The sequence below is a fragment of the Petromyzon marinus genome, chromosome 27 (assembly GCF_048934315.1).
Source record: "Petromyzon marinus isolate PM22_M1 ecotype Great Lakes invasive population chromosome 27, UKy_Petmar_22M1.pri1.0, whole genome shotgun sequence".
In the NCBI taxonomy this organism is placed as follows: Eukaryota; Metazoa; Chordata; class Hyperoartia; order Petromyzontiformes; family Petromyzontidae; genus Petromyzon; species Petromyzon marinus.
The window spans coordinates 2,017,449-2,305,806 of NC_133693.1; the positions used below are offsets into that span (position 1 = coordinate 2,017,449).

Here is a 288,358-nt window from a genome sequence, read left to right on the forward strand (position 1 = left end):
CCATTGCCAAGCAGCTTGCTGAGAAGGTGACAACAGTTGGTGCGATTATTCGCAAATGGAAGAAACACAAAAGAACTGTCAATCTCCCTCGGCCTGGAGCTCCATGCAAGATCTCACCTCGTGGAGTCCCAGCTGCCTTGATCTCAAGGCAGCTGGGACCATAGTCACCAAGAAAACAATTGGTAACACACGACGCCGTAAAGGACTGAAATCCTGCAGCGCCTGCAAAGTCCCCCTGCTCAAGAAAGCACATATACATGCCCGTCTGAAGTTTGCCAATGAACATCTGAATGATTCAGAGGACAACTGGGTGAAAGTGTTGTGGTCAGATGAGACCAAAATGGAGCTCTTTGGCATCAACTCAACTCGCCGTGTTTGGAGGAGGAGGAATGCTGCCTATGACCCCAAGAACACCATCCCCACCGTCAAACATGGAGGTGGAAACATTATGCTTTGTGGCTGTTTTTCTGCTAAGGGGACAGGACAACTTCACCGCATCAAAGGGACGATGAACGGGGCCATGTACCGTCAAATCTTAGGTGAGAACCTCCTTCCCTCAGCCAGGGCATTGAAAATGGGTCGTGGATGGGTATTCCAGCATGACAATGAGCCAAAACACACGGCCAAGGCAACAAAGGAGTGGCTCAAGAAGAAGCACATTAAGGTCCTGGAGTGGCCTAGCAAGTCTCCAAACCTTAATCCCATAGAAAATCTGTGGAGGGAGCTGAAGGTTTGCGTTGCCAAGCGTCAGCCTCGAAATCTTAATGACTTGGAGAAGATCTGCAAAGAGGAGTGGGACAAAATCCCTCCTGAGATGTGTGCAAACCTGGTGGCCAACTACAAGAAATGTCTGACCTCTGTCATTGCCAACAAGGGTTTTGCCACCAAGTACTGAGTCATGTTTTGCAGAGGGGTCAAATACTTATTTTCTTCATTAAAATGCAAATCAATTTATAACATTTTTGACATGCATCTTTCTGGATTTTGTTGTTATTCTGTCTCTGTTCAAATAAACCTACCATTAAAATTATAGACTGATCATTTCTTTGTCAGTGGGCAAATGTACAAAATCATCAGGGGATCAAATACTTTTTTCCCTCACTGTACACCACCCTTGGTGAACACTGCTCATGGTGAACACCGCCCATGGTGAACACCGCCCATGGTGAACACCGCCCATGGTGAACACCACCCATGGTGAACACCACCCATGGTGAACACTGCTGATGGTGAACACTGCTCATGGTGGACACGGCCCGTGGTAGACACTGCCCGTGGTGGACACTGCCAGTGGTGAACACCCCCATGGTGAACACAACCCATGGTGGACACAACCCATGGTGGACACAACCCATGGTGGACACAACCCATGGTGGACACTGCCCGTGGTGGACACTTGAAATGGCGGATATTGGTAGCATTCGCCACCCCAGGTGCAAAGGACAATCCCCCTCATCATGCGCTATGTCTGATGCGTGGTGCTCTCCACTCTGCAGATCCAGCTGCAGTCCCCAGGCACGGTAGAGATAACGTAGCTAAACCATCGCCCCCACCGATACCACCGAGTCCCCAGCAGCTCCGGTTCCACCAGCCACTTGGGATGGAGCGAGGGAGCAGGGCGAATTTCCAGGTGCGAACCATATCTGGATTTGATCATCGCTACGCATGCGACATTCAACACCGACTCTGTTGGGTGAATACAACATTGTTGAAATGGAATTGATCGATCCACTGGCGGATGAAGGCCTCAATGCTGTGGTGCAACAACAAACCACACCGAGCACTTTCACGCCAACTCATTTCATTGGTCCATCTCCTCGGTTGCTTGATGTGCTCTCAGATGCCTTCCATTCCCCTTGGCTGCCGTTCCATCGCTACCCACTCTGTTCTTAACCAAAAGTCATCCCTTACAGCCACGACGTGTCCTGCCCAAAGTACATCAACGTTGCTAATTATGTCTTTTATCTAAATATGTCTTTAACTAATTACGTATTTAACTAGTTATGTCTTGAACTATGTCTTTAACGAATTTTGTCTTTCTTTAACCCGCGTATGTTCACGCGGCCACGTATTCCTCATCCTGTCTCTCAACGTAATTCCAAGCATGCAAATCTCTCCAAGCGTCTTTGCGCATGTTTCTTCTTTTTGTTCCATTCGTCGTCGTTGTTGTTGTTTGGTAAACGGCCGTGTTTTCTGAGCCTTATAACGACGGCAAAAAAACGAGCATTGAAAATTAAGCTGCCAGTCGGGGGAACACAGCCAACACAGGAAATGATGCTTTTCATGGTGTGGGAATTATGCCGCTTATTTATGGCCCAATTGTGATAATTAGCGGACTGTGCAGCATAGTAATTTCATAATTTAATAGATGCCGTCCACAGTGGCTTAATGCCAACACTCATTAATGTTGCGATGACTTGGCCGTCATGTACGCACGAGCGTTGTGTGGCGATGATGCCTGGGTTGGCAATGCAATGCCACCTTTGGCAGAGATGGAAGCGAAAGACGCACTATGTACTGCTCGACATGCAATATCGCTAAAGAACGATGATCAATCCTATATATGTATACGGTAAAGCCGCACCGCCATCAGAATGTGTATTCCTACAATCATAGTGAACAGAAGCATGACAACGTGCCTCGAGAAGAACAATTCAATCAGTCAACTTTACCTGCTCCGATACGTGGATTGGAGTCATGGACAAATTGAGAAGACGCTGAAAAGTGAGCGAATAATCGTGGAGATGTTTGGAATTACACCGAGTGGGAAAAACAAAACATGCAGCGACAGGTCAGAGGGCAACTGCGAAGTAGGGTCGGACATGTTCATTGTTTTCCTAAGTGGGCTTGAGCAGGGCATCGCTTTAATCGTAGCCGATGGATGAGGCTGATGATTGAATAGCAGCCAAAGGAGGCAACACACGCAAGGGGATGAGAATCACCGTTGAGATGGAGTGATGAGATGGAGTGATGAGATGAGATGGAGTGATGAGATGAGATGGAGTGATGAGATGAGATGGAGTGATGAGATGAGATGGAGTGATGAGATGAGATGGGGTGATGAGATGGATTGATGAGATGGAGTGATGAGATGGAGTGATGAGAAGAGATGGAGTGATGAGATGCGATGGTGATGAGATGCGATGGAGTGATGAGATGAGATGGAGTGATGAGATGAGATGGAGTGATGAGATGAGATGGGGTGATGAGATGGAGTGATGAGATGAGATGGAGTGATGAGATGAGATGGAGTGATGAGATGAGATGGGGTGATGAGATGGAGTGATGAGATGCGATGGTGATGAGATGCGATGGAGTGATGAGATGAGCTCATGGGCAGGAGACGGATCGCTGGGCCACGAGGGATCGGAAAACAGCGTGGGGGCAGCCTTCATACAGCAGTGGATAGAAAATAGCCGACGATGAATATATTGCTAATTTCAGTGTGGCTGTATTTGGCATGCTCAATAGACCCGCAAAAGTGAGGTTTTCTATTCCTAACCTAACCTTAGTAGCTCCGATTATATTATTTTCAGGGCCTCCCTTGTTCGCTGCCTGCTCTTTGTAAGAACATAAAAAAAAATTCAAAGGCAGAGATACTTTCTCCTACAGAAACTTAAAGGCTGCAGTGGAATTATTGCCCGCCACTAAAAATGTTGTTTATTTCGTGTTGATGAGCACAGGCCCAAATGTCCAGCTCCCCCCCCCCTCTTATTTATATAGCGTCTTGTTTAACTGCAGCCCTCTTGTCCGTTCCAGCAGTTGTTTCTGGCTGTGGTGGTCCCACCTGATGGGGGGCGCTTGTGTTGCGCCCGAAACGTCGAGATTTATTTTTTATTTTATTTATTTTTCACCTAAGTGACTTTACCGAAAGAACCAAAGAGTATGGATCCTTGCAGTCACGAAAACTTCAAATCTAGAATATAATAGGTAAGTTAATGTGCTTTTATGAGCAAATTTGTAAGAATTTGAAGTGTGTAAATTCCGAAATAAAGCGGTGCTCAAGAGTAGCGAGAAGTGTTCCTGTAGTAGTTGAACACTCGAGCAGGCAAAGGTCTCCACGTGAGCCGAGGAATCAAAGGTGGGGACGGGTTTTGACCCCCACTTGCACGGTGGCTGAATGTGGATCCACCTGTTAAGAGTCCTGAACGTGGGCGGACTATGGACGCGTAGCATCGCCCAGATGCTGGGACAGCACTGGTCTACGATTCACACGAGCTGGTCTCAACCTGTGGGTCTCCCCCCCCTCCCCCTCCCACGACAGATCAGTGATGGGTGGGGGGTGTCGCAAGCCACGGCATGGATGCTGTGCAGGAGTCATTTCTGAACGTGAAACATCAGCGCCACCTGCAGCCACACAACACGCTCATACACAACACGCTCATACACAACATGAGAGGATTGTGTTTCCATACCTGTCAACTCATACGGTTTGCCCGTATTCTTGTACAGGGAAATTGAGCAAAGTTTGTTTGTCTCTATTTGTTTGTATTTCTCCCTTGTGATGGGACTTTGTAGGATGAACGTTCATATTTATAAGGGCACCACGGGGTGACCAATAAGGTCTGAATTGTTCCGTCATAAGGTCGGCAACTGAGCAGGGCTCGACAGGTTTGTGTTTCTAACACTGCATTGACTAGAGGTGTGGACACATGCTCTCTCTATATTGTGACCTTAGTAGAGCTTGGTTGTTGTTTTTTCGCTGGTGGGGTGTAGGCATGGGCACCAGTAGTCTTGATTGGGGGGCCACCATACCCAGGGCCACCTCCAGAGGGAGTGGGGGTGGAGGGTAAGAGAGGCATTTTATTCAAGGCCTCGCTACAACAAAAAGAGTCCCACGTGACATTCTCCCTTTGGACCTCCAACCCTTGGGCCTCGGTGAATCTTTGTGCGATCCTGGCCATCCCAAAACAGGTCCGGAGGACCTCCTCCCTCTGCTTTCCACAGAGGCTGCACACGGACGCGCAGTTGGCGTAGCATTGCACTGCCCCCTTGTGTAAACGCACACGCAGTGCACCTTTCAGAAGCAACTTTATTCATGGTTATACTTTGTATCCGTATGAAACATGCATGGATTGCAAAGCTGTAAGCACACAAGGCTTGGGCTCCAAAGGTGGCCACTTCACTTGACACACACGCACGCGCGCGCCCTCTCAGGCGCGCTCAACACCGACAGCCTCCTGTATTGCAACGTTCGCCTGCTGCATTTCGAAAATTTTAAAGAAAACGATCGGCGGTCGCCAACAAAAAAAAATTAAAGAAAAATAATTATATTTGTACAGACTTTTGTTTATATTAAAAAAAATCTTTTTTTTCTTAAAAGAGCACTGAAAAAAACTATAAATAGTAACGACGAACATTTACTCTCCGTTTTCTTTAAGTTATTCAATAATATTAGCAATAAATAGTAATAAATATATATTTTTAAAACACTGCATTGTAAAACAAATCAACGACAACAATAACAATTATAAATGCTTTTGAAGGCTCAGTGTTCTGAGTGGCTAATCGCGGGGGGGGGGGGTGGGGGGGGAGGAGGCATGGGGAGCTTGTCGGGCTTTTTGAGGGGGGCCGTGGGTTCAGCCACAAGCAATGTGACTTCAGGAGGCGGGCGGGGGGGGGGCAGCTAAAATAAAAAGCCAAGCGCCGCGCTCTCTCCGCCGTGCTTTCTTCGGGGGGGTCGCGGCCCCCTCTTGCTGCCGCCGCCCCCCCCCCCCCCCACCCAGAGATAAAAAAAAAATCCCTGGAGAGAGCGGCGACAACGGCAGAGCCCGCGACGAACAAAACCAAACAAACACTCTGCGACTTTTGCGTGCGCGAGCGGCTCCCTAAGCGATGACCACGAGTGCCGCACGTTCAAATTGACCTCCTCCTCCTCCTCCTCCCCTCCCTCTACGCTTCTTACCTAGCTCGTTCGATTTTTTAAAGTTTTTTTTCACTTTTTTTTGTCACAACGGTTTTGCGAGAAGATACGATTACTAGTACAGTATACTCCAGTGTAAAAAAAATAATAATGGCGTAACAAGGCTTATCATGCATTGGTGAAATGTAAAAGTTGATTTGCAAAGTGTTCATTATGACGTCTCTTCTTCTTATTCAAGAACCCACCCCGAGCCCAAACACAAATCCCGTGTCACAACAAACCCGCGGTGTTTTCTTCAAATGTTGATACTAAGACAAAAGTTTTGGTTTTTGGGATCAAGCTAAAACCCATTATTCTTTTTGTAACATCACATTACTGTTAATACTTATAAATGGTAGCAAAACTCAAAATGGAAGCTACCAGCACTTCATACCATAAAAATAATTTAAAAATAATTTCAATACGGCAAAAAGATGCAACCATGTAATTTTTTTCTCCTACTCTCTGCGTCCTTTTGAATTTTTTAAGTTTTGTCATTCCTTATATATACTATGTTTTATATATATTAAGTTGCATGATAAAATTACAGTACTGAAAAGTTTCACAAGGCCTTCCTCCTTGCTGTGCATTTTCCTCTCTCTCTCTCTTCTCTCTTTTTGCTCACAGCTGCTTCACCTGATTGCGACATGAAAACCCTTGGGTGGGGTCCGCTGGCAGATTGTACATAAACTACACACGCACAACGCACACGTGCGCGCACGCACACACACACACACCTGTAAATAAACGCGTGGATTTAGTGCCAGACATTTCGACGTGCATAGACGCAATCTGCATTCCCGCCTAAACTGTGTGTTCTTTGCGGCCACGTACAAAAGGTTCTACTTTGTGTAAATATGCGTTGCTAGCTACCGTATGCCCCGTGTTCGTCGTCAGGGTTAAATGTGAATTGAGAAGAGTGGCAGGGGTGGAGGTACTGACGCGTGTTTCTCCGTACCGATCCGCGCTATTTCGACGCGCTAGAAACGCCCGGCTGAAATCATCCTGAGCTCAAGCCTGCAACGATAGATAAATAAATAAATACTCACGAAAACGATCCGCAACTAGAATAAATTATTATCCAAATATGTTCGTGTAAAAGCCACAATTTCCAGTTTGATTGTATCATTTTTTTCCATTTTGCTACTATCGGAATGGTTATATTAACGTTTGCATTGATTATAGCGCTTGTTCCACTTTTCCATAATGGAATATACTCAGCCCACAGGCTCGGTCAAACAGCAATTGTCTTTGTCTGCAATGGATTGTCAAAATGCTGCTCATGGTCAAGTGTATTATGGGAGATAATAGAATTGTGTATTATTTTATGAAATCTATGTCTAAAACTTCTACATTTTTTCACTTTCTTAAGACACCAACACTTACTGAAAAGTCTTAAATACCTACGACAATGTTAAGTTGGTAAAACATTTTTGTTTGTTTAAAACAGAACATGATTCTTTGAGCGAATTTTTTTTTCTCTCGAACACTACGACAGGACCCCTTCCCAAAAAGGTTTCCTCTCCGACAAGCGACGCCACCACCGACGCCGCCGCCGGCGACGCCGCTGCTGCCGCCAGCCAAGTGGCCGGAGCCGATCCTCCGCCGCGTCACCGCACGGCACTCAACAAAGTGATTCGTCCAACGCCTAACACACCGGCAAACACAGCCGAATATTTCGCAAACCAAAAACCACCCCTTTGCGCCGTTCTCTCCGCAGACGTTAAACCGAGATCCGTCCGTTCCGTTAACTCGTCTACCTTGCTTCGTCGCGAAAATATTTGACATTTTTAACTCTTTTAGTTTTTTTGTTCTGGCGGTGGACTAGAATCTTTGCGAGAGGTGGTTGAGAAACCTTGGCTGCTGCTGCAGGAGGAGGTGGAAATGAAACCTCATCGTCGGAACAAGTGGGGGGTGGGGGGAGGCGGGAGGGAGTTGGTCCAAGGTCCCTTCCCTCGGCCGGTCGGTCGAGACTTCAATCCACCCTCGGCGCTGCCACGGTGGCGACGGAGAGCAGCTCCGGCAACCCCGGCAAGCCAGCGTGGACGGCGCTGCGGCTGCCACGGCAGAGGGGCGGCCGTGAGAGGCGCCCCGCCCCTCACACCTGGATGCCCTTGACAGCCTGGCGGATGGTGTCCAGCAGGGCCTTCTGCTCGGGACTCTGGTAGTGATCCTGGTTGCTGTACATGTCCGTCAGCTTGGTGACGTACGCGTCAAAGTTCTGCTCGTTGATCGGACCCTGAAGGGAAAAGGCAAAAACGCACGTGCGCTCACTCGCTCGGTTCGTTCCTTGTGGGGAAAGGTAGACAAAAGTAAAAGTAAAGTATACAGGTACAGACGTGCAATTGTTGACTCATTAAGTGGAGAACTGAATTTAACATTACGGGGGATTTTTTGTTGTTGCATGCATTCAACTGGAGACCAGGCTGAGACCACCGAATTCAGCAGCAAATTTACACAAGCGGTGGGTACTCCTTTTCAAATCCATTTGTTCAACGCAGCAGAAAGGGTCACACGCCGCCCTTTTAAGGCAGGGGTCTCGGCTTCCTCTGCGTCGGCTTGGTCGTTGCGCGAACGTCGCGTAATGTTGACGACGCTGGATACAACTCGAGCGGTATAAAGGTGATGGAGCAGGCCTGCGAGATTACTCACGCATTCCACTCGTGGCAGAGGGGCCTCCGCTAGATGAGCACCGTTGGCTACGTAGTACGGTGCGAAAGAAGTTCAACGTGCGTGCGTATACGTAGAGGGAGCAAGAGAGAACTCCTCTCTATAGGGTACGTGGTCTACTCTTCCACGACGGCCAGACGCCTTAAAAGAGGCGGAAGTCCCCACACTTTAGCCCGCCACACGCGACTTGCCGATCGACCGACTCTGCTTTATACTGCGGGGTGCACAGAGGTGGAGGGGTGGGATTAAAGAATCTGGCATCATTGTTTCAACTACCGTGCCGGGAGATCGAACCGGCGATGTCTGGATTGCAAGTGCTGTGTCCTAACCATTACTCCGCGGTGTGGCAGGATCGCTTCGTCCTCTGTAGACGTTCATAAAAACAAAACTCGACGCGAATTTGCGAGGTGGACTAAGAGATTCCTAGGGGACAGTAGAATGGAATTTTTGGAATCCAACTGCGCAGAGTTTCGAGTTTCCGCTTCCTCCAGATATGTGGATTAATATTAATTTGAATAAACGTTCATTTGACTACGTTCTCTAATCCACGTGTTCCTCTTTGAGTCATTCAATGCAATTCTGAGCATGCATCGCGCAAAGAAGCATGGTGACAACTAACACAGGTTAATTACATCATCCAAACTGTAAAAAATTGTGAGCTTGGAGCAGGACGCTTCGCTAGAAGGTTAGATGGTCGACGGTCAAACTGGGTGGGAGCCAAAGAAGGAATCACATCCACTGAGGCGATGGCTTTGGGAGTTATCCATCCAGCAGTGGATTGATCATGCCTGATGGTGATCATGATAATAAGCAAAATGCGTATATCTCATCTCTCTCAACGTTTCTGGAAATATGCTCATTGCCCTCGCGCCTGAGCGGGTACCATGTGGGGCAGCTGCACGTTGGAGAGGCTGCAGATGAGGGCCTGGCTCAGGCTGCTCAGCTCCTGGAGGAGAGCCTCGTTCTGCTGCTCGATAACGCGGTTCTCCTGCTCCATCGTCTGTAGGCTGTTCTCCATGCTCGTGATCTGCAGGGAGGTTTCCACGCAAAGCCGTAAGCGGGGAAACACCAATCCGGCGCCTCCCAAAGTAGCGTTCTTCAACGACAAACCAGACACCATTATCATCATCGATTACCGGTTCCATGCTGACCAGACTCAATGGAATAGAACCGGTGACCAGTGTGGTAACCATGACACCGCGGCGACGCCCGGCGTTTCTTAGTTATCGAGTTAAAGATGTGTTTATCGCGAGACATTTATAAATGTGCGGAAACCTGGTATTAACCGCCTTTAATCGTTTTTTTTCTCCTCAATGTGGTTACCAGTCATCAAACAAACCCTGCTCCTGGCTTGACGAGTGGAAAGAAGATGTGGGTGCCACGTTGGCCAGATATTAACTCCCTCTCCTGGGTTCGATCCCGACCCTGACGCCTGTATATATAGATTATGGGACCTTCTTTGCCAGTACCAAAATATTAGAATAGGGTTTTTTCCCTTTTATCTGGCAACAAAACAGGTTGTTAAAACACCAACCTGAAACCATTTACGAGGAATCATGTCTGCATTAACCACAATACTTGTGGTCAAAATGCAAACAAAAAACATACTCTGATAATATATGCATTGTCCGTGAAACTGATTGGTCCATGCCAGAGACAGCTTTCTTTTGAGCCTCGTCTCAAACGGTGTTAGACCAGAGGACGCCAAAAGGCGTACACAGCTCAACTACAATGCCACTATAAGAGTAATGAGGGCTCAGGGTGAGCATCTACATCATGGGACCTCCTTTGCCAGTACCAAAATATGAGAATGGGGTTTTCCCCTTTTATCAGAGTTTGCATGTTCTTCCTGTGGTCGTGTAAATTTTTATCCGGGTCCTCCGGTTGTTCCCCTCCACATTTTGAATCGACATCATGCGTTTAGAGTACTTGGCTGCCATAAATTTCAACGCGATGATAAGTCCCTTCTTTGAGCTATAATTTGCGATGGCCAGGTCGCGTCTAAAAAAAAAAACCTACGGAGCACAGGTGGGCCATGACTGGGAAGATAGAAAATAGTTTGATGTGGTTTTAATTTTGAGCATAACGACAACAATAACAAGCCAAGCACGCTGCACCAACGGTGGAGTGACGACCCCCCCCGAGTCAGTGAATTAATTGCCTGAGAGTGATCGTCTCCTCCTGAGCTCGGGTCCGCGTTCCCCACCTGTGTCTTGAGTCGAATCATGTCGGCCTCCATCTGCGAGTTGGACTCGTTGAGCTCCTTGATCTCCTCGTCCAGTTGCCGGATCTCCTCGTCATTCTCCACGCCTGCTGATCGGCACGGCAACGCGACGCCGGCGAACGTCCCGGAGAGTGTCGGGGGGGAAAGAATGAAACACGGTGGCGAGATGTTAACTACCTCGCCTGGTGTACAGGAGGTCGTGGGTTCGATCCCGTCCCTGACGCCTGCTGTATGTTTGAGGTTGCGGTCTCTCTCATCATCTTCACGGTGGCTAGGAAATGTCAACTACCTCGCCTGGTATACAGGAGGGCATGGGTTCGATCCCGTCCCTGACACCTGCTGTACATTTGGAGTTGGTGGTCTCTCTCTCCGTGCTCGTGTGGATTTTTGTCCGGGTCCTCCGGTTTTTCCCTCCACATTTAGAAACATGCTTTTAGAGTATTTGGCTGCTCTAGATGTCCACGTGATGATAAGCCACTTCGTTGAGCTATCATTTGTGATAGCCAGGTCGCTTCTGAAATAGAGCTATATAGCTCAGTGGGCATTAGCTGGTAAAATAAAAATGGTTTTTAAGTTTTTATTATTTTGAATAAAACAGGTCCCTGCAGGGTGGGCTGGTAGGAACATTGGAATTTTGGCCAATTTTATTTTTATCACCCCAACAGCACGAGATTTCACTTCGTTAAAGTATTGAAAGGGGACGGACGGACGGACACATTAATCTATTGCAGGCTGGTACACTCAGTTTACAACTTCGTTCCTACCAGTATTATCCAAATATAATCCTCCGCAGAGAGGTCTACTCCAATAACATCACCTATTTAATATTTTTACTTTTAATGCCACGGCGTTTTGCATTGATGAATTTGTTGAGTTTTTCAAGCGCAAAATCGGCGGCGAGGTTGTTTAAAAAAAAAAGCAACGCGCTCCAGGGTTGTGAATCTGCGATAGAAAGTGCATGGGTCGATGAAGAACGCACAGGGAGTGTGAGCGCGCACCCTCACCGTTGCTTGCCCGCAGCTTGATGGTCATCATCTCCTCCCCGGACAGCTTCGCTCGCTTCATGGCCGAGGTGGCCCTGGGGCACCCTGAGAGGCTGCAAGCGGCAACGGCACAGAGCGGAGTTTCAGCACCAAGGTCCACGCCAGGCATGCCATCGTGGCCATAAAGCTTTCGACGCCGCCACACCACGCCTCTCGCTATCCGGTGCGCAAAGCTGCCAGCGAACAAACTGTCAAACGTCGTGGGTTTTTCCTCAGAAAAGCCTCGAGAGTCTCAGGAAGGTAACGTTTACTGCATGTGACCAATTCACCCAAGATGCAGGCCTCGCAAGGTAGAAAGCCAACGCGCACATCTCACAGCCGCTGCACGGCAGGGATGTGGCCTCGAAGGCCTTCAAGGTCTGCCTGAAGAGTGTCCCACCACATAGTCTGATTTCATATATTTAATCATTGTTTAACTTCATTCGTACCGTACGTAGCCAACCCTGATAATCGGAGGTGTGGGGGGAAGGAGAACTAAACACAAAAATCAGTATAGTGTGTCTACCCCGGTGTCGATATATCAGGATAAGGATTTGTTTACGTGACCAACCTTACTAATTGGCTCTGTCGGGTGGTGGCGGGTTGAACGACACATTTATATTTACGCGATCTAACCCAAAGAAACCTCTATTGTGGATAACGCTGGTCGCGAAAGCCCGCGTGCTAAAACAACGATTTGCACTATTGGGTGTCGCTTTAATGGCCCAGCATCTCAAAGTGAACGTGCATCACCACATCTCCCCTCGACCATCCCGTTGCCTCGGACGTCCCTCGTAAACTAGCCGGGGGCAACCGACGGAACAGGCGGGTAACGGTCCGCGCAGCAAATCGAGCGAACCCGACGCCGTCTCGCCGCCGGCGGGAGGACGGGCGGGCGGCGACCGTCGCTACCTGCGGTGCGAGAGGAAGGTTCCGCTGGCGTGGCCCGAGCCGTCACAGCCCGGCGTGGGGCACTGCGCCCCCTCCACCTTGCTGCCCTTCCAGGAGAAGGGCAGGCTGGGCAGCGAGCCCTCGCGCTGGCGCCGCGCCGCCAGCGGGCAGCCCGACGCGCTGCGGTGCGACGTGTACTTCCCCGTCACGTGGCCCTGGCCCGCGCAGCCCGGCACGGGACACCTGGGCGGCACGGTGGGCGGGGCCCCGTGACGTTACAATTCCGCGCAGGTGTAAAGGTTTAACAATAACGGCGGTGGCGATAATGTAACGAGCAAAGTGGTTCAGTGCTAATGATTGCCAATTGATTTTGTTGGGGCTAGGAGACGTAGCGATCATTCTGACTGTTGGGTTGCACGACACGAGGATGAAGTTTCAGGTGAAACGTTGCGTGTCTAACTGCTCAGTCTGTTGATGAGGATTTTGTTCTTCAACTCACCGGTGAACTGAACCGATGACAACTGACGCTTTAAACGCTCGCTGGGCGGTGGTGGCTACGCATGTGGCCTGTAATCCAGCAATGCGGAGGCAGCAAGGGTTGGTGGATCACTGCACGTGCGTTGTGCAACTCCCTTCCTGTGGGCGTCGAGTTTGCCATACCCTGGCTCGCCAGCAGAAGGCAGTACAGCAAAAATGTGGACTAAACCTGTTCCGGCTGTATGGGATAGAGCGTTTCCTCCTCACACGTGAACACTCATTAATTTGCCTGCCATACCACTACGTATGTAGCGGACCGCAGAGCTTGGGAAATTGTTGGCGCCGGCTCCCCGCGTGGCTGGCTTACCAGCCGGTCCGAGGTTACTGATCACGTCTCGAGGGTTATTCTCACTCCACTCGCGTGAGCGAATACCGTTCGAATTACAAGTGATAATTGAATATTGTGTTAAATTTTGATTTAAAGCTTTCGTGACTGCAGTAATTCATATTCTTAGCTCTTTCGGCAAAGTCACGTTGAAGGGAAACAATAAAACAATAAAATATATATAAAACAATAAAAATTTCCACGACGTTTCGACCATAACGCAAACGGGCATCATCAGGTGCCGTTGGTTTTTCACACCTGATGACGACCGTTTGCGTTATGGTCGAAACGTCGTGGGAATTTTTATTGTTTTACATATATTTTATTGTTTTATTGTTTCCCTTCAACGTGACTTTGCCGAAAGAGCTAAGAATATGAGCGAATACCGTTCGAATTACAAGTCATAATTGAATATTGTGTTAAATTTTGATTTAAAACTTTCGTGACTGCAGGAATTCATGTTCTTTGGTTCTTTCGGTAAAGTCACGTAGATAGAAAATAATATAATAAGAAATAAATTTGCAACAATTTATAAAAAGCCAAAAACTCACGACGTTTTTCGATCGCAACACTGCTTGTGTTGCGATCGTAACGTCTTGAGTTTTTGGTTTTTACATGACTTTACCAATAGAACCAAAGATTAAGTATAATGTGTCGCCATTGTTGTTGAGCGACGAACATGTGGCCAGGTCACTTTGTGATTTCACACAAAATTAATTATGTTATCAATAATCGCAGTGTTCTATTGTTGTTTACCCTCTGGAAGGCCTCTGTAGAGCTCCTTCTAAGCGTGAGCTAGCAATTGCAGGGCTGCACCTTTACGATTTCACCTTCAATATAAACAAAAATCCAATGCTCACCACCACGACTGTCACGATTCAGTGCACAAAACTAAACACAAACTGCTGCTGCCTGGAGCATTTTTAAAGTAATAAACTTTCTTCAGAATAACCTCGTTGAGTCGGACGGCGTCTTTTTTCATGAAGTAAATGTTGATTGCACGTGACCAAACATTAACACGGAACGCACGCCAAAGAAAGCTAATGAGGGATGAGCCCGGATAATTCTCAGATGGGTGAGCACCACAAACCGTACATAAAAGGTTGTCTGAGATGCTGTGCGCAGCAAAGAGCTGTACAGCAAAATAACTTCTCTCTGGTACTCCTTCCACCTTCACTAACCCCCCCACTGACCGGCGTGGTGAAGTATGGTCAAATAACCCTCATGGCTGAGACGGCGCAGGGAGGCCCTGACTGATGCAAGAAACAACCCACGCACTCCACACAGATGGGTAAGTAGCCTACTTGCTGTACTGTGGCCTACAGGGACCCCAATGGCCCTTTGTGTGGGCATCTCACATAACGGGGTCTTCGAGTGATCCGTCAACTCTATATTTCATGGAAACTTTCAGCCCTTTTTCAATCCATCGCTCGACGAAGTCCTCGCCACGCCATGGCAGTCATGGGGGTCATTTTACCACACCTCACCACGCTGGTCAGTGAAGACAAGGAGCATAGATGCGGGAGCACAGTACAGGACGATAATGCTGCGCCGCTCTCGGCTTCCCACAAGGTAGCCCCGTTTATCGCCAATAACGAAGGCCTCCCCACAACGCATCGGCGGTGGTAGTTGCTCTGCCATACTTCACCACACTGGTCACCATGGATTGGTGAAGGGGGGAGGCGGTGGAAACCAGGACGGTTCAAGCATCACTCCCCCAATGGGTATCAGCCGCGACGAAAAAGCAGAGCACTGATCTGTCGGCCACTGAGCGTGGCGCGCTAACCACTATGCCACCCCCCCTCCCACTCCTCCCGCCTTACACTAATCACGCCGTGGGTCACAATCCGAGCGGCCGTTTCGCCTCCCAACCCTAACGAGCGAGACTCCTCCCCCGCTCCCTCGTCCTCCGCTCATCGTTAACGGCGAGAACGCCGGCGCCCGCGCCCGGGTCTCAGCGGGCGCCTCGGCGGTGTCCCCCGTGGGAATCTTAACGAGACACCTAATTGACGGCTCGGCAGCCGAGGAAGGTGATGTGTCCTGCGCACTCGAGCAACTAAATTAAACAGACGTGAAACGGGGGGCGGCGGGGATGGCAATGGGACTGGCCCAAGGGGTAAACGTTGCTTGCTCTGTGCAGTAAATTATTTTAACAAAGGGAAACTCTTAACCCGGCTCTCCTGTGATGTTGTAGTGTGCAGGACAACCTGAGGGGTTGCGTTTTTGCGACCTATGTAAATATATATCTATGGTTTGAGCTGTGTTAACCTTGCCACCTTCTCAGTATTGAACACTGATGCTTGTTTAAATAACATGGAAAGCCAGTTCTTTATGCTTTGGAGGCTCTAGGCCCAGACGTGTCAAAATACAGTGCAAAACCAAAGACACATTTGAGTGCACAGACGTAAATTACAAGAAGAGGAGTTTCCTTCAGGAATGTCTTCACTGTGTGCCCCGAGGGCGCCATGGTGGCGAGATGTTAACTACCTCGCCCGGTATACAGGAGGTCATGGATTCGATCCCGGCCCTGATGCCTACTGTATATTTGGAGTTTGCATGTCTCTCTTCCCGTGGTCACGTGGACTTTCCTCAGATTTTTTCCCTCCACATTCACAAACGTGTGTTTTAGAGTCTTTCCCTGCTATACATTTCCACGTGGCAAGCCACTTCTTTGAAGTATAATTTGCGGCCAGGTCGCTTCTAAAAAATAGCTATATAGCTCAGCGGGCCTCACCTGGTAAAATTATAATAGATAAAATTAAATAAAATTTGTCGTCGAGCGATTGGGCATCGGTCTGCCCAGTAACCAGCGACGTTGTTTTGTGGCTTCTCAATTAAAAGTTAAAAATTTACAACGGTGTTAAAATTTGTAGCGTGCACCCACGACGCCACCCTGACTCTCCAGGTGAGTGCGCTGGACCACATGTGTGGGTCACCTGAAGTCCGGACGACCGATCACTTCAGGTACTGAGAAGAGAAGGCTCTTGCTTCTGTACCTGATGCTCTCCTGGTCCTCCTTGTCTTCCTTGATTGGCACCACCTTGATGCCACTTTTCTTGGCACGTGGACAACCCGACAGGCTGATTGGAGAAATGATACATTTTAACGTTAGCTGAGAAACATTATGTACTCTAACCAGCAATAAACACATAAATTGCCACACTATCTTTATAAAACTACTTCTATTTATAGCTACAGTGAGGGAAAAAAAGTATTTGATCCCCTGCTGATTTTGGACGTTTGCCCACTGACAAAGAAATGATAAGTCTATAATCTTAATGGTAGGTTTATTTGAACAGTGAGAGACAGAATAACAACAACAAAAATCCAGAAAAACGCATGTAAATAATGTTATAAATTGATTTGCATTTTAATGAGGGAAATAAGAATTTGACTCCTCTGCAAAACATGATTTAGTACTTGGTGGCAAACCCCTTGTTGGCAATCACAGAGGTCAGACGTTTCTTGTAGTTGGCCACCAGGTTTGCACACATCTCAGGAGGGATTTTGTCCCACTCTTCTTTGCAGATCTTCTCCAAGTCATTAAGATTTCGAGGCTGACGTTTGGCAACTCGAACCTTCAGCTCCCTCCACAGATTTTCCATGGGATTAAGGTCTGGAGACTGGCTAGGCCACTCCAGGACCTTAATGTGCTTCTTCTTGAGCCACTCCTTTGTTGCCTTGGCCGTGTGTTTTGGGTCATTGTCATGCTGGAATACCCATCCACGACCCATTTTCAATGCCCTGGCTGAGCAAAGGAGATTCTCACCCAAGATTTGACGGTATATGGCCCCGTCCATCGTCCCTTTGATGCGGTGAAGTTGTCCTGTCCCCTTAGCAGAAAAACACCCGCAAAGCATAATGTTTCCACCTCCATGTTTGACGGTGGAGATGGTGTTCTCAGGGTCATAGGCAGCATTCCTCCTCCTCCAAACACGGCGAGTTGAGCTGATGCCAAAGAGCTCCATTTTGGTCTCATCTGACGACAACACTTTCACCCAGTTGTCCTCTGAATTATTCAGATGTTCATTGGCAAACTTCAGACAGGCATGTATATGTGCTTTCTTGAGCAGGGGGACCTTGCGGGCGCTGCAAGATTTCAGTCCTTCACGGCGTAGTGTGTTACCAATTGTTTTCTTGGTGACTATGGTCCCAGCTGCCTTGAAATCAAGGCAGCTGGGACTCTACGAGGTGAGATCTTGCATGGAGCCCCAGGCCGAGGGAGATTGACAATTATTTTGTGTTTCTTCCATTTGCGAATAATCGCACCAACTGTTGTAACCTTCTCACCAAGCTGCTTGGCAATGGTCTTGTAGCCCATTCCAGCCTTGTGTAGGTCTACAATCTTGTCCCTGACATCCTTGGAGAGCTCTTTGGTCTTGGCCATGGTGGAGAGTTTGGAATCTGATTGATTGCTTCTGTGGACAGGTGCCTTTTATACAGGTAACAAGTTGAGATTAGGAGCACTCCCTTTAAGAGTGTGCTCCTAATCTCAGCTCGTCACCTGTATAAAAGACACCTGGGAGCCAAGAATCTTTCTGATTGAGAGGGGGTCAAATACTTATTTCCCTCATTAAAATGCAAATCAATTTATAACATTTTTGACATGCGTTTTTCTGGATTTTTTTGTTGTCATTCTGTCTCTCACTGTTCAAATAAACCTACCATTAAAATTATACACTGATCATTTCTTTGTCAGTGGGCAAACGTACAAAATCAGCTGGGGATCAAATACTTTTTTCCCTCACTGTACGCCTGGCGGTATTTTATCTGCTATTAAAAGCGACGGCACAGAAGGTTTTACCAATCGTGCTGCATTGCTCGCCAATGTTTTCCGCGTTTCGTGCTGCGTTTTGCTCGGCACGATGTCTGATGTTTCGCTGCCACGTGCTTGGGAGTTGAAAAAAAAATCTAATCTCCCGGCACGTGGAGCAAAACGTCGGACATCGTGCCAAACACCACGCGGCCACCAACACTGAGCAGACGCGGTAACGGAGCTACTTTAAATGACGGTTACTCGTGTCACTGACGGTGCTTTACTAGGCGACGATCGATTCAAGCGAACTTTCCCAACCTTCTGTGCGAAGTGTAGTTGCCCGTGATGTGCCCCGAGCCATCGCAGCCCGGCGTGGGACACCTGGAGGAGGAGGGAGCGGACGAAACAACGAATCCAATGAGGCTCAAGTATGATCAGCTTCCTGCCAGCAAGCACCACGCGCACGGGTTCGACTCATGCGCTCGCACGTCCGCTTACAGCGGGACTTTCCACAGGCTACCCACATGTGCATGTGCAGCCCGGTTTGTCAATCCACTGCTGGATGGGGGGGGGGGGGGCTCCCCACACCTTGCGGGCAATGAGGGATATTTGACGATACTTCACCACGCCGGTCAGCGTGGGTTGGTAAATGTCTGGGCGGGGGGAGGGGTGCAGAACGAGAGCTGAATTTGCTGCTGCACTGCCCTCTACTTGCCCATGCACGCCGACTAAACCCGTGTTGCACGCACGGTGGTCACCCATCCGAGCGCTATCCAGGCTCTGACCTGCTTAGCCTCCACGATCTGCGGGGATTCGGTGCACTCGAGGCAATTTGGTCACGAGCTTCCGGCCAGAGTCCGGCAGAGCGCACGTCCCACTGCCTATTTATATAATTGTTCACAAACTCTCAACGCCGAAAGCCACGTTTAATGCGCAGCGTCTTGGCACGGGTTTGGCGAGCGGCGTGACGTGACGTGTCCAACGGAGTCACGCCGGCGTCTCCACGTACCTGGGCACAAGTGCCGTGGTGGTCTTTGGTGACCTTCGCCACGCCACTCGGCATTGAGCGTCGACACCCAGGCATGGCGTGTGCCAGGGTGATCGCGACATCAGTTTACCAAGAAGTGTTTGATTTGTTTTCTCCAACGATTAGAAAATCATTGTCATCGAGAACACTTCATAACGAGCACACTGTCAGTCACCCTGAACATAATAAAAACAATTTGACAAAAGCGCAAAAACGATGGCGTTGTCATAATTGCCTTGGCTGGAAAATTTTCAACGCGCTAATCTTAATGGACAATACCCATTCAGTTACAACTTTGATTCCTGAGTTTGTTATCTCGTTTCTATTTGGTCAGGGGATAAAAAATACGAACTGCAACAAATAAAATTACGAAAATCTCAGCGACATTTCGCTCAAAGCATAATAGGATTATCGTGGATGGTACACGGCATGAGATGTACCGTGGTATCACCGTATTGTGGCAACCCCGAGTGTGGCTGATATCGCTGCGGTTAAAACGACAGTGCCACCGTGTGCGTGACGATGGCTGCCAACTATTAGAAGCCGGACAGCGGTGGTGGTGCTACTGTTCAGGCTGCGTGGCCAAGTGTACACCGCTTCAACAGAGTTATTTTTTTTTAACTCGTGGCAATCGATAAATCCGTGGTTTTCATGTCTTTACAACACCAGACTATGTAGCACGGTGCTCGAATATTCACCGTGCCGTGAATTCCGTACCGAGTAGGTTAAATGTACAAATCGTTAGCTTAGGTAAAAATGACCGGTACGTTACGCACACGTAAAGCCCCGCTTGTGTCAATCGACTACTGGATGAGGGTTTCCCCACCGCCTTGCGGGGTGTAACGGATATTCGACCATACTTCACCACGCTGGTCAGCGCGGGAAGGTAGTGTGGGGGGAGCGGGGCAACTGCAGAACAGCAATGGGTTTTGCTGCGATGCCCACACCGCCAATTACGAAGGTCTCTTGCGCGGAGTGGCCAACCCACCCAAGCACCGTCCAGGCTCAAAATCCTGCTTAGCTCCCGACGTCTGGTGAGACCGGGCACGTCATCACGGGCAGCTGTAGCGCTTTAGCGACTTGCTTTTGTTCGCTTTGTTATTGTTATTTTAATGCAAGGGCTTCTCTCATGGGATGATGTTGTTGTTGTTGTTGACTCACAGCATGTCGTATTTTGGGTCACAGTCTGTAACGCTCCTGTTTTGGTGATAGAGACAAGGTGGTGATTAACCGGCGGCCCGCTGGACACAGTCAAAAGCTCAGCACACTTACTTGAGCTCCTGCGTGCTGGAGGCCATCATATTTCTAATGCTCTTGTCCGCCAGAGGGCAGCCCGACAGACTGTAACATGGCAGGCATGCAATCGTTGGTTAAGGTTGGGTTCCAAGGAAAGCATATATATAAACCCACTGCGCTGTAGGAACCAGGGTATTTCCTCTTGTGGTAGAACCTCGCATACGACCGCAGACGAGGATGCGCGGTCACGTGATCGCGCACGCACACAACGACACGTCCAGAGTTTAATTTCAGCCGGGTCCGTCCATTCGGGTCGGCGACCTCACAACAACCACGACCGTGTCCCGCACACCGCATCCCGTTGTACACCTCCCGATACGGCTGCAGCTACTGGTCACATAACCCCTACTCCGGTCCACTAGCCAACCGGAAATTATTTCGAAGCCCCCGCGCCCCATACCCAGGATAACTTTCGCGATCGGCTGTGGCCACTAGCTACATGCCACCTATTCCAGTTCAAGACAAGCCACAGTAGCGGCGAGTGCGTCCACGCAGTCGCCACTCTGTACGGTCCACACTATGGACCGTACAGAGGAGGAGGAGGAACAGCACAGAACTCCGCGAGAGCTCTCTCCTGAAGCTTTCACTGCAGCCAGCAGGCCTCCTACATAGCGCGCTTAGCTGCGGAACACGTCGCTGATGCCGACACCACGGCCGGGAGAAGAATAGAACCTGCTGCGGTCTAACCGTGAGCTGTAAATATACATTCGGCGAGAAGTTAAGCTCTGGACACGTCCAACGGCTGCTGCAGGAGAGGGAAGAAAATACAAAAAAAACGCGGCGTGCGTCGCGAGTCGGCTGAGCGGTCAGCGCTTCTGAGCGTCGAAGTCGATTCCAATTTTTTTGGCATCGGCCGTTCTCGTACGCCACGCCGTCGTTTTTAGTTTCCCCCCCCCCCCCCCCTCTGGAGCGATGACAACGCGCACATCAACCTGAGGGGGGCGGGGGCAGGGCAGGGGGGGCGACCGAATCAAGGAAAATGCCGTCATGAAATGGAATGGAATGACACATCCACTTAAGCTGCGATCGCATTCGCCGGCAATGTAAGAACATCAGCACTGAAGGAACGCGGCCCGGGGTACAGCCTCGCGACCCTCCACTCGACCCTGCGCGTCCCTCCCACCCCCCCCCCCCTTCTCCGGCGAGATTCGCTGCTGGATTGGGGAGGGGGGCAGTAGTCGCGGGCGATCGCGAGCATGTACCTTTGGAAGCCCAAGCATATCCGCCGGGACATTTCTATAGGGCGTAGCACATTCACGGGTCGCTGTCTATCGTGTACAGGAACTGTGGATGATGGAGTTGATGATGATGGCGGAGGTGCTCACAGAACAAACGTTAACTCACCTCCGATGTGAGGCATAGTTGCCGGTCACATGACCACTGCCATCACAGCCGGGAGTTGGGCAGCTACTGGAAACAAAATATATTATCTTTTAAGTAAAAATAAAATTCGGCTTTTTTTGCGCTTTTTCGCGTTAAATTTTTCACTGTTAAGCACGAAGAGTTAACGAAGGACACGTGTGGCTTGTCACATGACCCGACGATTCACACCGTAACGGCATGCGTAAGTCTCCCCTCATGAGCTCCAAGAACGATGGATCAAACACACCATCTCCACTTCTCGATTAAATTTCACTTTAATGTTTTTTAACGCGGTTCTTTTCCGTGGGGGGGGGATGGGAATCAATAAAAAAAACGAATGTGCACGACACGCATAAAAAATTTAAGGACAAAATGTTTAAAAATAATTACAAATGACAACGTTAAATAAATGGGCTGTACGGACATGGAAGTGTTGACGTAAGTAGGTAGGGTAGCAACCCGCTAGCGCATGTACATCCGTGGGTTTTGAATTGTGCTTCTGTTTGTAATCCATTTACGAACGTGATTTTGGACAATGTTGCATCCCTTCTTTCGCTGCACATTGCAGGCGCCCTGACCATCGTGGCAACATTAAGAGGGCCAAGTCACTCGGTGGAGAGAGGGCGGCTCGTTCTCGGAAAGGTCCGGCATGTTGCGAGTTTATATCCTGGTTGGGGGTTGACTCAGCCCATCATCTCTATGGGATCAATAAAATGAGTACCACTTTGTGGGGAAGTCAACAGTGGTTTGTCCTTTGCGTAGACTCGCCCCCCACACCCTGCCATAGGAATGTGGAATTTACATGGCTGGCTCAGGGCTGTAAACGAGAGATGAGCACCGCCTCAATGCTCAGCTGAGCAGGACATCGCTTTGATAATTGTTCAAACATGGCAATGTATACATCTAGCAGTATCACCACATCTATGGCTTGTCGAATTCAATAGAAGTTAGAATAGGTCAGTGCCCATCAGCTGGCCTTCAGGATGCTGTTTGTTCCTCCACGGTAACGTTGCGGTCAATACGGAGTACACGCAGTACCGGCCGCTGATCTCAGCCCCCGACAGGGGGACACAGAGGCACGTGCATACCAGACCGGTAGGGTTGCCACCTCACAATTCCCAGAGGAGAGGAGAACCACACGTAAACGCGCCATCTTTACTGTGGCAATGTTACACAACTGACAAAAAAACTGGAACTTTTAGCGTTCCAGAAGACTTAAACAGATTTCCCTGGGCAGCGGCTACCTGAACAAAAATAATGTTCCTGGGAAAACCAAGGCAGGTGGCAACCCTTGTGACCGACTAGACTCCTTGACTTCACTCTCAAATTATGTCTGGGACCCCCGTCAGAAAGGGCTCCTCTCGTCCAAGGAGGCGGCAACTGACCGTGAGTGATAATAACAATGACAATAAACGCATCAATTCAAAACCCGGCGTGGATCTGCTTGGGCTGTCCCGTGAATTTCTGCGCCTGACCATCTCCAGGGACGGTCGGGGAAGTCTGGGAGAGCCCAGGGCCACGTGGCCCCGGTGATGGCCTGGAGACGGCATGAGTCCTCGATAGGTCCATGCAGCTCGGGGAAGACGGTGATGACAATGATGGGGGAGCAGCGGGGTGGGGGGCGGGGGGGGGGGCGACCACATCCCTCCCAGGCAAGAAACAAAGATACGCCGCGCGCTAGCCAGCTCCGTTTTGTTTCGAACAACAAAATATCCGAGCTACGTGGATGCAATTGCGCTCTGACGGGGGGGATTTCGTTTACCGAGTTTTGCCTGAAGTTTCGTCGCCGCAGCACGGACAGTTGGGTTTACGACGAAAGTCGTGCACGCTATTTGTGCGGCACCAGCACGGCCAATCTCCCACACACAAGTTCCGTTTTCGTTTATTCCGTAAATATAGATTTGACCAGGGAGTCTTTTTAAAGAGTACGTGAGAGGAAATAACAAATCAATGCAAATCGATCATTTGGAGTGCCGGTATTTTAGTGGGACTCTTCTTGCACGTACAGAGTTTCGTGTCTGTTCCCGCAGGGGAGAGATTTATGCGGCTAGTCGTGGGGAGTTGGGGAGGGGCAGGGGGAGTTCGATCGATCGATCGAGTCTGGGAGGGACTGCGGCCACAAGCATGGAGACGATGAGTACGTGTGGTGGTGGTGGCAACAGAGAGGACACAGAGATGCTAGGCTGGCTCCCCCCTCCCCCACCCCGGGGCCACTCACGCCAGTAGCTCCTTGCGCGCCTCCTTGGCTAGGCCGCACTTGGCCTTGGGGCTGGGCGTGGTGACGTCGCCGGGGTAACGCCGCTCCTCCACCAGCTCCTCGGCGACCGCCACTGGCTCCTCCTCCTCCTGAACGCGGCACAAACGCACCACACCCTCAGCCATTTGTTCAGTGCCGCGACGGTAAATATCTGTCAACTCAATTGTATTTTCGTTACTCCGGTCAACGATGACTGCGAGTGAACGACGGCAGAACGGTTTGATTGCAGGGCGGTCGGACGGTTATGATGTTATAATGGCGTGATGGCAGGATGGTTTAAGGCCAGGGTGGTTCGTTTAACGGGTTCCTCGTCTCAGAGCGGGTCCGTTTGCCAGTGCGGCGTTCATCCTGCGGGCCCGCCGTCGGCGCGGCTCACCTCGGCGGGCGCGGCGTCGTCCCGCTCGTGGTCCCCGCCGCCCCGGCACTTGGTGTAGTCGAGCGGAGAGTCCCACGGGGGCTGGGCTTCGGCCGGTGTGGTGGGGGGGCGGGGGGACAGGTCGGGGGCGGCCTCCCCCCGGGCGCCGTACCCCTGCTGCTGGGGGTCTCCGGGCGGCGCCGGACTGCTCGTGCCGCTCGACGTCTCGGCGCCGACGCGCTTCTTCATGCTCAGGTCCAGCGTGCCGTTCTCGTCCACCTCCACCGCCGCGCCGCTCTGCGTCGCCACGGAGGAAAGGGGCGGACGGGGCAGGAGCGCGCATCTCTCACCGACGATCGGCAAAGGGGAGCAAAGCCGAAGGCGGCGACAATCCTCGTGGAGCCAGCCTAACGTCCGGGATCCACGTAGCCGGAGGCGCGTTTCTCACGACTCTTTCCCGTCGCAGCAGCCTCCGCTGAGATTCTCCGCGCAGCTTGCAGAGTTCAGAGGTGGCAAGCTAACACCACGTTCTAAGCACTTTCCCACTATGCCATGAATAATTCTACATGTAGATTTGTTTTATATCTTACAGCCCTTGCCATTTCACCACTGCACGAAGGCCTCCCCATGCCGTGTCGGTCGCGGGGGGCGAGAGGGGGCGACGGGTTTAACCGCGCTTCGCCACTCTTTATCGTCATAAGTTGAAGACGTTGGCGACAGCTTAGCGATAATCAATTTTCAACGACGCGGCCCGACCCACAAAATCCCACTTGGGATACGGATCTCCGTCTCCGCGCGTGGGCACGTCGGGTGGGGGTTGGTGTGGGTGCGGGGTGGGGGGTCCGTGCCGTGCGTGCACACCGTGAGAGCGCCGCGCTGCAGCGCCAGGCTCTGCGTGGCTTCCCGGCACCGCGTCGACAGGTTGAGGATGGCGGTGGCGGCGATGTGAGCCGCCTCGGCGTCCTGCGTCAGGTCGTAGGAGCTCTGGCGGCTCGGGCTGCTCGGGTAGCTCCCCATGGGGCTGCCGCTCTTGCGGAAGCTCTTCCCTGCGGCGCGGGAGAGGGGAACGTCGTCGTCGCGAGCCCAACGGCGGTCCTCCAGGCCCGCCCAGAGTAGGAGGGGTGGGGGGTGGCAACGTCCCCCAGGCCTCACGCAAAGGAGGGCCCCTCCGTGCGGGGCCTGCCCCAGGCCTCCAGGGTGGCCCTGGTTGGTCCGCCCATCATGCCTCAGAGATATCTCATGAGGTAGTCTTTACTAACTTAGTCTGACGGGTGCATGTCTAAAATAAAACGGGCCACAGTTGTCTCTTTTGAAAGGTACATGGGGACACGTGCACACATAATAATACTAATAAATAGCGTATTGTTAGGGCCATGTAATAGTCTGCCCAAATTTGTAATCGCAAGAACCGAAAAATCCAGCAGAAGATAAGTCATCACGTGAACCAGCTGAATCACACCCACATTCTCACTGCACCCACGGCAAGGGCAGCAGCCTCCTTCGCGCTGTCGCTTCTTTAGTCCGCCACTACCGTGTGGCCCTTACAGAGGGGAGTGGGGAGGGGTGGACGTGGGGGGGTGGGGGCCCCTCTCACCGGGTGCCTTGGGGTCCCCCTTGTGCACCGAGGAGGCGGCGGCGACGACGACGCTGCCGTCCGCGTGCTTGAAGGCGGCGGCGGCGTGCTTGTAGGCGTCGCAGCCCGACGGGGAGTCGTAGCCGGGCCGCGAGTACTTCTCGAGCTCGCGCGCCAGGTTGGAGCGCGGCGTCGTGGGCGACACGTTGGGCTTCTGGCCGTACTCGGGGATCTCCAGCTGCTTCACGAAGCACATGGGCCTGCACGCACGCCGCCGGGAACACACCGCGGCATCGTGATTATCGTCGTCGTCGTCGTCGGCAACATCACGATTGTCGTCGTCGTCATCATCACTTGTTATGTGTAATCAGTTTCTTTTGGGTTAGATCACTGTGTAGGTATGGTTAACATTGACATTACACCTACAAGATCTAAGCCAAGAGAAAATGTGATTATGCATCAAATCGCAATGATGCCAGCCCAGATGGCCTAACATCGCAGGATCTTACAGCAGGGCACTGACACGCGTGCGCACGCACTCACACACGCACTCACACACGTGCACACACACGCACTCACACACGCACGCACTCACATACGCACTCACACATGCACTCACACACGTACTCACACACGCACTCACACACGTGCACACACACGCACTCACGCACGCACTCACACACGTGCACACACACGCACTCACACACGCACGCACTCACATACGCACTCACACATGCACTCACACACGTACTCACACACGCACTCACACACGTGCACACACACGCACTCACGCACGCACTCACGCACTCACACACGTGCACACACACGCGCTCACACACGCACTCACACACGTGCACACACACGCACTCACACACGCGCTCACACACGCACTCACATACGCACTCACGCACGCACTCACACATGCACTCACACACGTACTCACACACGCACTCACACACGCACTCACACACGTGCACACACACGCACTCACGCACGCACTCACGCACTCACACACGTGCACACACACGTGCACACACACGTGCACACACACGCGCTCACGCACGCACTCACACACGCGCGGCACGTAGACACACACATGCATGGCACGTGCACACACACGCAACATGCACGGCACTCAACATGGATACGAAGCACACACAGCAATGCAACGCATTCAGTACGTTCACATAGGCAGCGTACGAACGCTGTAACGAGCCATCAACACCTTTATCTCTATATGTACCGTTAAAAAAATTACTACAAAAAGCCTAAGCTGCCATTTCAGTTTTAAATAATGAACACATACAAAAGTGTACGCTGAAAAACATCACTTAGAGAACATCCGTTCTAAAAGTCCAAAAGCTCACAATGGCAGCAATTTTGACCGAGTGAAACAATTCTGAATCTCTGTGTTGGGAACCAGGACCTGGCGGCTCATTATCACCTACATTGCTCTCCGATGTGTTTTCGGCTCGTACCGCGTGTTGTTCGGCGCGATGTCCAACGTTTCGCTCCACGTGCTGGGACACATGCATAATAATACACAAGGATGTGACGTTGACGGTGACAATGATCGAACACGTTTGGCACGACGTCACGGCGCGCGACGCCGCGACGGTCCAACGTTTCGGTTCACGCGCCGCGAGCGAAACGTCGGGCATCGTGCCGGTCGACACGCGGCGCAACCGGCGAGCGCACCGGAGAGAGCTGACACGTGCAGCACAAGAGTGCAAACCTACGCAGCGGTACAGCCAACTACACTCATGGTCAACTCTCAATCCACTCGCCTCGCTCTGCGTGCTGTAGCTTTTGCGTTGAGCATTTCCCCGTTGTTTAGACGGGAGTGCTCTCGCCAATAACATCGAGCAGCCTCAGTCAGCATTTGTTTCTACAAACCTTGCTCTGCTGATGAGACCCGGAAGGTCCAAACGTTTGCAGAGTTTGCTTGGTTAAACAAATGCTGCTGCTGAATAATATTGGTCTGGAAAGCCAATAATAGACCAATGGGCTAAACCGTATGAGATGTATATGTGGAAATACGCAACTTTATTTCTGCTTGCCTATACTATTACCCATAATAACAAGATAATTGAAAAGCCAGAACAGTAAAAATCATTATTATTATTATTAGTTTTATATAGTGGCAATCATGCAAAATGCATCTCAAAAGACTCAACATTTGAACCCACCATGCAAACCACTTAAAATCCCCCCAAAAAATACATCACGAAAGAGGAACGGGAGCACCACGGATAAACAAAAACAAAACACGACCAAGAGCACGGAGGTGGAGGGAGCACGGACCACGTGGGGTAATAACGACACGAGCACTCAAACTGACAAGAGCCGAGACATTCCAGAGGACAATGAAAGCGAAAATGGATTTCATAGAGCGTTAGGCATGCAAATAGTAACTGCAACAACTGAACATCACGATGATGTCTCAGCTGCAGTGGTGCAGTGGTGCACTGGCACAGCCCATGCCGGCATACTGCCAGCTTTGCGACAAACATTTGCTGCCCACCCAGGCCGCCAAAACTTAATAATGCTACCGACACGTCTGCTTGAGTAAAACAAAAGCGTGCGGTCGATGAATTATTGATACGCCCGGGAGTACGTTTAAAAACCAAAGGATGGATTTCTCAGCTCTTGTCGGAACATTCATGCCATGCACAGTGCACGCTTCCACTCGAAATGTAAACATAAATTATGCGCCGTTTGCTCCACGGTGGATGTTAAAGATACCGTGTAGGTTACGTGTTGCTTGCACTGAACAGCAGTCTACAAATTAAGACAACCTCATAGTGAAAAATCTCGAAAATAATTTCAATTATCTTCACGAAGTGCTATTTTGAAGTTAAGTATCTATAGTTTTATATAATGTGGTTTATTTATGGAATAACTCAAGGGAATGAGTCATCATCTCCATCCCAGGGTGGATGAAAAATTCAGTCCGTCCAAGTACGCCCGATACCACGGCGGTATGTTATGAGCATTACTCCCGTATCAAGAAAGGTGGACAAATTATTTATATTTGAATTCGAGAATTCCTAATTGGTTGACATGTTACACCCAAATTTAGTTGTTTTCATTTATTTTATTTTACCTACGTGACTTCACCGAAAAAAAACAAAGAGTAGTCAATTGATGGTTATATTAATGATCACCCACATCTTTAAAGTATATCTGATATAAATCTTGCTTTCGTGACTGCAGGAATTCATATTCTTTGGGTCTTTCGGTAAAGCGTTTGTGTTGTGATCGAAACGTCGTGGTTTTTTGTTATTTTCTTTGAACCTATCTAAGTGACTTTACCGAAAGACCCAAAAAATAGTATCTGATATTGACATCTACAATCAAGGAACATCTTACATTAAAGCAACCCAAAAAAAGCGCCTGAACTGCATAATAGGTGATCAATATTCATTCAAGATATTAAACATTTAATGAACATAGTTTTCATCTTCTTTGGTTCTTTCGGTAAAGTCACGTAGAATGAGAATAAAATAATAAATTGTGTTGTGGCCGAAACGTCGTGAGAATATTATTGTGTTATTTTATTTTATCAATTTATTATTTTATTCTCATTCTACGTGACTTTACCGAAAGAACCAAAGAAGATGAATCATTGCAGTCACGAAAGCTTTAAATCGGAACATAGTTTTCTCATTTAGGGACAGTAATTACTTTCTTCTTTTTTGTTCACAGCGAGGAATGGTGGATCTTAAAGATCAATTAATAAAAACTGTTAACTTCTATGGAAGATATCCCAATTGCACCCTCACAGCCACGTCCTGAGGTGAAGTAACCACTGGCGACTCCCGCAGCGCGGTGCGACCCTTCGTGTGAGAGAGCGGCCCACGGAAGCGGAGATCACAGAGCTGCCTCCGAGATCCCTACTTCAAGTGACCTCTGATCGACAGAGCAGGGGGAGGAGGGGGGGGGGGGCGAGATGGTTGTGGGGGGGGCATGAGAGCCTACCGGAGCACGCGGTCCGAGGCCGTGGGGCTGAGGCTCTTTGGGGGGTCCCCGTTGGAATGCCTCTCCTGGGTCTTGTTCAACTTCCTCGCTGCCGCGATGGGGCACCCGGACAGGCTGTGGGCGGCACACACGAAGGCACACGCACACACGGAGGCGAACACTGACATGTCACCACAGTGCTTCGTGCCAGGCTAGGTGCACTTTAAGGCCATGTGAAGTGCTGAAAGCTCACTGCCAGGTTGACCGGCTGGCACGGCTGGAAAATGCAGCACCCGTGCTCCCCCGCTGTGCCAGCTTTGTACGTTTTAACAAAAACGTATGAATATAGAAAACACATCTGTGAGCTGCTGAAAAATACACGCAGTGCTGCACTTTCTCCACTACACGGTATTCATCAAAATTTGAACTTCTATTTTGTTTATCTGTCATCAGAAGACCAAAAACACGGTACTAATAAACCGTAAACTACTGCAATGTGAACGGTTTCTCGGTGACAGCGATGAATTGTAATAACTCATCATAATTACTATCTTTTTTTTTAAACCTGTAACTTTGTCGCTTAGATATGATACATTACTATGACTGCCTTTACGTGCATTCATAATTTCTTATAAAAGAGTTTTAAAAGAAGCACAAACATATAAGAACTGTGAACAGCTACAGCCGTTGGTAATTATGTAAAAGCCAAACAGTTTTTCGTTATAATTTTTGTCATTCATCTCCCAAACTGATCCCGATCATGCGATTGATATGTATGTTGAACTTCTTTTGCACCGTACGTAGCCAACCGTGCTAATCACAGGTGCTATCGGTGTCATGGCTTAGACAAAGAATCCACTCGCATTTCGTGCGGGGCAGTGCAACTCTTAGGTTAACACACTGTAGAGGGCAGCTCTTCCCCCACACAAGAGGCATTTCCATCATACGACAGAGAAACCCATCACCATCCATTCTCAAAGCAAATCATTTAGCCAAATTAAGTGTGGGACCAAATTTTACACGACGAGTTTTTTTCCGTCCAATGATTGATGACCGGGCTGACACAACAACACTCGAGATCTCGGTTTGTACCACGCGCCTGGCTTGAACCCAGGATTCAGAAGGTTCCGGCTCAACGCTCTGACCTCTGAGCCACTCTGCCGCCCCTTTATGCTGCCATGTAAATGAGGCACGGCTATGTCAGCGGCATTATCCCGCTCAATAGGCGTGTGAATGAGAGGCTATTCAGGCACTTGAAGTGAAGCTGACCTCAGAGCCGCGTGGTGGTGGTGGTGGTGGTGGTGGCAGTGTGGTAGCGGTGATGTGGCCGTGGTGTGGAGGCGTGGTGGCGTGGCGGCAGCGGCGATGGTGTGGTGGCGGTGGTGTGGCGGGGACGGTGGTGTGGTGGCGGTGGTGTGGTGGCGGTGTTATGGCAGTTGTATGGCAGTGGCGATGGCAACGGCGGTGTGGTGGCGGTGTTGTGACGATATTGGTGGTGGTGGTGGTGGGGTGGCGGTGGTGTTGTGACGGCGGCGGCGGTGAAGGCGACGCACCTGCGGTGTGAGTTCCGGTTGCTGTTGACGTGGCCCTTGCCGGTGCACCCCGGCGTGGGGCACTTGAGGGTGCTCTCGTGCATGGCCAGGACTGCGGTGCACGGCGACGCACACACAGACACGCGATCCATCTTACCGAGGGGCCTGGTCGCAGCGGCAGCCCAACTGACCGACCGACAGTCGAGTCGGTGTGACGCGACTACTGTGGTGGTGGTGGTGGTGCCAGCCCGCTGGCGGTACGGGCAAGAAGCTACAGCTGGGTGTGTCACACAGTGGCAGCCGGCTGTTAGGGCCCTGTAGGGTCGGGCCCCACGATTTAAAAAATAAAAAGTAAAAAAAAACATTCACTATTATTACCCCCCTTACCCTTTCCCTCCGCCCCTCCCCACCATCCCTCCACGTCTTGCCAATAAAGAGCAATAAGTTTACCAACCGACCGCCACGAGCTTCACATGACTACAAACATATGCTGAACAAGCGGCATTACTTGCTAATATCACAGTCACGTAAAATTCTGAATATCTAAGAGACTAATTGCAATTTACATGCATTGTAATTGTGTTAAAATAATGAGATCCAAGTTGATATTTGGTGCACACCCGTTTTCTCCGTGAATCCGTAACACCTTGAGCTACTTGGAAGGGCGGCCCCTGCGCTTTCGCTTGGCTTCGTTTTACCCGCAGAGTAACTCCGCCACCCTTACATCCGTACGGCGGAGGCTTGCCTCTCCACGGGACAACGGCTCGTGCAATTTCCCCAACGGCGAGGTGAATAACGGATCACGGGGACAGCGCTCGTAGCTTGGAGCGCGCCCCGTCGCCCCGCCGACGCGTGCGCGGTGCCGCGGGCGCGTCGCTCACTCTCGGGGGGCACGCGGTCCTTGCGGGGGCAGCCCGACAGGCTGCGGTGGTGCGGGTACAGCCCGGTCACGTGACCCGTGCCGTCACAACCAGGGGTCGGGCACTTGCTCTCCTTCTTCTCCACCCGCGGTTCTGTAATGGTCGGTGGGGGGGAGCGAGGGGGGGTGGGTGCGGGGGGGGGGGACAAGGGGTGGAAGGGTTAGAGGGGGGGGGGGCGGCACGTGCGAGTAGAGCTGCCGAGATGTAATTCTTCGACGATGCGATGTGAATTTCAGATAACGCGTCGGAGAGTTCAAGAAGCAGGTGGTCTCAAACACAGGCGAGCTGTCCAACTCTGTGTCAGCACTTTTGTTGTGAACATTGTCGACACCGGCGGTGCGTAATCTGTGGTGCACTGGGCACCACAGATTACGTAAAACGGGGGAAGAAACATACAAACTTCACACTGAAAAGGTGTGCCCAGGTCAGGAATCGAATCCAGGTTTTACTGCGTCAGCCTGCCGCACAAGTATGAGTTCACGTACAGGAGCGAGATGGATGGGAGCAGCACTGGACTTTGGAAGTCGGTGATGGCGTGGGGCTGTGGAGAGGCAATGTATGATGATGATGGCGATGATGATGACGATATTGACCCACGCACAACAATCTCAAATGGTCCTGGATGCAATGCACTGAGACCAGCGTGGTTTTATTCCCAACGTCAGTGCTCGTCAAGACGGAAATAACCACGTGCACGCACGTCGTCGGAACGGAATCGGGAGAAAAAAGGTGATTGGCGTACACGTTCGTTATTGGAATGGGAAAGGGTTCATTGATCTTGGGTGGATAATGGGCTGGAACAATACGGGAATCCAGAAACCAGAATACGCCGTGTCCTGTGGTATAAGCACGTTACCGTGCTCCGCTTGAAATTCAACAGAAGGGAAACTTCTGCTTGAAGGCTTCCAAAGCAATCAGCTGCTGGTCCTTCTCATAATTACAGAGACACAACCCCACAGTCCCCCCTTAAAGAACGTTAACCGGCTGAGTTACCCCTCGTACATTCGGGAATGAGGTCAAAACGTGTTGGTTTTTTTAATACACAGCAGCTTCAAGCGGTGACATTCGCAGCACGGGCAGCTGCTACGCAATCACTGGGGGGGGGGGGGAGGAAAGGGGGGAGGGAAGGGGGGCCCTTCGTGGCTCACAGCAAGAAGGACCTGGGTTTGATTCCCGACTCGGGTGCCTTTCTATGAGAATATTGTGTGTTTTCTCTCCCCCTGTTTTCCATGGGTTTCTCCGATTTCCTCCCATAGCTGAAAAACAGCGATACAATGTAACCGGTATTGCCTCAAAGCATCTCAATACCCAGGAAAATCACCTGCAAATTACTCAAATGGGATCACACACACACACAGCAGCGACAAACTGGACAGGACTCTCCTGAAAGACAGCCTGGAGACTCTTTGGAGGCTTTTCTGAGTAAATAAGATGAATAATAATAACACTTTTAAAGATAACACCAAACATATCATGGCAAGACCATCTCCCAATGCCGCTACAGCGGAGAACTACATGTAAACGCATCGTCTCGAGCGCCGTGTTCGTATTATTACTACGCGGCTGACTAATATTGGGAATTCATCGTCGCGGGAAGACTTACGGATTTCTCAGGATGGCTAACAAAACAGGTGCAAACCCCAAATACGGACGGCGAGACAAATAACAGAGCAGAAACGTTGCTCTGATTGCGTGTGCGGTGGGGAGCGGTAGTGTAGCGGTTAGCGCGCTGCGCTACAAACCCGAGGACCCAAGTTCGATTCCCGCTCATTAGTTGCCACCCGCCCTCCCGCGGTCCGTCCACAAGGCGTGCGGCGACGGGCCGCCAGCCTCAAGGACAGCCGCTCAGCGAGAGCAGGCCGAGGCGCACGGCCGCCGCCCGGCAAGGATTGGTGGAGCTCCGTCGCCGTGGGAGTCGCGAGGATATGATGGCAGTGTAGCAAAGCAAGTGGGTTAATGTCCACGTGTTCTCTCTGAACGGGGTTTCGAGGGTTATCCCCCATCGCGCGTATGTTTTTTTTTCCCACAGGTTTCCTTCCACACGTATAAAAAAAAAAAACCTTCAAGAAAAAACGTTGGTCAAACATCCCAGTATATATATAGTATGCTAGAGCTTGGTCATGCATTGTGTCAAGTTCCGTGCGGCAGAGATCGAATCGGACCGGATGACCTCGGGATCGCAAGCCCCGAGTCTCAAGGATCTTTTTCAGGAGGCTTCTGCCAGGCTATTGCAGTAAGTGGCAATGACACATTTGCGAGTCATTCTTCTAATTTGACTCTGACCGAAGAAGTCAAAACTAGGGGACAATTTGTGAATCAATTAAGCTAGCCGTGGTCACCTCTCTTCACAGCGGTAACCTCTCTTCACCGCCACGTTCCTCCCCAGCCACGGCCAAGCACCGTGATATTCTCAACAACGACAATAAACGTGCGGGCCCAGGGTTTCATATCGCCGGCGCGAGGGATTCGCCACGGGGCCGAATCCATCACGGCGAGACGTGTGTTAACGCCGCGCCGAGCGTCATTCGTCACGGTGGCCACATGCCGCTCTGTCGTCAGCGGAGGGCGTCTCCGGGAGGGATTAAACGGGCGGGTTCACGCGGGGGCGGCCAAACGGTGCCCGCGCGTCACTGCTGCCCGGGGTTGCCCCCTGTCTTGGTTTTCCCCAGGGATGGTTCTCTCTCGCACGAAGTACACATGCTCTCCCGGGAAAATCTTCCCGGGATGTTAAAAGTTACGTTTTTTTTTTACACGTATCGGCGGCGTAACAGTAGTAGCGGTAATAATAATACACCGCTCAAGACGATGCATTTGCACGGGGTTCTCCCCGCTTTCCTCTACTGTAAGATACTCATCCTCCCCTGGTTGCAGCACGGAGGTGGCGACCCTGGCGTCGATCCCATTGCACGGCGCGTGCTCCGGTGACGTTGCGGCGCGCACTCGTCGGCGGCTCACAGCCGCAGACGATGTATCAGCCTCCCTCCCTGCCCCCCCCCGCTCCCTGCCCCCCCAACCCGGCTCGTTATTAATGAGCGCATCGCTGCGGCGTGGGCATCGCCGCTATCTGGGGAACCTCGTGCTCGGTGAGACGGTGATTTACGGCCACAATTCGGAAACACCGCAGATTTCAGTTGTCGCGTGCGAATGACGAACTACGAGGATTAATACGCATGAATATATATGCGGTTGTATTTTATGTTACCTTATTTAACCAGGAGAGCCACGCTGAGTGGGAAGACTCTTTTTAAAGCGACTCCTGAATTCGGATGCTTGGCTAACACCAATTACACCGAATTTTTTGGACCGCTGGCAGGAATCTGGAGAGCCCGGAGGAAACCCGCGTAAAACAGGGGAAGGGGCTGGGGGATCACACAAACTCCACGCAGAAAGATGTGCCCAGGTCGGGAGTCGAACCCAGGTTCACTGCGTCAGCCTGCCGCCCAAGGATCAGGATGAGTGCACGTACAGGAGTGAGATGGATGGGAGCAGGACTGGACTTTAAAAGTTGGTGACAGCGTGGGGAGGTGGATAGTCGATGGCGATGATGATGATGGCGATGATGTTGATATAGACCCATGCACAACAATTCAAAATGCCCCCGGATGCACTGCACCGAGACCAGCGTGGTTTTGTATTTCTGCGATCGTCAAGACGGATCGTCGTGCAGCTCGCTCGTCACTGAGTGGATGGCCGAGGGATTCACTCACATACACTCTCACACAAAGCGACTCACACACACAAAGCGACTCACACAAAGCGACTCACTCACACAAAGCGACTCACACAAAGCGACTCACTCACACAAAGCGACTCACGCACAAAAAGCAACTCACACAAAGCGACTCACACACACAAAGCGACTCACTCACACAAAGCGACTCACTCACACAGCGACTCACACAAAGCGACTCACACACACAAAAAGCGACTCACTCACACAAAGCGACTCACTCACAAAAAGCAACTCACACAAAGCGACTCACACACAAGCGACTCACTCACACAAAGCGACTCACTCACACAAAGCGACTCACTCACACAAAGCGACTCACTCACACAAAGCGACTCACTCACACAAAGCGACTCACACACACAAGCGACTTACTCACACAAAGCAACTCACACACACAAGCGACTCACTCACTCACACAAAGCGACTCACACAAAGCGACTCACTCACTCACAGAAAGCGACTCACACAAAGCGACTCACTCACACAAAGCGACTCACACACACAAAGCGACTCACACAAAGCGACTCACTCACACAAAGCGACTCACTCACAAAAAGCAACTCACACAAAGCGACTCACTCACACAAAGCAACTCACTCACAAAAAGCAACTTACACAAAGCGACTCACACACACAAAGCGACTCACTCACACAAAGCGACTCACTCACACAAAGCGACTCACACAAAGCGACTCACACACACAAAGCGACTCACACACACACACAAAGCGACTCACTCACACAAAGCGACTCACACAAAGCGACTCACTCACACAAAGCGACTCACTCACAAAAAGCAACTTACACAAAGCGACTCACTCACACAAAGCAACTCACTCACAAAAAGCAACTTACACAAAGCGACTCACACACACAAAGCGACTCACTCACACAAAGCGACTCACACAAAGCGACTCACACACACACAAAGCGACTCACTCACACAAAGCGACTCACACACACACACAAAGCGACTCACACACACAAAGCGACTCACACAAAGCGACTCACACACAAGCGACTCACTCACACAAAGCGACTCACTCACACAAAGCGACTCACTCACACAAAGCGACTCACACACACAAGCGACTTACTCACACAAAGCAACTCACACACACAAGCGACTCACTCACACAAAGCGACTCACACACACACAAAGCGACTCACACAAAGGGACTCGCACACACAAGCGACTCACTCACACAAAGCGACTCACACAAAGGGACTCACACACACACAAGCGACTCACTCACACAAAGCGACTCACACAAAGCGACTCACACACACACACACAAGCGACTCACACAAAGCGACTCACTCACACACACAAAGCGACTCACACACACACTCACACACACAAAGCGACTCACTCACACACACAAGCGACTCACTCACGCAAAGCGACTCACTCACACACACACAAGCGACTCACACAAAGCGACTCACACACACACAAAGCGACTCACACAAAACGACTCACACACACACACAAGCGACTCACACAAAGCGACTCACTCACACACACAAAGCGACTCACACACACACTCACACACACACAAAGCGACTCACTCACACACTCACACACACAAAGCAACTCACTCACACACACACAAGCAACTCACACAAAGCGACTCACACACACAAGAGACTCACTCACACAAAGCGACTCACGCAAAGCGACTCACTCACACAAAGCGACTCACACACACACAAGCGACTCACACAAAGCAACTCACACACACACAAAGCGACTCACCCCAAAGAAAACAAATTTGGGACCCCCCCCTTCCCCCACTCTCTTTCAATGCATTCAATCCATCCTACTGAAGATGAAAGAAGAGATATGTGGACAAAAGATACAGATGTAGTGAGGTGGGAGAGGAGAGCGGCAGTCGTGACTTTTATGTTAATTGGGCTCGACAAAGTGATGAATCCACTACCCCTTGAAGCTGCCCGAAGCCCTAAGCGTGACGGTCAGTCGCCTTACAACCAGCGGCCACCCCTGGCTGAACGTGTCTCCATAGAAATGGGGATAGCCTTCAAGATCCAGCATGGCCTCGTGTAGGCTGCCACGGTGGCGAAATGTTAACTACCTCGCCCGGTATACAAGCGGTCGTGGGTTCGATCCCGACGCCTTTAGTCGCGTGAAATTTTCTCCGTGTCCTCCGGTTTTTCCCCTCCACATTTAGAATCAACATCACCACGCGTTTCAGAGTGCTTGGCTGCTATAAATATTTCCACGTCATAAGCCACTTAATTTGTCGCCATATCGCTTCTGAACAAAAGTTTAGACCTGGGAAAGAGTGACGGGCCACGTGAAGCCGGACCGGTGAGTCTCCACCGGCTGGGTCCGCCGTACCTTTACCTTTGGGGCACGAATGCTTCTTGCCGTCGACCTCGGGGCCCTTGCCTCCCCGGTCGGCGACGACGGCGGCCGCGGCCGCGGCGGCCGCGGCGGCACGAGCAGCCTCCTTGGCCTGCTTCTCCTCGAGCACGCGCGCCCGCTCCGCGTCCAACGCGATGGCCTTCTCCAGGAGGCTCAGGTTGCCCCTCACCATGTCGAAGGCCTCCGAGCGGTCCGAGCCGTCCGACTTGACCGACGCGCCGTCCTCGTAGTCCTCGTGGCCCGGGCCGGCGGGCTCCGCGCAGCGGCGTGCGTACGCGGCCCTCGCCTCCTCCTCCTCCTCCTCTTCCTCCTCCTCCTCTTCCTCCTCCTCCTCCTCCTCTTCCTCCTCCTCTTCCTCGTCGTCGTCGTCTTCGTCGTCGTCATCCTCGTCGCCGTGCCCGCGTCCCGTCAGGTGCTGCCCGGGCTTCACCTCGCACACGAGGCCGCCCTCGGGCTTCGGCGCCGCCGGCGCCCCGGCGTGCCGGCGGGGCGCCGGGGCGCCCCCTCCGGCCGGCGTCAGCGGCGAGCGGCGGGGGCCCCGGCCGTCCAGGAGGTCGCTCGGTGGCTGCGCGACGCCGAAACGCGCCGCCGCTCCGGCCGCCGCCGCCGCCGCCGCGGCGCCGCCGCCGCCGCCGCCGCCGCCGCGGCGCTCGAAGCGGCCGCCGCGGTTCTTGAGCGGGTCGGCGAACGCGGGAGCGCTTTTGCCGTCGCCGTCCAACGAGCGGCCGGGACGCTGCAGCGCGGCGGCCGGGGCGGCGGCCGGAGCGGCGGCGGCGGCGGCGGCGGCGGAGTCCGGACAGCAGAGGGCCGGGCGATCGTCGGCGGCGGCGGCGGCGGCGCCGGCGCAGTCCGGCGCGGCGATGGCGCCGTTGGGGCCGAAGGCGGCCCGGTCCGCGCCGCCCTCGCGCGCCGCGAGCCGCGAGCTCCCGTCGCGCGGCGCCGTCCCGCCGGGCGGGGGAGGGGCGCACGCCATGCTCCCCACCGCGATGTTGCCCAGGTTGAGGAGGGAGTTGGCCACGATCTCGTCGTAGTCCTCCACGGCCTTGCCCTCCGAGTCGGTCCACGCGCCGCCGCCGCCGCCGCCGCCGCCGCCGGCGTTCGCCTCGCCCACTGCCAAAAACGCAAGCGAGGAGCGCGGCCGTTGGCGCGGGCGACTCGGTACCGCGCGCTCGAAAAACGCCCGAAGCCGCGGAGCAACGCCCGACGCTGCCCTCGCATTCGTGAAGTTTGCAGTTCGTCGTAACAGAGCACGGATCAGAATGAAGGTGAAGTTCACATCCGAGTTCGGGGTCAATTCAGCTCACCCTCCCTTGAGGGTTACTAAATGCAAAAGCACCAATTGTGCTCGAAAACCAGCAACACCAGCAGCAGCAGCAGCAGCAGCTTCCAGTGCTGCTTTATCATCGAGCGCAGAAGTCAACTGCTCATTACAGTTCCTAAAGCTCTTAGAACGAGGAGCAAAACGTCGGACATCACACGGTAGGACCCGAAATCACATCAGAGCACCGTACAGCCACCGCGGAAACCGACGCAGTGAAACTGGAACCGTTCTACAGGAAGTCGACGCGTCAAGGCGCCGGCCACGGCGGTGCCGTGCGTCGCGAGCAAAGGGTACCTGGAGCGTCGCGGGCGACGGCGGCGGTGGCGGCAGTCGAGGACGAGGAGGAGGCGGAGCAGCAGGAGGAGGAGGAGGAGGAGCGCAGGTCGTCCCGTAAGCACCCCCTCTCGGGCAGCAGCGCCGCGTGCCCCGACTCCGCGGGGTCCCTTCTCGCCCACGAGTCCACCCGGTGCGGTCGTCCTCCCTCTTTGACCTGGGCCGTCGTTTCGCCCACCTCGTTGGCATTGCCCTCTTGATGCTGCTGTTGCGACACGGGTCTCGTGTCACCCTGGGGTGAGCCCTCCGAGGACAACCTCTTCACGGGCGGCTCGTCCTCGTCCGTCTCTTCCCCCTTCCTCCGCTTGGCCAAGGGGCAGCCATACGCACTGCGGGCAGGAAGCGCGTGGGGTTAATAGCATCGGTTAAAACGCAAGTCTTCTTAGATACATGCCTAGGTTTTCACAGACTATCTTATGATTCACCATTGATTTTTTTTTTATCAGGCCACATAAGATCTGCCACCGCCCAAGATTCAGGAACTCAAAATCTGAATTCATTGATCTTATTCTGACTTCCTGAATCTTGTCCTCAATGTGCTTGGTGTAGTTTCAAGCAAAACTTCGCTCATCTTAACGCTATATTTGGCTGTGAAAATTGTCGTTTGCCTTACCGTTAAAATGAGCCGTGACAATAATTGGTATGTTAAAACGCGTGCACGTTACACGTGGCTGTTTTATCAGTGTGGCTATGTCAGACGGTGCAGGGTCTTGCGAGACACATATTTGGCCAGATCATTGTGGCTGAACTCAAAAAACAATTGTGAATCACGAATCTATTTATTATTATTCTTGCAACTACAACGGCAGCAAAAAAAAATCGAAGTTGAGAAGCACAGAGCAATACCACAGTGGCCCGAAGGCACTGCGCTGCAAAATCGCCGTTCCCAACTACAACGTCAAAATATTCTCCACCGCTGTTTCACTCTTATCTGTTTTTCATGGTCAGTGTACATCGTCATCATCATCAGCAGCAGCAGCAGCCGCCATGGTCAATCCACTGCCAGATGAAGGCCTGTCCAAAGCCGCCACCACCTCTCACGATCCTGCGATGTAAACACCAATAGGCGCCCGAACTGATTTCATCGTTCCATCTCCTTCGGCGGAGGTCCAGTTTAGGACACGTTCCGTTCCTTGCCTGCAACTCCCGTATTGGTCTCGACCATTCCATCGCTTTGTTTTCGTTGTCATTTCGTGTTGGGAGAAATAAAATAAAAATACAAACGTTTGGCTGCGCAGGGCTTCCTTGAACCGACAAAGATGTTGGCGAGACAACATGAAATTGTGTTCGTTGGATAAAGCAAAGATCGTATCTCACGCACTTGCAGTGTGTATTGTATACGCCTCGAGATAATACAAAAAAGTAGTAAAACGCTGCCGTTTGAAATGCGGCAGTGCCAAGAGAAAGAAAGAGCTCAATTGAACAGATAAAATAAAGTTTGCACATTCATTTTCTGCTTGGAAGGAAAAAAGGCTCTCATTCTCATAATACCTGAACATTATCCCCAAATGAGAACTGCATTGCCCTAGGATCCTATTAGCTTGAAACAAATTCTGCGAAATAATCTGCGAGCCCCTGCTGTTTTGATGTTCCACTGTAATTTTATTTTTTAGTGTTATGAACAGACACCCTCTCCAGCGTCGTTAGTGGCCGCTGCTGCTGCTGCTGCCGCGTGATGCTGCCATCATCTTGAGAAACAGTTCGCAACAAGGGAATAACGCGTAGCGCCACCACCGCCACCAACACACGTACAGCTGTGCCGACAGGAAACGCAATCTTTCTTATTATGATGACTATGATGTGGGATTTGTTAACCGCTAAGGCTGATTATCGCTCTCACCGCCCTCTTTCTCCTGCTCCTTCCTCATAAAAATGCAATCTATCTCACATGCATTATTTCTCGTGGCGGAGACAAAACATTTTTTTATTTAGAGTTGCACAATGTGGTTTAAATGTCAACCACTAAATCCCAGAGGATGTGAACTTCTATTATTCGACGATAAAGGGCTTTTTCCGCGATATGCCAACATTCGTGCCAAAGCGTCAGGAACACTTTTTTTTTACTTCTGCCCAATAATGTACTTTTTTTGCGTGGTATCTCTGGGTGTTCCGCACAGCAATTGACATTTACGCCAGAGTCCTAGGGACACCGTGTTCAAATGTCAATTTTGATGCAGGTTCTTGCCGCGTTCTTTTTTTCCTCTCCAGGTCAAGGACAACAACGCGCTCACGACCCACGTGACGTGATGCGCCACGTCCATTCTCTTTGATATGAGCACTTGATCCATCCGACGCGAGCCATCGCTTACGATTTACATTTCGTCTCGTCGACGTCCCTCCGACGCACGGCACCCTTCCGACAATTAAACAGCGCCCGACACGTCGCAGGTCGTCCGGCGTGCTCGGTCACAGAGCCCATCGTTAAAAACATCGCCCGGTTGGACGTTCTTTTCCCTCGGCAAACTCAAGACGGGCGGGGAAGAAGGTGGGTTGGTGGGGGCGGAGTGGCTGACATGTGGGGCGGGCTGGGAGGCCCCTCAAATTAGCCGAGGGGTGGAGGTCTCACGCGGGCCACAAGCAGCACGTCCTGTTGGCACCGGGCCCGTGGCTCCCAGACGTGAGGGCGGTGTAAATGGGGCTGGGAAGAAATGGGTTCCACATTCTTTTGAAGTCTGCCTCCCTTCTATTGAGGGAGGCTGTAGCTGATATGCACCTCCGATTTCCCGCGCCTCCGATTAGCACGGTTGGTGCAAAAGAAGTTCAACATACGTACATGCATGCATGCATACGTTACAGGGCCGTTGTTCCGTGGCACTAAGAATGAGGGTTCGTGTGATTTCCACGTGCTCAGCATAATAAGGATTTCCATGTTATGTTTCTGTTGTCTCTTTAAGCACCGTGGAACGGTTTCCGCTGCTTGCCGGCTGCATCACCGAAGGGGTTTCCAAGTGGGGGTGGTGCAGGGGGCATTCACCTCCCCCCACTTTGTCGCGGGGGAGAGAAGTTCTGCTGTGACTATCGCCGACGCAAGTGGTGATTTGCAGCACCGTAGTGTGCGCCCACTCTTACCTGGTGTGCACACCAGGTAAGAGTACCGTCGTTAGCATGATCGGCATTTACATCGCCCGGTTGAAGGGAGGACTCAAAAAGGGCACGATATGCTGTGGGTGTCTCTTAGCCACGTCCAAACATGTTGGGCGCTACCTCTAAGCCACGTCTCAGTTTGTTGAGCGGTCGGTTTGACTCCACCTCAACTCCGAGCCACAGCTTTGCAAGCAACGCGCTGCCATTCCCAGCGCAGCAGGTGGTGGAGGAGGCGGTGTTGTTATTGGGTCGACGTTCGCGCCACGACTTCGTGACCATGGCGGCCCCTTGCAGCCGAGCCGGGTCCGGGTGTCGGGAGTTCCGCGGGGAACGGGCGTCAGCGGCGTGCGCGTCTTTAGAAAGAGCAAACAACGCGGTCGACCTTCGTAGAATATAAATCCAAATTAAATGTCACACGCCGCTCGGCCAAAATCCGCAAAATATTGTTTCCCGCCTAATCAAATAAAAAAAGGTCCAGCCCTTTGTCAATCCACCGCTGAGCGGACGACTCTCTGCAGACGGCATCTGTCATGGCGGTGGTTTGTCATACTTCACCCTGCTCGTGAATGGAGCGGCTGGCGGGTACCAGGATGGCTTCAGATATCCCTCGCCACTCATGTCAGCCGTGGTCGGTGGGCTCACAACACAGCGTGTTATCCAATGTACCAAGTCACCACGTCCACAACACGCGTATTTTCGCGGCCATTCAAAATGCCAGGATGATCTCATTCGCACTAGTGCGCCTCTGCGACCATCTGGAACGCTCTTCCCTCCGATGTTAGGAAGCCACTGGAGCTATGCACTTTGAAATCTAGATTTAAAACTCTCTTTAGAACTTCTTTTTGTGTTTGGTTTGTTGTCCTTCCCCCGCACCTCAGATCAGCACGGTTGGCTATATACGGCTTTAGAGAAGTTCAACATGCACATAACCGTCTCTGTTCTCTCCTCCTCCACGAGCACAGAAGTTCATTCCCTGAGCACCATCACCGGAAGGCGTGCTCGGCTCACTCAGGCCACGCTCGTACTGGCCTCCAGGTAACTTAGTCCCGCTTCATCATCATCACCACTACGATCATGATGATGATCACCGTGGTGGTGGTGGTGATGATGATGATGATGGTCATCATCATCATCAGCAAGGCAACTCATGTGGGAACATGCGATAGGTCCAAATCAGCAATGACGACCGCCCACGGACGATCAATCGGCAAACACCTCCGCCTGCAGGGTTAACTCGAGGTCTGTGCTGCCCCTTTTCTGCCGAACGGCACGACGGACTGTTCTGAAAAGGGCCCCACTCACAAAATTTCGAGCGGCCGAGCACGTGAGCTGCCGGGGCAGGGAAGCCGCGAGCAGAGATCGCACAAAGGGAGGCATTTAGCATCATAAATTAAAGATCTCAGAAGAGGATAAGCATTACTTATTTAACACAGGTTGTGCCACGTAAGCTTTTAGATTTGACAAACGGGAAATGTTAGGGTCCATTTGCTGCTGCGCCACTTAGCGGAGATAATCAACTACAGGGATTAGGGCCAGGTGCGCCCGGTCACGGTGGCCTTATCCAGGTCACACGTAGTCAATGCCAGGACCATTTTGAAATTATTCCGGGCAACCATTTTATTTTCATGCAGACACATCACCAACGACTTAACATTTCTAAAATGTAACGGTGCTGCCCTGGAATTGCGAGCTCACTTCACTGCGTGCAGAAGGGCCTTCCACACCTGGGGGGCTCCAGAGTAGCCCTTCTCGAGAGCGTTTCGGCCGACTCTTTCTCACTCGCCAGACGTCTCAGAAGAACCATTTTTTTGGTTTGTAGCTCAGAGGTGGCAACCCTACTGATGCCCCTTCTGCCCCGTGCCTCTCACCCACCTCGCCCACGAGCCAAGCCCACGAACGCAAAGAGCCCTCCCCTACCCAACCCGTCCCCCCCGCCCATCCACCCCGGAAAATAACGACCACCGCAAAAGCACCGCCTTGCCGTGACCCCTTGGCAAACGAGCCGAGCCAGAGGGGAGAAATGTTCCCTCTGTGGCTCGTCTCGCCGTGCCGAACGCGTGTCTTGGAGGCATCGTTAGAGAACTGTATTTCTGTCTTATGTGTACGTTGTATAATTTTAATCGTTAAAGGTTTGTGCTCCGTTGACAGCCTTTGAATTACGATAGCCAGGCAAGCCGGGCAAAGGATCCATAAAATAAATATATACGTGTGTTAAAAGTTGCACTGAAAATGCGCTTTTGTGCACAAATGCTCAATTATCTCCAACTGTGAGTGAAGTCCTTTGAAAGGGGAAGTTGGGAGCATGCTCACCTGAATACATCTTGAACCATGGAATCCACTACGGAATGGGAGGGATCGAAGAAATGAGACGAATTAGCCAAGCGACACAGGAGGATTAAGCAGAACCCAACATCACGCAAACAGCAATCAGAGCTTGCGAGGCCGTACGAACGCCACGCAGCCGCTCGCTTCAACGATTTAAACGCGTTTGGAAAAGACGAGTGTCATCAATGGCATTTACATTTTAACAAAGTGAAAAATAAAACATGCCGACCGCACGCCCCCCCCCCCTGCCCCCCCCCTGCCACGCCCCCCCCCCGCCCCGCCGCCTCCGTAATTTATAACGGGCGCCAGCGCACAGCGGGCGCCACGGACTCACTCACGTTTCATCCCTTTCGAGCAAGTGTGCAGCCTGTTCTCGTCCCCTTCCAAATCCATCTGCATGCGCGCCAAACACGAGAGAGCACAAGAACAGCGGCGGCGCCGCCGCCCTTTCAAACAAAACCATAACCGGCGCTCGCCCTGGACTTCCGTTGCATTCGCGTGCTTACGTTGGGACTCCTTTCGCGTCGCGCGTAGCCAACCGCGATTAATCGGAGGCGCGGGGGAAGGACGGCGACAAACTAAACGCAAAGAGCGGTTTTCAAAAAAAACGCTCTCACGTCACTGCTGGTGGGAGGGCCCTGACTAGAGGGAGCTTTTTAGGTGGTGGAGAGGGCATTTGGCCGACTCTTCCACGCTTGTCTTGGAAGAGGTGAGAGTTCCCAGCCCAGGTGAACGTGCCAATCGAGGTGCGTGCATTTTCCCCGCTTGGTCGGACAGAGGAGGGGATTTAATAAATGTAAATTTCGTTGTTTCAAGTGTGCCGCACCAGGAGATCAAGCTGCTATATCTGTATTGCAAGTCCAGTGAATACCACCCATCACATCATGACGATATCGCTCTCAATGGGATATGAGGTTTATCTATATACTGCCTTTTGTCAGTCGACTGCAGGATGCGTCACGTGGGTCGTGGGCGTTATTTGGCTATACTTCACCACTCTGGTCAGTGCGGGTTGATGAAGGTGGGAAGCATGAATGCCATATAAATGAACCCTCTCATCATCATGCTCATTCTCATCCTCATCACTGCATTGTTGTTCAAGAGCTTTGCCACTACAGCAAGGCTCCGCTAAAGTAGTTCTCAACTTTTTCCTGTACGGTGGGCCCCCTCCAATCAAGACCATTGCCCTCCATACCCCCCACAGCCCAAGGGGACTAACGCCACAATACAGAGACAGAGAGAAAAAGACCACGTGCCCATACCTTGATTGAACATGATGTTAGTAAGCCGTGTGTTTACAAAGCATTTGTTTCATGTCACGCATTCGTGTGTGGTTTTTTTTTGCCGTTAGCGCGGTGCCGACTTCATCCGTGGACATTTATCCTGCACGGTATCCATGCCGCAGCCCGTGCCCACCCCTCAAGGTCTTAGGCACTCCGCCCAGCCCCACCCACCCAATGGGCTGAGAACCCCGGCTCCGCCGTTCGATGGCACCAGAGAGAAACACCGTCGTGACAAAAAATAACTCTATGGCCAATCAGTTAGCAACTCTAACTGTACTCCTAGTCCAACACCAATATTCCACATATCAATACCAGGTCACCCCATCAACACACCTACTGCCGCATCCAATCGTCATCATCATTAGGGTCGCCACATTTGAATGTAACAAAATACGGAAACAAACGACATGCGCAATAAATGTGTTATGCTTCACGTATCGTGACAAGTTGGTGTTTGGGGCAAATATGTTAATTCACGCAAAGCTATTTAAAGACTTCAAATAAATAAAAGTAGCGCCGAAAAGACCAATCGAAACTGTGTACTGTGCGCATGACAATCTGGGTGGGAACGTGGTTGATAATGGGAGTGAGCGTTTGCCGCTTGTCGCAGAGGCTCGCGGTTCAGGCCAAGGGAGGGGTGCCAGCAAGCGACCGAGCGAGCGAGCGAGCGATGGTGGCGGCACCACGCACCCTGTGCTGGGCAGGGAGTGGAGGCCGAGCGGCGGGGGATGGGCCGGCGCTGGCCTCCAGGCGGCAGGCGGCAGGGACTCTCTCCCGGCAGCTGCGCGCCCAGTGGCCCGGCCTCAGCAGCTCGCCGGCAAAGGCATTCTCTGCACCGCGGCAAACACAACGCGCGCGTGCACACACAGGCACACACACGGGCACACAAGCAGACAAATAAACACACCGCTCCATATGGAGCAGTCGACTGTAGAGGTGGTATTTATCTCCTCCGGCCGGGGTGTAACGGTCAGCACACTGGAACCATTAAAGTAAACCATTTTTTATTTTACCAGGCAAGGCCCACTTAAGCTACGTAGCTCTTTTTTTCAGAAGCGACCTGGCCACAAATGATTGCTCAACGAAGTGGCTTACCGCGTGGAAATTTATAGTAGCCAAATACTCTAAACGCAACTTTGATTCTAAATGTGGAGGAAAAAACCGGAGGACCTGGAGAAAAATCCACGCGACCACGGGTAGAGAGAGAGAACACGCAAACTCTAAATATACAGCAGGCGTCAGGGTCTGGATCGAGCCCATGACCTCCTGTATACCAGGCGAGGGAGTTAACATTTCGCCGCCGCGTCAACACCCGGAATGTTGCCCCGTGTCGGTCAGATGGTGGAAGCTATGCGAAGGTGAGACGCGCAGGTACGGGCTGCTGCGTGGCACCCCTGGTTCGGCTTGATCAATCCACCGCGGGATGAAGGCCTGCCTCTATCCACATAACAGCTGCTCTACACAGAACATGCATACAAGTGACTCGATAGACTGTGAGGGATGATGACGATGATGATGCCACTGTGGCGGTATCATGGTTGTCACATCAGAACCTGCATCCAGGAGGTCGTCTGTTCGGTTCAATCTCCCACACCATCACACCATGGCAGTTGAAACAATGGGGGGCAAGTTTCTTAAATCCGCCTAACTCCCTCGTCAAGCCCCCACTTTTGTCCACCCAAAAATATAAATCGGCGCACCGCAGATTGACGGTGCCCGTGCAGTGGGCTTAAGTGTGGATACTCCCACCTATTTCAAGACGTTTTTTGTTTTGTTCCTGTCGAGGTTGCTGAGCACGGGCCCAAAACCGCAAGTGGCCAGCAACAATCATGGCTCTTGAAGTTGTAAAGGATAATCCTTCATATGCCTTTTGATCTCAGAAAGGTAATCAGAACATGACCAGCATGGAATAGTAGGCCATATACCCTCTACAGGGGATCTACAGAGCTCCATCTATGGGAAACCCTTCCGTCAGCATTGACACTTACAGGGCTGCACCTTTAACTATTAACTTTCACTGCACCAGGCTCAGACTAATCATCGAGTAAGCAAATGCCAGAGTTTGAATGTCATATCGTCGGCCAAACTTACATCTCAACATCAATCAGTCGGCAATTGATTAAAGTGCAGGGTGGTACATTCCGGTCTCCCGGACTGGAATGTACCCAGCCTCCCAGTCCAAACTTGGCCAGCAGCACGTGGAGCCAACTTTGTCTTTTTATTGTCACAATTCACGAGGCATTCATTTGAGGTTGAGTCAACCTTGGGGAAAACAAAGCGAGGCTACATTCAGATACCACTTGCCAATGATATTGTACTCTTTGTTTATTTTTCGGTAAAGTCACGTAGGTAAAAAATAAAATAAAAATAAATGAAAACAACTAAATTTATTTTTATTTTATTTTTTACCTACGTGACTTTACCGAAAAAACCAAAGAGTATGAATCCTTGCAGTCTCGAAAGCTTAAAATCTAGAATTAAATGATATTGTACTTGGCCAAGATTGAAACTTGAGTCCATTTGGATCGTAAGATATCTAGGCAGTGTGGAAGAGTAGGCCAAATACTCCAAATACCCCTCTAGCGGAGACCATTCCACCAACAGCGGCATAAGCCACCAATTGCAGGGCTGCGCCTTCGTCTTCAACTGACTTGGATTGTATATCCTCGACTATCCGTCAGCTGACTAACCAACTCTTGGGTGCGTTGTTCATTACTCCGCCACGAAGCGCCGAATCAGAACTGGCGCTCGAGCACGCGCGGCAAACGTGTCCCCGTGTCCCAGTCCTCGAATCGGGCGAGCAGTGGTCAAAACCAAAACGGCAAAATCACCCAGCGTGGCCACGAGCACGGGCCCCCGCGTCTGCCCGCACGCTGCACTTACAGTCACTCGCACGCGTGCCGGAACCCTTGGATAGAGATGTGCCGCACACCTCCTTAATTACATCCTCGCAGGTACCTCGGTGCTCAAGCCAAACAGAGCAAGCGTTATATAGTTGTACTTTAGAAGTACACACGTACACACTCTCTCGCATTAGCCACATAAACGGGGCAAGTGCTGTTAGCGAGCCCCTATTAAGGTTGGAATGGACAGGTGAGGGGTGGTAAAGCTAGCACCGTGTTGATGTTTACACAGTACAGCAGGCACTCATTAATTTAAGGATGAGTTTGGATACTAAACTAAAACTGAACTCTTTTCTTTTTACCAGGTAAGGCCCACTGAGCTATGTAGCTATTTTTCAGACGTGACCTGGCCACAAATGAAAGCTCAACGCAGTGACTTATCATCATGTGACAATTTATAGCAGCCAAATACTTTGAAGGCACGTTTCTAAAATGTGGAGGGAAAAACGAGGACCCGGATTAAAATCCACGCGACCACGGGGAGAACATGGAAACTCCAGATATACAGGCATCAGAGTTGGTATCAATCCCACAACCTCCTGCATACCAGGCAAGGTAGTTAAAATCTCGCCACCGGGACACCACTGATGATTTCCCATGGCTGGGAATCAAACCGAGGTCACCGGGTTATTTGTGTTGTGTGCTAACCACTGTACTGCCACTGCTCCCCCACATCAGAGAGAGATACAAAACTCCCCCGTGTAGCCTTAACAGACTATTGAGGCAAGTGCTGTTATCGAGCACCTATGAAAGCCGGCATGGCACACAAAGGGGTGGGTGGCCAGCACCACACCCGACCGCCTTCGTCTCCCCAGTGCTGATGTTCACACCCTTCACCGGGTACTTTTAAGGCTCAACTAACCTAGGGGAGGCCCAGTTCAAATATTCGCCACTGCTTTTGGTTGTGAGCGGGAATAGAACTCAGGTCGCTGGGTTTGTAGTCCACTGCATTCACCACGACACGACATCTGCCACTCCCCACCCCACACACAGCAACACCAACAAAGTACATACAGAAATTTTGTTTTATCCTAATTAAAACCTTCAACTTAAAAGAACATTTATTTTAAACGTGTGTTTCAGATGTTTATTTTCACATTCACTAACACTGGCCCCTGTGCGTCGATGGAAAATGTGAATTTATATTATTTTAATCTACGTTGCTGAGCAGATAATGTGGTTATCTTGACCTAGTAACTCAATTACGTGGCGTTATGAAGTCGAAATGGAGTGTTCTTTCAAATAATCCACGTTATTATGAAAGAAAAAATTAAATTAACCATTTTTTTGTTCAGCGTTAAAACTGTCAAAACTGCCTGGGAACAGAGGTGCTATGTATTATTACACCACGGCCCTGCGAAGGCTGTTCCCAAATGCCGTCGTATCGTTCTTAACACCGCTACCGTGTTCAGCTAAAATTACAAAAGTGACACGTTGACTCTGAAACGGACAAGTGAACAACGGCATAATAAACAACGGACGTCAATTAAAAAAAATGTTAACTATATGCGCCACACACACATTCGTTACATAATTAATGAAACTATAACACTGCAGATAGTGCACTTCAAATATCTACCGACCAGTTTCTCTCTTTCAGTTAACGTGTAAGGTAATGTACCGGCAATGTTTCACGCCGGGCTTGTAAGCCCAGTCTATAGGCGTGAGCGGCGTATGAAGTGCGAGTGCATTAGTTCTTTGTTTAACTCTATGCCCGCAGCCACCCCAACACCCGAACAAAGAGACCGTGACACTTTACATTCTCGCAGCAAAGAGGAGCAAGGGAGGTCAAAATTAAAGCGATGGAGGCTCGAGCAGATGTAGACACAGGACCTTAAACCAAATTACTCAGACTATTGAGGCTATGTAGATGTGCCATCTGCCAAATGTTTAGCTGACTTCGGCTTTCTGGCAAAAAAAAAATCGACGTTTAAATCTCAAGCAGATATGAGAAGATGAACCATAGACGTGAATGGGATGGAATGGGAACCGTTGCCACAAGGGCTTGCCCAGTCGGCTGAGTGCGGGGAGCTGTCCTTGGTACTGAATGTGCCCGAACGAAACTGGATGTGTTTAGGGATTAGACACTTGATACGCGTTAAGTATTGCAGCGTCACTGCCTATTCTTGATGAAAAATAATCGAGCAAAATGTAGCGACGAAAAATCCAACGAGGCATCTTAATTTCTGCCGCTAAAGAATTAATCTAAACAATCGCCGATTAAACCGCACAAAAGCGCGGGTGGCAAACATCTTTTGTTAAGATAGATTTTCACTTCTGTTTTTTCTTAGCTACTCTGAAAGTTGTGTAACACATCGAATTTAACAGGTAGGAGGATAAACACACATTCGCAAACTCACAATTTTACAGACCACTCGCAAAAGGCTCACAAAAACAGGAAAATTAGCACAAAAAATCACCTTCCAAAATAGCAAAGCCCAATAATTCATAATAAAGCACAAGCAGAGAATAGGCCCAAAGCCAGCATGAGTGTCCACGCCACGGCGGTGGAAACTGCGCAACTTGGCTTTGTTGGGTACGGAGGCCACGGCGCCGATGCTACTCCTCGGCCCAGAGTTACGAGCTCGGCAAAATCATGCAGGAAAAACAAGCGATGGAGGATAGCCCCCCAGCAGCCCCGGCTACTCTGGCCGGTTCCGTTATGGTCCCCACAAAACGAACACCGCTTGGTGAATTATGAATCTCCGGCAGATGGGTGCGTGGAGTTTAGAGGCGGTGGAGTGGCGCTGTCATTAATAATTAATGTCGTAAATGGTGCTCACTCCCCACCTCCCCCCCCCCCCCTCTTGTAGGCCTGGCTACTACCAGCGTACAACATGGACGACGCAGCTATTACTGCACTCGAGTGGCAGTCCACAAACATGGGGCTCCATTCCAATGACAATATGGCTGCGCGCAACGCTCAACTTCAACAGAGCCAAAAGATCCGCGCGCCTCCCGCGCCGGCGAGCGCACAACGGGGACGAATCCCACGGAGATTTCACAAAACACACGACGTCCCCAAACAAGATGTTCCTCCCAAATCTTTGTTCCAGGACAGGCACGTAGGCTCTGGCAGCCGATTCCACCCCGCGTAATTAAAACATAGCACAGGCATATGGGGCTTCTCTGCCAGCTGAGAGAGAGAAGAAAAGGAGCGAGATAGCGGCAGCAGCAGCAGGGCTGCCCCTACCTTGTGCAAGCCTCCAGGCTCAGCTCCGCTGATCTCGTTCACTGTTAAAACAATACAAGAGCCCGGGTGTCTGCAGGAGGCTCCCGGCAGCCACCGTATCGCCGTCACGTACGCCCCGAAAGATAATAGCACGTACGGCTAACGCTCCGAGCGCAGCCCGTCATGCGGCTCGTGGCCAATCAGGGGCGGTTGGCCTTCCCCTCCGCCAGCTGATGCCTCTCCCTCATGCACTGAAATTACCCATGGGCCCCTGCGCCGTGACGCCAGACGTCAGCCCACCCCTTCCCCGTGTACTCGGCACCCCCCCCCCCCCACAACCTCCCTGCATGCCTGGCCCAAGGCTCAGGTGCTGAATTAGCATTTACGAGGAGGGTTCACGTTGTGCTTCTTTCTGACGGCCGTAATTGTGACCTATCGCCCGTCTCGTCGTCCAGGACAGGGCATGCACGCGCGAGAGTTCCGGGGGACGCGCGTTGCGCATCGCGTCGTGCCGCCGAGACCACTCTGTGCCTCTTTTGTTGTGAAATTTTATTTTATTTTGCATAAAAACAACGGTCGATTCGGCGTCTTTTTTTGTGTGTTCAGGTTTGAGCGCAGCAATGCACGTGGTTCGTGATTACAAACAGATAAAACGATGCACACATACCGTTTTCGGGTTTTTTTTTGTTATGTGTCAACGCTAAAAAAAAAAAACGGTACGCACCAAACCGATAGTGTGCAGTGAAATTCAAAAGAGATGAAGCAAGCAAACAATATTCTGTAGAGCAATCACCATTATATAAACGCCTAAATATATTTGATATCAAATAACTCAATATAATGTGTCCATCTAATTATTACCCAGCTTAGTTTTTACCATCCTATGTTATTTTTCCAAAAGCGAGCTCCATCAAGATTGCAACAATAAAGGGGCAACACAAACATTGGAAACCGACCGTTTTTGTTTCCTCCGAAACGATTTGTAACCGCGATTCGTTTCGCCGTTCACGCGGCAAACACCGATCCAGCTTCCAATACCACGGCATCGGTGGGTAGCACGTGGGGCAACCTCTCACCACTTGCATTCAGAAACCCTCGCCGATTTTATCGCCATTAGCCAGACCGCACAAGCTATTTCGATGACGGTCAAAGCGTAACGTGATCAACTGCAACAGCCAAAATTGCCCAGGCCCGTATCTACCTGCTCCATTGACAACTCGCGTAATCTGGAAGAAGAAGAACTAAGTAAAGCTCTGAGTCCTAAAAAAAAAGTAAAAGCCCTTTCGTTTTTCGTGTTGTTTACGAGATCTCCAAAATATCCCATCTAGTACAGGGGGAAATTTAAAATATATAAACTCGTTCAAATTTCGCATTAAAGCCGTGAATTTATCCGCCTGCCCAAAATGTTTCAACAACATCAACAACGACGGTGACCACCGGGCAGGAGGGCGCACGACGCCGCGACACACAACATCCGAGCGGCCGGCGCAAACACGCGCAAGCCGCAGCAGTGCCCAGCGGTGTCGTAGGTGGCGACAGAGAAGCAAGGAGAAGGAGCAGGGAGAGAAGGATAGAACGAAGAAGGAAAAGGAGCGGGGGGGGGGGAGCGGCAGGCAAAGAAAAACGACACGAAGTGCGGGGAAAGTGAGATCAGAAACGCTTCAACGCAAGGGGAGCACATCTTGCTACAACCATGTGCGATCCCTGCAAAGGAGAGAAACCCCCCCTTCCCATCGCCAACCCCCCCCCCCCCGCCCCCACCATCCTCTATGTCCTTTTATTACAAATGAAAGCACGCGCCAGGTTCGATGTGGGTCTGCCGTCCGCCCCGCGCCATGAATTGATTGCAGGGGGTGTTCAACCTCATCTCGTGCGCATTCGTCACGTTCCGCTGAGTATTTACGGTCCCATTGTTGTGATGGGGGAACGGAGTGTCCTGGCAGCGTGGTGGAGAGACCCAGTGCCTTGACCCATCCGCGTCTCCGATTGTTGCGCAATTGCCATTTTATCTTTCCAAATAAACCTTTCACGCAACACGAAGCAACGGCACACTCCGGAACGAATACAAAAAAACTTACAATGATTATCCACCCATCGCCCACTGTCGTTCCACAGCAAGAAAAAAAAATCGTTAAATACATTCCGCAGAGACAAAGCCTCTTCCACACACACACATTTATATAGGCACGCAGGCGCGCACACGCAACAATATGGATGGATTTTAGCGCAACCCTGCCCATTCGTTTTGCGGCACAACACAATGCGTGGGTTTACGAACAAAACCGCGCGTTCCTCAGTGGCAAAGCGAGTACCAAGGACAGCTCCAACGGCAGGAACCGCCGGAAGACGCGGAGCGAGCCGACTCTACCTCACTCCTTCCCCCACTGGGCGCCGTGCAGTGGCTTCGGCTGCCACCCGAATGCCGTTTGGAAACGCTTTTAGCAAGCATCATTTTTATATATATACTTTGACTAGACTCTGGTACAAGGCACAAACCGTAACAAATAGGGGAGGGAGGGGGAGGGTACAGAAATGTTGTGGACCAAAGCCCGGGGGCGAGGGGGGGGGAGATCAGGCTCTGTGCTCCGCTCACGCAGGACCTGCAAAAGCAGGATCGTAGTTTTTGTTTACGTGGGGAAGGGAAGGCAAAAAAAAAACGGGAGTAAGGGGAATCGTTTAAATGTAATAATTAACTTTCTTAAGAACAGGAACGGAACTACTTATTGTTGTTGTTGTTTTAGAAAATCTGTAAAATCGCATGAACGGGCGCTGTCGTGTGCGTCCCCCGTTCGGTCGGCCATTGTCCTGCGTGAGCGATGAGCGCGGGCATTCGGAGTCAGCGGACGGGGGCACGACATCAAACGCCGCCGCTGGACGGGTCAACCGCAAAGCTCCGGTAGCGGCGGATGAACTTGGGGGTCGTAAATTGTGGTCGTATGTATGTTGAACTTCTTTCGCGCCGTACGTAGCCGATCGCGCTGGCCGACATCAACGTCGCCAGTGGATGCACGTGTCCTTCGTATAATTTTCTAAAACAAAACTTAAAGTAAAACCTTTAATGACCATCGTGACTGTTATTATTAATAATTGCATCAATTGCAGTCAGCATGAAACTAAACTTTTTTGTTGCAAAGTGCATATTTTTTGGTGCGTTATTAATTTGCCCACAAAAGTCTCAGGATGGTTGTAATGGAAACCTTCCGGTATTTGTGCAATTATGCTCAAGGAAGAAAAAAAGTTTAATGTACTTTTTTAAAACACCAACAAAAGCACGCAAGGAGATAACGCCCTAACCTCATGCTGGGAGGTTATAAACCTACTAAAAACACTGTGCTACCACATTTAAAAGAATGACCCTAAGTTACACAGAAACCATGGCTGACTAATTCTACATGATATAAAAGCTTGCACACCACCACGTATGCATACATACTTACAAGCGACCCATGGCTAAACAAATATTATTTACACACAAAGGCATTTATGACAATAACGGTGGATTGGTGGCGCAGTGGTTAGCACCCTGCGCTACGAACCTGGTGACATTAGCTACGGCAGGCCATGGCTAACGTCGGTGGCAAGCGATATCGGTCTCCCCCTCCGCCCCCCCCCCTCACCGCTTTCACCAACAGGTAAAGTATGGTCAAACGAACCCCATGGCTGACAAGGCATGGGGGAGGGAGGCCCTCATCCAGCAGTAGAGTGACAAAGGGCTACAAATTATAAATGACTAATGACGACAGCCCGCTTCACATACGTAAACTTGAATCGATCTTTAGTCTAATTCCATGTAAAAATGTGTTGTTTTTTTCTTCAACCATTTAAACCGACGAAACCTCTCTGCGCCACGAAGCTATCGCAGAAAGCACGCCTCGCAGAGCAGCACAGAGTGGCACGCTGTGGTCTCGAACACCTCACGTGCGACGTGTCGCATCCCCCGTGTAGGAGGAAGCAGAGACTGAGCCCTTGACGCTATCGCTACGACTGTGGTCACAAGCTGTCGTGCCAATGAGGACTTTGCCTCCACAGATGAAGACACCAAACACGGAATGAGTGCAGCACAAGTACTGCCGCATATCCCTGTCCTGAGCCGATTTTTGTCATGATTTTCACAAACGCCACTGTGTGGAGAGCGGTGGTGGCGCGGTCGGAATTGCTTCATGCTACGAGGCCGGCAACACGAGTTCGACTCCCGGCCACTGGTCCTGCCACTCCGCCCCCCACCCCACCATCAGCTCCTCCCACGTCAGCACCCGGCGCTGACCAGCGTGGTGAAGTACCGGTCAAATCAAATGCACGGGGAGACTTTCAACCAGCGATGGATTGATAATGGACTTGTATGTGTTGTTGTTATTATCAACTACAATCGACGTGTTGGAGTCTTTTCCAGCAATAAGCAAATTAAACATGACGTCTCTTTTTTGAAAGCATGACGACACAATGGTGACCACGTCTTCTGCAAGAATAACGAAACTCAACCGGGGCTGCCGCTTCTGTAAAGAAGTTGAACGAGAGGAGCGCGCCACGTGGCCGGGCTTGCCGTGACACGGCGGTGCTTGAACAGCACGTCGCACGATGTAGACTCGACCATAGTGATATTGTCCCTTCAGCAAATTATCATCGCGTCGTAATCGTCGCTGCTGATTTTATTTCAATATTTAAACATGTTATTTCCGGACAAAATATTGATGAAATAACAAGTGCAATAATTAAAGTTGTAACTAAATAGGTGGTAGCCATCAAATCTATGCTGTGCTAAAGCATATCTGGAGTGCTTGATGGCAAGGCCATTTTTTGACGTAATTATATTCGTAGTTCATTTAACAATTTATTTCTTGTGTAACTGACCGCGCGTGCGTTACAAGCAAATTAGGTTGTAAAGTTGCCAGAGTTATAAGACTCGTGCCAGGGTTATGTTGAAGAAACTGCACATGATACACAATCTCTGTCATGCATACTGAAAACATAAAACGTAAACAAACAATGCAACAACGCAGGTAGAAGAAACTTGCATCGCAACAATTGTCCCCTCGAGAAACTCTACCACGCATCGTAATCATTAGCGGACCAAATATGTCACCAGATTGACGATCGCTGTCATTAAAAATTCTAAGATAAAATTCGGGCAATCACACCGAGCGCTCGCTCCGCGCGATCACAAACTTACGGGAAACCAAAGATCGCGACGAATCGTGACAACGTCGGTCGGTCGGTCCGTTTCGTGAAAGAAAGAAATAAAAAGTCCGCCGCTTGACTATCCCGCGGACACAAAACCAACTCACCAAGCAGGCTGGGTCCCAGCCTCATCCTCTGCAGCTCCACGCACGACATGGCTCACGGCAAGCGAGCGGACACGGCCACTCGGCACGACGCGCACACAAAACTTTTGCCTCCCTCGCTTCTTGTGACTAAAGTCTGCAGCAAACTTCTCCTCTAGGCTTTTTCAAGGAGCTTCGGCACCAATCACGGCCCCCAGACCGCACCCCCCCTCCTCCTCCTCCTCCACGTCCTCCTCCCCCCCCCACCCCTCCCGCGTTGCGCGCTCGCCGCAGCAAATCGCGGGTCCAAAACTCGCGAAGCCGCCGCCGCCGCCGCCGCTCCTCTGCAGCGCGACGCGGAGTAGGAAGAGGAGGAGGAGGTCGCCTCCCCCACCACACACACCACCCCCCCCATCCTTGTCCTCCTGCCCCCCGGCTCCCCCTGCCCCTTCCACCGCCGCGCCGCCCACCCCCGAGTCGTTGTTCCCGCGCCCCGGCGCGACGAGGACGAACAAAAGGGGGCGCCGCTCGCGCCCTGCCCAGCTGATGTCGCGCGCGCGCGCGCGCGTGCCCGCGAGCGGCGAGGTGGGGGACGACTTTACACGGAGCGTTTCTTTATCATCGCGAAAAAAAAGCACGCGCATTATGCCACGCGCGCGCACAACATCAACAACAACGGCGGCGGCGGCTGGGGCCAATGTTCAACACGAAGTGTCGGCGACGTCACAGACGGCGCTTGCGGTGCCAGGCTAGGTGCGCCGCTTCGAGGCGTGCGGGCACGCGCGCGCGCGCACGATGACGTTCGGGTTGACACCAATAAAGGAAACGGAGCGCTGAACCTTGCTGCAAATGTTTCTAATCGCTCGAAGGGCACCGACCCAGTCCGACTCTGCCCGACTCACATTCTCATCGAACTCTGCCGGTGGCGCTTTGAATCGCCGTGCATGGAACAGATACGGAGATGGGGTGCACCGAACTTAGTTTTCACTCACGTAACACATTTCTTAATAAGCAGACGTGCGCTGGCTGCGTATAATGCATTCTAATACGCGGCTTTAATTTGCTGGGGGGGGGAGGGGATTTCCATAAAGACCCCGCACGCGTTGCCCTTTGAACCCTGCCATACATCCATGGCAGCTGTCTTTCTCTCCCTCTCATTCTGAGGTCCCTCCGCTCCCCCAGCCCCTCACCCCCAATGCCCCCCTCCCCAACTCTAACCCTGCTTTTGCTCAATTTACCTTTTGTTTATGCAAATGTAGGCCGCGTTTGTCGCCCGCGACAGATGGTGAGGTGGGCCTCAATGGCAGAGAGGGCGGCTGGCAGGGCCCTGACCCTGTCGCCATGGTGACGGGGGCCACCTAAATGGCACGCAGCGCTAGCGGGGCCAGCGCTCTCACCCCCCTTCTGTCTCGGGGGGTGGACGGGGGGGGACTCAGAGGGGGTGGGATGTGGGGACCCAACCCTCGACCGACTGTCCGCCACTCTCAACATCATTGGGATCGGCACTTGCGGGTTTTGGTTGGAGGGCTGCGCTGGGCTGGGAGGGACTGAGAAGATGCTTGGCTGTGGCTGTGGTGGTGGTGGTGGTGGAGGGAGTCACACTTTTTGTTTTGATTTTTTTGTCTCTCTCCCCTCGAAGTTTACAACGGGACAGAACGGAGAGTTTATACAACTTTTTTTTGTACGTTCTAACCGTGCTTATACAAAAAATCGTGGCCATCGTTGGACCGTCATGGCCGGCGGAGATTTGGCTTCTCCTTTTGAATTTGTCCCTTGCTCACGTCTGGCCGCACGCGTTATTGAGTTAGCAGAGCCTCGGAAAAAGTGATTATGCTCTCTGCAAGCTCAGCTATCGTATTCTTAATCAATTCCATCCACGAGTGCTCATTTACAGCGACACAAAGTGCCCCGTTGTTTGGTTGGAGGCACACTCGCCACTGCCCCCCCCCCCCACCCAAGTCTTCTGTGAGAATCCAGACACTTTGGGCAGCTTGTGAAAGCTGATCTGGCCTTTGCGAGATACAAAAGTTCGGATTAAATAACAACAATAATAACATATTTTATTGATCCATAAAGGTCTCAGTGAGTTACGAGCCTCTGTCTTGCCAACGCAGATCCCGCATTGAGATTCGTGGGCAATCCCTTTGTGAAGAGCTGTGTGCATGCGCGCCGTGAACTCCACATATATACACCAACAAGGGACAATGGCTGGACTGAACAGATAGGTTCACAACCCGCTCTCTCTACAGCCCATCTTATTCCTGCCTCAGCTCAATAGGTTCTGAAGTTTGACATGCGTGATCCACCAACCCTACCTCGAAAAACTGCGTTCCGTTCCACACATTTCTTCCACACATTTCAATCAATTACCATAACACTACTATTTATAATAATAAAAATACTGTCACTTTTTGACCATACTTCACCGTGGTGGATAGTGCAGGTTGGTGAATGCTGTGGAGAGGGAAGGACCGGTTCTGGTATCACTCCATTTTCTAGTTGTGCAACATCCCGTAAGGATCCTGTACTCGATCTCTGTGACACTGATGATGTTTTTTTTTGTCTTTAGTTTGTGTTGTTGCTGTGCTCACGCGCCACGGATCTACCTTGTGAAATAGCCGGGCGACTGCCTAAACGGGATCATCATCCGTGCAACAAATCGAATCAACTCTAACTCGCCACTGATGTAAGCCGTGGCCGGGAGTGGAACTTGGGTTGCCATGTTGACAGCGCAGTGCGCTAACCAGCCATGCCTCAGCCGCACTGCAATTCGGATCTATATGACCGGTGTATGAATGTCGAAATGCTGGGAGTTTCTTTTTGTTTTTCCAGTTCCTGACAAAGCTCCAAACACACGGATCGAAACGTCAGACACATCGTGCCGGAAAACACGCAGTTCAACCCGAGCACGCACGCGAGATCATAATCAGAATATTTCTTTATACCAGGGAAATCCGATAAGCCATGAAACTCTTTTTTCACTGACATCCAGTCGGGGTAGCCCAGAACATTGCAAAAACCAACAATACAAAAACACGATAGGAGGGTAAAGTATAGGAAAGGTAAACCAATCACTTTAAAAAAATATATAGAGACATGAAAGTAAACAATTTTCATCTTAACAAACTAAAACTAAACGACCATTATGTTATCAGTTACGGCCCACTGAGCTATATAGATCTTTGTTCGAATGTATGCATGTACGTTAAACTTCTACACAGACACTCAGCTCGAGTAAACAATGCTTCGTGTCAAAACCCTCATTCAATTGTACAGCACATCTACGCTGCCTTGTGCATGTTCCACTCCTCCGGCAAAACTCGTAAGTGACCGGGGTGAAGTGTGGTCACATCACCTTGTGTGACCCACGTGGCGTCGATCTGCACAGCGCGAGCGCGACAGCGTGCGCGGGAGGGACAGAATTGGCTAAACGTTTCAAGCAGGATCCTAAGTCGGTCGAGCCTTCGTCTCGGTAACGGAGCAGTCTGCATGAATAAATAACTAATATTTGCACTCATGTCAATTCCGCAGGCTCCGCCGATGGGACGCTTGGCCAATTCCAATTCTTTAAACCGCCGGGACTGACGGTCTCTCGGCGGGCACTCAGCCGTCGGTAAATAACGTTTTAAGGGCTCTCAAATGAATACAATGACCATAAAACCTACCACGCGCGCGCGAACACCTGCAGTCACAATAAACGAAGAGAGATTGCGGGCGAGCACGAGGCGCGGAGCGGGGAGGAAGCGCCGTGGGCGGACGCGAGGAGGCGGTGCCAGCGTCTCCGGCGGTACGCGGCACGCGCATCACTGCGTCGGCGTCAATTCTGGCAGCACGGTGCGCAAAGCGGGGCCTCGCAGAGAGAAGCGGCCGCGTTCGATTCCCGTTTGCATGTGGCTTTGGTATGTTCTCCTCCCCCCTGTTCTGCAGAGTGTGAATGAGTGAGTCGGTGAGTGTGTGAGTGAGTGAGCAAGGGTCAAGCAGTGAGAGTGTGTAGAGTTGGGGGGGGGGGGCGGTAGTGTAGCGGTTAGCGCACTGCGCTACGAACCCAAGTTCGATTCCCGCTCATGTCCAACACCAGTGACGATTAGGGACGGGAAGGAGCGGAGGGGCGAGGGGAGGGAAGAGGAAGGGAATGGATGTTGGGGAAGAGGTGAGGCTTTGAAAGAGGGACGGAGGGGGGATTAAGGAAGGGGACTGGCTGCTCAATGTACAGAGGAAGCCACTGCTTCTGCTCGACTCAGTGAGGCTTTCCTGGGTAGATTCGCAAATAAATAATTACACTCGATTTGAAAATTGTAATTCTTTATCGTAAACCTCACACACGTGAGCACAGACGCACGCTGTCCTCTCGCTCACAAGGCCTCCGATTAGCATGGCCGGCTACGTGAGGCGCGAAAGAAGTTCAACATACAAACACGACCTCTCTCCCCTTGGACCGTGATCACGACTACGCACACACACACACGCGCTGCTGGAGACCACAGAAAGCTCTCGCACGCTCACCGCCTGAAGCCCTCCTCAGCACAAAGCTCCACGGCTCTCGTCGTGTTCTGTATGAATTGCACACCATAAAAACTAAAAACTATTATTTTACCAGGTAAGGCCCACTGAGCTATATAGTTACTTGTCAGAAGCGACCTGACCATAAATTAGAGCTCGACGAAGTGGCCCATCACGTGGACATTTATCGCAGCTAAATACTCTAAACGCGTGGCGATGTTGATTCTAAATGTGGAGGGGAACACTGGAGGAGCTAGTGAAAAATCCACGCGACAAAGGAGAGAACACGCAAACTCCAAATATACAGCAGCAGGCGTCAGGGTCGGGATCGAACCCACGATTCCTGTATACCAGTTGCGGTAATTAACATCCTGCCACCATATACAGTAAATATATAACCACACTGAGCAACAGATGAGGACCTCAAGCAGTGCAAGGCCCCCCCAGAGTAATGAACAATTGAGAAAGCGCCAAATATGAAATGGAATTGATATCCTATGAACATAAAAAGCCAATGATCATAAGCAGTTAATTAATCTATTTTATCACTATCTTGTCTGTAGCTATCTTCTCTCATCTTATTAAATCTCTGTTACTCGTGTGTCAACATCTCTTCTCATATCACTCCATCTCTGTCTCATCTGTAATCTCTCTTCTCACCGCATCTCTCTCTCTCTCTCTCTGTTGCCGATATCCCTTCTGCCACCTCGCCCGGAGTTTAAGAATGGAATTAAGGGCCGCCAGTGGGCCAGCATCGCCACTGCGGTGTTCTAAGTGGTACGCGCGAGCTGCCCACACCGGCAAATGTACAGAATCTATCATCCCCATGCCGGGCATCACAGTGTCTACCTTGTAGGTTTCCACCGCAGTGCTGTACGGCTCTCCCGAGTGTTCTCGGGTTTGTAGCGCGAGCTGATTGGCGCAATCCCCGACGTTTACGCTCCACGTGCTGGGAGCGTCTTCAGGAACTGCTGGCCACGTGGAGGGGAACCAATGGGCAGTTCGGTTATCACTCACCACTGATCGTAGCCGTGGCCAGGAATCGACACGGTGCGTATTACTGTGCGACCACTCAGTAATAAGGGTCATCAGCCGCCGGATGAAGTCCTCTCTATCCATATCGCAGCCACTATACACAGAACATAGATGTGCAGCTAGTGCACATACGAGTGACTATGGAGGCACTCGGGAATGCTGCCGTAGCGTAACGGTGAGCCCACTGGACTTGCAATGCAGAGGTCGCCCAGCGGCAGGTGAAACAGCGGTGCGCCCGCCCAGCAGTAGTACACGTGGATGCCCCGCTGTTGGTCAATCGGCAGGTCGCGCGCGTCGGGGCAAAGTGTGGGTATGCCCACCTTTCCCAAGACATTCGGCCGGCATGGAGGAGTAGGCCGGCAACACACCCTCGACAGAGAGGGGGGGGGAGAGCCCTCGTGGAGGCCCTGCCCAACCTCAGTGGCACGAGCAATCGCAGCCACTTACGCCTCCATCGCTATCACATGCACGCAGCCACCTGTGCCGTCGTCGGCGCGCGCCACGCAACCAACGGACGCGTTGGTATCCGTGTCCTGCCGTGGGCGGCGCGGGGGTTACGGGGCAGACGCTGCCCGCCCTCCCCCTCCCCCCGCTATCGGCGTCGCCAGCGGCGCGGATCGCGCACACCGCGTCGCACCGGATCGCCAGCGCTGGGTCACGCGTGGAAACGGAGTTGGGGTTTGGGGGGGGGGGGGGGGTGATGGTGGTGGGGGCAGGGGGCGGCGGCGGGGGGGGGGGCGGCCTTCCCCCCGGAGATGGAGCCTGTCGAGTGCTGCCCAGCCACCCCAGCTGGGCCTGGGGGATGCACAAAAGGGCAGCGCCGGGTCCCCGTGGTGTGTAATTTGTCTTTTTTAATCTGCTTTTGTGCGCCGTGTAGAAATGGCGTAATCTGTGGGCGCAGCCTTCACCTGCTGGCGAGGGTGGGGGGGGGCTCCTGATTGATGGCAGGACAATGCCGCTCGACTCGGGGAATAAGCTCCCGCCCGTGCAAGAAGACATTAGTGGCAGCTCAATGAACGGTGATTGCGGAGGGGCGAGGGGCTGGCCCCGCCGGACCAGAGAGAGGGAGGAGAGGCGGCGGAGAGTGGCGAGGAGGCAGCCAGCAGCAGCAGCGGCAGCGTCCGCCGCCACGACAAGGAGAGAAGAATTCCAACTCGTGCCGCCATCGCGTTTCCAAAACACCTCGCGGCCCCCCCCCCAACCACCGCCTCCTCCGCCCCTCCCCCTCGCCACCCCCCCCCCCGCCCCCCGCAGACCCCCTCCCTCCCCAGGAAGAAATAAACGTCGCGAAGGGCTCTCCGATGCGGTCTTTGCGTCGTGCCGCGCGTTGTCCGACGTTTCGCGCCACGTCCCCGGAGCTTCTCCGGCTCCCGAAAACAAACAGCTGTCCGCTGCGTTTGCAGGCTGTGCCGCGCGTCGCTCTTGCGGTAAAGTTCCGTGCAGCGCGAACCGCGAGAGACACAGTCGTGGGAGAAGAGAAAATACACTTCGTCATTAAAACGCAGAGGATATTTTTTTTTGCATTTGCTGCATTTCGTCGATGCGTTTCATCTCGTCCGGATTAAAATGCTGGTTCTGTGCCCTAGCGAGCAGCAGCAGCGGCGGCATCGTATCGCGTCGCCGTATTCGGCGAGATTTGTTTTTAAATAAAAGACGTCGCTCCGCGTTCCGCGGACCTTCACTGCCTCGTTGAATCACGCGAAGACCGAAAGTGAAATCGACGCGAGCGCCCCTTCAACTCGCTGCACGGCGCTTCCCCTCCCCTCGGCGCCAGCGACGAACGGCGGTGGCCGTGAGCCAGGACATAATTGTGAAAATGAAGCATTCAACATCGGACAAAAAAGGGACTCGCGACGCTGAACGTTGTGTGTAGGGGTTTCTTTCTTTCTTCTCGCCTCCTAATTGTCCACTTGCGGAGATAATGATCCCTCTCACGGGCGGTAATCAGCCAGGCAGATGTCAGCCAGCGCAAGTGCACACAGATGCACGCACGCAAACACGTACACACACGGAAAACTTGGGCGCTCACAAAGGATCCCTCCCGGAAGGGCGCGTGGAGATTTGTGGAGGAGAGACCGCTCACTGGCCTGCGCTAGTCTCTCTCTCTCTCCCTCTCGCATCTCTCTCTCTCGCATCTCTCTCTTTCCTGCTTTCCCGAGGCCACGCCGGCCTGATCCATCACCCTCGCGGTCACCCACGCGCTACACAGCCCCTCAGGGGCCAGGCATATGTCTGGGTGAAAGCCGAGAGTGGGATTATCATGTATTAAACAGCAGCCGGCTGTGTCCAGATAAGCTCCAACATTTTCTAATTGTAACTCCAGTTTTTTTGGCCATTTGGGCCCCAAACAAAGAGATCCCTTGTCGCTGATTTCGAATCGGGCTCTTATCTAGATCAAAAAAACTCTCTGCAGACCGCTGACAACACAGGACACCGTTCTGTAAAACAAGATTTGTTTTTAAGGGCCCCAACTGGAATATTAGAAGCTAATAGGGGCGATCAGCTGTTGTCTGAAACTTAGGACGAGTTTATGAACTTAAACACTGCGGTCTGTTTTGTTCACCGACTGTGGCGCAAAATTGAGATGTCGGGGGCACAGAGAAATCCCGGCTCAGCTGCAAGAATCACTGACATCTGAGGCTCCTCCATCGCGAGTTTTAAGGGTTTATTTATTTTGTCACTTTCCCGTTAAGTTTATCCCGATAGCGCTCTCGGGGTTGTGCCGTGAAACGAACGACACAATCGCATCCCTCGCAGAAAACAGCCGACGGAAGTGGCTATCACAGGGCTACCTCTGAGATCCCTTCAAGTAACCACTGATTTAGGCATTAAGGGGACAGCACATTCCAGTTCAAGGTCAAACTTTAACATTATTTTTTTTAATGAATTGAGAAATAAATCAGAGCACTTGCTTTGTTCTCCTAAACAAGAGCAAACTGACGGTTCCGTTGTTGTTGAAAATATATGATTTAGAACAAATCAACGCCAACCCAAAGGATTGACGCAATTAATCTGAGAGAGACGGCGCTCCGCGTACGTTCAACGGCCAGCAGCACGAACCACCGCTCGCCGCTGAACAACGCTCGTTTACAAACAGCGCCGCGTTGCACCGATGTGGCGTCTGCGGGCGCACGGTAATCCACGGCAATGCTGATCACGTTGGACACAACTCCGATACGGTAACGACACGCGGCGGCGGTGGGAACAAAGGGGGTGACGCGGCCGGTCAGACGACGCGGCACCATCTCCACGGCATCCGCTCGGTCCACGACACCGCGAGGCGTGCACGTGAGCGTGTGTGTATGCGTGCATGTTGAAGCTCTTCCAGACCATATGCGGCCAACCGTGCTAATCGGGAGGTTTTGCTACACATGGGGGAAGAACGAACTTAACACAAAAAGCAATTCCAAAGAAATGAGTTTGGCAATCTAGATCATGATTTAAAAGTGGTTAGCGCCAGTGGCTTCCTAATATCGGAAGGAAGAGCGTTCCAGACGGCTGCAGGAGCTCATCTGCAAGTGCGCAATGCGGCGACCACCGTCTTTGTTTAATGGTTCGTCAAAAGCCGCTGCGAGGATGACCGGAGTTCGCGAGATGATGGTTTATGCTCTTAGACGAGATCAGTATTGTGGTTCATTTGTGACAAGCACTTTGTGTGCAATGAGTGCGACCCTATAATGTATTTGTTTGGCAACCGTAAGCCAATGCTGCTCATCTAGCACTCGGCGGACACGGTCGGATCTTGCAGTACCCGTTACCGCACACACGCCAACCGCAAACACGCATACCCGGCAACTTCACGTGCGGCTCTGCGCCACGCATCACTCCGAGACTGAACGCATCGAATGAGGACCCCGCAACGGCGGCGTAACGATGAGCGCGCCGGAATGGCAATCGGGCAAGGGGTCTTCATCCCTTTCAGGGCCGTGCAATTGACGAAGGCGTTTGAGCCGTGGCTACGGGGAATTCGCCCAACCAGACGCAGTCCTCAGGGTGGCTTCTGTTAAGCAGCCTTCGACATTTGTCCAAAAATAATTTCCCCGACGACTCTGCTCATCTCCCGCAGGCAACCCCCTCCCTTCTGTCTGCCCACATGTCCGCTGGGGGAGGGGGGTAAAGGGTGAAAGCCTTTGTCACCCAAACTTTAGTTTTGTCCCACAGGGAGATACCTTATACTCTCGCTCACACGTCTATAAGAGATCATTTCTGATTACGTCCCCAAAAAAATCTGGAAGTCAAGCCGAGATACAACTTTTTTGCACAATAATATATGTACAGGCGGTCTCCAGTTTACGACAGTCCGACTGATAAGGATCCACATTTACGACGTTTATATACCGCCACCATGGACCGATTTACAACTCAGAAATTTGATTTACGACGCGTCGGTCTGCTTTCCGATGTGAAATGGCATGGAGCTTTTGTTATTTTCAAGTGTTTTTCTTGTAAGAAAATTTTACCAATTAAACCCCGTTCAATCTGGCTGGTAAATGGAACAGCACATCGGCAAGTGACGTTTCTACTGTCTCTACTGCCTGTGGGAAAACAGGGGTCTGATTTCCGACGGTCCTATTTCCGACAACGGGGTTTCAAGGAACGCACTATAACGTCGTATAAGCGGGGAGCGCCTGCACTTCGCTTGAAGTGTCACTGGAGCGATGAAACCAGCCCGTGTCAACGACACGGGTGGGTTGCTCTATCGCGAGACGCGTGAGAGATGGCGACAGCTTTGGAAGGCGCTCAATAGATCGTGGTTGTTGATGACGGTGAGATATAGAATAAGAATAATTATCAGTCCTTTGTAAATCCACTTCTTAATGAAGGCCTCTTTATTTCTTCACCACCGACTGGTCAGTACGGGTTTGCGAAGGGGGGAGCCCTGGGCCAGGTTCCGGTACATATCGCTCGCCACATACGTCAGCCAACGGCCAGGCATTTAATTCGCTTTGCTGTAGATACAGAGCACTGATGTCGCTCCTTCGCACATTGCAGCCGCAGCTCGGTCGCATTTTGATGTTCGCGATGCAAAGTTTCCGCGAAGCATTCAAAGTTCACCGTCTGGCTCGCGACGGGTTTCGCGTTTTCCTTTTAAGCAGGTGGCAAGATTAAGTGTTTTTTGGTTGCTTAAATAATCAAATAAATTTTGCCTTGCGTTAAAATAAATGAATATAAACAGGGAGGGGGGAAAACTACACGTGACGAACTCTGGTGGGGTTCCCCCCGCATTCAGTGTGGTATTCACTACGTACCATTCACTACACACCATTCACTACGCACCATTCACTACACACCATTCACTACACACCATTCACTACACACCATTCACTACGTACCATTCACTACGTACCATTCACTACACACCATTCACTACACACCATTCACTACACACCATTCACTACGTACCATTCACTACGTACCATTCACTACACACCATTCACTACACACCATTCACTACACACCATTCACTACATACCATTCACTACACACCATTCACTACACACCATTCACTACTTAAAATTCACTACGCACCATTCACTACGCACCATTCACTACGCACCATTCACTACACACCATTCACTACACACCATTCACTACACACCATTCACTACGTACCATTTACTACGTACCATTCACTACACACCATTCACTACACACCATTCACTACGTACCATTCACTACACACCATTCACTACACACCATTCACTACACACCATTCACTACACACCATTAACTACGCACCATTCACTACGCACCATTCACTACGCACCATTCACTACACACCATTCACTACACACCATTCACTACGTACCATTCACTACACACCATTCACTACACACCATTCAGTACCCACCATTCACTACGCACCATTCACTACGCACCATTCACCACGCACCATTCACCACACACCATTCACCACACACCATTCACTACGTACCATTCACTACGTACCATTCACTACACACCATTCACCACACACCATTCACCACACACCATTCACCACACACCATCCACTACAAACCATTCACTACACACCATTCACTACACACCAGTCACTACACACCAGTCACTACACACCATTCACTACACACCATTCACTACACACCATTCACTACGTACCATTAACTACGCACCATTCACTACACACCATTCACTACACACCATTCACCACACACTATTCACCACACACCATTCACCAGCACCCTGGCCTCCTACAGCGCTCCCAAAAAAAGTCCGTCAATTGTATAAAACACGAACACACACACACACCGTAGGCGCACGGCGCCGATGCCATTCCTCATTTCTTTGTTTTCACTCCGTATTTCTTTATTATCTACCACAAAGATAAGGGACACCTGTCGGCGTGTTTTAAAGCAGGTGCACAAGTTAAACAGTTGCTAATCATATCGGCCACACCACCCCCCAGCCCCGATCGGTGCTTTGTGCGCGAAATGTAATTGTGCCGTGTCGGCTGGGTCGGCTGGCTGACCGGGCTGTCCGATGGCCGAGAGGGGCGAGCGAGGGGGCGAGCGAGGGGGGCGAGCGAGAGGGGCGAGTGAGGGGGGCGAGCGAGGGGGGCGAGCGAGAGGGGCGAGCGAGGGGGGCGAACGAGGGGGGTGAGCGAGGGGGGTGAGCGAGAGGGGCGAGCGAGGGGGGCGAGCGAGAGGGGCGAGCGAGAGGGGCGAGCGAGGGGGCGAGCGAGGGGGCGAGCGAGGGGGGCGAACGAGGGGGGCGAGCGAGGGGGGTGAGCGAGGGGGGCGAGCGAGAGGGGCGAGCGAGGGGGCGAGCGAGGGGGGCGAGCGAGAGGGGCGAGCGAGGGGGGCGAGCGAGGGGGGCGAGCGAGGGGGCGAGCGAGGGGGGCGAACGAGGGGGGCGAGCGAGGGGGGTGAGCGAGGGGGGTGAGCGAGGGGGGTGAGCGAGGGGGGCGAGCGAGAGGGGCGAGCGAGGGGGGGTGGGGCGAACGAGCGCCCAGCGCCTGCCCAGGATTCACCTGCTCATTGTTTGTCTCGCGCCCCATTCACGGCCCCGGCCTGCGACGACGGCGCTGCCCTGACAGATCAGGTGACTCTGCCATCTGCCGCCCGAACCACAACAACAACAAAGGAATCTGGCGCTGCCCCCCAGACCCCCGCCAGCACCTGGCGTGCGTCGGCGCACCGCGGTGTGACGCCCCCGGTTCCTCGCTTACCAACTAAAAACTACAAACTATTTTTTTTTATTTTACCAGGTGCTGCCCACCGAGCTACATCGCTCTTTTTCAGACGTGGCTCATCATCGCGTGGAAATGTACGACGGCCAAACGCTCGAAACGCGTGACGTTGAGTCTAAATGTGGAGGGAAAAACCAGAGGACCTGGAGAAAAATCCACGCGACCACGGGGATTGAGACACGCAAACTCCAAATATACAGCAGCAGCAGCGGCGGCAGGGGTCAGGGTGGAGATCGAACCCACGACCTCCTGCCTGGTACCAGGCAGGAGGTTCCTAGCCACTGTGGTACACCTCGCTCGCTCGCACATCACAACTCAAAGTGATTTCCTACTCACATGAGCGTTGAGGCGCTGCTCGTCACATCCTTTCGGCCCCGAGCCAGTGACAGAATTCCACGTTCCTATGGCGAGGGAGATTCTACCAACAGGACAACAAATAGTCCATGCACCAGGGTAGAAGTTGCCAACGCTAGACGTGGCAACCGTCACCAATTTCTGTATATGGTTAATACAAGTCAGCGGATGACGTGATCACGTGCTTATCAAACACGGTTAATGCAAACTTGAACCTAAATGTCGTGGGTACCAACTCAACTGTTGCCATCCCGGTATTTGGTCTGGGCCAATGGACCACAAGTGGTACTCAGTTTATAAACCGCGGAGAGATGATGGAACCGAGCCAACCCCCCTTTCAGGATCTGAACTCGCAACCTTCTGCCGCTCGGCCACCTGTGACCCCGCCTCCGCGTGGTGGAGAACCGTCAACAAACACGGGGCCAGCAGCGACGACGGCGACATCGCGGGCATTCGGAGGGAGCGTGCCAAGACGAGGCTCGGCACGCCAAGGTGGAACAACAACAGCCCAGAGCAGGTGGCCGCCTGGGCCGCCTCGCACCTCACTCGCCTCGCCCTTCGCTTCACTCACCCTCACTCTGCCCCCACTTTGCCCTCCACCACCCTCGCTCTCCTCGCCCTCATTCACATTTTTTGTTCTCCTCGCGCTCCTCGCCCTCCCCATGCGTCACTCTCCTCACCCTTGCCTTCTTCGCCTTTCCTCGCCACTCTCTACAAAGACAAAGATCCCCCATGAAGCCTTAACAGACTGTAGGGGCAAGTGCTGTTAGCGAGCACCTATGAAGGTCGGAACGGTACACGAGGGGATGGGCGGCCAGCACCACGCCCGACCGCCTTTGTCTCCCCAGTGGCGATGTTTACACACCGCACCAGGTACTCATTTGAGGCTGATTCGACCTAGGGGAGGCCCGGGACCGGTTCAAATAATCGTCGCCGGTGTTGATCGTGAGCGGGAATCGAACCCGGGTGGTCGGGTTCGTAGCGCAGCGTGCAAACCGCTCCCACTACCGCTCTCTCCACCACCACCACCACCGCTCTCTCCACCACCACCACCACCACCCTCTCTCTTCCTGCACCCCTCCCTCGCCGCACACTCAGCGTTGACTCCATATGTCACTGTGTGGAAGAGCAGGTTACACAAGAACAGATAAGCCAAGGTTTCCAAAGGAAAGCTAAACTTATCAGATTAACGCATTGTATAGCCAAAGCGTTAGTGTCCATCCGTGAAGGGTATTTTACCAATATTTTGCTTTGCTCTCTGCAGGATGAGACTGCACACAGCTTTGAGAAGGATTTAACGACAATAGTGAAGAGCGTACAACCTCTTCACTATTTGTCTTTCCAACACAAAAGGCCGCGGCAAACCGTTCACTTTACAACACACACACACGCACACACAAATGTAACATTTTTCAGCTTGTTCCAAGGTCCAATAAAACTTGTCAAGTAAACTTTACAAGTATCAAGGTGACTCGTGTTTCAGCAATTTTTACGAATACGTTTTTGTAAAAATTCTGTTCGACTTTGAATGCTCAAAACAACTTCTGACTTACACTTTTACAAACTCTGAGCAGAAACAAAAATATACGTTTTACACTCTCAGCATAAAAAAAATAACAAAACACAATCACAGATCGGTGAGGCGTGGTGAGAAGCCGGAACTATGTTCTCATTGTAGGAATTGTTCCATTTTCTTTCTCTTCTTGTCCAATGTTTGTGGCTTCGGTGACCAGGTGGCAGCGCGCCTGAAACTTTGCTCTGGTAAATATTTAATTAGCTTTCGAAAGGCAGAGGGTGCTCTGTAAAGAGCAGGCTTGGCTTGGCTTTGGGATTTGGGGAACGGATGGAGGGGTGGTGGTGGTGGTGGTGGGAGGGTTCGGTGGTTGTCTTTGTCCCAAGAGGCCCCTTTTTTATTTTATCGCCGGGAGCCAGGCTTGTTCCAATCTGGCCCCCTCCCCGCCCCCCCCCCCCCCCCGCGCTGCGACAAAACGAGCGGAGCTCGCGTTACAGGCCACACCTCCCCGCGAGATCCTCCTAATGACTTTATTCACTGACAAAAAAAAATGTTCGAGCGTTGGATCTTAATTGCCGGCGAGACGCGCATCTGCCAGAGTTCCAGACGGACGCCGCCTCGCGACAACGACGCCGCCGCCGCCGCCGCCGCTGCTGCTTCCGCTGCTTCTGCTGATGCTTCATCTCCAGCGCCGGGGGCCGTGTGAAACCGAACACGGCGAAACTCTCAGCCTCCGGGCGGACACGAGCTGCCGCCGGGGGACCGTCGACGGTTCAGAAGGCGAGCTCGCCGCCCGCCGTTACGGGAGCCGACCCGCGAGCTTCCCGCACGGACGTACCTCGCGTCCGACGTTTCGCTCCGCGTGCCCGGGAGCTTCTTCGCAACTCAACGCGTTCACTCGCGACGCGGTTACCGACTTCATTGTGCAATGTGGCAATCACCATCACATCGTTGCTTCCTTTACGCACGTATACGTCGCATATACCAGGACAAAGATCCCCCGTGTAGCCTCTACAGACTGTTGGGGCAAGTGCTGTTAGCGAGCACCTATGAAGGCCGGCACGGCACACGAGGGGGTGGGTGCCCAGCATCATGGCCGGCCGCCTTTTTCTCCCAAATGCTTATGTTACACACTACACCGGGTACGCATTTAAGGCCGAGTTGACCTAGGGGAGGCCCTGGACAGATTCAGATATTCGTCACTGATGTTGGCCGTGAGTGGGAATCAAACTCGGGTGGCCCGGTTCGTAGCGTAGTTGGCTAACCACTACACTACCGCTACCTCACACAACACGTACACACATCTCACACACACACATCTCACACACACACAGACACACATCTCACACACACAGAGACACATCTCACACAGACACATCTCACACACACACACATCTCACACACAGACACACATCTCACACACACACAGACACATCTCACACACACACAGACACATCTCACACACACACACATCACACACACACACAGACACATCACACACACACAGAGACACATCTCACACACACACATCACACACACACAGACACATCTCACACACACACAGACACATACACATCACACACACACATCTCACACACACACAGACACATCTCACACACACACATCTCACACACACACAGACACATCACACACACACACACACAGACACATCTCACACACACACACATCACACACACACAGACACATCTCACCCACACACAGACACATCTCACACACACAGACACATCTCACACACACACAGACACATCTCACACACACACAGACACATCTCACACACACACACATCAACAACAACCGCCATTCGCCACTAAGTGGCGGTGACGTCACCACGACGCTTGTGCCAGGCTATGTGCACCCTGAGGCCACGTGAAGTGTCGAACGCCCGCTGGCAGGAGGTCACGGGGCAGACCCAGGTGCCACGGGTCGACTGACTGAGATGACTGGCTGATGCACCACCTGTGCCCCCTACTGTGCCAACCTGCTGTGCTTTAGCCACCCGGCGCTCCGCTCGCTGTTGTGAGCGTCGCTCCTCCGCCCTCCGTTGTTGTTGGAGGGCGACTGCCTCCAACTGCCCAGTAGCATCCTTCACGAGCCTCCTCCACAGAGGCCGATCTTGACACCGCTGGTACCAGTCATCGGCAAGTCCACTCAGCTCCACGTCCTCCTGTACCACATCACTCCATCTCTTCTCTAGCCCGTGCCGCGCCCGCTTAGCCCCCTCAATCCGGCCAAACAAAAGCTGTTTCGGCATGCGGTGGCTGGGCATGCGGGCTACATGACCCAGCCATCGCAGCCTTGCCTGCCGGAGGAGCTCACCGATGGGACCCTGCCCAGATCTTTCAAGGATTTGTGAGCTCCTCACACAATCCAGTCTGGTTAAACCCAGGATGGATCGTAGGCAGGCCAGCCTAAATGTTTCTAACCGGCGAAGATGTTCCATTAGGGGGGTCCACGTTTCGCAAGCGTAGAGAAGGGAGGGAATGACCGTGGCCGAGAAGACCTGAAGCTTAGTGCGGAGCGACAGACCAGGTAGCTTCCACACAGCGTTACGCAACCGATGAAAAGATATTGCCGCTCGACTGATTCGGAGTGAGACCTCTGCTGTTAAACTGGAGCCAGTCATAAGCACACTGCCCAGGTATGGGAAACTCTCCACTCTCTCCACAACTGCCCCATCACCGATTGGGAGTTGTGGGGGTGGAGTGTCCGATGGTACAAAATACCCAGGCAGGTGCTTAGTTTTGGTGGGGCTGATGGTAAGGCCCCACCTCTTAGTGGCACGCTCCAGTCTCAGCAGCAGCGTCTCCAACTCCTCCTCTGACTGAGCAGCTATTACCAAGTCATCAGCATACATAACGTGGTTGAGCAATAGGGAGCCATCCCTTGACCGCACCCACACACATCTCACACACACAGACACACATCTCACACACACAGACACATCTCACACACACACAGACACATCTCATACACACACATACACATCTCACACACACACAGACATCTCTCACACACACAGACATATCTCTCACACACACAGACACATCTCACACACACAGACACATCTCACACACACACAGACACATCACACACACAGACACATCTCACACACACACAGACACATCTCACACACACACACATCACACACACACACAGACACACATCACACACACAGACACACCTCACACACACACACACACAGACACACTTCTCACACACACAGACACATCACACACACACACATCTCACACACACACAGACACATCTCACACACACACAGACACATCCCACACATACACATCACACACACACATCTCACACACACACAGACACATCTCACACACACACACATCTCACACACACACAGACACATCACACACACACACACAGACACATCTCACACACACACACATCACACACACACACAGACACATCTCACACACACACAGACACATCTCACACACACACAGACACATCTCACACACACACAGACACATCTCACACACACAGACACATCTCACACACACAGACACATCTCACACACACACAGACACATCTCACACACACACAGACACATCTCACACACACAGACACATCTCACACACACATAGACACATCTCACACACACACAGACACACATCTCACACACAGACATCTCACACACACACACACAGACACACATCTCACACACACAGACACATCTCACACACACACACATCTCACACACACACAGCCACATCTCACACACACACATCTCACACACACAGACACATCTCACACACACACAGACACATCTCACACACACACAGACACACATCACACACACACAGACACATCACACACACACAGACACACATCTCACACACACAGACACACACCTCACACACACACAGACACATCCCATACACACACAGACACATCTCACACACACACAGACACATCTCACACACACAGACACATCTCACACACACACAGACACATCTCACACACACAGACACATCTCACACACACAGACACATCTCACACACAGACACATCTCACACACACACAGACACATCTCACACACACACATCTCACACACACAGACACACATCTCACACACACAGACACATCTCACACACACACAGACACATCTCACACACACAGACACATCTCACACACACACAGACACATCACACACACACAGACACATCTCACACACACACAGACACATCTCACACACACACACATCACACACACACACAGACACACATCACACACACAGACACACCTCACACACACACACAGACACACATCTCACACACACAGACACATCTCACACACACACAGACACATCTCACACACACACAGACACATCTCACACACACACAGACACATCTCACACATACACATCACACACACACAGACACATCTCACACACACACAGACACATCTCACACACACAGACACATCTCACACACACAGACACATCTCACACACACACAGACACATCTCACACACACACAGACACATCTCACACACACACACATCTCACACACACAGACACACATCTCACACACACAGACACATCTCACACACACACAGACACATCTCATACACACACATACACATCTCACACACACACAGACATCTCTCACACACACAGACATATCTCTCACACACACAGACACATCTCACACACACAGACACATCTCACACACACACAGACACATCACACACACACAGACACATCTCACACACACACAGACACATCTCACACACACACATCACACACACACACAGACACACATCACACACACAGACACACCTCACACACACACACACAGACACACTTCTCACACACACAGACACATCTCACACACACACATCTCACACACACACACAGACACATCTCACACACACACAGACACATCCCACACATACACATCACACACACACATCTCACACACACACAGACACATCTCACACACACACAACAACAACAACAACAACCGCCATTCGCCACTAAGTGGCGGTGACGTCACCACGACGCTTGTGCCAGGCTATGTGCACCCTGAGGCCACGTGAAGTGTCGAACGCCCGCTGGCAGGAGGTCACGGGGCAGACCCAGGTGCCACGGGTCGACTGACTGAGATGACTGGCTGATGCACCACCTGTGCCCCCTACTGTGCCAACCTGCTGTGCTTTAGCCACCCGGCGCTCCGCTCGCTGTTGTGAGCGTCGCTCCTCCGCCCTCCGTTGTTGTTGGAGGGCGACTGCCTCCAACTGCCCAGTAGCATCCTTCACGAGCCTCCTCCACAGAGGCCGATCTTGACACCGCTGGTACCAGTCATCGGCAAGTCCACTCAGCTCCACGTCCTCCTGTACCACATCACTCCATCTCTTCTCTAGCCCGTGCCGCGCCCGCTTAGCCCCCTCAATCCGGCCAAACAAAAGCTGTTTCGGCATGCGGTGGCTGGGCATGCGGGCTACATGACCCAGCCATCGCAGCCTTGCCTGCCGGAGGAGCTCACCGATGGGACCCTGCCCAGATCTTTCAAGGATTTGTGAGCTCCTCACACAATCCAGTCTGGTTAAACCCAGGATGGATCGTAGGCAGGCCAGCCTAAATGTTTCTAACCGGCGAAGATGTTCCATTAGGGGGGTCCACGTTTCGCAAGCATAGAGAAGGGAGGGAATGACCGTGGCCGAGAAGACCTGAAGCTTAGTGCGGAGCGACAGACCAGGTAGCTTCCACACAGCGTTACGCAACCGATGAAAAGATATTGCCGCTCGACTGATTCGGAGTGAGACCTCTGCTGTTAAACTGGAGCCAGTCATAAGCACACTGCCCAGGTATGGGAAACTCTCCACTCTCTCCACAACTGCCCCATCACCGATTGGGAGTTGTGGGGGTGGAGTGTCCGATGGTACAAAATACCCAGGCAGGTGCTTAGTTTTGGTGGGGCTGATGGTAAGGCCCCACCTCTTAGTGGCATGCTCCAGTCTCAGCAGCAGCGTCTCCAACTCCTACTCTGACTGAGCAGCTATTACCAAGTCATCAGCATACATAACGTGGTTGAGCAATAGGGAGCCATCCCTTGACCGCACCCGGGCATCGATTAGCCTCCCATTATATCTGTACCATATGGAGATTCCCCCGGTACAGCTATTGAAGGCTTCACGAACTACGTGGTCAAAATAGATGTTAAATAATGTGGGAGCCAAAGGACATCCCTGTCGCACCCCAAGGTGTACAGGGAATGGCTCTGACTCCCGGCCACGTAGTTTTACCCGGGCCCGCTCACCATCATGAAGGTCCTTAATGATCGTGAGCAGAGGGTCAGGTACTCCAAAAGCACGAAGAACGACCCAGAGCCCAGGCCTACTGATGGTATCATAGGCCTTGACCAGGTCAATAAAGCAGAGATGTAGGTCTTGTTGGAATTCCCTACACCTCTGCTGTAGCAGACGGACAGAAAATATGGCATCTGTGCAGGACCGCCCTTTCCTGAAACCGCATTGGGGCTCCGCAAGCCTCTCCTCAGCGTGCCTGGCAAGGCGATGCTGAATAATCCTTGCCAGGACCTTTCCCGGCACACTGAGGAGTGAGATGCCCCTGTAGTTGTTACAGTCTGTGCGGTCCCCCTTCTTAAAAAGGGGGACCACCAGGGCATCCTTCCAATCCTGCGGAACCCGTCCAGTGGTCCAGACTGTTGTTATGATGTCATATAGGGCAGTCTGTGCACAAACGCCACCCTCCCTCAGCATTTCGCTTGGGAGATCATCTCTGCCCGCTGCCTTTCCTGGTCTCAGACTCCGGATCGCCTTCAATACTTCCTCAGCAGATGGCACCTCAGCCAGCCACTCACAGGGGGTGACTTCATCCAATATTTGAGGCACCGCAGCCTCAGCAGGGTCATCCTCACTTTGTGCCACGATGTTTTCCTGGCTGAGGGATTTTCCCTCCCCCAGGACCTCACAGAAATGCTCAGCAAATCTGCGAACCTGTTCCTGGGGGTCGGAAATTGGATCACCGTTTTTTCCCCTAATGATGGTAATAGGTGTGGCGCTGCAGGTTACTTTTTTGATGGAGTTAAATAGAGATTTGTGATCACGGGCCACTGAGGCAGACTCCATCTCCTCAGCAACCCGCGACCACCACCCATCCTTGCAGCGCCTCACGGCTCTCCGAACCTCCGAGCGAAGGCTGCGGTAAGCCTCCTCATTCTCTGACGTGGGATTCTGTAGCCGATGACAGTGGGCCTGTCGCTTTTTCTCAACCATCCTGAACAACTCCTCTGTCATCCAGGGTGTCTGGGGAGGTCTGGACCGTGTACCCAAAGCAGCCATTGCAGCTGCATGAGTCACAGTCCTAAACCTCGCCCATTTACCCTCGACATCAGGAGGAGTCGGGGACGATGCCAATCCCAGCCGCAAGCGATGATGAAATTCTCGCTTGCAACTTTCATCAGATAACTGAGACCAGGCCACTTTAGGTTGGAATGGGGTCCTGGGTGTACACCCACCACCGGAGTGGAAGAATGGCAGGCGCATCTTACAGATGACTAGTCGATGGTCAGAGGGCAGATCAGCTCCACGGTAGGTCCTGGTGTCAAGGACATGGGCTCGCATTCGCTGGTCCGTCACTATGTAGTCCAGCAGATGTTCTTGCTTGGACCCGGCATGCATCCATGATGTTGTGTGGATGCGCCGATGCCGGAACAGCGTGTTGGTAATTACAAGCCCATGGGCTGCACAAAAATCTAGCAGCCTCCTACCGTTGTTATTGAGCTGATCTGGCCCATGCCCTCCAATCACTCCAGACCAGGTGCCAGTATCATGACCAACTCGGGCATTGAAGTCACCCAACATGATGACTCTATCCCGAGGGGCCACTTTAGCCAGCACCTGTGACAGGAGGTCATAGAAGGCATCTGACTCATCGGCTTTGCCTGCATCCCTCCACGGATGTTCATCTTCGGTGGGGGCATAAGTAACCACGACCACCATTCCTCGCCTCCGGTTGATGGGAAGGCGAGCCCAAAGTAGCCTGGGGCTTACAGCTTCCCACACCTCACCGCCACGCTCCCACGCCCCCTTCATTCTTTTGTTCAAAAGAAGACCCACACCCTGTTGTTTGGCAGTCTGCTGCCCCGAGTAGAGGACTGTCCACCCCTCATGGTGGCAGGAGCCAGAGCCGGTCCACCGGACCTCCTGAATGCCGCATAGATCCAGGCGGTACCGGTCCAGCTCCCGACAGAGGAGTGGCAGCCTCTCCTCTGCAGTGAGCGTTCGAACATTCCACGTGGCCAACCGTAGTGGCTTTTCGTTGTTTCTGGAGTAGCCCCGAGGGTAGGTATTCAATCTCCTGGCTCCGCCAATTGGGGTTTGGCCAGGAGACGTCATAGACGCCTGGCCCCCCGGGGCCTCCGGCACAAGCTTAGTTGTTACATATTTCAGTTTAATTCGTAGTTTCGTGGTAATTAATTGAAGGTGGAGGGGTTACCAGCCCCTCGCACCCGTCCAGAGCCCCCGTTTAGCCCCTGTGGTGGACACATATGCCATGAGGGGAGGAGCCAATCAAAATTGGATCTCCCCCCACATCGCTGTCCACGACAGAGTTGCCCGTCCGGCACCGCGAGGAGGTAGGGGGTTGTTTTGACACATCTCACACACACAGACTCATCTCACACACACACAGACACATCTCACACACACAGACACATCTCACACACACAGACACATCTCACACACACACAGACACATCTCACACACACACACAGACACATCTCACACACACACATCTCACACACACAGACACATCTCACACACACACATCTCACACACACACAGACACATCTCACACACACACAGACACATCCCACACATACACATCACACACACACACATCTCACACACACAGACACATCTCACACACACACAGACACATCTCACACACACAGACTCATCTCACACACACAGACACATCTCACACACACAGACACATCTCACACACAGACACATCTCACACACACAGACACATCTCACACACACACAGACACATCTCACACACACACACATCTCACACACACAGACACACATCTCACACACACAGACACATCTCACACACACACAGACACATCTCATACACACACATACACATCTCACAGACACACAGACATCTCTCACACACACAGACATATCTCTCACACACACAGACACATCTCACACACACAGACACATCTCACACCCACACAGACACATCACACACACACAGACACATCTCACACACACACAGACACATCTCACACACACACACATCACACACACACACAGACACACATCACACACACAGACACACCTCACACACACACACAGACACACATCTTACATACACAGACAGATCTCACACACACACAGACACATCTCACACACACACAGACACATCTCACACACACACAGACACATCTCACACATACACATCACACACACACAGACACATCTCACACACACACAGACACATCTCACACACACAGACACATCTCACACACACAGACACATCTCACACACACACAGACACATCTCACACACACACAGACACATCTCACACACACACATCTCACACACACAGACACACATCTCACACACACAGACACATCTCACACACACACAGACACATCTCATACACACACATACACATCTCACACACACACAGACATCTCTCACACACACAGACATATCTCTCACACACACAGACACATCTCACACACACAGACACATCTCACACACACACAGACACATCACACACACACAGACACATCTCACACACACACAGACACATCTCACACACACACACATCACACACACACACACAGACACACATCACACACACAGACACACCTCACACACACACACAGACACACATTTCACACACACAGACACATCTCACACACACACAGACACATCTCACACACACACAGACACATCTCACACACACACAGACACATCTCACACATACACATCACACACACAGACACATCTCACACACACACAGACACATCTCACACACACAGACACATTTCACACACAGACACATCTCACACACACACAGACACATCTCACACACACAGACACACATCACACACACACAGACACATCTCACACACACACAGACACATCTCACACACACACAGACACATCTCACACATACACAACAACAACAACAACCGCCATTCGCCACTAAGTGGCGGTGACGTCACCACGACGCTTATGCCAGGCTATGTGCACCCTGAGGCCACGTGAAGTGTCGAACGCCCGCTGGCAGGAGGTCACGGGGCAGACCCAGGTGCCACGGGTCGACTGACTGAGATGACTGGCTGATGCACCACCTGTGCCCCCTACTGTGCCAACCTGCTGTGCTTTAGCCACCCGGCGCTCCGCTCGCTGTTGTGAGCGTCGCTCCTCCGCCCTCCGTTGTTGTTGGAGGGCGACTGCCTCCAACTGCCCAGTAGCATCCTTCACGAGCCTCCTCCACAGAGGCCGATCTTGACACCGCTGGTACCAGTCATCGGCAAGTCCACTCAGCTCCACGTCCTCCTGTACCACATCACTCCATCTCTTCTCTAGCCCGTGCCGCGCCCGCTTAGCCCCCTCAATCCGGCCAAACAAAAGCTGTTTCGGCATGCGGTGGCTGGGCATGCGGGCTACATGACCCAGCCATCGCAGCCTTGCCTGCCGGAGGAGCTCACCGATGGGACCCTGCCCAGATCTTTCAAGGATTTGTGAGCTCCTCACACAATCCAGTCTGGTTAAACCCAGGATGGATCGTAGGCAGGTCAGCCTAAATGTTTCTAACCGGCGAAGATGTTCCATTAGGGGGGTCCACGTTTCGCAAGCGTAGAGAAGGGAGGGAATGACCGTGGCCGAGAAGACCTGAAGCTTAGTGCGGAGCGACAGACCAGGTAGCTTCCACACAGCGTTACGCAACCGATGAAAAGATATTGCCGCTCGACTGATTCGGAGTGAGACCTCTGCTGTTAAACTGGAGCCAGTCATAAGCACACTGCCCAGGTATGGGAAACTCTCCACTCTCTCCACAACTGCCCCATCACCGATTGGGAGTTGTGGGGGTGGAGTGTCCGATGGTACAAAATACCCAGGCAGGTGCTTAGTTTTGGTGGGGCTGATGGTAAGGCCCCACCTCTTAGTGGCACGCTCCAGTCTCAGCAGCAGCGTCTCCAACTCCTCCTCTGACTGAGCAGCTATTACCAAGTCATCAGCATACATAACGTGGTTGAGCAATAGGGAGCCATCCCTTGACCGCACCCGGGCATCGATTAGCCTCCCATTATATCTGTACCATATGGAGATTCCCCCGGTACAGCTATTGAAGGCTTCACGAACTACGTGGTCAAAATAGATGTTAAATAATGTGGGAGCCAGAGGACATCCCTGTCGCACCCCAAGGTGTACAGGGAATGGCTCTGACTCCCGGCCACGTAGTTTTACCCGGGCCCGCTCACCATCATGAAGGTCCTTAATGATCGTGAGCAGAGGGTCAGGTACTCCAAAAGCACGAAGAACAACCCAGAGCCCAGGCCTACTGATGGTATCATAGGCCTTGACCAGGTCAATAAAGCAGAGATGTAGGTCTTGTTGGAATTCCCTACACCTCTGCTGTAGCAGACGGACAGAAAATATGGCATCTGTGCAGGACCGCCCTTTCCTGAAACCGCATTGGGGCTCCGCAAGCCTCTCCTCAGCGTGCCTGGCAAGGCGATGCTGAATAATCCTTGCCAGGACCTTTCCCGGCACACTGAGGAGTGAGATGCCCCTGTAGTTGTTACAGTCTGTGCGGTCCCCCTTCTTAAAAAGGGGGACCACCAGGGCATCCTTCCAATCCTGCGGAACCCGTCCAGTGGTCCAGACTGTTGTTATGATGTCATATAGGGCAGTCTGTGCACAAACGCCACCCTCCCTCAGCATTTCGCTTGGGAGATCATCTCTGCCCGCTGCCTTTCCTGGTCTCAGACTCCGGATCGCCTTCAATACTTCCTCAGCAGATGGCACCTCAGCCAGCCACTCACAGGGGGTGACTTCATCCAATATTTGAGGCACCGCAGCCTCAGCAGGGTCATCCTCACTTTGTGCCACGATGTTTTCCTGGCTGTGGGATTTTCCCTCCCCCAGGACCTCACAGAAATGCTCAGCAAATCTGCGAACCTGTTCCTGGGGGTCGGAAATTGGATCACCGTTTTTTCCCCTAATGATGGTAATAGGTGTGGCGCTGCAGGTTACTTTTTTGATGGAGTTAAATAGCGATTTGTGATCACGGGCCACTGAGGCAGACTCCATCTCCTCAGCAACCCGCGACCACCACCCATCCTTGCAGCGCCTCACGGCTCTCCGAACCTCCGAGCGAAGTCTGCGGTAAGCCTCCTCATTCTCTGACGTGGGATTCTGTAGCCGATGACAGTGGGCCTGTCGCTTTTTCTCAACCATCCTGAACAACTCCTCTGTCATCCAGGGTGTCTGGGGAGGTCTGGACCGCGTACCCAAAGCAGCCATTGCAGCTGCATGAGTCACAGTCCTAAACCTCGCCCATTTACCCTCGACATCAGGAGGAGTCGGGGACGATGCCAATCCCAGCCGCAAGCGATGATGAAATTCTCGCTTGCAACTTTCATCAGATAACTGAGACCAGGCCACTTTAGGTTGGAATGGGGTCCTGGGTGTACACCCACCACCGGAGTGGAAGAATGGCAGGCGCATCTTACAGATGACTAGTCGATGGTCAGAGGGCAGATCAGCTCCACGGTAGGTCCTGGTGTCAAGGACATGGGCTCGCATTCGCTGGTCCGTCACTATGTAGTCCAGCAGATGTTCTTGCTTGGACCCGGCATGCATCCATGATGTTGTGTGGATGCGCCGATGCCGGAACAGCGTGTTGGTAATTACAAGCCCATGGGCTGCACAAAAATCTAGCAGCCTCCTACCGTTGTTATTGAGCTGATCTGGCCCATGCCCTCCAATCACTCCAGACCAGGTGCCAGTATCATGACCAACTCGGGCATTGAAGTCACCCAACATGATGACTCTATCCCGAGGGGCCACTTTAGCCAGCACCTGTGACAGGAGGTCATAGAAGGCATCTGACTCATCGGCTTTGCCTGCATCCCTCCACGGATGTTCATCTTCGGTGGGGGCATAAGTAACCACGACCACCATTCCTCGCCTCCGGTTGATGGGAAGGCGAGCCCAAAGTAGCCTGGGGCTTACAGCTTCCCACACCTCACCGCCACGCTCCCACGCCCCCTTCATTCTTTTGTTCAAAAGAAGACCCACACCCTGTTGTTTGGCAGTCTGCTGCCCCGAGTAGAGGACTGTCCACCCCTCATGGTGGCAGGAGCCAGAGCCGGTCCACCGGACCTCCTGAATGCCGCATAGATCCAGGCGGTACCGGTCCAGCTCCCGACAGAGGAGTGGCAGCCTCTCCTCTGCAGTGAGCGTTCGAACATTCCACGTGGCCACCCGTAGTGGCTTTTCGTTGTTTCTGGAGTAGCCCCGAGGGTAGGTATTCAATCTCCTGGCTCCGCCAATTGGGGTTTGGCCAGGAGACGTCATAGACGCCTGGCCCCCCGGGGCCTCCGGCACAAGCTTAGTTGTTACATATTTCACTTTAATTCGTGGTTTTGTGGTAATTAATTGAAGGTGGAGGGGTTACCAGCCCCTCGCACCCGTCCAGAGCCCCCGTTTAGCCCCTGTGGTGGACACATATGCCATGAGGGGAGGAGCCAATCAAAATTGGAACTCCCCCCACAGCACTGTCCACGACAGAGTTGCCCGTCCGGCACCGCGAGGAGGTAGGGGGTTGTTTTGCCGGACTATGCAAACGCATATCACACACACCATATACACACCCACAGGAGAAGGAGGGTTCAACAGAAGCAGGGACACGTCCGTCAGCAGCGTGGGGGGGGGGGGTGGGAGATCGGCCAGCGTCGTACAAACGGCGACATCGCGACGGCACAGACACCGCACAGAGACCCATAGACTCACACAGAGACCCATAGACTCACACAGAGACCCATAGACTCACACAGAGACCCATAGACTCACACAGAGACCCATAGACTCACACAGAGACCCATAGACTCACACAGAGACCCATAGACTCACACAGAGACCCATAGACTCACACAGAGACCCATAGACTCACACAGAGACCCATCCACACTCACACAGAGACCAACAGACTCACACAGAGACCCATAGACTCACACAGAGACCCATAGACTCACACAGAGACCCACAGACTCACGCAGAGACCCATAGACTCACACAGAGACCCATAGACTCACACAGAGACCCATAGACTCACACAGAGACCCATAGACTCACACAGAGACCCATAGACTCACACAGAGACCCATAGACTCACACAGAGACCCATAGACTCACACAGAGACCCATAGACTCGCACAGAGACCCATAGACTCACACAGAGACCCACAGACTCACACAGAGACCCATAGACTCACACAGAGACCCATAGACTCACACAGAGACCCATAGACTCACACAAAACCCCATAGACTCGCAACGAGACCCATAGACTCACACAGAGACCCAGATACTCCAACAAAGACCGAGACTCTCACTAAGACCCAGACTCACACAGATACCCACGGATACCAACATACTCATATAGGTGGATTGTACAGTACTTCGCAATTCACTTGCAAATGACTCATCCTGGTGTCTCAAATTATCGCCTGGTTAAACAACTTGAATGAACTAAGGTGACTCGATAATTCTCCACTCATTGAGGTGTAACGAGACTAAGAGCTGCCCGCCGTCTCTACACAAAGCAGCAGCCAGGAAGTGATTAGCAACTAAAGGGTAAACAACAACAACGACAACAACGACAACAACAACGACAACAAGTGTGCGGCGGGTACAAACAAGGCGCCGTCTGGCACAACTGTGACCGCCCACTCGACCGTATCAAATAAATGCACCCGAAGTTTGGATTTGAGCGACCGGCCCGGGTAGCTGAGCGCTAGAGCGAGCGGCTCGCAATCGGACGGTCGCGAGTTCGCGATCGGTTACCCTGGACGGCGGAGCCACCAACTCCAGCGCCGCTGTCCTCGCCGTCGGCGTCGAGACTCCGGGGGGGTCCCTGGGCCGCGGGCCGTGACCGGCGGAGCTCACGGGGGGCACGGAGCCCCCCACCGGCTCCCCGCTCCATGAGCGCACAGCGCACGCCGCACGCCACCATCTGCACCGCGTCACGCGCGGGACACACGGGACAGGGCACGCGGTCAGTCAGCTACGGGTTGTGCCACGTGTTGTTTGGCAAAGTAGGCGTCCGACGTTTCACTTCACGTGCTGGAAGCTTCTTCACGACATTCATTACTGACAGGAATTCCTAATGGATAATTGTTTCCATCTATACCTTTAGATTGTACGTAGAGTTCAGGAACATACGGCATGGCCAAACAGAAATGGGGAGGAAAAAACTGAAAAGTGCGCAAAGAATCGTCGAGGGGTGTACGCCCGCAATTAAACTGAGTCAGGAAAGGAAACCCGTAGCTTGGAGAACACACGCAAGTCAGAGACATAACAGTGACAGTTTATAAAAGTAAGTGGGCTTGGTCAGGACACGTCGCGGCTAGAGGGGACGATCACCGGCGGTCGAGACTAACGTTGGAGCGGCAGCCAAAGGAGCGATCGCGCCCAAGAAGACGCCCACACACGGAGGTGGAGCGACGACATCGGCTCGTGTGCAGGTGCTCGGTGGATTATCGCATCACCGGACTATGCAAGATTGCGATGGCTTGGGGGAGAGGCGGCGCAGCGGTTAGCATAATGCAATATGAACCTTGTGATCTCAAGGCGATTCCGGGCCACAGCTGACATAAATCAGCGGTGGGCTCTATCTGATCCGTTCCAGGGCACCCCCCCCCACTCCTTCGCCAGGGTCCCCCCACACTGACCAGCGCGAAAAAAATATCAGCCAATCAACAACCCCCGTCACTGACGTGGCATATAGAGGCCTTCATCGTCCAGGAGTGGACAGATCATAGCCGATGTTGATGATGATGGACGCTGATGATTTACTAGATTTATTTTCCCACTTGAAATTCCATAATAAAAGCCCGGCTCAAACCGCCCATGCCAGCAGGGCGTAGATTACAGCCCGCGCAAAAGCTGCTTGCCACGGTAGGAATTTTAAAAAAAGATGGCATTCTTGGCCCGTGAGGGCGTCCACCGCGGAGATGGAGTGACGAAGTCAGCTCGCGTTCCAAGAGCAAGGACGGATTAGTGCGTCACAAGATTCCGTGAGGTTATTGGGACGTCCTCGGGGAGGCCTTCATCCAGCGGTGGATAAATCACGGCCGACGACAATAACGAACGATAACAAAGCGTGAGGTTGTTGGGTTTTTGTGTCGCCTCCGCTTCCAAAATGAAACCAGCTCAAATCGCGAACGGCATCTTGGGGTGGGTTACACCGGCACAGACGAAGCAGCAGTGGCGGTAATTAAAGCGATGGGCGTTTGGCTCTTATCTCTGTGCCACCACACACGCGAAACAAAGACAATTGGAATGTTCCTTGAGTGACAAAAACAAAGTCACGTTTCATTAAATGATTGCAGTTGAATGGAGCTCCGTCTCCTTGGGACGTCACCCTGAAACGGGGTATTTTATATCTAAAAAGCAATATTTTTGGTTAATTATAATTTTAAATACAATTTTAGGGTAAACACAACGTTCTCTCTACAGTGCAGAGCATGCCAACTACACGTTCGAAGCGGTCGAGGGATTGAAACATGAAGGGGGCATATAATTAGCAAAATAAATAAACAGACAACAACGCTTTCTTTCGCATTATCTGTCCCTCCACATACAAAATACAAAAACAAATTTACACCACATCAGCCACACGGCTATCCGTGGGAGTGCATTATTTTTGAGAAGCACCGGCTCAGTACAAGAGAACTTCGTGGACAGGCTTCGACATTCAGTGTCTCATCAGCAGTCACGCTTGCTTGCTTGCTTGAGCCATGCCGGTGAACTGGCAAGGATTCTCCTCTCTGCTAGATATGCGACCGAGTTCAATTATGCACTCCCAGAATGCCGTGTGGCCGATTATATTTGTTTTAAGTGGAGGGACAAATATGTGAAGGTGAATTAATATGTCGTGTTATATTTCGTGTTATGAATATTTCGCGTTATGAATATTTGGTGTTATGAATATTTCGTGTTTTTTACATGCATGTTGTGCTATTAGTATGTTGTGTTATCAAAGTGACATTTTGCGAACACCTAATGTCGGCAACTATTCATAGCGCTGGTCATGGGATATGAATAAACTGTGCATAATAAAGGGCAATGTGGCACAAGATTTGAAATAATTTGCTCAACAATCTGACTTTTTTGCATAAACTAAACAAAAATATATAAGTCTGTATTCAGGGTGAAACAAGGAATTAATTAACAATTACTGTAATTAAAAGCTAAAGGTGCAGCCCTGCAATTTGGAGCTCCCTCTAGGGTCTCCGGAGATATTTAAATTATAAATTTTTGCATAAACATCATCATCATCAGTAATCCGCATCTGCGGCTGCAGTGGATTGTGGTCCAGGAGCTTCACGAAGGATCGAAGCCAGGGATCTTCAGCGTCGTCCGGTCTTTCACGAGGTGTTTTTGTGACTTCTCGTGAACTCTATTCGGCTTTCCAAGGATTATCAGCGTCGGAGTTGCATTGTTGGCACGTTGTTCACTTTCAGCGGCACACGGAACACGACGAGAACCAAATGTTTCGGGTACTTCTACAAATAAGGCGACCCTGCAGCCAACTTTTCAATATCAACATCTATTGTATGAGATAATAGGGATTATTTTTGGAATAAATCGGTGGTTTTTGACAAACAATAAAATGTGTGTGCGCCATCTCCATCCCAGGGTGGATAAAAAATATATACGTTTTTAATGAGTACGTCCGACACTGCGGTATTTTTCAGAGTTGTTTGCCCGTATCAAGAGAGGTGGACAAATTAATTACGTCATTCCTAACTGGTTGGCATACTATACCCAAGTAAAAAAGCCACTTTGTGATGATACCAAGAATCACCGACGTCTCTGACGCATGTGCGAAATGCGTGCGTCTGAAATCGTAAATCTCTCTCCATCGATGCGTTTTATAATCACGTCAACTTTGACCACTCCGCACCGTACTTGTACCGTGTTCTCATACCCTACTTGCAACGCATACTCGTACTGCGTACCGTGTACGCGTACTGTACTTGTACCGTGTACTCATACCGTACTTGCAACGCATACTCATACCGCGTACCGTGTACTCGTACCGCGTACTCGTACCGTGTACGATGTCATCAGCCAAAATGTTGTGTTGACATACAGGAGGGAACCGGAACACCCAGAGAAAAACCACTCGTGTGGCACTCTATCTCATACAGATGGGACCGATGGGACAGATGAAAGATGATACCAGCCCGCAATTTTGCTGCACCTCCTTCTCCTGACCGAGCCAGGTTCACGGCTCCTCCTCGACACCTACGGGAAGGGATTTAGGCAACATTTGTGCGGCGATCCACCAACCCTCTCTCGCTGCCTCCACGGGGCCGGATTTCTGGCGGCAGCCATGCGCAGCGATGACCCCAATTGCAGCAACGACCTCAGGAACAGAAGCGGAGGCGAGCGATGCAAACAACGTCGCCGATTGCAAGCTTCCTTTCGCTGTGACGATGGCAACGGCGATCGCACAACAAGGGCCCATTTTAGCTGCCCTCCTCACGAACATTTAGATTTTTGTCCTCGGTACGCACACGCACGCACGCAGCCGACACCGGCCCATCAACCGGGTGGATAATCGCGAGCAGCACAGCTCGCAGCTCGCTCGATAACGCCAAGTAGAAGCGCAACAGTTCGGGCGGTGCCTTTCGGCCCCCCGTTCTTTGGTTTGTTCACACCGCCGCACGGCTTTATGACACGAGAGCCTGCAACAATAAGATAAGGCAGCCATGGCAAGCAGGCGAGGGCCGCCAGGGGTGTGGGGGTGTCTGTGGGGGGGGGGGAGATCACTCCCAGAAGAAGTGAGTTTTGCCTTTGTTCGTCTGCAGCGTTCTAACCCCGCAGCCGCCCCCCCCACGACTCGCCCCAAACGCTCCGATAAACAATGCACGGCTTGGGAGCGAGAGGCGGGCGGGGGGAGCTGGCGGGGGGGGGGGTGGGGGGGGGGCACGCAGCCTTTGACGAAGCAGAGCAGGGGAGCGTTCTCACGTCGTTACCATCTGCGGGACGAGAGCGCCCGCAAACTCCGACACGCGCTCGACCCCTCTCGACGCCGCCGCAGCCGCGGCCAACCGGTGGATTCGCCTCCCGATTCGCTGGGGGGAGGGGAGGGGAGCGGCGGATGACAACGGTGGTGCCAGCGGGCGCGGGACAAGCGGGTGAGGGCGCCATCGACTAGTGAAACCGAGCAGAGTTCGTCAACGTCTTTCTCGAATTTGAGCGAGGACACAAACGAGTGCTGGGGGGGGAGGGGGGGGGAAGAGACGACGGGGAGGGAATGGAACACGGGTCGCAGGAGAGGAGCGCATGACGGTGGCTGGGTTAGCTAGTAGGTCGTAGAGTGGTGGGGTAAAGCGTGGGTACCCCCACCTCTTTCAAGACGTCTGGCCAGTGAGGAGGAGTAAGCCAAAACACCTTCTGTAGGGGCACTCTAGAGAGGGCATCTTTAGAACGCCCTCTAGTGGAGGCCCCTTCCGCCAGTCGCGGTGTCAGCAAGCAATTGCAGGGCTGCACCTTTACCTATAGTGGTTGAACACTGGGCCAAGGAAATTCCTCGTATGCACAGCGCAGCCACAGCAAATTGCATTCCGTTCATACAGCACCACGCCGTCACGTCCCAGCTAAAGGGATTTTATTTAATCAAGGATCAAATGTTGGAGAGATGCAAATTGAGACCTCAAACTGACGGCGACATTTCACCTAACCGTGTAAGAATGATCACATATGGGTTAGAAACATGGTCATTCACACATTCAATGAAAGCGAATGGGCTTGCGCCAGGAAACGTCATCAGAAGGGATGACGTCCGATGGTCAACAACAGTGGCAGCCGAAGAGACGGAGCGGTGAAATCGCATCATGTGAGGGCGCAAGATAGATTGCCGGTGGCTTGGGGAGGCCTTCATCCAGCATGTTTTTTTCAAATGCTATGTTTTTTTCCCCTGTTTAATTAATGTCAGTAGTTACTTGAGAGAGTGGGGAGAGACAGCAATAATAATAATAGCGACTTTTCATTGAATGGGGTTCATCAAAAAAGCAGCCGGGGCACAGCTAATTCAGGCGGATTTAATTTGGTAATGCAAATAAATATAGCTTTTGTTCTCGGGGCAAACAAACTGAAATCGCTATTTTTTTTTTGTTAGAACCTAATCACTCACCACTTTGTCAGGACACCGGCGACGCATTATTTGCGGCAAAGGCGGAAATTGGAAAGGCGTAACTGAAATGTGTACAAATAAGCCATGGGACATTAATCAAGTCAGAATTGACTTGCGGTAAATTACAGTAATTTACATGATTGAGCATCTCTAGGCCTCACTTGTAGCAGAGTGCGGCCTCACATCGGGCCCACACAAGGGAGGTGGCGGGTGGTGGGGGGGTAGGGGTTGTTGGGGCGGGGGGGGGGGGCGCCGGCGCCCGTTGAAAGCGACGGCACCACCACCGGGCCGGCCGAGGTGGCCGGGGCCCCGGTGAATGAGACGGGCCAATAAAGGGCCCGCGTTGACCCCGGCTTTTCTGTCGCTCTGCCAACGCTTTTTCACAGCTCGACAAAGACGGAAGGTGCCCATTCACTGGGACCCCTTTTCAGCGAAGGAAGCAGTCCCATTCGTGCCAGCCCCGCCGCTCCCAACATGACATCATTCCGGTCCCGTGGCCCTCGTCGCTTCGCGGCCAAATCTGGCAGCTGAGGCCCAAATTTTTCACGCCGTAAACGCGCAGCTCCCCGACGCCAATTATCCGCTTTCTAGGAAACCGTTTTATATTCGAGGCGGCCGCGTTATTTTTTTTTTCGGAGCCGTAAATTATTCCGGCCTCAAAATTGTTGCCTTGTCACGCGCGTTTGAGGTGCAACTCCAAAGGGAGTTGGGTTTTTTTATTTTTTTCTGCTCTGCTTAAATGGCAAATGATGAACGCGACATTTTTTGACGGATATTGTTTCGCGAAAAAGCCAAAGCCATCCGTGTCAGCGGCAGATGTAAGCCTCCCGCGAATGCGAGGGGGGAGCGGGAGACATAGAGACGCAGAGCGAGAAAAAGAAGCTAGCAAGCAAAGCAGCCGCTGTAAATGTTATCAGCGACGCTACAGACAACACGAGTCGCTCATTTAAATGCTGGATGGGGGCCCGCACCGAGACTTTGATTGATGCACTCACACAAATGTGGCTCTTTAGAAAAGCAGTGCATTATCCCGCAGGTCGCAATGGTTGATGGCGCCCTCGGCCAGTAACGCTGACATTTATAAGCAGGGGGGAGTGCGAGGGAGGTAGGCAGGCAGAGAGAGGGAGAAAATTAACCTGTGTCAGACAACAATAACGTTTGAATATAGACTGCGGGATTATTCGAACTCGATTCAGCAGGGCAAAGTTAACGTTTTGTATCTTCAGGATTACCGTCCCTTATGTTGCACGTCTCGGGTTACGGTGCGTAGCCGGTAAACCGTAACGCGCCCGGTAATTTCTCGCGAGCTCTTATCTGCAGGACGAGGCTTTCGCCGCGGGAAGGGGGGTGCTAAAGCAAACTATTTTTTTTTTATTGTGCGCGCCGATCTCCGTGTCGCGGCTCAAAATGTAAAACCCGCAGCCGCCCCCCACCCCCCCCCCCCCCGGCGACCCGTCCACCGTTGCGCTGTGCGCTCTTCGGCTACGCGAGCATTCCGCACGAGGCGCGGCGGACGTGGCGCATTTGTTTTGCTTCCGAAATGAATCGCTCCGTGGACTCGTTCTCCGGGACGCCGTGCTCGCGACGATTACTTGTTGATCCCCCGGAAAGCCTCGATGTGTCTCGAGCCTCTTTGCTTTCGTCTCGGGAGGGTCCCGCTGCACAGGGGCACGTTGCTCGGCGCCCTCGTGAATGCCGAGAGCTCGGCTTCTTGTGGGAGCAAACTGGAGAACCCGGGGAAGAAGAGCCACGGCGACTGGGCATCAGCGGGGGCGGCGCTCTCAGCACCGCCACCACCTTGGCCATGCCCCGGCAGACCCTCGCCCACGATGCCTGGCAAGCCTTCGTGGCGGTCACCAATCCAAACACTCAGCAATGCTCACCAGCGCTCGGATGAACGGGTGCGTTTAGGGAGATTTGGAGCGTACGCATTTATGAAAATCTGGGTTTAATGTCAGCACCTCTCCCCAGGAGTTCCTTCCCCCGCACCTCCGATCGGCATGCTCGGCTACGTACGGTGCAAATGAAGTTCAACGCACACACGTGCGGTATTGCTGTCGCTCAGGTGCGACCGATTCTGCCGATACATCCGTTCACCACGACCGGCCGTGGTGTGAATGTTTTTATTTTATTCAAAATGCGCTGAACCCCTCAAGCCACAATGTGGACCCCTTTCGTGAATTAAAAATACAGTAAAACCTTGGATTGCGAGCATAATTCGTTCCGGAAACGTGTTTGTAATCCAAAGCACTCGTATATCAAAGCACTCGTACATCAGTTGTGATAACGTGACGCTCGGCAGACAAAGCGTATACGTACTACTCGTATTGCAAGACCTCGCTCGTTTATCAAATTAATATTTATTTAAAAAAAATTGCTCGTCTTGCAAAACACTCGCCGACCAAGTTACTCGCAATCCAAGGTTTTACTCTGGATGTATTTTTGGTATGATTCAAGCAGTGGTGAACAAGCGCAAAAAAAACAAAACCTCAACGTATCTGTGAAAAACACACACTATTCGAAACAGGGGGAAAAAATATATATAAGAGGCTACGTTTTAGGCAAGGGATCTTCTCCATAGCAGAGAGATGATGAAGGGAACCTGCCCAAAACTACGCCAAATATACATCGTCCCCTCTTTAACATATTGACGAACGTGCTGAGTTTTCGTAATTTCATCTAAATATAGGGACAATTACAAGACTGCTCTCATACGAAATACATATACACTCCGTGTGTCCGTGCGTGTATATGTGTATGAGGATACATTTCGGGGCGATGGTCCTTCGTGGTGCCTACGTACTTTGCACAATCGCTGACGCTGCTCCGCGTGAAGACGCCGCCAGTTTCTCCCGGCACGTCCCTCCCTCACTGTTGTCTTGGTTCCTCGTCCCGCTGCAGGATCGCGCTGGCAGAGGGCGCTCCATCTCCCGCGCTAACGCCACTCTCACTCGCCCCCAACAGCCAAGCTCACTGCTGCCGCCGCCATAGGCCGACCGCTAACGAAGCAGAACGAGCTTTAGAAACTTTGGCAAAAACGTTGCCGTTACTGCGCCGCGCGCTGCGAATTGGGCAAAACCCGGCGACTTGAGATTCCCGGCCACGTAAAACGACAACCTCGTGCTGACCAGCGCGGTGAAGTATGGTCAAACAGCCCCCCGATGACGGACGCGGCGTCGGGAGGCTTTCGTGCCAGCAGCCGGTTGTTGTTGTTATGAAGGACTCAGTTACTGAAGGAGCTCTCGGTGTGTGGGGCGAAACGTCGGACAACGATGGCAAACGATGCGAGATACAGTTCAACACGTAGGCTTTCGCGGCCAATATCATCCATATTAGAGGGTTTTTTTGGGTGAGATCGCGTAAATATATAAATGTGTCGTTAAACCCGCCACCACCCGACACAGCCAATTAGTAGTAAGGTTTGTCACGTAAACAGAACGTGCCAATTCGTTACTAGTACAGCACACCGGTGTGTTGGAGAGGAAATCCACAACATTTACAATTTCGCCACTAATTACAACTGGCATCATCGGGTGGTGGCGGTTTTAACGACACATTTATATTAACGCGATCTAACCCAAAAGAAAACCTCTATTATGGATGCCAGCTACGACGGGAAAACGCGGCGTGAAGCTACACAGCAGCAGGGCGACCACGGAAACCTACATGGGGGTTTCGTTTTATATCATATGTATAAAATCTGCTCACTTTCAGAAGTCGTAGCAACAACAGCGATCCGAATTATTCATCGGTGAGCTCTCAGCTCCCTTTGTTGTGAGAAGGAGCAGAGGCGAGGGGGTTTGCAAGTTCAAAAGGACATTTGTAAAAGGGGAACTCCTCTCCTCGCTATGCGGGGCCGTCAGGGGGGCCAGATGGCAGGCCGACAGAACGTGGCTGTGTCCTCGCAGCCCCCATCATAATGCCGGCCGCCGCGCCTTTTATTCTAAAGCCAGACTCTTGTCTGCAGGCTCGCACTCTCCCTAATGAACTCCCCATCTGGCACAGACTAACTTGCTTTGGCTTTGCCGGTGTACGTATGCATGTGCGCGTGCATGCCTGAGTGTGTGTGTGTGTGTGTGTGCGCGTGGTTTTTTTTTATCCCTTTGGAAACTTCGAACTTTGCAATGACATCGTTTGGGTCGTTTCAGATCGTCTTTGGTTGTATAACGCGCGCGCGTGCGCGCGTGCGTAGCAGGGGAGCGGTGGCGTTGAGCACACTGCGCTACGGACCCGGCGGCCCATGTTCGATTTCCCGCTCACGATCAATAACAGTGGTTGAATATATTTGAACGATTCCCGGGCCTTGCCTAAGTCGACTCAGCCCCAAATGAGTACCTGGTACAGTGTGTAAACATCAGCACTGGGGATACAAAGGCGGCCGGGCATGGCGCTGACCACCCCACCCCCTCGTGTTCCGTGCCGGCCTTCATAGCGCTTGCCCCAACAGTCTGTTCACGGCTACGCAAGGGTGTCTTTGCCTTTGCGTAGCAGGGTAGCGGTGGCACAGAAGTTTACGTGCCGCACCACCACGATTCCCGATCGCGGCGATTTTCTTCGGCAGCTTCAACTCAGCTGTCGCGCAGGTCTGCGGTCTTCACCGTCGTTGTGACGCATCGCTCTCCGAGGCGTTTTCGAGTCACGCCGCGCGTCGGCAAGCTTCTTCGAGAAACCGAGCGAACTTCCTGACTGGTGAAGAAGGTGGCGCGAAACGTGGGGCACCGTGCCGAACTACACGCGGGACAACCGGTAAACGCGCCGGAAGCGGTAAATCAAACTCAGCTGTCACACTAAACCCTGTTGCAGGCTTGTGGCTATCGGTAATGGATATTGAACGACATCCAGCACTTAGAACGCATCCCAAGCAGCGAGATTACACTTGATACGGCTGGTTCAATAGTTTCACTCCACGCGCGTCCCTAATGTTAGATCAGAAACATCAGCACTCGTATAACCTTTCACGCAACGTCGTATTTACACCAGCACCTGTTTTTGTTTCTATTGCGGTACTTGCGTTCAATCCGATTTTCATAGGTGGTCATCGACACACGCTCAGGGGTAAGGTACAGATGAACTCCAGGTACAGACGAAGTCCATCTGTAGCTTACCCGCAGCTTGTCGGTGAAGACCACATGCACAACCCAAGTGCTCGACCCCCAAAGACAACAATGGCACAGATGTGTAACCATGTACGGATGAAGAGAGGCGTTGAGATTTTGGAACCTGTGACAGCTGCCGTCGTGTATTCTACAGCTTTAGCCGCTGTAGAATATAACGTTGCGCAGAATGTGTAACGACGGTGAGATGTTTGCTACCTCGCCTGGTATACTGGAGGGCGTGGGTTCAATCCCAAGTTCACCCCTTGGTCGCGTGGAATTTTCTCCGGGTCCTCCGTTTTTCCATCCGCATTTAGAATCCACGTGCATTTCCAGTACTTGGCTGCAATACATTTCCACATGATAAGCCTCTCCTGGTAAAATAAAACAGTTTTTAATAGTTATTCCCTTGGACACCGGCGCCTCTCTCTCTCTCTCAACCCACTCCATCAAGCGCTGTGCGTCCGTCACGACGGAGGAACGGGGAGCGCCCTCGTCGTCATCGCCGCCGCCGCCGCCGCCGCGTGCGTGGGACACCTAGGCCGGAGGTCGTGACCCCCGCAACACGGGGGAGAGAGAGGCGACGACGCCACGACCAGCGCTCCTGGGACGTCACCCGGCATTGTCCAGCGCTCATTAACGGCCACGAGTGGGTTGGGGGAAAGAGAAAAAAAAAACGCATCCGCCCGTGCACTGCGACCTCGCGGATGCCTCTCGCCGGCGCTCATGGAAGGCGACGAGCCTGGAGTGGCACGCGAGAGACGGACCGCCCCTGGCAACCGTGGGCAGCTGCCATGGTTTCTCGTGCAAGGGACAGGCGCCGGGGCTGCTCGCTAGTTCGTTGGCTCGCTCGCACTTCCATGGGAGAAAAAAAAACAAAGACAAAGATCCCCCGCGTAGCCTACGCAGATTGTTGGGGCAAGCACTTGTTAGCGAGCACCGATGACAAACGCCCGGGTTACATGCTGTTGCCTTCGTGGGACAGAGACAAAGACACAGATCCCCCGTGTAGTCGCCACAGATGTGCTGGGAAAAGTCAATAAAATGTAAATGGTTTTGTCCTTTCTACGTCGTAAGGTGTGTTGCGGAGATAAGCAACTGGCTTTTGGAACTGCAACGAAAGTTATAAATCGACGCCTGGGTTCTTCACCCATTCGACGGCATTGTTTGTGAGCTGATTAACTGCTTTGGTTTCGTACCGATCGGGAGGGTTTCCACATTCATACAAAGACAAAGATCCCCCGTTCCGCCGTAGAGGATGTTGGGGCGAGTGACGTTGGCGAGCATCTTCGACGGCCGGGACAGTGCACGATGCACTGGTGTGGCCGGAACCACGGCCGACCGGCCTTCGTCTCCCCAGTGCTTCGTTTACACAGGTACCCTTTTTAGGCCGTGTGAACTGAGGGGAGGTGCAGAAAACTTTCAGATACTTTGCCATGGAAGCAATCCAGCCTTGAGCAGGAATCGAACTCGGATTGTCGGGTTCGAGGAGCAGTTCGCTAACCGCCAGGACACCACTAAAAACTAGGGCGGGTGGGCCAGTGCGGGACGTACACAAAGACTCACGCAGTGCCCGGTCTAGATTTACAAGTAAACTTTCACGTACGAATGAATTGTAAAGTGAAATCAGAGGGTAATGCCAATCACACTCCGCGCCACTGCATCTGCACGCCGACCTGCAGCTGCCGGCACAGACATATGGACTGCGCTGCATTTATCTATTTTTTTGGTGGCTTATGGCCGAGAGTGATGCCGTCTCATTGTGCAACGCCACGCAGCTGCGTGGTGCGCGTCGTGAGTGGTTCAGCAGAATTTTTAGTTTTTTTTTTTCCCGGGTGTCTCAAAACACTTTGTAACTCTGCCTGTTTGCGGTGACATCACGCCAGACCTGAAGAGCCGCGATCGATCGAACGACGGCGACGACGACGTTCAACTCCAGCCACTCGAGTCTCAAAGTCAACGGAGATCAAGTCTGCCGGGCGGGGGGGTCGGGGCGGCTACGACCGCGGGAGACATTGGATGTCCAGGCATGGCGATCCGCGGCCCTTCGTAGATAAGAGGGGCGAAAGAAGTTCAACGAACGTTATTTTGATTATTTGGCCGCTATAAATTTCCACTCGATAAGTCGCTTCGTTGAGCTATCATTTGTGGCCGGGTCGCTTCTTAAAAAGAAGCCGACAGCTCAGTGGGCTTTATTTTAAAGTGATTTTCTTACCTTTCCTATAATTTGCACTCCTATCATGTTTTCGTATTGTTTATTGTTGTAACTTTCTGACAACCCCCTTCCAGACATCTGCGGATTCCTCCAGTATAAAAAAAATATTCTGATTCTACACAAGACCGACGTGGGTTTTTATCTTTTGGAGTCCGCGTTTTGCTCCCCTTTGTAAATGTGGCGGAAATTCTGATTATGCTGCTGACGGCAACTGTGCAAGCACACAGTAGCGCACAAATTAATTGTAGGCCGAGTCGTGAGTCGGTAGCCGGTAGTTGAGTAGACTTCACTTAACTATAGAACGGTAAGGTCAAGTTCAGCTCAGCGTACATTCAATCGCCACTCGTGCGCAAAAGCGGAGAAGGGCCATTGTCACTTGCAAGGCCACATTCACCGCTAGTGACGAACGCGTCCAGTTCGCTTGCGCACCGTCAACGCAGCGGCAGCAGCAGCGGCCTCACCAAAATAGAACAATAATCTGTTTGTTTGTTTGTTGAACAGGGTTCGCCGGCACCACGCACGGCAACGGCATTCACGAGAGCGTCCGCAGGTCGCTGCGCGCCTGTGAAGTAGCCGGCAACGACCGGGAACCGAGGCTGGTGGGGCACCGCCGGCTTCCCGAGTGGGGGCTGCGGAAGCTGGCGGTGCCCGACTGCTCGCTGCTACGAACGGCAAAGAGAGGTGCCGCTCGAAGCACTGGGCTATTTTTTTTTGTATTCCCTCCAACATCTCTTTAGACAGTAAAACTCAAACTGTGAACTTCGATTGCTGAGCTGTGTCGACAAGTGCAGTTACAAACACAAGAAGCGGTGGGCCTCATCCAGATCATCCAAAAAGGGAGCCGTATGTTAACGACAGGGACCTTGCCTAGAACATCTGGCAGTTCATCAGCAATCATTTACGAAAGCTTGACTGTTGATGAGACACTGTATGTCAAAAACGGTTCAGTTTAACTTCTATTTCAATCAATGCTGCTGACATCACGTACTCCCAGAAGGCCGTGGGGTCGATGGGCTGTGTTAAAAGTACTTATATTTTTTGTGTGGACAGAGATAGACTCTTTGAAGGAGAGGAACTGTCTGCTCATCTATTTTGTAAACTGTAATTTTACACAACGATGCTATTGATAATGTTGTGTTACCCGGGTAAGATGAATACAACGGCTCTTCAGGAACACTGAAAGTGGTATTGCTTACGAATAAATCATGCTGTAGCCTTGATAGTTTACACATTCATGTAAACGCTAACATATATGTACATTTAACTTATTTCGTACCGTACGTGGCCAACCATGCACGGGCAACCGATTGCGCACACCCCATCCACACTCGCAAGCAGATTTTCAGAAGTTGGTTCGCTTTATGGCGCCACAAACAAACCACAGGATCAGGACGCCATCACGGCCAAAGCCGGTGATGGCACCTTCTCCACACCTCCTCGCCAACGCGTTCTCCCTTCCGCCATATCCCACAGCATCAGCAGCAGCTGCTGCACTGCAGAAAAGCGGCGACCTCCACAACCTCTACCCCGACGGCCTCCCACCACCGTCTGGCCTGAGGTCTTACCCCTTGGTCGCCGGACTCGCGAAATAACCGCGACAGTGGAGATCGCTCACGAAACGCCGTGACGATGTCAACCCAACCGCGCTTGATATTTCACCGCGCGTGTTTGTAAAGCATTCGCACATACACACACACACGCAGAAATAACAGCAGCGGGCATTTCCAGCCCTGAAATTGTGGGTGACGAGTGGAACTGGAATGATTCGTCCATTAGGCCGTTTAAACCGACGAAAAATGTGAGTCGACCACTTTAATTTTTGTGGTCAATTACTGAGGCCCCTTGCAAATAAACTGAGGCCGCTCCAGACCTCCCATAACCTGGAAAGGCGGGAAACCCCTTACGAACACGAGACACACCCGGCAAGCTGGGGCGGTTGATGCTGATTGCGTCACCAAAACCTGCCCGCGCACCTCCCGTCCAGCGGCACATGCGAGAAGAAAAGAGGTGAGACATTTGTTTGTTTATTTTTTCCCCCAAAACTATTGTCGTGCTATCTGTTAACTCTACACAGCCTCACATGAATGGCCTGCGTGCACCAAGATTTACACAAGTAGCACACCACAAACTCAAACGCACCTCAATTTTATCACGGGAACATCCAGAGCACACTGAATGTTGGGATAGGCTCCGCGAAAAGCATTGTTGTTTGTAAACGCTGTCATCTTGCAGAAATGTTTCTGCAGGTCCTGCGGCGACTTTCCATTCGGCGTTAAGAACAGTGCGCTTGCATCATTCATGCAGCAAAAACGCACACTCGCGAAAAGGGTATACTTTAGTAATACAAATTCTGCGTTTACTTAAAACGTAGGTTTTTGCAGCCAGTGCGACGATGCGTATTTGTGATTGTGACGTGTCCAGACGCGTTATTTGTAAGCGCCAATGTATCGATCACATGCTGACCAACAAAGCTTCTCCACTTCCTCGCCAGAGGACGTCTCAAGACATCTCAAGACGTCCTCACGTCCAAATTCGACATCGAGGAGCGGCGACGACACTTCACTCAAACCGCTTTGGGCTTCATCAGATAGGGCTGAGTTTTTTTTTTCTGGATGAAAAAGGTGGAGGTGCAGATCTGAGAGCATGAGCAGACAATGGGTCACTGTGCATCCCTCCATCACAGGGAGCTCTCGTGGGTAGTTTTGGCCTACGCGTCCACGTTAGCGAGACGTCTCGAGAGCGGTGGGAAGTATCCTCCACACTTCATCCCACCAAACGTGACCTGCAGATCAACCAACTGCGATTTGCCCATTTACAGTGGACAGAGGCGGTGGGGGATAATTTTATAAACTCGTCGAGCCAGGAGATGGAATCCAACCGGTGACTCTGGATTGCCAATCCGTGCTATAAACAAGCCACCGGGGCAGCATCTTCGAACTAAATATGCTCCCTCAACACACAGCGTTGACTCACTCCTACGGCTAAACACGTGGAAGGATTGAAGTGACAGGGTGAGTGAGTGCGTGAGGTGGTGAGTGAAATTCATGGGAATGGTAACCATTGTAACGGCGATTGAATAAATGTGGTGAGCCAGTGGATCAGTGAGTGGCTGAGTGAGTGGAAGGTGAGTGAGCAAGTTGATCGGTGAGCGGATTCAAATTGAAAGTCACGAAACCACGGAGCAAAACTTTAGCACTGCACTTTAACTTTTAGCCCCGTTTACTTCCTTAAAGAGAGAAACTGTATCGCTGCACCTCGCTCATGCTGCGGAAACCACTCCTACGAACGGCCCAGCAAGCATGCAAGCCAAATTTTATGAATGTCACTCACCAACCCATTCCTCCACTCACTCACTGATCCACTCACCCATCGATTCACTCACTCATCCACACACTTGATCCACTCACTCAGCCATCCACTCGCTCACCCTATCACAATTTATAGCTACTACCATGGTTACCATTCGAAAGAATTTCACTCACAAATTCACTCACCCATCTGCTCACTCACTTACCCCTTCACTTCCCACGTACTCTCCCCATCACCCATCACTCTTCTATCGCTATCACCATGGTTACTATTCCCATGAACTTCTTTCATTGATTGTTCCACTCACTTTGAGGATTCGGGTCTGCCAGACTGTTTCATCTAAAAACGAACATTTTTATTTTATCAGATGAAGCCCACTGAGCTATGAAGCACTTTTTTTCAGAAGGGACCTGGCCACAAATGCTTGCACAACAAAGTGGCGTATCCTCATGTGGACATTTCACATTTAGAGCGGCCAAACACTCTAAACGCATGTTTCTGAAGTGGAGGGGAAAACTGGAGGACCCGGAGAAAAATCCACGCGACCACAGGGAGAGAGAGAGACATGCAAAATCAAAATATATAGAGGCGTCAGGGTCGGGATGGAACCCACGACCCCCTGCATACCAGGCGAGTGAGTTGGTTGTCGCCACCGTTGGGCCGCTACCCATCCATCATCCTGGGGTAAAATGAAGGTGCGGCAGCCTCCAAGTTGTTTAGCGAGTCACAAGGCACGCTGCGTTCCAGCTTGGCGTCAAGTTCCCTGCTTGGAGTTATAACTCGAGCCAGGGTTTCTCGAGCCGCAATCGGAGTGAGCAGGAACCGTGAGTGCGATCTCCTATCAGGAGGCTGCTGGCTCACTCGCCAGCGCCATGTGCGGCCAACGGATAAGCCAAACTCTGCAGTTCCTCCCACACTGAGTTAAACCGCACGGGGAGTTGAGTAAACGTCCCACTACACCTACACACGCACCCGTGTGTGCGTGCGTGCGTGCCGCTAACACGAGCGCCTTGCCAAAAGGTTTGGCAAACTTTTTTTTGTTTGAAAGTTTTGCACGTTGAGTGAGCGTGTGTGTTTGTGCGCGCAAACCACAGACGCGCACACACACACACTGAATAGAGAACGGATGTTTTAACACGGCTGGTAATCTACTGTTGGTCTTCCTCGCCAACGCAGTGTCACGGAAGTTTAGTTTGAACCATCATACTTCACACCACGATCGGCTGATTAGTTACAGGCGGTTAAGAGGCGAATCCTACAAAGAGTTGAGATATTTTATCACCCGGAAAACGAACTCAGACTGTCCAGTGGCAGCGTTGCTAAACCACTACGCCACCAACTATGTCCCCACATTGAATAAACTTTACGTATTAACTTTATTTATTAGTCATTCATTAAAAAACTTGTAATAGCAAGCGATGGCTTTTAAACTGTTGTCTTTGTCTAACACTGTACAGAGGCAATAATAATTTGTAAAGTGGGCATTATCCTCGATGCTTCTGTTTCCACCAATCTAGGCTGCCTACACAGTGCTATTGCCACTGGCTCACACACCGCCCTCAACACCAGCATGTCAACTTTGCTGATGAACTCCTCGACAGACGAAAGAAGTGGCTTTTATAAAGTCTCCGAGTCTGTATGCGAAAGTCTATGTGAGTATCTATGCGAGTCTGTTGGTCTCCACGTGAATCCTACGGGCGTCTATGCGGGTCTGGTTTTCTGCGCGAGTTGACTAGGGCCCTCCTCTGTGAACGTGCGGGGTGTCGTGTCTGTGAGTCTGTGCGGTGTGTCGTGTCTGTGAGTCTGTGCGCGCAGTCTGTGCGGGGTGTCGTGTCTGTGAGTCTGTGCAGGGTGTCGTGTCTGTGAGTCTGTGCGTGCAGTTTGTGCAGGGTGTCGTGTCTGTTAGTCTGTGTGCGCAGTCTGTGCGGGGTGTCGTGTCTGTGAGTCTGTGCAGGGTGTCGTGTCTGTGAGTCTGTGTGCGCAGTCTGTGCGGGGTGTCGTGTCTGTGAGTCTGTGTGCGCAGTCTGTGCGGTGTGCCGTGTCTGTGAGTCTGTGTGCGCAGTTTGTGCAGGGTGTCGTGTCTGTGAGTCTGTGTGCGCAGTCTGTGCGGTGTGCCGTGTCTGTGAGTCTGTGTGCGCAGTTTGTGCAGGGTGTCGTGTCTGTGAGTCTGTGCGGGTTGTCGTGTCTGTGAGTCTGTGTGCGCAGTCTGTACGGGGTGTCGTGTCTGTGAGTCTGTGCGGGGTGTCGTGTCTGTGAGTCTGTGCGCGCAGTTTGTGCAGGGTGTCGTGTCTGTGAGTCTGTGCAGGGTGTCGCTCTCCATCCACGGGCCACGAAGTCACAACACCACTGCCCTGCTCGCCCGCTCAAGTCTTCCGCTGGCTCGTCCACCAACTTCGACACGAACAGAAAAGCACTGCCACCATCGCCTTCCCCAACGGATGATGACATAAGAATGGACCCAACAATGGATGCCCCAGCATGTCTACAACTTGGGGCCCCCCACCACCCTGACCAAAGAGGGCCCATCTACATCCAACTTGAAGTGGCCAGTTGCGGTTATACGATTCGCTCACCTCTGTTAACAAAAAAAGGGTCCCACTCTTACGTCCCAGGCCAATATGACCAGCATGGACCACCTGGATGAGAGTAAAAGGGTCCCCAACGTTGTCGCGAAGGTTGCGAGACCCCAACCTTGGCAGAGACGTCCCCTCGCGTTCACGAGCGACGCGCGCGCTCCGTTCTACTGCATTGTATTGAGAAGGCCACGTGCGTTCATGGTAAGCATGTCGCTTTGCAGTACAAAACAAAATGAACTCCATACATTTCCCTCCCCCACGCCGTAGTGTGATCGTCGGGGATAGGGGTTGCTTGGCCTTACTTGGCCAAGCTGGTCAGCAGTAACGGGTTGCTGGAGAAGGGTTTGGTGGGGGCGGGAAGGACATCACGGTGTCCGATATTACTTACCCCACCGACGTTAGCCGTGGCCAGGAATGTAAATTTGTTTGAATCGCTTTGTTTCGTGTGGCCCGCCGAGCGGTGCTGTAATGCGATTTGTACTTTTACCGTGAGTGGAGGCCTCGCAGCAGCTGCCACGTGGTGGTGGTTGCTGACGCGGTCGTTGGGAGGCGGCAGAACGACGGCGCGGTGAAAATACAATTGTCGAGTTGTACCCCTGTGCTCTCGCCTGTCTGCTGCTCTACGCGCCTTTACGAACACGGCGTGGTAAAGTATGCCCCCCCCCAACCACTCATCCAGCAGTGGATTGACAATGTGCACCATGGGCGGCGTCACGTGCTGCGCCGCACGTGCAATGACGTGCCACAGGTTCATTCAATGCGGTACTGCACCGGGCAAGGCCGTAGCCATGGAGTCAACATTGGGGGTGGGTGACCAAATCTTCCAGGGTGGCCGGGGGTCCCAACCCAGAAAAAAAAAAAAACCTAATTTCCTGCCTAAAATATAAAAAAAATGCACTAACACATGGAATGGCCTTTTTATGTATTTATTACAATGTCTAATAGTGTATTGTATTACATTGCTCTGTTTTTACTTTGTTTACCATTTCTTGTTTCATTGCATGTAATGGCAGAGATTAGGGATTCATAAAGTACAACCATAACCACAATCATATACACATAAATATATGCATTGATTTACATGAAGACAAGTCCAGCTATTGTGGCCAAGGTTTAGCAAATTGTTGTTTTTATTTACATAGCATAGCAATTATATTTTTATAGCAATATATTGGGGGGGGGGGACATTTTGAGCATACTTGAATATTGGGGAGGATGTGTCCCCCCCAATATAATTTACGCCCTTGCTGCACCCGAAAGCTTTTGTTTCACCAGACTCCAAGCAAATACGGTAACGTTGTACGTCGCCTACACGCGCTGCACGTGCCCCATGATTGCTCGACACGACCCGAGTGCCGTTAGCTTGAATACTGTTTTCGTATCTTACAGCACGTGGTGTGCTATGAAGAAGGGCTATTGCCCGAAACGTTGTTTCGTTTAAAGGCCACATTTGCTATTGAGGAATGCTGAAATTGTTGTGTTCAGTGTGTATACCAATCATCAGGCGCGTGCGGTGTGTAACGGGTTTAGTTTTTAACCTACAGATTTGTAGAGATGAGCAAAACGTAAATCCATGCCTGGTTATGGGGTCACACGCTAATTTGATGCGTAATAACCGGTCTGTCGTGACAATAACTATTGCACAACCGTACCATCGATAGATTTACATTCGTGACATAACAGCAACACTAGACCAGTTCTCGTGCAAACACGACAATCATATAAATACGAACTTTTGTTTTAATCAACAAATCCCGGAATTCCACGTCTAAATATATCGGCGCCATAAACCCACGGCGCTTTCCCCTGGGGTGACGGCGGTCAAGAGTAGTTACGGAGTGGCAGCCAAAGGAGTGGAACGCGTCCTCCAACGGGACCATCTACCGAGGAGATGGAGCGGTGGCAATCGGCGCGTGGTGCGCCTGCCGGCGAGAGGCGAGACGGGGGGAGGGTGGGAATCGTTCCACATGGGGGAGACGGCGGAGACGGATTGTTAGGGGAGGGCCTTCGTCCAGCAGTGGATCGAACGATTCTGATGTTGATGAGCCCTGAACCAAAATAAACGAGGGAACGCAAAAAAAGAAAAACCCCACAACAACAAAAACAAACTCCCGCTGTGAGTTTTCAGACGGTCGCGTTCGCGGTCCCAAATCGACTCCCTCGCCTTGCTCGGACATCGCCCACGGCTTTGCATGACAATGGCCCATTGCAGAGTCCCCGCATCTGCTATCTGTCCCGAACCCAGGGGCCCTGGTGTCTTTATAAAACTCCCCTAACCACCACCACGACCACCAACCCCTTCCCTCCTGAAAATATCTTGGACGAGGTCCTTCCCGCCCCCCTCTTCCTCACCCCACGGCCGCCTACGAGCCGTGCGGAACGCGCCGATGAGACCGAATTGAGGGTAAAACACAAACAAAAACACGGGTCGATTTTTAGTTTTCGGGTCGCCTGGCATCGACTGGAAAAAGTAAAGGTTGCATGTAACTTGGTAGCCACAGCCGTAGCGAGAGGTGTGCACTGTAGAGTACTTTCAACTTCTTTCGCACCGTACGTAGCCAACCGTGCTAATCGGAGGTATAATAGATGTGGTGTGCCGGGTACCTAGGTACTCAGAATCACATCAGAATCTGTATTTATCCAGGAGGAATCCGATGAGCTATGAAGCTCTTTTTCATAGATGTCCACTGCTGGATGAAGGCCTTGCCACGTTGTGCGGAGTCGTGAGAGTGATGTTGACCATGCTTCACCACAGTGAAGTGGGCTGCTGGGGTTTTTGGCCAGGACGAGGTCTGATATCATTCGCCACTCGTGTAACGGCCGTGGCCGGGAATCCAACTCGGTTCTTGTAATCGTGGGGTTCAATGAGCAAGCAGTGCGCTAACCACTGGCACAAAACCATTCGCCCCCTTGCTCCCTCTCCGCACTTTGGATTTCTCGGGCTTTCTAATGCAGCTGCCATCTCAAGTGGCTGACACAAACCACTTCCTTGATGGCCTGTACGCCAAGACGTTGGGTAAGGCCGAATGTGTCTATCAGGGGTCCCCATGGTGGACATCTGTGAAAGAGAGCTCTCATGGCTCAGCGGATTCCTCCAGTATACATACAGATTCTGATTCTGAAACACCTGCATTGCAAGTGTTCACCACGTAAACACTCGCCCCCTCCCTCTCTATCTCCCTGCCATGAAGAAGGGCGATTACCCGAAACGTTACCTATTGTATGGTGTCCTCTTCACGGCAGTGTTATTGACGAACCTGTTGAGTTGTTTTTTTTTTATGTACCAGCGAGAAAAAGACTTCCCGTGGTTTCGAGTTCATTAAAACTTCGCAAAACTTATCCACGTCACTTGCCATGTTCGGTTGAACACAAATCACGCACACACATGGACGGAATCCCAAACAAATCCCACCGTATAAACGAGTACAGCCCATTGGTGAATCCATTGCTCATGACCGTACTTCACCACACTGGCCAGTGCAGGTTGGTAAAACGTTGAGAGTGCAGAAGAGCCAACGTATTCGTCTGCAGTCTCCCCTGCTGCCCACAATGCCAAGAGCACCCCAGCGTTTTCTCCCGCTCGTCGTGGCCACTCACTCACGAGCATTGTCCAGGCTCGACGACTGCTTGGCTTGCGAGGTCTGACCGGATTGGGGGGCACCCCCCTCCCCCGCCCCCGATGATTTGGCCCAGGGCCAAGTGAAGGATACCGCGGGTTGCTGAGCACAGGACCAGAACGCCAAACGCTCAGCAACAAAGTGCACCGTTGAACGAAGGTGCATTTTTGCTGCGGCCGTCTGGAACGCTCTTCCGATATTTGGAAGCAACTGTAGCTATGCACTTTTAGACCCAGATTGAAAACTCATGTCTTTAGAACAGCGTTTAATGTTTAGTTTGTTGTCTTTCCCCCGCACATCCGATTAGCACGGTGCGAAACAAGTTTAAAAAAACAAAGAGTAAGTTTAAAACACATACAGTCGCTGATGCCCTTCTTGAACGGAGAAAGGGGTTGGTTAGGGGAACTTCACAATATGACATTCTTGGGTAGGGTAATGTGTTCGGGAAAGAGTAAAAATAGGCTTGGAAAAAGAAGCGACAATGATGATGTGGGAAAGAGAATTTTCAAAAGTAGAGCAGTGCTAAGGAAGACGCAAGTCAGAGAACGAGACACGTGTGGTGAGTGCACCAGAGAGAGAGAGTGTGAGGGAGTGGATTCACAAACGGATCACCATGTGGCCGCTACTCCCGTGTCTTCTTCCCAGCCTATCGGTGCCTCTCCTCCACGCTCGCCACGCGCGTCGATTGATGCTCGCTGGCTCGACCGCGTGGACCACCCTGGGCTCGACTAGCGAGTCCGTGCAACGTGACAGCCTTCGTTCGCCTACACAGCGAGTGCACGTCTAGGGCATCGTCCTAAGGCAACGCTGCAGGATGACAGGACGCGCAACGCGTGGGAGATGGAGCGATGGATCTGAGCCGGCTCCGCGTTCAGCGGGTGCGGAAGGTGCATCGTTAACATCGCAGAGGTGTGAAGTTATGGCCACTGCTTGGGGGTGGCTTCATCCAGCGGTGGATAGATCGTGACTGAAATGAGCTATTTGCTTCAATAGATATCTGCAATGCGCAGAGTATATGGTGTTGTATACTGTATGTACTGTTGGAGATGTACTGTAGAGTGCATGCTGAATGGTATGGAAATATACTACTAAAGTGTATATTCTGTATAATGTGTACTGTAATAGATACTGTCGCATATATATAAACTGTAGTTTATATACTGGAGTGTATAAACTGTAGGTTATGCACAGACTGTTTCGTATATACGGAAGTAAATATACTGTTGGCTATATATACCGTAATGTATATCATATTATGTAAATACTGGAGTGTGTACTGTATATATTGTCGTGAATATATACGGTATGGTAATAATATACTCTAAGGCTTATAGAGACATTGCACAAGAGCTGGTGATCTTATCAGATCCTGCCTGCCCGTTACTCTAACGGTTCGCGGACGTTCACGTCGTACGCGTGCGAACGTTGAACTTCTTTCGCACCGTACGCAGCCAACCGCGCTCATCGGAGGCGCTGGCAACTTCACGAAGTTGAAGCGAGCAACCAGGACGGCACGAGCAACTCTCCCCACCCCCCCCAAGAGCAACACTGACCCCCCCCCCAACAACGTCAACCACCCCAAGCCAAGAAGCACACACACACAACAGCAGCAGCATACACACACAACAGCAGCAGCATATACACACAACAGCAGCATACACACACACAGCATCATACACACGCAGCAGCAGCATATACACACACAGCAGCAGCATACACACAGCAGCATACACATACACAGCAGCAGCATATACACAACAGCAGCATACACACAGCAGCAGCATACACACAGCAGCATACACACAACAACAGCAGCATACACACAACAACAGCAGCATACACACAACAACAGCAGCATACACACAACAACAGCAGCATACACACATAGCAGCAGTAGCATATAACAAACTTACGAAGGCACTAACCGGCGTAGGTTGATCTTTACTTTGTTGTTTGTTTGTTCCACTTGCGCGTGTTTTTTTTGCGAAATAATATAAAATAATATAAATATACTGCGTAATGTGTATATATATAAACTAGAAGAAGAAGCAGAATGGGGATTAGGACAGGGAGGAAAAAAAAAGTGAAGTTTATTTTTTTTCCGGCTGCACGCAACTCGCCGCAGAAACTTCCGAAAAAGTTTCTAAAAGTGAGACCACGTGACGACCTCCCACGTCACTCCTTTCACAATCGATGAGAGGCGAGAGGGGGGGGGAGAAACGGGGGGTGAGGGATGGGGTCCCCCAGTGGGACCCCCCCCCACCCACCCACCACCACCACCACCCCAGCACGGACCCCCTGAGATGCTGTTGGGGGCTGCTGGCCGTGTGACCCCTCTGCACCCAACCAGCCAGCATCTGATGTGACATACTCCCTTCCGCTTAAAGATCGGAGCGCGCACACACGCGCGCACACACACACACACACGCGCGCACACACACACGCGCGCACACACACACACACACGCGCGCACACACGCACACACGCACACACACGCGCGCACACACGCACAAACAACAAGCGCCATTCGCCACTAAGTGGCAGTGACGTCACCACGACCATTGTGCCAGGCTGTGTGCACGTTGAGGCCACGTGAAGTGTCGAACGCCGGCTGGCAGGAGGTCACGGGGCAGACCCGGCAGGTGCCACGGGTCGACTGAGACGAGTGGCCGATGCACCACCTGTGCCCCCTACTGTCCCAACTTGCTGTGCTTTATCCGCCGGGCGCTCCGCTCGTTGTTGTGAGCGTCGCTCCTCCGCCCTCCGTTGTTGTTGGAGGGCGACTGCCTCCAACTTGCCCAGTAGCAGCGTCCTTCACGAGCCTCCTCCACACACGCCGCACGCGCTGTGTGATGCGTAAGGCATCGGCACTGCGGAGACAAAGGCGGCTGTGCGTGCTGTTGGCCACCCCACCGCGTGCTGTTCCGCAGGTGTTCGCGAACAGCACCTGCCTCAACAGTTCATTAAATGCCATACGGGGGATCTTTGTCTTGTTTTATTTAATTCCTTAAGTGTAACTACGATCAGTCCTGTAGCGTGACCGTATTTAAAGCAGGGGGAGGAGGAGGGGGGGGCAAATACAAACTCGGTGCAAAAAAAAAAAACTTGAAACAATTGTCAAACGCTAAACAACACGAGTCCCCGATGAAGTTGTGCTTCTATCTCTCGTCACTTCTACTCTGGCCACTCACCCCCTGTGTATGCGGGAAGTGAGTGTGGGGGGTTACCCCCTCCACCACCCCCATGATACGGGGCTGATCCACTGCTGGATGAGGTCCTCCAGTACCACACCAATGGGTGATGCTCCACTGCCCTCTGCTGCCCACTACGTAGCCACGCAGCATCCCGGAGTTGCGCGTCTCACCTCGCAGAGCTTCCACCATCTGACCGACACGGGGCACACATTGCGGGTGTTGACGCGGTGGCTAGGAGATGTTAACTACCTCGCCTGGTATACAGGAAGTCGTGGGTTCGACCCCAACCCTGACGCCTGCTGCTGCTGTATATTTGGAGTTTGCGTGTCTTTCTCTCTCTCCCCGTGGTCGCGTGTCCCTCCACATTTAGAAAAAAACACGCGTTTAGTGGTTGGCTGTGATACATTTCCACGTGATAAGCCACTTTGCTGAGCTATCACTTGTGGCCAGGTCGCTTCTGAAAAAGAGCTACATAGCTCAGTGGACATTACCTGGTAAAATAAAAAAAAATAGATTATAGTTGTAATCCAGGGACAGTGCGGTGGGATTCTACTTTGCATCGTGCAAGCCTGGATCGACTCATAACCAACATGTCCATACATATTTCTGTGCAGCCCTTTCAATCCACTGTTGGATGAAGTCATCCCCACGCCGTGTCGGTCATGGGGGCTGTTCAACCATACTTCACCACGCTGGTGAGTGCGGGTTGTTGAATAGGGGGCAGCCGTATCAGATGGAATGTCTACTCGCAACTGATGTTAGCCGTGACGGGAAATCGGACTATCCTTGCTTGGTCCACGGTGCGGTGCGTTAAACGATTGTGCCACCAAATAGACCACAACTTACAGTACAGGCAAAGGCGCAGGCCATCAATTACTTGGTTACGCCACTTAGAGCAGAAGGACCGTCATAAATTCTGGATTACTTTTCTTTCACAATGAAAGCAATAGTTCAATGAGACCATGTGCCTTTTTTTTTCGTTAAAAGGAAGACCCGAGTTTAAGTAAGCTCAACAACAACAACAGCAGCAGCAGCGAACAACTTCCCCCAGGGTAAGCAACACAAACACGCAGACGCAACTTGAGACACTAAAGATCCCTTACCAGCCAAAGCAGAACTTGAAGCGGTCGAGTCTGTGGCGCGGTTCCGTAAATAAACAACCCACGGCGGTTGATTTATGAAATGCGTTTGTGTAACTGTATTATTTGCCCGGCAGATGTTCGTTTGCAGAAACAAACCAATGACAGCCCTCGCAGTCGTCCCAGGAAGCCACACGGGCACATGGCAGACGCGCGTCCCACAAAGCGACGACGAGAAGAGGGCCTCGCGTGTTTCCAATGCTCCACACCCCCCTTCCCCCCCCCCCCCACTTTTTCCCACTGGCTCATCCGAGCCGAGCTAGCGCAGGGCCCGCCTTACGGTACTCCGGGTGGTTTATTCCCGCTGGTTAATTGTCAAGGAGAGCCCGAACCAAACCGTGAAACTTTGGCTCCAAGAAACATTTGAATCCGGCTCGGGGCCAAGCATTGGCCAGGGCAATGATTTCATTTTCCCCTTGCACTGTCAACTTTTCCACCATTGTTCCCAAAGCACTGCATCACAGGCGTGCACCACCACCACCTACTACAACCATCACCAATTACACCACCACCACCTACTAAAACCATCACCAATTACACCACCACCACCTACTACAACCATCACCAATTACACCACAACCACCACCTATTAGAACCATCACCGATTACACCACCACCACCTACTACAACCATCACCAATTACACCACCACCACCTACTACAACCATCACCAATTACACCACCACCACCTACTCCAACCATCACCAATTACACCACCAACTACTACAACCATCACCAATTACACCACTACCACCGACTAAAACAATCACCAATTACACCACCAACTACACCATCACCAACTACACTATCACCACCACCGACTACAACCATCACCAACTACACCACAACCACACCACCACGGTTGGCTACGTACGGTGGGAAAGAAGTTCAACATACATACGTACATCATGCGCAGATAAAGAGCGAGCTAATGGGCTAGTCACGGTCCAGACACTTTTCACCATGAACCAATACCTAACACTTTCTCCGAATGATGAGAAACTCACGAGACACCAAAGTGAATGCAGGCTGAAAACAAATACGAGTAGAGCAAGGTTGGCTCTTCGATTATTTAAGCAACAGCTTGCTCTACCAATTAACAGTTCGATTACTCGACCGTCGTGTGATGCTGGACGGGAGGTTGACATAGCTCGACGATGCCGACGAGACGCGAAGACAGCGAGTGGGTTTGTGAATCCACCTGTGGGCAGTACCGAGCGTTATTCCATCGTGATTGTGGTGGGTATTCTCCGAGTACTCCGGTTCACTCCAACATAAAACAGTGCAACTTTACTGCTTTTCGACACCAGCAAGGACAAATGAGACCAGCCGGTGCGCACTTTTCTATCTTGGAGAGTGTCCTATAATTGACAGGAAGTGTTAGGAGTTGGTTTATTGGTGGCCTTAGTCGGGGGGGGGGGGGGGCAAACTATCCCCACGGTGATCGGGGAGGGCTTCTCCACACGAAGTCCCTGGAACACAAAGCATTAGTGGAGAATGAAGGCTACGCGGCACTGATGATCCTAACAGTGATGAAGCTGGTCTATCTACACTCGTCTTAAAATAAATGCCTTTTACCATTGTGGCATCAAATTCCCTGTAGAGAGAATGCCTGTCCGTCTGCAGTGACAAACACCACAACAAAAACAAAACAGGTGCGATGCCACAACCGCGTATACGCGAATATTTTGTCGAGGCAGGTGCACGATAGGTCGCGTTTGCGGTTAAGTCACGTGTATTGTTTAGGAATAACAAAGGCAAATCCTTGCTTCAGAAATACATACACATAACAGTGTTCATTTGGTGAATGGTATCATTTAGTGGCAATTCCACGTTGGTCGAGAGGCTGGAGTAATATGGACGTGTCTATGAAAGGTAACATATCAACGTGTCTTAAAAAGAATGTGTTGATAACTGCGTACCGCCGGTTGTATAATGATCAAAAGTTCGTATAAAAGCTTGGAGACGCACATGCTTTGAATTACATTGAGACAGAAAGAGGAACACGTGGATTAGAAAACATAATTCAAACTGTTAATAAAGGTAAATGGGCTTGGGCAGGACGTGTTGCTAAAGGGGATGGCCAATAATGAAAACATTTGGATTGGGTAATCAAAATTAACGTGTCCCATCTTTGGGGACATCCACCGATGATATGCAGCAATCAACTCAGATACAGGTTCTGGGTGATTACGGATCGTTGAGAAATGGCAACTGCTGCTTGGGGAGTCCTTCATCCAGCAGTGGATTGGACATGGATTGTTGGTGTACAACAATACGACGAATTGCATACACACGTTGTGAGCACGATATACATAAAAGGGTGGACACGAGGTAAGAATATTAAACGTCACATAAGCCTCCATTTATCCACTTTTGAGACAGCGTCGCTTTAAAAAAATACATGGCATTTCCACACCACTCGCTACGGCAGCTTATTTAACAAAGCACTTTAATGAAGCCATCCATATGGTAAAAGCTCATGCCTTATCGGGGCTAGAAACTAGCTGTTATGGCAGAAGGCAAAATGTGCCATAAACAAGGCACCACATTTCCACCAGAGCAGGTGGCAGGCCCACTGAAGATGCAACTCGCAGTGCTTTCCCTACCAGCATTGTTTCCTCTCAAAAGGGGATGGGGGTATCAAAGTTGGTTTACAGTTTGAAACATCTGCCGCAAAGCACCACCAGCTAAGACAATGGCAATAACAGCGCCAAAATGGCATGGCCACTATTGTGCCCCATCTTTGCCGCAAAGCAAACGCAATTCGCTTGTATTGGTTTTGTGCTCGGAACTGGCTATGGATCTTCATCTGTAATTATTATCGGAATGATGCCACGATGTTAATGGTTAGCTCGCTGAGCTTGCAATCCAGAGCTGGCCGGTTCGATTTAATCTGCCGGCATGGCAAATGAAACGGGCAAGTTTCTTAGATCCCCCGACCTGCCCGCCGAGCAGTCAAAACGGGTGCTTGCCACGAGTCTTTCAGCAGGCCGTGAGATTACTCCACCTCGAGATGTACTCTCTTGAGACTCTTCCGCCAGCAGTGGCACAAGCAATTTCAGGGTTGTGCATTTACTCAAGACCTATTTTATTGGCAAACCATTGTAAATACCAGACTTTTCAGAGGGGAGTTAATATTTGGTGTAACTACCCGCATTTCCACATGTAGACAAATAAGCACACGTTAAAATGATTAAATCAAAACAAGAATACGTAATGTTACATACAATTCCCTTTGTATTTTTCTTGTTGCTTCGTCTTTTTATTGGCCGAATCCATTTAAATTAATATTCAAACTACAATAACCACATCCATTTCTTGACAAAGCCTCAGATTTCGCAATGAAGACATCAGCCAAGATCAATTCATGGATGAAGGCATCTCAAAGCCGTCACCACCCTCTCACGATCCTGCGATGTAATAATCCACGGCTTGTAGCGAGGGACTTCAACCGGGCAGTAAATAAATGGCAAATTACATGATTTTGCAGACCTGGTGACTGAAAAGCTTTAGTCATTTCAAATCATTAGTAACATTAAAACAAAACAATGACAGTTTTACATGCAACAACATTTATTTGAATCAACAAAGAGGTTCCACTCTTACCATAAAATTGAGTTACCCCCCCCCCCAGTTGGTTATGAAAGGTCAACAATGTATTCCTGCCGATGCATAAACATAAAATGTGTTTTATAACAACTGGCCTTAACATTAACATGGCCATGTAAAATCGCAGCATGCATCTAAAATCTAATAAAACATTGGTAGAAGCAAAAGCATTAAAGGCAAGTTGCTCATGCACTGCACATTTTAACAAAAGCAAGCAAGTATGATCATGATTGGGTTTCTGAAATGTATATTTTTTCTGAACTAAGTGTTATTCATTTAAAGAAACTCGGATTATAGCCAAATTAGTGATAATGTGGAACACTGTAAAAGCTGCGCATTGATCACAGTACATGACATCGATAATGGCAATTATAGAGACAAATTCTAGAAAATTGTACATTACTTTAACTTATTTCAAAAGAGCAATCTTGTTTTTAAAAAGGTCAAATTATTTTCCTTTGCAAATTGAAACCCAAACCATGTTGAATATTACCAGTATGCCTGCATCTTTACATGCATTTGGACATATATGGAAATAACTTTATGCATAAACATGTTATCACAGAATTATTAAATAAGCAGAGGCAGTGGTTTACCGAGGCCATGCATTAACTCCAACAGCAAACATTAAAAATGAGCAATTCCAAACCAAAACGTGCAACTCCAACAGCAAATATTCAAAATGAGCAATTCCAAACCAAAACGTGCAACTCCAACAGCAAACATTCAAGATGAGCAATTTCAAACCAAAACGTGCAAAGTACACAAGTGATTTAAGAGCAAAATCGCATCGACTCATAAAATAATTGTCTCATAAGTGTCTTCAATGAATCGGGATAACTCCTGGGTGTAGTTTATGAGGTACATCCATTTTCTTAAAACCCTGTTATTTCCATTAAAACATTTAGCCCATTTATAGCTCGTAATTGGCCAGATGGATCAGTGGCAAGAGGCAGTGGCTCACAATCTTAAGAACGAGCGTTCAAATCCTAGTTGGTTGGGGATTAACTTGACCCATTATCCCCCTGGGTCCAATAAAATAAGTACCACTTTTTTGGGAAGTCAACAGTGGTTGTCTTATGAATACTCACCTTTTCCATTCAGAATTTGGTTGCATTTTCAGCAATGGCTCAGGGCTTTAAACATACGAGTACTTGCCTCAATGCTCATATGAGCAGAAAGTCAAACTTTTCTGACAGGTTGCAATGCAATTTCCGTTGGATATATGAAAACATAAAAACAGTAAAAAAAATACCTAAACTAGAAGCAAATTTTTGGCACAAACAATCCAATGATACAGTAGTCAATGAACAGTACTAAAAACTGGACTTCCTGGTGAATGGAGACCAGCTAACATGTTGAGGGTTGCTTTGCACTATTCCATAATTTAGTTTTGAAAGTGCATTTTTCAATTTGCAGTTGTAAACATTTTTTATCGTAAATTAAACCATTTTGTTTGACCATCAGGCCGCCAAAACATAACGTTTATAATGACCAACATGAGCTATAAATTTCAGTTTAGTTACAATTCCACATACATTTCAAAAATTCCGATTTTACCCATTTTCCCCACTTATAAATGTAAGAGCCCACGAAAACCAAAGCAGCTCGTACATACCTTCATATATGCATATTCCAAATAAAATCCACTTACAAGCAAAGTTTTCAATTACAATTTAAAGCTTCAAAATATTATAAGTGTCTAGTTGCGCCGCATTTGGTGTTGCCCGACGTTTCGTTCCAAGTACTAAGGGCTTCATCAGGAACTAGCATACTATCGAACATACCAAACAACCGAAAAAAAGAGCTATTCTCTCAAGCTATATTTTTTTACAATAATTGTTTTGCGTATGGACTGCAGCCACTATTTAAACATCAAAGAGCACCTCAGCACACGATGGTATATACCACTAGACCAAGGGACAAGACAAATGAACACCACTCGTTGCTGCAATGGCCCATCTGCACATGAAGTCACTTCCTTCTGGATCCTTCCCGGGCCAGCCTATCCGCAGCCTCATTACCTTTGTGGCCACTGTGACCCGGAACGTGCTTCTGAAATACATAATAGGACACACACATCCATCATCGTCGAGAAAGTGACGGGTTGTTCCCCACTTTCAAATGAATGTTAAAAATTTTAAAAAATATCAAATCTAAAGAAAACATTTTGGAAAATCCGAATTCCTTTGGATTTTTCCAAAAATTCGACGGTGAATGCAGTTACTTCCACGTGTCGATTTCTTCCTGCGAAGGTGCCATTTTATAATTTCAACTTGTAACGCACACCGTATTCGCTCACTCCTGAAGAGAGGACACGAGAGGCAATGGGGAAGCAAAGGGGGCAAGCTGGAAGGCAGCCACGTGGCGAGCCGGTGCCAATAATTACCCAAGCTCTGCAGTCTTGTGTATATTAAGGCATTATCGGCCAATAGATGTTTTCATGTTGGAGAAAAGACACAACAGGATATTTTTGCTCTGCTGATTTTTCCTGGCGAGCCAAGGTATAGGGGGGACCTCGACTCCCACAGGAAGGGAGTTTCACAACATTTGTATGATCCACCAACCCTCACCTCCAGTGCTGGATTACAGGCGTGTGCCGAAAGTGGGGTCACGTTTAGATTCGAAGCCTTCGTGACTGCAAGGATCCATACTCTTGGTTCTATTCGGTAAAGTCACGTAGGTGACTTTACCGAATAGAACCAAAGAGTATGGGTCACATTTACTTAAACTACTAAATTATACCCTTGTTAATCAACTCATCCATATTAGACAGTGAAAGTGATTTCTTGCTCAGAGCATTGAGGCAAAGCTCATCTCTTGTGGAATTCCACATTCCAATCGCAGGAGCGAGGCTATTGATAGAACGCACCTTTTCACTCCCCCACACTGGTACTAATTTTATCGACTCCGTGAGGGATGATGGGCTCAGCCAACCCCCAATCAGGATTTGGACTGGCAACCTTCCGAATGCAAGCTGCTTGCACTACCACTGCACAAACAGGCCCACTTATCAGATGATACCTAAACGATATTTCTGTTGATTCAGCAGGCAAGCCCAACAGAGGCCTTACCCAAGTGACATCGATTCCCTGGCTCAGTCGATCCAGTTTCTGAAATTCAGCTTTGTTTTTCACCGGTTCTCCTGTGACCGTCTTCCATCCATTTTGCTTCCAGGTATTCACCCACTTGGTGGCCCCTATAACACAGGAAAATACACTCAACATGAAATATATTAACCTCAAATCTAAATAAATATTTGTTAGATCATGCAGGTGTAATGTTAAAGATGTACCTTCCGACACCACACACTGGAAATACCTACACAATCTAACAAAAATGCATCGTGAATCATTACTGGTCACTTATTTCATTTACAGCCCTTTGTCAAATCATTGCTAGATGGAAGCAGCGCTAAACCACGTTATGGGAGTTGTTTGACCATACTTCAGCATATGGATTGGTGTAAGCAGGGCTGGTTAAAATATCACTTGCCACAGATATGATACACAGGTGGGATTCAAACTCAACTCGCTTGTTCATAAAGTAATGTGCCAACCGTAGCACCACCAACACTCTCATCTACCAGAACCATCCAGCAATAACGCAAAAACGTACTACCGTGTAGGTTCACGGCTGCATGCATCTCCAACATGTTTTCCGGCTGGACCACATGTTCTTTAGCATGTCTGCCTTTAACGTTCATTTTGGAAGCTTTTTCAGTAACTACAAGCTGCTCAAGTCAATTCCTGTAGCTTCCAAGGGTTTTAGCAAAATGTGACATCATGCTGAACATCACGTGGGGCAACCTGAAAAACACATTGAGAACTAAAGAAAAAAATGTCCTTTTACATTATAAGACCTCCTTTGCCAGTAACAAGATATAGTAATAGGTTTTACCCTTTTAACTGGCACAAAAAACTGACACCTTTATTCAAGGCATCATGTTTGCAAAAACCACAACACAAGCAGTCAAAATGCAAACAAAAAGAGACAACTCTGATAATGCACTGTCCTTGAAATTGATTGGTCCACACCCGAGACAGCTTTTCTTAGAGCCTAGTCTCCATTTCAAGGACAGTGCATTATCAGAGTTGTCTCTTTTTGTTTGCATTTTGACTGCTTGTGCTGTGGTTATTGCAAACATGATGCCTTGAATAAAGGTGTCAGTTTGTGCCAGTTAAAAGGGTAAAACCTATTACTATATCTTGTTACTGGCAAAGGAGGTCTCATAATGTAAATGCTCACCCCGAGCCCTCAATACTCTGATAGTGCGCTGTTTTTGAGTTGTATGCCTTTTGGCGTCTTCTGGTCCAACACCAGTGGAGACTAGGCTCTAAGAAAAGCTGTCTCGGGTGTGAACCAATCCATTTCAAGGACAGTGCATATTATTATCAGTTGTCTCTTTGTTTGCATTTTGACTGCTTGTGTTGTGGTTATTGCAAACATGATGCCTTGAATAAAGGTGTCAGTTTTTGTGCCAGTTAAAAGGGTAAAACCTATTACTATATAAAAAAATGTCCTATTCAATTGTGCACATGCATACCAACTGTAAGTGAACAAGCCAGATATAAATCTCTAGCAACACACCAAACTCTTCAGGAAGATTCAACTGTTCTTACCATCGATAGTGAATTTGCTGTCGGTGTGGATAGTCAGCTTGTCCAGGTTCATTTCCCGAGCTTGCTCCAGAGCGCGAGAAGCAGCCTGCAAACACAACCAGACATGCGTGACTAGGATTGCAACCCAAGTTTGCCATGATTTCGTTTTCACGGCAATTTTTTTTATCTCACTTTGCGATGATATCTCGTGATATTAACCACAGGCAGACCTCGCCGAACGCGGGAGTTAAGTTTTGAGAAATGCTTCGTTGGGCAAAAACTGCGTTCGACAAATCATAGACAATGGGAAAAATAGGGTCGCGTTCCTGGGTTCGAAATTACCATTCCCTCCCCCCCTCTTTGTTTAACTAATCCTACATGATATCCTTCCTTGTTTTGAACTGAAGGATGCGGAGTGGCTCTCCATTTCTTGTGTGTGTGTATACGTAACTTATGTTTGAATTTCACCTCAACACAAACCACTTCCCGTGCCGCGGCTCTAGCGCCTGACGTTCGCCCCTCACACCGAATTGTCACCCCGACGCTCGCCCCTGTCACTTGAATGTTAGTGAGTTGCCATGAAGGTGTCCGTCTAACGTCCTCAACAACCGGGCGATTAGATGCATGCGGCAACATGTGAATATTTGCGTTGTGCCGTTGTCCGCGAGTGTATTAGATTAGCACACAAAAACATACATTGTAATTTAATCTTCGCACTGATCCACCTTCCAACGAATGCAAGATTTCAATAAAATGCAAACATTTTTAATCAAGCTTTAAGTGTACTGGAAGTACAGAAAAAAACAATTTAGTAATAATTGTGATATACAATTACAAAGTTATAGAAAAGTAACATCACAATAATCAAATCCAGACAATTTGTATGTCTGGAAAATGTTATATTGTTGGAACCAGAATGCATACACATCTCTGAATCAGCTCAAGGTTCCCGTAAATCACATGACCTGTGTGACCACTGTCACCGAATCCGTGCACTCTCTCCACCCCCTGTGAAAACAAGACGCTGCTCAATGCAGCTCAATTGTTCTTGCTCCCCTCCCCTCAACCCCAAAACCTTGACCTTGTCATTCCTTCTCTGCCTCTTCCCCAGCGCCACTTTCTTTCTGCTGCTCATCTTGACGCATACCCTCTTGTTCGTCTTGGGGACTTTGGTCCCAGCATCCCTTCTGTTTGCTAGTCATCTCGCTCTGTCTGACCTTTTGCACAACTTTCATTCGATGAACAATAGCAGCCAACCACCTGTAACTTTGCATAATATTTATATATTTCCCATTACTTTCTTCTCTTTTCCATTTTCCACAAGTTATATCCTCGACTCAATTACCCCATGTTGTGCCACGGGTAAACGCTTCTATACCCCCTGCATACAGATCAAATTCGACTTGTAACCTTTCGCAAGGCAGTGCTCAAAAGTTACTCTCTGATAAGCACAATTATTTAGCAGTAAAGGAGAACAATTAAAGCAGACGTTACTCACTTCTATTTCTGCCCTTTGGTTGGTCGGGCGTCCTCCAAGTTTTTCACTTACGTTCCTACAAGTGAAAAAAACGAAATTGGATCACCACATCGCAGGCCTAGCAAACAAAAGTGATTGCACGAGTGAAGAAGCCATTATAAAAGGAAGACGACTTACATTGGGTTGCCGTCACCCCAATACACGCCTACTCCTCCAGAGGCCCCTGGCTGGCCGTTCCTTGTGCAGCAACCGTCCGTATAAACGGACACGCCATCTAGTTGGAACAACACTCACAATTGCATTTTCCACACTGCGTATTTTTTGGTGGTTGTGCCGTGTCGCCCATCGAAGTGTTTTTGGATCGTACCGTGTGTTGTATGGCACGATGTCTGATGTTTCGCTCGAATTACTGGGAGGCTTCTTCAGGACTGAATTCGGTTCCTGATGTTTCCTGCCAAAGCTCATTTATTATCCTTACCAGTCAATATGATGTCTCTGATTTGTGTAATTCCCTGACCCACGTGCTCTTTCCATTTCTCAGCTGAATGCAGTTCCTGAATTTCCTAAAGCTTCCAGCACGCGTAGTCAAGACATCATGCCGAACAAATTATGCCCAACACGCGGTTCAATCCCCCCACACCACGATTTGCTCATTAGGTATTAACATTTTATGATAGCGTTTATACGCAGCTGCATACCAAGAAAATATACAAAGTACACCAAAATTGATTTGCATAGAAGTGTGGAAAGGCGGCGAAGGCTGATAGGAGAGAGCCAATTCACGGCCAAGCTCGGAACAGAGAAACCTGGGTTCAGCACAAACAAGCTAAAAATATATCACATTCTTTGGGTCTTTCGGTACATACTTTGATACTGGCAAAAATATCCCATTTTGAAGCTAAATATAAACCCCTCTGCTCAACCATCCAATTTCCAAAAAGAGGACGAAACTGTTGAAATGCAATATGTACCTTTTATTGCACAATGATGGGTTTGTTTACACGTAGAGCAGCTCAGCCTATCACCGACTGGCTTCCTACCCTTGCAACCACTACCATTGCCTGGGGTTGCCTGGCCAATTCGAAATGTAACCCATCCTTTCACTTCCAGCACGTACCCGAACGCTGCGTGTGTTCGTATCTCGATCCAGATCCAGAATCATAGGAGTCGTGGTACCCACTGTTTAATTCAGACAAGGCAATAAAAAATTAGTACAAGTGGTCCCCGCTTTCACGATACAATGCGTTCCTGGAAACACTGTCGTCGCAAAATTGGACCATATTTTCCCCATGGACAAGTAAAAACATCACTTGTCGATGTATTTTTTTTATTTTATCAGCCATATTTAAGAGGCTTTAATTCGTAAAAATCCATAAAACACTCGAGAATTATAAAAGTTCCACGGCAAGCCACATAAGAAACCAGACTGTTCAGTCAGGTAGGAAGGAGTTGTAAATTAAGTTTCCGAGCCATAAATTGATCTGTAGCAGCCCTATATAAACTTTGTAAACCGGAGACCGTCTGTATTATACAAAAAAAGTATTCAGTGGTGTCAATCTGTAGGGTCGTTGCAAAATGCTCCTTAAATTTAATTTCATAATGCACTGCTAGCAAGCTCACATAGGGGCAGTGAATGATCAACTGCCAGAATGACGATTCTCTCCTTGACAAAATATGGTTGGGTACAACATGCCATTCAAAATCATAGGTGAGATCAGTTTCACAGTCGCCAATACATAGCATGCCTGGACGTGCACATAACTGGGCAGATTGTGTTGGAAGAGAACGGAGTACACCAGTCACTGGGAATGGGTGCAATGCCCTCCATGCCCACTCTGTGGCGCTGTAATTGCAAAATGTTGCTGCCAAATCAGCAGGTCTGGGGCAATAGCGGGGGGTGGGGCAACTGCAACGCTGCAGTGTTAAAAAGAGACCAAGATAATAAGAGTACATAGCGGCAGGCAGCGGGAGTACAGCCGGGAATGGGACCCGGCGCGAGACGAACCGACTACATCTCTCCTCTACGGTGAACCCAGCGACGGCAGTTTTCAGTTACAGCGCCATCAACATGCGGATTTGCCTTTGCCACTTTCGCCGATAAGACATCAGTCGGTGCGAGTGGCCGCCACATTGCAAACCATTGGATTCGACGGCACGAAGGGTTATTTGCATATTTGGGGCGCCACGGTGGCTGGGAGATGTTAACTACCTCGCCTGGTATACACGAGGTAGTGGGTTCGATCCCGACGCTGGTCGCCTGCTGCTGTAATATTTGGAGTTTGCGCGTTCTCTCTCGCAGTGGTCGCGTGGATTTTTTTCTGGGCATTCCGGTTTTGAGCTTTAATGAGCCAAGAATGTCTGTGTCCCGTGCGTGACGTCACTCCACGTCGGCCAGCCCCCCTCATTAATAATCATGAGCAGGTGACGTCACTCAACATGGAGCATCCCCCATTTATAAATCAAATTAGCGGGTTACGTCACTAACATGGGGGGCGGGGCGAGGCGCCTCCCTCCCCCTGCTCAGCATCAACTCGCAACTCTCACTACAAAGGCAGAATCCTCACGTCACGCGATCTCCGTCACGCTGTTGTTGAGACAATGGAAGTAAAAAGGACGTCATGACGAACAAGGGATTATAATCTTTAACTTAAATAAGTCTGCGCCACCGCGGCCTTACAAATTGCACACGAATGGATGCGGTGAACGTCACGTCGCGGTCTGCTTTTCGTTTGCAAGTTTCACATTTACTGCAACACACCCACGTCCTTGGACGGGCAAAAGTCTCGTGGTCATTTATAACAGCCAGGTCGCTTCTGAAGAAAAACAAGAGTTCCATAGCTCAGTGGGGGCCTTACCTGGTAAAATACAAATAAAATGTCTTTTAGTGTATTGTCAGGGCCGCACTAAAGACCACCAGAGTCCCACGGGCCTTGCAATGAAGAAGACTGCCCGAAGCGATGTCCGCAGAGACGAGGAAGGGGGCATGGAGGCTCACCGCCAGTCGTCGCTCTGCCTGCCGTACCAGCTGCGCGAATTCCACGCCATGTGTGTTGTTGTACCTGGGCGCGAGTAACAAAGAAAGCAGCACGAGTTGTCACGGCGTTAGACCGTCGGAACGTGAAAAGGCGACCAGCACAAAGACAATGCACTATCAGGGCGTTTACGGTATGCCTACCGTACCTTGAACTTTTTCTTTCGCACCGTCCGTAGCCAACCGTGCTAATCTGAGGTGCCGTCTCAATCCCGGTTCCATTCTCTTATCTAAAATTCAGCCCTCGTGAAATTCCATCACGATTCCCAAATGTCCCCCGCGAACATTAAATACCACACACGCGCCTCATCATCATCATCCCCTTCGTCGCATACATCAGCAATGGTCTATCCACTGCTGGATTGAAAGCCTCCCCCCAGATGATTGCCACCCCCGTTTCTCGCGATGCAGTCCATATGGTGTCTACACGTGAGAACATAGTTCACCTCGCTATGCATATCCCGCCGTGGTTTTGCCTCTCTCGCGTGTTCTCTGCATCTGTGTGTTGAACTTGTTTCGCACCGTCAAGTGTGGTCAACATCCCCGCCATCCCCGCCACAGCCACGTGTGTGACCTTCATGCAGCAGCGGATCGACCCATGGTCGACGAAAACGATGGACAACTTTTTTTTGCAGAAACTGGATACATTGACGTCCAAGCTTACAGCGGAAGGGATCGAATTTGTAAACGGTATTTTATCATCTTAAATTAATATTGGATATTAAATTAACAATATTAAAATGGACAGAACGGGAATCCGTTATTTTCCCGCCAAATGTCCCCGAGACCACAAGGGGGCGAACACCGCCAACCCGCAACAATTGCCGAATACACAATCACATTCGAGACATCGACTTCAAACAATTATAACTACGACGAGAACAACCGACTAAAGTTACCTCAGATTTCGACGTCTTATTTACGTTCGCGCTCAAGCGCAATTGGTGCTCAAACAGCCCTGATCGATCGACTGCTGGATGAAGGCCTCCCTCAAGCCTTCATCCATCCCTCGATGGCTCTGCAATTCAACGATCCGCCACCTCCATTGCATCGCTCCACATTCTCTCAATCGCGTGCGACACGTAACCAGCATAGTACGACGGCGTTGTTTCTTCCGCACAAAGCTACAAACATCGCTTCCCTGGCATCCTCTGCGAGATGACTGTATCGCCAAGTAATTCTCGCTGGACGAGCAAAACTTGATCGCCATCAACGACTGAACACGTGGGGCCCCCTTCCCCCATAATAAAAAACAACACGGGGCACATTGAAGTTTAATCGTCTGAATTCACCGACTAAATCACACTCGCACCTTACCTGGTAAACGCAAGTCGGACGACGGCAAAGAAATCAACGGATTGACGAAACGAAGCGCGCTTGCGAAAATCGCGAACGGTAGATTGTTATAAGAAGACGAGCGTTGTTGTTGTTGAGGTGGCTACTACACCTTGTTAACTCCTCCACTGGGACTGCAGACAAATGTCGAGTGGGGAGTTTTATAGAGGACGACGACTCCCCCCATCACGAGCCAGAGTCCGCCCCATCATCACCACCACCACCACCACACACAACGCCCTCCACCTCCTCAAATCCCACAGCTGCCAACCCCTCGTCAGTGCCCCCCACACCTCATCGCAGACCAACTCAGACCTTATTGGTCACACCGCGGTGCCCCTTACGCATCTCAACGTTCATCCTCCAATGTCCCGGCACAAGCGAGAAAAACATTTAAAAACAAAAGACAGAAACATTCTTTTTGCCCGTTTTGCAAAGTCTGTACGCCGTATGGACGTGAAAACACTCAATTTCCCTTTACAAGAAGAATACGGGTGAACCTTACGGGTTGGACACGGTATCAAATTTCCTCGTCTCGTCCCAAAGGTGTCTCTCCACTCTCTCTCTCTCTGACAAATAAGAAGTTTCCTCTGCTTTTCTCAAATTCCTCACCTCGCCAAGTTCATGTACAGTATACGTACTGTACGTTGAACTTCTTTCGCACCGTACGTAGTAGACAATCGTGCTAATCGTAGGGGTGCAGCCTCAGTCCCGGTTCCAATCTCTTAAATTCATCCCTCGTGAAATTCCATCACGATTCCCAAATGTCCCCTCGAACACTAAATACCACCCGCGCCTCATCACCATCATCCCCTTCGTCGCACACATCGGCAATGATCCATCCACTGCTGGATGGAAAGCCTCCCCCCAAATTATTGCCACCCCCGTTTCTCGCGATGCAGTCCATATGGTGCCTACACATGAGAACAGAGTTCATCTCGCTATTCATATCCCGCCGTGGTTTGGCCTCTCGTGTGGTCTCTCCCCTGTGCGTTGAACTTCTTTCGCACCGTACGTAGCCAACCGTGCTAATGGGGGGTGTGGTGGGTGAAGGACGACAAAAACTAGACACAAACGCAGTTCTAAATGAACAAAAATCAATTTCGATGTAAAAGTGCAAAACTCCCAGTGGCTTCCTGGCTGCCACTCTATCCATCACCATTCTCGACTACGATATTTGGTATAACTTAGCCCCCCATTCAAGCACGCTTAACTCTTTCTCAAAAATCAACACTACATCTCTAAATAACATTTGTCGTCTCCGATTGATGTCTCTCCGTGTGATGCCAAGTGTTCACCTCTCCCACGTTTCTTTGCGAAAGTGTTCAGCTTTTGTTCAATCCTCTTCAGTGTTCACGTGTCCAATCCGCGTTGCAGCAAATCGTACGCACTCATTGAAAGCGTTCATCGATCTTCACTCAAAACTGCTCTTGAGGAGTTGTACACCCCTAGCTGCCACTGCTATTCAGTGGCCTAAAATAATGTAAGACTACTGCAATAATTGCAAATTCATTAATCCCTAAGAATGAGCAACACCAAATTAAGCCAAGGGCCTCAAAACCACTTAGACTGTATGGGCTACCAAAGATTCATAAAATCGGTATCCCATTACGACCCATAATCAGTACAATTGGCTCTGCCACTTATAAATTAGCAAAATATATAACTAAACAAATACAGCCCTACATCGGTAGGACATCTTCATTCATAAGAAATTCAGAACATCTTGTGAATGTGATTAAAGATATCAAACTTAATCCTGATATTCTGGTAAGTTTTGATGTGATTTCTCTATTCACTAAAGTTCCAGTGAACGAATCGCTTAAATTACTTGATACACTAGTAAAGAATACAGGTTTACCAAAAGATATTCTGAAACTTGCTGACCATTGTTTAAATACCACTTACTTTTATGGAGAGGGAATTTCTTTAAACAAAAGGAAGGAGCAGCAATGGGCTCTCCTTTATCTCCTGCTATAGCAAATCTGTACATGGAAAACTTTGAAATAAGAGCACTTGCCTCGAGCACATTAAAACGATCTTTTTGGTTTAGATATGTGGATGACACTTTGGTTATGGCCACATGGTAAAGATACACTTAATGATTTTCTAAATGATCTCAATACACAAAACCCGGCCATCCAGTTCACCATGGAAATGAAGGTGAATAACACACTCCCGTTCCTAGATATTTTGCTTGGACATGGCATAAACGGTAAAATAACACAGCGTTTACAGAACGCAAACGCAACACTGATGCCTATCTGAATGCAGATTCGCATCATCATCCAGCTCAGAAATCCTCTCTTATCAAGACGCTCATATATCGGGCTAAAACAGTGTCAGATGGTGAAAGTCTAGTGAGAGATATCAAACACGTTAAAGATGCATTACGACAGAATGGCTACAATAATACTCAAATTAACAGAGCACTGAATGCCAAATCACGATCGCAAAGCAACACTGCTGAAAGCGATCAGATTCTTAAAACAATTAAAATTCCATATATCTCAGGAGTAACTGCCAAATTAGCCCGTGTTTTGCAAAAGCAAAACGTTACAGTAAGATTTGGTACAGTACACAAAATTCAAAACTAGTATCTTGCACTAAAGACGAATTACCTAAATTATCAACAGAAGGTGTATATCGGATTATTTGTTTATGTGGCAGATGCTATATTGGACAGACGGGACGTAACATCAGCATAAGACTAAAAGAACACCAAAGAAATATTAAATTATCTCAAACACAACTGTCGGCAGTGGCAGAACATGCTTGTCAACAAGGACACTCAATTGATTTTGATAACGTTGAAGTGTTGTGTAAAACTAATTATTACTGGCAAAGACTAATTAGAGAATCCATTGAAATTGAGAGAAACAGAAATAACTTTAATCGTTCTGATAGCTATAGGCTTAGTGCGGCTTGTAATTCCTTATAGGGAAAACACATTAATTAACGGATTACTAATGTAGCATACAATCACAATAACACACATTACAACTAATTACTAATCATAACCATTGACTGATTACCAATCGATTATATAATTACAATACCCCCCCTCCGCCTCAAATCACTGCACCTGAATGAGTTAAATGATGACGTCACCCTGCTGCTCTATTTAAGACCGAGAGCAAGTGAGGGCTTTACCATTCTGGCGAATTGCCCGATGATGCTGGATGTAATTACCAGCGAAATGTCATATCCAAACTGTAAATGCTATGGATTCACTCTTCAACACACTGGTGGGCTAAAGTAGTGAACTAATTGTCTTTTGTCAACGTGACACTTTTTTGCTGATTGGCCGTGTCGGGTGGTGGAGGGTTACGACACATTTATAAATAACGCGATCTAACCCAAAAACCTTTATTATGAATAAAATAAAATGTTTCGCTCCGGATGACCGCTGCCAAGTATTATCTGTATTTTGATTTAGTGTGCTGATCTTAAAGGTGTATTGGAAAATTTGATACTCCGACTGATGCTTCTGTTGTGGAGTAACTCATGCAGCCAGCTATGGCTCTAGGGTTTGGTGTTACATGTTATTTATGTAGTTTATTGTAAAAAATTCGGTCACAGTCCCTATGATCACTATTACGTTGCATTTATGGCTTTATTTTGGTGATTTCGAAAACGTTTTTTGGTTTGGCCATGTTTTTGTTTATTGTAGTACGGAGTTGGACTGATGGCCTTAATCTTAGCTGTCTTGTGGTTGTTGTTGTTTGACTTGCATCCCATTGGGATTTTTGCACACAGCGTTGGTGTACGGTGCTTTTTTCAGGAATATTTTGCTGTTTTTTTCATGAATTTTCTGTTTGCACAGTCACAGTCACTTTAAGATGTTTTTCTTGTTTTTGTATTTTGTTTGTTGCGGTTGCACCCGATTCAAGAGCCGAATGGCTCACAGGGCTATACCAAATAAATGGAACTATGAACTATGATTGCATTCGGAAAATCTGAACGGTGCCTGTGTCAAATTCGGTTTAAAAAAGTTACGTACCATTAGGGGAAAATGTGTGACCGTACTTTAAGATGTTTGTTACATTACAGTACTATATATCATATTAATGCTATACAATTAAACTGGAATATTACGCTATACTACGTATTAAATTATCATTATTTACTTCGTTTGGAAGCTATTTCAGTGAACTGTGCCGTGCATGATTCATCTCCCACTTGCGAAAAAAAAGACACTAAAATTAAATTGTATCTCAGCCGTCCGATGTCTATCATCTACAAAGTAAAGGTCGCGCGAGGTGGCCCCTAAACTGTGAACTCATGATTTACGATCGCATTTCATAACGAGAGCGTGTGACACCTTCCCTGCCCAGCGGCTCACTCAGGGCGCAGAGTGTTTTTGTTTGAGGATTCGCTTGACGTGGAGCAGCATCAGCAGCACCGTGTGGCATCGCTCGCATTCTCGTGCAGCTGTCAAACCGCCAGCGGTGAAGACCGGAGCCTAGGTGAGGTATTCATTGCGATGCAGAGATGCGTAGACATTTAAAAGCATTCGTCGTTCACATGGCACCTGTAAGCCAATGTAGCAAAAGAAACACTGGTGGACATCATCAACTTTTGGAATTTCCTCCCATCACCTCTCTTTCCACCAAGCTCTTATAACTTTTCACAATTCAAGGAGCGCATTGCAATATGCTTTGCACAAGGTACACATTCCCCCAATGTATTTTAGAGACAATGTTTGGGGTGTATCTTATAGTCTGGTAGCTGTGTGAGTGTTTGTATAACTAAAAACGAGGTACAAGTATTCGTTGGGTTTTTCGGTAAAGTCACGTAGATTCAAATTCATAAAAAATATAAACTACGTTTCGATCATAACACAAGCGATCGTCATCTTCCTCCTGATGACGATCGCTCGTGTTATGATCGAAACGTCGTAATTTTCTTTATTAATTTGAACCTATCCACGTGACTTTTCCGAAAGACCCAAAGAATATGAATTCCTACAGTCACGAAAGCTTTAAGCTCTTACTCGGCACAAGGTTGGGGTGCATGTTATAATGCAGAGAATATGGTAACTGCATGCTACCTTCAACGTGGAAGAGTAGGCCAAAGCATCCCCGAGGAGAAACCTTGTCAGCAGTGGCACGAGCGAGTAATTGCAGGGCTGTACCTGCACTTGTTGCACCTACAATTTTAATAGGCCTGTTTGTTGCAGGCCGCTTGGCGATTTTGGCCTGTGCTTAGTGACTATTAAAATAAAAAAAGTTCCAAAGCTCCCGGGTTTTCCACATACTGTACTTGAGGTGTCTGCTTCTGAAGGGACATTGCCTGAAACGTCTTTATTCATCTTCAGGACAATGTTATTGATAAATGATTTGTTTTTGAGCATAGCACAGTATTGTGGTTGTTAAGCCAAGTACTGTAATGTACTGAAAATCCCTCGACTCCTATCCTACGTTTGGGTTATATAACGTATGTTAAACTGTTGTTTGCCGTTACATAAGCCTTACCAACCTGCAATACAGAGCTATATAACGTCATATATATGCAATACTCTCAGATGAGAGAATTCAATTATTCGAATGCTTGATCCTCATGAAAAAAAGTCTTAAGTTTCAGCGATATTTTAATCTGGATAACCAAATTGAATTAACTCATCGCTTATTAATCCACTGCTGTATAAAAAAAAACCTCAAGGCGTTGCTATCGATCACGGTTTTGTGATGTAACAATCCATCCAGCACATGCACACGAGCAGATTTAAGCACTACATCCCTGCTACGGATGTAGCCTCGTACGTATTCCATTCCTTGGCCGCTATTCCGTCACTATTCTTGACCATTTCCATAATTTTAATATCCCATCCCAGGATGTTAAAGTAATTGTCATTGCGTATTTGGATAAATTAATTTTCACTTAAGTTGCCGGCGTGCAGTTGTGTGGACATGCAAAATGCACCTAATGCACTGGTACTAGTTTGATATAATAAAAGTATAGGTATTATAGACATAATCTGCCGGAATGTGCCTCCCCATATCTCGGAAGACAAGAAGATTGGACCCTGCAGTGCTTGGATGGGTAACCACCATGCATAAGAGGTTGTCAAGGTTATGAGAAGCAGAGGAGAGTGCAGAAAAAAACTATTTTGTAAGCATAAATCCAATAACCCGCACACTACACGGAGTCAAAGATTGTTGGATGCGGTTTATTGGATTCATGCTGTACTCTATGGCTGTGCTTATGCTTCTGCATCGATGCTCCCCGCCTTCACTAACCAGCACTGATCATTACGGTGAAGTGCTGGTCAAATAACCTCCATAACGTCCACAGCACGAGACCCTCATCCAGCAGTGGATTAACAGAAGGGCTGTACACGTACGGTGCCATAAACTGTTATGTGTCTATTAAAGGCAAGACACACACACGCACATCATATTTCGAGAGACACACAGGGCAGTCTAAACATAATGAAAAATTGGCACATGACACTGGCAGTCCATTGAAAAATAACTACTTTACTTGTTATTAGTCATACTTATATAGCACTTAGAACTTAAAACAAGCATAGTTTATCATACATGTGTAGAGGTTATGCTAAAACTGAGAACAATAACAAAATACCAGAATATGTATAGATTTTACAGGGTCAGGGTATAAAACTGAAAAATATTGCACGTGTTGTGTATGAATAATACTTCTGCACTTTTGAACGAGTTTTTTTTTCTTCTCTAAAACACTTTGAACGAGAAAAAAATACAGATGCTACTGAAAACTTGGGAGGAAAAATAAAATCGTACAAAAATAAGTATCCCATTTTACAATCCATAAGTACTTTAGCAATACACATTTATAATATACATTTTTCTGTAGATGTTTTCAAACTATATCTTAACGACATAAAATGTTAAAGCAAATGCGATTCTTATTGTCCGAAAGCACCTTCCGTGACGGTATAAAGAGAGTAACACACACACACACACGCGCGCGCGCGCGAGCACGCCGGGTACTGAAAACACGGGCCACCAACGCCTCCTCGTCCCCATGGTTGTCTGGCTGTAGTGAAGGGTTTCCTGTCACCATCCCTGTGTACGACAGCGTCCGCTCGGGACTCCTCCGCGACACGCGACTCCGCCAAGAGACAGCGGAGAAGCTGCCACACACAGCAGCGGCTCGGCCACTGAAGGCCGGCTCGGTATGACCGGGGGGGGGGGGTGCGGGGGGTGGTTTAAAACGGCGCACGTGGGAAAGCAGCGATGTGGCGATGCCGTCACACTTGTCATGAGCTTAGTTGATCCTGTCCACCACAAACTGACTGTTAGACGGGCGTTAACAGTTGAGGTTTACATAAAGTGACTGAAAGGCACCAAGAACCACAACTCATTTTGTTCGTCGTCGTGTTTTCCTCCTCCTCCTCCTTAAACAGCAGCCAAGGACATAAATCGAACAGAACCGATAAGAGACTTTTCTTTGGCAAAACTAACCTGTGCCCCGTGCTAAACGATGAGACGTATATGAGATATAGCTGTGAGAAGTTATTGCGGCGATGTCAATGATTTGTAAGATACTGCAGAGTTTCTGATAACAACAAACAACAATGGCACAGCACACTGAACAAACATCAGTAGTATGTAGGATATAAAATAGGCAATATACAAAGACACAAACCTAATGTTTTTTGTCAGTATAACACTCATTGTATCAGTCAGGAACCAGCAAGACTTGTAACAGATTTATAGTGTTTGGAATGCTCCGACAACCCTTGCATCCTTCAGCTTTTTTTCTAATGGATCGTTACTTATAAGTAAAAAAAAACCTCTAGCAGCAAAGAACACTGGCCATGAAAGCCTAAATAGCACCTCTTGGCTCGACCTGAAAGGGTCTGGATAAGCCAACGTAAAGCGTCCCTTCAAAAATCACTTGCATTTCTTTCGTCAACAAATTCATGTGCCTGTACACGAGTTAAAAGTCGGCTTGTTGTTACCACAACAATCATACTATCATGAAAGCTACCAACAACAACAGTGCATCCCCCGCACGACAATAACAGCACGGGATGCACCGCCCTGTCTGACGCGTGGAAAATGCCGCAAAACACACAGCGGGCGATGGATGTTCTGATGCGACTCGCACGGCCGGAGACATCGTTGATCTGCAGCGATGCAAGGCAACTTTTAAGAATCCGAATAACAGTACAGCTGGCTTCATAATTATAAATGCAAAAACAACTTTTTTAGGTCGTACATGCGTTCCATTAAACGAACACTAATCGTGATTTTTTTTACATGATAAGCATACTTCATTATTACTCAAGATGAGTTGTTTTTAACCCAAAAAGTTAATTTACTCGAGTGACTCTGGTGCTCGCATGAATACTTACAATTAAAAAATTTTCCCAAGAAAACTCTTGCACTTAATGTGGCTTTTACACAAATAAACATAATCCGGTTCTGCTCTGATGTCCAATCGCCCATAAACCACACTGTCGCCAAAACTACTGCTGCGTAAGTTATTTCTCAATGCTAGAACTGCAAAGTCTTCAATGACGTGTCCGTCTTATCTCTGAGCAAGCAGTCTGGATAACTCGGAGGCACAAGGAAACCTATACATCTGCATCAACCTCTCACAAATTGTAACAACGCACCACCTCCTCTCTACCTGGTGCAACAACTCAGCAAGCGCCTCACATGAGTGCTACAGGTTAGTAATGCACACCCAATGTGCCGCTGTGAGAATAAGCAAAGTTAGAACTGGCAGACCGTGGACAAATTCACAGCTACTGCTGAGTACACGGTCGCGGTTGTGCTGTGGCGACTCGCCGTTGCTTCTTTGACTTTGTGCCGCGTGTTATTCGTGCGTGATTATCCAGCATTGCACACCACGTGCCAGGCAGGAGCTTCTTGAGAACCAGACGCGGCACAACGCGAACCAATTACCAACAAAACCGCTATTCGCCACTAAGTGACGGTGGCGTCACGACGGCGCCTGTGCCAGGCTAGGTGCACTTTGAGGCCACGTGAAGTGTCGAAGGCTCGTTGACAGGAGGACAGACCCACGTGCCTTGGGTTGGCTGAGATGACTGGTAGATGCAATAGCTGTATTTCCTACTATGCCAACTTGCTGAATTTTTATCCGCCCGGCACTCCGCTCGTTGTTGTGAGCGTCGCTCCTCTGCTCTCCGTTGTTGTTGGAGGGCGACTGCCTCCAACTGCCCAGCAGTATCCTTCACGAGCCTCCTCCATAGATCTTGACACCGCTGGAACCGGTCATCGGCAAGTCCATTCTGAAGCTAATCCGCGGCGCAACGCGAACACACACACGTTGTGGAAGATCCACAGCTGTCCCAGTTAGTTCCTTCTAGCACTGTCTATGAGCACTGTTGAGCGTTAGATCGCAGCCCAAACCCGGTCAGTAATTGCTATCCACTGCAGTCAGCAGGACGCATTTCCTTCTGAGAGCCGGTTCTGGTGTGAAGGGGGGGGGGAAAACCCCCCACACAGCTTTGCCAAAGTCAAAATCGCTCGCTCCTTAATACAATAACACGGCGGTGCGGCAGAAAGCGCTCAAAGTGAGAAATACGGAATGAGGTCCATTTGAACATCCTGACGCAAAATGTGAAACAATTTCAAACTATTTTATCGTTCTCATATTGGGGAATATAGGGACATATATAGATATATTTGGATTTCCATCTCTTTCTTATTTAAATATATATTTTAAAAAATACAACATACTATCAAGTATGCAACAATCGATTCCCACCCCCGTACTTAAAAGTTCCCTACAGTTATCCTATCAATCAGATGATAACTAGAAAGTATGGGCATATACAATTAAAATGACTGGCATATTGGTACAATTAAAGGAACCGTTCATAAATTCACAAATCAAATAGAGTATGTACCTCTAAAGATATACAAAATACGTTGGGTTAATATAATCGTCTGGGTATGTCTTTCCAATACGAAGTAACAAAGGGTAATTTCCCTGCTAATCTTTTTTTTAATTAAAAAAAAAGTTTTAGGGAGCTTACATATAAATCCGTTGTTTACCTATTGGGTAAAGTTTAAAAAGGCTACAAAGGTAGATGGGTCATCCTAGTTAATGTTTGCCAGGCTGGAGTCTACACACACTCATCAGGGACCATTGTTTGAAGCTTCTGAATTGATAACACAGATTATATTATCCAAATGTGGTCCTTGTAGCTTAGGCCGCGAGTTGAGTACATTCTGGGCTTAATTTATCAACTTTTTTTTACATTTAGAAACATTCGTTTAGAGTATTTGGTTGATATTCATTTCCACGTGACAAACCGCTTGGTTGAGCTATCGTTTATGGCCAGGTCGCTTCTAAAACACAGTTCTATATAGCTCGTTGGGCCTTACCTGGTAAAATAAAGTAAAACATGTTTCACTCGATTTCTTCCGGAACGCCATCAGGTTACTTTAGAGTAATGCATTATTGGCGCAAAATACTCTTAGTAGTGTCCTCAAGTACATCTGGTAACCGTAAGCACTAATCACACCATCGCAGTATCGTGCGGACCAAAAAAGGCGAGACGGATGTAACGTGTCAAAATAATTTCCCGCATGGTGTTCAGGACTGTTCGGGTTGAAATTAGCCACGGAGAATGCCGCCCCACAAGAGCGCGTGGCAAAAAGCTTGCGGGACGATACCCTCAACACACAGCCCGAAACCGGAGCGAACCACACTTGATTTACGAGTGGCTATGAAAGCCTAAGTGCTAAATGAACAACAAAAAATATATTTCGATTGAAAGCTTTCGTGACTGCAAGGATTCATCTTCTTTGGTTCTTTCGGTAAAGTCACGTAGGACTGTCCTGTTTCTTCACCTGAGGACGGCTACTTGTGTTGTGGCCGAAACGTCGTGAGAATTTTATTGTTTTATTTTATTATGTTATTCTCATTCTACGTGACTTTACCGAAAGAACCAAAGAAGAGGAAAAAAACAAAAAATAGCCCAACGAAAATGCCTTCATGTGGAGCAAAAGGTGTTATGGACTCGTCCCAACAATGGAGTCTGCACAACGGCCGTAAGCATGGATTTCTACACTTTGCATCGCGCTTTGCGAACGCACATGGAACACATGCTAAGAACCTGCCAAACGTTGTTCTCCACTCCAGATACGAGGGAGGGGGGAACACACGAGTGTTGCCTTGACAGAAGAACTCCGCTTGGATATTGTATTTGTTCATAATAAAGCCTACGTGTTAAACTGAATATTGTATTTGTGGCGAGTGTTGTAGTCGAGGCTGCTGAACCTCGGGGTTGTGCACCGTTCGCCAGTAGCTGTTTGAATGAGAAACCCAGAACGAAAGATTAAGCAAGCAGTGTACTGTAGCCCAGCTCTTGCTACTAGGCTACACAACAAGCCACATCGATAGTACCTCACTGAGCGGAACTGCACTCAGTGCTATGGAAAGACACTATGCGTATACGCAACTGTACTTTGAAAGGGGGTAAGATAGTGATTTTTCATTTCACGTTACTTACATTTGTAATCACTGAAACAAAAGATGTTTTTATTGCCACGTGGGTTTTGTTGACGAACAAAAGACACGCGTGCCCATTACTGAATACAATTCAATTCAGCTAGGCTGAGGCACTGTATTTTTGCTTTTATTTGGTAAGTGCTGAACCCAATGTGAGGAGTTGCCAAAAATCACAAAAAACAAGTGCTCTTGAGGGTAGCTGGCTGCAATAAAACGTACAAAACAATTACTCTATGCTTTTTCATATACGCTACTGCACGTGTCAATAACAGGGTTTCGATATATTTTTTCTGATCTCATTTTCTCTCTCTCTAATTTATCGTTGTACATGTTTACGAGCATTTAAATTTGGCCAATTGAACCTTATGGCGGTACCTCGCATAATTTCCGTGATGCAGTAATTTTTAATCTGATGGTCGACGATGCGGCAATCGATTAATCTCGACGAGCTGTACACGATGCACACTATTCAAAGTTGCATTTTTCGATAACGGATTTTTTAATGCTGTTTGGCGTTTCGACATCGCGGAGTGTGGCACTGATTTCGGATTGATTGGTACACCAGTCCCGGAGTTAAGTACACCCCTGCAAAAAATAGTGTCCCAGAAATAAAATATTTAATTGCCTCGGCTATTTTGTATGATTTGGTACCCCGGGGTACCGGCATCAGGATCAATCGTTGCACGTACATCATTGACGCACGCGCATTTCACCCATTCGTGCCAGGCCGGCTTGTTGGCGTGTATGTGTGTGATGATGATGATGAGGTAAGACACGTTCGACAAGGTGTGAATGTTTCACAATTACTCCAGAATTTCAGTGAGGCAGGGTAATTAATTCACCAGTACCATCTCAACTTTACCCTTTGCACAGATGTGCAGTTGAGGAGGGGGGGGGGGAGAAGTAAAACATTATTATTGTTTTGTTTTAAGTGCCTGTACACAAAAAAAGGACAAAATTATAAATATTATTTGAACAAACCAAAAAATGTACTTGTTCCTAATGTGGCGATTCATGCCCACAATGCGTTTTTTTTCTGAAACCACAGGCTAATGCGTTGAATATATCAGCCGTATCAGGCTCATAAGGTATCTTCAGTTACAAACAGGTAATAATGCAAGACATTCACGTCCGTATTAGTAACATCAACAAAACTTCCGCAATTTCCAAATTAATGCCATATCAACGTGACTCGTGTGATGTTTAGAGTGTAGTGCCTACTCTGTGTTCTGTAAAGCATGCCAATAACATATGAATCGGATTTTTTTTGAAGACTCGAGGCAATGTTGAGAGCGTCCGTCGTTTCACGGACGCGTTTAAAAAAAAAAAACATATACCAACTTAGGTGTTGATAGGGCTACGACCTGTAGCTATAGGATGCAACCAGCAGTACACTTGTACGCAGAGAGATGACCGGATAGAGCGCATATATCGACGTAAGTGTGCGCAAAAGCAGATTTGTGCAAAGCTCTTTCGCGCCAAGTGTGCGCGTATAACAACCTCCGTCTTTACGAGAGAGCTCATGGATTGTGGACTTTGATGACAAAGTTGCACGCGCAGAGAGGCACGTTGCAATCCGGGTTACGGGCTGCCTAACCTCACCTCTGAATGCCGATTCTACAGGTCCTGGCTACGCTCGAGTTATATACTGCAACTAATAAACTGTACATAGCTATAGAAATCTGCTGTAGTATAAAAAAATAAAACGGACTACACAGTGTCTATTTTTGAATGAGGCCATCACAGTTAAAATGGGCATATCTTCAAAAATAAAATCGAGAAAATATGCAAACGTTATAGAATACCTCTATGCATAAATACTTAAGGCTTATTTCCTTCATTTTAATGGCTATGATGAATATAGACTTTTTTTTTGCAAAAGTAACAAATCTGATGTTTTAATGCCAACTCTCTCAACTCGTTAGTGTAAACGGCAGTGAAATGTGTTTCTCTCTCTCTCACATCCTCCTCATTGCTCCTATGCATTGAGAGCGGTTGTTGTTATTTTCCTTCAAGGTATCAATTCTGACTTGAAACATTTGTGATTTCATCGCACCCAGGTATCGTCGTCCATCGATCGGCACAACCTGTTTAGACAGGTGCCCCCCCCATGCCCCCCCCCACCCCCCATGGCACACCGCGGCTCCCCGAGTGACGATGCTCAGCCATGGATCTGGTTACGCCACCGTGGTTGCCGCAATTTTAACCAACGTTCACTTTTCCGTTGCTGCTGGAGCAACAACAGTTTACGTAAACAACATACGTGTTGTGTATGGGTTGGGATCCCAGACGTCCCCCAATATTGTCTCCATTGTGTATTTGGTGTGCAAAACCTATCAGTTTAAATCACGCGAAAAATTGTGATGCTGCGTTGGCAGGAGTGCACAAAGCACAAATAACAACTGGATACATTTGGCCAATAACACTGCCCAAAAGGAGATTTTTTGTTAAATTAAATAATCGACGTTTTGGGCAATGGCCCTTCTTCATAGCAGCAGGCGCCATGAACCCACAACGTCAACTAGTATACAAAGTTTCCCTCTTCAGGGCAGATTATTGATCAATGTGTCGATCAAGATTCTAGCTGGACTCCTTCAACGCCATCCACTTACTGCTCAGTCAAAAGCAAATCAGTTACCTCTAAGGAAAGTCTACACGCTGTTGGCCGAGTGTCGTGCTGACAGAAGTACAAATGCCACTTTTTGATGGATTTCGGAAGAGTCGTTACGTTTAACCAATACGCCATTATCCTCCTCGCATGTAAAGGTAACAAACTAAGTGCCAAATTGTTTTACTAAATATTTTAAGGATACAATTAAAATGTTAAAATGTTAAACATGTACAGGTGTAGTTAAGTGCTTACTATTAGATCATCTGCATCCCAGACTGCGGTAATAAAGCAAGTGCGCATTGCCTGAACCAGCCCACTGTGTCACTTGACGGCCACGCTATTCGACTGGAACGTCGTCGTCGTAAAAACACAGGCGCCTAACTGCCGCTGTGACCAAAACCTGACGCCAATAAAACTCTCCTTGGAAAAAGCAGTGCATCAAACGTACCTGGATCACATGGCAGCTTAACACATACAAGATGTAAAAACCCAACAACAAAAATTACATCACGGAATAAGAAAAAATAATAATAAGATCCGAGGGAGAATATGTCTTGGCAAATGTTGGCGAGGCGCGGCGGCGGCGGCGGCGCCCCCTCCGTGTGACTCTCGTTCGGGTAACGCAAGAGGGGGCCGTGAGGGCTGGGGGAGGTTTTTGACAATTGGCACAGCGCTCCTTCTTGGCCCCCAGCGAGTAGCACACCCATCCACACAGCGCAGAGGACGGAGAGTGCCCTTATCCCCCACCCTCCATCTCTGCCCCCCCTCTCTCCGCTTACCGGCACAACTCCTGTGTCTTTCTAACAGTCTTTTGAGCCACGTTGGTGGCTAAGCAGCAGCAAACATGGTTATTAACAATACATTTCAAATATGAAACATAAAAAAAAACCTTTTAAAAGTTCGCAATGTACAATAATTCACCCAATAACACTGTCCTGTCCCCAAGTAACAGTTACAGGGTTTCCCCCCCCCCCCTATGAATTGCTCCGATCTTAACGGTATTTTGTCAAGTGCCCGCATTCTTCAGGTATTTTTTTAATTAATGCCTAGTTTCAAGCAATCCATGCCACGCTGCGCCGACTCAGATTCTGAAATGACGAGAGGCATTTCGATTTTTGTGGGTTTTGAATCAAATATCTTTGGCTTAATATGTAGTCCAGGATTTTTTAAATGTGTGTCATGGGTATACACTACGGTATGTCAGTGAGTGTAATCGTCGAAAGTATGAATTTGGGGATAAGCATGTCATGCATTTAACCAAAGGTAAAACTAAATCTGAGGATGCTGCCGCAGTGTAACGGTTAGCAACCCAGAGGTCAAGGCTTGATTAGATTTCCCAACGTGGCAGTTGAACGAACCGATAGGGAGTTTCTTAAGTCTACCCTCCGTTCGTGAAGCACTATAAATGGGTAGATCACAGTTCGTCAACCAGCAGGCCGTGTGTGATCGGGTAAAGTTTCAGTACTTCCACGACTTCCAAAACGCCTGGCCAGTGAGGAAAAGTAGACCAAATACCCTCTGAAGGGGATCTCAAAAGCTCCATTTAGTGTAGCCTCTATTGGAAGCCTTTTGGCCAGTAAAGAAGCGAGCAAAGCAATGAATGGCTGCACTATCAAATTCACTTTTACAACCAAAAAAAAACCTACAAAAAATAAATGTTACCGAATCAAAACAGCTGAGTCCCCACAAGGCGTTGTATGGATTGCTCTGTTGCATTGTCAGTCATGATCACACACAATGCCTACGAATCATCCCCAAGGCATTTTCAAAACTGTTGTGACGACTTTCATAGCAAAGACCTTGCTTTGGGTAAAGCAAAAGTCAAACACTGTAAACAACATGCCGCTTCAAGAGAACGCAATGAGGCCAGGATGGAGATTAAACTCTTGAGCAGACAGTTAGATGAAGTGTGCTTCAAAAGGCCACGCGAGAGCACAACACCGACACAAAAGAATAGTCAAGGCACTAACGGGACTATTCCCACAGACGTCCCAACCTTAAGGCGTTTGTTATGCCACATGCTTCACATTCACACATTGGACATCATCACCATTTGACATAAGGAGATAAGAAATACCTTACAGACTTTGGAAAGGAAAACCTGGCATCATGCACTATTTGCCAAATTGCTATATAGCGTTTTAATGCTTTACTGATAACTCATTATTACTATAATTACCACTTCGTACGTTTTCACGGTTGTGCTGTCATCACTCTCCGATGTGTTGTTAGGGTTGTACCCCGTGTTTGTTCGGCTCGATCTCGGACGTTTGGAAGCTTCGTCAGGAACTTTGAGACATTATGCCGGACAGGACGTGGTACAACCCAAAGGTGCATGGGAAGGCATCGTAATTTTACATCGTGTGTGGATTTAAGTGCCTCTGTTAAAGCAGTCGGAAAAAAAACCCCACCCAAAATCACGAGTTGTGTAATTTAAGTTTGCAAAAAATATATAAGTTTAACACTTTCTTTGATAGATAGGGGGAACATGATTCTGGCCAATGCTATTTGGCATTTATATTTTTTTATGCTGAATCAGTTAAGGATTAAATTAATACTTTCCACATTTCCAAAGTCTGTAATAACTTAGGTAGGCACAGACTTAATAAATGCTTTATCACACTGTCTGTAAAGTGACATTACAGGTGTCTTAATAAAATGCCCATCGACAGTAAGGCAAGAATAAAGGGCGCCCAACAGGTGCATACTAAAGTGCCTCAATAACCAGGCCACCATCAAACGCACTTAAATAGTGAAATCGGCAGAGTAATATAAGTCAGTGGGACCACCAACTTCCCTTTACGTACATTTGCTTACAATTTGAGTAACTGCGGGTACTAAGCTGACAAGAACAACACATGCTTAAGTGAAATACGCAATGGCACTTTTTCTTCAAATATAAATGGAATTCTTTTAAAATGTGAGCGAGTTAAATGCCGTCAGAGCAAGTTAGCGGTTCCACAGATTGCTATTGGCCCTGAAAAACAAGCATGCAGAGCAGGGCAGTGACAATAGCTCCAGCACGACCCTCACACTACTGGAAGGCCTGGTGGAAGCGTGGCAGTGACGGCGTGCCGACGCTTGAGGTATAGGGAGGAACCATGGGGTGCATGTGCCCCATGTTCAGGCCACCGCCGACCCCCTGCTGGCTCGGCTCCAGCGAGTCCTGCTCCAGCGCGCCACCCATGTGGCCTTGGTCCTCTCCCGCCAGGTAGCCCCCTCCACCGTCGCCGGTGGTCTCGCCCATGTCATCGCCGGCTGGCTGGGCGGGCCCCGGGAGACTCAGCGGCAGGAAGCTGAGCAGCTGCGAAAGGTCTACGCCGGCGGCGCTAAGCGTCTCGGCCATGGCGGCACTCTCCTTCTGCAGCAGCGGGTCAGACGAGCCGTCATCCATCGCGCCACCTGTGTTGTGGGCCGACGGTGATTGCTGCTGCTGCTGGTGCTGCTGCTGCTGGTGCTGCTGCTGCTGGTGGTGCTGCTGCTGCTGCTGCTGGTGCTGCTGGTGCTGCTGTGAGAGGCGCTTGGCCTCGTCACTGCAAAATGAGGTAGATCCCAGCTGATACTTCTGCGTCGGCAACTCGTGGGGCAATGTCAACGGCAATCCGTGCACGTGCTGCGGCGTCGAGGAATGGATGGGCGACGAAACGGGTTCCATGCAGCCCAATGGCAAGCTGAGCGGATTGTGGTGCTGCTGGTGTTGGGGTTGATGCTGCTGGTGGTGGTGATGGTGGTGGTGGTGGGGGGAGAGAGGCGGCAACGACGCCCCTACTTGCGAATACACATTCATAACCGGCATGGCCTGCAAAAAGGCTTGGGTGGACTGCGCCAGCATGCCCCCGTAGTCTTCCCGCACGTGCTGATGATGATGATGGTGGTGGTGCGGCTGCTGCTGCTGCTGCTGCAGCGATCCCACACCCAGCATGCCCAATATTTCCTGGTGCGTTTCCATCCGGCCCTTGAGCACCTCCTGCCCGTGGCTCTTCTTGGCGTGCCTCGTCAGGTGGTCCTTGCGCCCGAAGCGCTGGGAGCAGAACTGGCAGACAAAGTCCTTGCGCCCCGTGTGCACCACCATGTGGCGGCGCACGTCCTTGCGCGTGTAGAAGCGCCGCTCGCACTGCTCGCACGTGTGCCGCTTCTCCTTGAGGCCCGCCGACGGCTTGCTGGCGTGCGTCTTGAGGTGCTCCAGGAGCGTCGGCGTGCTCTCCAGCTGCGCCGAACAAACGCGGCACGTGAGGTCGCCGCTGGCGGCCGCGTGCAGCGCCACGTGCCGCCTGAAGCCCAGCTTGGTGTTGTACTTCTTGCCACACTCCTCGCACTTGTAGGCCAGCTTGTTGGGGTTGTGCGTCTGCAGGTGGTTTTTGAGGTGGTCTTTGCGGTGGAACATCTTCTCGCAGTGCGGGCACTTGTGGGTCTTCTGCGGGGAGTGGGTGGCCACGTGCCTTGGGGTGGGGAGCAGAGACGTGCAAAATGTAAGTACGTAAAAGCTTTATTAATAATATTTGTTTTACATTTCGCCAAGTACAGCCAAACAGTTAATTATGAATCCCAAAATTGACTGCAAAAGTGAAATATAAAAGCTTACATAATAATAAGTAAACATTAATGTATGCATGCTTATTCAATTAGGCTAGCAACCCACATATGAAGACAACAACTAACAAACACTATTCAAATGATTGCATTAAACAAAAAATCTTGCACATACTTTCCAACACAATGCGTTTGTGCCCTGAAACATCAAGTTGTAATGACGTTACCTTCAGAGCTGCACAACCAGATAACGCCACACTCAATGATGTCATCACATGGCGTGTGAAGTCATCACCTTGGCAGAAAAAACTTTTTACTCAGTGTTAGCTTTTCAATCGCCAAATGTTGCCAACGTTTCAAATAATTTGGTCGGTTTTCTCCAGCGTAAACCCTAAAAGTAACACAAGTTGAAACTGTCATTTAATTTTATATTAGGTCATCTCGTATGAACGTTATCGTGGCCCCGCACACGCCGCTAGACAGGGACAATGTATGAATGCTTTCAACCTTAAGTTGGCTTCAATATTCCTAATTTATTTACTTCCTCATATTTAACATTTCTTCTGCATTATGCAGCACAATCAGTCATTCAAAAACTGTAAATTCACCAGAGATTGCACATTTTACCTTTCCTATATGAGTAAAAAGACAACGCATGACACAAAATGCGGAAAACGCAAAAAATCGGGAGCTTGCGGCAAAGAACGGTCAGTCTAATTATGGGAGCACTACTCTCCTTTTCCCAATCCTTTCTATTGCTCTCATTGGTGATGCTGTGGCTAGGAGATGTTAACTCCCTCGCCTGATATGCAGTAGGTCGTGGGTTCGATTCCGACCCTGACGCCTGCTGCTGTAATATTTGGAGTTTGTATATTCTCCCCGTGGGCGTGTCCATTCTCCTCCGGGTTCTCCAGTTTGACCCTCTATATTTAGAATCGTGTAGTCAGAGTATTTGCTTGCTTTAAATTTCCACATAAGCCACTTCATTGAGCTATCATTTGTAGCCAGATTGCGTCTGAAAAAGAGTTAAATAGTGGGCCTTACCTGGTAAAATAAAAAATAGTTTAGTTTTTTAGTTTATTGCTTCCTAGATCATGATGAAGAGCGCCTATTGTCACATTTGGTCATGCCGGTTACCTGGATGCCATGAACCCTGGTTCTGTGCTTTCAAATATTTGTTGTCGTTGCATACATGGAGAGTACGTACGGATGTATGCTGAACTTCTTTCGCACCATAAGTAGCCAATCGTGCTAATCGGAGGTGCGGGGGAAGAACAAACTAAAAAATAAGTTCTAAAGAAATGAGTTCTAAACAAATAATCGGAGGTGCGGATTTGTTACGCAAGGAAAAGATAAAACATGAGCAAAAAAGCATCGGAGCACCTGAGCAGCTTGTACTTGGAGACGAAGGCTTTGGAGCAGCCCTCTATGGAACACTTGTAGGGCCGCTCGCCCGTGTGCGAGTACGAGTGCACCTTGAGCTTCTCCACGCTGATGAACACCTTGCCGCACGCGCTACACGGGAAGGCTCGCCGCGGCCGGCCCTCCCGACCCCGCCGGCGCGACGACAGGAGAGGGCCCGGGCCCTCCCGCTTGACGGCGCGCAATCGGGGCGGGCTGCCCACGGCGGCGGCGGCGGCGTCGCCGCAAGCGGGCCCACCGCCTGGCACGCGCACGCGCTCCGCCTGCGCACAGCACCACCCACCCCCACCACCCACGCACGCACAGCAAAGGCGGTCAATGCCCTTCGCCCGTCCGGCCGCCTTCAAAGTGAAAACGCTTCGCGGGTACGCAGATGCACGAGCGTTGCAACAGTTGACGGAAAATGTGTGTGGTGGGAGAAGGGGAGGGTGGTGGTTTGTTTGTTTATCAACGTCGCGCAATGAGACGAACAATCAATTCGGAAGTCTCGCAGGGCAGCGCATCGCTGGTGCGATAGGGGACGGCCCATGGAAGTAAATCTCAGAGCTTTACATCTGACATCTCTTCAAGTGACCTCTGCTCCACATGGTAGAGGGCAGCAATTTTTTCAATGTGGAGGTTTTTTAAAAAAAACAAAAAATCTGACACCACAGCTATGCAAGGAGGACGATGAAACGATAATAAAAAAAATACATTTTACCGAATACCACGTATACGACACATTACCGAGAGCCCGGAGCTGTCTGTTGAACTTTTGAGTGATTGAGGTGTGTATATTGGCAATGCATGAACGTGAATGGGAGCGGCCCAACCTTTAGTCCAAAAGTGCTTAGCTCCTCCGCCGCAGGTGGCTGGTGGATCAGCAGGGCCTGCTGCTCGAGCAACGAGCAAAGCAGCGCCTGCTGTCCGCCAGAAGTTGGGCCTGGGCCGCCGACTTCAATCTGCCCCACGTCGCCCAGCCGGCCCGGCCCTTGCCTGTCCGCCCCCGGGGGGTGCACCATCTGATTCGGTAGTAGCGTTAACCCGGCAGGGCTGCAGTCGCCCTTCGGCTCTTCGTTGGCGAGGTGCCCCTCCGCTCGACGACCCACCGCCGCCCTCTGCTTGCCTTTTTGCCGTCCGCGACCTTTGCCGCCGCCAGGAGTTTTCCTCCGAGCCAAAGTCAGTTGCGCCTCCAGCTCCGGTTGAGTCTGGTGGCCCGAAACGAGTGCTTGCTTGCCTTCATCCAGATCCAGCACTCGCGCGGGATCAAGATCGGAGTCATCGTGGCTGCTGCAGTGGTGCGACTCCAGCAGGGAGAAAGTGCTGAACACGTTGCTGCAGTTGGAACACTTCCAGGGGTCAGGGGTTTCTGGCTGCAAAGGAACGACGCTAGCGTCACTTGCGCGCACGCACGGCCCGTTTGCACGGCGTTGAGAAAACCTAAATCACGTCAATTCAGGGTAATAGCTTTCATGGGCTCGTTTCTGAAATGCTCCAACCTTCACAGGTTGGGAACTAGTGCCCTAGACATATAGCAGTGCCAAGTCTGCAAAATCAGTGTAGGTTACATGGTCTTCCTTAGCACTGTTATCATGTAACATAAGGTATTGGTGTTTTGTATTGATGTATGTTCATCAGCTTGTCCTCATCAAGGCTAAACACGCCTTGTATACATACTCCTCTAAATTATATTCACAATCCAGAGGTTGTTGATTCACTCTCCTCACATGGCAGTTGAAACAACGGTGCGAGTTTCTTAAATCCTCACCACCACCTTGCTTCTATCCACCCAGCAGTACGACTGGGTGGACCACAGGTGCTCGTTTGACAGGTCACGTGTAGTGGGGGTAGAGCCCGGGTATACTCCTACCTCTTCCAAGATATCAGACCAGCGGAAGAGTGCAAAAATACACTTTATAGCAGTCCATCATAGAGGTTTTGGGCTAGATCGCGTAAATAAATGTGTCGTTAAACCCGCCACCACCCGACACAGCCAACTAGTAAGGGTTGTCACGTAAACACAACGTGGCCAATTCGTCACTAGTACAGCACACCGGTGTGTTGGAGAGCCAAGCCACAACATTTACAATAGATTGTTCTGTTTACGTGACAACCCTTACTAGTTGGCTGTGTCGGGTGGTGGCGGGTTTAATGACACATTTATACATTTACGCGATCTAACCCAAAAACCTGTTATGGATGATATTGGTCGCGAAAGCCTACGTGTTAAACTGACTCTACAGCAGTGGTTCTCAACATTTTTTGGCTACTGTACCCCTTGGCTCTGAGAAATCAATGTACGAATAATGAACATCAATATTTTAACCAATTGTCCATTTTGTGAGTTATCTTAACTCGATAGGATTTGCAAACCAATTTTTAAAAATTCGACGGAAGCTCTGAATGCATGACGCCATTTGTTTGTGCTCGCGGGTTACTCGTGGAGTAACCACATTTTTCTTAGCTCTTTCGGTAAAGTCACGTTGAAGGGAAACAATAAAATAATAAAATATATTCATTGTTATATATATTTTATTATTTTATTGTTTCCCTTCAACGTGATTTTACCGAAAGAGCTAAGAATATGAATTGCTGCAGTCACGAAAGCTTTAAATCAAAAGTAACCACATTGTTTACGATCAGTGAGTTTAGAAAGGTCCTTTTTATCGTTCGAGGTTACCATACGGATTTACATTTTATAGTAGTTATTTTACATTGGCAGATTCATACGTGATTATTCACCAATGACTCTCATAATATGATGTAGTTTCACCCCCAGGGGTCTATGTACCCCCGGTTGAGAACCACTGCTCTAGAGGAGCTCTTTAGAGCTCCCTCTAGCAGAGTTTTCTTCCACCACCAGTGGCATGAGCAAGGTTGGAAGACTGCTTATCTACATTTACCTTACCCAGATAGAGTAACAGTGAAATACGTACATTAAGTGATCAAAAGTTAGCCTTAGATGGTAGTGCAGTTAAGAGTTTGTATTATTATACATTTATTTATAAATACTCCCACATCTACGTTCACCGCCTTCACAAACCCCACGCTGACCAGCGTGGTGAAGTATGGTCAAATAACCCCCACGAACCACACTGTGTGGGGGGGGGGGGGGGCGCCCTCATCCGGCAGCGGATTGACAAACGCGCAGCAAGTGAACAGGTACCCATGTGAGCCAGAGGGATTTTACAACTGCGTCCGCGTATGGTGCCAACGCTATTGCGTTTTTCACTGCGCTGTGACTGGTGCTGGTGTGCGCTGTCGTTCAAGAGGCAGCTGCAAGCGCATGGCGGGGGCAGCGCCCACCTTTGTGTTGGTGAAATACACCTGGCCTTGGTCCTGGTAGGCCACCAGGTTCTGCTCCTCCTGCGTTTTGGTCGGACGCACAAACATCATCCAGTTGCTCGAGTCTTCGTCCGGAGCGTCCAGGAAGAGCAAACCTCTCTCCACGGGCACCTGAGCATCACGCAAACATTACCTTCAACAAACAAAAATCCTCGTCCCTTCATAATACACCTATCGTAATTATTATTCCGCATGTTCACGCAGTAAAACTTGTCTCACAAACTCGTTTTCAGGAGCAGGGGGACAATGACTGTGATGTATAATTCCAATTGAGAAAGTTGCGGGCAAGTTTAAATTCGGCAAATTTACACGTGACACCAGCACACAATGGCATACTCTTGCGAAGAAGACGGCGTGTATTTTTGGTGACTACACACCGCAGTTATAACCAGCGCGGCTGCTGGGATCAAACCGGGAACCTCTGTAACAAGCGGCGAACGAGCTACCGCCAGGCAGTGTCACCTACACCATAGCCACGGCTTATTTCCTTACTCGATGTTTTCCCGAACGCTGCTAGGTTATATGTATGTATGTTGAACTTCTTTCGCACCGTGCGTAGCCAACCGTGCTAATCGGTTGGCTTAGAGTAGAGATTATTGACAAAAAGCATTCCAACTGCAGTAACACGTATGCCTATACATAATCATCCGATATTACTATCCTCTATATTCCTATAAAGAGGTCTATATAAACCTATTGATTGAATGTGGTATACAACAATTATTCCTGGAATGTACAGCGTGCTGGACTGTCCTCGCTAAAATTAAGCACTCCCATAACAGGCATGAGCTACACAACGATTTCCGATTAAACAGCTTAATAAAAAAAAAGCCTGCAATGTTGGGCTCAAGATGAATATGAGAAAAAACTCAAGGCATGAACAAAAAGTTTGACAGAAGATGGACTTATGTGATATAGAAGTATGTGGAGCTAATTGAACTTGCCGATGACTGGTACCAGCAGCAGTGTCATGCTCGGCCTCTGGAGAGGAGGCTCGTGAGGTACACTCCTGGGCAGTTAAGAGGCAGTCACCCTCCAAAAACAACAAAGGGCAGAGGGGCGATGCTCACAACAATGAGCAGAGTGCTGGGTGGCTAAAACACGGCAAGTTGGCACAATGGGGAACACAGGTGGCGTATCTAGATACAAGACATCTTAGTGCGTCAACCCATAACACCAGGGTTTATCCCGAGACCTCCTGCGAGCGAGCCTTCGACACTTCAAGTGGACTCAAAGGGCACTAAGTCTGGCACAAGTGCCGTGGTGACTCCACCGCCACTTGGTGGCAAACGAAAGTTATTTCTGTTGTGGTTCTATGATCGCCTGCCAGCGAGCCTTTGTGGGGAGTAGTGGCAAAGTGGTTAGTACCTGGTGTGCCTTAAATCTCATTTCAAGCATTCCAATTACCACCTATAGTTTGAGCCTAGGGGACCCCCTGATGGAAAGCCATCCCTGTGCAGCACAAGGTACACACAGCAGGACAGTTACACCAAGCACAACAATTGCACTGGGTATGGATGGTTAATTGGTCAGGGTGGATATGTGACACTTGTATTAATTTCTCACTTTAATTCTTTCACTCGTTTCTTCAAAACTGCTTTTTGTTGTGTTTAGTTTGTTGTCCTTCCCCCACGCCTCCTATTAGCACGGTTGGCTACGTACGGTACGAAATAAGTTCAACATACATAGATTCGCGACGTTGTCCTGTATCGTGAATGGCGTGGTATGCCACTGATCCGTACTATAGTGTTAACCGAACATCGAGCCTGACACTAATCGTACCTTATTCCAATCACTCAAACACTGTGAAAAAGAGCTCCATAGATCATCGGATTTCTCCAGGATAAATAAAGATTCTGATTCAATGGCGTTCGACGCCGCGGTGCAATCACGAACAACTGCCGATGCGGTACGTGAATACATGTCGAGATAATGAAAGATCTTGATTTGTACATGTCTCAAAAACCTCCAGGGTTACTTCTCGGCAAGGTAGAAAGATGAAATTTTAGTACATAGGTAGCTATTGGGACACAAACAACAGGAACAATCGAAAATCCGAGATTTTTCTTATTAAGGCCCACAAATCTCGATTTTAAGTGCCCCATAAACATATTTGTGCATATTCTTGGTTCTTTCGGTAAAGTCACATAGAAGGGAAACAATAAAATAATAAAAATATAAAACAACGTTTCGACTGCAACACAAGCAATCATCATTAGGTGTGAAAACCACAGCAATCGTATCAGGTGTGAAAACCACTTGGTGTGGTTTTCACACCTGATGACGATTGCTGATGATTGCTTGTATTGCAGTCGAAACGTCGTGAGAATTTTATTGTTTTATATTTTTATTATTTTATTGTTTCCCTTCTACGTGACTTTACCTAAAGAACCAAGAATATGAATCCCTGCAGTCACGAAAGCTTTAAATAAAAATGTTTGTGCATGTCATTCAGAAACCGTTCAAAAGATAAGATTGCAGGTATGTTTGTTCGATAGATTGTTAAACAGCAAATACAATTAAAGCGAAAACCAGTTTTCTATCTTTTATTGTTTGAGATATTTTGACCGGAAAAATACGCATTTTATGATATTCAAATCTGAATAAATCAAAAACAGAAAAAGAAAGGCGCTTCCCCTCATAGGGTATTAAGTTAATACACGTGTGTTTTTTTATTTAAAGCTTTCGTGACTCCAAGGATTCATATTCTTGGTTCTTTCGGTAAAGTCACGTAGAAGGGAAACAATAAAATAATACAAATATAAAACAATAAAATTCTCACGACGTTTCAACTGCAACACAAGCAATCATCATCAGGTGTGAAAACCACAACAATAAAATTTTAAAAAAGTGGCGGTTATTTTTAACGTTAGCACCAAGGAGAGAGATTTGACAGTTTGTTCAGATGGACGAGTCCATCTATGTTCGGAAAAGAGGAGGGGTGAGACGAAAAATAATGGATGCGGTCTGAAAGCCACCTTAAGCGTGATCAATCAATTAAGACCCGAAATGGTTTATCAAATCCTTCCAATGATTGCTAAGCCATCTGGCTACCATGAGAGATTCGTTCATGAGGCTATCCACATATACAAACACAGAGACAATTTCAACCGAGAAGATGGATTCTGGCTTAGCAATCATTGGAAGGATTTGATAAACTATTTCGGGTCTTAATTGATTGATCACACTTAAGGTGGCTTTCAGACCGCATCCATTATTTTTCGTCTCCCCCCTCCTATTTTCCGAACATAGATGGACTCATCGATCTGAACAAACTGTCAAGTCTCTCCGTGGTGCTAATGTTAAAAATAACCGCCACTTTTTTCAAATTTTCTTGTTGTGGTTTTCACACCTAATGATGATTGCTTGTGTTGCAGTCGAAACGTCGTGAGAATTTAATTTTTTATATTTTTATTGTTTCCCTTCTACGTGACTTTACCGAAAGAACCAAGAATATGTGTGTTCTTACCAATAAAAAAGAACGGAAGGTTAAAATTGAGCGGTTTCCGATGGTTACGTCTGTAGGGGCGTAAATGGGCTATGGGGTGTCCTGGGATCCCCCGAGGCCCTTCCCAGGGGGAGGGGGCTGTGGGGTGTCCTGGGATCCCCCGGGACCCGCCCCTCGGTTGGGAGGTGGATAAAAGGCGGACGTCTCTACAGGCTGGGGACCAGTTGAAGACAGAAGCCGAAGACCAGCTAGATAGACCCTGAGACCCCTAGCCCCACTGTCCTTATCAGGGCCAGGACTCTGTGCGGCTCAGTGGTGAGACCCTGGGAACCCCTGGCCCGATGTCCTTGTAAGGGCCGGGTCCAGTGGGTCAGTGGTCGGAACTCGCACCCTGGCTAGGGCGAGTTAGAATAGCCTCCCCCTAGGCGCCCGTAGCCGGAGGACCCTGAGTGTAGTCCTGTGTTAGGGCACGTTAGCCCGGAGGCAGTACCCTCACTAGACAGTAGCTGTAGGAGGACCCTGAGTGTAGTCCTGTGTTAGGGCACGTTAGCCCGGAAGCAGTACCCTCCCCAGGCAGTGGTGTAGGAGTACCCTGAGTGTAGTCCTGTGTTAGGGCACGTTAGCCCGGAGGCAGTACCTCCCTAGACAGTGGTGTAGGAGGACCATGAGTGTAGCCCTGTGTTAGGGCACGTTAGCCCGGAGGCAGTACCTCCCTAGACAATGGTGTAGGAGGACCCTGAGTGTAGCCCTGTGTTAGGGCACGTTAGCCCGGAGGCAGTACCTCCCTAGACAGTGGTGTAGGAGGACCCTGAGTGTAGCCCTGTGTTAGGGCACGTTAGCCCGGAGGCAGTACCTCCCCAGACAGTAGGTGTAGGAGGACAGTAACCCTGAGTGTTCTGGGACTGTACTGCTGAGCGTGGTGGTTTAATAAAGTGTTGCCTCCAAGAACCGTCTCCGATGTCTCCCGAATACACAACACTACACGTCTTTGAGTTGAATCAAATCGTCAACATTTTTTGCAGAAAAATACAAATTTTTGAGTAGTTGTTTGTGTCTGATCGTAGATAAAATAAAAATTCTAACAAAAATCATAGGTTAATTATATTTATTGAAAACGATTGCCTGGCAAAGACAGGCTTTAAAAACTAGTATGTATATAGTATTGTAAAACTAAATGTGCATAGCCAGCTTCACCTGGAGCACAATCTTAGTTTTTGTCTCAGTTAGTTGGGGTGGAGGACAGGCAACCAACATACCGCCCAAACTGTGCACACTTTTGGATACATTTCTTGGAAAACACTCGGAGGGCTGCAGAGCAACACAAAGTAACTCAGCCTTGACAGAGACGCACAACACTGTCACTAACAACCCACAAGCACTTGCCAGCCACAACACCTAAATGTGTTAGGCAACACATAAACAGTTTTTCGTTTATGCAACAATGTTTAAAAAAAAATCTATTTTATAGCGAATAGCTCTTAATAGGTGCCTGCGACAACGTTTATTTTTAATCTAATTACATATCTATTACGAAGGTTATTTCCGTGTATATGCAAACTTGTGAATTAAACAAGAGACCTTTTGTGGTTTTTCAATTATTCCATGTGGTTAACCTGCAATTGAAAATGGTCCACAGTCGCCTATCAATGTGAAGGTTACAATGAGACCTTTAACTCCCCCGTGCAATGTGGGCAGTCATGTGTAGGAACACACGCTTTGTGATACCATGACCCCGGTCGCACAATAGGGGCACAGAAGGAGGAGGAGGTTTGAACTGATGAACCATGCACCGCTTTGGAGCCACAACACGACTCCTTATATTTGAAACTAAACTAAAAACTTTTTTTTATTTTAGCAGGTAAGGCCCACAGAGGCGACCTGGCTATCACAAATGACAGCTCAACGAAGTGGCTTATGTGGAAATGTATAGCAGCCAAATACTCTAAACGCACGTTGATTCCAAATGTGGAGGGAAAAACCGGAGGACCCGGAGAAAAATCCACGCGACCACGGGGAGAGAGACATGCAAACTTCAAATATACAGGCGTAAGTGTCCGGATCGAACCCACGACCTCCTGGATACCAGGTAAGTGCGTTAAGATCTCGCCACCGCGATGTGAGGTTATCACTGGGGGACAGAAAGATGGCATGGTACAATAATCTGAATATAGCTGCAAGTAAAAAAGGTAAAAGGCCAAAGGCTACAACTATTAGCCAGACAAAAGGAACTTTAGTCAGCTGATTAAAATTTTACATCACGAACCTTGACATAGAAACAGTCGAACATAGTAACAGTCGAACGATGCTCAAGTGAGGTCCATCTTCGACGAATATTCCATCTCAATTGGAGTTTAACGTCGAGTGTGAAACCCCGCTTGAACGTCAGGAGCGTGCAGCGGTCGAACCAGATGGGATTCTGGTTCTCAGCTCCAGCTCTCGTGCTAAAGGGCATGGCTTCGCTCTCCTCTGTCCTTCACTCCACGGCAGGCTATCCAGCCCTGCACTCCCCACAAATAGGTGTCTCGTTCTCACACACCACCGCACGTCCCTTGTCCATGTACGCCACACGTTGAGGATGGACACACAAGACACAAACATGCCTCCTCCGCAGGGATTCATTTCTCGCTGAATATTTTCCGGTTTCGCTGGTAGACTGGAGTAAGTGGCATGTGACTATGTGCCGCATCCATAGGAATAGGTATACTGGAAGTGGAGTGTCAGGTGCAGAAATGTCACAGGTCATGGACCCGAACAGACCCGACAGAAATGTGGCCCTTCGTGTGCGCTTGCGCAAGCACACACACATGCGGTGCGAGTGTTCAACTCATGACCAATCTGTTTTGCACCACCAAATATAGGTGTGTGTGCAGTCAGGCGTTCCACCTGAACATGTGAGACTTCAGTATGATGACAAGTATGACTAAATTATAATTAATACTTGAGAAAAACTTGCTTTAGATAAAAAAAAATTGCCACACCTTCAATATTTGTAAACTTTAAGTAAAAAAAGAAACCCATCTCTAAAAGAGCATACACATGTTCGATTTCAATATGTAATTTAAGTCGTCCAACAAATATTTTCTTAAATATGAATCACGTTATGAGCACAGGAAATGCAATTCAGAGTCATCGTCACCACCTTCCAAATTCCCAACCTCTCGCATTATTGCCAAACGATGCGTAATCACGAATCGCGTTCCGCGAGCAGGAATAGGCCCAGGAAATGCCTCATCTCCTCCAGACCTCCACCGCTGGGCCCAATTACCACTTCCGAAAGCAGTCAGCCCAGCCTCTCACAATAAACAGCGCACTGGCATGAGATAATGCCCGCCGTTTGGACTCCTTTTGTACTGGGTACAACTCGCATTCTTGGGTAATGACACGTAGATGGGTTTAGTTGCTGTCTAGGAACTGTGGGTCACTTGAACTATTGCCAAGGCAGGAATCATGGCTGTCACAAAAACACTATTAATAGCACTTTTGTCGTCACCTATTTATACACATGCGCAGCAAAGGCCAGTCAACAACATGTCGGATGCCCAAAAACAGGCTTTACACTTACATATGCCCCCCGTGGTCAGAATTTATCAGCATTGTCAATGATTATTTATACCACATCTACCATGCAGTACATCTCGAGGCACGAGAACAAATTGTATTTGAAATGATGACTCAGTAAGCAAGTGATTTCAGACCAAATACTATGTTAAAAAATATGACATAAGCAGTGTACCCCAACGATCGAGACTAAACGAAATCGAACAGCCCAACTGTGCTCAAGCCTTTTGCCCTTTTTATTCACTTCATTCAGTTATGCATACGCTAAACTCATCGATTGTGACTGCATGCATCAATTAGATCCGGCTAAGCTGTTCCTCAACTTCGGAATCAATCGTGCGCAAGTTTGCGTTGGTGCGAAGCGGATGCCGACGCGAAGCCTCTGGTGACAAAGAGCGAGCGCATCTCTGCGTGTGTGTCTCTGCGTGTGCGCGCGTGCGGTCTCGCAGCTTCCCAAGCCAGGCGCGGGGCAGTTGCCTATTCTACCGGAGCGTGCGCACGCCCCGCCCCGGAGTGGGCACGCTCCCCAGGCAAGGGCCGTCCCCGAGAGCAAAGCAAAACAGAGCGGCGAGGCCGAATGATGTGACGAGGGTACCCGCGCTCGTAACGCGTCTCCCCAATTGGCCCGTCACGGCAGAGCAAGGGGGACTCGTCAAACCCAGGGGTTCTCTCCCTGCCGACACTAACGCCACTGTGAGCCTGGCTGACCCCCTTTACACCCGTGGCCATTTTTACTGTCAAAACGTTTAAAACTTTTCAGCGACTCAGGTTTAAACGCTTGCACATGCTTCCCTTTGGCAAATGCAGGTCCGGCAAATTCAAGCAGTTGTGTGAAATCCTTTGGCTGGATATTTAGAACATGGCCTCCCTCTCAAAGAGCTCTAGAGCGACAGCACAGGTATACAGGTCACGCGAGCGCGAGATGGCTCATCCCGACTTTGCTGTACGTACTTGCACGAGACCGTGGCTCGACTGGACGAGTGCCGTGGCAAGCGCTACATTTCACCGGCAGGTGTAAAACAACTGAGATGCAACCAGGCGGTTTCATCCGCATGCATCCTCCACTCACGTGTGAAGCAAGAGAGCCTGGACTGGTCAGCAAGCTACTCACATAGCAGGTCCGAGGACATCTTCAGCACCCGCCCACACGAGCCCTGAAAAACAAGGGGCAAGGTCAGTGCCATGGCGCGACCTCTCCGTCGCACGCAAACATTCCCTCGTTTATTTATTCCAGAAATGTTTAACCGCGATGAAGTCCCACGAGTCAATGAAAGACTCAATTAACCACCAAAAAAACACATCGAAATAATGCGCACGCATTCTGATTGTTACGTAAACTGCTGCTGCAAAATACAGTGCTGAAGGAGAATTCTCGGGGAGCTATGAAGCTAACCTTGATCAAATCACCTGGAATCAGCCTGATCTCATCAGTTCGGCAATATTGCGCTAAATCAAAAGTAGCAAAGCCATTTCCAAGCTTACGTGTAAACCAATTAGTATATGGGCCAACACCAAATATTTTAATTGTTGGCACCACGTAACTTATACCAACATATTTAACTTCCCAGAAAGTGAAGTGTACAATAACCTTATTTAATAAGCATGCTATTACACAATACACTGTATTAGCCATATGCACAAACTGGAATTGCTACATATTTTCTACCGCTTGTAGTACTGAATTCTGCTCAGATCCACGGACTAAATGTGTGGTTGCTACTGCGTGAGTCTTTACGGCTGTGCTACAAAACTCTCCGATGTGTTTTAGGGTCTTAATGCTGCATGTTGTTCACCTTCTTCAGAAACCGAAAGCTCTCGGCGCACGGCTAGCGAAAGGGTTGCAGATCGTACCATTCAAACGTGGGGTACAACTAGAAAACAAACGTCTAAAAACACAATCTGGGAGTGCGATCCGAGATTGCAACATGAATCAAAAAGAGAACGCAGCAGCATTCAAAACGCTCACACAAGGAAGCAAGGTGCAAATCACTGTAGCTGAACACAACTCGCAATCCCAAACGTGGGGCTTGAGCCGGCGTTTAGAGTCATTGTACCAGTGTACCTGCACGGCACCAATGTCGCATTGGGTACGAGTCACGCGCTGGTGGATATGCGACTACAACTCCCTGGGGACTGAGGTACTGTTATAGCTGGATATGTGATACGGTTGGACAAGTGAACATCTTTAGAAAATATGACCATTACACCCACGCCCAAGTCAGATAGTGGACAAAGTTGAAGCGCAAACTGCTTTAAATGTGGGAAACGTTTTGCTGTGCTTTAGTAGTAGTGAATGTATTCAAGATTAAGAATTACAAGACTGCATGTGAAAAGGTCGGATTTGTGAACGTCTATCACAAATGACTGTTATACTATGTACTGCTCAGGGCGGAAACGTGATGGTCGGATATGAGACGTTACACTGTACTCACACTGTCACCGGCAGCAAAACAAGTGAATAACCTGAGTGGCAAAGGAAATGCCAAGAAATTTTGGAATACCACTGAAGCAAAAATATTCAAGCTAAGCGGCGCGCAATTGTCCTTATGGACATTCGTACAAACTACTTTTAATTTAGTTTTTGAGCTGCATCTGTTTACTTTGTAATCAGCCACTGAATAATAGCGGTGTTGTAGGTACTGTATATGGAACGCAATAATTCGGGTGCCACTCAATCAGCATATGGGAATGGGAATTTTCGGTTTTCTTTGCTCACATCCTCTCAGTGTGTTAAAACTATTGCTATTTTTTTTATTTTACAAGGTAAGGCACACTCAGCTATGGAGCTCTTTTAGAGAAGCGACATGGCCACAAAGGATAACTCAACAAAGTGGCTTATCGTGTGGAAACGTATCGCAGCCAAATACTCTAAACGCTTGTTGATTATAAATGTGGACGGAAAAACCGGAGGATCTGTAGAAAAATCCAAGCGACCAGAGGGAGAGAGAGAAAGACACGCAAACTCCAAATACACAAGCGTTAGGGTCGGGATCAAACCCATTACCTCCTGCATACCAGGCGAGGGAGTCAACATCTTGCCACCACGGCGCCCGTATTGCTCTTTGTGTAAAAGTCAATTGCTGAAAATGTCACCGATATGTTAATAATTACACGTTGCTCAGACTCGCTTTTTTTAATTCTTCTCCGCGTCTATGCCTCTATACTACGACTCTATGTATTAATTGTAATGCATTCTTAAACTCCGTTGAGCAACCGTTTAACATTGAGGGATTGTCTTTAAAATTGTAGTGCTTGAAGGTTAAAAAGAAAACTGAATAAAGCCAGCAATCTGTGACCTTGAAAACAACAAACTTGAATGTCGAGTGGCACCCTAGCGAGAATCAATTACAAAATACACGTACTTGTTTTTGCACTATACCATACATCGGTATTTTAAACCATAAAACATTAAACTGCGCATATTTTCACAGTTGTGCTGTACAGCTTTCCGATGCCATTTCCGAGATTTGTTTGGCATGATGTCCGAAGTTTCACTCCATGTACTGGCAGCTCATCAGGAATGGTTCCTGAGGAAGAAAAAGAGTCCCAAAGAAAGTGCTGCAGTGAACGTTGGACATCAGGTCGAACGGCGTGCGCTAACAACTCGACAGCATGTTAGAGAGCTATAGAACATCAGAGAGTGCCGGCATAGCTAAAGACATCCTGCTAACGCCACGCTTGATCCTCGTTCGCCGCGATTATACAAGAACATTCGATACAAAAATCCTGACAATTGATGGGATAGCTCAAACCTCTTTCACGCATCACTTCTGTCATGTCACTGCTGGATGAGGGCCTCACAATGCCATGTGGATCGTGTGGGTTATTTTGGCCATACTTCACCAAGCTGATCAGTGCAGTGTTGAAGGTGGCAGATGGTATGGACGCGATATCATAGAAGTGCAGTACAACACATGTTTATGCACTGCCCTCTGCTGCCCACTGCACATAAAACGTGATAACAACCAACACCACGTGGATGCCTTTTCTGCGTTGTAGCTGGACGCTGTTGAAACTGAAATTCGTTTTAAAGACTTAAGGGAAGGGTCGTGGAAAGAGTGATTGTGTCATTTGACAATTACTTTACAACTAGCCTTTTGCCCATCCAAGGACGGGTGTATTGCAGTAAATCTGAAACTTGAAAGCGAAAAGCAGACCGCGACGTGATATTAATTGCATCAACTCGTGTGCAGTTTGTAAGGCTACGGTGACAGACTTATTTCATTTAAAGGTTATAATCCCTTGTTCATCATGACGTCCTTTTTACTTGTCTCAATAGCGTTATGGAGATCGCGTGACGTGAGGGTTCTGCCTTTGTAGTGAGGGTGATAAGTTGACGCTGAGGAAGAGGGGCCTCGCCCCCCATGGGGAGTGACGTCACCCGCTAATTAGTATTAATTAATGGGGGGGTGTCCATTTGGAATACGTCACCTCTTCATGATTATTAATGAGGGGGGCTGGTCGACGTGGAGTGACGTCACGCATGGAACACAGATATTCTTGGCTCATTATAGTAGTAAATGGTTAAAATGGGGAAGGTTTCTTTAAGCTCAGCTGCCTCTATCGACCCAGATGTATAAATGGGTAAACCTCAGTTCTTTGCTCAGCAGGTTATATATTGCAGGATAAAGTCCGAGTACTCTCACCTTTACTAAACGTCTGGCCAAACGTAGTAGCGTAGGTTAAAAATACCCTCTTAGAAGGGCACCCTAAAGCTCCCTCTCGTTGAGACACTTCTGCAAGCAATGAGACGAGCAGGAAATTGCCAGGGCCGCACCTTTAATTGTTACTTCATGACCGGACGAGCTGAGCATTGCCTATACTCCAGATTCCAATGACCTCGATGTAACTGATTATAGCCAGTGTTGGTTTGGAGAGCAGCCAGTCTCGTCATCCCCATTCTGGCCCTTCCAGAACTATATCAAATGATTACAGAGTCTGCTAAAAATTTCCTGGCCCGGAGGGCTGCCCTGTACCACTTACTCCACGTGTCACAACAAACAAACGTTCTCGCTCGTCGTGGTTTTACGGCTCTTGGAGGTTCATGACCGCAAGCACACACGTGCCCCCCCCCCCCCTGCCCAAAACCCAACCCAAAACCCAACCCATCTTACAACGAAACGCTTAATTGTGATGTCCACCCACACACATGCAGGCATGAGAGCATAATTTCAACCCTACTCATCCAGCAAAGGTGCAAAGTTACAGCTCTGACAATTAGTCGAGGTTAATTAATCGAACAATTATAAAAATAAATGACTTTTTTTCGTGGATTACTCAGGCACCTTAAAAAATAGCGGCCATCCCCTACAACTTTTCTCCTGAAGGCGGGAAACCCCCGCCACGAGCCACAGCCAGTGACACGGTTGATGATGTCAATGATGTCACCAAGCACAGCCCAGCACCTCCCGTCCAGTGGCACACATGGGAACAGAGGTGAGACTGTTCCCCACCACCAATTATTGTGTTATGGCATAATCGATGACTTATACAATCAGATATACTGTATATACAAAATATACATTACTGCTGCATACAAACCCAGACGTTTTAACCGCAGGTGAAAACAAGAAACAAAAAGCCCGATATCGATTTTTTTGCTGTGAAACTAAAATAATATCCATGTCATAACGTAGAGTATATACGGTAAAAGGTCAAGCAACAAGACTCGATTATGTAGCGTTCAGCGTCTCTTGAGAGAGAAAAAATATCTCCACTGGATGTTTTATTGGCATTCATGTGGTCGTATCTTTAAACTAAAACCAAACGCAAACTGTCAAATAAACTCCACACGTAGGTTTTCACGACCAATATTATGATTCATAATTGAAAAACAATCAATTGGAACATTTACGGCACGTGTTGATTTGGTTGGCGTCTTGTCCGGTGGTGGGAGGCTGCATAGCTTTATTTCACATTATACAGCATCTACGCAATGATCTAACCCCAAATAAACCAATAACGTGTCAAATACGACGGGTTTTTCATGTATTTTGCAGCTCGCCAGGGCAAAATTTCCTTTGAAGATTTGAATGGCGTTTAATTTTAACGCAATTCTAAGTTGACGTCAACAATAAAATGCTCTCGACTGAAATTTCTCTGTATTAAAAAAAAAAACTTTTACTCCGAAGAGAGGAAAAAAAAATCGCTGAATTGGCTGCTCATAAATGTAGCAATGATAAGCAAACTCCAAAATATGTTGACTCGACATCTAATTTTAGCTTGGCACGTTCGGGTTGGCATACAGTCCGAAAATGTTGTTTATGTGGATCGGTTTTCCAGAACATTTGGCTTCCAATGCGGACACACGGAGAACGCGAAAGAGCATTCTTACGAGTGGAGCTAAAGCACTTCAAGGCAACACTGTAAGGATAATACAGTACGTCGCATATTCCAACTCGCTGGGTGCCGAGGTGCTGTGTGGGTGGGCAATGGGAGAGGGTCAGATATGTGAACATCTGTGGGGAATGAGTGACATCGCGAGTGGACACGTATAGGGTACGGGTCAAAAAAATTCTGCATGTAAATCGCTTTAAATATTAACAAATGCCTAACTGTAGCTCAGAACGAAAGCGAATGTATGAGATTGGGAATGCAATACTGAGTATGAAAAGGTTGGATTTGTTAACGTCTATAGGAAATTAGTTAGCCCATGGTCATATATACCGCACTGGGTGTGCCGCAGTTAATTCAGGATGCTGCTGCAAAGTCTGAATATAGAATGTCTTTGCATAAAATGTAATTTCTGATTTTGATGTGATATGACGTGAGTATGGTGTATTCTTGGTTCCGTCGGTAAAGTAACATAGAAAGGAAACAATAAAATAATAAAAATATGAAACAATAAAATTCTCACGTTTCGACTGCAACACAAGCAATCATCATCAGGTGTGAAAACCACATCAAGAAAATTTGAAAAAAGTGGCGGTTTTTTTTAACGTTAGCACCACGGAGAGCGATTTGGCAGTTATTCAGGTGGACGAGTCCATCTATGTTTGGAAAAGAGGAGGGGGGAGACGAAAATAATGGATGCAGTCTGAAAGCCACCGTAAGCGTGAACAATCAATTAAGACCCGAAATGGTTTATGAAATCCTTCCAATGATTGCTAAGCCAGAATCCATCTTCTCGGTTGAAATTGTCTCTGTGTCTGTATACGTGGATAGCCTCATGAACGAATCTCTCATGGTAGCGAGATGGCTTGCAAAGAACCTCTGTCTTGGAGAAGTCAATGTCATGTGACCTACTGAATTATAACAGTGATCTGCCACGGCCGAGGTGTTGGTCCTACCGTGTTTTAGATCTGCTTTGTGTTCACGAATGCAGTCTGAGACATGTCGTTTGGTTTCTCCAATGTAACTACGACCACAGAGGCAACTTAGTTTGTAGACACCAGGCTACTGTATGTCCGGAATCACATCTTTTACAGACGGAACCAGATCACGGATTTTATGTAATGTGTTGAATCGGACCTGGATCATGTGTTTATTCAAGATTTTGGAGATCTTTTTGTGATCCCCGCGATGTAGGGTAAAGTGATGGTTCTGAAAGGCTCCTCAAAAGGGTCCTTCTTCATGGTTGGAGTGATAGCTTTGCGGATTGTGTAGTCGGAGTAACCATTAGCCTTAAGAGCTTGGTGTACATGCTTGAGTTCACTGGCTATGTGTTCCTGGTCGGATATGCATTGGGCTCTACGGTGCAGAGTCTTGATGAGAAAATTATTCTGGGATAGATGGTGGTGGGAATCCGGTTTCAGGTAAGCATCCGTATGGGTAGCTTTCCTGTAGACAGAGTGGCTCATTGAACCATCAGGTCTCTTTTTTATTAGGACATCCAAAAAAAGGTAGCTTGCCATCTTTTAGTATCGTGCTTTGCATTTTAACTTGTGTTCTAATTTAGAACAAAAATAAATTGGAATATGATTTATATTCAAAAGTGATGTATTTTGCATAGGAGTATTTGTTTTACGATTTTATTTTACCCTAAGAATGAATATTTTTTAGTGTTAAATATTGAAGTTTAACACGAAACGCATAGAGCTTCATCACTATCATCATCAGCCATGGTTAATCCACTGCTCGATGAAGGCCTCACAAATCCACCGATATTTCAAAGAGAAAATCCATCAAACTCTTCCTCCCAAATTAGGCGTAAAAAAATTGGAATAACTTACATTAGTCATCACATGCAAGTTATGCGTCAGTGTTATGAGCTTATGATGCCGTTTCACACAAAAAGAGTATTGCATCTGGATGCTGTAAATATTTATTTTAAATGTACGGCTTTGTAGCCCTGTTCTGTGTTTTCTAGGATGTGTTTTGGGATTGTACCGCGTGTTGAATGGGAGAAGCTCCTAGCACGTAGCGGGAAACGTGAAGACATCGTGCCAGACAACACGCAGTGGCAGTACAATCCCAAAACACGTCAAGGGCCACAAACACAGCAGCACAACCGTGCATGCCTATGCAGCATTAAATGTACGACTTTATTATGGAATAATGTACGGCTATATATATCCAATTTGAATTAGAAGTGTCAATTTGTTAAAGCGGTACCATAAGAAAACATTACAAGCACTCCAGGAAACGATATCTGCTGTTGCAAGCAAACAAAAACGGGAGAGAAAAAAATCGGCTCCTCTCAGCTGTGCACAACGCCACAGAGCTCTATAACGCGTCTAGTTTCGGAGCCTGAGACAATCCACTGCGTGCCAAACTGGCATTACAATTCACGTAGGAAAACCAAATAGGGAGTTTTCTTGCTGCGCCTAAAACACACACACACTTTGGCAGCTTTGCGTGGCATGATCAGAGACTCGGCGCTCCCGAATCGGGGAAAACCAATGCTACACACGGCTCTCGGATGTGTTTTCTGGTTGTGCCGCATGTTGTTCAGCCCAAGCTCCTGACGATCCGCTCCGAGTGCTGGCAACTTCTTCAGCAACTGAATTGATGGAACTGAATCGCAGGGGCTCTCGGCACGCGGAGCGAAACGTCGGGCATCATGGAAAACTTAAACGAATATTGAAGGTCCCAGCTCCCTGGAGTGAAACGTTGGACATCGTGCCAAAGAACACTCAGTACAAGCCAAAAACACTTTGGAACGTTAATCGCAATAACCTTTGTAACAGTAGAAACCAACATCAAAATTTACACTCAAATCTGGTGTCAAATTCATCCATCTGCTCGTCTCTGGCGACAAACTCAGGTAGGTGTAACTATGATAACTAGAACTGGAACAATAACTAGAATAGCTGTTGCACTGGCGTGACAATGCCTGCAAGCGGTACGTCGAGGTCAAGCCTAAAGTGCATCCTCGATAACGTGAGTGGATATGCCGCGTCCTGCATATCATAGGGTTTTTTTTGCAAAACCTTACATTTATTTGATTTGGGAAAAACTGAAAACCGCATCCCCCGAAGCTCAAAAACTGTAGCTGTATCTCCACATCAGATCAGAAACGTCACGGAACAAGCAACCCCAGCTTTGTACTGAACTCTTCAGTAACAGTAACCTTAGAACACGTAAATGTGTCATACTGTAAAATCACCTCCACCCAACACAGCGAATTAGTAACGGTTGGCACGTGAACAAAATGTGTACATTTGTTACTACTTTTCAGCACACCGGTGTGTTAGACAGCAAACCCACATCAGGCGATTGCCAGAATTCTGACAATTGCCTGATGATGCTGGTTGTAGTCACCAGCAAAACGTCGTATTCAGAACTGCAAAAAATTGTGGGTTTGCTAATGCGTCGGTGTCCTGGAGTAGTAACAAATTGGCACATTTGTTCACGTGACAGCTTTCTTCTGTTTACAGCCCCGAGTCAGTGGTGGAAATTCCACATTCCTATGGCCTGCGGCAAGTCAAATCAAGAGAGCAACAAGTGACAAAAATGTTGGCCTAGTCCCATGGACTAAATTGGTACTCGATCCTGAATATGTGATGGGCTGAGTTAACACATAACAAGGATTTTAACTCTCAAACGTTTTAATCTATCACAGTATATATTTTACACACCAATGGTTAGTTCGTGACTATTGTATAATGGTTCGTGCAGTATTCAGGGAACGTGCGACAGTATTTTACACTTTCTGACGGCATATAGAAATTATAGGCTAGTTACGGAAATGTTTGTCCAAATATATCTTGATCATGATGATGACACTTTTTGCTTGGCCTTTTTCAATGTGTAATGTCCAACTTCTGAAATCCACAAGGCGTGAGCGCCATCGAGTGTCCTTCTGTTCTCGTGGAAAACATGGCATATTTAACAAAAATGTGTGCAATTTGCATTAAAAAGTCAGTGATTTCCCTACTCAATTGTTCATTGAGGGTGGTGTTCATCTCTTGTTTACAAACAGGAGCCAGTGGTGGAAATTCCACATTGCAATGGCAAGGGTAGGTCTGTCAAACAGAACTGTGGACTTCCCCACGAAGTAATACTTATTATACATGCAGTGTAGGAAACATTAAATGTTATTGCATTACAAAAATGTACACCGTACCTCGAAAACGAAAGTTAATACAGTGCCCGCATTAGATGTTTGTGAAGAAAACACATGCTCTATTAATATGTAGGCATCTTTCAATGCTGAAGAAGATTTTAAAAAATACGAAGCGAGAATGTATGTTATTCATCGAGGAGGATGTTAGTAAACAACACAAAACAGTGTACAAACAACATACACAGCACAGTGCATGTCCTTATTTTCTGTAAGCTTGGCATCTGTAATAAGACCAGGCAGGCATATTTTTTTATTTTAAAAGTGATCCTAAAAATTCCTAATATACAGTATAATAACTGCACAAACAATAGCTTATATGTAATTAAATTTACATTCGGGGAGACTTACAGGTGAAACGTTTACGTTTCATCAACAGTGTTTATTCATAGCCGAAGTGGAATTAATTAAACTTTTGGTAGAATTTTGCAGTACTGTATTTGTTTCTGTTTACACACCGATACGTTAAACATAAAGAGCATTGTTGTAACTCTGTACTGTAGATCTCCTTTTTACGTAGGAAGATCCACAATTCATGCAGATAACTTTAATTTTTTGGCAGTTCGTGGGTCCTGGGAAAAGGGGGGGAGGGAATCCCGCAGAATCTGCCGTATTCCCAAACTCTCTAGGTGGTCCATTGCTGGTCGTGAGCCAAACAGCACTTACAGCTCCAAATTCAATAAAAGCGTTTGCAAAAAAAAGCTGTCAATTTTTCCATGCACGTTTTCACAGCGACATCTGTAATACCGCGTTGTTTAGAGAGGCAATAAAAAAAAAACTTTTCCTTGAAAGCGGCATTTAAATTGGCCTGCCGTTCACTGATGTGTATTTATACACAGCCTCTTTGTGTCCTCTGTCTTACGTTTAAACTCTGACTGGGCATCTGTGTTGTAAATTATTCTGCCAATTTTAGGGTTGTGGGAGCTCGAAAATATTTTTTGTGCGAACCATTACCCAACTAAAGTTGGCGGTACAGTACAAACGTCGCATATCTGACTCTCGCCGGGCACTTCGGTACCTGTATAGGAGGACGCTAATTATGTACTTTATTTGTTGATGCTGCTGCGTTGGCAGCAGTGCACATGGACAATCGGCAACAACAAAAAAACCTCTAACACATTTGTCATCAACACTGCTTTAAAATGAAAAAAAAGATCAATGACGTTTCGGGCAATAACCCTTCGTTATAGCACGTGTGGCCAATTGTCTATATTGTTTTCCTTTGAAGGCAGTTTTGTTGACGATTGTATAGGTACGTGTGTGAAAAGGAGAGATTTGTGAACATCTATGGAAAATGACAGTTTCACCACTGTGCACAAATACTGGCACCGTGTGGGTGACGGGTCGGATAAGCGACGTTGTTCTGTACTTGCACACACGATTTCTGGAATTTAGTTAGTGAAACAGCAGCCCACAATGTACGATGTGGAACAGTCCATCTGCAGATAGAATGTAACGGATGTGAACACGTGTATTATACAGTACAAAGCATGTGTTATGGTTTATGTATTATCAAGTCAATGGATATGAAATTTGAGAAGATAAATAGAATAAAATAAGTGAAATAATAACGCTCTGAAACTCCCTGTATATTGTGTTAAAATTAATTTAGCATTACACTGATGCCCCCTTCCAATGACAGCACACTGGGAATATCAAAGTAAAAATGCAGTGAAGGACAAATTCTTGTGATTGTAAGAGGAAAAGCAATGGAACATTACATAACTGTTAACCACAGTGTACAACACAATTATATAAGCAACTTGTTGGTCCTAGTTTAAGGGGGGGGGGGACCTGGTGTATTACATTTCTTACTTGCAAATTACCTTTCAACTATTTAATACTATATTTTATTTCAATAAATAACCGGCAAGCAAGACAATAGTATCCCAGATTTGGATGTTGTCTGTTATTTTTTTTGCTAAAATTATTCCAAATCCCGTTTTTCTACACAGGGTTATGCTCCAGATTGACCAGCCAGAGTGGAAGAGCAGGCAAATTACGCTGTGCAGGGGCTTTTGAGAGCTCCTTCCCGTGGAAGCTCTTCCCCTAGCAGTGGCAAGAGCAAGGTATTGCAGGGCTGCCACGACATCTGACATCAAAATAGTTTAAAATGAAAACCACACGCAAGTGTCTTTCAAAATGCACTCAGGGCCTCCAAAAAAACAGGGCCCACTATTTACTTCCTCCCTCAGGAAATGCGCATTAGCAGTCGAGTACTGCCACTCTTTCGAACACACTACGTGGATCATAGTACGCGACAATTTATTACAAATCACGTGTTTTGCCAAACACAGCTATTTTACAGTGCAGCTAACTCTTTATTATTTTTTTATTGAAAGCTTTCGTGACTACAGGGATTCGTATTCTTGGTTCTTTCGGTAAAGTCACGTAGAAGGGAAACAATAAAATAATACAAATATAAAACAATAAAATTCTCACGACGCTTAGACTGCAACACAAGCAATCATCATCAGGTGTGAAAACCACAGCAAGAACATTTGAAAAAAGTGGCGGTTTTTTTAAACGTTAGCACCAAGGAGAGCGATTTGGCAGTTATTCAGGTGGACGAGTCCATCTATGTTCGGAAAAGAGGAGCGGGGAGATGAAAATAATGGATGCGGTGTGAAAGCCACCGTGAGCGTGAACAATCAATTAAGAACCGAAATGGTTTATCAAATCCTTCCAATGATTGCTAAACCAGAATCCATCTTCTGACTTTATTATTTGTTACGGATTTACCCGGGTTACATACAAAGCAAGCTTGCGAAAAAAATGTTGGAATTCGGCTCATTTTGCATGTATTATGAGCTGTTCGTCACTCAAAACACAGTGAAAATTGCTTTAATAATCGACAAAACGAACAGCTTTCTATTTCATTAGTCCATGGGGCCAAAGAAGAAATTTGTACCAGATAAAGTAGCAAAACTTTAGTCGTACCTGTTAGATTATATGGCCAATAAAAGTGAATTCTTTGATAGCCACCAGTAATTTAAAATGGTTGTTACATAACTTCCTGTTAATGACCACGTAAATAATAACCGTGAAAGTGAACCACCGTGGGTAGTGAGATGTTATCTCCCGCCTGTATATTTGGAGTTCACAAGTTCTCTCCGCGTGGTGGTCGCACAGATTTTTCACTGTGGGCCTCCGGTTTTATGCTCCACATTTAGAAACATGCATTTTGATTATTTGGCTGCTCCTATGAATTCCCCCACATGTGATTATATAATCCTTCCTCGATGAGCAATCATGTTTGGTCAGGTCACCTCTGAAAACACGCCAATAGTTCAGTATTCTTAGCTCTTTCGGTAAAGTCACGTTGAAGGGAAACAATAAAATAATAAAATATATATAAAACAATAAAAATTCTCACGACGTTTCGACCATAACACAAACGGTCGTCATCTGATGAAATATATTTTATTATTTTATTGTTTCCCTTCAACGTGACTTTACCGAAAGAGCTAAGAATATGAATTACTGCAGTCACGAAAGCTTTCAATCAAAATTTAATAGTTCAGTACTTAAAATGCGACTGGCATCCAAAATGTGTCGTCTGTACTCATGGACTCCTTCACCCCCCATTCTAAGCGGGTGGAATACATACATTGCATAGCCTATTTTGCATTTCTTTTTCCTGTCAATACTCTGGATAATTGATCAGATATTAGGAATATTTAAATGGTAGTTATATATTTAACAAGAATTAGAGAAAAGCAAAAAATGGGGATATGCAGCGGCCAGATTATAAATGTCCAGAGTAATGGAAGGCCCCGAGTTATTATTATTGCTAGGCTTGTTTATGCAAGAACGCCTCACAGAGAACTGCTTTTTGTGTTGAGTTTGTTGTCCTTCTCTTTGTTTTTTCGGTAAAGTCACGTAGAAATAAGAATAAAATTACATAATAGCATACGACGTTTCGATTGCAACGCAAGCAATCATCATCAGGCATAGAAGAGCTAAATTTAAGAGAGGAAACACAGAACCGCAGATATATATACAGACACCTAAGTAGAGGGAGTTAACACAGAGACACAAAGAGAGACATAACGTATGGAGCACAGAGAGACAGGGTCTCTGTGCTGAGGCCTTAGCATGTAGGGGAGACAAAGACAGATGGAGAAGCACATCAAATCGAACAAGATTTAGTAAAATTTGGAAACAATATAATGCACCACAGAGGGTCGGTCAAAACACAATTAACGTATGATTACGTTATTTCAAAGATTGCTAAATTATAGGTTAAGAGTGATAGAGTACAGATTGCTCCCTCTACTTAGGTGTCTGTATATATATCTGCGGTTCTGTGTTTCCTCTCTTAAATTTAGCTCTTCTATGCCTGATGATGATTGCTTGCGTTGCAATCGAAACGTCGTATGCTATTATGTAATTTTATTATTACTTATTATTTCTACGTGACTTTACCGAAAAAAACAAAGAGTAATTCCTGCAGTCATGAAAGCGCCAAATAAAGATTGTTGTCCTTCCCCCGCACCTCCGATTAGCACGGTTGGCTACGTACGGCGTGAAATAAGTTCAACATACACACATACATACAGATTCTCACGACTATTTTTTCACAGAAGAGGGCGAAGATTTAGGAAACTATATTTTAAGTGAGAGAAAAGAAAGATCGATAGGGAATATAAATAAGGAAAAACGTAAATTACGTCAATAATATTGGGGGGGAGGGGCAGTTATCACGACATGGGGTTCATAACAATTGAATGAGATTCTATTTTGACAAGCATGCTCCATCTCGTTCAATACGACGCTCAGCCCTTTATTTTCCTTATTTTTCTTGTTACAAGGCGAGAGGTGGTGGGGGTATGCCTGAAAGTAAACGAGCACACACTCACACGCAGCAGCAGTGTAGCAGGTATGCGGGAGAGTTTCCTGCTCAGCTGTGCCGCGAATGCTTTTTACTCACCCCGCTTACTGGCAGCGATTACAAGCCAGGCTGGCGGGGTCAAACGCGTGACCCCAGAGCACAGCACACTTCCCTATCATGACCCCTTCCAGGTCATAAGTCACAGGGCAACATTCAACTTCCCACCGACGTTTGGGACTCGCCAAGGCACACTGCAGGCAGCAGTGCGGTTGATAGCACAGCATTTGTCGCCAAAGCCAACGTGCAACTTGTTTTTTAGTACTGCTCACCACTGCAATTTAAAATATATACGTCCTATAAATATAGGGCAGGAAGGGATCACAGTTACGTTTTAAAGTGTCCAAGTGTAGGTTTAATGGCCCACGATTTAGCTTTATATTCAGGTCACCTGCCAGCCACATGTATCATAGACTGTATTCATCGTGCCGTACAATAGGGACAACATAAGTTTTTCTTTTTCATATTCTGAACAATAATAATTCCTGAATACCAATACTCAACGTCTGTCACAATAAACAACAATTTTCAAATTTACAAAAAAATCACAGAACTTAAAAAAAAAGTCGCTAAAATATTGCGGAGCTAAGCGACTAGTTTTTCGAACAGCAACAAAACTTAGAAATCGAAGTTCTGGGTTCTTTAGTCAAAGGCAATATTTGTGATATGATTGTTTTGGATTTGTACTTTTCAATAAGGACGATATCTACGTTAGGGCAGGTGCTGTTAGCAAGCACATATGAAGGCCAGGCCGGCACACAAGGGGGGTGGTGGCCAGCACTAGGCCCAGCCACCTGTGCCTCTCCAGCGCTAATGTTTAAACACTGCACCAAGTAATCTTTAAGGGTGAGCCATCGATCTAGTGAGGCCCAGGACTGCCTGTTCAGATATTTGTCATTGATTCCTGCCATAAGTGGGAATCAAACTAGTACGGTCAGAGCGTTCGTAGCGCAGAGTACTTAACCACTCCACTACTGCTCCCCATGCCTGTGCAGAACGCACACACTCGTATTCCCCACGTCGCAGTGTTTCGGATGCTGATGGATTTTTTTTACTGTAGTTCGTGGTAAACATTGCAGCACGTGAAAGCTTGGCACATTTCCCAGTCAAAATTTTGGCTCCCGTTTCCGTAAAGTTCCCTTTTTCCCTGCGCCCTGATTGGTCCGACCGATTACTTTGGGGCTAAAGGCTGTGGCTATTTAATATTGCTGCTGGTATCAGAAATTATTTAATTTAGCAAAAATATTTTTCTTTGTGAAGTTCTTTGAAATAAACTGAGATGAAGGTCAAATGAATATTGTGTTCTTTCCACAAGCCTCCACTATAAAGCTGCTTTGTTCCAAAATTTTTACATTCATGGTTTGCTTTCTTGCAGAGACTCTACACTCTGCATTCCTTTAGCACACACACAAGCTATTACTGATGGCAGTACAGCAAATGGATGAGTATATCTGTACAATGATTTGCATGCTGTTTTCTCTGGATACTTCAGTATTTACTGCTACGTGCAAAAACACTCACGGATGAAATCAGACATTCCAATGCTGGAACCAACCTGTAAAAAGCGTACTGAAACTCACTGAGGTGTTCCTGGTTTATTTTGCATCGTTATTCTAAGTTTATATGGTAGGAGTTCAGATTTTACAGAACATTTACAATGCCTAACAAATAATGGCCAATCTTAGAGACATTAGTGAAAGGCGCCTTCCAAATAGCTGTACATTATTATTTCTCGGCACACAGGACAGCTGGAAGCAGTAGGGTCTGGCGTCATGTTATGACACAAACAGCATTGTATATAATCTGACTGAGCGTGCAGTGGCCAACAAACCAGTAAGAGGTACATTTGTATGACTCCTTATTTTAAATGATGAAGTAACTGCCAGCTATCTCGTGGATAAATAACCATGATTTTAGACGTACAATGTTTGCTATTCAAACACGGCCAAACACAAGGATAGCAGCAGCAATGATTCCTTGGTTATGTAAAACAAATCGAATTCAAAGGCAATGCACAAGTTAAGATGTGCTCAGCAGTGAAAGTTGTTGGCTCTGGTCTGCACTATTTTAATTGTTGCATTGCTTCAATCGGTTAATAATTTAATTTGCTGTATTTTAAATATATTTTACAGAGGCATTATGTGGTTATATAACAGGTGTGTGCAATCAATGCATTTAAACGTTCTCCGCCTTTATACATCAATTGCATTGTTGTGATCAGTAATATAATACACATTTTGCCGTTTTAGTATTCCCCTTATTTTGTCTTTGGAATAATTTTAGTGCCGAACTTTTTGATCACGATGATAAATGTTGAATAGCACAGCTGACACCCTAAATAATTGTTGTACACACCAGGACAAATGCAACCCACCAATACCACCACACATGATGTACCTTACTCCTCAATTCAGATCAGTGGGTAACTCTAAGTGGTCCAAGTGCAAGGGAGTGATCGATTACCTATTTCATACATGTGTTGGACTTTATAGATATATATTTTATCATTAGTTTGTCAGAAATAATTTCTCTATACTCATTTGAACATTGAGAAAAAAATTTGACCTGAACTGATTGCTCAATGCAGACCAATAAGTAAAAACTTTACGAGCTCCAATTGTAACTTAGTGATCATAAGCTATTTCATAACATTTCTGGATGTGATTGGTTGGTGCTTATTATATAAACTATTTCAATTATCTGATGGTGAGTGTTCCGCATATTTGTTTTATTTTTCATTTTTGATTTGCGGACCTAGTGCTACTGCCAAGTGAAATGATATGCAGATGCATCAGGATACATACATAACTCGACGAAAACAAATTAATGTAAGTAATGAATTCACTGAGAATCTCTGTTACATGAAATGTGTGCATGAGAGCTAAATAACATTGCTGTAACATTTAAAGAGGGCCTCAATATTATCTAAAAAAATATATGACACTTTAAACATATTACCATACTATAGTATTTCAAAACAGACTTTGGCAATAATGGATTTTAAAAATAAGAAAAGAATGAGCAAAACACTTCTAACTTAAAAAAAAATTTGAAATGAAGTTTACAAATGGTAAAAATCACAATGAGTAAAACTATATTATATACTAAATGTTATATTTAAAGGCATCATAAATAACATACAATACAGTAGCTGAATAAAATATTAAATTTCAGAATTTTTTTTCTTTAAAAAACCCTGCTTTTCCCCTTTTATGCTGTAAACTTAAATTGAGCCTTACCTTTCAGTGATCAGCCCACAGTTATTCTGAGAGAAGTACAAGTGGTTGGTGATTTAGCTTCCTATGAATTAAAATCCATTGTGTTGTGTATACCTGACAATGTTAGACAAAAGAGCTACTGCATACACACCTTTGCTGGAATATTTTATTATTGAAAAAAAGTTAGTCAAATCCTGGTAAAAAAAAATATACCTTAATACTGAAATACATTTGAGTTGAATGTTTTATTCTATTTGTTAGAAGTGCAGTTTTCGGAGTAACTCGTAGGTGTTAGATAAAAAGGATTTAATACAAATAAAACGAAATTTAAATATTACGTTTTTTTTCATGAAAATAACAAACTTTAGTACACTTTGGCAGCACAACCCAATACTGTGAATCGACTTGCAGTGACTTTTGCATAATTTACCATAGTTAAAATATAGCAAATTGTGGCCCACTATATCCACCACATGTGAAATGCATCAAAGTAATTGGCACTACAACTTACATACAAATGGAGTGCATTATATTACAATAAATGTCTGATCACGAAAATTCAATCAGCTGATGAGTATGTGGATGTATAAAAAATATAGATAAAATAATGGAATAAATCAGAATTCAGCGTGACCACGGGTAATCTAACCCCGCCACGAAAGCACATCGCTGTACTCTGGCTCAAAGGCCACAAACATGACATCTCCACGTCAACAAAACACACACTCACTCGCATGCCTTCCACGTGCACACACATTACACGCATCTTCACGTGAGCATTCATCAAAAAACACCTTACATGACCACTTTCATCGCATAAATATGCATCACACATCAGTGACACATCATCTTTCTCACACACACACACGTTACTTCACGTGAATAATCACACACACGCATACCTTCGCGTGAACACATGCCTTCACAAACATACGCGTCGCCATCACGTGAACACACATACCACTTCCTCACATGAACACGTCACATTAAACGTATACGACGCATTACTTAAATCATCCATAATAAACAACACGTGCCTTACAGCCATATCACCAAATGAACACACATTACACACGCGTATATTTTCCCCTGAACACACACACGTGAACATGCATCCGACAGACACCTTCGCATTGAGACTCAATCTCATAAAAAATATATACACAATTTACACCCACCATCACACGCATACTTTCGCTCGCCGACGCATCACAACACGCATACCTTCACGTGAACAACACACACACGTACCTTCACGTGAACAACCACACACGTACCTTCACGTGAACCACACACGTACCTTCACGTGAACAACAACCACACACGTACCTTCACGTGAACAACAACCACACACGTACCTTCACGTGAACAACAATCACACACGTACCTTCACGTGAACAACAACACACACGTACCTTCACGTGAACAACCACACACGTACCTTCACGTGAACCACACACGTACCTTCACGTGAACAACCACACACGTACCTTCACGTGAACAACAACCACACACGTACCTTCACGTGAACAACAATCACACACGTACCTTCACGTGAACAACAACCACACACGTACCTTCACGTGAACAACAACCACGCACGTACCTTCACGTGAACAATCACACACGTACATTCACGTGAACAACCACACACGTACCTTCACGTGAACAATCACACACGTACCTTCACGTGAACAACAACCACATACGTACCTTCACGTGAACAACAATCACACGTACCTTCACGTGAACAACAATCACACACGTACCTTCACGTGAACAACAACCACACACGTACCTCCACGTGAACAACCACACACGTATCTTCACTATAACAATCACACACGTACCTTCACGTGAACAACAATCACACACGTACCTTCACGTGAACAACAACCACACACGTACCTTCACGTGAACAACAATCACACACGTACCTTCACGTGAACAACAACCACACAAGTACCTTCACGTGAACAACAACCACACACGTACCTTCACGTGAACAACAACCACACACGTACATTCAAGTGAACAACCATCGCACGCGTATCTTCACGAGAACAACAACCACACACGTACCTTCACGTGAACAACCACACACGTACCTTCACGTGAACAACAATCACACACGTATCTTCACGTGAACAACAATCACACACGTACCTTCACGTGAACAACAATCACACACGTACCTTCACGTGAACAACAATCACACGTACCTTCACGTGAACAACACACACACGTACCTTCACGTGAACAACACACACACGTACCTTCACGAGAAAAACAACCACACGCGTACCTTAACGTCAACAACAATCACACACGTACCTTCACGTGAACAACAATCACACACGTACCTTCACGTGAACAACCACACACGTACCTTCACGTGAACAACAACCACACACGTACCTTCACGTGAACAACCATCGCACGCGTATCTTCACGAGAACAACAATCACGCACGTACCTTCACGTGAACAACCACACACGTACCTTCACGTGAACCACACGTACCTTCACGTGAACAACACACACACGTACCTTCACGTGAACAACCACACACGTACCTTCACGTGAACAACCATCGCACGCGTATCTTCACGAGAACAACCACACACGTACCTTCACGTGAACAACAATCACACACGTACCTTCACGTGAACAACAACCACACACGTACCTTCACGTGAACAACACACACACGTACCTTCACGTGAACAACAATCACACACGTACCTTCACGTGAACAACACACACGCGTACCTTCACGTGAACAACACACACACGTACTTTCACGAGAACAACAACCACACGCGTACCTTAACGTGAACAACACACACACGTACCTTCACGTGAACAACACACACACGTACTTTCACGAGAACAACCATACGCGTACCTTCACGTGAACAACAATCGCACACGTACCTTCACGTGAACAATTTAAGAAATACACATTACGCAACTATCATTACGCGACACGTAAGTTACAGATCACACCATCGCATGAACACACAGCAGCAGCAGCAGCACACAAACCTCGAGTAGCCGTCACTAAGTACAGGCTGCGGGGAAACTTGACGACTCGCGGCTCCGCCATCACGCGCCGAACAAACCAATTAACCAATAAAAAAACAATTAAGCGACTGATAATCAACCAATCGCGAGACGCAAGCGCCCTAACGAAGGATCGCAATCAACTAAAGTTGCTCACAATCTGCGCTCTCGGCGACGCTCAATTTAAAATAAATATTTTTTTGTTTAAAATTTATTTTTTTTTTGCTTCAAAATAAAAAAGTCATTTTTGTGTGTGTTTTTTTCCTTTCTCTCCCCCCCCTTTCCGAAGCAAAAAAAAAACAACGCAACAAAAACGTGCACACGCGTCAACAAAAAAAATCACGCGAAACTTTAAAAGTCCGAGTGAAAAAAAAACAACTTAAAAACAAATAACGAAATACATAACAGACTGCCAGCGAGAGAGACGGAGCGCGCACTGCTGCTCCTCCTCGCCCCCCCCCTCTCGCCATCGACCACGCACGCGCGGGGAGAGGAGCGGAGAGAGGAGCGGGGAGAGTGAGAGGGAGAGGAGCGGGGAGAGTTCCCGACGAGAGCGCGAGCGAGGGAGAGGAGCGGGGAGAGCGCGAGGGAGAGGAGCGGGGAGAGCGCGAGAGAGATCGTGGAGCGTGTGGAGGCGATGGGAGAGATCGCGCACGCGTCAGTGAGAGCAGAAGCGACAGTGGGAGCGTAAAAGTTGAGGAGGTGGTGGTGGGGGGGGAGATGAGCTGAGGGGTGACTTTGAGATAGAGGGAGAGGAGGGTGATGGCTGAGGAAAGAGGAGAGTGAGCGGAGGGGGGTGAAAATGAGGGGGGGGGGGCTGATTGGGGGAGAGGGGCTGAGGAGAGGGGGGGGGGTGACGAGCTGGGAAAGTTGACGGGCGATAAGCAAAAGTGATGGGAAGAGTAAAGGGGAGGGGCTGGTGAGGGGGGGGGGCGCGAGAGAGAGCGCGCGCGCGCGCGCGCGCCTCCTCCCCTCACCAGGGGAGCAGCAGCAGCAGCAAGAGGAGGAGTAAAGAAACTTTGTGCGCTCAGCTCTCTCCCCTCCCTCTCCCCCCTCTCTCTCACACTCTCGCTCTCTCACACTACACACAAGCGCACTTTTTCGGCGGGATTTTAAACCGGTTTACGTCACGACCCGGCGGCCCGTGTGCGCGCTAACTTACCCTCGGGGCGCCCGCATGCCGCCCGCCGGCGTCCGCGACGCGCTGCGACGCGCGCCCGATTTTTGCAAAATTTATTTCAAATTTTCACCGCCGCCTCCTGCATCTCTCCGCGGCCGCTCGGAGCGCCATTGTGGCGGGGACTGCTGGGAGTGACGTCACCTGTACACAGCGCGGCGCCGCCGCTGCGGCCACGGCGGCGCGTGGCGCGGTGCTGCTGCTGCTGCTCGTGGTGGTGGTGGTGCGGTTGTGGTGGTGCGGTTGTGGTGGTGCGATTGTGGTGGTGGTGCTGCGGTTGTGGTGGTGATGCTGCGGTTGTGGTGGTGATGCGATTGTGGTGGTGGTGCGATTGTGGTGGTGGTGCGGTTGTGGTGGTGATGTGATTGTAGTGGTGGTGCTGCGGTTGTGGTGGTGATGCGATTGTGGTAGTGGTGCGATTGTGGTGGTGATGCTGCGGTTGTCGTGGTGGTGCGATTGTGGTGGTGGTGATGCGGTTGTGGTGGTGGTGATGCGGTTGTGGTGGTGGTGATGCGGTTGTGGTGGTGGTGCTGCGGTTGTGGTGGTGGTGCGATTGTGATGGTGGTGCGATTGTGGTGGTGGTGATGCGATTGTGGTGGTGATGCTGCGGTTGTGGTGGTGGTGCGATTGTGGTGGTGGTGATGCGGTGGTGGTGGTGCGGTTGTGGTGCGATTGTGATGGTGGTGCGATTGTGGTGGTGATGCTGCGGTTGTGGTGGTGGTGCGGTTGTGGTGGCGGTGCTGCGGTTGTGGTGGTGCGATTGTGGTGGTGATGCGGTTGTGGTGGTGCTGCGGTTGTGGTGGTGGTGCGATTGTGATGGTGGTGCGATTGTGGTGGTGGTGATTCGATTGTGGTGGTGATGCTGCGGTTGTGGTGGTGGTGCGATTGTGGTGGTGGTGCGGTTGTGGTGGTGGTGCGGTTGTGGTGGTGGTGCGGTTGTGGTGGTGGTGCTGCGGTTGTGGTGGTGCGATTGTGGTGGTGGTGCTGCGGCTGTGGTGGTGATGCGATTGTGGTAGTGGTGCGATTGTGGTGGTGATGCTGCGATTGTGGTGGTGGTGCGATTGTGGTGGTGGTGCGGTTGTGGTGGTGCTGCGGTTGTGGTGGTGCGATTGTGGTGGTGGTGCTGCGGTTGTGGTGGTGGTGCTGCGGTTGTGGTGGTGATGCGATTGTGGTGGTGCTGTGGTGGTGGTGCGATTGTGGTGGTGCGATTGTGGTGGTGGTGCGATTGTGGTGGTGGTGCTGCGGTTGTGGTGGTGCTGCGGTTGTGGTGGTGGTGCGATTGTGGTAGTGGTGCGATTGTGGTGGTGGTTCGGTTGTGGTGGTGCTGCGGTTGTGGTGGTGATGCTGCGGTTGTGGTGGTGATGCGATTGTGGTGGTGGTGCGATTGTGGTGGTGATGCGATTGTGGTGGTGGTGCTGCGGTTGTGGTGGTGCCGCAATTGTGGTGGTGGTGGTGCGATTGTGGTGGTGATGCGATTGTGGTGGTGGTGCGGTTGTGGTGGTGGTAATGTGGTTGTGTTATTATTGTGGTGGTGTAATTATGATTGTGGTGATGTGATGATTGTAGTTACCGTGGATTGATCATTGTGGTGATGGTGTACAGCGATGCTTCTGGTGGTGGTGGTGATGCGGTTGCGGTGGTGTGATCATTGTGGTTGTGTAATGATTGTAGTTGCGGTGGAGTGATCATTGTGGTTGATGGTGTATAGTGATGATCGTGGTGATGCGATTGTGGTGGTGGTGATGCGGTTGCGGTGGTGTGATCATTGTGGTGGTGTAATGATTGTGGTGGTGTAATGATGATTGTGGTGGTGACGTGATGATTTCAGTTACGGTGGAGTGATCATTGTGGTGGTGTATAGCGATGATCGTGGTGATGTGATTGTGGTGATGCGATTACGGTGGTGTGACCATTGTGGTGTAATGATTGTGGTGGTGATGTTATATGGTGATGTGTAATGTGGTGGTGCAGAGATATGAGTGTGTTCTGTTTGTGCGGCTGTGTTACCGGTATGACTTTGGTAGTGGTGTATACTGTAACGGTGTGACTTCTTCACTGTTGATGGGGTGTGTGCGCATTCCATAGGCGCTCTTGTGTGCGGTGGCTGTGATGGGGATGATGTGTGTGATGATTGTGTGATTATTGTGTGTGTATTATCTGGGAGCGGTAGTGTAGCGGTTAGCACGCTGCACTACGAACCAGGCGATCCTGCTCACGGCCATCACCGGTGACGATTATCGGAACCGGTCCTGGGCCTTCCCCCTAGGTCGACTCAGTCTCAAATGAGTACCTGGTGCGGTGTGTAAAAATCGCCACTGGGGAGACAAAGGCGGCCGGGCGTGGAGCTGGTCACCCACCCCCTTCATAGGCCCTCGCCTTCATTGGCGAGCACCTCAGGTGCTGGCTAACATCACTTGCACCAAAAGTCTGTGAAAAGTCTTGTATTCTCTGGGTTTGCATATTGAATGAACGCATGTTACTGTCAGCAGTCACTTCTTGCGGACACCAACTACAACTTACCACTCGCTCCTGTCTCCTGATCGCCCTCCACTGAGACCCCCTCCATCCACTTTAGCCGGTAGAAGAAACCATCCGCTTAAGCGAATGGTAAACAGAAAAACAATATTTGGATTGGAGGAATCCGATTAGTTATAAAGCTTTATCAAGAGTATATATACTGTACTCCATCATTGCCTTGTTGACCAAACCACCCGTGATGCTTCCGATGTCTTAAACATATATGGAACCTAAGCTGGTTTGAGCTTGGATAGCGCTTGGATGGGCAACCACAATGCATATCACGTGTTATAGGCCGCTAATGGGTCAGCTGCATCGGGACTGTGGTAAAAAAATCCTTAAAATCTATAGCTTTTGGAGACGCGAAAACTGGACTCTTCCAATTTGTGCAAACCGTTTTAAGATTATACTGTATTCACTTTTTTCTACACTGAAGTACATACAGTAATGTAATTGCCGTATTTTTGTTATGCACCAAATATGTGGTGCTCCGTTGGCAGTCGTGGTGCACAAACATAAATAACAAAAACTCAATACACTGAATAGCACTGCCCTAGAGGAACGATTATATAATGTGACGTTTCAGGCAGTTTCCATTCAGCAGAGAAGAGCAATTTGCCCAAATCGTCAACTGTAAGAGCAGTGTCATTGACGAATGTGGAGTTGAAAAAAGAATATGATTGTGGAGTTTTTTTTTGCCTGCAAAGTCACCTTTGTGATAGCTTGTTCTCTAGTGACTCTCATCATGTAAATGTTATCATGGTGGTTGATTACAGAGGTGCTGATAATATTGATTCATAGCTACATATTCTGGGTAAACTAAAACATATTTGCGACTTGAACTTTGTAGACGTGGCACATTGCCTAAGCTTTTAGTGATGAATACTGTGATATATGGGTTGATATTACAGTCATTACAAGCCACGCGCTGCTATTCCCCTTATACAAGTGAACCATCCTCTGTAACCGGAATCCAACTGGGGTGTTAACAAGTAGGGATGTTACCCCCAGTGGGTTCACATAGGGTCGAGTGGTGGTATGTAGTACAGTATAAAAAAATTACAGTAATTTAAATTACCTGGAAAGGTCGTGTTTTCATTGGCACCAAAGGTATGAAACACCTTACCCAAACATATACATACAAAATTTCATGAATTTAAAGCGAAATTAAATATAATTTCAGATGGTGTATAACTTAAATGAAGGTGAAAAAAACACTACTCTCAAGTGCACTTAGCTGTTCGATTTAGTTTATTCTTGATAGTGTATATGGGCTATGCCATATTATTTTTTAACATTGTATGTCTGCAATAATTTCCTTCCTAATTAACTCAAAGGCCTCTTTCTCCTGGCGTCTCGAGATGTTACTGCATGGCAGGCAAGGTATCAGTTATATATTATGGCTGAGACAACTCTCATGCTAAACAAGTTTGCAAAATTACCAACTTTTATCTCGTATTTTCCCTTGGTTTGCTTTATCCAAATTTAAGCAGGTTTGAATTCATACCAATATGGATTAGCCATTCACAATGGAAATAAAATAATTGATCCATGAATCATGGCCCATAAATTACGGCTACTGAAATGAACTTCTTTCGCACTGTACGTAGCCAACTGTGCTAATCGGAGGTGCGGGTGAAGGACAACATGGAGAGGGAGTAGGCTGCACTATATCTATTTTACAGCCGTGTGGGTTGCTGCAGAAGGGGGTGGGGGGAGACCCAGACGACCCAGGTCAGAGATCATTCGCCACTGACATTAGCCGTGACTGCGAACTGATCTAGTGTTGCTGGGTTCATAGGTTACCAACTTTTGCGTCATCACAGCAGATGAGTGACAAACCCGGCATGGACTACATACACATCGAAACGTTACTCAAATGCCAAGGTATTAAATCCACAAGATGTTTGTGCAACCTCTGTACTGTACACAACACATAGCCACAAGACAAAAGATATCCAATTACGAAATTGATTTTTATTTATACTTAGCAACTTATAAAAAGGTTTTCACGATCTCAAGCAAATCCTAATGCATCAACATAAAACAATTCCAAAGCCAACACAAAATTCCCCAATGGCCTTTAAAATGTCTCCCACTGCCTTGTACTGTTATTCACCCATGGCCCCAAACCAGGTATTTTAGTGGTACCGATTTATTGATATGACCAACAGTGTATCGTGCGATGTTTCCAAATAGTTCCCACACAATTTAAATCGAACGGCCACACAGAATCATTCCCATTCATGTTTATCCATCGAAGCCATACTGGCACAGGACCCGCACAGGATGCTGGTTTTCCACTGGATATTTTCTAGGACAATCCCCTGATACGCTGGCCTCAGAAGACATCTGGGTCGGGGCCACACAAGCACAGAGTTGATCATTTTCATCATCCACACGACATTTATGTGACGTTAGCCGCATAGCTTATCTTCTGCAGTGGAAAAACCTGGCTCTCCGCGGCGCTGGTCTAGCACACGACTTGGTAGCTCACTGGAAAAAAAGTGTCCCGGTTTGTCGGGACAATTGTCGGCAGGGTCACAGAGCAGGCCACGGTTTTTGAGCCCCGTCAACTCCAACCTCCAGTAATAAAGGTGATCTTCTTGTGGCAGCAGGCGGGCGTGGAGGATATGGACTCGGCAGCCTCTCACCAGGTCGATGGTGGCTCAGGGGTCAAAACTTTCCAGACTGGACCTCATCTCCATGAGCTGGTACACCAGGCCATGGGCATCCATCTCAACAATTTGGATGTAAATAGCGTCTAAATGCAGTGGCATATCACGACCCCTTTACAATTGACACCGATGTAAAAGGGGAGTGGGGTTATGGTAGGGAAAACATGGGAGAGAGCAACACCGCAGCACAGCCCGGGACGAAGCAAGCTCAAGAGCTCTAACAAAGTCCCGTTCCAACATCCCAACTCGGCATCACCCCAACAACCAGTGGACGACGGTTGAAGAATAACTTTAAGTGGAATCCCTTAGTTGGTGGTTGCAAATAGTAAAAGCTAAACAAATAACTTTAGGTGTTTTATGCAACAGTCCACGGGTCAAAACACCATCCGAGCCAGCAATTCTATATCAAGAGGACACGACATCGTCTACACCAGGTGCACCCAACCACCTGCCCTCGATCCATTCAGCGAATGCATCCTGGGGGTCCCAGCCAATCCCTCCTCCATCCAACTCACCCACATGGCCAATATCACCACCCCCGGCCCAGTCAGATCTACCCACTCCACAACTCTTCCACCCCACCCGATGTCTCCAGTCCCACCCAATCCTTCCATCATCCACTCGGTGTTTTCTATTCAGCAGTAGCCAGTCGATCCGTAACCGTGTCTCCATTCGCCACACCCGGTCACAGCCAGCCCATCTCCACCCAAATCTGAGCCGCCCCATCATCTTCACCCACCCCAAATTCTTGCCATCCTCCGGGACCCATCATCACCATTTCCCATCCAACAAGAGAGGCGCGGCATCGCAGCGAACACGTGCATTGGCGCCCTCAGTTCGGTCGGTGTCCGGTGCGGGTCGGTGGCCGGTCGGTGTCCTGTTCGGTTGACGTCCGGTTCAGGTCGGTGTCTGGTTGGCGTTCGGTTCGGGTCGGTGGCCGCCGGGGTGGTGAGCGAACAAGGCGGCGATGGGTGGTGGGGTGCGTGGCTCTCTCAGAGCGCGTCCTCGGGCTTGTAGGGCGGCGGGCCGCAGGGCTGCAGCATCTTCTCCATGAGGTTGAAGCGGACGCGGGCCTTGCTCTCGTTCTCGGCGATGGCGAAGTAGTTGAGCAGGTCGAAGTGGCCCATGTACGATGAATAGCTGTCGCGGTGCTGGTTCACCAGCCACTCGTAGCGCGTCGTGTCGGCGTGGCCCGTGCCGATGTACTTGGACTGCAGATGCTCAAGTTGGCTGTGGATGTTGTAGCGGTCCGACATCGTGGCTCAGGGGTTGACGACAATGGAGGAGGAGGAGGAGGAGGCGGCGGCTGCCAGGATCGAAGAAAGGCCGCGCCTCTTCCGCCGGACGTGTCGCACTTTACATTTTGCACAATCGTTTTAAAAAAAAACTATATGAATTAATTCTGAACGTATGAGAGAGAGAGAAAAAAAACACGTTAATGTTACTTTGTGTTTGATTGTTAATTGCTTTATGAGGAAATGTGGTGTTTGTTGTTGATGATGATGATGTTTTGTTTGAAATTTAAACTCCCAAGTGGTCGTCGTCACCACCATGTCCGCCTCTCTCACGTCCGGGTCGCGGGGCGAGAGGTCACGGCCGCACTGTACAAGACGCACGCCACGTGACGTCGCTGCGGCAATAGCCACCGCGAGCCGTTGCTTCTGCTGGCTTTCAATTTGTTTTTAAATCTGAATTAAGGTGCAGTGTTATTTTTGTTTACTCTTAGGGGCCGTCCATAAATGATGTCACGCACCTGGGGGGGGGGGGGGGGTTCAGACATTTGTGACGATGTGTGACGAGAGAGAGAGAGGGGAGGGGGGGTGAGAAATGTGACGTCACATCAAAATGCGCAACTTTAAATAAATATAGACAACACGTTCTACTTAATTAAATATACTTTTCAATAAATGTTTTTTTCCTACAACATCAGTGTGTAGCGCCACATTAAATACGCACTACAATAACACTAGTTTAAAGCGATTTGAAGCATTTTTTAAATATATTTTGGAGGGGGGGGCACACCTTTGTGACGTCATATTTGAGGGGGGGGTCTGACTTTTTGTGACGCCATGTGACGAGGGGAGGGGGTCAAAAAATCGTCCAAAATCGCGTGACGTCATTTATGGACGGCCCCTTAATAGCGTTGTCGGTATTGCCACGCTTGGGCGGACGCGACTTAACGTTTTTGAAAGTTGCCACTTTGAGGGACTCTCGACTTTTTTTTATTTACCCGCGACTCGGAAGCTGTCTGTGTTGGAGATTTGTTAACCCCAAATTTAAATTGTTTATTTTTTTTCCGATAAAAGTTGTAACCGGTATCGCTGCAGTATGAGTTTGTGAGGAGGCCATCGTTTGTTGCACCCAAGGTCTTAACTTCCTCACCTGGGTCTTCCCCCTCACCTGGGTCTCCCCTCCTCACCTGGGTCCCCCCTCCTCACCTGGGTCTCCCCCTGTCCTCACCTGGGTCTCCCCTCCTCACCTGGGTCTCCCCCCCTCCTCACCTGGGTCTCCCCTCCTCACCTGGGTCTCCCCCCTCCTCACCTGAGTCTCCCCCTGTCCTCACCTGGGTCTCCCCCCTCCTCACCTGGGTCTCCCCCCCTCCTCACCTGGGTCTCCGCTCCTCACCTGGGTCTCCCCTCCTCACCTGGGTCTCTCCTCCTCACCTGGGTCTCCCCCCCTCCTCACCTGGGTCTCTCCTCCTCGCCTGGGTCTCCCCTCCTCACCTGGGTCTCCCACCGTCCTCACCTGGGTCTCTCCTCCTCACCTGGGTCTCCGCTCCTCACCTGGGCCTCCCCTCCTCACCTGGGTCTCTCCTCACCTGGGTCTCCCCCCCTCCTCACCTGGGTCTCTCCTCCTCACCTGGGTCTCCCCTCCTCACCTGGGTCTCCCCTCCTCACCTGGGTCTCCCCCCCTCCTCACCTGGGTCTCTCCTCACCTGGGTCTCCCCCCTCCTCACCTGGGTCTCCCCTCCTCACCTGGGTCTCCCCCCCTCCTCACCTGGGTCTCCCCCCCTCCTCACCTGGGTCTCCCCCCCTCCTCACCTGGGTCTCCCCTCCTCACCTGGGTCTCTCCTCCTCACCTGGGTCTCCCCCCCTCCTCACCTGGGTCTCTCCTCACCTGGGTCTCCCCCCTCCTCACCTGGGTCTCCCACCATCCTCACCTGGGTCTCCCACCGTCCTCACCTGGGTCTCCCCCTGTCCTCACCTGGGCCTCCCCTCCTCACCTGGGTCTCCCCCTGTCCTCACCTGGGTCTCCCCTCCTCACCTGGGTCTCCCCTCACCTGGGTCTCTCCCCTCCTCACCTGGGTCTCCCCCCATCCTCACCTAAGTCAGTATCTCTCCTCAACCCGCCCTCTCACACTTGCAGAAGAGACGACGATGCCGGGCAAGCGAGGACAGCCCCCGAAGCGTTCTGCTGTGTCAGTGAACAACGGCCAAGATTCATCTTCAATGACCAAGAAGGTGAAAGGTGATGTCCTCGATTGATTTTTTTAGGGAGGAGCGAGTTGTCAAAATCATTTATTGTTATTCTGAAGTAGGTTCTCGGACTAAAATGCCTATGAATCTACTTAATTTTACAAATGACGTATCAAACGATGGATATAGCAGGTGGGCAGATGTGATTTGTCTAGTTTTCCAGGTGCTGTATAAAGCATTTAGACTGCTATCTTGCCATTGTAGTCGATTCCAGAGTCAGTGCCCCGTCATCACCTGGGGCTCTACCATCTTCACCAGGGTCCCCCCCCCCCTCACCTGGGTCAGTGTTCCCAGCCATCACCTGGGTCTTCCCTTCCCCCCTTCTCACCTGGGTCAGTGTGCCCCCTCCCCACCTGGGTCCCCCCCATCCTCACCTAAGTTAGTATCTCTCCTCAACCCGCCCTGTCACACCTGCAGAAGAGGCGACGATGTCGGGCAAGCGAGGACAGCCCCTGACGCGTTCTGCTGTGTCCATGAACAACGGCCAAGAGTCATCTTCAATGACCAAGAAGGCGAAAGGTGATGTACTCGATTGATTGTTTCAGGTCGGAGTGAGCTGTCAAAATGATTAATTGTTATTGTGAAGTAGGTTCACGGACTAAAATGCCTTTGCACCTACTTAATTTTACAAATGACGTATCAACCGATGGATATGGCAGGTGGGCAGATGTGATTTGTCTAGTTTTCCAGATGCTGTATACAGCATTTAGACTGCTATCTTGCCATTGGAGTCGATTCCAGAGTCAGTGCTCCGTCATCACCTGCTTCTCTCCTCCTCACCTGGGTCAGTGTGCCCCGTCATCACCTGGTTCTCAACCATCCTCACCAGGGTCTCCCCCTACCTCACCTGGATCAGTGTGCCCCATCATTACCTGGTTCTCGCTTCCTCACCTGGGTCTGTGTGCCCCGTCATCACCTCGGTCTCCCCCTCCTCACCTGGGTCTGTGCTCAGTCATCACCTGGGTCTTTCCTTCCCCCCGTCCTCATCTGGGACAGAGTGCCCCGTCATCACCTGGGGCTCTACTATCCTCACCAGGGTCTCCCCCCCCCCCCTCACCTGGGTCAGTGCCCAGTCATCAACTGGGTCTTCCCTTCCCCCCTTCTCACCTGGGTCAGTGTGCCCCCACCTCACCTGGGTCCCCCACCTCACCTGGGTCCCCCCCCATCCTCACCTAAGTTAGTATCTCTCCTCAACCCGCCCTCTCACACCTGCAGAAGAGGCGACGATGCCGGGCAAGCGAGGACAGCCCCCGACGCGTTCTGCTGTGTCCATGAACAACGGCCAAGAGTCATCTTCAATGACCAAGAAGGCGAAAGGTGATGTCCTCTATTGATTGTTTCAGGTAGGAGCGAGTTGTCAAAATTATTTATTGTTATTCTGAAGTAGGTTCACGGACTAAAATGCCTATGAACCTACTTAATTTTACAAATGACGTATCAAACGATGGATATGGCAGGTGGGCAGACGTGATTTGTGTAGTTTTCCAAATGCTGTATACAGCATTTAGACTGCTAACTTGCCATTGGAGTCGATTCCAGAGTCAGTACCCCGTCATCACCTGGGGGCTCTACCATCTTCACCAGGGTTTCCCCCCTTCTCACCTGGGTCAGTGTGCCCCCTCCTCACCTGGGTCCCCCCCCATCCTTACCTAAGTTAGTATCTCTCCTCAACCCGCCCTTTCACACCTGCAGAAGAGGCGACGATGTCGGGCAAGCGAGGACAGCCCCCGACGCGTTCTGCTATGTCAGTGAACAACGGGCAAGAGTCATCTTCCATGACCAAGAAGGCGAAAGGTGATGTGCTCGATTGATTGTTTCAGGTCGGAGCGAGCTGTCAAAATTATTTATTGTTATTCTGAAGTAGGTTCACGGACTAAAATGCCTATGCACCTACTTAATTTTACAAATGACGTATCAACCGATGGACATGGCAGGTGGACAGATGTGATTTGTCTAGTTTTCCAGATGCTGTATACAGCATTTAGACTGCTAACTTGCCATTGGAGTCGATTCCAGAGTCAGTGCTCCGTCATCACCTGCTTCTCTCCTCCTCACCTGGGTCAGTGTGCCCCATCATCACCTGGTTCTCTACCATCCTCACCAGGGCCTCCCCCTACCTCACCTGGATCAGTGTGCCCCATCATTACCTGGTTCTCGCTTCCTCACCTGGGTCAGTGTGCCCCGTCATCACCTCGGTCTCCCCCTCCTCACCTGGGTCTTCCCTTCCCCCCTTCTCACCTGGGTCAGTGTGCTCCCTCCTCACCTGGGTACCCCACCTCACCTGGGTCCCCCCCCATCCTCACCTAAGTTAGTATCTCTCCTCAACCCACCCTCTCACACCTGCAGAAGAGACGACAATGCCGGGCAAGCGAGGACAGCCCCCGAAGCGTTCTGCTGTGTCCGTGAACAACGGCCAAGAGTCATCTTCAATGACCAAGAAGGCGAAAGGTGATGTCCTCTATTGATTGTTTCAGGTAGGAGCGCATTGTCAAAATGATTTATTGTTATTGTGAAGTAGGTTCACGGACTAAAATGCCTATGAACCTACTTAATTTTACAAATGATGTATCAAACGATGGATATAGCAGGTGGGCAGATGTGATTTGTCTAATTTCCAGATGCTGTATACAGCATTTAGACTGCTATCTTGCCATTGTAGTCGATTACAGAGTCAGTGCCCCGTCATCACCTGGGGCTCTACCATCTTCACCAGGGTCTCCCCCCCCCTCACCTGGGTCAGTGTTCCCAGCCATCACCTGGGTCTTCCCTTCCCCCCTTCTTACCTGGGTCAGTGTGCCCCCTCCCCACCTGGGTCCCCCCCATCCTCACCTAAGTCAGTATCTCTCCTCAACCCGCCCTCTCACACCTGCAGAAGAAACGACGATGCCGGGCAAGCGAGGACAGCCTCCGAAGCGTTCTGCTGTGTCCGTGAACAACGGCCAAGAGTCATCTTCAATGACCAAGAAGGCGAAAGGTGATGTCCTCGATTGATTGTTTCAGGTCGGAGCGAGCTGTCAAAATGATGTATTGTTATTGTGAAGTAGGTTTATGGACTAAAATGCCTATGCACCTACTTAATTTTTCAAATAACGTATCAACCGATGGATATGGCAGGTGGGCAGATGTGATTTGTCTAGTTTTCCAGATGCTGTATACAGCATTTAGACTGCTAACTTGCCATTGGAGTCGATTCCAGAGTCAGTGCTCCGTCATCACCTGCTTCTCTCCTCCTCACCTGGGTCAGTGTGCCCCATCATCACCTGGTTCTCTACCATCCTCACCAGGGTCTCCCCATACCTCACCTGGATCAGTGTGCCACATCATTACCTGGTTCTCTACCATCCTCACCAGCGTCTCCCCCTACCTCAACTGGATCAGTGTGCCCCATCATTACCTGGTTCTCGCTTCCTCACCTGGGTCAGTGTGCCCCGTCATCACCTGGGTCTCCCGCTCCTCACCTGGGTCTGTGGCCAGTCATCACCTGGGTCTTTCCTTCCCCCTGTCCTCATCTGGGACAGTGTGCCCCGTCATCACCTGGGGCTCTACTATCCTCACCAGGGTCTCCCCCCCCCTCACCTGGGTCAGTGCCCAGTCATCACCTGGGTCTTCCCTTCCCCCCTTCTCACCTGGGTCAGTGTGCCCCCTCCCCACCTGGGTCCCCCCCCATCCTCACCTAAGTCAGTATCTCTCCTCAACCCGCCCTCTCACACCTGCAGAAGAGGCGACGATGCCGGGCAAGCGAGGACAGCCCCTGACGCGTTCTGCTGTGTCCGTGAACAACGGCCAAGAGTCATCTTCAATGACCAAGAAGGCGAAAGGTGATGTCCTCGATTGATTGTTTCACATAGCAGCGAGCTGTCAAAATGATTTATTGTTATTCTGAAGTAGGTTCACGGACTAAAATGCCTATGAACCTACTTAATTTTACAAATGACGTATCAAACGATGGATATGGCAGGTGGGCACATGTGATTTGTGTAGTTTCTTTTTATTATTATAACTTTATTTATTTAACTTAACAATTGTTCTATGTTTGATTGTTCTAATTCAATTAAAACATTTTACTAAATACATGTTGGAAGTAATTCATATTTCTTAAGTTCTCATCCTTACATTAGAATATATAGAGCAGTTCATATTTTGATGGTATCACGTGGTCATGCTCCATCACATGTTTTAAATCTATTACACAGTGAATATTGAAGTAGAAAAAACATTAATTGCAATCAAATCGCAATCGCAATATCTGTCAGAAAAATCGCAATTAGATATTTTCCTCAAATCGTTCAGCCCTAATGTACATGCTCATGATGATATTGAGAGATGGGAAGAAAGGCATGTGCCTTTCGTGTTTAGTTCTTCCCCCACACCTCCGATTAGCACAGTTGGCTACGTACGGTGCAAAAGAAGTTCAACATGCATTTATACATTGGCGATCCGATACATCTGAGAAATATACTGACTTTTTTTAATCGTTTGTGAGCTTTGGGCAGGACATATCACTAGAAAAGCTGGTGGCTAATGTACGAGACTAGTGACAGAAAAATAGTCAAAGGAAATGATACACTTGAGAAAACAACCACCACAGAAATGGAGAGATTACATAAGTAAATTTGCATGTGTGAGATGGATCGTGGCATCCGAGCACAAACTATGATGGACGTCGATCCGTGGGGACACTTTACTGCAAGAGAGGAGTGGTATGAATATTAGACGGATAGACAGTGGCTGATGATGACTGCGACGAGTGTGATTGACAATACACAGCATAGAATTTGCACACAATGCACGCAACACGTGATTTTTCCTTACATTGCTTCTGTCTGTGCCCCTCTGTAGTCACTCACCCGTCACACCGGGGTAAACCCGGCGCAGTGCTGGCAATTGGACAGGGCGACGTGGGTCAGCTGGGATTAGGCCCGAACGTCATGGAGCGCAAGAGACCAGCCCTGGTACATATGCCCGAGCCTGTGCTTCAGGCCGTGGCCGGGGGTATGCATTCTGTGTGCCTGGGAAAAAGCGGCAAGGTAAGCAGCCACTTGACCTCCGCTGGGATCGGTGACATGGCCCAGCGTTAGCGCGATTGTGACAGATATTTGCATTATAAGCCCTGCGGCCGCCCTGGTTGGTAATGCTGGTGTATTATTAACCATAATTACGCGCCGCATGCTTCGCAGTGGATGTCACATAACCTGTGACGTTAATAAAAAAAAGAGTAGGCTGGCGTCTCAGTCCAAATTCGCCAAATTTGAATTATTACTTGATAATTACTTAATTGGGAAAACCAATCGCAGCATTGCCCTGCTGTTGGCAGACAGTTGCCCACTTGTAGGCCGGTGCTGCAAGCTAAACTACTTAAATAATTGGATAATACATAGCGCTAGTCACAATCTACTGATGGTCAAAACTCTAGCTTTTCCCACCACAACTTCAACAACTGATATTCTACACAGGTGTGCCAAATTTGAACTTACACCACACCACCAAATAGCTGGATAGCCCAGCTCTAAAGCATCAAAGCATTTGAACAAAAACGTCCTTGCCGTCGCTGTTTCTCCACCGTTTTTGCCACCGATCACCCCCCCCCCCCCCCCCCCGCATTCCCTTGCCAGGTGTACACGTTTGGCTGCAATGACGAGGGAGCGCTGGGCCGAATCACGGTGGAGGATGTAGAAGAGGCCATGCCTGGCACGGTGATGCTGCCGGAGCTCGCGGTGCAGGTGTCGGCTGGGGATAGCCACACGGCCGTCCTCACCGAGTTTGGATCCGTCTACTTGTGGGGGACCTTCCGAGTGAGATAGAAATCGTTCCAATTTTCATTTTGCTCATTTAAAAATGTAACGCTTTCAACTACGATCCAAATATACAAACGGGGTTGGTGCAAACATTACTCCAACTTAAGTCCCTTATGGGCAGGTCAGTAAAGCGAATTCACAACAAAAGGTTCACATGCTCGCCAAAACAAAACCGTCGCCTTGCTGAGAAAGCATTTACACATCAGCACTGGCCGTCTGTTCATCGGTAACAATGTGGCATAATGACTGGCAAAAATGATCAACTAAGATTGGGACCATAGTGTAAGATGTTGTTATTATTATGGAATTACTCTCATGAAAACTGATAAAATTGATACAATTGTTGCCAGCAACTTTGGTGACACAAACTATTGCAAAAGAATTTGCAAATACTGTATGCAAACAAATGTTGTCAAGACAGCTAGCTGTCGGTTTCCAGACTGGTCATTCAATACTCGTGGGGTAGTGGTGGTGGTGCGCAGCTGCAATCCACCACTGTGCAGGATGAGGGTTGGTGGATCACGTAAATGCTGTGAAACGCTCATTCTGTGAGCATCGAGGTGCCATACCTTGACTTGACAGGAAAAGGCAGTACAGCAAATGTGGACTCCACCTGTTCACTCTGTATGGTATAGAGCGTTGGATTTTTGCACGTGTGACTTTTCTTCGGGTGCTTTGGTCGGCCCGAAAACACCTTCATATATAGAGGACCACAGAGCTCGGGTTGGGATTTGGCACCAGCTCACCACCTGTCTGCCTTTCCTGCTTGCCTGTGGTTCCTCGCGCCTCTAAGTCGTTCTCTCTCTTTGAGAGTGAGCGCATTCTGCGCAGCACGTTATAAACGAAAATTATTGTGAAACTGTTACATAATTCCATGTGTTTGCAAGATTTTTTACCTCAATTATTTTATAACTACAGCTTTTTCGTCAATTTGCTGACAGTTGAAGATCTCTCAATTACCATGTCAGTCATGGAGGTTGTTTGACCATACTTCACCATCCTGGTCAGTGCAAGGTTGTTGAAGTGGGTGGGTGGTAGGAGACGCATTCCTGTTTCATAGATCACTCACTGTTGGGTGGATATGGCCTTGAGGACCATAGCTTCCCCAAATTCTGCTTTTGACAGGAAAAAATGAACACGTTGATTATTTTTAGTATTTGATGTCATTCGACAATGTAAGCAACAGAAATGTATTTAAATGCAGGACTCGCCAAATTGCGAATGCGGTGAGTTTCAAACCATCAGGCATATCACTGATGACTGCCCCAAAACAATAGACCTATACTGGTTGAACAAGTGGCCTCCACTCAGCTACCCCGGATGCTGTGGAATGGCTTTACAAAATTAAAGACGCAATTGTAGCCTTTTGTAATCTTTCAAACGCCGTACAAAAGAAGCATAAATATATATTGTTGTGTTGCAGGACAACAACGGCATTATTGGACTGCTGGAGCCCATGATGAAATGTCCCCTACCCACCAAGCTCACCCTTGACACCCGCATAGTGAAGGTGGCCTCCGGTTCGTGCAATGTACTCATACCGGTCATCGTTATGTGCATGGGCTCATCGAAACTTAAGTGGCTTTTTGGGTGTATGATAATCTTGCTGCATCACTGCACTCTGTTCGGGCCTCACATATTAGGGGTTTCCTGGGAAAATGTAATCACGTACATTTTCCCAAGACATTTAACCCTGACTTGATTGAAACTGCTCACATCAACTTCTGACTGTTTCATTGCATCATATCCTCCACAGACAGCTGTACAATGAACTTCACTTCATAACCATAATCCAACCACTTATGGTAATAACCCTTTCTATCAAACATGAAACTTTTATTCTTATCACATTTTTCCAGGACATCCCCTGATATAATGAGCACAGTTTCTGAAATCCATAGTAGAAGTTTTATGGGTTAGATCCTGTAAATATATCAATGTGTCGTTAAAACCTGCCACCACCCGACACAGCCTACGAGTAAGGGTTGTCACGTAAACAGAACATGCCAATTCGTCACTAGTACAGCACACCGGTGTGTTGGAGAGCCAAGCCACAACATTTACAATCTGAGTCCGACGTTTCGCCAGTAATTACAACTAGTTTCATCAGGTGATAGACATAAATCTGGCTGTTGTAAATGTTGTGGCTTGGCTCTCCAACACACAGGTGTGCTGTACTAGTGACGAATTGGCACGTTCTGTTTACGTGACAACCCTTACTAGTTGGCTGTGTCGGGTGGTGGCGGGTTTTAACGACACATTTATATATTTACGCGATCTAACCCAAGAAAACCTCCTATGGATGATATTGGTCGCGAAAGCCTACGTGTTTAGTTTCTGAAATGAACAATATATTCATCTGTTAGCTCACAATGTGTATGAACATAATTCCTTGATAATGGCACATCGTCCATTGGTAATTGTATTATCGTGGTGTTGTTTGTGCAGGGAACGATCACCTGGTGCTGCTGAGCGAGAGCAGACAGATTTACACCCTGGGCTGCGGGGAGCAAGGCCAGCTGGGAAGGGTCGCAGAAATGTTCGCCAACCGTGGTGGCAGGAGAGGACTCCGTAAGCCACCAGCTAAAGTTCACCCATGCGATAATACGTTCAACGTTTTAGTCATGGAAGCGTATACAAACCCAAGATTCGCGATAAGCCAACCTTTCGTTGATGATCTGGCCGCATCTGCTGTGATTGCTCTTCTTATGGTCAGTGTCACTTTTGTCCAAACGTTTTACTTTAGTCATAGTCAATTTTAGTCAAAGTCTTAGTCTGTGGATTTTCAAGTAGTCTGTCTCTGAGTCGACGAAAGCAGTCAATGTTAGCAAAGCGCTTAGTTATTACATGCTGGTGTGAGGGGTATGGCATTTTTCACCCATCCCAATGTTATCAGGTCAGACAATTGGTGACTGAGTGAATATTTTTTTATATGCACACTGTGTGTGACCAATTAAAATGTTTGGTCTGCCTCTACTACTGCGGTCTCTATTAACATTACCAACCTCTCTTAGCCCGCATCTTCATTCAGACTCGTTAAATTAATCTCGAAATAGTCACACTTTGTCTTTTTTTGTGGATCGGCATAGTCATCGTCACGCTTGATGATTCGTCGAGCTCAACGGTCGTCGTCGACTAGAATAAAATAGAAACACCTCATTGATGAATATTTTCATCACTAACTTCTACCTAACAAAATATTCACCGCGATGTCACATGTGCAGTGCGTCTGCTGGTGCCAGAGCAGGTGCGCGTCAAAGCCAGGAGGGGGCACAGCCACGTCGAGTTCCTGGACGTGTTTTGTGGCTCATACTTCACCTTCGCGCTCAGCACAGATGGCAGCCTCTATGGCTTCGGCCTCTCAAACTACCACCAGCTGGGTAAGTCGCAAACGGACGAGAGAGAACAAACACTCTCGCGCTCCCCCCCGCCCCTTATGGAAATGCCTTAAAATATACTGTGCTTCCAATATCTGCATACTGTTAATTTTTGTTATATCTACCTGTGCAACTGACCGGATGAATAAAAACTCAACACGTGTAAATAACGCTGCCATAAAAGAAAAACAAGATTATAAGAGATGTTTCGGCCAATGGCCCTTCTTCAGGGCATCCTATCTTCTTGGTCTGCCACTCCGTCGGTCGTCTCGAACCCCGGCCATCATTCCTTCCAGCAACGTGTCCTGCCGCACCACGCTTGCGTCTTTAAATTGCATTTGCTTTCTAGGAACAGCCAAGCCAGATTCTGCATTTGTGCCCAATCTCCTCACTTCCTTTGAGAACTCCGAGACGTGGTTGGAGCTTTGCGGTGGCCAGCACCATTCTCTGTGCCTCGACTCTGGAGGTAAGCCTCCTCACATGGCTTGAAAAGTTTAGCCACGCATCATTTTATTTTGGGGTAGGCCAAGTAATGATCTGTCCACTTTTTTTTTGTAAAACATACACAGCCAAACAAATACAAATGTCACGTGTATAAGTGTTTAACGCTCCGATAATTATTATCGTGTCAGCCCACCGATAAAGTTGAAGAACAATTCTCACAACGACATTTAGTAATGATCCAGTATATAATTTCTAACACGAAAGATTGCGCTGTAGAATTAATCCCATGATACAATGCTGATAGCACGATCAAGATAAAAATTGTGGGACAAGATAAAAAAAGACAAAAATAAGGAAGTGTCCTCTTCCAGATGGTTCTAGAGGGTCCCTATATAGAGTATTTGGCCTACTCTTTCACACTTACTAGGCACGGCCGATCAACAACCCACGGTGAATCCGTTCAAAGAAACATTGCCATCATTAGTCTTGGTTCTTTCGGTAAAGTCACGTAGAAGGGAAACAATAAAATAATAAAAATATAAAACAATACAATTCTCACGACGTTTCGACTGCAACACAAGCAATCATCATCAGGTGTGAAAACCACAGCAAGGTTTTCACACCTAATGATGATTGCTTGTGTTGCAGTCGAAACGTCGTGATAATTTTATTGTTTTATATTTTTATTATTTTATTGTTTCCCTTCTACGTGACTTTACCGAAAGAACCAAGAATATGAATCCCTGCAGTCACGAAAGCTTTAAATCAAAATTGCCATCATTGTTTGAACTGCTTCGCTGTGAGATGGGATTGAACCGGCGATCTCTGGATTGCAAGTCACGTGTGCGGCTAATTATTACACCACGGCAGCGTTAGACCAAACGCCGGGTGTGGTGAAGCCTCCCGTCTCTCGCCGTGCTCTCAGGCAAGGTGTACAGCCTGGGCCGCGCTGACTACGGGCGCCTGGGACTGGGCAAGGGGGCGTGCGACGTGGCGCTGCCCACGCTGGTGCCCACTCCCTCGCACATCAACTCCATAGCTTGTGGCGCCAGCGTCAGTTACGCCGTCACCAAAGACGGTAATGACACACCATTCTTCGCGTGTGCCACCCAGTCGTTGTTGCGGAGGTGGTCTCCGTGTTGTGTACTTGAAGATGAGCCTCAAGTTACAGGTGTAGGGAATTGTTGTTAGATTTACACCACAAATTACTTCAAATTGTATGTGTTAATGTTGTAATATGCGCATGGAAATGCAGGACAATTTAGGGCAAATATAATAGCGTGGAGGTTTCTTGGAAAGCGGAACTTGATAATGAACATTAACGTAGCGATGTGTCTTGAAAAGATCAGTTTTAATCAGTGTGCACAGTCTTTTGTGACATGGTTCAGAAACACGCTTATTAACAAAGAAGAATGGAATATCAAAATTGACATGTGCACAAAGAAGCGTGGATACATTAATATTTGGAATTACACTGAGACAAAAAGAGGAACATTGATTAAAGGACTTACACGAATAAATTACATCATTAAAACTCTTAAGAAAAATCAATGGGCTTGGGCAGAACATGTTATTGTTATCAAAGATGATGGATGATTGTCGAGAATAATGGCAGTGGCAAGCAAGGAATGGAACGCATCTCATGAGATATCCGCCAAAGAGATGGAGCGATGAGATCAGCGTTTAGGTGTTTAGGTGCAAGGTGGATTGTTACATCGCAGAAACTTGAGAGGTGGCGATGGCGGTGGCTTGGTGGGGAGGGCTTTATCCAGCAGTGGATTGATGCTGGCTTATGATGATGATGATGACGACGACGACGACACGTTCAGTCGCACGTAACTTTGTTTTGACAGTAACAACGTCTGACCATAGCCAAGAAGAAGCTCACACCTGCATAGAAAACAAAACGCGTTACACCAGACCTAACGGTGGCACGAACGACGCTTTCCAGGACGCGCGTTTTCCTGGGGCATGGGCACCAACTGCCAGCTGGGCACGGGCGAGGATAAGGACGAGTGGAGCCCCGTGCAGGTCACCGGCAAGCAGCTGGAGAACCGGCACGTGCTGACCGCCTCCAGCGGGGGGCAGCATACCCTGCTGCTCGTTACCGACAACTGATGCCGATCGGCGCTTGCGCGTTCCATTTGAGACGGTCGCGCTGTGCAAGTCTGCTCGAAGGCTATTGTCTGGGGGTGGAAAATTCCCCATAGAAGTTGTGTGTGTGTGTTGTGTGTGTGAGTTGTATGTGTGTGTGTAGGGAGCAGCGGCGTAGTGTTTAGCACACTGCACTACTAACCTGACAACCCGAGTTCAATTCGCTGCTGATGTCTAACATAACTTAAGGATGTCTGAAACCTCCTGCACCTCCCCAAGGTCGACTTGGTCATTAGTGAATACCTCCTGCGGTGTGTGAACATCAGCAATGGGGAGACAGGTGGCCGAGCGTGGTTGCTAGCCACACCAAGCCCTTGTGTGCCCTGCTGGTCTCTGTTCACTAACAGCACTTATGCCAACAGTGTCTTTGTCTGTAGGGATAGGTCTTTATCTTTACCAATGTTTGAAAACGATGGGTATTTGCTATATGCCGTCGTTTCCTCTGTGATTTGCAAGGAGAACATTGTTTCAATCGTTTGTGCTGTTTCCACGAGCAGAGAAAACTGTAACCTATAAATGATATGCAATATCTTGTGGCAACCTATGTAATAATTTGATGCAATTTAGAATAATCTTACGAATGTTGTCCCATCTGGAAAATTATCGAGTGGGCATTTTTACGCACACATTTGGAGCACAGCATGAGAAAAAAACCCCACGGTAATCGGTGCATAAATGCGAAATTGAAAGAGACTGGCACAATTGATTTACGAGGTGACTGCAGGATTCTTGTCTGTCAAATAAGCTGCGCCGTCATAGATTTCATAGCAGTCCTCCAAGTGAGAGATGTGCACCGCAAGCCGCCTTTTAGAGTGCACGGTGAGCGATTGTATGTGATGACGGTGTGTGTCGGATCGCTGTGAATATTTTACAGTGAAAGGATAATGTTTCTCCCTTTTTTTTATTCCAAGGAGTGAAAAAAATGGGAGGCAAAACTTAAACCGACTTATACACGAAAGCTTCAAATCAAGATCGACTTATAATCCTCCTGAAAAACAATGGGTCGGGTAAAGTTTGAGCAAAGTGATGGTTTTGACACTTATCCTCGATAAGCGTTAAATTATCGCTTTAAGTAGGGCTTGAACAGTACAATATGGTAATGCGTCATTTTAATTGGACATAGTTGGGGTTGTTTTGAGTGCCAAGTGTGCAATGTGATTTTTTTCTCAATCGCCACTTTGGGCAATCGCATTGGAGCGCACACGTGGCCCTTCTGTATGGACATGAAATTAATTACGTGTGGGAGTGATGGGCTCCAGCATGAGGAATCAAGTTTGCTCTCTGAGCTACTCTCGGATCTGTCATGTTCAATTTTAAATTGGACGCGTCTGTCATTGCGTGGCAATGCGGTGTCACTGAATCCATTTTTTGAAATGTTACAGGCAAGCTGCGAGGAGTGTATTGTAGAATCTAATGGAAAATGGTGGTAATTGCAGTATTTTATGCAGGACCATTTACAAAATGATGTTGTATCGCATGTCAGTCTGGTAAAATGCTTACGGACTTGGTAATGAGTGGTACTTTATAGTATTTACTTTTTAAAATCTCATGATAATTTTGCACTCCATGATGACCATAAAGGAGAAAAGAAGTTCGTACACATGGAACAGATGACACAAGTGTCAACCTTAAATAAGGGATGCCTATTCGCCTTGAATAACAGATTTTTTCTTGCTTCAACTGCTTTAGTCATATGTGAACATGCACTAAATGATGTTGATCAAGCACAGCCCTTAAATCAGAAGCGCCATAGCTCCAGGAGAACTCCATGCCACAAGGTGTTTTTTTTGTTATTGCAAATGCCAACACTTGCCCTGGGCTTCATTGGCAGTGTTCACGGATCACAACGGTTAATTCTAATTTAGAGCATCGCTACACTCTTGACAAGTAATTCGTAATGCTGCCCCCTGTAAAATATGTAGTTTTAAGGATGCGTGGGTGAAGCGTTGGCACAGCGGTGAGTTTACTGCCCTGTGAACCCGGCTTTCCTGAGTTGGATTCCCGACCACAGCTAACATCAGGGGTGTGCAATATCCGATTCGGCCCTTGACCCCCACTTCACTATCCCCAGATGTTGATTGACAAAAGACCGTAAAAGAGACATATATAACAGTCTGCCCCTTGAGAACTCTGTTGTTGTTTTTTGAGTGTCATGATTCAATTTACAATCAATTCGTATGTCCATTGCGGTGTATGTATAATCCATCGTGGTGTGAATCTGTAGTGGTAGAGAAATCTGAACATGGATGGATCAAAACTTCTCGTGCACAATTCAACGTACGTATTTTGAGCGATAAAATGTTTTAATTTTAATCTAAATTGGCAAATATTTATGGATGGCATAGACATTTTCTTTGGTTCTTTCGGTAAAGTCACGTAGAATGATAATAAAATAATAAATTGATAAAATAAAATAACACAATAATATTCTCACGACGTTTCGGCCACAACACAAGCGGCCTTCATCAGGTGAAGGGGGCGAGACTGTCTGGTAGGACAGCGCTGGAGTGAAAGAGCCACGTTCAGATATGGCTCTTTCACTCCAGCGCTGTCCTACCAGACAGTCTCACCCCCTTCACCTGATGAAGGCCGCTTGTGTTGTGGCCGAAACGTCGTGAGAATATTATTGTGTTATTTTATTTTATCAATTTATTATTTTATTATCATTCTACGTGACTTTACCGAAAGAACCAAAGAAGATGAATCATTGCAGTCACGAAAGCTTTAAATCGGCATAGACATTGTTTGGTGGTTAAAATTTTTGAGTTGAGATGTAAAGATATATATGTTTGTCACATGTTAGACTTAATCCGCAATTGTCGAGGTGTCTGCTGCATTTCTTGCAATAAATAACTAAAAATTTGATTTTATGCATTTAAAATGAAGAGTATTCATGTAAGTATTTAGCAATGGGAAAAAATAACTTTACACTGACAATCTTTGAAAAAGGTAGTTTTTTGCAGCAGATTGAGTCTGTCATCGTCAGGTAATCATGATGCATATTTTACGAAAGACATTACAGACGTTCCAACATGGGAATGTGATGTTGCCACGGAATGTTTTTTTGCAACTCAGGTTTTAATCGCACCACTTTGAAAAATGCCAACGTTTTAAAATGTTACAGATATTTTCTTGGTCCCTTCTGTGTGGTTATTATTTTGCATGGAATCTGTCGGGCGCTTGCAGGTTTTCCTGTTACTAGCCATTACTTGATATGTAATTACATTTGCACTTTTTTTGGGAACGGTGAAATCGTGCGAAAGTTGGTTGTTGCTGAATGTGCACTGTGCAGCCACGCTCATTGCTCCTGTAGCATAGTGAGCCCAAAGGCTTTTTCAGAGTACCACTTGGGGTGACAAATTCCCACCATAGGCAATGTCCACCATGGGTATACATCTTAGTATATGTACTGTTTAGAGACCTATTTTCTGTTTTTCTTATTCCGTAAATGTCTCATGTAATTCCCCCCCCTACCCCCACAAAATTGCATTCTATGTCAAACATGCTATGGCCATGTTCTTTAACATTTATTTTCTCATCACAGGCTACCACGGGCACCTTGCTATCGTACATAGTTGTGATCTGGAGATAAAGTGCTTGAAGAAAATTATTGTTCGAATTTTCCACCCTGGCTGGTACCTACAAGCAATTTTTGGGCCTATGGCTCAAGGACGAATCCAGGTTTTATCTATTAATGGATTTATACAGAGGAGGATCAATATCAACCCAAGTAAAACTGGGATTTGTAGTTTTTGTTTTTCTTGTTGTAAGCTTCAGTCACTGTAGATTATGCATATTCAGGGATTTCTTTATAAGATAATGCGAGATATTTTGATACATTTGCAGCTCTATTTATTCAGCAGCACGTACGAATTGTATTTTGGTAACTTTAAAGTTGAGCTGCGAGGACGCGCTGTTTAATGTGACTGTGATATGCATTGTGTTAAGTTAAGGCTGCACTGCACACAGTGACATTTGTTTGAAACGTGTCTACGGTTTGGAATTGTTAACGAGATACATTAAAGGATTATTTCCAGTTCGGTACATATATTATTTATGAATGCGCGTGTTTCCATTCTGTTAACTGTTGATGTAAGGTGCTGGTAGACCATTGCTTTGAGAACCATTTTTAATGAATGGATAATACTAGGATATTTTTTGGTAATGTAAAACGGATGTGCAATATGCTTCTATTTCGTGTATTATTCGTCTCGATCATTTTAATGCTTAAAAAAACTTCGTAATTAACAAGTTGTGCTTGTATGTAAATGTTCTTTTTGTGTATAATGTTTAGCTTCAGTGTATATATTTAATAAATAATTGGTCATACAATACAATTTGAATTTATTTAGTGTCTGAATGTAACCACATCTCAAGACGCTGCACATAATCGTTGGCACATTTAGTTTATAGAGAGGAAAAGGGGAGCAGCAGAGGAGAATGAGTGATGTCCGGCTTACTTGTGAGTCAGCCAGAGATCAGAGGCCTATATAGAAAGCCTTGGTTGCTGGGGCAGAGAGTGGGGAGGGGAGTAGAGTGAGATGAGAGAGATATGAGAGTCCATGGCAGGAGCAGGTAGAGTGAGATGAGAAGGGAGAGGTAGCAGGGGTGAGTCCATGGGGATCTTAAAGACCGTGAGTGAGACCTTGAAATTGATCCTGGGATTGGATTGGAAGCCAGTGGAGGGAATTGAGCATTGAAATGTTGGATTTGAGAGATTAGCAGCATTGGCGTTGGGATTAGATGAAGGCAGCTGTGTATCGGAACTGGGGAATGCGGGAGATGTGAAGATGGAGTTATGAGGGTTGGCAGAATTGAGATACGTGGGTAGAGGATAGTGCGGCAGTTGCAGCAGGGCTGCACTTTTAATCATCGGAATAATGATTTACAGCTCCTTATCGATCCACTGTTACATGAAGGCCTCCCCAAGCCTTGTCGGTCATGAAGTTGTTTGACCATACCTCACCGCGCTGGTCATGGCATCTCGATGAGGACCTTCCGCCGACAGTAGCACGAGCAAGTAATTGCAGAGCTGCACGTTTACCGATTACTGCAGAAACTTGTGAGATGACTGCTGTTCAATGAGCGGCAGAGGAGCGAGACAGCGCCACGAGACGGCTCTGCGTGACTGCAGCTTGCGGCGGTGGTGGGGGCGGCGGTGGGGATGGAATCTTCTCCACGTTTGCCTTGACTCGCGCAGACAGGCAACACGCCGGGACCATCTGGTGCCGTCACCCTCTCTCGACTCACCAACAGATCCCTCGGCTCAAAGGAAAATCCGCCCGCTTCGGCGGCCCCGAGATCGCGACACTCCTGCGCACGAGTTGAACGCAAGCGATAGTTGGGAGTCTGCACGAAATGAGTACTGCCGCGAACGGGAACCTCTGTTCTCACAGCAGCCTTGTATCTCTGGGGCCGCCCGTGGTGAGCCCCCTCGGGCGAATTGTGGCCGCCGGGGGTTCAAGGTTGAGCGATGCAACGGTGGCACCGCGTGCTCATCGGCTTCGCGACGTGCGCTCGAGTGGCGCGCCTCTGGAGACCGCGAGACCGTTGATCGATGTTCGCTCTCCGTGTTGGCGATGACGATGATGATGGTGGTAATGGTGGTGGTGGTGGTGATGGCACGAGTCGTAATTTCTCACTTTAACAGTGCTGCTGCTGCTGCCATCTTCAACTCCGGCGACGTGCGCTGTAGGATGTTTGGTGTTGAGTAGTTCGAGCGAAGGCTGTGTATTGATTTAGTTTCTGAAACGGAAACCGCCGATTCCAGGCAGCCCGGCAATCAGACTATCGTACCGCGGCCAGTGGGGAAAGGGCATCCACGAGAGGGAGCTCCAGAGGGAATTTTGGCCTACTCTTCCACGACGGCCAGCTTCATCGCCAACGTGGGTGAAGTATGTCGAAACGGCCCCCATGAGTGACATGGCATAGAGGCTTTTCATACAGCATTTGATTGATTAAGGGTGTGCATAGCGCACGCTTATGTTCTGCCCTCTAGTTCTAGATTTCCTTAGGGTAAACATTCGCAGTGTTTTTTTGTTGTTTTTAAGTTACGACGGTATAAATGAAGTCTGCTGTTTTTTTTTTTAACCGGTCTTTCTTTAATGTAAGTCTTGAGTTGTCGAACGTGCCTGACTTAGGCCGATGAGACCCCGAAGGGTGGAAACCGGTCCAGGATTTGCTTGCTGAAACAAATGCCGCTCTATAATAATATGGGTCTGAAAAATCCACGAGGCCCGTGGACTCACTCGTTGTGCATTGAAACGCGAAGACACTAAACGGACTCGTGTAGATACACGCATTATTCTAAAGAACACTTTGGCCAGCCATCGGGAGCCTGAGAGGACTCACGCGAATTTGCGCAAAGTCTAATTTGTCCCGAACAAATTTGCCCGTTACGAAGGAAAATGTAATTTTAAGCCTTCGCACTGCCGCTAATTGCGAGGGGTTTGTGATGAAGTGGTGAGTGTCACTGTGAGATGCCTTTTAATGTCTCGCTCCCTTGAGCAACAATCGTCTCTGTATTTCCACGCCGCTAATGGGGCAGAAACAGCAGATGTTCTTTAAATGGGCATTGTTATAAATCCCTGGTCCCGTTTTCCCCCAGACATGTACAGGGATAACCTTAGACTTAAGAAAACCATTCCCATTGTATTTTCATTCCTACAAAAGATCACATTTTAATTACGACTGTCGCCCATCATTAGTACGGTGTGATTCAAATATCCGCAATAAGAGGCATCATTAATTTCAGAATGACCTCTCTGCCCTGGCAACATTTTACAATTTTAATTTTTAGATAAATACGTTTATTTTGGAATACGTTTAGAAGATTGAAAGGGTGTGTCTGGTACTCAACAGTTACAATTCATATTCCCATTTAAAGCTGATCCTTTGGAGGTGACCGTCCGTCCCTGCCTCCAGCCAGCCAGCCAGCGAGTAAAACTTTGTTCTAATATAGTATGGTAGCGTTCCTGCGCGTTTTCGGAGTTGTGCACAGCCGAGGTAAAGGCTGGGTAGGGGGGAGGCGAGACGTCATCCCGACACACAAACCAGGCTCAGCACACTTGCCTGCCTGCGCACATGCCAGGCAGGCACGATTCCAGCAAGTTAAAACTTCGTTCGAATATAGGACAGTATAATTCTCATCATCAGGCTCCATGCTGTTAGGTGCAGTCTCCATCCCTCTCTGGCCTCTCTGTTTCAAGTGTTTTGAAGAAGGATCGCTGCCCCCGAAATGTCACCGATTGTTTATATTTTTTTGAAGGCAAGTATTGTTCACGAGTGTGCTGAGCCTTTATCTTTGCTCCGGAATATCTTTTGTGCGCGATGTTGTCACCCGTTGTTTACTCTGCCGCAGGCAGCGATCGCTCTTCTGAATCCATCAACCATTGGGAATTCGAAGTTTGTCAGCCGTAAATCTTACTCCCTGAATGGAGTAAGATTCACGGCCCCGTTCTGAGACCGCAGTGGAAGCACATCTTGATTCAGCGGCCACTGACTTCCACGAGACGTCTCATGCAATTTTTCGATTACAAGCAGGAAAAGGTGCAGCCCTGCAACTATGGCGAGAACGTTGGACTCGCGATTCAGAGGTCGCCGGGTGCGTCTGTCCACTCAGCAGTATAGTAATGAGCATGCCACGGTTAAAGTTGATCGGCAGGTAGTGTGGGGTGGAGTAAGTGTGGGTACTCCCATCTCTTAGCAGACGTCTGGCTGTCGTGGAAGAGTAGGCCAAAATACCCTCCAGAGAGGGGCTCTCTGAAGCTCCTCTCTAGTGGATGCCCTTCCTCACTGGCCGCGTGCGAACCACCGATTGCAGGGCCGGACAATTTATATGTTTGCCAAATATTTCACATAGGGTGCCGCGTTGGCGAGATGTTATCTCCCTCGCCTGGTATGCAGAAGGTCGTTAGGTTCGATCCGGACCCTGACGCCTGCTGTATATTTGAAGTTTGCGTGTCTCTCTCCCTCTGGTCGCGTGGATTTTTCTCCGGGTCCTACGGTTTCCCCCTCCACATTTAGAATCAAAATCACGCGTTTAGAGTATTTGGCTGCTATACATTTCCACGTGATGATAAGCCACTTCGTTGGGCTATCATTTGTGGCCAGGTCGCTTCTGAAAACAGAACTACATAGCTCAATGGGCCTTACCTGGGACATTGTTGCTGTTCAGGTTAGTTTAATGTGGTCACCAGGCCAGATAAGAATTCTCGACCTTTTTGTTCCTTCTCCCCTTGCTCAAATGCGAGGCTGCCACAGAGAGTGGACAATTTTGTGCAAATGCGTAGCAATATCCCTGGTTCCCGTGCAGACCGGTAATCACAAAAGCGTGAGGCTTTTCCAGACAACTCACCTACGGTGAACCTGGCCAATTACCGCCTGTCTCAGAGCTCTTCCTCGCCCGCCCAGTCAATTACCATGGGGCCCGGCCTCGCACTGCCACTCTGGCAGCGATGCGCGCCGCTGCATTGAAATATCTTCAATTCATCCACGTGTCCGCGAGTATTAAGAGCGCCCACGCGTTAATTCACCCCGCTAATAACGAGCGGAGCCGAATGCGACTCATCGTCGCCGTAAGACGTGAACAAATAAATTTAACGGCGGTGACTTTTAGTCCTTTGAGGTTTTTTTGTTAAAAAAAACAACAACCTTAATTGATGCCCAAGCGTGTTCGCACGACCGTTCCAACAATTGTTCGGGGCGCGTTGGTAATTATTTTCTGTGCATTGTCAAATGTAGGCGATCTTCTCTGCGGTCCCTTGCATAGAATGAGAGTTTACACACACACACACAAACATTCACACGTACACAAGCGTGGTAATTGATTAAAAGAAGAAAAACAAGAGTAAATTGCAATTATGAGTGGAGAAAGAATGGTGTTCATTACACGTGCCTTTAGGAGTCGGGGCAGTTGCGTGCGTGTGGGAGTGGGGGGTTGTAATTTTGCACGGCCTTCTATCAGAAGCACTTAGCTTGCCAAGTCACCTATGTCATTTCAAATAAATGCATGAATTGTATCTCGCGTTATTTATTATTTTTACAAGTAACGAATTGTTCCCGAAGAGGACAGTTTGTTTCAACTAGTGCAGGTGACCTCTGACGTGTTGCTCAAGCACGTGGACATCGGCGAAGGAGATGGAAGACGGGCGGAAATGAAGGTGTGCCAATAAACAGAGGCGTAACTAGGGTTTGTGTGTTTTGTTAAATGCGGGCAGTCCCAAAATCCAGGTTTGATTTAACACAGTATGTAAAATCCGTGATCTGATCCCATTTGTGAAGGATGTGATCCCTGATGCAATACCCCAGCGTCTACAAACTAAGCTGTGTCTGCGGCAGTAGTTACATTGGGGAAACTAAGCGACATGTCTCGGACCGTGTTCGTGAACATAAGGCAGATCTGAAACACGGTAGGATCAATACCTCGGCCGTGGCTGATCATTGTTTTAATGCGGTGGGCTCACACGAAATTGATGTCTCTAGGACGAAGGTACTTTGCAAACCCACTGGCTATCAACAAAGATTCGTTCCTGAAGCCATCCATATATACGGACATAGACACAATTTCAAAGATGGGTACAAGCACAGCAATCACTGGAGGGGCATTATCAACCAGTTTAAGTCATAACTGGCTGTAATGTTTCCATTTTAGACCTGGCAGCCCTTTAATTGGTGGAAACCCACCACCAGCGTCGTCGCTACCCATCACTCACATTAACATCAGCTGCCTCGCCCATGCTGCTGACACTTGGGCTACGCCCATTTTAAACCTTTATAAACAGTTTGCCTTTAGAGGCTAGCCCCCTTTTCCTGATGACGACCGCTTGTGTTGCGATCGAAACGTCGTAGTTTTTTGTTATTTTGTTTGAACCTATCTACGTCACTTTACCGAAAGACCCAGAGAATATCAGTCCCAAAATATCAAGGTTTTTATATCGGGCGCTGTGTTAATTGGATATCAACAACATACCAATGCTGGAGTTCTCAAAGCGAGGCAATGGGTTGGAGAGGAGGCGAAACGCTTCTTGGTATTACACTGAGAGACAGGAAGGTGGACAACGTGGATTAGCGAACCAATGCAAGTCATTGGCATTATCCGAACTGTCAAAGTAGCGTGGGTTTGGGCAGGCCGCCGTGTGACGCAACATGACAGTGGTGCCGGTGGTCGAGACAAACGACGGAGTAGCAAGCCAAGGGAACGAATTCGCCAGCGGTGATGTCCGCTATGGGGCAATTAACTCAGCCTGTGCAGGTGCTGTGGGAAGGATGAGGACGGCTCAGGGAAACTTTCATCCAGCAGTGGATTGCTCCTGGTTGTTGATGGTATGAGTTCGCGTGACAGAAAGAGACTGAGGAAAACGCGGAATCAGGGAGCAGCACAACTCAGAGACGATACGTTGTGATAGAACTGCAAATGGGCTTGGGCAGGGCACATTGTCGGAAGGGGTGTTGGCAGATGGGTAAGACTGGCGAGAAAATGGCAGACAAAATGAGGGAGCATGCCTGAGGAGACAACCACTACAGAAATGGAGTGATGAGATCGTCGCAGGCCTAGGGGCGAGATGGATGATTGCATCGCAGAGCCGTAAGGGATGGCAATGTCATGGGGAGGCCTTCATCCAACAGCGGATAAATGATGGCTGATGATGATCCATCATGGTTTTATGTGACACTTGATGTTATTATTGGCTTCGTGATTCACCACAGTGTGAACAAATATACCTATTATAATCACCCAGGAATGTCCTGAACGCTCGTGACGTCACTCCACATCGACCAGCCCCCCTCATGAATATTCCTAAGCAGGTGACGTCCTCCAAATGGACACCCCACCACCCCTCCTCATTAATAATCATGAGCTGGTGACATCACTCCACATCGAACGGCCCTCCTCATTAATAATCATTATAAGGTGACGTCCTCCAAATGCCCCCCCCCCCATTCATAATAATTTGCGGCTGACGTCATTCCACATGGGGTGACGAGGCGCCTCTTCTCCCCTCCTCGGCGTCAACTTACAGCCCTCACTACAAAAGCAGAACCTTCACGTCACGCAATCTCCGTAACGCTATGGAGACATCAAAGTAAAAAGGACGTCATAATGAACAAGGGATTATAACCTTAAAATGAAATACGTCTGTTTCACTGCGCCCTTACAAATTGCACACAAATTAATGCAATGAACATCACGTCACGGTCTGCTTTTCGCTTGCAAGTTTCAGATTTACTGCAATACACCCGTCCTTTGACGGGCAAAAGGCTAGTAATATATATTCATGAATTCAACCTTGACCCCGAATTCAGACAATTGACTGAATCACCAGGGGCATCAGTGGTTCCACCGATGGGTTTTACCCTGAATGCACCAAACACACACACACTTGACTTGATTTGAGAGCACAAGATGAGAATGTGGATCATGAATTGATCTATCAGACATTCCAACATTCATTATGCATGGTTTTTAAAGGTGGGGCGGAAATAATATTAAATGTTCCCATTTGGCAGACGGTCTTTCAATAAAAATTGTGGCGGTGCAGCCAGGGGGAAACAAAGGCATATCAGAGGAGATGGAGCGATGAAACCAGCTCGCGTGCGGGCACTATGTGGATCACTACATCACTGGATTGTGTTTGCTGGTGATGGCTCGAAGAGGCTTTCATCCACAGCTGATCACGATGACAGCTTTGCAGAAAGTCCATACTTTGGTGAATGGGTAACGTTAAAATTCACACAAATGTAGTTAACCGACCCGTTCTGGCAAATTCACTGAACAATACGAAGAGGCGTACAATAATCGTATAATGGGTGCCTTTTTTTCAAATTCAAAGACAACTGAATGTTTTTTTTCCCCACCAGAGAACTCCATCTCAACAACTGTTTGTAAAGGGGGCGCGTAATGGTGCTAAATCGACATGAAGTAAAATTGTGCACAGCAATGGATGGGCTGTAAAATAAATGTTTGTTATCTGTGCGCCTCGATGTGTCGACGTGGACCGCATTCTCAATGAGACCCATCCTGGGGGGCAGGGGAGAGGGGGGGGCTGCTGCTATGGCAAGAAATTTAATAATGAGCACGAATGCGCACATTTTTTTGGAGAGATTACGGTTATAGAAAATAAATGAATTAAAATCCCACGACAAAATCCGCCCCCGAATGAATGTGCCTCCATTGCGTCCTTCCACGGATGGGATTTCTCCCGGAGGTAGAGCCCAGCCCAGGTGATTTTGAAGGTGACCATGAGCGAGAGGGATCGCAGGGGTTCACATATATATTAATGTGTATATATAAAACATGAAACAACTGCGTAGGTGAAATCTGTCATCAGCTGGTGCGAGTTGTTTAATAAGATCCCCGGGAGAGGGTCTTTGCTCAATAATGTCGCTTGATTGTGTTGCTGCCCCTCTCCCTCTTTGCTCTCTCCATCCCATCTGCCCACTCGCACCATCACAGCACCGAACCATCCCCTGAGTGCCTCCTGCTCTTGCCTCAACTTACATCCTGGCACAGATTCTCAACACGAAAGAACAATTCTGCATCAACATGTTTTTTTATTCCATTTAAAAAAAAATAATTACTAACAATTTCACAGCGCCGGGACTATCGACTCTTAGGGGGTGTTGCAGGGATAAGCAACTTGAAACAGCAACAAGAGTACTCGCTATCTCACACATGGCCATGGTCTGGGTTCTTTTAGGCATTCAATTGATGGGGAGCTTTTGGTGCCGCTCGTTTTGATGGTCTCTCGTTTCACCTCCACCCGTCCGCTCCACGGTCGCAGATTGGGACTCATGGGTGTATATTCCACCTGTGTAGTAAATGAACGCGGCTGACGTCTGTGGTAAGTGGAATCTGAAGTGGTCCTAGGCTTCCCCAAACCTCTTGTGGCATTCTTACTCCGTGCGACGACTTGCAATCTCACACGCTCAGGTGGTGAAGGCAGATAACCGCGTCAGGAGTAGCGGAGTTGTATCGCTGTAATGTCTCCATCATGAGGATGTATCCATGGATTTGGTAGCGACTGCCATGTAGGGCATCCGAGACGTGGGCTTCTCGGAGCGCCAGGGTGTCAGTGTCACGTGCACATTATGTTCGCGATGCGCTGGCACTTCGCCCGGGAGACTCCCTCAATGTCCAGTTGGAGGGTCCTTGTCCCAGGGCCTAACTGGCGTGTTACTATTTGGCGTTGCTGTTCTGGAGACCGCGAGATCGATGATCGATGTTTGGTCGCCGCGTCACGGTGGCGAGATGTTAACTATCTTACCTAGTATACAGCAGGTCGTGGGTTCGATCCCGACCTTGACGCCTGCTGTATATTTGGAGTTTGCATGCTCTGACCGTGGTCGCGTGGATTTTCCTTCCGGTTTTCCACTCCACATTTAGAAACGTGCGTTTGTAGTTTTTGGCTGCTGGTACGCATTTCTACGTGACGATAAGCCACTTCGTTGAGGTGTCATGGCTTGCGATAGTCAGTTCGCTTCTGAAAAGAGCTGTGAAGCTCAGTTGGCCTTACCTGGTACTATATATATATATTGGCGTTCGTCGTGATTTCTCACTTAGCAGAGTGGGCCGCGTTGAAGGCTGTTGCCATCTTCCACTCCACCATCATGGGGAAGTACGGTCAAGCTATCCCCGGGATCGCAAATGTCTGAGCACAGATCCACCATGATCCACGGCTGCCGGGAAATGGAGAGATAGAGATGCAAACTTACGAAGAAGTAAATGATGCTTGGCACCGACCTGGGTGTGATCGGGTCCCAGGTGTGATTTATGTCACCGTGAAATTAAACTGACGATTGGAGTCTCGGGATACTTTCGATGACAAAGCCAAATGCATTGTCGGTGGAAACGGACGAATATTCTCATTCAATTGGGTGAAACTTTTTTTCCGCTTTGTGACCGATTCCATAAATTAGCAAGAGGGAATGTGTACATATTTGCATAATGAATGTTGTTAGCTGTTTATATTGCACAGAGCTGGGAGGGAAATGGGAAAACAACATTTAAAATGCATGGAAACCGGTCAAGGGGAAATGGCGCTGCTTTAACTTTGAATGAGAAAATAATTGTCAACGAAACAACACATTGTGCAGTTTGACACATCCAACTAACTGGCACAGGGCGACTATGCGATCAGGTCAGATATGCGAAAATACCTAGAAAATAATAGGCACGCCGTCCACAAAGTAAGTTACTGGACGATAATAAAGTGTCCACTGTGGTTCTTTCGAAGCGAGCAAATGTACGCGAGGTTGTGTGTACCTATGCTGAACTTCTTTCACACCGTACGTACCTCCAATTTCGCACTTTGCGTACCTCCGATTAGCACGGTTGGCTACGCGACTGCAGGCGACAAGGTTGGATTTCAGAGCGTCCACAGCTGAGTCGCAGTGACACCGCTGCGTACAAATGCTGCGCTGGGCGTGGATGGCGAATTGGTGACGGCGGACAGGCGGCGGTCGGATGCGAGGCGTTACACCTGACCCCCGCATCAAGGTGCTCGCCGCCTTTCGAGTTCAAATCCCTCCGTGTCCTCCCGAGCCTTTGCGATTATCTTCTCCCATTCCTCCACGGCTGGACTGACAGCCCCTACGCAATCCGCTAATGGACGAAGGCCTTGAGGCCACGGGGAATGTCGAAGGCTCGCTGCTGGCAGGAGGTCACGGGGCAGACTCAGGTGCATTAGGTTGACCCACTGAGATGCACCAGCTGTGCCCCCTACTGTGCCAACTTGCTGTGTTTTAGTCCGCTCGTTGTTGTGAGCGTCGCTCCTCCCCCCTCCGTTGTTGTTGGAGGGCGACTGCCTCCAACTGCCCAGTAGCAGCGTCCTTCACGAGCCTCCTCCACAGAGGCCGATCTTGACACTGCTGGTACCGATCTTTGGCAAGTCCACTCAGCTCCACATCCTACCGTACCGCATCGGTCCATCTCTTCTCCAGCCCCGTGTCGTGCACGTTTAGCCCTCTCTTTCCGGCTTAACATAAGTTGCTTGGGCATGCAAGGCCACTGTGCCTACCAACACCACCCCCACCACTCAAACGAACACTACCACCCTGTACCAAGAATAAGGAAACATCACCCCATATTGTTTATTTGGAGCAACGTTTTAATGAAGTTGGATACGTTGCTTCATATGCGTCCTTTGTCGACCACTGCTGGATGAGAGCCACATTCGCGGTGCCTCCGTGCATCTGAATGCCTCGGAGGCAACGTCAACGATGATTCCATCGAGAGATTTTGTTCAACCGGGATGAGAACTCAAGAGACAAGGGATGACGTATCGTGTGCAAGAGTTGACCCGGGTCATGAAAATTATTAAAGAAAAAGAAAGCGCAGCAAAAAAAACAACTAGAAATCACGCACAAAAAAACTGTTCGTGTTGATGTACGAGCGTAATGAGAGACAGAGAGAGATAGAGAGAGAGACAGCCATGCAAGGTTATTTGCTCAGACCGAAGCGGGGTTGTTCCTGCCACTCCCGCATTTACAGCCATTGATGTCACTGCCATTTTCTGATCTGACTGTCAAAGCTGCGGAGCGACAAAAAAAAAACCAACCCAGAGAGAGTGAGGCAGATTTTTTTTTAAACCTCTACAGCCCTGGATGAAAGAGCATTAGTTGCAAATTGAAAGCTGGAATGGAGTGGAGTTTGGAATACGAAGCGATGATCACGGCGCCGGACACAATGACGCGACTCCTCGACCGTTGGGGACAGCGCGAAGCTCCACGCGAGCGTCGATAGTTTGTTTTTTTATTTGCCACGCGTTTGATTCGCATGAAATGGCAATACGGCGGAACATCGTCGCACATATCCGTCACCGGCCAATTAACTTTCCCACAGCCAGTGTGGTGTGTGTGTGTGCAGTCGTGTAACTCTCATTTTCTGTGGATGTTTCACAAATTAGACCCTTTCACGCGCGTTCTACGTATTCTGTACATTTTTCCGAGGAGATGGAGCGATGAAATAAGTTCGTGTGCAGGTGCTGGGTGGATTATTGCACCGCAGGATCATGAGAGGTGGTGGCACCTTGGAAATGCCTTCGTCCAGCAGTGGATTGATCATGGCTGATGATGCTGGCATTCTTAATGGCGTGTGCATTCAAGTAATTCTAAAGTACAGAATCGGATTTTTTCTCTGGTGCGTGTATGTTGAACTTATTTCGCACCGTACGTAGCCAACCGTACGAATCGGAGATGCATGGGAAGGGCAACATACTAAACACAAACAGCAGTTCTAAAGAAATGAGTTTTAAATCTAGATTATGATTTAAAAGTGCGTAGCTCCAATGCCTCCTTATTATCGGAAGGAAGAACGTTCCAGTCTGCCGCCGAAGCGTATCTGAAAGCGCGGCGATGCAGAGGCCGTCTTTGTTCGATGGCCAGCCAAGAGCTGCTGCTACTGCGAGGATGGCCGGAAGTCACGTGATGATGGTTTGTGCTTCTTGACGAGATCAGCAAGGTATTGGGGTTCATTTGTGGCAAGTACTTTGTGTGTAATGAGTGCGACTCTATAATGTGTGCAACTGGAAGCCAATGCAGCTCGTCGAGCACTGGGCAGACATCGTCGGTTTGAAGGAGTTTGTACCTTATGCTGGTGGAGCTGTCATTGTCTATAGATGATCACATGAGGCCACTACTCAGCACTGCCTGTCCCTTAGTCGCCATCGACTCAGGTATGCGACCTTTATGTTTGACAAATAGGAGGGGAAAAAATAAAATTATTTCTCATTTGTTGTGAATGAAATTTTGAATTAAGACAAATGCAGAAATAATATCCAAGGTTGTATTTTTGTTGAAAGAATTTTGCGTGCATTCAAACGCAACGAGAGAAAGCGTCAGCATGTGGAGGCCCTCATCCAGCAGTGGATTAATCATGGCTGATGATGTTTAAAGTACTGTATCCTGAAAAAACGACTGCTTAAATGATCAGATTGCATGGGACTACGTTTAGGAACGCACAGCTGGTTTGGTCATAATTCTCAAATTTCAGTATGTTTATGATGCATACAGTACACATCTAATCTTGCTTTGAATTTTCCTTGATTTTTTTTCTTTTCAATGTGCAATGCACGCTAAGCAAGCTCTCCGTACCGCTGTTGTGCTGAAGGAGGTCGTGCTTGAAGGCTAATCTTTGGCTTTGTGAGCTGTGAACATCATTAGAGGAATACGCTCGCCTTGGAGATCTCCAATTGAGCCAGACTTTACGCACGTGGAAATTAGTTAACCCCTTCTTACATTTTTAAATACTCTCGGTTTCATCGTTCAAAGTAAATGACAGAAGCTTAAGGTGCAGTTCTGAAATGGCATGCATATGCCACGACTGACAGAAGGCCTCCGCTAGAGCGACCTCTACAGAGCCCCTCTAGAATCGAGAATGATGAGAATAATTTACGGCTTTTTCATCAGTCCACTGGTGGATGGTTCTCCCCCTTTCCTCGCCAGTCGTGTGAGAGTTGTTTGACCATACTTCACCATGCACATCAGTACATGTTGGTGAAGGTGGCCCCACTGGACTGGTGCAGATACTTTTACCACCGATGTTGGTAGTGGCGGCGAATCGATCCGAGGTTGCCGAGTTATCAAGATAGCGCACGACAGCATGACGCATCGATAAGAATGGTTTCACGGATGTCGAGGTCACGCTCTTAAACGACTCGTACTGTGGAGCGGCTACACTGCACAGGCTTACTTCGCTTTATGCGATAGCAATAGTACTCATAATAAAGTTTTTTTTTTTTAAACATCTAACCCAAATATCTCACGTGATCTGAGCCATGGGCAGACAGCCCGTAGGCGTTCACTGCACATGTCGTCAGTTGGTTACATTCCCTCTCCGTCTTGTGCCAATGTGCTCAGGTCGGGGACACAACTTTCTTGCGCACATCTCTCGATGTCGTCCTCGTCAAGCCATTCTTTGTTAGGTCTTCCTCTCTTTCCGATTCCTTCAATTTTTTCCCGATAACACAATTTCTCATTTCCCCCCGTTGTTGTTAATCCAACATGGTGTGTCCAAATGATGGCAATTCCCTTCCCATCGCTGCCTGCACCATCAGGTCGTCTTCTTATACTTGCGACCTCTTTCTCACGCCTACGTTGGTCACTCTCTGGGTCCACTTGAGATGCAGCAGCATCCGTTACGCTGTGCGTCTGTCAAACAGCATGCGGGAGGAAGACACACACACAATTGTGTCAAAGATCTGTGAATATACGAAACAAATACATGTACATAGAAATACATACACACAATGACTTTATTATTTTAAATGCATGTGCTGAAGCAGGCGATGATGTTTTATTGAGGTATTTATTCATTCGCGAATGCTCTTGTTGTGCACCCCCTTCGCGCTCGGGTTCAGTTGGTACGATCCAGGTCTAGAGCGATGATGGCCCAGTCCAAATCTAGCGGAGTGGGGGGGAGGGTGCAAACTTATGAGGTGACCCATTAGTTTCTTCCCATTTGTTGCACTGAGTGCAACGTCCATAACGAAATGTCAGCAGAAGCTATCAGACGGACGGTGCCAAGTACATCTTCTCCGGTGCAGCTTCGCAAGGCGAAGCTGCACCGGAGAAGATGTAGCGATGACATCAGCTCGTTGTACAAGTTGTATTGTGGATTATTTACATCGCAGGATCATGAGAGATCGATGGGTGGCTGGGCAAAGCCTTCAGCCAGCAGTTGATTGATCAAAACTGAGCGATTAATTTTAATTAGACTGCTGTAAAGGCAATGAGGGATTGCATGTTTTTAATAAAGCTAATCTGAAACAAAATGCAGGTTTTGCTCATTGCACATGATGATGGAATCTGTCTTCGTCTTCTGATCGTACGACTGCTGTAGATGCAGAACAACAACTACAAAGTCACATTCAGGTGGTCAAAGCCAGACACGCGCGCCAGGAGGCGCGCAGTGCATCGCTGCGATGTCTCCTTCGTGTTCGTGAATCGGGGCATTGCATCGTTATATAAGTTGCGCGGTCTCTGTTCTGGATGACCCACAGTCGCACCACTAGTGGAGAGTTTATTTTTTAAGTGTACGATTTGTGCATCGTGTATCCGCATCTACTGCGACGGTTTGTGCAGTGGATGCGACTTCGGTTGGACCGTGATGTGCGTGGAGCGTGTGGCGTGGGGGGTCTCGGTGAGTGCGGGGTCGAGGGCTCTTCCAGGCCGTAGGCGCGAGCCTCCCTCGACTCGTCTCGCCTCCTTCGACTCGTCTCGCCTCGCCCGGGGGGCTCCTGTCGCGAGAAATGTGGCCACGGAGCTGCTGCAGTTCAGCAGGAACGGTGTCCGCCAAGCCGATCGCTTGGAGTGATCACACGGGGTTTGTTTGTTGAGAGGGGGTCAGAGATCACAAATTGTAAAAGCCGCAATGCGCTCTCTTGCTGGTGACTCCATCAAATGCCGAGTTGCTTTCTCATGTACGGGTTATACATATATATGCATATGATCTGAAACAGAGGCATATGGTGCACGATAATGTTTGCATCCTGAAAAGAGCCGAGTTGTCGCAAATTGGCCCGCGACTCTCACTTCAGGCTCGTCGAGTGAACCCTTGAAGATGTTGAGACGGGTTGTGTACCCTCATCGCGCGTGGACAAGGGCTCTGATCCCCGGGGGAGATTGCACCTGCAGCACGATAGGGTTCGACTTTTCACAGCGAGCGGGGTTGCAGCTCATCATGAGATGTGATGAATAAACAATGGCGCGCGATGAAAATATAAGTGGGCGGTTGGGGATGATTTTTTTTCTTATTTTATACCAGTGGCTAGAGTCAAGGATAATAATGTTTGGGGGGGGGGGGGGGAGAGAAAATGGAAAGGAAAAAAAGTCCCCTAACACAGACAAAGTATGGCACGACTCAAGATGAGCAGAAGGACAAATGAAGAAGCATTGGGAGGGAAGGGGAGAGGGAGATAGAATGACCAGGCCAAGATGTCAGGGATGAGAAAGGTGATGATGATGATGATGATGGAATTGGTCGGAAGCGAAGGAGTAAAAGCAGAAGTGAGAAGCACGGAGCATGAAGGGAGCTGTGGAGAGTGGAGGAATGCAGATTGGGGGTGGCCGCATAGGTAACGTGATTTATGGGATTCTTGAGCTGATTTAGAGAGGTGTAAATATATTGACGAAAGGGAAGGGATTCAGAGTGTAAGCGGCTGCGCAGGTAACGTGATTTGTGGGAAGGTTGGCCTCAATTAGATACCTGTTTCTCGATGAAGGGGAGCCGTGGTGCTGTACCAAGTAGGGGGTGCCAGCTCCCTGGAGCCCTTCAGAAATATTTGTGGCGAATCACACGACGCTAGATATGTTTCGTGGACAAGGTACATAATTACATCACAGCTGTGCAATACAAGTACATTGTAGTGTTTAGAAAACACTCAAATGGAATTGGGCAAACAATCACAGTGCAGACTCGTCATGAATGAAGACTCGTGAGTATCAGTCAGGCTTTCATTTACAGGTATGCGACATAAAATAAACATCTTTGCTTATTTCGATTTAAAGCTTTCGTGACTGCAATGATTCATCTTCTTTGGTTCGTTCGGTAAAGTCACGTAGAATGAGAATAAAATAATAAATTGATAAAATAAAATAACACAATAATATTCTCACGACGTTTCGGCCACAACACGTTCAGATCACGATCAGATCACGATCTGAACGTGGCTCTTTCACTCCAGCGCTGTCCTACCAGACAGTCTCGTCCCTTCACCTGATGAAGGCCGCTTGTGTTGTGGCCGAAACGTCGTGAGAATATTATTGTGTTATTTTATTTTATCAATTTATTATTTTATTATCATTCTACGTGACTTTACCGAAAGAACCAAAGAAGATCTTTGCTTATTATTTCATAAAATTAAGCATGTATGTATGTTGAACTTCATTCGCACCGTACGTAGCCAACTGTGCTCGTTGGAGGTGAGGTCATTCCATAATCCAGTCTTCATTTACATATATATTTATTTCGATATTTTATTTGTTTAGATATATTTTTGTTTACTTACGACCTTAAAAGTCCCCATGCCACGTCAACCATTGGGGGTTGTTTGACCATACTTCACCGTTTTGGTCACTGTGTGTTCGTGAAATGTGGGAAATGGTAGAACACGTTCAGATTCCTCTTGCCACCTATGTTAGCCGTGGCTGGCAATTGCACTCAGATCACCGGCTTCACATTGGCTTGCACAAATAGAATCAGAATCAAAATATATTTTTTTACTGGAGAAATCCCATGAGCTACGCAGCTCTTCATCAGAGATGTCTTTCTCTGTGTGCCTATGTGTGCGTCTCTCTCTCTGTGTCTCTGTGTTATCTCTCTCTGTGTGCCTATGTGTGTCTCTCTCTCTGTGTGTCACTGTGTTATCTGTCTCTCTGCTTATGTGTCTGTCTGTCTCCGTGTCTGTGTTTTGTCTCTCTCTCAAATTTAGCAATCTTTGGAAGAACGTAATCAACCAGGTAGGATGTTGACTGTTATATTCGCTGACTCTCTGTGTTGTATTGCATTATATTTCCAAGTGTACTAGGTTTGTTTTCTCTTTCATTTGTACCTGATGATGATTGCTCGTGTTCAAATCGAAACGTCGTATATTATTATGTTATTATTTAATTTATAATTTTCTCTTTCTACGTGACTTTACCGAAAGAACCAAAGAGTAGAGATGTCCAGTAGTTTCACAGATGTCCAGTAGCTCATTATTGCTGTTCATCATTTGCCGTGATGCATCCACTGTTTTGCATGAAGGCCTTTCCAAGTTTGTCGCCATCGCCCACAGTCCAACTCGCTCTTGCACGTGAGCCGAACTCATCGACCCATCTCTGACGGACGTCCCCTAAGGCGTGTGTGTCTGTGGGTTTTTTCTCCCTTTGGCTGCCGCTTTGTCATTTGTGTCGACCATCGCTCATAGTCCCTTATGGGTTCGCGTCTTTCCCAAGTTCGTTTAAAACAAATGAAAATGGCAGTTAAAATAACGTTTTCACCGTTTTCATTTTCTCCAATTAATGTGCTCCTTTTTCTGATTCTCAGTGTGATTGCATGCGTGCATGATCTTTCCATTTGCGTCGTCAATGGGCTTGTTTCTAATGCATATGTTCATAGCAGGTAATATGCAGTTTTGAATAATGAATAATAATGAATGTGTATCAAATACCATTATATCCAGCCTTTGTAGTTTATGAAAAGGCTTTTGACTCGGTGGAAATGTATGCCGTTATTGACAAGCTCTCACAAACCAAGACCTGAATAAAACAAATTGAAAATAAATAAAAATTGAAATGACCATATATTCTGGGTTCTTTCGGTAAAGTCACGTAGAAGGGAAACAATAAAATTATAAAAAAAATATTTTATTGTTTCCCTTCTACGTGACTTAATAAAAATATGTTATTGTTTCCCTTCTACGTGACTTTGCCACAAGAACCAAGAATATGAATCCCTGCAGTCACGAAAGCTTTAAATCAAAAATTGAAATGATCACGTTTATTGTTTTTTTAATTGTTTTATATATACTTTAATATTTTATTGTTTCCCTTCAACGTGACTTTACCGAAAGAACAAAGAACATGAATCCCTGCAGTCACGAAAGCTTTAAATCAAAAATGTAAATGACCACTTTTATATTTTTTATTGTTTTATATATATATTTTATTATTTTATTGTTTCCCTTCAACGTGACTTTACCGAAAGAACCAAGAATATGAATCACTGCAGTCACGAAAGCTTTAAATCAAAATTTGACCACGTTAAGTTTTTCAAATCGCCCGCCCTCTGTCCACCCAGCAGTAGAACTGAGCACACTAAGTGTGGCCGGCATGGAATGAGTTGGTCAAACTCCACATTCGAGGGTCTTTCTAGAGCTCCCCCTTGTCGAGGCGCTTTCGTCAGCGGTGGCTGAAGCAATGCCATTGCAGGGCTGCGCCCTTAACCTGTATATAATCTCGGGTATCTTAGAGCTCTCTTCACTTGATACAGCAATTTTGCTGTGACGGTTTCCACCTGAAGGCGGAAGCTTGTGTTGCCTCCGAAACGTCGTGATTTAATTTAGTTGTTTTCATTTATTTTATTTTACCTACGTGACTTTACGTAGTATGAATCCTTGCAGTCACGAAAGCTTCAAATCTATAATTAATTTCAGGGTGTTTGTTTTCATGCAACCGGGGGATAACGCCACGCAACATTGTGTCCCACGAATGGCATTCGGGTAAGTTGAGTGTGAAACGAGTCGGTCCCAAGTCAGACGAAGGAGGTCAAATTGGCGCCGCCTCGCGAGATCGGAGCCCGAGGTTCAGGAGCGAGGGAGGTGATGGGATTGACGTTCCACGTAAGTCGCGCACCCTCATCAGCGTGCGCCCTTCACGCCGAGGCCTCGATGCTTAACTTAACGCCGTGGTGCGGTTCGAGGGCCACCAGGGGTTGCACGTGGACGTTGGAGGAAGGCAACGCAGACGTGAAAGCGATGGGGCGGCATTCATTGCCGCGAGTTAAAGTGGCCGCGGTGTTTTGCGTTTCTGTCGTCAGCCAATAAAACGGCCGAGCGAATGGACAAACCCCGCAGGAAATTGACGTCGAGTGTACATCGCTGTCGTCTTTCCAATCCACAGTGACAAATGGTAATTTTAGGGACAATTATCCTTCGGTTTGCGTTCAAACAACGCGGTTCGAACAATTAAAACGGACGACCGCAGTAGTTAACATTTTGGGCCTATCATAACAATGACATTTAATTCAAATGTAATAAACTAATTACGTGAACTAAAAACGATTTAAAACGAAATTATGTATTTTTACGAGATAAGGGCCGCTGAGCTATGTAGCTATGATGTCAGAAGCGACCTGGTGACAAGTGATAGCTCAACGAAGTGGCTTATCATGTGGACATTGATAGCAGCTAAATACTCTATACGCATGCTCCTAAATGTGGAGGAAAAAGCCGGTAGGACACGGATTAAAATGCACGCGACCACGGGAAGAGAGAAACAAACAACATTTCCAAATATACAGCAGCAGGCGTCAGGGTCGGGATCGAACCCACGAGCAGGCGAGGCGGTTAACATCTCAGAGCCACCGTGGCGAAATTACTCAATACTGTGGGCTTGGGGCAGGTCACGTCATGGCTTGCGGGGATGATGGTGAAGAACAACGGTGGGGCGAGAGCTGGGGTAGGGAGCGGCGTCGGAGAGAGGGTATCGTCCGCTCAGGAGATGGAGCGATTCATTCAGTTGGTCTCCACGTGCTAGGGTCAAGGGTCGGCAACCTGCCGCTGTGGAGTCGCGTGCGACTCTTTTAAGGACCCCTGCTTCGCGACCGTTACTTATTAAGGACCCCGCCGTCTCGTAAATATTGAGTTTTTGTTTGAGCGAATTTCGAAAAAAAACCACGTGGCTCTTCTTGTTATCGGGGTTGCCGACCTCCCCTTGGGATCGGTGGATTATTTCAAAAGAGAATCGTGAAGATGTGGTGGCGGATTGGGGAGGCATTCATCTAGCAGTGGACTGACCATGGCTGATGATAATGATGATAATTAAACAATCATTAACATTTTAAACTTGATGGGAATTTAATAATTCTAAAGGGCACGAAATGCGCACATTTTTTCTAATCACACTGTTATAACTGTGTATGAAATACACGTCTATTATGAAGTGATGTTAAAATTATTAATTGTTACGGACATCACGAGCGCACACTGTTTAAATAGCCTTGACTTGCTTCGTTTAAGAAATATGCCGTCCATGTCAGAGGGTAAGTACTGTATAGGTAACCACATTTGCCCTCATTACAAAACCGCAATGACTTTGCGCGAGCGCAGCTCCCGAGCGGATTTTAATTTCACAAACGCAATGCGATTCAACTCCATTCAGAGCGACGCGAAGACGATTGACACCGCACTGCACAAAAAAAAAATCCACACGACGCTCTGCTTACGAGAGACGCCATTCTCACCAGACCTATTATTAGGCGGCGCTTGTTCACGTTCGCGTGCTTTATTTCACGCGCACCTGTCCGCTATCAACTCAAGTGAACAAAAGGGGTGGGGGTGGTGCGGTGGGGGGCACTTCCACATCCACTCGAAGCTCTGCTTTGTTGATTGTGGGAGGATGAGAGTAGCGGTGGGAGCTTTTTATCGGTCTATTCTGAAAGAAGAACCGGCAGCTGCGCCCTTGATCTACTCAGGGCTTTATGAATCTCGGATCAGCCGGGGGGGGTGGGAGGCGTGGGGGGGGGGGGGGCTGTGAGCCATTACTCGTCTGCTGCATTGTGCGCTCGGTGAGACAAAAAAAAATCTCGCTAGCTGCGTGCGCTTAGAGAAACCTCGAGGCAGGTATCGATCGAATATAAAAATCGTCATCGGCCATTGTGAATCCACTGCTGGATGAAGGCCTCCCAAAACTGCTGCCGCTGCGGCCACATTGCCGCCGCCTCTCGCGAGCTTGCGGTGCAACGATCCATCGAGCACCGGCACGTGCGCGGATTTCATCGCTCCGTCTCCTCCGCGGAGGTCCCTCTCAGACGCGTTGCGTCCCTTGGCCACCGCGCCGTAGACGATGCCGTTAACCTGCTTTTGTTCTCTAATCTATGCGTTAAAACGTATACGTAATGATACCAATCATTGTAAGTCAAAGTAAACATCCTGGACAAATGAGCATTGATCTGGTGCTCGTCTGGTGACGGCCCTGCGCCAGGGGTGTACAGATGGCGTTGAGATGGCAAGGGCAAGTCCACCCGTAGGGCAACCACCGTTGGTGTTCCTGACAAAGTGGTACTCATTTTATTGATACCAGCAGGGATGATGTGCCGAGTCAATCCCCAAGCAGGATGTGAACTTCTGACTGTGAGCCACTCCGCACTACCGCTGAGCTAATATTAAGTGCATTCGGTATTGCGTCATTGTTAGAGCACAAAGGCTATCAAGAAGGAGCTGTGTTTATGCTTTGTAAGCTTTATAGAACACTTTTGCTTTGCGTCTACCGCGTCTCACAGTGAAACAAATAACATGAACTCGTTCTGTATTTCACGGAAAACGTATCGATGCATGCCTACCCCCCTGTGGGTATTCCTGCCATCGGCGATCTACCACACACAGCGTGCGCAGAATTGTCACGTTCCAAGTAGTCCCAGGTTGGTTCTGTAGTAGTCACGAGAGACTGCGTCTTACCTTGGCGTGGTCTGGGACTATTTTTGTTGTGGGGTTTTGTTACCTTTGCCCAAGCTTGAGGAATCGAACTTATATAATTAATGTACTTTTATTTATTTGATTTAGTCACTTTCTTATCTTGTTTGTCTATTTTTGTATTGTTGTTATAGCTGGCTGACCCTCCAGTCTAAATAAAGATTGTGATTGTGATTAGCATTGGATTGCAAATTACAGAATCGACTTGTGGCTTTTTTTGCAGCGTCAATCCTGTTTTTTTAATCTTTCTTTTATGGAGATGACGTCACCAAGCTCCACCCACGGCACCTCCCGTCCAGCTACACAATTCGGGAACCGGGATGAGGCGTTTATTTTCATAGTCGAGTTGCTCAGCGGTAAGAGCGAGGTGGCTTGCGTTCAGAAGGTCGCGAATTGAACAAATCCTGGTTGGCAGTTGACTCTGCCCATCATTCTTCCGGGGTTGATCAAACAAAGTACCATTTTGTGGGGAATCCCAACAGTAGATGTCCGATGCGTAGACTTGTGCCCACCGCATGACTGTGGTCTTTGTGCCCGTGGCTACACAGGGCCGTGAACGGGAGATGAGCACTTGCTTCAATGCCCGGTAGAGTACTTACATAATCAGATATCCCAGCTCTGTATAATTTAAATAAAGATAAGCTTCATCAAACAGACGATTATGCGGCCATGGGAAAAAAAAAACAGGGGTCGGGGGGGGGGTTAGTGGTGGCAAGAATCACTCTGCAGCAGACAGGAGGAGCGTGGCTTTGACTGCACGGTGGGTGGGTCACTGTGCCCCACGACGTGCGGGAAAAGAAACCAGAACGCAACGTGGCTCGGCTCATCCAGCGGCGAGCGAATTAGCCGAAAGCAGCTTGAGTTAATGGTGATAAAAGGTTGAATTAATTTGCGGGTGATTTATTTTATTAACGTCGCTTTGTATCTCTTGTAATGGCAAGAAGGCGAAGGAGAGATCTTTGTGGTGCATAATAACGGGTTCCGAGTTAATGCCGTGAGATATATCGCCTGGGCTGAAGTGGGCTCCTCCAGAGTACTTAGACTTATGATGTGGGGGCAAAGGCAAGGTCTTGCATAGACCGCAGCTCATGAGCGAAGAAACCAACATCTATATGCGAATGTGAATTAGTCTCGCTCAAGCCTGGCAGCGTGAATTAAAAAAAAGATTAAAAATACAATTTTAATGCGAATAAAAACGCTACTGCTTTCAACAGACGAATCGCGAATATTTTTTTGGGTTAATATAAAAAAACACATTTCCCACGTGCACAATTCCATTAATTTTGACCAACGCAATGTCGGTTTGTTTTTTCACCGTGTTTTTAAAAATGCATTTATTATAATCAGTGTTGAGCATCGACTCGCTTGGCGCTCACTGCGCTGCACTTGAATCCAAAAAAAAGATGAAGTGATTAATGTGGATGAGTTGAGAGTCAGACCACGACGAAGGGACAGCGCCGGTCGATGTTAACCAACGCGAAAAGTTTCATGGCCACAATCGTCCTCGTTGGCCGTGGTATATCCAGTGCCGGATTATTCTGGCAGCAAAAGTAGCTAGATCGTCGTAGCTACGGGCCCCGCACTTGCAAGGGCCCCGCGCTAAATGCTTTCAATTGATTAATTCCGGTTCAGTGATACTGCACTCCCTTCAACTTTTATGAACGACTGGGTGTTTAAGGTTAGCGATATGTCGTATTATCTGGCTGTTTAGCAAATGAAAAAAAATACAATTACTTTACTATGCAAGTTAAAAACGTGTGTTTTAATATTTGTGTGTGTTTATTTATTTATTTAGGGTCACTTTATAACATACATGCCCCGCACTAGTTTCATCCGGCACTGGGTCAATCCATCGCTAGACAAAACCCTCCGCCGTCACCTCCCGATGCGATAGTCCATCCGTCTCCCTGCCCACGAGCTGATTTCATCTCTCCAGCAAAGATAGGCTCAAGATGAATGAACAAAACAAAAATCGCGGCCGCGATAGAGGTTTGCAAAACAATTGAAGGTCTGATGTTGGATGGACGCAACTGGAAAACACAATGGGATGCATGTTACCTGGGACGGTTATTGAAGGCGGACCAAGCTCAAGCTGATTAAACGAACAGGTCAATATCAGATTCGGAGCGCTTTTGGATAAATGCACGTAATGTTGAGACGCACCAAACCGATGTGCCAAATCGTTATTCAGCGTGTACTTGCTGCTATGAAGTATGGTTCAGAAATGCTGTCGTCAACAGTAACAAACACGGAACAACAACGAAAACGTGTGCAGAAAAGTGTGGTGATATGGACGCTTGGAATTACAATGAGAGACAGGCAGAGGAACACGTGGCTTAGAGAACACGTGCCGGTGAACGCCATAATGCCAACAGTTACAAAAACGTAAGTGGGCTTGCGCAGGACCCGTGGCCGAGAGGAATAATGGCAGAAGGTCGAAAACGATGCAGGAGAGTGGTAGACAAGGAATGGAACGCATCTGACAGGACCGTCCGTCCACCAACGAGTTTGGAGCGGTGAAAGCAGCTCGTGAGCAGGTGCAAGGCAGAATCGTGAAGGATCAGAATCAGAATATATTTTTTTTCCTGGAGGAATCCGATAAGCTATGAAGCTCTTTTTTCAGACATGTTTCCAGTCGGGGCCGGTGAGGCGGTTACAACAACAAACAGTGCAAAGGTGTGGACGGCTTGGGTACACCTTCGTCCATCAGTGGCCTGACCGTGGCTGACAATGACGCCGGCGATGATGATGGTGGTGGTGTTGACGGTGGTGGTGGATGTTGTCCTACAAAGGCGCGCCCCGTGGAGGTGGTCGTTGATCGGGAATGTTGGCAGCTGCCCAACCGAGGCAAGGGTGGGTGGGCAACATGGCAAACCTCGCCCTGTGCTTTCAATTGCATTCCTTGTACCTGCAATAGCTTGGCATTTTGGGCTAATTTTTGTCGTTAAATAATAACCATGTCTCGCCTGCGTTTTTGCCGTGGGAAATAAGTAAAAACAAAACCAAAGTGGAATATTAAAGGGAGAACCACAACCGCCCCCGCTCCGCGCGCTTCCCGCAAGAGGGTTGGTGGCGCACCTCAGATCTCGTGCGGACATCAAGCAGCAGAGGCAGTCCGCAGCCTTCAAGCGACATGAAAGCCTCGCGGCGAGCCGACCCCTCTCCTCACAAAACCTTTTGTGCACCGAGCTTCCTGACACTGCTACCGTTTGGTATTTTCCTCTCATATTTTATGCTCCGCTTTTGTGCGCTCCCTGTGCGGGTGGTTGCGGTGCGTAGGCCGCTCCGGACAAGACTTCGCGCTCTCGCCACCGAGTGCGCGCGTGTCAAGTGTCGGTGTGTGAGTGTGTGTGAGTATGTGAGTGTGTGAGTATGTGAGTGTGTCGGTGTGTCGGTGTGTGAGTATGTGAGTGTGTCGGTGTGTCGGTGTGTGAGTATGTGGGTGTGTCGGTGTGTCGGTGTGTGAGTATGTGAGTGTGTCGGTGTGTGTGAGTATGTGAGTGTGTCGGTGTGTGTGAGTATGTGGGTGTGTCGGTGTGTGTGTCCTATGGGGAGCGGTAGTGTAGCGGTTCGTGCGCTGCGCTACGAACTCGGCGTTCCGAGTTCGATTCCCGCTCACGGCCAACACCGGTGACGATTATCTGAACCGGTGCTGGGCCTCCCCTAGATCGGCTCAGCCTCAAATGAGTACCTGGTGCGGTGTGTAGACATCGTCCTTGCTGACTTGGTGGTGCCGTCTCTGTGCGCTTTTATGTCTCGTTCGAGTGAGCGCCGTGGCGACTTTCAAGGAGCCTCGCAGTGCCCAGCAACTGCCATGGAGCAGGTCTCTGTCACCACGCGCCGTTGAGCGTCTCCGTTGGCTCATGAATTCTCAAGAAAAGAAAACGCATTTGCCAATTTGCATTCCGGCCTCAAACTTTTTTGAGTGACAGTCAGGGTCAGACAAAACGATGAATTTGTATTCCAACTCTGTGTTTGCTTACAATAAATGTTGTTGCTGTAACGATTGTTGTCAGCCTTAAACTTGCCCCAGCCTGGCAAAAAGGTCTTCCATCGCTCCCTTTCCTTGCCCAGTCGTCCCCTCTCGACTCTGTTCTTTGCTTTCTCTCGGTCTCCACTCTGTATACAAACACAAAGATCCCCCCTATAGCTTTAACAAACCGTTGGGGCAAGTTTTGTTTGCGAGCACCTTTGAAACCAGGCACGCCACATGAGGATGGTGGATGGCCCGCACCTTTCTCTACCCAGTGGCGATGTTTACACACCGCACCAGGTATTCTTTTGAGCCTGAGTCGACCTAGGGGAGGCCCAGGACCGGTTCAGATAACAGTAACTGGTGTTGACCGTGAGCGAGAATCGAACCCCCATAGCCGGGCTTGTTGCGCAGCATGCTCACCTCTGCACTACACACACAAGTTTAATTTACAAATGTATATGCGTATACATGTGATTTAATTTACATTTATATATACCATGTGCATCAGTGGTAGAGAGAGGGACGCACAATTTGAAAGTTGGGAGTTGACTCCGTCCATCGTCAAACCGCGCTTGATAAAACAAATACCACTTTGTGAGGTCAACACAGGTTGACCTACGGAGAGACTCACTCCCACCTAAGAAATGTGGAATTTCTACCACTGACTCAGGGTTGAAAAAAACATACAAGCTCTAGATTGAAAGCTAATTTTAGATTGAAGACTCATTTCTTAAAAGCTGCTATTTGTGTGTTTAGTTTGTTGTCCTTCACCCGCACCTCCAATTAGCACGGTTGGTTACGTACGGTGCGAAGATGTTCAACACACATACAACGCCTCAATGCTCATTTGAGCAGGAAACCACTTCGACTTTATAAACACAGTTCATGTATTTCAATGGGCTTATTAAAACTGATTTGCAAATGCTAGCGCCATTAGCGTAGGGTGAAATCATTTGCTGGAAAAGTTCAGTTGCCATTTTATTCGATAATTTAAAAATGAAAAGCAGCCTTTTCAGTGTGTAGAGGTGCTGACGTTTGCTCCCAAGATCTCGGTGGCTTCTCTTGGTTTGATGCGTGGGGCTGAGCGCTCAAGTAGACAACTCAATGCAAGAGAAGAAGTCTTTGTCCGTATGCCTGTGCTGCAGTGCGTAGCAGTATGAATTGTTCTTCCCCAAAGATCACCACGGTGGAGTCCGGTGTTGCCTTTATAATTTCGTAAACCGACATGCACCAAGAAGCACAGGTAAAGGTGAAGTCCAGCAATTTATTGCTATTCACACTGCCCGATGAATGGTCTTGCGCTAGAGGGATCTCTTATGAGCCCCTTCCCCCCCCCCCCGGGTGTACTTTGGCCTACTCTTTGACGCTGGCTAGACATCTTGGACGTGGGGCGAGTACCCACATTTCACCCCACCACAAGGATCTGCCGACCTACTGACTGTGGTGAACCCATGTATAGTGCTGCGTGGACAGCGTTGGCAGGGGGGGGGGAGGTTAAGAACCCTGCCCCATCCTTTCAACTGCCGCGCCAGGAGATATAATGTAACCGGGAACCTCTGGGTTGCACGTCCAGTGTGTTCACCGTAACACAACGGCGGAATCCCTTTCCGTCGATAAGGCACCGGTTTATGAATTGCCCACTACTTATTACTGCACCCTGTGTTATAAACATCCCTACCCAGTACTGTTCACAACTCCTTGCATAATGAAGGGTCGGATAGAGCCGGCTGTACTTGTGTACGTTGTGATGTAGCACCATGGACAGCTGCACATAAGAGCTTGTGTGTGTAGAGAGAGAGAGAGGTCTGTATCTCCACAGGAATCTAGGAGGCATTTAGGTTTATTGTGGAAGATAAAAGGGTATGTAACATTCATCCCTGCCCAGTGCCTTTGACCTTCTCTTCAATGCCTCGTGCCCGTGTGGCATTTTGACAATGAAACAAATATTTATTTAATTATGCCTCGCTTTATTTTCGTGGCCGTTCACTCAAAAGCTGTGCGAGATTATTTTTTTTAAATTATTATTTCTAATAGGAACACCAATTTCGTTCGTGGTGCTCCCTGCTCTCTCCGTCATTCAGACGTCTTACTCTTTGGTCATTTCGGTAAAGTCACGTAGGTATAAAATAAAATACAATTTTATACCTACGTGACTTTACCGAAAGAACCAAAGAGTATGGATTTCTGCAGTCACGAAAGCTTCAAATCAAGATTTACATAGACTCCTGTCAGAGATTAGCATATTAGGGAAACCTGCTTAGAATGCCATGTCTGCAATACATTATTCATAATGACCCAGGTGCAGCTTCAGAGGAACTTGAGTTTGGAGAAAAAGGGCATGACCTCCTTATAACAACATCAAATAATCTGTCTTCCTAACCGCTGAACGGTTGGCTATGTACGGTGCGAAATAAGTTCAACATACATAGTACAACACAGCAAACTTTGAGGACTTTAATATCAACATGTTCACACACATATATCTTTACAACCACTTTATCTTTGATGTGGCTTTGTTCCAAACGGGAAATGTTTAATTTGCATAGAGTCGTGAAATAATATATGTTGATGTTCTGCATATTCCAATAAGCAATTCAATGTAACGACGAGAAAAAAAAACCCCCATCTCGAGTGGAGATGGCCCGGTGGCTCACAGGCCAGAGACGCTGAGCTGCACCCGTAAGAACCCGAGTTCGCATCCAGGCACATGGCCAGAAAGTGTCTGCGAAACATCAACTCACTACCAAGTGAAGTGAGTTGATGTTTCTCAGCCCAGTCACCAAATGACTGGACAAAATGTGACGAAATGACAGCTCTGAGAATAGATCAGTTTCAGCATCGCGCGACAAACATCACTCTCATATTCAGAGCGGGTGTGGAAAGTGCTGCCCTCTTCTGCGTGGACCAAAGGCCACTTGAACCGATCTCAAGAGGTTGCTCCATGATATCCGCTTCCACGGCCCGTTCTCTCGAACCATAAATAGTCGCACAGCCCTGATATGAATGGATACTTCGACTCGTGACCACGACGCCGACAGTACAATCGGGATAACATTTGTCAAATGTAAATAACCATTTAAAAAATGCATGAACTATACAAAAATCTGTTATATTTCTGTCTCTGATGACGCCACAATGAGCCATCTGTTCTCTTTAGTGGCACTCTGACCCAAGGCACAGTTAGACTTTACCAGTGTCCGCGAGTAAGCCAATTAACGTGTGAAAATTCATTTGCTGTTCGCTGAATGAGTCTCGTGATGGTGCGTGGGTGGGTGATCAGTTTGGTTTACAGCAGCAGCGGCACCAACGAGTCCTCTCCTGGTTCTATTCGCCTATAAGATTCCACTAATTCCCTTAAACCACGTCCTTCTTCTTGTTCTCCTATCGTGTGGCTGCTGATGTAGACGCAGAGCAACAACTACAATTTCACATCCAGGTGGATGAATCCAGATGACTGCGTCAGGATGAGTGGAGTGGATCGCTGTGATGTCTCCTTCGTGTGCATGGATCGGGGCATTGCGTCGTTACACGTCGTGCGGTCTGTTCTGGATGACCCAAACTCGCACACTGCTGGAGTTGATGTATTTATTTTTTAATTTGTGCATCGGATATCCGCATTTGTCGCGGTTTGTGCAGTGCATGCGGCTTAGGGTGGACCGTGAGCTTCGTGGAAGTTCAAACCCCAGGGGATCTTCTGCGTTGGGTCTTTCACGAGGTGCCTTTAAACCGCTGCTGTGCAACCACGACCACGAGGACACTTGCATCGCATGGACCACTCCTGGCATTTCCGTTGTGCCCGCGAGAGTTTCCGCGATCATATTTCTCGCGATACAATCTTAATTTTCACGCCACGATCACTATCGGGGTATTCGTTTTTTCCGTCACGTCGTAAATTGTGTTTGACAGTTTACTGGGTCGCTTTTGTAAAAGCGGTGCAGTTACAACCCTGAAATGTCTCGCTGCTGCCACTGCTGATGGAAGGGCCTCAACTTAAAGGAAGCTCGAGAGAGGGTATATTGGCTTATCCTTCTGAGCTGATGAGCTGTCTTATAAGTGGTAGGAGTACCTGAACTTTACTCCGCCACGACCGTGGCGTACCGATCCATGCTGCTGAGTCGACAGAGGCTGCGGGTGATATCAAACCGGCGACCTCTGGATTTGCCAGCCACGTGTCCAATTACAATTCGGGTAGTATAAGGGCGCAGCATGGAGCACGCGGCTTGGCTGCCCGGAGTGCCGCCGTCGATACCCGGGGTCTCGCTGGTCTCGCCGCAGGGGAACTGCGGCGGAGCGAGGCGCCTCTCAATTCCTGGCGCCGCCTGGAGGCTGATCCCCCGCGAGGACGAGAAGCTCCTCTAATGGAATCGCCCTAATGCAGAGGCTTCTAGGCAACCGCTTTAAATCCATACATTCAGCGATCAATTTTAGTTCCCGAGATAGGTCACAGCACGCCGAGCGAAACGTCAGACTTCGTGCGGAACGACGCACGGGTGGGGCCGCGAACCCGAATTCGCAGCGGAGTGTGAATTGCTTTCTCTTGGAGCTGATTGCGTGCGCTGATAGAATGCGCGATCGAGAAGAGACGGTCACTGATAACGGCGCCGTGGGAGAGGACGCGCTTGGCCAATTGCATTATGAATGGCGGCGCTTCATCTGTTCGCACGCAAAAGTCATCAGCACATTGATCAATCAAACCACGTTCACTACCATCCATCCAAATCCGGCGGTTTGTCCGTCACAAGTGAGTCTCCGCTTTTCGCAAATTCCGTTTCATTTGCATGGCATCGAGATGCGCTCACGCGAGGCTCGACTTGCGGCCCAATGCCTTACTGGCTGTCCGATTAAAGCGAGGGGAACACAGGTGAACAAGCATTCCCAAACCTTCCTCAGTTATCCCCCTGGGTTCCCCGTGACGACGCCGTGCGGATGTGTACAGCATCTGCACGCGACCACATCTCGAGGCGCTAGACATAGATTAGCGGAGGAGCGTTCGTGTTGTTATTATGAATGGTGTCAATGAACACGCATCAATCGTCGACCCGTGAAAGCGAAGCATGTTATTGTACTATGAGGTTAAGAATGGGCATTAGTCAATGGTTTCAACTTTCTTGATTTGAGGCTTTCGTGACATTACCGAAAGAACCAAAGAGTATGGTTTCACCTTTACTTACGAAATACAGGGCGTGGTGCAAATGCGCTTCGGCGGCCGTCTGGAACGCTCTTTCCTTCCAATATTAGTAAGCCACCGGGGCTGTGCACTTTTAAACCATCATCTAGATTGAGAACTCACTTCTATACAACTTGCGTTTGGTTGTCCTTCCCCCGCACCTCCGATCAGCGCGGTTTGCTCCGGAGTTCGCGTGATCGTTTGTGTTCCTCGAAGAGAACAGCAAGGTGTTGTGGCTCATTTGTGGCACGTACTTTGTGTGCAATGAGCGCGACTTCATGCGAACAAAGACGCTCTGGTGTGTGGCTACTAGGCGCGTGCCGCCCAATTTGAAGATTAGACGGGCGAGCTGGGAAACATCGAGTGACTATTGAAGTCCATGGATGCACGCGATGCTCGTTTCTATCCCTCTCGCAGCGGGCGGTTGTGACGCCTTTGCTCGACCGCTGAATTTCCATTTGGAGACCCCAGGGGCGCGTGCGTGTGCCAACCCCGTAGCGTGACCTGGTTTCAATTAGGGCGGTGGGGGGAGGTGGAACAGAGTAAAAACTCAGCGCGAGAAGGGGGCATGACACAAGTCAATCTTAAACAAACGTTAAATAAACATTCGTCAATAAGGGTGGCCATAGAAAGACAGAGTATATGGGAGACGACGTTTTTTGGCATCGGAGCTTCGTCGTGGCCGGAGAGGGAGAGGGCTCGGTGCTTCTTGCACCACGGCTACGGCGCATTGTCACCAAATCATCTGTGTGAATGAATGGACGAGGGAAGGCTGTGACACCTATCGCTTAATTGTACTAATTTATTCACCTACTTGAGCACAATTTACACAAGGCAGAGGAAAGTGGAACCAAGTTACGAAATGTGCAGTGGACACCTACGGGGCTATCTGCCCATGGACCGTGATGATGATGATGTTGACTCACCAACATGATTTATCTTGGCCACAAGGCTTAGCGATGGGTGGGAGGTGCGGGGGAAGAGGGGTCCTGAGCCTTCCGCAGGGCGGGGGAGGGGGGGGCTCAGCCTTCTCCAACCCCTCCTACCCCCCTCGATGCCACGGGGCTGGTGTGTGCGTGGTGTGTGCGTGGTGTGCGTGGTGTGTGTGCGGTGTGTGTGGTGTGTGTGTGGTGTGTGTGTGGTGTGTGTGGTGTGTGTGTGGTGTGTGTGGTGTGTGTGTGGTGTGTGCGGTGTGTGTGCGTGATGTGTGTGTGTGTGCGGTGTGTGCGTGATGTGTGCGTGATGTGTGTGTGGTGTGTGCGGTGTGTGCGGTATGTGTGTGTGCAGTGTGTGCGTGATGTGTGCGTGATGTGTGTGTGGTGTGTGCGGTGTGTGCGGTATGTGTGCGTGGTGTGTGTGTGGTGTGTGCGTGGTGTGTGTGTGGTGTGTGCGTTGTGTGCGGTGGGGGGGGGGGTCTCGCTGATCGCGGCTCCTCCTGCGCCCCGGTGCATTGGCCGCGTCATTCTCGATAGCGGCTCAGTGCCGAGTGCTCTGCTAAGCGAGCGTGGCACCTTGACACGGTTGACCGCGGGGGACTTTGCCCGTCGACCCGCGCTGCGCACCTCCCTTATCCTCGAATCATCGCGAGAGGGGAGAGTGCGGCCTTAACGTTTGCCTGGAGATAACGATGTTCAAATGCCATTTGGGGGAAATGTACGCGTCTGTGTCTTTGCCGCGCCGGCCAGGGCGGGTTGGGTGAACAATCTCGGCCGACGTGGGGAATGCACAGCGGATATTTGCAGATTACCCAGAGGGCGTCCACCGCGGAGATGGATCCACGAATTCAGCTCGAGGAGGATTGAGACATTGCAGAGCCATGACAGAGGGTCGGTGATGGATTTTGGAGGCCTTCATGCAGAAGTGGATTGAGCATGCCAAATGATGGATATTTGGTTGCAAGCCAAATGATGATTATTTGGCTGCATGCCAAATGGTAGTTATTTGGTTGCATGCCTAAAGATGATTATTTGGCTGCATGCCTAATGATGATTATTCGGCTGCTATATATTATTTGGCTGCTATACATTTCCACACGATAAGCCACTTCGTTAAGCTTTCATTTGTGCCCAGGTCGTGTCTGATAAAAAGAGCTATATAGCTCAGTGGGCCTTACCTGGTAAAAAGAAATAGTTTATAGCGATAACGATGGCTGATTGAGCATGCCTGGTGCCGATGGTGAATGTTCGTTGTTAACGTTGAGCAGCACCAGGTCATCCCGAATGTGCAGATCTTGTCGGATTTCGGCAGCGAGGCTATGTTTAATGGATATCCATGGCAGCCGCTACCAGAGTTATTAAGGATGCTCACAGCAAAGGTAAAGATGCGGCCCTGAAATGTCGTATACCGCGTGCAAACTTGCCGAATCGATGACTGTGTGTCACGTGTACCCTCTTGAAGGGCTGTCTCTATTCGCCTGCTCTTCCTTCCATGCTGGCCAAGACGTCTTTTGAAGCGGTAGGAATACCCACACTTTGCCCCAACACACGAGACCTGCCGGTCGACCCCGTTGTGACAATATCCCTTCTCATTCAATTTTGTCCGAGATGACATTCTCAATAAAAATATATATTTTTGCTTCATCGGCACTTTTTTTGACAAGTTTCATTTTGCAATAGATACTTCGGTCATTCTCTTTCGTCAGGCTGTACATCTTTTGCACAAAAGGTGGCCTATTGATTGTTAGGTTTTTACTTCACAACTAGATTTTTGTTAACGTCTCCGTTGTAAATATCCCAATATCTTTTGTACCGAACTTGCTGAAACCAGCGGCTGGTATCAGATGCCGATTGCTGTGATTTGTAAGGATGTGTAGTCACATGGAATGGGTCACTATGGAGCATAGCGTTGGTTGCTGGCAGATAAATGGATCTGCGGCTGCAGCAGCCCTGTCTGGCAGCAGGTCACGTGATAAGCACGTGAGGTAAGCCCGGGAACCCGCGAGCAGGTTCTAGAAGGGGGCGTAGCCGGGGGCGGAGCGAGGCCACGAGGATAAAAGGGGACCCGAGCGAAGGTTCGGGGCTGTTGTTTGGAGCGGGATCCCGTCGTGTTGCTGGAGTCTTCGTCAACGTCTTCACCGTCTCGGCGTTGTCAGTCAGTCAGTCTGTTCGCTGTCCTGACTGAAAGTGTAGCTACCCATTGTACCCTGTGAAGGCTGTAATAAATAGAGTGCCTCCTACTCCTGGTGTCTCTTAGTGTATCACTACAGATGTGTTGATGCTGCTGCTAATGATTTAGAAAATTGTGGTTGCTCTCAATTCTTACACCCACACACAAAGACACACACACACGCGTCTCTCTCTCCCTTTTCAATGGAAACTGTAACACCTTGAGAAATGAAATATTAAACTGGGTTGGAAAAATATTACCAGTTGTGACTCCTTGCTTTAAAACATTTTTTACCGCATTCTCCGGATGATATAGACAATTTGCAACGTAATGAGCACCCCAAGTTTATGCCCGGTGTCAATAAAGTGATGCAATTGTGGTATCTCTCTCTTGCACACACTCACAATTACCAGATTATAAGACGCACCCCTCAACTTTCGCTTTAAAGAACAGGCAGGAAAGTACGTCATCTTGTCCAGAGAATACCGTAAACCAGATGAATAAAGTTTAATTGTCTGACACAAAAACGTCTTGAGACTTTTTTGAGAACGGTGGACACCAAATATGTATGTTAAAAAAGCATCTCAAGTGATTGCGCGCACAAATGAGCAATGAGGGGGATGCCCCTCTCCCGTTTACAGCTGTGAGCCAGGAATGGAAATTCCACATTGCTATCACAGGGGCAAGTCTACCCATAGGACTACCACTGTTGACTTCCACACAAAAGTGGGTGCTAATTTATCAACCCCAGAAGGATAACGGGCTGAGTCAACCCGCCCCCCCCCAAAACCACGATTTGAACTTGTACCTTCCAATCGTGAGCCGCTCTTAAAAGCAAGCTACCGGGCCGGATTGTATAATTGTTTTAATTGTCATGACATAAGCAGAAACTTTATTTATACTGTTCGAATCCGATGAGCTATGAAGCTCTTTTTCACAGACGTCCAGTCGGGGCGGCTGATGAAGTTACATCAACAAACAACACAAACACGCGACATGAGTGCAACGCAAGTAAATCATTAAAACAATTAAAATAAACATTTGATTTTATTTTACAAGATAATGCCAACTGAGCTATGAGCTTCCTTGGTAAGGAGCGACCTGGCCACAAATGATAGCTCAACGTTGTGGCTTATCACGTGTCACACACGTTGAATGCTACACGTAAGAAGTTCGTCGCTGAATATAGCAAATTTGAGTGAGCTTTGTCGTGGGAAATGGAATACCACGTAAATGGTAAATGTTTTATTTTCTGGGAAGCATTTATTTTTTATCACGTGCGTCATAGAGGTTTGATGTTTATTTTTATTTTGTTACAATGAAATGTAATGTTAAAAAATACATACAGTGTGGCATTGCCAGAGATGCTCCGTGTGACTGAAATGCACTGAGCAGTTGAATTTGACAAGCATTGAATGGTGAGTTCTGGCATTCACGAGAGATGTGCGCGCAGCAAGTAAAAATTTTCATTTTAAAAAATAATTTATTACCAAATAACAAAATGAAAACCGCATGCAATTTAACAGGCAGCATATAAAACTGTCCCGAAATACAGTTGCACCATTTTTTTTATCGGGATTAAACTAAAATCCCACTCACTGGGTACCGCGGCGTGAGCGGAGAAGTGAGAAGGTCGGATATGCGAAGGTCGACAGGAAAAACGACAGTGGCACCACCGTCATGCACGCGTGCTGGCTGTGCGCGGGTAATTGGTCAGGGCGGATATATGACGGTCGGATTCGCGACGTGCTGAAATGTTGAAGCCGTTCAACGTGCACATGGCTCATTATTCACGCAGCGTTTATTGTAAAACAAACAAAAAACCGCTCGAGCTGCGTGGATAATCGCAGCGCCTGCACACCAGCCAATTTAAACGCTCCATCTCCCTGGGTGGACGAAAACACTCGCGGCTGCACGAGGACAACTCAGGAAAGGAAGGAACGGAAGAAAAACACATCTCAAGGTTAAGATGCCATCATGCCACCCTGCCCCCAAATCCCACAGCCGCCGTGTAGTCGACACGTGACCTCCAAAACAGTGTAGGGGGGAGGTCGGGGCTCTGCCCATCAGCACAAGTGTATAACAAAGATTTAAACTACGTTTTTTCCCCCAGTCATTTGTCAGATTGCCCAATTTTCCCCTTTCGTTGACGATGAAGATGTCGTTGAAAATATTGATGTATTAATGTACAAAAAAAATTGCATCTGACAATATGTCAAAAGTCCATTATGGATGTGAAATCGGGTCCCCGTGTCCACGCGAAGCTAATGTCCTGCTCGATGGTTGCGCGGTGCAGTGAACGATCATCGAGATGTGCCCTGGAGAATAAACGTTGGGCCCTTTATTATATTAAATAAAATAAAAAGCATCATCACGTGACTTTGTTTTGACGACTGCCTGTAGATTAATCACCGCGTCCGCTCCACGAGGTTTGGAAGCTGCCTGCCATTGCGGAAATAGCAAACACGAAAAATACCCAGGAAACATTCCAACGTTGGGTGAACGTCGGGCGCGTGGTTGGATACGTTGGATCAACGTCCGACCCGAAGTTGGCCCTACAGTTCCATGTTTACTGGGACAACAATAGCCACGATGGGACACAGGCCCAAAGCGCCGAGCGACCACCAAAGACAGCACTCTTTGAGGTGTGACAAGGTGAGGGTCGACGCGTTTCGTGAATTGAGCGAGCTCGTTACGAGAAGTGCGTGGGATGGGCCGACGATCGGAGGAAGGAATCCCAGAGTGGAGTAAATTGCGAGGGAAGCTTTCTGGCTGCTGGCCATCGAACAAAGACGGTCACCGCATCGCGCGCGTTCAGATGCACTTCGGCGGCCGTCTGGAACGCTCTTCCCTTCCGATATTAGGAAACCACTGGGGCTATGGCACTTTTAAATCATCTCGATTGAAAACTCGTTTTTTGAGAACGGCTTTCCGTGTTTAGTTCGTTGTCCTCCCCCCGCAACTCAGATTAGCACGGTTGGCTACGTACGGTGCGAAATAAGTTCCACGTTCATACACACGTACATATGACAAGGGAAATGTCTCGTTGCGTCAATACGATTAACATCACTCGGTGTGTGGGCATGGGCAGCTCTCGACACATTGCCTCCGAGGCGTCACCCTGCAGCAGGGTGGTGGGAGTCTGTTGTGGCCGTTCGGTGTTTCGGCTGGCCTCGCGTTCTGCCCAAGGACATGGTGGCTGCTCTGGGTGTCCAGACACCGCCCCCACCACCCCCCAAGTGTTCAGGGATGGCTAAGAGAAGCCCGCAACATTTTGGACGAAATTCACGGTGGGGGAATTATCGTTTGTTTTTGTCCCTTGCCGCGAAGGCGTCGTGAATGCCGCTGGTGCCGACATCTTTCAATGTGCAGCAGTTGCACGGACCGTGTGCTCGGCGTCTCGCCCCTGCTTTGCTTCAAGTTCACTTTGTTCAACCAGTGTGAGAACTCATGAGACCGAGATAGTCTCTCTTTGCGAGAGGGACCTCGGGCATTCGTGCGCCAGTGGGGGGGGGGGGGGGGGGGGGGGGGGGGGTGATTGCCATGCGGGTATAGTCCAAATCGGGTGACTTGCGTTGTAGATTTCGAATGTTTGCAAAATTTGGACGCTGACGCCATCACACGATGGCCTACTCATTGCGAATGACGTCAGGGGGTCTTTAACGTGCACTGTGAAGCAGACAGTGCGTCACCTTGTTGCGGTTATCGAACATGTAGCACTACAATATATTTTTTTTATTTAACCAGGTAAAGCCCACTGAGCTGTAAAGCTCTGTTCTCAGAAGCGACATGACCACGAACGGTGGCCCGACGAAGTGGCTTATCACGTGGAAATTTACAGCAGCCAAATACTCAAAAGGCATCATAACAATAAAAATAATAATAATAATAACCGGGGTGGCCGCTGGATTCGAACCGTCGACGCCCGCAACGAGCGACGAACGCGCCGCGTGCCGCTGGGCCGCCTCGCCGCCGGCCTCGCTGGGTGAGCGCGCGAGGGGGGTGGCCTCACCGCGTTACTGCACGAGACCCCGCCCCCTGGGGAGGGGTGGGGGAGGCGCGGTGGCACGGGAGGGGCGCGGTGTGCGTGGTGATTGTCGCCGGCTTGAGCGATGTGAAATGTAACGAGGGCACTTTGGAAATTCACCGGGGGAGAAATTGTTATTTTTTGACGGTCTCGAGCCTAAAGGTGAATTAATGAAAGCAAGCGGGGGGGGGGGGGGGGGGTAGGGGGGGGGTCATGGTCGTGTTTGTTTGTGCGGGGGGAGCAGCGGCTCAATTCCCACTCGCGGTCCAACATCGGCGACGAACGTCCGAATCGGCCCCGGGTCTCCGAAACGTCGAATGAGAACGCGGTGCGGTGGGTCAACATCAGCACGGCGCTGTCCACGTCCACTGCCTCGCGTGCCGTGCCTGCCTTCGTCGTTGGTCATTGACAGCAGCAATTGCTCCGACTGTCTGTTAAAGGCTACACGGGGGCATCTTTATTCCCTCGGTCGTGGTCTCTAACTCATCGCCATCATCATTGTCATCATCGGTTGCGCCCAATCCTCCGCTGGACGGTTCTCCCTCTTCCACGTGTCCGCACTGCTTCACGGTTTTCCACGATGCTACAGATCGTCCGTGATGGACGCTCTCCACTCAGCGCCTTTCCCTCCTGTGGCTGTCACTCGGGAGTGCACCTCGCCCACCGCCCATCGAGACCACTTCATTGTCGTGGCGCTCCGTCTCCCTTCGGTGGGGGAGGTATCTATAGCCACTAATCTACCTCTCTTGTTGTTGTTGCTGCTGCAAACAAAGCGCAGATGCTTTTAATGTTACCGTCACTTTGACCCCACCACCACCCGCGTGACCTGACAATCGACTTTCCCAAGCGCTGCGTACGAAATGTACCCTCGCTGAGTCTCGGCTGCCGCCACGGCCACGCAGGGGAATCCAATCAAGACCCGCGACCTCGTGAAATGGTCGAGTTTCAGTGCGCTCCATCATGCTACAGCGGCAGCGTGCCGACGCCGCAAACTAAAAATACATTGGAATGGGCACCCCCCCCCCCCTCTACCACCCCCCTCTCCCACTAACCCCTCTCCCCCCTCTCCCCCTCTCCCTCCCCCTCTCCCACCCCCCTCCCACTCCCCCCCTCTCCCACTCCCCCTCCCCTCTCCCACTCCCCCCTCCACTCCCCACCCCCCACCCCCCCTCTCCCACCCCCCCCCCACCCCCCACCCCCCCCCCCCCCCCCCCCCCCCCACCCCCACCCCCCCTCCCCACCCCCCCCCCCCCCCCTCCCCCTCCCCCCCCTCCCCACCCCCCCCCCACCCCCCCCACCCCCCCCCCCCACCCCCCTCCCCCCCCTCTCCCCCCCTCTCCCCTCTCCCCCTCCCCCCTCCCACCCCCCTCTCCCACTCCCCTCCCCCCTCCCCCACCCCCTCTCCCACTCCCCTCTCCCCCCCTCCCCCCCTCCCCCCTCTCCCCCTCTCCCCTCCCCCCTCTCCCACCCCCCTCTCCCACTCCCCCCTCTCCCTCTCCCACTCCCCCCTCTCCCACTCCCCCCTCTCCCCCCCCTCTCCCCCCACTCCCCCCTCCCCCCCTCCCCCCTCTCCCACTCCCCCTCTCCCACTCCCCCCCCCCCTCTCCCACTCCCCCCTCTCCCACTCCCCCCTCTCCCCCCCCTCTCCCCCCCTCTCCCCCCTCTCCCCCTCCCCCCTCTCCCACCCCCCCTCTCCCACTCCCCCCTCTCCCACTCCCCCCTCTCCCACTCCCCCCTCTCCCCCCCTCTCCCCCCCTCTCCCCCCTCTCCCCCTCCCCCCTCTCCCACTCCCCCCTCTCCCACTCCCCCCCCTCTCCCACTCCCCCCTCTCCCACTCCCCCCTCTCCCCCCCCTCTCCCCCCCTCTCCCCCCTTTCCCCCTCCCCCCTCTCCCACCCCCCCTCTCCCACTCCCCCCTCTCCCACTCCCCCTCTCCTACCCCCCTCTCCCACTCCCCCCTCTCCCACTCCCTCCCCCCCCCTCTCCCACTCCCCCCTCTCCCACTCCCCCTCTCCTACCCCCCCTCTCCCACTCCCCTCCCTCTCCCACTCCCCCTCTCCCCCCCCTCTCCCACTCCCCCCTCTCCCACTCCCCCCTCTCCCACTAACCCCTCTCCCACTCCCCCCTCTCCCCCCCCTCTCCCACTCCCCCCTCTCCCACTCCCCCCTCTCCAACTCCCCCCCCCTCTCCCACTCCCCCTCTCCCACTCCCCCCTCTCCCACCCCCCCCTCTCCCACTCCCCCCTCCTCCCCCCCTCTCCCACTCCCCCTCTCCCCCTCCCCCCTCTCCCACTCCCCCCTCTCCCACTCCCCCCTCCCCCCCCCCTCTCCCACTCCCCCCTCTCCCACTCCCTCCTCCCCCCCTCTCCCACTCCCCCCTCTCCCACCCCCCTTGGCTCTGAACCGTTTCGCTGTCTCTGCGAGCGTCGGTTGCCCGTGTCGCGTGTCCTTGCCAGTGGAAATGTCAGGCTGGCGTTTGCTGCCAATAATGATTTTTCCACGTTGGGTTTGTGCGTTTTAAATGTTTAATTACCCTGCTCCGTGCAGCCGAGGAGGGCATCGCGTTAGTGTCTTCCCCGTCGCCTTCCCGGGCATCGCGTTTGTATCGTGCTTGTGTCGTGTTCGTTAATAAATAAATAAGCACAAGACGTTCCCCCCAATGAAAACTAAAAAAAAAAACTCAATATGATTCACATGTAAATATTTAATAACTGCAGTTTAATAAAAACACAGAAGGGGACCTGCGTGATGCGTGAACAACGCGGAAATGTCATGCATATATATAGGGAAATGCCGAGATTTGTGTATCAGCCATCTGCTGTTACACAGTGGACTTTGACAATCAAATTTGTGATTCTTGGATTGATTTTTCTTTCTCTCTCCTGCTACATCATTTAAAAAGATTTACACCACAGCTGTTATCACATTAAGCAGCCACAGGGTTTGTAATCATTTTAAAGCAAACGCACCTTATCTTAAATAGAACATCAGTCACCTCGCGACTCTTCAGAAGAACATCTACTTCATCAATGGAAAATGCAAGACAAGCCAGAAGGCGGCTCTCAGCCATGCAAGCCAAACTGTGGACCGTATCGTAATCCACTGCAGTCTGCACTCCTTCAATCGAAGAAAAGCAAAATGACACCAACCCTCTGCCGAAGCTCTCTCGACGTTGGCATTTAGATGCTGACACATTGCCATGAGCACGACGAGAATATAAGTACCATTTTGCTTTCTTTCTTTCCCACGGCTGATGTGGATGCAGAGTAAACGACTTACAATATCACATTCGGGTGATCAAGCCCAGATAATCGCGTCAGGAGCAGTGGCGGAGTGCATCGCTGCGATGTCTCCTTCGTATTTGTGGATCGGGGCATTGCCTCGTTCAATAAGTTGCACGGTCCCTGTTTTGGATGACCACAGTCGCACCACTGCTGGAGATTGGTTTAATTTTCCATTTGTGCCTCGGGTACCCGCATCGACTGCCACGGGTTGTGCAGGAGATGCGGTTTAGGGTGGACCGTGAGTTTCGTGGAAGATCAAAACCCCAGGGTTCTTCTGAGTTGGGTCTTCCTATTTTTGCTGCTCTAAGCTGATCCACCAGCGTGGTTTGCATTACCATGCCTCTTGCCTGCATCTAGCTCAGGGGTTGGCAACCAACATAACAGGAAGAGCAATTTGTGTTCCTTAGAATTCGGTACGAAACTCAACATTCGAAGAGCCGTGATGCGCGCGAATGAACACACACGCACACTCCGTCACACTGCAGTCCGTGCAGAAGAGCATGCGGCTCCGGACAGATGCAGGTTGCCGACCTCCGTGATCGAGCTAAAGGTGGAGAAGGTAAAGGGGCAGCCCTGCAGTTTCTTGTTCACGTCACTGCTGGAGGAAGTGCGTCCACTGGCGGAAGTTCTCGAGAGGCCCCTCTCGAAGACGCCACGACCATCGAGAAGTCCCTCTCGATGGTCGTGGCATCATCATCGGCCTACTCTTTCATTCTGACCAAACATCTTGGAAATGGTGATAGTAACCCTCACGTTATTCCCATCACACAGTTGCACTTTGCCTTGCACATCTTATACAACAACAAAAAAACAAACCAACGGCATTTGTTTTCACGGGCTAAACAATGCTGACGAGGCACGTATGTGTGTACCGTGATTATGCTGAACTTCTTTCGCACCGTAGGCAGCCAACCGTGCTCATCGGAGGTGCGGGGGGGGGGGGAAGAACATCAAACTAAACACAAGAAGCGGTTTTAAAGAAATGAGTTTTCTAGCACAGAGAGATTGAAGCCGGTTCAGGGCTGTCCCTGCTGAACTACTGCCTAATAGCAAACAATCCCTCTCAATGCTCATTGGTTGATGGACTACTAAAAATGTGATATATTTGAGCGCATCTTGGCAATGAAATAAATGGTTATCCATTCATAAGTCATCTTACTCGTGAAAAAGTGACGTTAGTTTTCAATTCTAGCCACCAAACATTGTTTAAGCTCACGCATACTTTACTTTACGTAGCTTTATGTAAATTATACTTTGTTGCGTATCTTTATACAGATTAAACAATGAAGCAATATGTGTATAGATGTGTGAAGGAGTTCCAGCCCGGGTGAGTCTTGAACTTGGTCTGTGTTCCGTCTTCCGCACAGCGCGTCACTCACCAGGGAATCGCTCCGTTCAGGCACCAACCCGAACCCCCTTTCCATCCCTCCTGTTACCCTCTGTCCCATCCCACTCGGTGAGTGTATATCCATGTATTTATTTACTAATCGGGGGTTGCCTCTCGGCATCCCTGACAGATATATCTACTGCGTATCTATATCCAGGAGAGCCTCAACGATTCTCAAGAATCATTGTCAGCATTTTGAAACTTTGGCCAATAGCGTTGGTGAGTGTTGCACTTCACGTGGGAGGAAAATTGAGAAACTCATCACATATACAAGGGGGCTAACGCTCGATGCTCCGCGCAGATAAATTTACACCACAGACTCAATCCAGTGAGCGGATCAAACCTCTGAGGACCGCACCCATTACGCATGTGCGATCTTCTGGTAGCTTACAGCCCTCTCTGCACCACGCCTCCAACACCTGACAAGCGCTGGTGGTGCGAAGCCAAAGCAGCGTTGTCTGAACAGGCTTCACCCTGCTTAGCTTTCAAGCTCCAACGGTGATGGGGAACATTTAATGAGATGTCCTCAATGATGACAACAGTAACGATAATAACTCAACTATCTATCTTTAAACTTGTTTTTATTTTGCCAGGTAAGGCCCACTGAGCTGTATAGCTCTTTTTCAGAAGTGACCTGGCCACAAATAATAGCTTCAAAAAAGTGGCTTACCACGTGGAAATCTACAGCAGCTAGAATACTCGACACGCGTGATGTTGATTCTAAATGTGGAGGGAAAAGGGGAAAAAAACCGCAGGATTCGGAGAAAAATCGACGCGAACACGCGGAGAGAGAGAGAGAGACACTCAAACTGCAAATGTACAGCAGCAGACGTAATGGTCGGGATCGAACCCACCGCCTCCTGTATACCAGGCGAGGTGGTTAACATCTCATAGCTACCGTGGCGCCCAACAACGACAACAACACGTCTCGTAATCTCTTCTGTGTTCAGTAAATGTTTATTTTGTACGAGCGCGAAACGAATTCAGCAACGACACCGAAAACGAGAGACACAAAAAGAAGCCACGGCTAGGGGCATAGAGAGAGAGCGGCATCGGGGGAGCAGCAGGGCACAAGCGTAGCCATCGAGTGTGCAGGCGGTGCAACTGCACCAGAGCAGTCCATGCGCCGGGGTTGCCAAGGGAAGCGATTGAAATTCGACAAGGGGTAACCCCCCCCCCCCCCCCCCCCACAACATTGCATTGATTGCCTCATTTAGCTGATGCTGGACATCTGTCAAAAAAGAGCTTCAAGCTTCATAGCTCATCGGATTTCTTCCCTAGTCGAAATAAAGATTCTGATTCCATGGTCCATTCTGCACGCCACGCGCCCTCTCCTCGTGCCTCTCGGTGTGATTGCAGGCACGCACCTCTGCACGCTTCCGTATATCGTCTCTCGCGATTGCCATGCCAACCGTGATAGCCAAGTGCTGGTGGGTAGCACTGGGGGTGACGAGGTTGGCAACATGAATTGCGGCAGTAGGGTGAGGTGGGGTATGTATGTTATGTTGAACTTCTTTCGCACCGTACGTAGCCAACCGTGCTCATCGGGGTGTGACTCCCCGGTGCTTCCCCATACCCAGCAAACATTCTCATCCTGCCCAGCCCCACCAAAAATACATTCTCCCAGGGCGCTGCGTTCCCGAATCGGCACGGAGCTGAGTTTCTTCTTCTCCACGTGGTCTCTTCTTGCGTCGAGCATCCAGAATGCACCGGAGTAACGTTCACAAAGACACAGACGCCCCGTATAGCCTTAACACACTGTTGGGGCAAGAGCCGTTAGCGAGCACCGATGAAGGCCAGAACGATACACGAGAGGCTGGGTGGCCAGCACCACGCCCGACCGCCTTTGTCTCCCCAATAGCGATGCTTACACACCGCTTCCCACACACACGAGTAGTATTTGATTTTCACTTTCACTCACAGCAACACTAGAAACAGCCACCATTCGACACGAAGCGCCGGTGATATCACCACGGCGATTGTGCCAGGCTAGGTGCGCCTTGAGGCTACGTGAAGTGTGGAAGGTTCGCTGCTGGCATGAGATCACGGGACAGACCCAGGTGCCATGTGTTGACTACCTGAGATGACTGACTAATGCGCCGTCCGTGTGTGACACACACACATGCACGGTAAAATAAACACGCACCACAAGGCTTTTGAGCTTTCGCAGATTAACGCCGTAGGCTTGCGCAAGCAACACAATGAATGACATTTCAATATTTAGTTTTGATTCTTAAATGTCACGCTAGTTGCCCAGTCTTGCTCTACGTACATGCAGCGTCGAGACGGCGATTTCATTGGGAAGAGACCCGTTCGTGATACACCCCCTGGCCAGCAACCCACTGACGCGACTCCGATTTGACCTCTGGCGGTGTAAAACGTCGTGGTGACATCTTTTTTTTGGCGCTCAACACGCCCATTCGTTCTACGGATTGTGAAGAAGGCCGTTAGCCCGAAACGTCGCCCTTTTTATATACTTGTTCCTTTTTTTGTTTGTTTCCAAGGCAGCGTTTGTTGTCGAGAGCGTGTCGAGCCGCTCCGGTCGCGTGCCGGTGGCGGCGTTGGGGCTGACGAGGAGGCTCCCTCCCCCTCATCTCGACCTCAAAGGCACGTACATACAACCTTTGCAAGCGTTACACGCACCTTCGATTAGCACGGTTGGCTACGTACGGTGCGAAGGAAGTTCAACCACACGCACATACATACAATGGAAATGAGCAAAAACATCTCATATATATAAGAGCCTCCTGAATAATCTGGACTCAATAGCACAGCTGCAATTAATTTCACATTAATGGGCGATGTGTCGCATGTGTGTGTGTGTGTAACAGCGGTGTGATGTTCACGTGTGTGATTGGTGTGATGTCCACGTGCCCTGTGTGGTGTGCTGTTCACGTGTACGACACCGGTGTGACGTTCACGCGTGTAACTAACTGCGGTGTGATGTTCACGTGTGTGATTGGTGTGATGCCCACGTGCCCTGTGTGGTGTGCTGTTCACGCGTGTAACTGCGGTGTGACGTTCATGCGTGTGATTGGTGTGATGTCCACGTGCCCTGTGTGGTGTGCTGTTCACGTGTATGACACGGGTGTGACGTTCACGCATGTGACTAACTGCGGTGTGGTGTTCACGTGTGTGATTGGTGTGATGTCCACGTGTCTTGTGTGGTGTGCTGTTCACGCGTGTAACTGCGGTGTGACGTTCATGCGCGCCGCCTTGGCTGTCACGTCCCGTGTTCTCGTCGTATCTGGCGAGGTATAAACGCGCACTCTGCACGATGTACATTGTTTTTTAAATGCGTGTGTGGGTGGCCATCGCTTGATTGATCTGCATGCGTCACTTGAGAGACAGTCGGACACCAGATGTTCCATCTCAAGGGATTATCTTGTTGAAATATTTCGATTAAAATATCTCTTTCCCCATGTAGGGCAGATTGAGGCTGACACATTACCAGCGTTTTCTAAGTCATCACATACTCGCGTGTCTAATATACAGGTGCAGCGTAAAACTACAACAAAAAAACGTCACGGTAACCGGAGATTAATTTTCAACCGGGGTTTGTCGGCGAGCCAGAATTTTTTTTCCCGCAGCCGGAAAACACCACATCCAGTATAACCGTGCCACTGTGTGAAATCGTCAAGTGCAGTAACAGCCCGGTTAACGTCGGGGATGCGTTCCGGAATGGCGCGACGGCGAACATCGAAAAGGCGTCAATGAAAGCGATGTTAAGGGCTGTGGGTGGAGGCGGTGGCTGAGAGGCGACGGATAGCGAGAAAATACGGACGACGCTTAAGTCAGCGATGTAAGTGTGGGGGTTGAGGCGACGCGAATCGGGTAATAGCGGTGTGAATGACAGAGTGACGACGTGTTTGCAAAACGACGTTAAAGGGGGGAGACGAAAATCGGGGTGTTACTGCACCACGCAAGTGTTTCCCCGTGTTCTCGTCGTATCTGGCGAGGTATAAACGCGCGCTCCACACGATGAAGATTGTTTTTTTTTATATATAATGCGTGTGTGGGTGGCCGACGAACTCAAGGAACAACAATCATATTGTCCCGTGAGAGATGAAGGCCTGGTTATATCCGTCTGATCGGGATGTGGCCCCTCTGCCAGCAGTGGCGTGAGCGAAACAGATGCAGGGCTGCGCCTTAACCTTGGTTGAGTGTCAGAGCGAGAACGGCTTCCGCGAAGTGGTGGCGGGGGAGGAGGGAGGAGCAGGATGGAGGGAGGAGGGAGAGGAGGAGGAAGAGGAGGGAGAGGAGGAGGATGAAGGAGGAGGAGGGAGAAAGGAGGAAGAGGAGGAGGAGGGAGGAAGAGGAGGAGGAGGAGGAGGAAGGAGGAGGAGGAAGAGGAGGAGGAAGGAGGAAGGAGGAGGAGGAAGGAGGAGGAGGAAGAGGAGGAGGAAGGAGGAAGGAGGAGGGGGAGGGAGGAGGAGGGAGGAGGGAGGAGGAGGAGGAAGGAGGAGGGAGGAGGAGGAGGAGGAAGAGGGGGGAGCTTCCCAAAAAGTGAATCTTTGAAGTCCCTCTCGAATTGGGGAGTGAGCGGGTTCAACCACACGAGCAGAACACTATTTTTACATGAAGTATATATGTACTCTATCGTGTTCTGGTGATAAGACGCACTCCCTTCATTTTTGAACGTAAAAGTTGTGGGTGCGTCTTAAAATCCGATGTGTGTGTGACCAGATCCCGATCCTCCAATTGGCAATGTTGGTTACGTACGGTGCGAAAGCAGTTCGACATTACACTGCACACATTTGTATAACATTACTGACACACGGAAATAAGTGCGTCTGGAGAATACGGTATGCTGTATATATACTTTTTATATGGAGATGCTGGAGGGGAGGTGATTTATCACCTAAATAACCATAAACACTCCACTCTCGAGCGATATGAGATTCTGAATCACATCGTCTTGAGTTGACAGCCTCGAGATGGGAGTGCCACTTACCAATAACATTGGCTAAACGAGCACTATTTGATTAATGGGCGCCCGACTCTGCTGATGAGTCCCAGGGAGATCAAATTTTGGGCAGAGTTTTTGCGTGTTTACACAAGTGGCTGCTGGCGAAAATGGGCAGGATTATCCCGATGATTGTAATTGTAAGATTAAGACGTTGCGGAGATTAAGACGTTGCGGAAAGTAAGACGCACCCACAACTTACGCACGGTACCATTAAAGTTTCTACAGCTCTACACTAACACACGCACACACGCACACACGCACGCACACGCGCACACACACACACCGGATTATAAGACGCACCCCCGAACTTTTTCTTTCAAAGACTGCACCAGTAAAAAGCGAGTCTTATCATCTGTAAGCATGCGGAAATCCCTGGAAGGCCCAATCGGCCAATAGACTAAAATATACTTAATTTGTATGTTAATATAAAGTCTCATAAAGTGATTTATTTTACCTAACTTATACACATATCTACTTTATTGAAACTGTATCAACAAAAACACGTATTCTTACCGCGCGGGAAGAGGGCTGTGACGCACACCCGGCTTTAGAGCAACCATCGATCAATCAATCTCAACATCCTCACGGTCGTCTCACGCGACCCCTAATTGGGATGCTCGTCGAGGGTGAATCGATGTTGACGGCCCTCCACGTGGCCGCCAGCACAGGTGGCAGGGCGCGGGGAAGCGCTCCTGGCGGCTGCCCATCAAGCGCAGCGTTGTCAACAACACACGCACGCGGGGGGGGGGGAGTTGTTGTCGGCATCGACCCTCGCTGATGGCACCATCAAAGGCCGCGTCGGAGACTCTGTCGCCAATTACGCGTTGTCTGTCCGTGGTCGTCGGCTTCCGACGCGTCTTCTATTTCTTTCTGTGGCTATCATCATCTGTCCGCGTTGCTAACAATGCAATGTTTGGGGGAGGGGGGCGGGGGGGGTAGGCGCTTGAGCGATGGAAGCAGTGGTCGGCGTTCTTGCGGTGAGTCGATATCTGGACAAGTTCAAGTGCCGGTTCCCACCCCGCGCCTCCTCCAACCACCCCGTTCACGAACCCGTAGCCGCACTGACCAGCCCGGTGAAGTATGGCCTAACAACAGCCACGGCCGATGCGAAGTGGGGGAAGGGAGGCCTTCATCCCTAAGTGGATTGACAACGGACTGGGAGTCATCATTATCATCATCACTATTATTATAACAGCGGCGTGAGATTGAAGCCGTACATTACGCGTTAAACTTTATTTTCGTCACAGTCGCATCGTAGCTGTGATCTTGACACCAATCGCGTCACGAGACGGAGGCAGCTCAACGAATTCCGACCTCTCGCAAAGCGAACTATGCACCACCCTGCGCCAAGGCAATGACGACCCGGGCAATAAAGAGGACGTCACGGGTTGGGATGCCGAAGAGGTGCGCACTGCAATGATTGCCCGTTGGCCTCTTGGTTCGTCGCCAAGATTTTCGCGTCGTGTGCATGAGACGAGTTTTAAAGGGGACTGCCAAATCACCGCCTCCTGCCGCGAACACCTGCGGCGAGACTTTCTTCTGGATCTGGCCGAGGGCGGCGTTGGACCAGCACGGGCTCCGTCTCTCGATCGCCACGTCAACCCCTCCCCCCCCCCCCCCTCCCCTCGATCAACCCCCTCCCGGCCCCTCCGTCTCTCTCACGACGCCTCCTTGCACTCGGAAATTTTCTTGAAGCTCTTGCGGAAGCTGTCGTCGAGGAAGGCGTAGAGGAATGGGTTGAGGCAGCTGTTGGCGTAGCTGAGGCTCGTGATGAAGTAGGAGAGGCCGACGATGAAGGGCGTCTGCTGCACGTCGGTGGTGAAGGCCACGATGGTCGCCAGGTGGTAGGGCGTCCAGCAGAAGAGGCACACGGCGATGACCACAAACACCATGACCGTGACGCGCTTCTTCGCCTTGTCCAGCGCCTGCGCGTGCGAGTTGAGGCGCATGCTGCGCAGGCGGTAGAGCATGGTGCTGTAGAGCGCGCAGATGGTGGACACCGGGATGACGAAGCCGAGGAGGAGGGCGTAGAGGCGGCTGGCCTTGAGCCAGAACTTCTCCGGCTTGGGGAAGTCCAGCCCGCAGCTTGTCCTGTGCAGCTCGTCCGTGTAGGTGGTGGCAAAGACGGCGAAGGGCAGCACGATGAGCGTGACGAGCATCCACACGCACAGGGACACGGTCTTGGCCGCGCGGTAGGTTCGACGGGACAGCTTCTGAGACCTGACCGTGGCCACCACCACCAGGTAGCGGTCGATGCTCATGACGGTGAGGAAGAAGATGCTTGTGAACATGTTGAACTGGTCGATGGCGATGATGAGCTTGCACATGACCTCGCCGAAGGGCCAGTTGAGGAGCAGGTGGTTCGCGATGTTGATGGGCAGCACCAGCGTGAAGAGCTCGTCGGCGATGGCCAGGTTGAGGATAAACACGTTGGTCACCGTCTTCATCTTGGGGCCCTTGAGCACCACGTAAATGACGGCGCTGTTGCCCGTGAGCCCGATGGCGCAGATGATGGAGTAGATGATGGGCATGGTGATGTAGAAGTCGGAGCAGTAAGGCGGCGTCGCGCAGCCGAATGAGGTGGAGTTGCCCGCGTCGGCGTAGCCGTCCGCGCTGCAGTTGCTCCCGTTCGTGGGGTCGCAGTCGACGGCCGCCGGTCCCTGCATCTCGGTCCCCATTCTGCCAAGACGTTGTTAATTTATCCGCATCCCCCCACACACCGCACCCCCGAACACGCCAACCCCCCCCCCCCACCACCCCCCCTTCTCCTCCCCACCAACGAGTTTCCTCGCCCAAATCCAAGGCAAGTTCTACCAATTACGAGGGTGACCATTAAGCGAGCGCCGGGAAACGTCTTGGGGTCGAGATGAATTGTGCGTGCATTGGTTGACCAATGTAAGTACGTTGAGCTTCTTTCGCACCGTACGTAGCCCAATCGCGCTAATCGGAGGTGCGGGGGGAAGGACAACAAAATTAACACGCAAAGCAGTTCTAACGAAATGAGTTTGTCAATCTAGGCGATGTGAAAGTGCGTAGCTCCAGTGGCTTCCTAATATCGGAAGGAAGAGCGTTCCAGACGTCCGCAGAAGCGCATCTGAAAGCTCGCGATGATGCGGTGATCGCTGTCTTCCTTCGACGGCGAGCTGCTCCTGCTGCTGCTAGGATGACCACCGGAGTTGGCGTGGTTGATGGTCTACGCTCCTTGACTAGACCAGCGAGGCATCGTGGTTCATCGCCGCGTCACTGGGCCGAGTGCTCAACGATGCCCCCCTTCCCCCCTAATAACGAGGAGCGGATCGTGAAGAGACTCCTTGGTCGTATCCCTGATGAGTGGCCTAAGAAGACAAAGGGGCGTTCATTGCAATTAGCGAGCGGTTAATAACGCGGGCGATGCGCGATTCGTCACAAATTATCCTCGTGTCAGTCACGCGGGGCCTGCATATCGGTGCGATGCACCTTGTGTATCGCCTTTAACGGACTGTTGCGGCACGTGCTGTTAGCGAGGACCTATGAAGGCTGGCACGGCACACGAGGGGGTAGGTGGCCAACACCACACCTTGGTTTCCCCAATGCTGACAATTATACACCGCACCAGGTACTCATTTGAGGCTGAGTCGGCCTAGGGCAGTCTCAGGACCGGTTCATTCGTCGTGAGCGTGAAATCGATCTCTGATGGCTGGATTCGTAGCGCAGTGCGCTAATCACTGCGCCACCGCTCCTCAGTGATTAAGTCACGCACGCGCGCGCGCCCTCCACGCAGCGTTGCATTACAACGGATATGACAACGGAGACGCGAAATGAGTAAATAACTACACGTCCCTTGGGCCAAAAATGTATGAACCGCAAGTGAAGTATGCTCCTACATCGCGGATAATTATGCGGACAATATCGACAACTCCTCCGAACTTTGTTTTATCAAACGCGAAACTGTTCCACGCGTCAAATGTTCCAAAATGCGTAAACATCGTTCTTGAAAGAACCCATCCACCGCTACTGTGCAAAGCTCTGCGATCCGTTGCCGGGTTCCACCGTGCGTTGCTCCGGCACGATGCCCGACGTTTCGCTGACGGGAAAGCTCCCCGGCACGTGGAGCGAAACGTCGGACATCATGGTCGAGCAAAGCACGCGGCACGACCCGAACGCACGAGTCGTTTTTTTTTTATTAAGCTATTTAATCTTTGGTTCTTTCGGTGAAAGTCACGTGACTTTACCGAAAGAACCAAAGAGTAATTCCTGCAGTCACGAAAGCTTCAAATCAAGATGAAGCTAATTAATGTTGCACAAAGCAAACGACAGAGAAAGCGACAAAGCAAACAAAGGTTGGTGGTCCGTGGGCCATTGTTGTAAACCAGCTTGGGACTGAATGTTTCTTACCCAGCGTAAACAAATACAACCAATCACAAAAAAACACTGACACGGGGTGATTGAATTATAGTGTGAATCCTTACCGAGGTGTGGACTGAGCAGCGGGGGGATGCGAAGGGGCCAGGCTGGAGCGAGAGGAGAGAGAGAGAGAGAGGCTGGAGCGAGAGGAGAGAGAGGCTGGAGCGAGAGGAGAGAGAGGCAGGTTGGAGCGAGAGGAGAGAGAGAGGCTGGAGCGAGAGGAGAGAGAGAGAGGCTGGAGCGAGAGGAGAGAGAGGCTGGAGCGAGAGGAGAGAGAGAGGCTGGAGCGAGAGGAGAGAGAGAGGCTGGAGCGAGAGGAGAGAGAGGCTGGAGCGAGAGGAGAGAGAGAGGCTGGAGCGAGAGGAGAGAGAGGCTGGAGCGAGAGGAGAGAGAGAGGCTGGAGCGAGAGGAGAGAGAGGCAGGTTGGAGCGAGAGGAGAGAGAGGCTGGAGTGAGAGGAGAGAGAGAGAGAGGATGGCGCGAGAGGAGAGAGGCAGGCTGGAGTGAGAGGAGAGAGAGAGAGGCTGGAGTGAGAGGAGAGAGAGAGGCTGGCGCGAGAGGAGAGAGAGAGGCTGGCGCGAGAGGAGAGAGAGGGAGACAGCAGAGGCGGAGTCGCAGCTCTGAGCGTGACTCTTCCGAGTTCGAGTCCTAAATGCGGAGCTCCCCACCCCCGCAACTCCACCGTGACGCGGCGTGCGTGCTGCACGCGCCTGTTTGTGTGTAGGGGGGGGGGGTACCTGGTGTAGCGGTGTGTAGTAAACGTCGCCACTCGGGAGACAAAGGCAGCCGGGCGTGGTGATGGCCACCCACCCCGTCCTGTGCCGTGCCGGTCTTGATAGGTGCTACTCGCTAACTGCACTTGCCCCAACAGTCTGTTGAGGCTACCACGGGGAATCTTTGTCTTTGTTGTGCGACACGGTCCCGGCTACGATAATTATTCACAGCCCGCTGTCAATCCACTGCTGGATGAAGCCCCCCCCCCCCCCACGCCGTATTGGTTTATGCGGAGGACGGTTTACATAATTAGGACGGTTCTATAATTACAACACAAAGGGAAATCACCGGCTTTGGAAGGTCGGTGATTATTTGGCCCCGTGCAGGCTGTGTTGAGTAAATGCATCATCGTGCGTCCACTTCTGTTCGAATTTGAGGGTTTCTATGTCACGTGTTGTCCCCCTCCCGGTTACAGGCGTGTAGATAATGAGCTCTGCTCTGCTCACACGGAAGACGTCAGGTCCCACACTTTGCTCATCTCCCCCCCCCCACCTCCAACTCGTAAAGCCACAGAGCCCAGTGTGGGAGAGGGGGGCGGGGTAGCTTCCGCGGAGATGGAGTGATGGGATCGCCGCGGTGGCGAGATGTTAACTACCTCGCCTGGTATACAGGAGGTTGTGGGTTCGGTTCCGATTCTGACGCGTGTTGTATATTTGGAGTGTGCGTGTATCTCTCTCTCTCTCCCCGTGGCCGCGTGGATGTTTCTCTGATTCCTTCGGTTTTTTTTGCCTCCACATTTGTGAACATGCGTTACGTGGTAAGCCACTTCGTTGAGCTATCATTTGTGGCCAGGTCACTTCTGAAAAAAATAGTCATATAGCTCAGTGGGCCTTGCCTGGTGAAGTTATATAAAAACATTGTTTCGTGAGTGCAGTTTAGATCAGCTTGTGTGCACGGAGCTCGACGGCTTGTTGCATCTGGAGGGCTTGAGAGTAAGGGATTTATCCAGCAGTGGAATTATAGACGACACAAGACTCGAATTCGATGGAGCTCAAGGGAAACTTCTCAGCTTTTCAGTGGGGGATTTTTTTTTTTACCAGCTGCGTCCTTAACACATCACCTAATGTGTGCCGCCAACGTCGCTGCAACGTTCACGTACATGACGCCCCCCTCCGTGAACGAGTATCGTCTGTGCGCGGCGATGAACAGTGGCATTCACGAGTCAAATTAGTTCAGCTTCACACCGAGCCCGGCAATTATTTGATTTCAATATCAGCACGACGTTGACTGCTCATTTGTATAAACTGTGTTCTTACATTTTTCACCGCATTCATTTCCCGCCCCCCCCCCGCCCCCCCAGAAGTATTGATGCACAAGCGGTGTACGGTCATTGTTAGCACATCAGACTTGCGATTCAGGCGTTCTCGGTTCGATCCATGGGATTTTTGGAACAGAGTTTTCCATCAGAGTGTTTATTGTGGGGAAACCCTGGACCTGTTTTGAGTCCACCCGTTGCTTCCCAACTAATTTTGCATATGTGAGTGAAGCTTTACACATGGCAGTGAAACTTCATTTTAATTCTCACATAGCTAGAGTTTAAATGAAGTGCGTGATCAGGTTTTTTTTTTAATTGTGCAGTCATTGGAGACTGAGCTGAGGCCACCAACTCATGACAAAGACGAACACTTCATCGCGCGACGCTTTCAGATGCGCTTTTGCGGCCGTCTGGAACGCTCTTCCTTTTCGATATTAGGAAACCACTGCAGCCATGCACCTTCAAATCATCTACATTGACAAACTTATTTCTTTAGAACTGCGTTTTGCGTGTTTCGTTTAATGTCCTTCCCCCCACACCTCCGATCCGCGCGGTTGTCTGCGGAAGTCCGCGTGATGACGGTTGATGCTCTTTGACGAGAACAGCAAGGTACTGCGGTTCATTTGTGACAAGTACGGTACGAAAGAAGTTCGACACACGTACATACACACGCACATGCGCACGTACACAGCGAGGTCTTGGTTGACTCGCACGTGGGGGCCGCCAAGGGTTTTCTCGAGTCCAGGGCTCGAGCGGCGTGAATGTGTGGGCCACGCGTGGCCATCATCACGAGGCGCGTCTCTTCCCTCCGACAGTAATCGCGCACAAGGTGGGGGTGGACGTTGCGGTGACGCCACCGCAACAACAACAACAACAACAACAAAATACCACGCAATTTTCTTGAGGATCGGAGCCATCACATCACTCGGCGTACGATGTGAATAATTATTACCAAAAATGCCACGCTAAAAGCCCCTCTCTTGTGCCATACCGATCCATCACTGCACCCTTAAGCAATGAGCTTTGATTTACGTCGAAACAAGAAAGTGCCTTCTGACAATAAATTTACCGATTTCATAGGCCCTAATTGCACGTGTCCATGCCCTGTGGCTGTGCACCCGCGGTTATTTAGTGGCGTTTTAAGGACACCTGAGGCAACTAATGGGAAAAAGGAGGAGAGATATACGCGTTCAGGGCGCATGACGCTGGCAATAAATGTGAAGGGAACCTTAGTAATAACACAAATGAATCCATACACTTAAAAAAACCAGCTTGTTGATATTGCATTAAGCTAATTAATGCGACGAAATAAATAGGCAGACATAACGCCTCTTTGCCGTGTTTGTAATTTCATTTGAACAAATGTTACTTTTGTTCCCACATCCCATCGGCTACACAGCATTCTGGGAGTGCATTTTGTCAAGGGCGTCGGTATACTTGCAAGCGAACTCTCGACCAGCTTCGACATTGAGTGTCGCATCAGCAGATTCGTGAACTGCGCGATGTCCATAGGCGTGGACCCTGTTTGTGCGATATGGGTAGGAGTTTGACGTAAAACTGTATCACACGTAACACATGGGCATTAAACCACATTCATGATCATCAGCCATGATCAATCCACTGCTGGACGAAGGTCTCCCCAAGCAGTCACCATCTCAACAATGACTGCATAAACCAGACCGTCAACATATGCTGTAAACGTATAAGCACCAATGTGTAAATCCCCCCCCCCGCCCCCCCCCCTCCAACATAAAAAGTGACGTCAAAATCTCTTAGACATACGGCATGAACGTGTCACAAATCGCACAGCTCTAAATTATGACTGGAACAACAGTTGACATTTCCATGTATCCGTAATATAATGCGTTACATTTATCGCTGCCTCTGTCGACAAGACGCCGCTCTTCAATAAAGAATGGCTCTCCGAAAGGCGGGCGAGCGCGGCTCTCAGAAAGCAACGTAGAGCGCTCGCGTTCACTCGTCGTCTTAGACACGTGGCGTTGACAGGTCTCATCCCCGCAGCACAGCCCTGAGCCCAGGCCTATTTTTTCACGCGTCGAGATATAGGGGGGGGCGGGGGAAAAGAGAATTATGAATTCATTACCCGCGGCTCTTTGTTGGCAATAGTGACATTTTGAAACCGTGTCAATTATCCATCTCTGGAAGCTCATAAAACGGCTTTGCTCATCGAAGTGCATCAAGTGCATTTGTCCGCACACTTTGTGCTGAGTGTTCTGAAGAATAGGCAGACTAATTTCTGACATTGTAGCGCTCTCTGCTGCGTATTTAAAAAAAAAAATCTAAGTACATGGAAGGCATCTTTTTGGTTGTTGTTGTTGTGGGACGCACAATAATCCCACAGAGCTCTCAACGATGCCGGACGCCGAGCGATGTCCACTGTGGTTTTGATCCCCCCTCCCATTCCTGAAAGTAAATCCCGCACCAAAAAAATACCCCTCGCGTCCCCTGCTCAAAGCGTTCCTCCATCTCGGTGGGCAGAGTCCAGCTCATGGGAGCGGAGCGCTCGTTGGACGTCGGCCGTAACACAATGGCGCGGGTGTGCGCCGAGCCAAGATGCGAATACAGATTTGTTTACATTATTTATTGACCGAGAAAAGCTGTCCCCTTATTGAATCCAAAATAAATAGCCGATAACTCCAGCGGGGAAAATAAAATAAGAATTATATATATAAAGGGAAGCGGCGTCGAGCCGAGGAATAATGGGGGGGGTGGGAAAAGATTGGACCGCTGATGGTATATCTGTCTTGGTCCAGTTATTGTCGAGTGTACGAGTTGCGTGCGCACTCGAAGCCAAAAAGTGCGACGTGAACGTTTGAAACCGGGAAACGGCCGCGCAGTCGGGCAGCGCTATTGTCCACTGAGTGTCCCTTGTTGGGCAAGTCAATCATCGCCGGACATAATCTCGCTCGCATTTCTGGGCCCCCCCCAAAAAAGACCCCGTCATCAGGGTTGCCTCTGTCTGATTTGAAGGGTGGGGCGGGGGGGCAATTTTGCGGAACATTTTGGATGGGGCTGGGAGGGAGGGGGGGCAGGTGGAATCTCGTGACACGAGGACGGTGGCGGCTCACGCGGTTGGCTTTGCTGCTCACGCTGGAGATGTCGAGTGGCGAAGCGACGCATCTAAATGCGATCTTTGTGCAAGCAGCTCGTCACAAGCATGTGCCAAGGGCCCTCTCAAAGCGACTGAATACGCAATTATAAAGGGACGTGGGAGGTGGCAGCGGCATGGCGGGGGCTTCATCTGGCAGTGGATTGACCATAGCTGACGATGACGTAGCTTCATGATGACATAACTTGTCCAAATGTAATGTGTGCTTAGAGTCCCAGTACTTAGGGCCCAGTACTTATGGCCCCAGTATGGCGAGGGCTTCATCTGGCAGTGGATTGACCATAGCTGACGATGACGTAGCTTCATGATGATGTAACTTGTCCAAATGTAATGTGTGCTTAGAGTCCCAGTACTTAGGGCCCAGTACTCATGGCCCCAGTAATTAGGGCCCAGTACTTATGGCCCCAGTAATTAGGGCCCAGTACTCATGGCCCAGTACTCATGGCCCCAGTAATTAGGGCCCAGTACTTATGGCCCCAGTAATTAGGGCCCAGTACTCATGGCCCCAGTACTTATGGCCCCAGTAATTAGGCCCCAGTACTCATGGCCCAGTACTCATGGCCCCAGTACTCATGGCCCCAGTAATTAGGGCCCAGTACTCATGGCCCCAGTAATTAGGGCCCAGTACTCATGGCCCCAGTACTCATGGCCCCCAGTACTCATGGCCCAGTACTCATGGCCCCAGTACTCATGGCCCCAGTAATTAGGGCGCAGTACTCATGACCCAGTACTTATGGCCCCAGTACTCATGGCCTCAGTAATTAGGGCCCAGTACTCATGGCCCCAGTACTCATGGCCCCAGAAATTAGGGCCCAGTACTCATGACCCAGTACTCATGGCCCCAGTACTCATGGCCCCAGTAATTAGGGCCCAGTACTTATGGCCCCAGTAATTAGGGCCCAGTACTCATGGCCCAGTACTCATGGCCCCAATACTCATGGCCTCAGTAATTAGGGCCCAGTACTTATGGCCCCAGTAATTAGGGCCCAGTACTCATGGCCCAGTACTCATGGCCCCAGTACTCATGGCCCAATACTCATGGCCCAGTACTCATGGCCCCAGTACTCATGGCCCAATACTCATGGCCCAGTACTCATGGCCCCAGTACTCATGGCCCCAGTACTCATGGCTTCAGTACTCATGGCCCCAGTACTCATGGCCCCAGTACTCATGGCTTCAGTACCCATGTCCCCAGTACTTAGGGCCCAGTAATCATGGCCCCAGTAATTAGGCCCCAGTAATTAGGGCACCGCTTCAGCGGCTCCTCTTTGTGCAAGGTGTAAGCTTTAATGATTGATTTACTAATTTCTAAACAAACAAACAATCCCATCGTCGTGACGTCGGTGGAGCTGCCCGCCGTCATCGCAAGAGCGGCGGCGAATCCGCGTGACTCCTGGGAGTGGCGGGCGGAAAATTGGGGAGGCATTTCAACTGCGCGGCTTTGTGTCACGAGGGTCGCCAGAAACGAGTGGCGTTCCTCAAAGTGTCGACAGCCACTGTTGGGAGACCTTTACAAGGCACCGTCAGTAGCAGCAGCAGCAGCACCAGCAGCAGCAGCCGGCAATGTTCCTAACATCCAGGGTTAAGAATTAAGAGGCACGTTAAAAAAAAGGTTGTTGTAGCTGTCAGTCTCTGACTTCCCACTGCTCGTCAGAGCGACCACTGTATATGTTCAACTACCACACTGCAGGTCAACATACTCCTCTCGTATGGTGTGGGGGATGAGGGGGGAACAACAGTGCTCATGGATGATGTCACATTTTGATTTAAAGCTTTCGTGACTGCAGTAATTCATATTCTTAGCTCTTTTGGTAAAGTCACGTTGAAGGGAAACAATAAAATTATATATTTTTTTATTTTATTGTTTCCCTTCAACGTGACTTTACCGAAAGAGCTAGGAAGATGATGTCACAGTTGAATGTTAAGGTCCTTCAACCAATCCAAGGCGGCAGTAGACGTTGTTGGGATTGCAGCGATATCGCCGGGGTTGTGTGTGGCGTCGATGGAGTGCTGTGTTGGTGATGCGTTTGATGGTTTTGGCTTTTACAAAAATATTCTCTGCTTCTCTCGCACCGATCAGAATCAGAATCAGAAAGGGTTTTATTCGCCATGAAAGTTCACACCGACACGGAATTTACTTTGGCAGGATGGTGCATACATTCAACATATAGGAATCTAAAATCTTAAATAAGTTTTAAACAAGTCTTACTATAATAATAAGGGTTAAAAGTCTAACTAACACCAAGGGGCTGAAGTATATAAAATTGAATAAATATCGAATATAAAATAGCTTTAAGATAATAATTTAAAAATAAAAAATACAAATAGGTTAACATAGTTAAGATCTTTTGATTTAAAGCTTTCGTGACTGCAGTAATTCATATTCTTAGTTCTTTCGGCAAAGCCACGCTAAAGGTAAACAACAAAACAACAAAATATACATAAAACAACACGAACTCTCACGACGCCCCGACCACAACACAAACACCTGAAGATGACCGTTTGTGTTATGCTCGAAACGTCGCGAGAACCCGCATTGCCCCATACACATTTCATCATCCTGCCGCTCCCCTTCAACGTGACTTCACCGAAAGAACCAAGAACATGAATATAGTTAATATCGGCAAGGTGTCATTATGTAGATAAAATGTTAAAATCAGTGTAAGCCCTTGGCCTTGTTTAACAGGCCAGCAGCAGATGGGAAGAAACTGTTTTTATGGCGTGAGGTTTTGGTCCTGATGGACCGAAGCCTTCTGCCGGAGGGGAGTAGCTGAAACAGAGAGTGTCCAGGGTGGGAGAAATCGGCCACAATCTTCCTCGCTCGCCTCATAGACCTTGTCGTGTGCAGGTCCTCGAGGGTTGGTAGATTGCAGGCAATTACCTTCTCAGCAGTGTGGATGATACGCTGCAGTCTGCTCTTGTCCTTGGCAGTGGCAGCAGCGTACCAGACGGTTATGGAGGAGGTGAGGATGGATTCAATGATCGCTGTATAGAATTGCACCATCATTGTCTTTGGCAGGTTGAATTTCTTCAGCTGCCGTAGAAAGTACATCCTCTGTTGAGCTCTCTTGGTGAGGGAGCTGATGTTCAGTTCCCACTTGAGGTCCCGGGAGAGAATAGTGCCCAGGAAGTGGAAGGACTCTACAATTTTGACTGGGGAGTCTAACAGGGTGATGGGGGTGAGGGGGGCTGTATTCTTCCTGAAGTCCACAACCATCTCAACTGTCTTTAGAGCATTTAGCTCTAAGTTGTTCTGGCTACACCAGGTCACCAGGTTGTCAGCTTCCCACCTATAGTCAGACTCATCCCCACCTGAGATCAGCCCAATGAGGGTGGTGTCGTCCGCAAACTTCAAGAGTTTGACGGACAGATGATTGGAGGTGCAGCTGTTGGTATACAGGGAGAAGAGCAGTGGGGAAAGGACGCAGCCCTGATGAGTTCCGGTGCTGATGGACCTGGAGTCAGAGATTTGTGTTCCCAGCTTAACGCACTGCTTCCTGTCAGACAGGAAGTCTGTGATCCATTTACAGGTGGTGTAGGGCACGTTCAGCTGGAAGAGCTTGTCATGAAGCAGGGCAGGGATGATGGTGTTGAAGGCAGAGCTGAAGTCCACAAACAGGATCCTGGCGTAGGATGCTGGGGCGTCCAGATGCTGTAGTGTGAAGTGGAGGGCCATGTTAACTGCGTCGTCCACAGACCTGTTGGCTCTGTAGGCAAACTGAAGGGGGTCCAGGAGAGGGTCTGTGATGGCTTTGAGGTGTGCCAGGACCAGGCGCTCAAAATACTTCATTACCACAGATGTAAGGGCGACCGGTCTGTAATCATTTAGTCCTGTTGGCCTTAGATTTTTGGGCACAGGGATGATGGTGAAGGACTTGAGACAGGCTGGTACATGGCATGTCTCCAGGGAGGTGTTAAAGATGTTGGTGAACACCGGAGACAGCTGGTCAGCGCAGTGCCTGAGGGTGGCTGGAGAGACAGAGTCCGACCCGGCTGCTTTGCGTGGATTCTGCCTCTTGAAAAGTCTATTAACTTCTCCCTCCTGAAAGGAGAGAATCGTCTCTGCAGTATGGGTGGGGGGTGGGGCCTCTTGGGTGGGAAGGGGTGGTTCAGGACAGTCCAATTGTCTTTCAAATCTACAGTAGAACTTGTTCAGGTCGTTGGCTAGGCGGGAGTCGTTAGTGGTGTGGGGGGCTCTGGGTTTGTAGTTGGTGATCTGCCTGAGCCCTCTCCAGACAGAAGCAGCGTCGTTTGTAGTCAGTACAGTCTAAGCACGCCCGCAAATCTTCCACAGCCTCACTGGTCCACTGTTTAGATCGGCTTGGGATTCCCCCTCCCATCATTTCGTTTTGTGTTGTTATTGTTGTCCAAAGTTCGTGATTGAAAACCCATTTCTTAAAAAAATATTTACTTGCGTTTTACTTTGTTGTATTTCCCCCGCCCCTCCAATTAGCACGGTTGGCTAGGTACGGTGCGAAAGAAGGTTAAACGTGCGCACCCACACACACACACACGTGTACAAACACACACGTGTTGTCAATGCTGTTACTCAGCAACTTCCCACTGCTGGAAAAGGGCCTCCCACATTCCTCTCCCCGTTCGCCCCCGCTCCTCCACCCCGAGCGCCCGGTTGCCCCCGCGGCCTCTGAGCCCCGTGGCTGTCGTCTCGCTGCCGCGGTCATTTCCGCCGTCTCCCCTCCTGCGTCTCTCTTTGCCTCCACTCGGTCTCCTCTCTTCGCGATGTGGCCTGCCTCTAATTGCCCTCGACTTATTTCGCATTAACCGCGGTTAACTGTTTCCGTTAAGAGTTACGCGAGTATTCGCTGGCCTTCCGCTTTAATTCCCTTATTGCATCTTTTCGCACGATTGACCACTTTTGTAATTTTTCTGAGTGGTTAAAAAATGTCTGGTATTGTTTTTAGATTCTAACGAATGCACACTGTGGCTTACTTTTGAAGAGAATGGTACCCCAGGGTCTTCAACATGGTTTCATTTCGCAGAGAGAACGTTTTATTAATTTTCCATCAAAGGAATCCAATCTACGACTTCAAGAATAGTGGCTAATCGATCGGCGTTCCACTGGAATTCACTGGAATGTTAACTACCTCGCCTGGTATACGGGAGGTAGAGGGTTCGATCCCGACCCTGACGCCTGCTGTATATCTGGAGTTTGCGTGTTCTCCCTGTGTTCGCGTGGATTTTTCTCCGGGTCCTCCGGTTTTTCCCTCCACATCTAGAAACACGCGTTTCGAGTATTTGGTTGCTATAAATGTCAACTTGATAAGCCACTTCGTTGAGCTGTCATTTGTGGCCAGGTCGCTTCTGAAAAAAGAGCTGGATAGCTCAGTGGGCCTTACCTGGTCAAATAAAAATGGTTTAGTTTAATGTGGTCACCAGGCCAGCGATGAATTCGCGACCTGTGTTATTCTTCTTCAAACCCTTGCTCAAATGCGAGGCTGCCGCAGAGAGTGGACAACTTTGTGAACATCTGTAGCAATACCAGCAGACGGTGCAGGCTGAGGGCTCACAAGGTGGGCATCAGGGGACGTTGTACAGTACACTATCTATGCTCCCCTTCGCCGACTTGCGATTGATTAATTGCCATTGGTGGTTTCGGTGTTGACAAAGCCCCCTCGACCTGACACGGATTGCGGGAGACCCTCATCCAGCAGTGGATTGACAAAGGCCAGTACATGTACTGTGTACGTACCCTACAGGGTGGTCAAGATCTCTTGTGACCCACAATTAATTTGACATTTGTTTTTTTCTTCCCATTGCATATTCATTTATGTTTGAAATAAACCTTTAAATGGGGGTTCACAAGACATCTGGAGCACCCTGTACATGTGGACGGAGGCGTAATAATCGTCTACGGTCGCCGTGTGTTCGAGACCGTCGCTGCACTCTCCGCTGATGCTCGTTGCCCTGTGCCCCAGTCAGTAGTTCTGCACGTGCTTTGCTTTTGGCTGTGTCTGTTCGCATCGTGTGGGTTTCTGATGACAAGCGGAGACAGAGTTCCTGCTCGCAGCATGCTCGAAACAATGTTGCACCGTGGTCTCTTCGGTTATTTTTAATTCCTACCGTGTCCATTGTCTTGACACAAACCGCCGTGTCTAGATCTTCGTTTCAGCAGGAGCTGTCCAGCGCTGAGCCCCGGCAAATGATTCGCCGCGTGTGGCGGAGGTTATTGAGAGCGTGGATGGGGGGCGGTCCTGGCGGGGCGGTATTGATGCGGAGAGAGCGCCGCGCTACAAACCCGGCGACCCCAGTTCGTCGATTCCCGCTCACGGACAATACCAGCGACGATTATCCGAACCGGTCCTGGGTCTCCCCTAGGTCGATTCAGCCTCAAACGAGTCCCTGGTTCCGTGTGTAAACATCTCCACTGTGCAAACAAAGGCGGCCGGGCGTGGTGTTGAACATCCACACCCTCGTGTGCCGTGCCGGCCTTCATAGGTGCTCGCTAACACCACTTGCCCCAACAATATGTTAAGGCTATATGGTGTATCTTTGTCTTTGGTGTGTGGGGTGGGGGGGTGCAGAGCCGTTCCCGATGGTACGGTTAATCGTGGCGACCGCCCCAGGCCCCGTGCTTTGGGTGGCCCCGCGATTCGACATCACGGTGTGAGATGGCCACGATACTTACAGGGCCTCAGTAGATGTCCCTGGGTGGGGACATGCAAAATATGCATTGGGAAATGAATCCCTTGGCTGTAACAACTGATGTCAATTGACTGCATTCCACGGTCAAAATGCAACAACAACAACAAACATGTCATTGTCCCTATGCATAGAGCGCAAATGAGATATGCTATAAGTCGGGGAGGGAGCTTCGATTGTTATTCTTGTGTATATCGTGTAACCTGCTGGCGGAAGGCCACGTGGTGATGTGTGGCTGTGGGGGTGGCGACATGACCTTGCCCTCTGCCAGAAGGTTTTTCTTTATAAAACCTACAACTAATGCATGAGTGTGTCTTTGTATTCGTATGTGCTAATACGTGTGTGTCTGTGCCTACGTGTCTGTGTGCATATGTGGGGGAGCAGTGGCGCAATGGTTAGCGCGCTGCGCTGCGAACGCGGTGACACGAGTTAGATTCCCGCTCACGGCCAACACCAGTGACGGATAATCTGAACCGGTCCTGGCAATTCCCTAGGTCGACTCAGCCTCAAATGAGTACACGGTGCAATGTGTAAATATCGCAACTCGGGAGACAAAGGCGGCCGGGCGTGGTGATGGCCACCCACCCTCTCGTAGGCCGTGCCGGCCTTCATAGGTGCTACTCGCTAACAGCACTTGCCCCAAAATAATATTCAGGCCATATGGGGGATCTTTGTCTTTGTTTGTATATATGTAAGCGCGTGTGCACTTCTTGTCTGCATATTTGTGTGCATATACGCGCACGGTGAGCGCATTGTGCTACGGACACGGCAACTTGAGTTTGATTCCCGCTCACGGTCAACAGTGACGATTATTTGAACAGGTCCTGGACTTCCCGTAGGTCGCCTTAGCCTTGAATTAATAACTGGTGCGGTTTATGCAAACATCGCCATTGTGGAGACAAAGGCGGCCTGGTGTGGTGCTGGCAAACCCACCCCCTTGTGTGTCGTGCCGGCTTTCATATAAGTTTGTTTGCCGAAATAGTCTGTTGTCAAAGGTCTTTGACTTCCTATGTGTGTGTTTGAGTTATTGTGATTGGCAGGATTGCCAAAATGGTGAAATTGAACATATATTTTTTATAATATGTAATTATTGTTTCCAACTTGTGTGTAAATTGCGTACACTTATATTTCTCTAGATTTAGTGTGTGTGTATCCTGGGACTTTCATTAAAAACTTTTAAATTGAGTTGTGAAAGGCAATGTTCGCGATGGCATTCCTTGTAACTCCAGTGATCGGGGAAATTGCGAGGCAGATCAAATCTGCTTCGCAATTAAGGGAACAGCACGAGATGGAGATGTCTAATGGGCATTTAAAAATAAAATCCACTCAGCATGTGCCGTTTTGACGTTTCATTTTTGTGCCAAGGAACTTTGAACAGAAATGTCCGAGACGCGCTCCCGTAATTGTTCATTATGACCGTCAATCATGGTCAATCCACTGCTGGATGAAAGCGGCGACCATCTCCCATGGCCCTGTGATTAAATGATAATCCAGCGTGCATCATTTGCGCACGTGCCGACTCAATCGCTCCAAATGATAATTGCTCACATCCTACCAATTCACAGCCCCGTATTTGAGTAGCGTTGACGCTGCCGCTGTGCAATGGTTTTATCATTGCAATCCAGAGCTCGCCGGTACGATCTCCATGGGGCGGCACTTGGTACAATAGGCACGTTTCTAAAATCCTACCGCCTCTGTCCTCACCCATCAGTAGAAGTGTGTGGCACAACAGAAACGGGCATATCCAATTATTTACGTTTGTAGTAATATCCCGTGTAGCGATGCAGACCTGCTCAGGTGTGCGACGCGTATCGAGGCCTTTCACAGACATTCAAATTAAATGCGTTGCCATCGATCCGGCGCCAGTCGTCTCTTTGCTTTGAACGTGCAAGCAACGGGGGTCGCGCGCCGCAGCTATGCGATCGGTAGGTCACGCGTGGTGGCGTGAAGTGTGGGTACTGCGATCTCTTCCAAGGCGTCTGACCAACATGGAAGAGCAGGCCAAAAGACCATTGAGAGGAGCTCTCTCCGGAGCTCTCTGCTCGGGGTGGTCCTTTCACTCGGCAGTGGAATGAGCAAGCAATTGCAGGGCTGCACCTTTCTCCTGTTTTTTTGCGAGACGAGATCCCATTGTACTCTGCAGCTATCACAACCCGGCCAGCACGGCACGCGGTTGGGTCACGACCGACAGAGAGTGTTCCAAGAGGTGGCATGCGATTAGCACCGTTGGCTACGGACGGTGCAAAAGAAGTTCAACATAGTGCGTACGCACAGCTCGAATTCATTCCAACATGAGCCGGCGGTGTGTGCCACGCGTAGTTCTGGACACCCACTCCCTCGTGTGCCGTGCCAGCCTTGGTGCTCGCTAACAGCACTTGCCCCAACAGTCTGTGAAGGCTTCCACGGGGGGATCCCTGTCTTTGTTTGTGTGACTGCGGTGTGATGATTCACGTGTGTGATTGGTGTGATGTTCATGCGTGTGACCGCGGTGTGATGTTCATGCGTGTGACCGCGGTGTGATGTTCATGCGTTTACACAAGCGCCGCCGCTGCTATCGCTGGCATCTATCGGACGAGCGTCGCTCTCAAAGGGAGCGCGGCGCTGGGCAGAAACGGAGCGAGGTGTGAGAGGTGGAACGCGTCTCGCCCTCAAGCCCCCGTCTCGCTCCCGAGCCCCCGTCTCGCTCTCAAGCCCCCGTCTCGCTCCCGAGCCCCCGTCTCGCTCTCAAGCCCCCGTCTCGCTCTCGAGACCCCGTCTCGCTCTCGAGACCCCGTCTCGCTCCCGAGCCCCCGTCTCGCTCTCGAGACCCCAAGCAGTGTGGATGTCCCGACCCCTGGAGCGTCGCGACCGAGTTTACGAGAAGGGGACGCGGTGGCCACGCGTACCCACGCCCACAGCACACAGCCAAATGTCGCATCATCTGCAAATAAATGTTAAATGCTAAAATGGAACGATTAAACGGTGTTATCTAGGGATGATGTTTTTTTTGGGATTAACACGTTTATCGGATTTTTAAGTAGAATTTCAGATGAATATTTATTTATATTTATTAAACTGATTTCTCTCGTGTACGAATGTCGGCCGTCTTCGTGCCCAACACAACGAGGATGTCATCCGATGCCACATGACACTGCTTTCTTTTAATGGGCAAAAGTGCCGACGTGACATCATATCAGCGACGTCGCTTCACAGTTTTTTGCGACCACTCCAAAATAATGTTTTTTTTTCTTTTTGTGTTAGAATTATCCGAAATGTTGTGTCTAGGGCTGATTTTCACCTTATTTTGGATTAGTGTGAGAATCGAGAGAGCATTTCTCGTGACCTGTGATTGTGTTCAGTTAATTCTGCCCCAGCTCTCACCCCCTACGAATGTGAGGCAAGGCTGCAAAGCCCAGAGCTTAATTGGATTTATAAAGGGGGCTGAGCCACCAGTGGGTGGGTTGGGGGGGGTGTATTTTGCCTGTTCTCCCTCGCTTGCCAGACGTCTATAAGGATACGGAATTACTCGCACGTTATCCCACCACACGAGATCTGTGCGATGGGGGTGGGGGGGCGAGAGGGGGGATTGAAGAAACTTGCACCAATATTTCAACTCCCACGCAATGCCGGATTATTCTAGTAGCACAAGTAGCTACTACACATGTAGTAGTAGCTACTACTACACATGTAGTAGTAGCTACTACTACACATGTAGTAGTGGCTACGGGCCCCGCACTTTCAAGGGCCCCGCGCTAAATGCTTTCAAGCTATCAATTCCGGCTCAGTGATTCTGCACTTGCTCTATTACTGTAGTACTATACCGCCTTCAACTTTTATGAACGACTGGGTGTTTAAGGTTAGCGATTTGTCGTATTATCTGGCTGTATAGCAAATGAAAAAAATACAATTACTTTACTATGCAAGTAAAGATTTGCGTTTTAATATGTAAGTGTTTATTTATTTAGGGCCCCTTTATAACATCATATGCTACAGGCCCCGCACTCGCTTCATCCGGCACTGATCACACGCCGGGAGGTCGGATTGAACCGGCCCCAATTCACCGCGTAACAAACCTTGGGGGTAGGGGGTACCTTCCTAACCCCCCCTCTCCACCCGTGGCCAAGGCAACCACCATGAGATTCATAATAAAGGTTTTTGGGTTAGATCGGGTTATTTATAAATGTGTCGTAACCCTCCACCACCCGACACGGCCAATCAGCAAAAAAAGTGTCACGTTGACAAAAGACGATTAGTTCACTACTTTAGCCCACCGGTGTGTTGAAGAGTGAATCCACAACATTTACAGCCAACGTGTTAAACTCACCACGAGATTGCTTTCAACAACGGTGCAATAGAACAAAAACTGATGTAACGATGCGATTCGGCAAGAGGAGCCGCGACGTATAATAGCCGAGGCGCGAGCGTGCGAGACAAATCCACGTGTTGGGGTCCTACCTCGCCGAGTGCCGCACCCTCCTGAGCCGATAACGTCCGCCACTGCTACGCCACTTCGTCCGTGGCACTGCGGTCTCCCGTTGTCCCCTCCTTGCTGCCTCGGTGCTTCGGAGGTGGACGCACGGCGAGGAGAGAGCCCGCGGGCGTCGCTGTGCCGCTGACTCTCATCAGACGCCACCCTCCCGCTGATGTATTTATTTGGCCATCATCGTACGCAGCCAACCGTGCTCATCGGAGGACAACAAACTAAACACAAAACGCAGTTCAATAGAAATTCGTTTTCCATCTAGATTGTGATTTAAAAGCGGATGGCTCCAGTTGCTTCCTTTTTATCGGAAGGAAGAGCGTTCCAGACGGCCCCAGAAGCGCATCTGAAAGCTTTTGTTCGTTGGCCAGCCCAAAGCCGCTGCTGCGAGGATGACCGGAGTTCATAACCATCATCAGCATCAACAGCAGCAGCCGCCGCTATGGTTAATCTACTTCTGGATCAATTTCTCGCAAAGCCAAACACCTTCTAGAGCAAGCCTCAAGAGTTCCCTCTATCGGGATTGCTTTCATCAGCAGTGGCATGAGTAACAGAATGCAGGGCTGAACCTTTTTCTTAAAACTAAGCAATAGCACAGTGAAGGAGACGCACCCAGTCCTTGGGACATCGCTATACACGGCAATATAATGTTATCGAATGGAACGCACGCACGCATATGTACATACGCACACGCATTACACAGCACGCAGATACTTTACATTAACCGCTGCACCTCAGCGGGAGTTTGCATCTTTACTGAATTTCCATTTGGTACCTGTTTGTTTGGTTATTTGTTTATGGTTGGTCATTGTCCCAGGAGGCAATGCAATGCCAAGCCACATTTCCAAATGGCATGACGTCCTCCGTTCAGAGTGCTCGAAGCTTTTAAGGAAATTGGAAAATACACAAACGCAATGGGAGGGCGGAACAGGGAAATTTGATTCATTGTATACTTTGTTACGTAATCCACGTTTTACCAAGGCTTTCAGCGTTCACATTGTCTGCCGTTTTGTGATTTATCTCAGAACAACGCGGTGCCAGGCAACGCGGCGTGATGTGCCACTCGCTGATTGAGAGGACGAGTAGCCCTTGTCACGGAGAAACTCAGACACGTTCTAACCTGTGATTGAAATAATGCACAGGAACGAGACGGCGTCTTCAATGATGGAGCATTCCTTATCCTCCTCTCCTGTCCTCTTCGTGTCTTGTCTTCGATTCGGTTAGATCTCACACCGGTGTAGCACGTACACTGTTGTGTAACGTCAGTTCATTCATCTTCAATGCAAATGAAAAACTAAATTGCGTGAGAGGTGTCCGGGTTCGCTCGGAGGTCAGAGCTGTGAGCTGACACCGCAGCGATCCTGGGCGTTGTTCTCAGCTGACGGTCGTCACCGATGTGACTCCCCACAAAACGAACCCTCAACGTTGATATTTGCATCCTTGGTGAAATTCTAGCTCAGGGAATGAACATGTCGGTTCGGCCGACATGGAGCAATACGCAGAGCCCGTTGGACGCGCGCTATCCTCCTGCGCCAGCGTGAAAGAGACGCGCTCTGAGGCGGTCTCAGAGTTGGCGCTGCAGTGTCCGTGGGCTCTTCTCGAACACAAAGGGCTGCCCTGTTGACTTTTGAGAGATCCGAACGGACACTTCGTCTTATGAAGTGACATCGACAGCAATAAGTATTGGGAGGGAAGGGGTGGAATACAAAAAAATAAAACTGAGCAGTGGTTACGTCTTTAAAGTAAACAAACGCAGTTGCCGGAGGTGAGCAACTGTGATGTGCTGGACCAGAGATCGGCGAACTTGCGGATCCAGAGTCGAATGCGGGGGCTCTTTAAAGGGCTGGCTTTGCGACACGTGACTTATTAAGGACTCACCGCCGGCTCCTGTTCACCACACGCAGTGCACTTGCGGCTCTTGAAATATCGACGTGGTTTTTGTTGTTCTTTTTTGTTTCATACCGAACTCGAGAAAGATGTCTCTTCTTGTTATTTCGGCGTTCGACTCCAGTGCTGGACGATCGTCCGCTCGGGGTGGGGGGGGGGGGAGAGATTCGTGGCCTTTTATTTTTCTCTCGCATTGAGCCGCGTTCAAAATAAATCCAACTTTTCTTGTTGTTGTTGATCGTGTATCATCCCATGAATAATTGAGGCGTCCACTCCGTAGTTGGCCACTGGGAGGGGGGGGGGGAGCGTAATGGGACGTAATTAAAATGCATTCGGCGCGAGCTCGGCACGTAGCAGGCGCTCGGTGGCTTTCGCTCTCCCCCGCGCCCTCGGCTAATTTGCGGCGGTGGTGGCGGTGGCGACAGCAGCAGCAGCAGCAGCAGGAGGAGGTGGAGACAATGGCCTCGGTTGGAGGCCTCCACGCGTCGCGGACCTTCGCCCCGCTGCGGCTCGTCGGGCGGGCTGCCCGCTTTGTGCGCCGCCGTGGTGTGCTGGGGGATTGTGAACAACCTGGCCGCCTCGTTACGGGGGGAGCGCTTGCTCGAGCCAGACCCTGACGCCTGTTGCACTGGAGATCTGTGAAAAAAGAGCTTTATAGCTCATCGGATTCTTCCAGTATAAATGCACATTTTGATTCTGTGTATTTGGAGTTTGCGTCTCTCTCTCTCTCCCCGTAGTCGCGTGGATTTTTCTCCGGGTCCTTCGGTTACTCACTCCACATTTAGAATCAACGTCACGCGTTTCGAGTATTTGGCTGCTATAAATTTTCACACGATGATTATAAGCCACCTCGTTGAGCTATCATTTGTGGCCAGGACGTTTCTGATAATAAAAAAGAGCAACATAGCTCAGTGGGTCCTGCCTGAGAGTTTGTTTCTGCAGTAATTGTACAACAGGGCCCCGCGTCGCTTGGCAAGCAGCCGTGCCGTGCTGTGAGCTGCGCGAAGCTGGTCAGCATTTTTACATTTTGGACTCGGTCTACCGGGACCGACTCGTTAAATCTCACCCACGCTACGGTGTCCAACCTACCGCACTGCAGCTCGCAACAAACACTCGCCCACGCACTCGCTCACTCACGCTGACTTTTTTTGTGTGCTGCTTACTTATTTGTCCAGGTAAGTCACGCGGTGTCACGAGGGGCCTGCATTTGGTGTCACAGCATTGATTTAAAGATGCCCTCAGTCGGTTGGCGAGTGTTTATACCCACGGACGGAAACCGGACCGGCCACAGATGCGAGGGGGCAGCGCTCTATCTCCGTACGGATGGACACAGATGGAGATGACTCCTCTCTCTGTACTGCCTTCTGGCGAGCCACGGCATGGCACCTCGATGCCAATTAACCATTTGTCGTGCCTTCCTCAGTGGGCTGCTGTCTCTTAACAACAACTGAAGCATATCATGGCGGAATGGTAAAGGATAAGACAGTGACGGAGTGGCAGCCAAGGAGCAGAATGCATCGAGAGATGACGTGGACTGAGGAGCCGGAGTGATTGCATCAGGACGTGTCCCAGGTGCTGGGGGCATTATTACATCGCAATATCATAAGAAGTGGCGGTGGCTTAGGGAGGCCTTCATCCAGCAGTGGATGATGATAGCGATGATGAGATGACTATGCTTATTATTCTTAGTGACTTCTTCTTCGCGTATCGAGCGGTTGTTGGTGCTCCTGCTGATGCATTTGGGCTCCTTTTCCCTGCCCGGCTAGAAAATGATTCACTCTGGAATCCTGTAATTCGTTATTGATCTTTATTAGATAGTGCATCGAATGCACGTTATACATTTACGGCCCTTTTGTCAATCCACTGCTAGATGAAAGCCTCCCCCACAGTCGGTCACGACGGCTGTGTGACCATGCTTTGCCATGTTGGTGAGTGTGGGTTGGTGAAGGGGCGGCCCAGGACTGGTTGGGACAACACTTGCAGCTCTCTCTCTCTCTCTCTCTGATACGTTTTATGCTCCCAGCATATGGAGCGAAACGTCGGACAATGTGCCGCACAACTGGCGGTACAACCCAGAGAGACTCGCCACTGATGTGAGTCGTGGCCAGGAATCAAACTCAGGTCCTCCACCTCCCCACTCGAATTTGTCGTGCAGTGTGCTAACGACTGCCCCACTACTCCACCTCTACACGTATGTTATGCAGCACTCTTGCTGTGGTTGTGAGCCTGTAAATTCCCACTGCTGGACAATGCCTGCCCTACGTGCACACATAACCTGCCATATTATAGGAATCCCACTCCGTCTTACGGGAGCAATAGCCCTGTGGGGGTTAAGTCGGCCTGATTAATATTTGTAGAGCAGTCTTGCACTTGTAAATAAATGAGACAGACATCCCCCAGGAGCCAAGAATCATAGAGCCCCCCCATCATTGATTACATTTATCACAGAATTTAACTCAAGCGCAGTCATGCGTGGACACAGACACAGACACACACGTACACAGCGCACGTGCTACTGCAGGTAATAGTATCACATCGTCCCTGCGGGGAACGAATGGATGGGATTTGCATTTGTCGAACGAAGACAATCAGCAACGTGGAGTGAGGACCTCGATGTCCATCTGAACTCTTCCCTTGCTGTGGCAAGCATTCAGGCGGAGTGTATCGTTGTATCTAATCGATTTAAAAACAAACAAGCAAAACAAACGCGTTTCATAGATCATCCTGGTAGGAATTGCGGTTGCTTATCGTGGCCAAATGTAGGCGTAAAAAATCCTCACACATTGGCGTTTCCGATGCGTTTTCTGGTTGCGCCCATGTAATGCTCGGCATGATGTATGTATGTATGCGTGCATGTTGAACTTATTATGCTCCGTACGTAGCCAACCGTGCTAATCGGTGATGCCCCGACATTTCGCTCCACGTGCTGGGAGCTACTTCAGGATGTGTATTGTGCCTAAATAATTCAGTTCTTGACGGAGTTCTCAGCGTGAACCATGATCAATCCAACCACTATTGCACAATGCCAAAAGAAGCACCCTGCTCACGGAGCGTGCATGGAGCAATGTTTTTCTTTCGAATGTACCTCTTGCTGTTTTAGCGCGATGTCAGACGTTTCAGCGCGATGCCCAACATTTATCTCTACGTGTTGGGATCTTCTTCATAAGTCCTGAATAATTCAGTTCCCGAGGAAACTCCCACCACGTGCAGCGAAACGTCGAACATCGTGCCAAATAACACGCGGTACGGCTCAAAACACACATTTCAGTTTCATTTCATGTATGAGGTAAACCCTGTGAGCCACGCGGCTCTTGAATCGGGTGCAACCGCAACAAAACAAAAATATGAACAAAAAACATAGCTGGCTGCATGAGTCACTCCATAACAGCAGGAGTATCAGAGGAGAGTTTGTAAAAGGGAATTTCAGGCGCTGGCAGATGAACTCCAAAACAGGGTTCGTTGTACGCTTCTTATTTATAACTCACAGGCTCATATCATCATTATCATCATCTATATCACGATAAGGAGCATCATCAGGAGCAGCAATATACATCCATAGCTTACTGCCCTCCTCTCCCCTTTAACTAACTATCAAACTAACTAACTAACTATTTGTATTTACCAGGTAAGGCTATTTGAGGTATATAGCTTTTTTTCAGAAGCGACCTGGCCACAAATGATAGCTCGACAAAGTGGCTTATCGTGTAGAAATGTACAGCGGCCAAATACTCGAAACGCCGTTCCCGAGGGTACGGCGAATCGGGGCGACCGCCTCGGGCCCCGCGCTTTTGGGGCGCCCCACACCCCCCCTGCTATGGACGGCCCCTGTCCATCGGAAATAATTCGCATTTTAGCGATGGCGTCCGGGCCGAAGTCCACTGCACGTGATCACGAGCAGAACACGCAGACTCCAAATATACAGCAGGTGTCAGGGTCGGGATCGAACCCACGACATTCTTGCATACCAGGCGAGGTAGTTAACGTGTTGCCACCGTGGCGCCAACAGATCACATACCAGGTGCTCCATAACGGTACAGAGGCCTACAGCGCAACCGAAAACCCAACCAAACAAACAAACAAAAACCACCGCGACACAGCCCGTGAATTATTCAGACGCCGATGGGCCGGATTTTAATTCGCGCTACACAGACCGACGAATGTGGCGGATCACGTGGCACTGCCCCCGCGTCGCCCACGCAGTCTCACCACCCCCCTCCCCTCAACCGGGGGCGGGCAGCGTGACACCGAGAGAGGCGCCCTCGCGCGCGACATCGCGGGGTCGAGGCGGGCAGGCGGCGTAACGGAACGAGCGCACTCGCGCGTGCGCTCACCCGCCCTGCTGTTAATTGCTTCATAGCGAAAGCCGTGGGCAGTCGCTGTCATCGGTGTGGTGGCTTTCTATTGTTGTTGGTCTTCATCCAGCAGTGGATTGACCTCGGCTACTGATGGTGGTGATGATGATGATGATGGTGACGGTTCGGAAATACTGGGGTCGTTATGTCGTGATGAAATCAGCTCGTGCGCAGTTGCAAGATGGGATCGTTGCACCGTGACACGTTCGACAGATAGGTGACGACGCCGTTCTCCAGCAATGGTCGACAATGGTCGTGATGCTGAACAAAAAAACCCCTAAACAAAAACCCATCGACACTAAAATGCAGAACACAATCTGTTTGCGTGTGCGTAATCTCGAATCTGACACGTGATGCGGAGGGGGCCCACGAAGGCAGCCTCGCCAAGACTGCCCGCCCCGATGCTTCTCGCTGGTCACGTCACGGAGCGGTCCCATATCCTGCCGCGTGGCATGAGCAACGTTTTCCGTGAGCACACAATGCGCACCGCGAAACACTGCTTGCAGCACGCTGGATCGGAACGGGGTAGGCACGGTGCATTTGCATGTCCCGTTATTCGATAGTTATACCCAACGCACGCGGGCATTATTCCCAGTGTAATATTAAGAAGAAGAAAAAAAACATTCTGGGGGAATTCGCTGCCAATATTTTACGAGCGCGGCGGTGTTTGCAATCGACTCGCGAGAGAACGCAGGGCGTCACGTGTTCCCGAACAACGCTGGAACATTGCCCAAAGCCGCCCATCACAAATCGATGTCACAACGAGCCCTTGGTGAGATCCATCGCGCCTTCCAAAGCCTGGCTCATTCTCCCCCGCAGATGCTTGGATTCTGGCTGCGCGAGAAGGTGGCGTCGATACTGTCGGGCAATGTTGAACATATTTTGAAGCGATAGCTCCCATCGGTTAAGATTGCCTTAATTTCCAGTGGCGATGAGACCTGTGGAAGTCTTGCGCGGTGCAATCTTCAGAAAATAAATGCTCAACAGGTGACTTAGCGCGGAAACTGGCGTGTTGCATGATGACTTATATTTCGCCAAAAAATGTGCTACCTTCAACAAACCCGCATTGACCGGTGTGGTGAAGTATGGTCAGACAAACTCCCCCACCCCCACCCCGCACGAAAAGGTTTAAATCAACGTACACCGCCGACTAACGACGTACAGATCCAAAAAACACGGAGGAGACTTGACGCAAACAAATGGAACAGAAAAGACGAAATGTGCGCGAGGAATCATGGAGAGATGCACGCCTTGAGCTACACCGAGAGACGCGCAGACACGCGGCACGTGGCTCAAGGAACAAACACAAACGCGAGACGTCCCGGGACGTGTGTCACTGTTTGGGTTAAAGCGCAGTGGACTTCGGCCTGACGCCATCGCTAAAATGTGAATTATTTCCGATGGACAGGGGCCGTCCATAGCACGGGGGGTTGTGGTGCGCCCCTAAACGCGCGGGGCCCGGGCGGTCGCTCCGATTCGCCGTACCATCGGGAACGTCTCTGCCCATGGACGAGAGAGGAGTGTCGCGTTCTGAAAGGACGACCGCCGCGGAGAAGGAGCGATGAGATAGGCTCCTCGCGTGCAGCTGTCACGTGGATGGTAGCCCCTGGATCACGGACGGATACTGACAGCATTGGGAGGCCTTCATCCAGCAGTGGATGGATCAATGCTAATGTTGATACTGAGGATATATACATATATATGTTAAAATTTCACGACAAGTAGTCATTACGTATTTAGCCGGAATAGCCGCACTGAGTCGGAATTATGCTTTATTGACGAGTTGTCCTGCTTTGGGATGTTCGGCCATCACTGATGACTCTGAATGTTGTTATTTTGGGACAAAACTGGAGAATCCGGAGGAAACTCGTGCAGAACAAGGTGAGAACATACAGACTCCACAGAGAATGGCACCCAAGGCGAGAATCGAACCCAGGGCCATCTTCCTGTTCATCCGCAAGTTTTACCACTGTGAACCCTGCCGCCCAATCACGATGATGATCACGATATGAATTGCCCGTAACTTTACAAATAGCATTTCTCAATTGTATTGCATTACCTTTGCTTTACTGTACTTCCAGAACAAATACAGATTCATTTATAAGTTATTGAACTGCAGTTCTCTCAGCATAACGCTTGCAATCATTTTTTTATATATAATCATTGCGAATTTATAACAAAAATTCACGTGCCACCAGTTACCAAAAATAAGTCTAAAGTAATCGTTTAATAATTATACGAACTTTGAAAATAATGAGGTCCCACATGTAAACACTTCATTAATTGGTCGATAACACCTCGATATGTAGAGGACCGCAGATACCTGGGGTGGGAATTTGTGGCCAACGCACCACGTGGCTGCTGCCCTCCCACTCGTCCGTGCTTCCTTCCCGTGCCTCTCAGTCGTTCTCTCTCTGAGTCGTTCTCTCTCGCTTAGTCGTTCTCTCTCTGAGTCGTTCTCTCTCTCTCTGAGTCGTTCTCTCTCTAGTTTAGAGTCGCTCTCTCTCTGAGTCGTTCTCTCTCTCTATCTGAGAGTCGTTCTCTCTCTGAGTCGTTCTCTCTCTATCTGAGAGTCGTTCTCTCTCTCTCTCTCTAAGAGTCGTTCTCTCTCACTCTCTCTTGGAGAGCGAGCGAGTACTGTGCGTTCTCGTGTTACGAGTTGAAATGACCATTATTACTTATCAGCATAGATATCGACAGAACTTCATTTCTTACGTGATATTTTATTGATCGCTGATGGGCCAGCTTGGAGTAGGGCTTATCGTTGTCAGGCACTACCACCAAATAATTGCCGAGAACAATTTTCCTGACCGTTCGGGCTGAAATAAAAAAAGCACTGCTAGAAATTCCCAATGAAAGTGCAACAGCAGCAGTAGCAGCAGTAGCTGCTGCGCCGAGACCCCGAGGAGCGATTGGAAATCCGCGGACGCTCGATGAGAGGAGCAAACAACGAAAGGACGCGTTTGTGAATCTCCCAGATTTGTACTCCGAGTCCATGGGATGCGTGGCCAAAACAAATGGGTCGATTATTAATCCTCCCCTTCCACCCACCTCACCTCGCCCTCCCTCCCTCCACACAAGCAATGTGCTTGCTGTGCTGAACAAGAGCTTAACACTCACCCAGCTTGGAAAGTGGAACACCGGGTATTTTTTTGACATGTAATTATCTCCGCTTCGTGTCGCAAGCATGAATAAGGAAACACCGTTGGCTCGCTCTTCTCTCCGGAGTGCGCAGAGCATGAGGACTAGAAGCTGCTCTCAAAAGAGAAAGCCATTACCGGCGTCAGAAAACCAGCTCTGTTGCTATCTTTAATGTTTTATTTCACCCCGATCGTGCAGCCTACAGGCCCAAAAGGCGCAACGTGCAAAATCGCGAGCGACAAACAGTTCTGTTAAAGTATTAATAAATAAGAGTCAACACGCTTCTTCAATTGACCAACTTTATCATAAAAAAATTCAGGAAAATCGACGAAGGTATGGAATTCCAAAGTGGAGCAGTGCGAGGGAAGAAGAAGAAATATTAGAGACATTCAGTGTGGTGAGCGGGTAGGTCTAGTGGGTGATTCAGCGAGTGAGTTGGTGAGTGGGTAGATGAGCGAGTGGGTGAGTGGGTAGGTCTAGTGGGTGAGTCAGCGAGTGAGTTGGTGAGTGGGTAGATGAGCGAGTGGGTGAGTGGGTAGGTCTAGTGGGTGAGTCAGCGAGTGAGTTGGTGAGTGGGTTAGTGAGTGGGTAGGTGAGTGAGTGAGTAGGTTAGTGAGTGGGTAGGTCTTGTGGGTGAGTCAGCGAGTGGGTGGGTGAGTGGGTTAGTGAGTGGGTAGGTGAGTGAGTGAGTCAGCGAGTGGTTAGGTGAGTGAGTGTGTGAGTGGATGAGTGAGTGGGTGTGTGACCGATTGGTTGGATGGGCGAATGAGTGCGAGTGATTGTGACCTGCAGCGTGGTGCTGGTTGAACGGAGCGTGGAGGAGACGAAACAGTCTGTCTGGTAGACGGAGTACACGACACGGGTGGAGGAATGAATGCGCGAATTTCCCAGGAACGATCGCCATGGTGGTAGCCAGCGAAGAGTGATCGGAGACGAGTTCCTGGTGGGAATCGGCGAATTCTCGATGGTCAATCAACATGACTGCTTCTCCTCTGAATTATATCAAGTAGGACTTCAAATGGGATCGCGGGTGAGAGGGGGGTGGGGTCACAAAGGTCACGGGATTTACGTGAGTGTTTTCGCTCAGACATCGTGTCGCTCTGCATCACGTCACCGCGGGCGGGAGGGAGGGAGACAACGCAAGCGCGCTTGATGCGCCGTGGCAGAACGCTCCCTCGTTGTTGCCAGACCGGGCCACCACCACCACCACCACCACCGCCACCGCGTTAACTTCGCCTCAATCGACGGCAGAGCCATGGGGGGAACGAAGGGGTTGAGTGTTGTGTCGTGGGGTTTTAACGTAGGGTTGCCGCTCTGCGATTTTGTTTCTCGATACGATGTTAAAAAAAGAAATGTTTTTTAACAACGTGACGATATTGCTTCGCAGTAGCGTGAAAGGTGGTGGCGGTCACCTTCATCCAGCGGGAGGGACTTCATCCAGCAGTGGATATGAGTGTTGCACAACTTTTCGCAATTGTTGTTTTGCGAAGGTTACGGCATCGCGTTGGTACATTGCTGCTACTTCCAGTGCGGATAAAGGTGAACTTAAAAAAAATGTTTCAGCTGCAGTTCTGAGCTTGTGTGTCCTTGACGTTCATGATTCTCCTCCCTACCTACCTAAATGTGTACAATTCCGACCCAGATCTGTAGTACTCTTTCAGTGACCAAAAGCCACACGTTTAAAGGGCTTAACGCATTCTCCAGAATGCGGCACAATCAAATACAAAAAAAACAAAATCCGTTGCCCAGTTGGTCTGAAGTGCCACCAGAGCGTGGCTGTGACGTGCACGGGAAAGTCAGCGCGGGTTTCTACATCAATGGCTTTAGAGAGCGCGTCTGCGTCACCCTGTTTGTGCCATGCAATTTGTGAAACGAAAGCCTTGCCCGATGTAGCACAAGAGCAGCTTCATGACACGTATTTTAGTTTTGTTTAAGGTGGACAAAAATAATTTTTAAAAAACGCCGTCGGTTTTTTTTGTTTCACATCGCCACTAGCGGATTCTGAATTGTCACCCAATCATTGCACAAGGATCAGCTTTTATTGAACAACACATTTCCAACCAGCGCCGACACACTGTTATTTCCAGTTAATTGCACCAACGGTTGCGTCTCGGATGAATTGGTAATTTGTCGGCGTTGGAAACTCTCAAATTCTCACCTCAAGTCACACTGCACTCAAACGTTTAACTCTGGAGTCGTAGCCAGAAGGAATGTACAATTCTCCGAGAGGATATGCACTTTAGGATGATGGAGCGGCGAAGATCGGCACACGTGTGCGGGCGGTGCTGGGTGGGTTGTTGCATCGTGGGATCGTGAGAGGTGGTGGCGGTGGCTTGAGGAGGCCTTCATCCAGCAGTGGATTGATCGCGGCTGATGATAATGATGATGTTGTTTCCCTAGGCCAATAATTGACAGGGATCGAAGCTATGAATGAAATAGGTGGACTAGAAGAGGTTGCTGTGATTTAAAAAAAAAAATTGCTAATGAAAAGATATTGCCGGCTATTACATATGACTCAGAAGTGGACTTTGGAAAATAAAAATAGCTGCGTAATAGCTGAAAATGTGCAAAGAAGTATGGTGACGTTTATGCAGAAAGAGCAACTCGTGACTTAGAGACATCCCGCTGATGTTTCGCCCGAGCAAGAATCACTCTGCTGATGAGACACTGTATTGTCGAAGCCGATGCAGAGTTTGCTTGCATATAAACAATGCTGCTGAAATGATGCACTGACTGCCAGAATGCCGTGTGGACAATAATAATAATGGGTTGTGTACGAAAGAGTTTAATTTGTGTTGCGTGGAGGGGGCACATATGTTGGGGGAGGCATATTGTCGACCAGCTGTCTTGTTACTTTTCATCTCCACAATGACTCGGATTATGTTGTATCCTCAGACGAGTAAGATAAATGAGTCGACTTGGGTGAGACACGTCCTTAGGATGGCCGGCAAGATGACGAATCATCAGCCAAAAGGAGGGCACGCAGCTAGCTCAGGGGAAGGCGTATGCTGAGATGGAGCCATGAAATCGGTCATGTGTGAGCGCTAGATGGATCGTTGGCAATGGATTGTGAAGGCCTTCATCCAGCGGTGGACTTGTTCATGGCTGACCCCGTCTCGTTTCCACAGAGTGAGGACAGAACGGGCAGTGACGTCGGCGTGAAACTCGTTGCCTCGTGCCAATTGTGCTGCTGCGTGGTGATGCTCATTTACGATGTAATTGTAATTAATGTAATTAATGTAATTCACACGCGCGTGGCGGCAAGCAGGAAGGAAGAGAGAGACAAGAGACAACGTGGTGGAGGGTGACTCCGGGCATTTTCGCCATCTGCATGAACCGAACTTGCCACAGAAAGAGAGGCCGATCCATAGGTGAGGTTACTTGCCGTGCCTTCCATAACACGCTCTCAGGTTTAATAATAAAAATCGAACTTGTAACGAGCACAGTATTCGCTCGCTCTCGGAGGGAGGGAAAACGACTCAGAGGTCCGGGGAGGGACCCCAGACGAGCTGGAAGGCAATGCAGGCGGTCAGCAGGTGCCACCAAACAATTGCCCAAGCTCTGCAGTCCTCCATATATGATGGGGAGCGCTCACGTGCGGGAGGAAAGCGGAGCACCTGGAGAAATCCCACGCGTGCGAGGGAGAAACGCTATATCCCGTATAAAAATTGTTCGGCGCGGTCCAATTTTGTTTGCTGTAATGCACTGCCGTCTCCCGGCGAACCAGGGTATGGCACCTCCGCGACACCTGTGTGTGAGATACATCAACCCTCGCTGCCTCCTACAGTGTCGGGGTTACGGAGCCGCGCGCGTAGCCACCGCCACGGTCGCCTTCCACCGTGCGTGGCTGATGCTGAGGCGGAAAACGACAGCCAC

General features: G+C 49.2%; 7 protein-coding genes across 34 annotated transcripts; 1 reads left to right on the top strand and 6 right to left on the bottom strand.

The window, feature by feature from the left end:
- Window positions 1-5,014: 5,014 nt before the first annotated feature.
- On the bottom strand, window positions 5,015-39,018 carry LOC116946650 (myelin transcription factor 1-like protein). 18 transcript variants are annotated; one of them, XM_032961786.2, is made up of 18 exons: window positions 38,711-39,018; window positions 32,571-32,702; window positions 31,711-31,801; window positions 30,179-30,292; window positions 27,646-27,717; window positions 26,219-26,457; window positions 25,486-25,670; window positions 24,646-24,921; window positions 24,231-24,358; window positions 21,995-22,060; window positions 20,627-20,695; window positions 18,646-18,708; window positions 16,508-16,651; window positions 12,731-12,952; window positions 11,795-11,892; window positions 10,734-10,882; window positions 9,456-9,599; window positions 5,015-8,141 (listed from the first exon to the last, which is right to left on the bottom strand). In XM_032961786.2, exons 1-18 carry the CDS (start codon window positions 38,901-38,903, stop codon window positions 8,001-8,003), a joined length of 2,526 nt encoding a protein of 841 aa, XP_032817677.1. In that variant the 5' UTR covers window positions 38,904-39,018; the 3' UTR covers window positions 5,015-8,000. The 18 variants fall into 18 exon arrangements, with proteins under 18 accessions (XP_032817677.1, XP_032817675.1, XP_032817679.1 ...); XM_032961784.2 differs by having other exon boundaries at window positions 24,231-24,355; window positions 38,705-39,018; XM_032961788.2 differs by lacking the exon at window positions 20,627-20,695 and adding an exon at window positions 20,516-20,551 and having other exon boundaries at window positions 38,705-39,018.
- A 121-nt stretch (window positions 39,019-39,139) lies between these two features.
- On the bottom strand, window positions 39,140-112,494 carry LOC116946652 (uncharacterized). The gene is made up of 8 exons (XM_076069961.1): window positions 112,231-112,494; window positions 88,134-88,302; window positions 47,768-47,907; window positions 46,133-46,187; window positions 45,780-45,807; window positions 40,347-40,714; window positions 39,214-39,841; window positions 39,140-39,155 (listed from the first exon to the last, which is right to left on the bottom strand). Exons 2-8 carry the CDS (start codon window positions 88,300-88,302, stop codon window positions 39,140-39,142), a joined length of 1,404 nt encoding a protein of 467 aa, XP_075926076.1. The 5' UTR covers window positions 112,231-112,494.
- A 5,700-nt stretch (window positions 112,495-118,194) lies between these two features.
- Window positions 118,195-128,942, bottom strand: RNASEH1 (ribonuclease H1). Of its 5 annotated transcripts, none has more exons than XM_032961811.2 (8): window positions 128,676-128,942; window positions 127,257-127,386; window positions 125,445-125,506; window positions 124,505-124,601; window positions 124,349-124,403; window positions 122,872-122,956; window positions 121,324-121,448; window positions 118,195-120,304 (listed from the first exon to the last, which is right to left on the bottom strand). In XM_032961811.2, the coding sequence occupies exons 2-8, from the start codon at window positions 127,310-127,312 to the stop codon at window positions 120,224-120,226; spliced, it is 561 nt and encodes a 186-aa protein (XP_032817702.2). In that variant the 5' UTR covers window positions 127,313-127,386; window positions 128,676-128,942; the 3' UTR covers window positions 118,195-120,223. The 5 variants fall into 5 exon arrangements, with proteins under 5 accessions (XP_032817702.2, XP_032817703.2, XP_032817704.2 ...); XM_032961812.2 differs by having other exon boundaries at window positions 127,323-127,386; window positions 128,676-128,939; XM_032961813.2 differs by lacking the exon at window positions 128,676-128,942 and adding an exon at window positions 128,258-128,539 and having other exon boundaries at window positions 127,323-127,386.
- Window positions 128,943-135,155: 6,213 nt separating this feature from the next.
- LOC116946651 (zinc finger protein PLAG1-like) lies at window positions 135,156-182,058 on the bottom strand. Of its 3 annotated transcripts, none has more exons than XM_032961803.2 (6): window positions 181,906-182,058; window positions 160,176-160,218; window positions 152,020-152,169; window positions 149,547-150,086; window positions 148,696-148,997; window positions 135,156-147,221 (listed from the first exon to the last, which is right to left on the bottom strand). In XM_032961803.2, the coding sequence occupies exons 3-6, from the start codon at window positions 152,107-152,109 to the stop codon at window positions 145,817-145,819; spliced, it is 2,337 nt and encodes a 778-aa protein (XP_032817694.2). In that variant the 5' UTR covers window positions 152,110-152,169; window positions 160,176-160,218; window positions 181,906-182,058; the 3' UTR covers window positions 135,156-145,816. The 3 variants fall into 3 exon arrangements, with proteins under 3 accessions (XP_032817694.2, XP_032817697.2, XP_075926120.1); XM_032961806.2 differs by having other exon boundaries at window positions 160,134-160,218; XM_076070005.1 differs by lacking the exon at window positions 181,906-182,058 and adding an exon at window positions 180,726-181,490.
- Window positions 182,059-186,394: 4,336 nt separating this feature from the next.
- On the bottom strand, window positions 186,395-188,481 carry SF3B5 (splicing factor 3b subunit 5). The gene has a single exon (XM_032961782.2). It carries the CDS (start codon window positions 188,369-188,371, stop codon window positions 188,108-188,110), a length of 264 nt encoding a protein of 87 aa, XP_032817673.1. The 5' UTR covers window positions 188,372-188,481; the 3' UTR covers window positions 186,395-188,107.
- Window positions 188,482-188,611: 130 nt separating this feature from the next.
- On the top strand, window positions 188,612-206,397 carry LOC116946648 (regulator of chromosome condensation-like). Of its 5 annotated transcripts, XR_012945442.1 has the most exons (17): window positions 188,612-188,813; window positions 190,482-190,583; window positions 191,009-191,110; window positions 191,807-191,908; window positions 192,284-192,385; window positions 192,938-193,039; window positions 193,464-193,565; window positions 194,308-194,409; window positions 195,431-195,618; window positions 196,204-196,383; window positions 197,810-197,906; window positions 198,835-198,957; window positions 199,611-199,766; window positions 200,113-200,229; window positions 201,133-201,285; window positions 202,159-204,638; window positions 205,906-206,397. XR_012945442.1 is itself a non-coding variant. In XM_076070006.1 (16 exons), exons 2-16 carry the CDS (start codon window positions 190,493-190,495, stop codon window positions 202,323-202,325), a joined length of 1,884 nt encoding a protein of 627 aa, XP_075926121.1. In that variant the 5' UTR covers window positions 189,162-189,481; window positions 190,482-190,492; the 3' UTR covers window positions 202,326-204,867. The 5 variants fall into 5 exon arrangements, 4 of the variants coding, with proteins under 4 accessions (XP_075926122.1, XP_075926123.1, XP_075926121.1 ...); XM_076070006.1 differs by lacking the exons at window positions 188,612-188,813; window positions 205,906-206,397 and adding an exon at window positions 189,162-189,481 and having other exon boundaries at window positions 202,159-204,867; XM_076070007.1 differs by lacking the exons at window positions 192,284-192,385; window positions 205,906-206,397 and having other exon boundaries at window positions 202,159-204,867.
- Window positions 206,398-256,071: 49,674 nt separating this feature from the next.
- On the bottom strand, window positions 256,072-257,175 carry LOC116946647 (neuropeptides B/W receptor type 1-like). Its single transcript, XM_032961768.2, has one exon. The coding sequence runs from the start codon at window positions 257,118-257,120 to the stop codon at window positions 256,101-256,103; it is 1,020 nt and encodes a 339-aa protein (XP_032817659.1). The 5' UTR covers window positions 257,121-257,175; the 3' UTR covers window positions 256,072-256,100.
- Window positions 257,176-288,358: the final 31,183 nt, after the last annotated feature.

What these genes read in the sequence shown, in the direction of transcription:
- LOC116946650 (XM_076070002.1), bottom strand. Translation starts at nt 38,903, where the DNA reads ATGGTGAGGGGCAACCTGAGCCTCCTGGAGAAGGCCATCGCGTTGGAC. An exon ending in GGGGGACCCCAAGGCACCCG is followed by an intron (nt 25,671 to 26,218) that starts GTGAGAGGGGCC and finishes CCCGCGCCGCAG; the next exon opens with GGAAGAGCTTCCGCAAGAGC. An exon ending in ACCTTCCTCTCGCACCGCAG is followed by an intron (nt 11,893 to 12,730) that starts GTAGCGACGGTC and finishes TGCCGCTTGCAG; the next exon opens with CCTCTCAGGGTGCCCCAGGG.
- LOC116946651 (XM_032961803.2), bottom strand. Translation starts at nt 152,109, where the DNA reads ATGATGTTTGTGCGTCCGACCAAAACGCAGGAGGAGCAGAACCTGGTG. An exon ending in TGTATTTCACCAACACAAAG is followed by an intron (nt 150,087 to 152,019) that starts GTGGGCGCTGCC and finishes GTTCCTTTGCAG; the next exon opens with CCAGAAACCCCTGACCCCTG. An exon ending in TAAGCACTTTTGGACTAAAG is followed by an intron (nt 148,998 to 149,546) that starts GTTGGGCCGCTC and finishes TGCTGTGCGCAG; the next exon opens with GCGGAGCGCGTGCGCGTGCC.
- LOC116946652 (XM_076069961.1), bottom strand. Translation starts at nt 88,302, where the DNA reads ATGGTGGCGTGCGGCGTGCGCTGTGCGCTCATGGAGCGGGGAGCCGGT. An exon ending in TTGCTCGAAAGGGATGAAAC is followed by an intron (nt 45,808 to 46,132) that starts GTGAGTGAGTCC and finishes CCCATTCCGTAG; the next exon opens with TGGATTCCATGGTTCAAGAT. An exon ending in CGTCGCCCGCGACGCTCCAG is followed by an intron (nt 39,842 to 40,346) that starts GTACCCTTTGCT and finishes CGTTTTTGGCAG; the next exon opens with TGGGCGAGGCGAACGCCGGC.
- LOC116946647 (XM_032961768.2), bottom strand. Translation starts at nt 257,120, where the DNA reads ATGGGGACCGAGATGCAGGGACCGGCGGCCGTCGACTGCGACCCCACG.
- RNASEH1 (XM_032961810.2), bottom strand. Translation starts at nt 127,580, where the DNA reads ATGGAACCGGGATTGAGACGGCACCTCAGATTAGCACGGTTGGCTACG. An exon ending in TGCGAAAGAAAAAGTTCAAG is followed by an intron (nt 127,387 to 127,507) that starts GTACGGTAGGCA and finishes ACTCGCGCCCAG; the next exon opens with GTACAACAACACACATGGCG. An exon ending in ACCAAAGGGCAGAAATAGAA is followed by an intron (nt 122,957 to 124,348) that starts GTGAGTAACGTC and finishes TTGTGTTTGCAG; the next exon opens with GCTGCTTCTCGCGCTCTGGA.
- LOC116946648 (XM_076070006.1), top strand. Translation starts at nt 190,493, where the DNA reads ATGCCGGGCAAGCGAGGACAGCCCCCGAAGCGTTCTGCTGTGTCAGTG. An exon ending in AATGACCAAGAAGGTGAAAG is followed by an intron (nt 190,584 to 191,008) that starts GTGATGTCCTCG and finishes TCACACCTGCAG; the next exon opens with AAGAGGCGACGATGTCGGGC. An exon ending in CTCAAACTACCACCAGCTGG is followed by an intron (nt 199,767 to 200,112) that starts GTAAGTCGCAAA and finishes TTTGCTTTCTAG; the next exon opens with GAACAGCCAAGCCAGATTCT.
- SF3B5 (XM_032961782.2), bottom strand. Translation starts at nt 188,371, where the DNA reads ATGTCGGACCGCTACAACATCCACAGCCAACTTGAGCATCTGCAGTCC.